The sequence below is a fragment of the Notamacropus eugenii genome, chromosome 2, assembly GCF_028372415.1.
Source record: "Notamacropus eugenii isolate mMacEug1 chromosome 2, mMacEug1.pri_v2, whole genome shotgun sequence".
Taxonomy (NCBI): Eukaryota; Metazoa; Chordata; class Mammalia; order Diprotodontia; family Macropodidae; genus Notamacropus; species Notamacropus eugenii.
Genome location: NC_092873.1, coordinates 343464354 through 343744704, shown reverse-complemented (window position 1 = coordinate 343744704; position 280351 = coordinate 343464354). Strand labels below are relative to the sequence as shown.

Below are 280351 nucleotides of genomic sequence, written 5' to 3'. Positions count from 1 at the left end.
GTGTTAAATCTATTATCTTAGGATTCAAACAGTTTCACAAAGAACCCTATAACGTAGATCCTATATGCAGATTTATCCTCATTTTACAGCTGAGGAAGCTGAAGGTTGTAAAGGTTATGTCCAAGGTCACACAGTGAGCATGTATCAGATGCAGGATTTTCGCACATTTTTCTTTCCAGTGTTTCTCAGGCTTTGAATAAATGTTTGTTGATTGATTGAGTGAGTCTTGATTCCAGGTCTAACTCTATAACACTATACTACCTTTCTTAAAAGGGTTGGCAAAGGAGCAGAGGTTGGACCCTGGACTATGTTTCTTCTGGACTGGACACATGGCCTGAGGAGAGCCTGAAGTCTTTCCCTTTTCCTTCTGTCCTCCTTTATCTTTGTTTTTTTGTTTTTCAGTCATGTCTGACTCTTTGTAACGGTTTTCTTGGCAGAGACGTTGGAGCGGTTTGCCATTTCCTTCTCCAGCTCATTTTACAGATGAGGAAACAGAGGCAAACAGGGTAAAGTGAGTTGCCCAGGGTCACACAGCTGATAAGTGTCTGAGGCTGGATTTGAAATCACAAAGATGAGTCTTTCTGACTCCAGACCCGGCGCTCTATCTACTGTGCCACCTAGCTGCTCTCTTTTATCTTTACTTTCTTCCCATTTATGTGTCATAAAGAAAAGAACATTGGGTTTGGAATCAAAACACCTATGTCCAAATCATCTGCTTTGCTACTTATTTGTGTGAGCCCAGGAAAATCACTTCCCATCCCTGGGTGTTAGCTGCATTTGCAGAATATGAGAGTTAAACTGGATGATGTCCAAAGTCTAATGTCCAAAGCTTGAAATTAACAATCTTATTCTCATCTACTCCCTATTACCCCTTCATCCTTCCCCTCTCATATACACTCCCCTCATTTCCACATTCTCTCTTTTCCCTTGTCCAACTCAGACAACAGGACCAGTTTGGGTTGATGTTTATTGTAAGAAATATACAAAGGAAACAGGTTTCTCCTTACTTGGCTCAGAGCAGCTGTATCATGCCCACCCAGGTTATAGGGTCTATTCAAGGCAGTTCCTGTCGTAGGAACACTCCCGTTCCTACTGGTCAGCAATCTGGCTTTGCCCCATGTATGTGTGGCAGGGGTGGGGTGGGGCAGGGCAGGGAAAGGAGAGTCTGAACCTTAGAGGGATTGAGAAGAGAGAGCTAGGCCCAGAATTATGGAAAAAGGTTAGAATTTCAATTTCTTTCAAGATGTGTGCACAGAGAACTGATCTTAGCCACACAGAAAGAAGGCTTCCAGTCTGAGAATTTTCTGTCACTTCAAGTGAAATTTCCAAGTTCTGGGGCCCAGGGAAGGAGAGTAGGGTTGGCCAGATTGTGGATAAAGAGAAACCCTACTATCAGATTGAACACAGTGAAAAAATAGATGAGACAGAGACAGATGGAAAGAGAGGCAAAGGGAGAACCAGACAGAGACACAGAAAAGTAGAAGGGAAAGAGACGGAAAAATTTGCAAAGGGTTGAAGAGAAACACAAAAATAGAGAACAGGAGAGATAAGGGAGACATACAGTCATAGAGACCTACTATGGAGTGGCAAAGAGATGCCTCAAGATGACAAGAGATCCAGAGATGGAGAGAGGGAGAGAGACCCAATGCCAGGGAGGTGAGCAGTGAGTGTTTATGCTTATCAACACACGCACTCACACACACACACACACATACACACTCACACACACTCACACTCACACACACGGACACACACACACACACACACACACACACACATACACATGGTGCTCTTGTTTTGAAGGTTTTACGGTTTCCTGATCTTTAGTCAAATTGTTCACAAGAAATGAGAAGAAGAAGAAGAGGAACTTGGGACAATCTAGTTCTCAAACTGAAAAACATGAGGCCCAGCCACCAGACAAACACACCATGTATGTGCCCACACATACATGCGTACATATATAAACACATATACACATGGAGAGAAGGGTGTCTAAAACAAATCATTCTCTGAGCAACCTCTCAGGTTCCCTCTCTGGCCTTGGAACTTTCTCCCTAATCTCTTGGGGGGGTAACCAGAGCAGAGCACTAGAAAGGTGCGGTTGTCTCCAGATTAGCTGGGGCTACATTTGAGGTGCTTTTGTCTCAAGCCTTATAGATTGTCAAGGGTATGGCTCTCAGCACTTGGAACCAGAACACCGGAATCCCTTTGGGGGCTTTGAAGGTACTACTTAGTAGGTCCTTACTGTCCTCATTTATAGAAATGGGATTAATCATTTCTATTCCTAGGATCTCTTGTCCTTAAGCAAATGGTGGTAGAATGAAAGAGGTGGGGTGGTGGGTGGAGGGACTGGTGGGTAAGGGAGAGGGAATCTCTTTGACTTGAAGGAGAGAATGTAGTTCTCCAGAGTGGGGTGGGCTTTAGCCTGCTTTCTTAATACCCCATCCCCAAACTCCCTTCCCCCAATAACAGAAAACTCGTACCCCTTCCTCCCCCAATATAGTCTGGACAACCCCTGCAAAGAACTTTATACTTTAGCCATATTTATGTTATCTGTCCAGGTGGCACATAACACAATTGTTGATCTTGATACCTGGTCAACCATATTTCATAGAAAAATAAAATTTCAAATTCATATTCTTATTTATATCTGCTCCCAAAGGAATATGGCTGGTTTGGATATGGACCAGGAAAACAAGTCTCAGCAGGATCACCAAATGGGAGTCCCTGTAATCTACATACTCCTAACTGGTTACTTGGTGGTCCAAATGCCAGGTTCGTTTGTGAGGCTGTGTCAGTACCAATAACATGTCTGATGAATCATCTTTTCTAGGGAGTTATGTAGCTAGTGGGGGTACTGGTCAGATTTAGAAGATGCTTGGAGCTGGCATGAGCCCCAAAGATGGTGCTCCCCATGAACTCGGCTTTTAAGACATCATTCTCTTCTGAGAGGGGGTGGGTGGCTGAATTCCTCTGGGGAAAGGGGGCTAGGCAGCCCTTAAGACACTGATATGTGAGTGCAGCTGATTGGTTGTGAGGGCTGAGTATAGCTTGATGGGGCTTTAGGTTCTATATGACTGGCCATGGAGTGAGTGCCTGAAGAAAGCTCTTAAAGACCCTGTGCAGAGAGGAGATAGATGGCAGCCCCAGGAGGGAGAGAGAGAGTAGCCTTGTTGACTAACAGGAGAAACTGAGGAGAGACAGATGGACAGATGGACACTCAAGCTCCTCACCCCAACTCTTGAGGTTTTTGTGTCTCTTTCAGCCAGCAGTAGACAATTCACATTTCATATGGACTGTGCAAGATTGGGAGAAAGGTCTCTGGATTCTAGGGTGAGCCCCCGAATGGCCAAATCTTTCCCACCAAGATAGATTTTGGCATCACCCCATCTCAAAGCATGCCTCCATCACACGACTAAAACCTATAGGCTGGAGTACAGGGTTCAACATGGGAGCCCACCTGGGGCAGAGCCCACTGAAGAAAATATCTACCCCCATCTTATTAGACAAGTGACTCCTTGACCCCTGGGCGTACTCTTTGCCCCTGTGACTCTGGGGATGACTGGCTTGAGAATGGGACATCAATGGGCTTGAGACCCAGGGCAGGGCCAGCCTCCCCTGTTGCTTTATTCTCTTCTTTCTGGGAGCTGTTGTTCCCATACATCTTGTTCATGGCATCTGCAATGAGCCCCTCCTTTTCTGGGGCTTCAAACCTACTGCTGTCTCCGCTATGCCGGTAGAGGTAAGAGGCCTGCTTCACTGAACGCCTAAGTAGATGCCGGCGGTAGGCTCTCTGGATCTTCACAGCACACACCTCTTCATGTTTCCTTTTCAGGGTAGTAGTGATGGGCTCGTAAGAGACTTTGGATGGGTTGGCTGCCATGAACTTCTCCTCCATGGTCTGCTTGAGGGCATCCATCTCACCAGAGTCCCCTAGAACCTCTTTAGTTAGAGCAAAGAGTATGTCTAAGCAGTGAATCTTGTCTCCAGGGACCATTGGAAGATCCAGAGTGATGAGTTTGATCTTGTTGGGTTTGGCAATCCTTAGTGGCTCCTGTAGGGTATCCACAAAGTCAGAGAGGCGACTGTAGGCAATGAACTGTGTGGCGTCTGGGTCAAACTTCTCCCATGTCTCATAGAACATTTCAAAGTCGTCTTCCCCCAAAGGCTCACTGCTCTCCTCAGTGGCCACGTTGAAATTCTCCAGAATGATGGCAATGTACATGTTGACAACAATGAGGAAGGAGATGATGATGTAGCTGCAGAAGAAGCAGATGCCTATGGAAGGGTTGCCACAATCTCCCTTGACGCTGCTGCCCGGGTTCTCCAGCTCGGGATCACAGTCGGGGGGCCCACTGTTAAGGATGGGGTTCAGAAGCCCATCCCAGCCAGCTGAGGTGGTGATCTGAAAAAGGCAAATGATGCTGTTGCCAAAGGTCTCAAAGTTGAAAATGTCATCAATGCCAGACTCTTTCTTCACATAGGCGAAGTTGGACATGCCAAAGATGGAATAGATGAACATGACGAGGAAGAGAAGCAGGCCAATGTTGAAGAGGGCTGGCAGAGACATCATGAGGGCAAAGAGCAAGGTCCGGATACCCTTGGCACCTCGGATCAACCTCAGGACACGCCCTATCCGAGCCAGACGAATCACACGGAACAGTGTGGGTGAAACAAAGTATTTCTGGATCAAGTCAGAAAGGGCAAGACCTGAGAGAGAGAGAGAGAGAGAGAGAGAGAGAGAGAGAGAGAGAGAGAGAGAAACAGACAGACAGAGAGAGAGAGAGACAGAGAGAAAGAGAGAGAGAGAGACAGACAGAGAGACAGAGAGAGAGAGAGAAGAGAGAGAAGAAAGAGAAAAGAGAAGAGAGGAAAGAAAGAGAAGAAAGAAAAGAGAGAAGAGAGAGAGAGGCAGACAGAGAGAAACAGAGACACAGAGATTGAGGAGAGAAGAGAAAAAGAAGAGAGAGAAGGAAGAGAAGAGAGAAATGAAAGAAGAGAGAAAGAGAGAAGCAAGAGAAGAGAGAAGCAAGAGGGGAGAGAGAGAGAGAGAGAGAGAGAGAGAGAGAGAGAGAGAGAGAGAGAGAGAGAGAGAGAGAGAGAGAGATTAGGAATTGTCTCTCTATGGGAAGGTGAGGATGTCTACAAAGCAGACATATCCTAAGAGGACGCCAAGAAAGAAGAAGAGTTTAGCTACCTTACTTACTCCTAGGGACAATTGAACATACAGGTTTTTTTCTTTTCTAGGGAGGGGGTTCTGAAGCCCTGGATTTTTAGCTTCATGGCCTGTCTTTCTAGGAATGACCATGGAGTTACAAAATCCTAGAGTCTGACACTTGGAAGGGATCCTAGATTCTAGATCCTAGTCCAATCTACACTGAATAAGAATTCTTATTATAATATGCATGACAGGTGATCATTCAGCTTCTGTTGGAAAAACTCAAATGCTGAGGAACCCTCTCTCTCGAGACAACACATTCCACTTAGGTAGCTAATTGCTAGGAAGTTTTTCCTGACATCAAGCTTAAATTTGCCAATTTGTCACTTCTACCAATGCTCCTGGTTCTATCCTTGAGGATGTTCCCTAATTTTCTGTTGCCAGGCTTTGCCAGGTGATCTGAGTAGCCAACCCTTTCCTAGAAGTCAAGGAGAGTGGGAGAAATGACTCACTATGCCTTCATCCTTTTGAGGCTGAACCATGGTTTGGGAGAGATTCAGCTCCTTATAAGTCTTAATTAAGTTTTAGGGTTTGTGTGTGTGAGAGTGTATGTGTATGCATTTCTGGGTCTACAGGAACATGTGTGCTAATTTATGGGTGTATATATGTGTATGAACATCTAGGTTTTCAGATATATGGGTATGTCTCCTTATATGTAGCAGGACATTCTTATATGTGGTAGTGTGGTCACACATGCCTATCTGTGTTTCTGCTGGAATATGTGTATAGTTGAGTATGCATGTATATGTGTGTAGAGCGCTGATGGAAGGACGTGGACCAAATCATAGAATCCAAGATAATAGGATCCCAGATGGCAGGGACTTTGTTGTTGTTGAGTCTTTTTTCAATCATGTCTGACTCTTCATAACCCCTTTTTAGGGTTTTCTTGGCAAAGATACTAAAGTGGTTTACCATTTTCTTCTCCAGCTTATTTTGCAGATGAGGAAACTGAGGCAAACAGGGTGAAGTGACTTACCTAGGGTCACATAGCTAGTAAGTCTCTGGGGCTGGATTTGAACTCAGGTCTTCCTGACTCCAGCTCTCTATCCACTGTATCCCCTTGCTGCCCTTTAAGTACAGTTAGGTGATATATGCCTATGGGGATTCATCAGCTTGCTTGAGTTTCTTGAGAGGTATCTCTTTATTGGTGAGGGCAGATTTATATGCTCATGTGTCTGTGTGTGGAAGGGAAGACTCAAGTTATACATACAACAAGGGGTACCTAGTGACTATCAAGCTGGGACTCACCCACAATGGAGAGGATCACTACCACGAAGTCAAAGATGTTCCAGCCAACAGTGAAATAGTACTGACGCAATGCTACCATCTTGAGTACGCACTCGCCCGTGAAAATGATGATGAAAATCATGTTGATGTTGTAAAGGATGTCAATCTTGAGCTGGCTCTGGTCATCTGTCTCTACCATCATGGTGACCATGTTGAGACAGATCAAGAACATGATGGTGATGTCAAACGCCTGCTTGGTCACAAAGTCATACACCTTGCCCTGAATCTTGTTCTTTAGCACAAAATGGGAGATGGGGCATGGGAGGGTTCATTAAGGACATGGACAGCCATGCAACACACAGGCAAAGACAACACACAGGACACAACACACAGAAAAGAGAAAGAAGGTGCATTAGGTCACCTGGGAGGAGCCTTCAGACACTGTGAAGAATGGGGGATGAATAGAATGAGTGAGGACTGACTCAATGCCAGGTCTGACTACTCTTTCTGGCTGAAAGCCCCTCTGGAATCCACCCCATCAGGGAATTCTTTGTGGGATCCTTCAGGGCAAGGGCCTTTTCTGGAAGAGTATTTCTCATTTCAGGGAACCCATTGGCTGACAACTCTCTCAGTCTGGGACATCTCCTTTTACTTGATTCATGCCCTGTCAAGGCATTGCCCACTTGGCACATAGGACTAACATTCCCATATCCTCACCCTTCAAGGGGACCCTTGCCCAATGGGTAAGGGAAGAGTGTGAGATGGGGGGAGGCAGAGAAAGTCAGTATACTGAAATATAAACAAAAATTATTTATAAAATTCTTTAAACATGGATTCACTGGGAGGGGCAAACCAAAAGATAATTATTGGAGGTGGAAGAGCAAGTTGAGGGAGCATTCTGGGCCATCATGGGGAGGAGACACTTGATTTTCCCCACTCCCACCCCACCCCCTACCATCCCATAGAGATTATACCTGAGGTCGAGGAATTGGCTTCTGCGGCTTCTTGGAGCCCAGTTTTTTCATGGCATTATAGTATTTCTTCTGTTCCTCTGTCATGAAGATGTCCTTTCCTCCAAAGTATAGTGGGAATGATCCCCTTTAGATGGGGAAGCCCCTGCCCATCCCCTCAACCCCTAGTATCCTCACAACACCAAGCAATTAGTTCCATCTGCATAATGACTCTGAGAATCACTAAAGCTATGGGTGTTTGTGGAGACCCCTGGACCAATAAGGCAACTGCAAATCAAGCCAGCAGGAGGGTTAAGTACTCTGTCATTGTGTCTTTCTATGATTCTAAGGGGTCAGGGGATCAAGGGGGGCATGGAAGGAATGACTTGCACAAGTAATAGAAGATTATGGGAATTGACAAGTGGAGGAGATGGGGTCATGGGGAAGGGAGAAGAACTGGAAGGGAAGGCAGAAGGAACAGAGATAAAGGGAAATCAGGAAGGGAAGAGGGCAATGGGGAAGAGGGAGAGGGAAAAGAATAGAAGGAAAGGAGGCAGATGGCCTGAGTAGGATACTCATCTTCTTTTTTTGCTGGTTGAAGTTGTCGATGATGACGCCAATGAAGAGATTGAGGGTGAAGAATGCACCAAAGATGATGAAGAGGACGAAGTAGATGTACATATAAATATTTATCTCGTACTGGGGCTGTTCTTCAACCTTTTGAGTCAGAATGGGAATGAATGAGCACTAGCCACCCAGGGAGAGAGACAGAGTTACTAGCTCCCCTCCCCCCCCCCATCATGGAATGGAATCCCACTGTGGAAGAAAGAGGTCTCTCCTGCTGAGGAGGAGAGTGGGGGAGACAGGGGGTCTGGAGGAGACAAGGCTATGTCTCTGGCAATGCTGTTCCATCGAACAGCATAGGAAAAGGACATCACATTACAGGTCAGGGTTCCATGGAGGGCTGGGAGATCAAGGGGAGCCTCTTATATTCTTTTTCCTCCATCCAACCTGTCAAGCCAAGGATTTGGGAGGTATGTCTGTGTGTTCCAGTTTCACTGACCTCTCGAGAATCTACAGCTGCATACATGATATCCATCCAGCCCTTGAAAGTAGCCTGGAGAAAGTTGAAGGAGAAAGTCAGAAGCATTTTAATGGGAGAAGAAGAGTCCATCCCACCCACCATAAAGCACATCAAGTGGGCCAGAATGGGGCTCTGAGCCCCAGGGTGAGGGTGTGTGGTGCAACAGAATGCTGGACTTAGAATGAGAAGATCTGGGTTCAAATCCTGACTCAGACACTTGGTAGCTTTGTGACTTCAGAACAAGTCACTTGACCCTCTGGACCTCAGTTTCCTTTTCTTCAAAGTGAGGGGTTTAGACTCCTCAATAACCTCTAAGTGCCATCCTAGCTCCAAATCTATCAGAGAATGGAAAAGTGAGGAGATTGAGGGTCAGGAGCTTTCCCAGCATGCAGGAAGTCACCAAGTTTTGAAAGTAGGGCTAGGCTGGGAGACTCCCCAGTTTGTGAACTCAAGGCATAACAGTCAATATTACAGACCCCCATCTGCTTAAAGCACCAACATCCAGGACCTTCCATAATGTGTGTGTATGCGTGTGTGTGTGTGTGTGTGTGTGTGTGTGTGTGTGTGTGTGTGTGTGTTGGGTGAGGGATGGGGGGTGAAGTTCTCCTCATAGTGGAAAGAATGCTGGACAAGGCAGGAGTCAGGACTCTGGACCTTTAGGATCCCAGTTCTATTATTAACTAGCTGGGTGGCCTTTGACAAGTCAAGTAACCTCTCAACCCCTATTTCCTCACCTGAAAATGAAATAAATTAAAAATGAAATAAAAGAAGTAAATAATATAATTTAATAAAATAAAATTTAAAAATAATATTTGCACTGCCTACCCCACAGGTTGTTGTGAGGCAAATGCTTTGCAGACATCAAAGAGCTGTGGAAATCTGAATTCATTGCCTACCTCCTGGAGTCGTTGGGAGGATTAAATGAGAAAATGTTCTATAAACTAATCACCTTAAGCACTAGATACATTGGAGTTAATATTATACAGGTGCAAATTATTGTTATTGTCATCATTAGTATGGTGGGGGTTGTTATGAGAGCCCCACCCCAGCTGACAGGAAGGTCAGGGAGCAAGTATAGCTGCAGAAACAGTGACAAGACCAAGAAGGAGAAGAGAAAAAAATGACTGCTTGAGGAAGGTGACTGCTTGCCTGCCTCTCTTGCCATCTCCATCAGATAATTCTAAAGCAGAGTCTGGAAGGATTGAACTGGTCGCTAGCAAGGTATTGTAACAAAATCTGACACTCCCATTGCTCCTTAAAATATATGAAGTATTCTGAAAATATTATTTCACTCGAACCTCCCAACAATTTTGAGAGGTAGGTGCTACTCATCCATTTCACATGCAGCTGAGCTAGAGAGGTGAAATAATAATAATAAATGATAATAAAACTAGTAATAGCTACATTTTATTTATTTCTTTACAGATCTTTGAAGTCGGTAAAACACTTTACATGTGTTATCTAGTTTGATTTTCATATCACCCCTCTTAGATAGGTATCATTATTATCCACATTTTACAGATGGGGAAATTGAGGGTAAGCAGGGGCTTAAGTGACTTATCTAGGGTCTCCGTTACTCACTCAACCAGAACTTGTTAAGGCACTATACTAAGTTTTAGAGCAAAGAAAAATCAGAGGTAGATTTTGAACCCAGATTTTCCTGATTTTAAGTCTGAAACTCAGTTCACTAAGTCTCAGTGCTCAAGACTTTCCAAAGAGTAGGTAGTTTTCAAGAAATCATGAGAAAGAACTGGGGCCAAGCCCATTTGAGATGAGTGGAGTCTAGTGAGGCCTAGAGCTGCCACCATGCAGGCTTCACTTACCACCTGCAAGAGTGAAAGGTAGCCAAGGCCCACGTTGTCAAAGTTGACCTTGACGTTGACCCATCGGACCTCCCCGGTATCCATCAGTTTGAAGCAGTCCGACTTGTTGTTGACAACAGAGATGTCAAAAATCTCTGAGGTGGTGGTGTTGATGCATCGGTAATACTTCCCCGCAAACAGGTTGACCCCCATGATGCTGAAGATGAGCCAGAAGATCAGGCAGACGAGCAACACATTCATGATAGAGGGGATGGCGCCCAGGAGAGCGTTCACCACCACCTGGGAGCAGGGGGACAGGTGGGTTGTAGGGGGAGGTGTCACGGACTGGGACGTAGACATCTTCCCCTCTCCACTCTACCTAGAATGCCAGGAGCTTGAATCCTAGCCTAATAGAGGAAGGGGCTGACTCTGCACTTGTGGGGGGTGCATAAGCCATTGGGTGGGAGTAGAGTAGCCACTGTTATCTGGGAACTTCCACCCTGATAGTGGGGTTTAGGACACACACACACACACACACACACACACACACACACATAAAATAAAGAAAAGAGTGGAAATGGATGGACTTAAGAAGGGAAGACTTCTAGAGTACTCAGCAGAACTGGGAAAGAAAGAGAAAAGTCAGGAAGCTATCCTAAGTTTGTTGCACAACCATGAGTAAAAGTTCAAAGGTAGGGGTTGGTAGAGCATGAAGAAAGAAATCTTTGGAAAAGATTTTGCCTGGAAAGAGCCATGTGTTTAGAAAGTGAAAATAAGGGATTAGAGGGTGGAGAGTTCTTGGGAGGGGTCCTGGGGTCCTGAGGGGGTCCTGAGATCAGTGTGGGGTTCTCAGATTGGTTAGTAATGTGGCTGCCCAGGGTAAGGGGAGGGAGGAGGTAGTTTTCACCATATCTCTGCCACAGGTCGCTGGGCAAGGGACAAACACTCCAGCTTGGCTCCCCTCCCCCTAAATAGGAAACTTGAGGCCTCAGCCACACATGATCACTTTTTCTCCCCTTCCTCCCACCCCCTCTGGCTGACTGGGCAACTATGAAAACAGTCTCAAGTATAGAAAGGGAGCCACTAGGCCCGACTGAACTTGAAGCAGGCTGGCATGTGTGGCACAATATCTTCTTTCTTTCTCATGAAGGAGTTGTAGTTAATTTTGCCTGGTAGTCTAGCGTGGTCTAACCTCACTAACTCAGAATGCCAGAGCAGAGGCCAGTTTGAAATTATGAACTCTGGTAGATTTTTTTAAAACAGAGATTGTTGTCCCTCTTCAGTTGTTTCAGTTGTTTCTGACTCTTCATGATCTCATTTGGGGTTTTCTTTGCAAAGATACTGAACTGGTTTCCTATTTCCTTCTCCAGGTCATTTTACAGATGAGGAAACAGACAAGTGAAATGAAGTAATTTGCCCAGGGTCACAAGCTAGTAAGTGTCTGAGGACAGATTTGAATTCACATCTTCCTGACTCCAGGAATCATTGTGCCACTCTTCAACAGAGATGCTGTTATATTAACCCCCAAATACTATAGTCCATATTAACTAATCAGGTGATATGATGGATATAGAGTTGGATCTGGGGTCAGGGAGACTTGAGTTGAAATCTGGCCTCAGACACTTCTTAGATGTGTGATCCTGGGCAAGTCACCTCATCCCATTTGCCTCAGTTCCCACATCTACAAAATGAGTTGGAGAAGGAAATGGCAAACCACTCCAGTATCTTTGCCAAGAAAACCCCAAATGGGGTCACATAGTCTGACCCAACTGAGCAGCAACCACAAACATTATTTTCTCTATTAATTTGCTTATAAGCCTTTTTTCAAACCTGTGGTTTATCACAGAGGTTGCATGAGGTGATTAGGAGAGTGTTAGAGGGAGAGTCCAAAGGCCTGGGTTCCAGTCCTGGATCCATCTGACTCACCATCTGCTTGCCAAAGGACAAACATCTAACTTCTGTGGGACTCAGTTTGCTCATCTATGAAATGTGGATACCAATATTTGTCGTGCTATTTTTATGTGTGGAGATCAAATGAAATACTGTATATTAAGTGTTCTGTAACTAAGCAGGATATATAAGGGTGAGCTATTATTAGCTTTCTCAAATTTTTTTCATCAGTCACTTCCCCACACGGAGACTTGAGGTGATCGCCTATTGCTTATGGGCTCAATGGAAACTCAGTCTGTTACCCAAAGCTATTTGTTTACTAGAACTTAAGAGAAGAAAGCAAAGTTCCATACTGGAGGGCAACCGGCCCTTCTATCCCAAGTCCCTAAAACCCTGGAGTGGTTCCTCAGCTGCTGGAGGAAAACAGAAGGGTGGTATTGGATAGGGGAAAAGCACTGTATTTGAAGTCAGAGGTCCTCCACTCGAACCCTAGCTATTTGAACTTTCTGGGTCTCAGGTCCCTCATAGGCAAAATGGGGATAATATCAGCACATGGATTTTTTGTGAGGATCAAATGAGATGACACTTAAAGCGCTCTGCAAACCTTGCAAGACTATAATGATAAAAATAGCTTTTTTAAGGTTTGCGAAGCATTGTACAGATGTTACCTCATTTGAGAATGGCAACAACCCTGGGAGGTATTATCATTAAATTTTAAGCTTCAGGAAACTGTGGCTCAGACAGGTTAAGGGAATTGCTTAGGGTGATACAGGTAGTGTCTGAGGTAGGATTTGAACTCAGGTTTTCTTGACTCCAGGTTCACCACTCTATATCCATTGTGCCACCTAGAAAGACCATAGCTTTTTGGGGATGATATAATATCATCTTTGTTTAAAAATCCATGAGAATTCATAAATTTAGATTGGTCTTGCCTCAGAGATTCTAGGTAAGTAAAGTTAGATTTACACAAACCAGGCAGAATTAGGGGAAGGGCATAAGCATTTATGAGGGGTAGCTAGGTGATACAGTGGATAGAGTGCTGGACTCAGGGTCAGGAAAAGTCATCTTAGTGATTCAGTCTCAGACACTTACTATGTGAGCCTAGGCAAGTCACTTCTCCCTGTTTGCCTCAGTTTCTCATCTGGAGAAGGAAATGGCAAACCCACTTCAGTATCTTTGTCAAGAAAACCCCAGATGGGGTCACAGAGTCACACGTAACTGGAACAGCTGAGCAGTAAGAATAACAAATAAGCATTTACATAGTACCCACTAAAGTGCCAGGCACCATGGTAAGTGCTTTTTAACAAACATTATCTCATTTGATCTTCACAACAACCCTGAGACGTAGATGTTATTGTTATCATCCCTATTTTACAGTTGAGGAAACTGAGGCAGAGGTCAAGTAACTTGCCCAGGGTCACACAACTAGTAAGTGTGTGAGGCCACATTTGAACTCGGGTCTTCTTGTCTCCTGGTCTAATGCTTATCTACTGTGACACCAGCTGCCTCTAAGGATTAATTCAAACTGCTTCATGGGAAGAGAAATGTTTCCTACCTCACATGCCAGGTTGCTTCAGATTCAGCAGGGCCTGGTGGCTTTCTTTCTATACTTGAGTCTTTGTTTTCATGGTTGCCCAGTCAGCCAGTAGCCTTCCCCAAAGGATTCCACTAAGTTATCTCACTCCTTTCCTCTGGGCCCCTCCACCCTTGGGCAAAGTGTTCATTCACAGAATCACAGGATCTGAGTTGGAAAGAAGCTCAGAATTCACCTATTCTGATTCCTGTTGGAGCAGGGATCCTCTCAGCAATATCCCTGGCCTGAAAACTTTCAGCCTCTCTCCTTGAAGACCTCTAGAGCTTGCCAACTCATCAAGTACCAAGGGACCCTATCCCAGTTGTAGACGGCTCTAATTGTCAGGGATTTTTTTTCTCACATGGAGTCAGACTCTTTCTTCCTGTCAATCGTTCCCAGTTCTGCCCTCTGGAGCCAAACGGAATTACCCTAATCTTTCTTCTGAATGACATTCCTTCAGATTCTCAGATGTATTTCCTTCTCTGCCTAAAGGTCCATGCCTCCACCTCCACCTTTCACCCTCTATTTCCAGATCCTTCAATCATGTGTGGTGTGTTTTCCAGTGCCTTCGCCATCTTGCTCAGCCACTTCTGGACACACTCCTGCTTTTGTCTACGTCTATCCTAAAATGTGGACTCCAGGACTGAACACAATTTTTCCAGCTATTATTTGACCAGGGAAGAATGCATGGGAACCATCCCCCTCCTTTATTATGGAAACTAACATATCTCAGTGCAGTCCAGGCTTATACATTTTTTTTGGTGGCCATGCCAAACTGTGGACTAACCATGAGCTTGCAATCCACTGTTTTTAAAAAATATACAAAATGTTATCTAGCTACACCTCCCCTAGTTCTAAAGACTTTTTCATCCATGCATATGTCTTAATGTCCTCCCCTGCATCATGTTTTGTAGGGGCAGAGGCCCCATAGGAAAACTAGCCTCATTTCCTTATAATCACACCTCCTACATTCCATCTCTGTTGCTGTTCAGTCATACTGGACTCTTCATGACCTTGTTTGAGATTTTCTTAGCAGAGATACTGGAGTGGTTTGCCATTGCCTTTTCCAGCTCATTTTATAAATGAGGAAACGGAGGCAAACGGGGTTAAAAGACTTGGCCAGTGTCATACAACTAGTAAAGTGTCTAAGGCCAGATTGGAACTCAGGTCTTTCTGATCCCAGCCCTGGCACTCTATGCACTGCATCACCTAGCTGCCCTACATTCCATCTCTACATCCCTTACTGGGCCGTAGTTGTGTCTTCTGTCCCTTTCAATCTCTTGTACTCCACTCCATGGTGTCATGGGTAGAGTGCTAACCTTGTAGTTTGGAAGAGCTGGATTCAAATCCTGCCACTTACTAACTGTGTGACCTTGGGCCATTTAATTTCCCATTTAAATTTCCTTATCTGTAAAGTGAGGGAGTTGTACTAGTTGAACTCTAAGGTCCATTGCAATTCTCTATGATCCAAGGTACTTAACGTAAGGTTATTGGGGAGCATTTGATTTCAAGTCAGGAGACCTAGAAACTGTGGGTCTGAATCCTAGCCCAGGTCTACTGCCTACCCTCTGTGTGACTTGGGGCAAGTCACCAATGACAACCCTCTGGGTCTTAGTTTCCTCCTTTATAAAATGAGATGTTTGGATCTGATCATCCCTAGGTCCCTTCCAGGTCAAAAAATCCTGTGACTTTTTGGGCACTCAGTGGGTTCTTAAGAAAGGAATGTTAATCTGATTTGTGAAATAAGACTTTTTACTACCAGGTATAACCAGGGAAGAATGTCTTCTCTCCTTCTCCATGATCTCTGGGAAGGAGAGAAGTAATGGCACTCTCTCTGAGGGCTAATGGAAGGTTTTCCCTAAGGGACATAACTTAAGAAGCAGCTTCCTTGGGTATAACCCAAGCTAGGACAGGACTCAGGAATGGGGTAGGGGGTGGGCCTCCAAGATTATTGCACTTATTCTCCTATCCTAGGAGACCCAAGAGTAGTTGATGCTTCCCAGGTCAAACCAAGATGTGAATTTGGGATAGATGTTACCCCAACTGAAAATATTTCCTGTTAGGTGCTATGTGTGGCTATCCCAAGCCTCATCCTGTTATTTTCCATGCCTACCCAACTCCCTTCCCTTCATGCCTCCTTTTCCCCCAACTCAAACTATAACTTAATCTGGACTACTTAGCAAACCCTAGCCTGAGGCTGCCCTTGGTACAAAAGCTTTTTTGGCTCTGAGTGAGGCTGGGTAGCCAGCAGTATAGGCTATGAATATATGGTTCTTTGACTTCTCTCTGGCTTTTTCTTCTTAGTTAGAAGGTCCTTTGGGCAGGAGAAGAGCAAATAATGATTATTGACCACTGAAAACAGGCTCACTCTTTACTTGTCTTTTTGGTGGTTTTCCCTCTCTGCCCCCTGCTTCAAATTCCTCTCTGATTCTCACTCCCTTCCAGTCCCAAGTTCCTAGAACACCCACCCTCATGCCTTCGAATCTGGACAGGGCCCGGAGAGGCCTGAGTGCCCGAAGAGTCCGGAGTGACTTGATTGGCCCAAGTTCAGAGTAGCCCAACCAATTGGCTACCAGGCTGATGATGGAGACCTGAAGAGAGAAGCCAAAGAGGAAGGATTAGCAAGGGGGATACCTAGTGTCAAGGGACAGAGGTAGGGGCTATGACCCCATGGCCACCTAAGGGATATTATCCACTGCATTCATCTCTGCTAAGACGAGAGGACCAACCCTTAATAGATACTTTCTTTCTGGTGACACAATTTCTTAATTCATAAAGTAGGGGTAAAAATAACCACCCTACCTACTTGATAGAAATATTATGAGGATCAGATGAGACATAATAGGCAAAAGGCTTTGAAAAGGATAAAGGGCTATGCAAATATGAGCTATTGTATTATAAGTTGTCCACATTTCTACTTTCTTTTCCATTTCTTCCACCCAAAGTCTATCTAATGTCTTCTTTGACCAGCTTAAGTTTCTTTGGAATCTTTCCCTTGGGCATATACCAGACTCTGACATCTCCTTATTTTGAAGGCTAGGCTACATATTCCATTAGAATGCAAAGTCTTTGAGAACAGAAACTGTATTCATTTTTGTCTTGCCTAGTATACAGTAGGAATTTAATAAAAGCTTGTTGCATCCATAAACTGAAAAGAACAGTCCTGGTTGGGATGCTGGGCCCTCAGGCATTCCCACTGCCCTCCCACCCCATCTTTGAAGGGAGCCCAGCGACACTGACTCCCAGCATGGTGACTCACATCTACAATGAGGAAGTCAAGCCAGCACCAGGCGTTGGTGAAATACACCTTAAAGCCGTAAGCCACCCACTTGAGCAGCATTTCCAAGACGAATACATAGGAGAAGACCTTGTCTGCATACTCTAGGATTGTCCGAATCACCTTCCGTTGCTCAATGTAGATGTCTTCAAATGCCTAGAGGAGGGACAGAGAGCCATGAACACAGCTGGAGGGACGGAAGGATGGAGAGATGTGCACCTAGCAGCAACGTTGGGAGAGATGAAGGAGGGAGTTGGTCTTAAGTCTTCTTTAGTTGTTTTTTAGTCATGTCTGACTCTTCAAGACCCCATCTGGGGTTTTTATGGCAAAGACACTGGAATGGTTTGCCATTTTCTTCTCTAGCTCATTTTATAGATGAGGAAACTGAGGTAAACAAGTGAAGTGACTTGCTCAGGGTCACTCAGCTAGTAAGTGTCTAAGTCTAGATTAGAACTCAGGAAGATGAGTCCTCCTGACTCCAGTTCCAGAACTCTATCCACTGTTCCACCTAGCTGTTAGCTCTACCCTTAAATGATATCACCATTCCCCAGAAAACAGTACCCAGCTAGAATCTGACCAGTTAACTGCATGGGTAGAATCATTCAGCCCTCAGCCGATATGTCATGGACAGGAGTTATGGACCACCAGATGCAGGGTTACTAAGGTATGTGATCCTAGCAGTATTTCTAAATTCCCTACCCTGCAAGAGGTAAGAAAGCTCCCCTAAGGGACTTTTAAAAAGCCCCAGCAAATCCTACTATTCATCTTTGTGGATTATGGACAGCAATATTTATTTTTTTAAAAAGATTTTTATTGATATCTTTTGCTTTTATATCACTTGGATTTTTCCCATATCTTTCTTTCTCTCTCTCAGATAGCTGGCCCCATGACAAAGATTTTTTTTTTTAACAGAAGAAAATTCAGCAAGATTGGCAATACATCAAAAAAAAGGAGCTGATGTTAGATTTTAATTCAATTCATCAAACATTTATTTACTAAGCACTCATTCTATAGGATGTCCAGTTCTAGTCCATGGAGATATAAAAACAGGAATGAAATGGTATCTATCCTTGAAGCTAATATTTTCTGGGGGCGGGGGGGATGGAGAGGGGGAACATTTATCATATTCATATAGATAAATAAATAAAAAGCAATACCAAATAATTCAAGAGGTAGAAATCACTGACAACTAGGGAGATTAGAAATGTCCTAGTACAGCAGATGGCATCTAAGTGATACATTAAATCCTAATCTGGCTTCCCCCAGTGACCTAGGAAACACGCTCTTCCCCCACCTCCTCTCATTCCCAACAGTCAGAAATTGCAGATAAAGCATCAAGTAGAATAAGGGACTCCAATCTATTTAAAATAATCAACCCTATAAAACAAGAGTTCTTACACTGGGGTTCATGAGACCCCAAAATGCCCAGTGGATAGATTTCAGAGGGTCTATGAATTTGGATGGGGAAAATATTTTTATATTTTATTCAATATAATTGATTTCCTTTGGAATCCTATGTATTTTATTTAATGTATTTAAAAACACCGAGAAGAAGTCCATAGACTTCACTAGATTGCCAAAGCAAAGAGGCCCATAACATATAAAAAATGTTTGAAACCTCTTTTAAATTCCCATAGCCAAAAATGATATAGTAGGTGGTACAGTGGACAGAGTCAGACAGAATTGAGTTCAAATCCCACCGTGAAGATTTATTAACTGTATGACCCTGGATAAGTCACAGTGTCTCTGGTACTCAGTTTTCTCATTTGGAAAATAGGAATAATAATAGTACCTATCTCCCAGGGTTGTTGTGAGAATCAAACGCTACAACCTATGTAAAGTGCTTTACACACTTTAAAATGATATATAAATTCTAGCTATTATTATTATATTAAATCATATAATTACACTTTATATATTAATAATAATAAATCAAAAAGAAACTACATTTGGATCACTTAGGATACTTGTTTCTGTTGCTGTGAGCAACCACAAGGGACCTATGCACCTTGGTTTGAACAGTGTAGACACAGTGTCTTCCCTTTTGGTTGGGCCCTAGAAAGGAGCCCTAGGAGGATGGTAGAAGAAGAATTGGGTCAGCAGATGGCACTCACCAAGGCCCCACTGCTGAGTAGGATCATGAACACAATGAATGTCTCAAACCAGTTGTGTTCCACCATCCTGAAGCAGGCCTTTCGAAGGTTCCACCATATTTTCCCCCGATCCGAGGTGATGTCAACATAGAGGAAAGGGAATCTCTTTACACAGGCTGTGAGGAAAGAAGGATTACTAGGCAGAGAGAGAGAGAATCACTACACCATGAGGGTCTGTCACAAGTCTTAAGCAAGACTCAAATCTCCTCCTTTGTCATACACCCCTCTCCCCTCAGTCCCATCCATACCCATGGAACTTCAAAGGGAGGCTCTTCCCTTCTCACCTGAAAGGGAAGTGGCCTCTATATTTCTCTTTGTCCCCAACCTCCCCATTGAACTTTCTAACCCCGTTGCCCCACTCCCACTTATTCCACCCTTGATGAGCCAAGACTCAAGGAAGGAGGGAGATGCATCTCACTACCTCCTGTCTCCATGGGGAAGTATGGCTTCTTTCCACTGACATGTCCTTTAACACCCACCAAACTGGGCAGGAGTAGAATTCAATTTTGGCAGGCTGGATTTAAATTCGTTCTAAGAAAGGACTTGGAGGCAGGCCCATGGTGAGTCAGGATTTAGACAGGGTGACTAGCAGATGAGGCGAAAGACTCCTTTGGATTCTTGGGTTCCTCACTGGGGGAGTGGCATGGGTTGAGGGCCTGGGGGGTTGGCGGTGAGACCTCTCCTTCCTCACAGCTCTCAACACAAGGTCTCCAGTGTTGGTCATGGCCAGGGTGCTGTCTTTTGTGAAATAGGGGGTGGGGGTGGCCTTGGCCCCCAGGGGCCCAAAGTTTCTCACCCTCAGTGAAACACTCCTCAGGGAGCTCCCCTTCAGTATTCTCCTCTTCCTGGGGCTGCTCTTCTTCCTCAGGTGGTTTGTAGTCAGCAGTGCTGCCTACCGAGGAGTTCCCATCATACTTGGGGGGTGGTGGCTTCTGCAGGGGACCAGAGGGGACCAGTGACCCCTAGCTACTGGGACTCCATAAGGGACCCAGACCCAGACAGGAATGGGGGAAGGCTGGAGTTGGGGAGGGTAGAATAGGAGGGAGGGGATGGAGAAAAGCTGCCTGAAGTAGTGGATGGAGTGCTAGACTTGGAATTGGGAAGATGAGTTCAAATCCTACCTCGGAACACTTCCTGTGTGACCCTAGGCAAGCCACCTAGTCTCTCTGGGCCTCAGTTTCCTCCTCTGTAAAATGGATGGGTTGGACAAAATAACAGCTTTCTTGCATTAATATAGCACTTTCACATCTGATCCTCACAACAACCCAGTGAGGTATGTGCTATTATTGTCCTCATTTTACAGATGATGAAACTTTGGCTGAGAGAGAGGTTAAGTAATTTGCTCAGGGTCATACAGAATGGAAAAAAACCAAGCATTCACCAAGCACCTCCTACTGGTCAGGTACCATACTAAGCACTTTATAAATAGCTCATTTTATTCTCACAACAACCCTGGGATACAGGTGCTATTATGGTCCTCATTTTACAATTGAAGAAACTGAGGCAGGCAGCAGTTAGGTGATTTGACCAGGGTGACATAGCTAGGAAGTGAGGCTAGATCTGAACTCAGTGCTTCCTGACTCTGGACCCAGTGCTCTAACCACTGTTGAATCTCCAAGGTCCCTTTCTAGCTCTCAGTCTATAATGGGTATGAGGAAGGAACTGAAAGTGCCTGGAAGTTAAGGAGGTAGATCAATGAAATATATGTGGGGATGGAAGGAGGATTGGGGAAGTAGAGAAACAGGGAGAGGGAATTATTGAGGAATTACGAGTAATTCATTGAGAAGTTAAGGGAATTTTTGGGATGGGCCAGAGAGTAGGAAGACCAGGGAGTAGCCAGTGGGGGGATAGCTTAGTGAGCAGAGAGGGACATGTCAAGGGGCTCCCAGGTGAGGGGAAGATGAGAGACCAGGAGGAAAAGCCTGAGCTCCACAGACCCAAGATTCAACCCTTCTTCCCAACCTGAGGCCTAACCCTCAGTTTCTGTTTGGCAAAATGTGTCCAGGCAGGATGGAAAATATTTCTGAGCCAATGGCCTCAAGTTTAAACCCAATAGGAATTTGATCCCTTAAGCAAGAAGTAGGGGGGTGGAGGAGGCGCTGAAGCAGTTTATATTTCTTTCCCGGACTAGGACAGCCTCTGATGTTTTTCAGAGTCAGATTCCCAAATCCTCCCTACCCCAGCTCCTTATCCTCAGAGCTCTCTATCTTTGAGTGTCCAGGGAAGGTTATCCCTGGAAAAATGCAGAGCATGGAGGAAAAGGGTTTTGAGCTCCGGACCAAGGTTCAGGGGTCCTTAGCACAATGCCTGGCACATAGTAGGCCGTCAATAAATGTTTACTGACTGATCGTCATGCAAAGAGTGCTTTGGACACTTACTTGGCCATGGGGAAGTCACTTCTCTAAATCTCAATTTCCTCACCTGTAAAATGGGGGTAATAATGCCTGTAAGGACTTTTCTCAAAGAGCCGTGGTGGAGAGCAAATGAAATAATGTATGCAAAGCAATTTGCAACTTTTAACATGCCATATAAATGCCAGCTATACAAATGATCATCATCACCAGCTAGTCCAGCTGAAATTTGGCCTTCCAGTGGATTGGTATCACATTTTCCAGAACTTTCAAGGCAAAGGTCATATGGATCCAACCCAACAAATGCCAGCATATTTCCTTTATGTTTTCCTTTTTTTTGCATCCCCAGAGCTTAGCACATTGCGTAACATATAGTAGGTGTTAAATAAATCCTTTTTGATTTGAATAGTGTGTTTGTCCTTCGTTGCCCAAGAAGATCATGCCATCAGAGAAATAATGACATGACTTGCACTTGCCTTTGTTTTGAGTGAGGGAGGGCTGTGCAGGTCACCAGCCTCACTTCTCCTCCAGAGCCATCAGAATCCAGTGACTAGATATTCATCAGGATGACTGGAAATGACCCAGGATGAGGCAATTGGGGTTGTGACTTGCCCAAGGTCACACAGCTAGTGAGTGTCATGTATCTGAGGTGAGATTTGAACTCAGGTCCTCCTGATTCCTGCACTGGTGCTCCATCTACTGCATCACCTAGCTGCCTTGATTAGAATAGTAGCTAGAAACTGAATAGAGGATTTCCAGCTCCCTTAAGAAGGCCAGCCCTAGTCTGAACTGGCTTCCCTTCATAGTGAGAATAATAAGAAAATTAATTGACAATTTTATAGAACTTAACAAAAATTGTCACATTTGATCCTCATAAAGAGGCAGTTAAGAGGTCCTGGCCCTGGAGTCAGAAAGACCTGAGTTCAGATCTAGCCTCAGACACTTACTGTGTGACCCTGGGCAAGTCACTTAACTTCAGTGTGGCTCAGTTCCTTCAACTGTAAAATGGGGATAATAATAACACCTACTTTCCAGAGTTGTTGTGAAGAACAAATAAGAGAATATTTGTAAATTACTTTGCATGGTGCTTGGCGCACAGTAAGCGCTTGACAACAACCCTGCCAGTTAGGTACTACAGGTATTTATTTTAAAGACGAGGAACCTGGTGCTCAGCAGGGAAGTGACTTATTTATGATCACACAACTCATTTGTATCAGAGCAAGGCTTCAAACCTAGGCCCTTCCTTATTCAACTCCAGTGTTCTTTACCCAATCTCACAACGCCTAAATGATTTGCCAGAGGTCAGACAATATGAGAGAGGATGGCTCCTATTGAGCCAAAGTAGGAATTTCTAGCACCTCATAGAGCCCAAGGTGCAGAGTGATGGTGAGCCAACAGTCAGGGTATGCCTTTTCCCTGGCTGTCCCCTCTTGCCTGGCATTCTCTCCTTCTCTCCATCTTTTGACTTCCCCAGATCCCTTCAGGTTCCAGCTAAAATCTTACCTTTTGCAAGAAGCCTTTCCTGATCCCCTGTGTGCTACTGTCTTCCCCCTGTCATTTTTCCAAATTTATCCTGTATATTGTTGGTTTGTATATAGTTGCTTGCTTGCGGTCTCCACCCTTAGATTGTGAGCTCCTTGACAGTAAAGAATAGTTTTTGTCTTTGTTTGTACCCTCTGTTTAGCCATGTGCCTGGCACGTGGTAGATGTTTAACAAATGCTTCTTGATTTGACTTGACTGGGCTCCTCCGGCTAAAGGATGTCAGGGGAATGGGGGATAAAGAGATCCCAGCCAACGTCATTTCTGCTTTCCTGGAATAAGTTTTCCCCAGAGACATATTCCTCTGTTTCCATTTCTAAGGCCTTTCCCCAGTTCCTTGAACTCTTACCCCAAACCTTAGAGACTTAGGGAGGCCCTTCCAGTACTAGTTATAACATATCTAGTTATCACTGAAGGTGGATGAGGGAAAAATGGAATCTTTTTACTAACCCCTAACTGAAATTGGTCATTCCTCCAATTACTTAAAAAAATGATGAGAAAAGATCTACCAGACTGACAATGAGGTTCATGATACCCCAACTCCCCCCATTCCCCCCACACACACACAAAGGGAAGAATCCTTGGCCTAGTGGTCTTGAGAGTGAGTTGTTGAGTTGTGTTGACTTTTTATGATCCCATTTGGGGTTTTCTTGACAAAGATACTGCAACACTTTGCCGTACTCTACAGGAATGCTCCCTATCTAGATACTGTGATATGGTTCAACAGCACCATCTCCTGGTGAGCTGTTTCAAGCTAGCAAAACCTATACCAGATATATATATATATATGACACACTGAGCTGGCAACATTCAGTTCTTGTTTTTACATGTGTGGTTGAGGGGTTGAACACAGTGTGGGAAAAAGCCTAGAGGTTATCAGCGAAAGACACACAGAAAGTTAGTAAGGAAAAGGATTCAGTGCTCTCAGGGAATCCAGACCCCTTTACAAAGACAAAGGTTTTGGCAGATCCAGAAAGTCATAATAATGACTGGGGGTTGGGGTGAGGAGGGGCAGACAGAAGAAAAGTTGGAGTAGAGGGAACATCTTGAGTCAATGGGGGTGGGGTGTCATGGTGTGAATCAGGGCTCAGACACTGAAAAAAGAGAGGACTAGATATTTCAAGACTGTTAGGAAAATTTAAGTGAACCTTAGAAAGCTTTTTTTTTTTTTTTTTGAGGCGATTGAGGTTAACTGACTTGCCCAAGGTCACACAGCTAGTGTGAAGGTGGATTTTTAACTCAGGTCCTCCTGACTTCAGGGCAGGTGCTCTATCCACTGCGCCATCTAGCTGTCCCCCAAACCTTAAAAAACACATAAATTTGCCTTGATTTTCATTTGTTTGCCCCCTATGGATCTATAGAGTTTCATCCATGGGGGAAACTCCTGATTTAGAAATTCCCTTTGCCAATATAGATTTAAGAACCCAGAATGAAGTATGCCTATAATTCCTGCTACTGGGGAGGACTGATTGAATAGTGGAGTTCTGAGCCTCTGAGTACTCAGCCTGGCACCAATATGGTGAGTCCCTGAGAGCACAGGTGGGAATGGAGGGCAAGCCACCAGGCTGCCTAAGAAGGGTCAGATTGGCTTGGGTCAACAACAGAGAAGGTCAAAGCACCCATGTCAATCAGGACTGGGACTGGGCTGTGAGTGGTAACTGTACTCCCAGCCTGCTACAATCAGTTTCAGAAACAAATAAAAGAAACAAACCCTTACAGATTTAGATATTTGTTTGGGGGCACCAAAGAGGTTGAGTGATGCGTCCAGGGTGTTTCAGAGGCAGAATCTGAACTTAGGTCTTCTTGACTCCAAAATCAGCCCACTTTCTACCATGCTATGTTGACTTTCTGAGTAGCTATTAATATTTTGATTATCTAATCAAAAAGGTCATAAACTAAAAGGGATAGAAAAGACTTTCTATTTATATCTCCCAAGCTCAATACCATAGAGAATAGCTACAGTGTGGAAAGAAGGAGAGAAGGGGATGGAATAAACATTTATATAGGGTTTACTATACGCCAGGCACTGTGTTAAGCTCCCTCCTTTTTTTTTTTTTTTTTTTACAAATATTATCACTTTTATTTTCACAACAACCTTGTAAGGTAGGTGCTACTATTATCCCCATTTTATAGTTGAGGAAACTAAGATTTAGTGACTTGCTCACAGTCTCACAGCTAATTAAATGTCTGAAGCTGGATTTGAACTCAGGTCTCCCTGACTCTTGTCCTAGCATTCTATTCACTATGCTATCTAGATATCTCAGATAAGAATGGTAATAAGATATCTAGAAGTTCACAAGATGAAATCTGAGAAAGGAGCCAGGAGTAAAACACTTGGCCTCAAATGTCTATACAGAAATGACCAATGGTTAGACAACAAGCAAGATGAGTGAGGGGTCCTAACACAAAAAAAGCAAATTTAATCTCTTAGGTATCACTCAGTTATGGTGGGATGTAACTCATGACTGGTATGTGGCTCTGAATGAGTTCACCACATACAAAAGAGGTAAAAGTGGAATAGGATGAGGTGGGTTAGCATCATATATTAATATGGTTTACTTGTGTGAAGAAATTCAGGAATCAGAGCAGAAAATATGGTGAATAATGTTTGGGTGAAAGTTAATAATGGAGAAATACTTATTATTTTTGTCATTGGGTTATACTACAGATCACTTGTATAGACTGAAAATATAGATGAGGAGTTCGGGAAACAGATCAGAAGCCTAAAACAGATGGGGCACTTGAAGGGAAACTTCAACTATCCGAACATTTGTTCATGTTTCATTCTCTCTCTCTCTCTCTCTCTCTCTCTTTCTGTCTTTCTTTCTCTCCCAAAAGCAGAGCAGCTGATAACTTCCTGATTTGCTTTGGTGATATTTTCATCTTTTAAAATGTTGAAGAACCAACAAAGGGAAATTATATTTTGGATCTGATTCTCATTCACTATTAAGTAAAGGAACTAAGGTAGAAATGATGGGAATTCTAGAGGGAAGTGAGTACTCCTTCCTAGAGACTGTGACAGAGGAGATAAAACCCAGATATGATCCTAAATAAGCCTTGGATTTGGGGAAATCAGATTTCAAAGCATTCAGAGGAAGGTTAGATAGGATTGCATGGGTTAACACTCTTTTGGTGAAGTCAGCTCAGGAGAGATTGGATCTACTCAAGAATGAAATCCTGAAGACATAAAGGGAAGCAATTCCAGTGAGGAAGAAAAATAGGATTTGTCTAAAGATAATTATGAGGATGGAGTAGCTAAGCAGCACAGTGGGTAGAGCTTTGGATCTCTAGTCAAGAAGGTTCATTTTTATGAATTCAAATACAGCCTTATACATTTCTAGCTATATGACCCTGAGCAAGCCACTTAACCTTGCTTGCCTCAGTTTCCTTATCTGTAGAATAGCTAGAGAGTGAAATGGCAAACCACTCCAGTATCTTTGCCAAGAAAACCCCAGAAGGGGTCACGATTAATTGAAGATAACTAAACAATAACAAATTATGAGACACACAAAAAACTCATCATCCAATTTAGATTTTTTTAAAAAATCACTGAAGATGGAAGAAAGGTCAGGTAATAAGAGATTAATATATGAATTGGCAAAGTTATATAAAAATAGTGTCAGGAGGGTGAAAGTTTAGAATGAACTGGGACTAACTAGGAAAGCTAAGGACAGCAATATTTTTTTTTTAATTAAAGCTAATAGGGAGAAAAAGGAGCACCAAAGAAGATACAGGACCTTGTGGTACATGAAATGGGATAGTGATAACTCACAATGAAAAGCAGGCAGAGTTGTTTAGTTATTTTGCTTCTGTTTTCTCTGCCAAGGGGAATGGCGTTTACACTGGAAATGCAAATGGAACAAAAATAGGTTGGGATAAATGGAGATAAATGAAAAAAAAGGTATAAAAAGTCAACTTCACAAGTGCAAGATGAGGGAGGCATAGTTAGCAGCAGCTTGCTAGAAAAAGATCTGGGTGTCTTAGTTGACTGCAAGCTCAATATGAATCAGCAATGTGCTGTGACAAGTTAAAAACTAATATGAAAAGAAAAAAGAAAGTATATAGGTATATAGACTGTTATTGTAATATCATTATTGAGTATTTTCAGTTCATAAGCCCAGTGCATTAGTAAGTAGAAGAAAGTATTAATAAATATGATAGTTTTAAAAAATATTACTATTTCAAAGGTATTAAGAGCAAAGACAAAAACCAAAAACTAATGTGAACTCAGGCTACTCTGAAAGGAATAACTTCTGGGGACAAAAGGAGGAGATAGTCCCACAGTACTGTTCCCATCAGACCTCATTTTCAGTATTGCATTCATTTCTGGCTACCATAGTTCAAGAATTACATTGATTAATATGGAGAGTGTTCAGAGGAGGACAACTAACATGGTGAAGAATGATGTGAGTTTCTGGTTAAGGACATAAGCATGTTAGGGGGGACAAGAAGAGTTTTCAGTCCTGTGTTAGAGGGATTCCGTTTGTTGCCTTTGGCCCTACAGCAGAGTAGAGATGTGGCCCTCTAAATCCTCAATCATTTGGATTCAGTCAAAGAGTTGCAATTGAGGAACTAGAGGGTCCCATCTGACCTTGAGGCTGCATGTTCCCCACCCCTGCCCTACAAAGCAGAAGATCAGTAGGTGGAAGCTGCCAAGATGGAAATTTAGGCTCAATGTCAGAGAAAACTTCCTGCTTTGAGAGGTGCTGGGTTCCCCTTCCTTGTAGGGCTCCAAGAAAAGTTTGTATGGGCCCTTGAAATGTATATTATAAAGGGGATTCCTTTGTGTCTGATTTGAACTCGATGGTTACGAGGTCTCTTTCAACTCTCAAACTGCACGATTTCGTGCTTGTTATGGGAACAGAGTCTGGGGTGCAGTGGGGTGCTCACCTTAATCTCTTCAGCCTCAGAAAATGTGTCTGTTTCCTCTTCTGTGGGCATCTCTAGGTCAGACTCCTCAGAAGCGATGGGCACCTGCACTGTCAAGTATGGGTTGTTGATAAAGTTCATGTGGTCAAGTTCAATACTAGTTGGCGGGCATTCCACCACATCAATGTGGTTCAGGATGTGATTGTCCTTCTTTAACTCTTCCTCTTCCTGTTGTGGTTGCTCCTTCTTCTCCTCTTCTCCACCCTCCTCCTCCTCAGCCTTCTTGGACGCCTGCTTCATGTCTCCAGGAGTCAGGATCCGACCATGTAAGAGGGCCAGGAAGAAGGCTTTGGCATAATCAATGCCCCAGGAGATGCGAGCAATGGCAATTTGAAGGTTGTTCATCTCTCCATCGTCGTCAGAGGCTGCCAGGCTGTCGGCACTGAAGGAGCTCAGGAGCAGGGCAAGGAAAAGATTCAGGACCTGGAGGGAAACGAAGCTGTGTCTGAGCTCATTTCGGATCAGTCTGTGCCCTCCAGCAGGGGCCCTACCATCTCTGTGCTCCCTCCATATCTGTGTCTGAGACAGGGAAAGATTGGCAAAATCTATACCCACCTCCCAAACCAGGGAACCAGGACTGATGAGCATGGGAGGTGGGGATGCAGGGCAGCAGGTCCCCCAGGACCTGTCTAGGAAGAGACAACCAGGCATTTTTCCAGGTTGGACTTAATAGAGAGGAACTTGACAGGCAAGGTGTTATATGGGTGAGGGGTGGAACACATCATAGAGATATGATGATGGGGAGGAATATTCTATCTCTCTCTTGGTTTGAGGATTCTGGATCCATCTACCCTCTCAACAGGCCCACTTCCAGTTAATCCTCCCCCCCCTTTAAACATACCTAGATATACCTCAGAGAGCCAGGCTCACGCAATGAATAGGAAACTAGACGTGGAGTCAGGAAAACTGAGTATTTATAAGCTATGTTAACATGCCAACTCTCTAAGACTCTAAGTTACAAAAGGTTTGAGACTTTCCACTGGCATTGGAAGTGGAACATTCCAGTTGGACACCATCAGAAATCATTGATATATCAATATACATTTCCCTTATATTCCTATTAAGTAGTAAGTAGTGCTTTGTTCAGGCCTTTCAGTCAAGTCTGGCTCTTTGTGACCCCATTTGAGATTTTCTCGGCAAAGATACTGAAATGGTTTACCATTTCTTCTCCAGCTCATTTTACAGATGAGGAAACTGAGGCAAACAGGGTGAAGTGAATTGCTCAGGGTCACATAGTTAGTAAATGCTTGAGGCCAGATTTGAACTCAGGAAGAGGAGTCTTTCTCACTCCCAGCCTGACACTATCCACTGTACCACCTAACTGCCCCAGTGAATAATGCTAGCTTTTACATAGCTCTTTAAGGTTTACAAAGTGTTTTACAAATTTCTATTCATTTTATCCTTATAATGACTTTGGGAGATAGATGCTACTATTCTCCTTATTTTACAGATGAAGAAACTGAGGCAAAAGAGAGAGATTTAGAGACTTTCTCAGGGTCACACAGCTAGTAAGTGTCTGGGATGGGATTTGAACTCTAGTCTTTCATGCCTAGTGTTCTATCTACTGAGCCACCAAGCTTCCTCTTTACTGGTTAGTACAAGTATTATTAGGGACTGGGATAGGTTTCATTACTAAAGGGTATTCCTGAATAAGAAAACTCCACTTTCTTTACATCTTAGAGCATTTCCTGGAACACAGAGGGTTATGTGACTTGCCCAGGGTTCTCTAGCCAATTTGCATCCCAGGTGGGATCTGAATCCAGGTTTTCCTCAGTTTGAAGCCAGTTCTCCATCCACTATTCCATCCTTTCTCTTATAGAAGTAGCATTATGTCCTTTTTAATAAGATGAGGCAACTCAGGCTTAGTAAGTTGAAAGCAGTTCATCCAAGTTCACACAGGTTATAAATATCACAGATGAGATTCGAACTCAGGTCTCTTGATTACAAGCCCAACACCCCACTAGACTGTGCTACTTTCTAAAAGAAACAATCATTCTGTGACCCTAAAATTCCCAACAACACCTGTCCTATTTGTCTCCTGTCTTTCCTGGCTCCATTTCTAGGATGAGTGGTCTCTATTTCCTCACTTGCAATAAAAGAGAATAAATCCTGAAGTTCCAGCTCTGTTTGTCAACATTCTACACCTACTATACTCTTAGAAGATTGCCAACCACCTCCCTTGACTAAATCTGATTCTTATTCTCTTAACCCCCTCTATGTTTGGTACTACTGACTACTCCCTATTTTTTTTTTTTTTGAGGGGAGAGGTGAGGCATTTGGGCTTAAGTGACTTGCCTAAGGTCACACAACTAGTGTCAAGTGTCTGAGGTTGGACTCGAACTCAGGTCTGCCAGTGCTTTATTGATTGCGCCACCTAGCTGTTCCTCCTATTCCTTCTTAAATTTCCTTTTTGCCTCCCTGTCACCTCATGTTCTACTATAACATGCTTTCTTGATGTTCCTCCTGCCTCCCTAACCATCTATTCTTTGTCTCATTCACTGACTCTTCCACTAATGTGATTTCATAGGCTTAATCTTATAGCTTCAGTTTTTAAAAAGGATGGAATTCAGGAGATGCCCATCAATTGGAGAATGGCTGGAGAAGTTGTTATATATGATGGTGATGGAATACTATTGTGCTATAAGAAACACTGAGCAGGATGCTCTTAGAAAACCTGGAAAGACTTACATGAACTGATGCAAAATGAAATGAGAATTAGGAGAACATTGTACCTAGTAACAGCAATATTGTAAGATGACCAACTCTGAATGACTTAGCTATTCTCAGCAACACAGTGATCCAAGACAACTCTGAAGGACTCATGATGAAAAATGCTACACAACCCCAGAGAAAAAGCTAATATAGTCTGAATACAGATCATAACATACTTTATTTTTCTTGGGTTTTTTTTTTTTGGTCTATGTTTTCTTTTACAACATGACTAATGTGGAAATATGCTTTGCATGACTATACATATATAACCTATAACAAATCATTTACCTTCTCAATGGGGGGGGGGGTAGGGAGAGAGATATTTGGAACTCCAAACTTTAAAAACAAATGTTAAAAATTGTTTTTTCATGTAATTGGGGAAAAATTAAATACCAAATAAATCAAAAGAAAAAAAGGATGAAAAGAACATTTCAAATATCTCGTGCATAATTGAAGATGTTGTCCATTATTCTGATCACTGTCTCTTATGGAAGTTTCCATGGGATGAATTCCTTCCTGAATTCAGGGCCAGAATCCCCCAAATGACAAATGGTCAAAGGATATGAAGAGGCAGTTTTCTCAAAGAAAGACATTCAAGCTATCAATAGTCACATGGAAAAATCCTCTAAATCACTAGTAATTAGAGAAATGCAAATTAAAGCAACTCTAAGCTTCTACTTCATGGCCCTTGGATTGGCAAAGATGACAAAAATGGAAAATGAGAAGTGCTGGAGGGGCTGCAGGAAAACGGGCATATTAAGCACTGCTGGAGGAGCTATGAATTGGTCTGGCACAATTTGGAACTTCTCCAAAGTCAATAAACAATATATTCCCATTTACCTTGCTATACCACCGCTGGGGCAGCTAAGTAGTGTAGTGGATAGATCGCTGGGCATGAAGTCAGGACGACCTGAGTTCAAATTTGATCTCAGACATTTACTAGCTGTGTGACCCTGGCAAGTCACTTAACCCTGTTTGTTTCAGTTTCCTCATCTGCAAAATAAGCAGGTTAAGGAAATGGTAAGCCACTAAAACAACAAAATGCCATTCCTAAAATGGTACCCCAAAGAGATCAAAGAAAGAAGAAAGGACTCATATATACAAAAATATTTATAGCAATACTTTTGGCAGTAGGACAAGACTGGAAACTAAAGGGATAGTCCTCAAACTCAAGAATGACTGAACAAACTATGATGTATGAATGTAATGGAATACTAATGTGCCATAAGAAATAATGAAAGGAACAGTTTCAGAGAAACTTGGGAAGTATGAACTGACACAGAATGAAGTGAGGAGGACAATTTATATAACAAACAACATTGTAAAGATAAAGAATTGTGATAGATTCAAGAACTCTGACAGTACAGTCACCATTCATGATTCCAAGAAACAGTGAAGAAGGCTGCCTGACTCCCGACAGAGGAGTGATGCCCTCAAGGTGCAGAATGGGACATAGATTTTTGGAAATGGGAATTTGTCTTACTTGATTTTATTATTGCAAGGATTTACTTTCCTTTTTTCTTTTAAATGGGGGTAGGTGGAAAGAGCAGCAAATAAATGCTTATTAATTAAAACGATAAAGTAAATTTTTAAGTGAATTTAAGGATAGGAAAATGTGAATTCATTCATGCCAAATCTACTTATGGTCCTGTCGAGTCAGGAGATGGGTTCTAATCCTGGCTTTGCTGCCAGCTAGTCACAAAGCAATGTGTGGTTTGTCTTTTGTTCTCAAAGAGGGCCATGACATCAGGAAGATGATACCATGACTTGCAAATGAATTGGATTTAAGGGAGTCTGTGCAGAGTCACCAGCCCTGCTTTCTTCTCCAGAGCCATCTGGGTCCAGTGGCCAGATATAGATCAGCACAACTGGAGATGGCCCAGCAGTCACTTTGTAGCCTTAGACAAGTCTCTTTCCCTGTCCTGTGGTCAGATTTCCTTCTATAAAATTAGGAGGTTGGACTAGATGGTCTCTCCCTTCCAGCTGTAACATTCTGTGATCCTATGACCAGACAATGAGTAACAAATAAATTAGCTCCAATTTTTTCTTTTTTGCCTTGGCTGCCAGGAAACTCAGAGCTAACATTCCACATCCAGTTGTGGTAACAAAGAGTTATTATTTCATGTCCAGCTGTGGCATGAACTCATCCCAGGTGTCTGGTAACATCTATTTCCCCTGTTCCTTTCAGTTGTATTCTGTTCTGTTTTTATTTTAGAAGTCAATGTGGTATAGCAGAAAGAATGTATTAGATTTAGTATTAGAGGATATGTTTGATTTAGTACTGAAAGGAAACCGTAGAAGTTCCTGAGTCTAGTCCCTTCATTTTACTTTATATGGAAATCAGTTTCCAAACAGAGGTTGAGTGACTTGTCCAGGGTCACATAGCTAGTAAGCATCTGGGGCAAGATCTGAGCCTCAGTCTTCCTAATTCTAAGTCTGATACCCTACCCATTATGCTGTGCAGAGTCTCTCATTTCAGATTACTTCCCTCAACCTCCTTATAAGGACCCTGACGTCTGTAGCCAATCCCCTTGTCTGGAAGCCTTCTGAAGATTCCTCATTCATATATTCCTCTTTTCTCACCCCTCGTCCATTTCTTGGGTGTGTGTAAGAGGACTACCACAGATTACCTGACTGAAGCTAGAGCTTCAGGAAAACATTTGGTGAGACTGGGCTAACAGTTAAGGTTTAGGTGAAAGATTATATAGTGTAGTGGATAAAGAGCTATTCTCAAAGTTAAGAAGACCTTGATTCAACTGACACTGATGGGGGCTGGAAAAATAGAGGAACCCCAAGGCTGGAGTTTCCTGTGTGTGCCATCTGGAAAAGAATTCACAGACCCAAGCATTCTTAAGGTCAGGGTGATAAAGATTTATTATACTTTTCAGCGGGCAAGAGTTCTTAGGGAAACCGCAAACTTAGAGGAGTACAGTTAAAGTTTATATAGCATATTTTATAGTAAGACATGTGCCAAATATGCTGCCTAGGTGATTCAGGGCAGGATTAGGGACTGGTTAAGGAGTGGTTAGTTCTTAAAGGAGCATGCAATTTTAGTATCTACTGAGCAGGTATTTTACCCAGAGTTCATCGGGAAATAGCCCAAGGCATGGCTACATGGAAGTGTGGTTTTAGGCCTGAAACTCACTAAGTCAACTATTGGTCAGGACTAAGGAATTTCAGGCTGCTCTCATCAATGTCTTGTTTGACAAGATAAACGTAAGGGAGTGTATACATACACTTTAGCCTAGGATACATATGATTGCTTAGTGAGCAGTAAAGGTCATTATGACCCAGTACACAGACAGTTCAGCCAGCACACAGCTGATTCAAACTAGTAAATTCTAGCTGGCTGTTGTATCAGGAAGAGAGATAAAGGTTTTGCTGGGACAGACTGTACTTGGACTGGGGAGAAACTGCCTGGGATAGTGTTTTGAGGCTGGGGAGAAATGTAGTCTTAGAGAGAAATGTGATTTTAGAATTGGGGTCCATGTAAGCACCCCATTATCACCTTTGATAGACACTGGTTGTATGGCCCTGGGCAAGTTAATCTCTCAATATTTCTAGACCAGGAGAGGAAACTAGGTGGTGCAATGGATAGAGCACTGGCCCTGGAGTCAGGAGGATCTGAGTTCAAATTTGGCCTTAGACTAGCTATGTGACTCTGGGCAAGTCACTTAACCCTGTTTGCCTCAGTTTCCTCATTTGCAAAATGAGCTGGACAAGGAAATGGTAAACTACTCCAATATCTTTGCCCAGAAAACCCCCAAAGGGGTCATGAAGTATCTAACATGACTGAAAGAGAGCAAAAGCATATAAAGGAGAAGGGGGAGGGAATTGTGGTGGGCTGAAGGTAACCACCACCACCACCCACCCCACACACCCTTTAGAGCATCCTTGAAGTTGATTAAATAAGTTTTCATCTGGGTATATTGATCGAGGCCTGTAGGGGTGGTATACAATATGTGTTTTGTCCTGAGTCCTGCACCCCCTAGGCATGATCTTGACATTCCGTGTCCCAGGATGACCCTCCTATTATGCCCTGACTCAGACCCTCTGCTTTGGCTAAGTCAGTTTGTTAACTCTGCCCTGAATCCTTCGGTACCTTTGTTTAGTTCATTGCCATACTCTGAAGGCTTTTTCTCCTTTCCTTTCCTCATCAATTCCTAACTAAATAGTTTTTGCTCTGCAAAAGATCTGAGGTTGTTTTGGGTTTTGGTTTTTAGCAGACTGAAATCTTACTATACGTCAACAGTGTAATACAGTGGCAAAACAAAACAACCTCATTCCGTTTTAGACTGCATTAAGAAGAATAGAGTCCAGGCCAAGGAGGGGACGGTCCTGTTATACGCTAATCAGAGAGTTGTGTTCAAGTGTGGGAAGCCATGTTTTAAGAAGGACATTGATAGGCGTGAGGTCATGCAAAGAGGGGAGACTTAGATGGCAAAGGTCATGACCTGGGCAGTATGGGGATCAACTGAAAGAAGCAGAGATGGTTAGCCTATAGAAGAGGCATAGGCAGGGCATAAGCTAACTTCAAGAGTTTTAAAGGCTGTCACAGTAAGAAGGTTTTAGATTAATTTTGCTTCTCTGTATAGGGCAGAGCTAAGAGCAATGGGCTACAGAGACAGATTTAGGTGGACTCAGTTTCTGGTAGGAATTTCCCTCTGCTTCCCTCTAGATCTGGACAGTTAACTCCATCCTCCCTCTTGCACTTTCACCTTCTCTGTCCTTTCTTGCCCCTGGCTCTTCTCCTCTACTGCTCTGTCCTTTTGTCTCTGCCCTAACCTTCCCTATCCCCTGCCCCTTGTCTCCTCCGCCTTCTCTCTCTGTCCCTTGTCTGTAACCCTGTCCTCTTCTGACCACAGTTTCTTATCTCTGTCCCTATCTTGCTCTTCTCCTTGTCTCTGTCCCTCTTCCTTGTCTCTGCCTCTATCGTTCCCTGCCTCTATCTCTCATCTCTGCCCCTCTCCCTTGTTTCTGCCTCTGGTCTCTGCCCCTCTCTTTCCCTGCCCCTTCTCTTTGCCCCTTTCCCTCCTTGCCTCTGCCTCTGCCCCATGTCTGTATCCCCTCCTTCATTGCCCTGTGTCTCTGCCCCTTCCTTCTCTGGCCCTAGTCCCTGTCCTTCCCCTCCCCTGCCCCTGCTCTCCGCCCCTATCTTTCCCTGCCCATCTCCCTTGATGTCTTTGTTCCTGTGGGGCAGGCAAAATCAGGGCTCCCAGCTGTCAAGAAGGGGAGAGCAGGGGGCTGGGGTAGGGGGTGGAGTGGCCACCAGTTGCCAGAAGCACATATGAGATGGGAATTAGCTGCTCTCTGGGTCAGCAGGGTTTGCGCACGGCTCCTGCCTTGGTACAGAAATAGCTGCTTCAGTCAGGGTGTGCATGTGTGTGTGTGTGTGTGTGTGTGTGTGTGTGTGTGTGTGTGTGTGTGCGCGCGCGCGCGCGTGTGTGTGTGTGTGTGTAGCAGGTTGGGGGTGGGTGAGTAGAGTGTGATTGAAAAGAACTGTTCTCACACTGGGGGCTGCTGCAGGGCCAGGGACTGGGCAGGGTTACTGTGTCACCCTGAGTTACTTCCTCTCTTCCTCCCATAATAACCCAAAGGAAATGACAGTAGACACAGAGAGGGGGAAGTTGGGGGGGGGGCACTGGGTCCCTACAGCTGCTGGCATATTTCCCTCCAGACACACACCTGTTCCCCACCCCCTCCTGGAGAGATGCTCCATCCTGGAGAAGGGGTGGGGGATGGGAGAGCACAGTAGCTCAGTCATCACAATGCCCCTGTCCTGTCCTTCAACATGTGAGACTCCTGAACTGAAAGGCTAGAACAGAAGGGGACTGTGAGAGCATTGGCACGGGGAGGTGTGCTCTTGGGAGTTTCCTCAACGCTTAGGCCAGACAGAGTCGCCACTCTTGCCAATATATCTCCTTCCTGCCCCGATGCACATAAAATGCCTACATATATACACGCCCAGTGCATGTTGTATCATCCCAGATCATTCCTGTTTTTTATTTTTCTCAGTGCCCAGCACAATGCCTTGCACCTAAGAAGGCCTTAAATGATTGCTGGATTAGATAGGATTGCATCATAGGCATCATGGCCTCTTTCCTTTCTCCTCCCTCCCACCTAAACAACTCACATTCATAAAGACAAGACACAGGCATAGCAGAAATGTACACAATCCTGGTAAAATGGGAATAATAATACCTACTTCCCAGAGTTGTTGTAAAGATCAAACGCAATATTTGTCAAGTGTTTAGCGCACTGCCTGGCTTAGAGTGGGTACTACGTAAGTGTTAACCATTATTGTTATTATGACATATATCAATACGCAAGTACACCCAGATCTAGATCACACAGTGCACCACTGGTTGGCAAACACTGTGCCCACATAATATGCATATTATACAGCTCCAGTAAAGCCTGACCCTGATTAATTGACCGTGTAGTACAGTGAAAATAACGTAGGGCTAATATCCCTTTAGTGTGACCTTAGACAAGTGTCTTAATCTCCAACAGCCTCAGTTTCCTCATCTGTAAAATGCTGAGTGTTGGACTATGTCACAGAACTTGAGGGTAGGAAGGGGCCTCAGCAGGAACCTAATTTAATCCATTTTTGTTCTGTCATTTTCAGTCTTGTCCTACTCTTTGTGACCCTATTTAGGGTTTTTATTGACAAAGATACTAGAGTGGTTTGCCATTTCCTTCTCCAACTCATTTTCCAGATGAGGAAACTGAGGCAGACAAGGTTAAATGACTTGGCTAGAATCACAGAGCTAATACATGTCTGAGACTAGATTTGAACTCATGAAGATGAGTGAGTATTCCTGACTCCAGGCCCCACACTCTTTCACCAAGCCACCTAGCTGTCCTAATTCAATCCACACAAGAATGGAATCCCTGTCACAATGCATTCAACAAGTAGTCATTCAGTCTCTGCTTGAAAATCTCCAAAGTGGAAGGGTCCACCACCTCCAGAAACAGACCATTCCATTTTGGCCAGCAAAATTATGTTGAACTTTTCCTTGCCTTCTACTCTAAAGTTTCCTTTTTGCAATTTCCAAGCCTTTTGTTTCTGCCACCAGGGTCAGACTGAAGATATCTACTCTTCTGTTCACCATGACAGCCCCTTGAATGTTTGCATTCATTCCCCTGGAGTCTTCTCTTCTCCACATTAAACATGACTAGCTCTTTCAACTGGTCTCTGGTGAGATCAGACTATTTCTGTCATCTCTTGTTCAGCCCTACATCCTATGATTCTATGAAGACCAACACATATACGCAGACGTGTGCTCTGACAAATAGAGGCACAAATCTACACACTGCCCAGCATGGTGCAGTGGACAAAGGACTGACTCTGGAGTCAGAGGAACTGGGTTCGAATCTTACTTTGGAAGCTTACTACTTACATGTTCCTGGGCAAATCATAGTCTCCCTGGGGTTCTGTTTTCTCATCCATAAAATGAGAGTGTCACACTAGATAACCTTTGAGTCCAGTTCCTGCTCTGTAGATCTGTGAATCTGTCCTCATTCACACCCTAACCCTCCTGGTACTGCAGTGTTGGCGTCTTGAAAAATCTGCCTTCAAGGATTGCTTCAGATATATTGGCTGTGTGACCCTGAGTAAGTCACGGGTGAGTTCCCCCAAGCAACCCTTTAACGCTATAAATTGCAGAATAGTTGCTGATTTACATTGGTAGAAGCAATCGCCTTATTGAGAGTTCTCTGAATTCCAGAAATTCCAGATCCAGATAATACATCCCCCCAAACCTTCACTTCAAACACTCCTCTTTCTGGGAGGCAGATGAAGACATAGGAAGAGGAGCAGAGATCAGTTCCCAAGGTCTTGAAGGGGAAGACAATGCTTGCACCTGCTGCCAGAGTCTCTCCCCAACAATAGTAATGACAGTAATACTATTAATAATGATAGTTAACATTTATACAATGCCAGGTACTGTTCAAAGCACTTGACAATGATCACCTCTCAATCCTTCCAACAACCTCGGGAAATAAATGCTATTATCTTCATTTTACCCATGAGGAAATTTAGGCAAACAGGGATGGAGGGACTTGTCAAGGGTCACACACTAAGTATCTGAGGTCAGATTTGAACTTAGGTCTTCCTGACCCCAAGACCTGCACTCTATCCACTGAGCCTAGTTGCCCTGTTAGGATAGTCAGAGATTTTTAGAGTCAAAGTGAGGCATAGGTTACTGGTGGACTAAGAACCAGAAAGATCTGAGCTCAAATCCTTCCACAAACACTTCCTTGGTATTTATCTCAGCCTTCATTTTCTCATCTTTAAAATGGGGATAATAATTATACCTACTTCATAGGGTTATTGGGAAGATTAAATGAAATAACCTATAAGAACAAATGCTATGCAAGTTCTAGCTATTATCGTTGTCATGAGAGCCCTCTTTCTTTCCCCTTCCTCCCCCTCCATAACACAAACACTGGTTAAATTTCTTTCTCTGTATTCCTTTCAAGGCATTGCCTGCCTTCTAGAACCAACCTAAAGGTTCCTCTTCCCTATTGCCTTCAGGGGCCTGGCTTCACCTCCTCTCTCCTTTCGTTTTCCCCCAGGGGTATCTCCTTCTCCCTCTCCCCACCCAGCAATCAGGCATTTGAAAGATGCTGACCCAGCAACCCAAGAATTTCACACATGTGGAATGATCCCCTCCACCACCACCATCACCCAAGGCCAGCTGGGCATACAGCACGTGGCAAGGCATAGCAGACAGCAGGAGTTGGGTGCCTTACTTTTCCCCATGGGACTAGTACCTAAGTGTGTCTGTCTGCTCTGCTAGGTTGTCCAGAACTCCCAGTGGGGTTGTGGGGATGACTGTTGTGCCATCACTCTGGGTAAGGTATGCCTCCGGGGTTGGGAGGAAGAAGTCTCCTCTCCACACGTCACCAATAAAATATTGGTTAGCTGGACAATGTGCCCCAACTCTCACCATATTCCCTTCCCTCTTCCAACCATCCCTTTGCTGCCTTCCCCAAACAACACTACATACCAAACCCTGACTCATAGGGAACAGATGGAGCTTGGGAAGAGAGCAGTTCATTTTGACCCATGTCCAGGTTCTCATTGGGATAACAAGGTGAGGGAAACTGGGAGGATGAGGATGTGTTTGATAAGAGGCAGCACAACATAGCAAAAGGAACTCTGGACTGGGAGTCAAGAAACCTGGATGTCAGTCATTTAACAGGTCATATTTTCCTCAAATTCTCATTCTCTTCCATTAAATGAGCCCAGCTGAACCAGATAAATGATCTCTGATGTCCTTTCTACCTCTATGATCTTGTGGGAGTGTAGGAGCTAGGGGCTCTTCCCTTCCTTCCTTCCTTTTCCCCTTACTCACCACAAGGTTCCCAATGACCATGACCATGAGAAAGACGGTGAGACACATAGGCTGACCGGCCACCTCCATACAATCCCACATGGTCTCGATCCATTCGCCACACAGGATTCGGAAGACGATGAGGAAGGAGTGGAAGAAGTCATGCATGTGCCAGCGGGGCAGGCTGCAGCTAGAATTAATCTTACACACGCACTCCTTATAGCTTTTTCCAAAGAGCTGCATGCCCACCACGGCAAAGATGAAGACGATGATGGCCAACACCAGCGTCAAGTTTCCCAAGGCCCCCACGGAATTGCCAATGATCTTGATGAGCATATTCAATGTGGGCCAGGACTTGGCCAGTTTGAAGACTCTCATCTGGGGATAGGGAATGGATTAATGAAAACATAAAAGATGAACCTTGTTTATTAAGATGATCCCCCATCTTGAACTGTAGGGAAGAAATAGGGCCATCTTTGATGAACTCCTAGTTTGATAGAACATACACCCTTCTTGCCTATGGGAAACCATATGTCCCCATCCCCTGGGAATTCCTGTACTGATGGGAGTGGGAAAGAGTATCAAGATGGGGTGGGAGAGGGGTCAAAGGGATTTGAGTTCAAGTCCTGTTATTAACCAGTTATCCTAGGATTTAAACTGGATGGGACCTTAAAGATAATATAATCCAGTCCCTTTTTTTTTTATGGAAAAGGAAACCAAGGTCCAAAGAGACTGAATGATTACCAAGTTATTTCAGTTATGTCCTTTTCTTTGTGACCCTATTTGGGGTTTTCTTGGCAAAGACCTTGGAGTAGTTTGCCATTTCCTTCTCTAGCTCATTTTACAAAGTAGGAAATTAAGGCAAATGATATTGCCCCGGGTCACACAGCTAGTAAGTGTCTTAGGCTGGATTTGAACTCAGGAAGAGGAGTCTTCCTGATGGTAGGCCCTATGTCTTATCCATTTCATCACCTCCCTGCCCATTATCAAGTTTATGCAAGTTTTATGTCCCAAGAATTTGGATTTCAGTCTGATGAATCCTCAAACTCAGCATACTCATAACAGAAATGATCATCTTTCCACTCCAGATGGACCCTGATTCTCTTATTTCTTCCAATGGCACCACCACTCACCTAGATTTAAATCTTATTGCTGTCCTTAACTCTTCCCTCTCTTTCAAGTCCTATGTCAGTCAGTCAATTAACATCATTTACATTAACATTTGTTATTAATTATTAATATTATTATTAATATTTACATGAACATTTACTAAGTGTCTGCTAGGTGCAGGCACTGTGCTAAAGGCTTGGGATTCAAAGAAAACAAAAGACAGTCCCTGCCCTTGAGGAATTCATAATCTATGTCCAGTTACCAAGTCCAGTAGATTCTGTCTCTTATAATATCACTTTAATCTGTCCCTTTCTTTTTTATTCCCATAGCCATTGCCCTAGAAAATGGCTTCCTGACCAGCTTCTGACTGTGATTAGCAGTCTCCCACTGTCTCCCAAACTACAGGTTCTTTCTTCTCCAATCTTCCATTATGATATATCTGATCATGTCAGTCCCATGTTCAAAACCCTTCCAGTTTCTCCCTATTGCCTACTAAATAAAATTCAGACTCCTCAGGCTAGCATCAAAGACTTTTGTCTAGCCACTTTTTCAATCTTATTTCACATTTCTCTCTTCCATGTGTGCTATAATCCATCCATACTAGAATACTTACTATTACGTGGGAATCTGTGTAGACACAGAGATGGGACAATGTACCTTCCATCTCTATTGTCTTTGCTTATATCAATTTCAATCCTAAGAATAGTCTGTTTCTAACTTTTGAAATCTTATCCATCCCTCAAAACCCATCTCAAATGATACCTCTTCCAGAAAGCCTGCCCTGATTCTCCCTCCTGTTCAGAAATAATCTGACCTCCAATAAGACTTTGGACTTCTTTGTGGTCTTATTATATTTTATTTATCACTATAGTTATTATATACTTCTATAATAATATATCACACAGTATTGAATATTTGCATCATATGCCCCGTGTTAGATTTTAAGTTCTATATGGGCAGGCAGTGTGTTATAATTATTGTAGTTTCCCTTGGGTTTAATACAATGCTGTGTATATTAGGCAGTCACGTGGCACAATGGATAGAGAAGTTGTTGAGTCATTTTCCAGTCAGGTCTGAATCTTTGTGACCCCATTTGAGGTCTTTTTGGCAGAGAAGGCCCCCTTCTCCAGTTCATTTTATAAATGAGGAAACTGAGGCAAACAGAGTTAAATGATGTGCCAAGGGCCACACAGTCAGTAAGTGTCTCAGGTTGGATTTAAACACATGAAGATCAGTCTTTCTGATTCCAGGACCACCACTTTGTCCATTGAGCCACCTGGATTTTAAAAATTAGTGTGGCTATATGACAATAATGATGATGGGGATGGGGGAGACATTGTGCCAGCTTTTGTAGAGTTCATCATCCTGCTGGGTGAGACATAATCCCTGCCCTCAGGAAGCTCCCAGGCCAATAAGGAAGGCATGACTACCAACATTAGGTGTTCCCAGTACAATGGGGGAGTCACTGTTCCAGACCTTAGGGAGCACTCAGCCTGATGTAGGAGACACAGTGCCTGCCTTCAGGGAGCTTCCAGTCCAAGAAAGAAGACATGATTCTCAACCCCAGGGGTCCCCAGTATAACGAGAGAAGGGGACTGCTGGTGGCCCTTAGGCTAAGCACGTACCAAGCGGAAGGATCGAAGCACAGAGAGCCCTTGCACGTTGGCTAGCCCCAGTTCCACCAGGCTCAGGGTGACAATAAAACTGTCAAAGATGTTCCAGCCCTGCTGGAAGTACTCATAGGGATCCATTGCAATCAGCTTCAGCACCATCTCTGCGGTGAAGATGCCTGTGAAGACCTGGTGAGAATAATCAGTCATCACTGGATCCTAATCTTTTCCCCTTCATTCATCCCTTCCCTTCCATGTGGCTGCTGGGAATCCCTCTTCCAAGCCTCCTCTCTTGGAATTCTCCCCTTACAGCTTCTGAACAACAATTAGGGGTCAAGAAAGGGGGCCCAGGGCTGTGCACATCAGTAACTGATGATGCATTGAGCTTGGAATCAGAAAAAAAATCGAGTTCAAATCCTGTCTCAGACATTTACCAACTGTGTGACCCTGGGCAAGTCACTTAACTTTTGTCTGCCTCAGTTTCCTCAACTGTAAAATGAGAGTAATAATAGCACCTGCCTCCCAGGGTTGTGAGGATCCAATAGGATAATATTTGTATAGTACGTATCACAGTATCTGGCACACAGTAAGTGCCGTATAAATGCTTATTCCCTTTCTTTCCCTTTCCCCCTCCTTACAGTTTCTAGAGAACAGCAGGGCATCAGAGAAGGGAACCCTAGGTGTGAGCCTCAGCAGCAATCTATTCCCTGGGCTTAGAAGGAAACAGTGACAACAGAACAGAGATGGGAACAGCCCCAGAGGCCTCTGCACCCTGCCTGTGCCAAAATCAACAAGCACTGATTAAGCACTCATTATGTGCAAAGTACACAAAGAAAATCTGGCATGGACCCAAAGAATTCTTTTCCTGATTAAACTTTAGGTGCTGCTGACTGTGTGCCAGAGGTGGAATTTGGGAGATAGGTTGGGGAGAGGGTTCCCTCTAGGGTGGAGTGGAACATAGATGAGACCCACCTTTTTCAAAAGCCCTGGTGCAGGGGTGTGGAACCTGCAGCCTCAAGGCCACACGTGGCCTTCTAGGTCATTGAGTGAAGACTTTTGACTGAGTCCAAGTTTTATAGAACAAATCCTTTTATTAAGGGGACCAGGTGGCTTGGTCCCTGTGGGTGTCAATTAGATATCTAATCCTGATACTGGGATTTGAGCTGTTTAGGGGGAGAGGACCTATTCGAGCCATAGCGGGGAGAGGGCTCAAGCCCTAACCCTTGGACACAGACAGGCCCTCAGAAGGGCCTCTTTCCCCACCTTCCTCAGGCATATGCTGAAGCCTTCTCTTGGAGGTCTTCTTTGGGCACAGCAGGTGCCTAGACCACAGAAAACAGCAAAGGTCCAGGGACCAGTCAGGGGAACACACCCTAGAGCAGCTGTGTGGCTTAATGAAAGGGAAAACCCGCTTCCAGACCTGATTCTGTGTCTCTGGATAGAAATTCCTCAGGACCCCTTTGCCTGTCCCAGTGCCCCTGCTTGTCCTTCCATCTATACCCCAGCTCTCACCCGTGAGGCCCTTATCTTTAGGGTTTTACTCTAGGTCCAGGCCCGATTCCCATTCTTTCTTGGTATCTCTGGCCTCCCCACATAGGAGGTTTCTCAGGACCCATCCCTCCCCAAATCCACTGTGGTAGGAGCTAAAGCAAGGACCAGAGTAGGCTCAGCTTCCCTTTGTCTGGGCCTGGCTCCCAGCAAGGGCTGGGAATGAGGTGCTAATGCTTCTAATGGTGAGGGGATAAGCATAGAGATCAGTGCATGTCAACAATAGAGAGGGAGAGTGGGGAAGGGAAACTGGGGCAGACTGGCAGGCAGGCAAGCCTGGAAACCTTAGGACCAGAGAGTGGAAAAACAGGAGACTCTGGAACCCAATAATTCCTAGACCCTCATATCCCTCATTCTGGGAATCTATATGTTCCATAGTCACACTGTATATCATTTGTCCTCTGTATCCCATTCCAGGAAGGGACCAGGATGCTGGAATATGGATCCCCTTCTCCAAGACAGGCTAGCAACAAAGACCCATTGTACTCTCAGTGACTTAGATTGCCCACATATCTGCAGGAACCCTCAATGGCTATATATACCTCCAGATACTTCCTCAGGACATTCCCACAGACATCCACATACCCATACCATCATCTGTACAATCACAGACATCCTCCAGACACCTTCAGAGGTGGCTTGGAGGTTCAGAGCTAGGAAGTACCTCAGAAATCAGCTAGTTAATCTAACCCCCTCACTTTAGAGATGAGGAAACTGAAGTCCTAAAAGAAGTGACTTTGCCCAAGATCCATATGACCATCCACAGGGATGACAGAAAGCAGAGCCATCTCTACTACACATGCCAGTAATGGCCAGGTAAACCCAAGAGCCCAGGGAATAGAAACTCCCTCCCACCTTGTCCCCTCATCCCAGTTCTGCTTAAAGCCAGACCCCTGTAGCCTTCCTCCAGAGAAGACATGGAGACTGGCCTAGAAACTCCTTCAGGTACTGCAGGGTCCATCTCCTAAGAAGGGTTGTTGTTGTTTAGTCGTTTCAGTCAGATGACTCTTTTTGACCTTACTTGGGGTTTTCTTGGCAAAGATACTGGAGTGGATTGCCATTTCCTTCTCCAGCTCATTTTACAGATGAGGAAACTGAGGCAAACAGAGTGAAGTGACTTGCCTAGGGTCACCCAGCTAGTGTCTGAAGCCAGATTTGAGCTCAGAAAGATGAGTCTTCCTGACTCCAGTATCCACTGTGTTATTTAGCTATATCCCTTAAGGGGGATACACTTCCTGAAAACCCAGTAAAAAAAAGTTCTCACCACTAAAATCCTCAGCATTGTCAAATGATTCAGTGTCAGGAGCAGATATGGATTTCTCAGTGGAAATGACTCTAAATAAAAGGTCTTGCCATCTGCACCCTAAGGACCACTTGGTCTTTTCCTTTGACTTGCAGCTAAAAATTTTTCCATGGGTAATCCCCCCCATTAAAGATCATAGATTCAGAGCTAGAAGGGACCTCAGCCATCTGGTTTAACCTTCTCTCATTTAGAATGGGCACTCCTTGAGAACAGGAACTATCTTGCTTTTTCATTTGTACCCCCAATATTTAACACAGTGCTTTGCTCATAGTGAGCACTTACTGAATGCTTCGCTATTCATTCATTTATTTATTCATTCATCCTTCTATTCACCCACAGACTTCCCCCCAATGCTCCCCTACATACACTCAAAAATTCACCACATCCATCTATCCTTCTGTTCCCTTTCTCCATAGAAATCCCTCCATCCCCTTATCCCCTTCTGTACCAGGTTGCCCACAGTGAGCACATGCTCAAACTGGGGAGTCATGGGGTAATGCTCCATGGCCATGAAGACTGTGTTGAGCACAATGCAGATGGTGATGCCCAGGTCCACAAAGGGGTCCGTGACAATCAGGAGTAAAATCTTCTTTAACTTCACCCATGGAGTACAGCAATTCCACACCAACAATGTATGGGCACACTTGTACCACCAAGGCGGGCACTTCTGATGGGCCTCCTCCAACTCTGGGGGTAGGGGATAGGAAGAAGAAAGCTCAAGGTCTTTCAGGCTCACTATTCCTGCACATTTTCGAATCAACTGGAGATAAGGTGAAACTCTGCCCAGGAAGAGGAACCAGGAGCAGGCATAGCTAGGTTCTTCCAGAAGATATTTGGAGACACTTCCATACTCCTTGTGAGTGGACATAATAATAGAAAAGGAAGTGTTCTCCCCTACCTCCCCTCCACCCAAGGTAAAGGAGGAAGACTTTAGAACCACATGTCAAAAGGCAACAAGACTTGGCTTCAGGAAATCCTTCGATTAGAAGAGAGCAGTTACCTAGATCTGGGAATTAGGGAGGGGACATTGGGGAGCAGCATAACTTGGACTAGGAGTGGATGAGATCATAGCACCTAGGACAAGGGTCCCCAACATTTTTGGTCCCAATACATCTTAATTTTCAGTAAACCTTCCTATGCCCCCATTCAGTATGAAAGGAAATAAATTCCAGAATTTGTCATGCATATGAGCATGAAAATATCAATAGGATAATATAATTGTTTACCAAATATTCCCCATGCCCCTTTCTTGTCCCACTGACCCGGAGGCGGTGTGGCCCACAGGGGAGTGTAATGAGGCATACATATTATGACTTTTTACAAATGCCCACACATTTTTAATGTCAGAAAACCTCACTCTCCATGGGATATAGGTATTTATTTTGTGATAAATCAAATTATTATTATGAAGGCTTAAAGCTTCAAAGCAGACAGTGGATAAGGGTAACCTTAGACACCATATGGGGTCGGAACTCACAGTTTTAAGAAGCGCTCTGGGGTGGATATGACATGTCCACTTACATTTCCAACTACCTGCTTGGATTGCCTGGATGCCGTCTTAGATTCATGATATCCTAATGGATCATCTTCCTGAAATTGGCTCCTCCTCCTGACTTCATAATTTTCACTAATGTCCTCACCATTCTTCCAGCCACAAGCTGAGTTCCTCTCTTGTCATTTCTTTTGCTAACCACTGGTTCACACTTCTACTACTGGAATAATTTCCCAGAAGGTCTTTTTATTTTATCTTTTCCCTTCTAATCTATCCTCTGTACCATTGCTAGATTAATCTTCTCAATGCATAGATCTGATTATTCCTCCCTTTCTTTTTCTCTATTCTTTTTTTTCTTCTTTCCTCCTTCCTTCCCTCCTTCCTCCCTCTCTTCTTTCCTTCCTCCTTCTTTCCTTCCTTCCTTCCTTTCTTCTTTCTGAACCTGCATGCTTTTCCAAACCTATTACTTTATATGTCTAACATGATTGTACATGTATAATCTATATCAGATTACTTGCTGTTTTGGGGGAGGTGGGAGAGCAAGGGAGAAGGGAGGAAAATTTGGAACTCAAAATTTACAAAAATGAATGTCGAAAACTGTGTGTAATTAGAAAAAAAATGCTATTCAGCAAACGTATGTACTTTAGAAAAGAAGTTGGGCCAATCAGGCATACAGTGAAGCTACAGAGATAAGACAGACCAACTGTTGCACTTACTAGGAAATGCTCCAGTAAATTTGCATATTGAATCTAGGGGATCTGTGAGGAACCATGGACAAGAAGCACATCAGACTACAAGATATGGATGAGGTGAGATCTATATTATTGGAAAGAGTGTCCACATCAATGAGATCCTGGTTTCACTGAGGAAATATTGAAGAAGTGTGTAGGTTTATTGTCAAAATCTTTGAATGGTGAATTTTGAGGGATTGCAATCTCACCATTCTAGAGCAGAGGAATGGGTCTAAAACAAAACAAAACAAAAAAACCCAACTGGAATGAGGATAATGTGCCTTACTGTGGGAAGGTGTTACTCCTTGTTTTTTGACTGTCTGACAAAATGTCTGATGCCATAGCAGGTGTTTAATAAAACTTTATTAAATTGAATTTGATTGAATGGGGATATCAGGCTCTTCTCTAATCATTACTATTTTGAATAAATATTTTATATTTAAATATTCATTGAAAGTCTGAGGTTGTTTGCAGAAATAGAAACTATTATAAGGTTCTTAACCTAGGATCCATGGATTTTCCCCCCAAACTTCAAATAATTGGTTTCATTGGTAATCCTACTTATTGTGTTTTATGCATTTAAATACATTACTCTGAGAAGGGGTCCGGCTTCACCAGACCGCACACACACACACACACACACACACACACACACACACACACACACTCACACACACACACTCACACACACTCACACAAAAAGGCCGAGAACCCTTGCCCTCCAAAAGAGAACTACATTGTTGGATTATGTTTTTCCCAGAGAAACTGGAGGGGAGGAGAAGGGCAGAATGAGCCACAGAGAGATCGTAACGAATAATGTCATTTTTTCCCTGTCCCTCCTCCACACAACCTAACCTAGATGGAAGGGGTCAATACTCGTCCTATGCTGGTCCTGTGCAAGTCTACCCATTCATCCACCTGTTTCATTGTCTAGTCCTCATTCTTTGTCTGAGCCCAGGCTGGGGAAGGTAATGACTTTTCCATCTAACTTCCTGTTTGGGTTTGTGGATGGAGAAGTATGGGGCTTGGAGGGATCTACTTTTGCCCCTTGCCCTGGAATTCCTGGGGATAGAGGTTTCTGGTTTCCGGAAATGTGGTCCTTCCTGGTTAGTATTATTAGACTGTCCTTTCCCATCCCCTTGTTACCTCCCCTCCCCCATTCCTGCCCGGAAGCCAGTGGCCCCCAGAGCTTCTGGGCCCTGTGGCCAGTGCTGGGTCCAACTAAGCTGTGACTATATTTATCACAGTCATTTCTTCAGCTCCAATATTAGGTTACGGTTGTCCTAAAAGTCCAACTTGGCCTGGCCCTTCTTTGATGACCTGCCCTGAAGCCAAAACTACTCAAGTCAATCATGTGGCAATGGGCCCTAGGAAGATGAGGAGGGGACCAGGGGATTATCAAGCATATCCCAAAATATGAGCCCTTTACCTCCCATGGCATCAGAGATGGCACTATCCATGCTGCAGCTTTGTCTTTGGGGGTTCTGGGAGGGTCTTCTTCGGGACTACAGAAAGAGAAGAGTTGAGTTAAAAGGGCCAGAAGGCACAGATGAGGTACAGCCAGAGATGGAGGAAGAGTTGTAGAGAGTCCTCTCATCCGCTACCATAGCCACCTGCTTCCACAAAGAGCCCAACTGAGGATTTTAATAGACTGAACACCAGGCCTGGGGATCAGACTAGAGTGCCAGGGTGTGTGTCAGGAAGGGGAATTCCTCAGATCCTCTTTGAACTAAACGGATGATCATGTAGCAAACAGAATAATTGTTGCATGAGATGAGCAAGGTATGAATTAATAGCTCTGGCACTTTTGAATAATAGGGTTACTCCCCCACCCCCAACTCACATACACACTATGAGATAAGGAGGTCAATATTGCAGCTGTCCTCCCTCCCATCTGCCTTTATATCTTCCATCCAAAGCTGAACACCTCCCGACCTGACCCCAGCCTGAAGAGACAGGTTATGTTGCAGGACAGATCATACCTCTTCTGTATCCAGGCCGCCATTGCAATCCTTCCCCTGTGTCTGGTCCCCATCTCCCTCACCACTCTCCAGGGCTGCTTGAGCCTATAGACCACCAAGGAGGAATTAGGTGAGGTCTTCCCTTAAACTATGAACCACGTTCTGTTTCCTGGAATTCATTCTCTCCTTAGCTTAGGCATGAGCAGAAAGATGGCAAAAGAAGGGAGCCCCAACTTCAGGTTACTCCAAACCATGTGGGATAGTCAAACCCTGCATCTTGAAAATCAGCATGATTTTGGATGGATGAAAAGAGGATGGCATCGACTCAAATCTATGGATCTGAGCAGATCCCACTCTGCTTTCCTTCCTGTTTCTTCTCTTTGTGTGTTGCTGTTGGTTCTCCATTCTCGAAGAGGACGTTTGACATCACAAGGGTGATCCCACAAGGGATCATTCCTCTCTTCTCCATATTTAGGCCATCTTCTCCTCCACAGACCATGCAATGTCAAAACCTTGCCTTTCCTAATAATTTGTATAACGATACTAGGCACAATCACATTCTCTAATGAGATGCATCTCTGGGCCTTTTTGACCAAGACTGGCCTAGAGATCAATATATAGACTGTCAGAATGTCAGAGTTGGAAGAGACCTCAGATCATTTAGCCTTGGGATTCTTAATTTTTTTTCAAATTAGCTTGGTAAAGCCATTGGCCTCTTCTCAGAAGAATGTTTTAAATGTATAAAATAAAATCTATAAAATAACCAAAGAAACCAATTATATTGAAATAGAAATATCAAAATATTTTTGAAAAAACAAGGTTAGGGACCCCAAGTTTATAACTCTTCATCTAGCTTAATACCTTTACTTAAAGGAGAACAAGAGAAAGGAAAGGACTTACCCAGGTCATATAGTCAATTAATTGTGTGTGTGTGTGTGTGTGTGTGTGTGTGTATGTGTGTGTGGTTTGTCCTTCCTTCTTGAAGAGGCCCATGACATCAGGAAGATGATGCCATGATGCAAATGAACTGGACTGTAGTGAGGGAGGGCTTCAGAAAGCCAGATCTAAGACCCAAGGTTTCCTGAGTCTAGTCCAGGGATCTCCTTACCTAGAACCAACACCACTCCATTTCCTCTGTAATGTCTAGGGTCAGGTCCCTCTACTCTTTCTCTTTCCCTCTGTCTGATGTCCTTTACCTTCCTTTACCCAAACCCCGTACCTCCTTTATCACCATCCCACCCAAGAGGACATGTCGACCCAGGGGGTCAGGACCCAGGGCCAGGTCTGGCCCCCAGACCAAATGCTGACCAGTTTCTCTTGTTCCTCTTGGTGCTTCTTGAGTTTCTCCAGCATCTGCTGGAATTCCTCCTCCTTTTCTTGCTCCTCTGCCAGGGTGGCATCATTCTGCTCCGCATAGGCCATCGCCACCACCGCCAGGATGAGGTTGATAAGATAGAAGGAGCCCAGGAAGATAATGACTACGAAGAAGATCATGTAGGTCTTGCCAGCTGCCCGGAGGGTCTGTGGGAATTGGGGAGGAAGGGGGATGTCCTGTGACTCCCCCTCTGAGCATGACCTCACTCACCCAATAATGATAACAGGGCAACATCCACAGCAATACCACAGAGAGCCTGGGGAACGCCCTCTGGTATGCCTGTTCATCCTGTTGCATTCTTTTCCTTTTCATAAAGTAGATTCTAATTTTCTCTATCAACTATATTTCCTGTCATATCCCCTCTTTTCCCTCCCCCTCCCAGAGAGCTATCCCTATAACAAAGAATTTAAAAAAAGACAAAGACAAGAAAAAAATGACCAGAACAGATCAATACATTGCAAAAAGAAAACAAAACAAACACAACCCCCTGACATTATCCATGCAATGTTCTGCACCCATGAAATCCCCTTCCCCCATCCCACCTCCGTAAAGTAGTGGAGGGTGGCTTCACCTCTCTTCTTTGGGGTCAAGCTTGTTCTTTTTCATTTTTCTGGGTGACTTTTTATACCCTTCCCTAAATTTGCCAGAGGGGAATTTACCCTGTTCTGTAGACGTTCCTCGTGTCATCTTGTCATAGAAATAATAATAATTAATAATCCTAATAATTTGTTGAGTGCTTTAAAGTTTGCTAAGTGTTTTACAGCTATCTCATTTGATCCTCACAACCATCCCAGGAGGTAGGGGCTGTTATTATTCCTGCTTTATAGATGAGGAAATGGAGACAGACAGAGGTTAAATGACTTACCCAGACTCATACTGCTACTGAATGTCTGAGGCTACATTGGAACTCAGGTCTTTCTAAGCTTCCTAAAGTTCTTCTCAGAGCACTTTATGCATTCCAAAGCACTACCAAAACATCCATTCTTCTGCTTGTGTTTCACAGGGAGTGGGTAGACCCCCTAATTCCAGGCCCAGGGCTCACTCCTTCCTTGTATCCCCTAGCTAACTGTGGAACACAGCCAGAGGAATGGATGCTTAGATAAGCCTTTAAAATGTACTAAGTGCTTTAAGGCAATATCTCATTTGAGACCCACAACTCTGTGAGGTGAATGCAATCATTTCTATCCCTGTTTTATTGATAAGACTCAAGGAGATTGTAGTTATCCTTCCAAATTATTTGGGGTTAGGGGTAACATCTCCTAGACAAAATTTTTTTTGGCCCTTGCTTCAGTAGCAGAGAAATCTGAATTTTTAGAGTTTAAAGGATAAGATATGTTATACTATAAATAAATATATTACATTTTTATATTACATAAGTGTATGTAGTAAATACATTTATAAATCAATATAAATGAAAACTATAAATAAAATATATTTCACAATACTATGCATACATTTTATGTATTTCTAAGTTTCTAAAACTTTTTTGTGTTGTCTGCTGGCCTTCATGTGTCATCTATGGCTTCTGCAAAACTCCCCCCAAATTCCCATTTAATTTCTTATGCCAACCTGCAATATATCATAACTGCGATGGGGAAAATTGAAGAGTGAAAGGGAGAACTGTACTTGACTTGTTCCTTGCCAGTCAACTGCACCTTTCCCCTGCCTACTGCTCCCATCACTCCCAACAAATAATAAAACTATTAAACTATTAAAAATCATTTAAAAACTATTAAATAAATAATAAAACCGAACATCTGTTTAACCAAAGACCCTGAGGAGGAGAGATCCTTCCTTCAAGGAGCATGCAGCACAGTCCTGGAAGGGAGGCAGAGAAGGAACAGATCAGCTTAGTGGACAGATATCTTGCCCCAGGGGTAAGAACACTTGGGTTGAAGTCCTGCCTTTGATACATCTGGGCTTTGCGTCCCTGGGAAACTCACTTAACCCTAAGCCTTCATCCCTCATCTGAAAATGAGAGACTTGGAACTCTGTGATTCATTCCAGATCTGAATTGTGACCCTGTGACCCTTCACGCAGAGCCTAGTCAGCCTCAAAAGAGGTACATCTCCCTTCCAAAATGTGGACTAGCCCTGCCCTATTTCTCAAGAGCGTGAACTCAGACCAGCTCGTATATGTGTATGTGTGAAGGTGTATATGTGTGTATACACACACGCGTACTCACACATACACACACGTCTTCTTCTGTTTCCTCCTTCCATCAATATTACTCTAGAGTCCATTCAATGCCCCGCCCCCTCCAAATTCCCTGGGACAAGGAAAGGAGAAGAGTAGTAAAAGGTAATTGTGGGGGACAAGGATCCAGAGAAACCGGAAAGAAAGCCATGAATGTGGGTCATAGGAGAGCGAAGTAGGGGAAGAGATAGGAAGTCCCCAGGAAGGGAGTAAGAGTAGGAAGAAACCATCTGGAAAACAGATTAGACTTGTTTTTCTTGACTTCAGAGGTCAGAATGAAGTACGAATACAATGGAAGCTGTAATAAGGCATATTTCTGCTAGATATAAGGAGAAAATTTCTTAAAATTTAGAGTGGAATAGAGCTAATTATACCAGGAGTGTGGTCTCCATCTCTGAAGGCTGGGGATGCTGTAAATAGGCTTGATGTTTAGGTGTGAGTTAGACTAGATGACCTCTCCGGGACCTTCTTACTCTGAGTTCTATAAAACCAGAATCCTAAGAGAAGAGTGGTGTTGGGGTCCTTGGGGCAGGGCATACCAACTGGAAGAGGTTCTCCCAATAGTCTTGTGTCATGAGTCGGAAGAGGGCGAGGAAGGCCCAGCTGAAGGTGTCATAACTGGTGTAGCCATAGTTGGGATTTCTGCCCGCCTTCATGCACTGGTAACCCTCAGGACAGTGCCTGGAAAGGAAGGAAGGAGGTTAACAGAGTGTATGTGTACGGAGGCTAGATGTAGCTTCTTCCAGCCTTTCATGCCTATATAGCCTTTCCTAAGTACTGAAGGGCTTGTAGTCTTGGAATCCCTGAGTTGGGGCATGGAGGAAGGGAGAAGATGGATTAAGACTCTTCCTAGTGTCTTTGTACTTGGGCCAGTGCCTTGAGAGAGAAGCAAGAGCTTGAGCTTCTGACTGGCAAAGAGCCAGAGAAAGGATGTGGAGAGGAGTCACCTAGGTTCTCAGGCGAGATGGATCTGAGCTCCACTGTGGAGGGAAGCTGGGGGTGGGTGCCCATCGAGACGTCCTTTTCTACACTCAGGCACCCATGTACCAGCTGGATCATTTTCCCCTTTCTTTACATGTCTTGGTTTCCATAGCCCCATCCCAGGTATCCCTTCCCAACCAGCCCCTCTTTCTTTGACAGATCCTCTTTCTCCCCTAGACTTCCCCATCCCTTCTAACTCAATAGCTCCGCCCTTGGTGGTAAATTCTTCCTTCCTCCTGGTATCACTCACCCAGCATCACTGCTGTTCCCACAGAGCAGGGCATCAAGGGCACCATCCAGGAAATAGTAGTTCCCTTTGTTGGAGGTGAGGGGCATCACAGGTCATGGAGAAGGCATGTCATGAATACAAACATGTTTTTGGGATATGTGTATACACAAACATACATAAATATATTACATACACACATGCTCATATTCCCTATTCCCCACCCAAGTGGGCCACTCTGACTGTCCTCTGCATTCCTGCTGCCCCATCTTCCCTCACCTCCCCATCTTCAGGCCCCTGTCTCAGTCTGAGTCTCCAAGGGGACAGAAGCTCAGAGGCCGATGTGGCTAGAGAAACACAAAGCAGGTGAGACACTGTTTCTATCATTCTGGAGAGAAGTATGTATGGTCAATTTTCATCATTCATGGTAGTTACATTCTATAAAGTCATCTTGAACACTGAATTAGCAAATACTGAACCATTGGTCCTAGGGGAAATAAAGGGTTAAGTTCCTGTGAGCCTCTGGTCACAACATTTACTTTAGCACTTTTTGGAGTGGTCTCATATACAGATTGACAAATTTCCTCTTCCTTTTTCTGGACATACCATATTGTTGATTCATTAACACTGAACTCATGACTGATAGCACTATGACTCATGCCCAAATGCATGTGTTCTCTCCATAAAACATATTGCAGCCTTTTTGAACTTAGGGACTCTAGACAGCGCTTCAGCACTATGCTTGGGAACCATTTTAAACAGTGAAATCACCAAAAGAAAAAAAAGGCATGAAAATTTAGAAAAACATGGCAATAAATAGACTTTGAAAAGAATCTCAGCTGGGAACATTCTCATTGGATGACTCAAATTTTTTGCTGCTCTTCCCATGTGCACAAATGACCAAGAAAACATCCTGACTGTGGATTTGGGGGTTAAAAATAAATTTTATCAAGTAGGCAAATTTTCAGATATGGAATCTGTAAGTAATGAGAATCAACTGCATATATACATATATATACATACATGTACACATAGAAGTATATATATAATATGCATACATACAAATATACATAATATATGTTACATGTATACAGATAATATCTATATATAATATACAGATCACTTTCTGTCTCTCTTTATCTTTCTCTGCCTGGGAAGACAGGATGCTGGTGCTATCCATGAGTGGGTATCTGTACAGATTTCAGATAAACAGAGAGACTTAGGTGCTCAGAGATGCGGAGAAAAGGACTTCCCTGAAGGTGGGAGGCCAACAGAAATATAACTAGTATAGGGCAATTGGAGCTTTGTCCTAGGACATTTAATTTGCGGGGCACTGACATCACTTGGAATTCTTTGGAGCATTGGCATGAGTTACTTTCCTCTCTTTTCCCTATCCTGTGCCATTTCTACCTCTTTACCCTAGTCCAACTTCAACAGCATCCTGAAGTCCATGCTCTGAGGTTTCTGTCCCCACTTCCTCTACCCTTTCCAGCCAGTCCCCTTCCTTTCATCCCAAGTTAGGGTTCCTTCTTTTTGGTCACTTGTCCTGGGCACAAAAAATCCATAATTACAGTTCTGGGGGTCTAGCCCCTCTTACCTTCATCACTGATGTAGGCATCCCAGTCAAAGGTAAAGTTGCTGTATCCCGTGTCATTACCAAAGCCTGTCTCATTGCTTAACAAGGCTGTCCCGTTGTCATACCAAGTCTCATTAAAGTCCCCAATTGGGGGTGGCCATTTCACACACTTTTGCCTCAGATTCCCCATGAAGAGCTGCAGCCCAACTAAGGCAAAGACACTCAGGCAAAAGACTGTGAGAATCATCACATCCGACAGCTTCTTCACCGACTGAATCAGTGCCCCTACAATTGTCTTCAGTCCTAGACAAGAAGATGGCAGTGATGGTGGATATGCATCTGGTAATAGCTTTCCTCCCCTGCTATTGGACTCATCATTCATGCCCTGACTCCTGTTCTGTACATCAGTCACTTCTTTCAAGACCCACCTTAAAGACTTATTGTCTTCATGAAGCCTATTCCAATTATTTCCTAGTTTTGTATGTCCTTGGTCCTACTTCTCATAGATTCTTAGACTTTAGGGGAGCTGTGCTCTCTCATAATAACATTTCACATTTATATCATACTTTAAAATACTTTACATGCATAATCTCATTTTATCTTTACCATAGCACTGGAAGATAGGAGGTATTATTACATCCATTTTACAGATGAGGAAAGAAAGGAAAATCAGAGAGAATTAAGTGACTTGTAAAGGGTTACTTGAGGTGAGATTTAAACCCAAAGTCTTCCTGACTTCACTCTCATGATCTTCCATTTCCACCCTATATACCTTGTTCATCCATAATTATTTGCATGTTTTCTCTTCTCCAGAGTCACACTGTTAGGAAGTATCTGAGACTGATTTTGAACTCAGGATCTCCTGGCTCTGTGTCTATTGTGCCACCCAACTGCTTCTTGGGGGCAGGAACTATTTTAGCCTTTCTTTGAATCCCTATTGCTTAGCACACAGTAGGTGCTTAATAAATGTTTGTTGACTGATCGACTTCAGATTCAGCCTCCTAGACACTGTCACATTTTTAATACTTGATTAAATGCCACCTTGACTTATTCTCTGCTTGTCAACATATATACAGACACTCAATGGCTCTTCAACTATAAAATAGAGATAATAGCAGCTCCCATCCAGGACTGCTGTGACGATCAAATGAGCTAATATTTGTAAAGCACTTAGTACAGTGCCTGACACATAAGACTGCTTAAGAAATCCTTCCTTCTTTTCCTTTCTTCCTTTCCTTATTTCCTTGATTGCTTCCTCCCTCCCTTTCTTTTTTCTTTTCTTTCTTTCTTTCTATCTTTCTTTCTTTTGTTTCTTTTCTTTCCTTTCTTTCCTTCCTTCCTTCCTTCCTTTCTTCCTTCCTTCCTTCCTTCCTTCCTTCCTTCCTTCCTTCCTTCTTTCTTTCTTCCTTCCTTCGTTTCTTTCTTTCTTTCTTTCTTTCTTTCTTTCTTTCTTTCTTTCTTTCTTTCTTTCTTTCTTTCTTTCTTTCTTTCTTTCTTTCTTTCTTTCCATCTTTCCTTCCTTCCTTCTTTCTTTCTTTATTTCTCTCCTTAAATATAGAATCATAGATTTATACATTTAGATCTAAAGATGGTTTTATTCCCCAAGTAAAATGTGGGCTTCCTTAGAACAGCTTGACTTATAATTCACGTCCAAGTATCTCCATCTCTTAGCATAGTACTTTGTACCAAATGGTAACTTCATAAATTGTGTTGGGTTGGAATAAAAAAGATTATCTAGTCCAACCCAACATTTTATAGATGAGGAAATTGAGATGAAATGACTTATATGAAATCACTTCATAAGTAGCAGAAAGAAGCCTAGAACTTGAGTCATCTTACTGCAAAACAGAGCTCTTTCCACTCTACTTCCCAGACTTCTTGGATTAATTGAGGAATTGATTGATCTTGAAAGATAATTTGTATTGTCCCCTGGCTCTATACTTCTCTTGAGTGCACATTCCAATGATCCATGATCTATCAGACCAGAATCTTAGTTCTTTTAGAAGCTCATTTCCTCTTGTTCGGTCTTACATGGGCAACGTGCCTCAATAGCCTCTTTATCAAAACCTACATAACCATACAGACAGTAAGTTGTGTGGTATAGGAAAGAACCCTTCACTGAGGTATTATCCTGTCTCTGATGCTGACTAGCTGTGTGATTCAAGATAAGTTGCATGCCCTTTCTAGACCTCAGCTTCCTTCTTTGTAGAATGAGACAGCTGAACTAGATATCTCACATTTATAAAAGAATTTCCTCACTATAAACCTTAAGGAAGGTAATATACTTACCATTATCACCATTTTAAAGTCAAGGTAACTTGACTTTAAAGTCAAGTGTCTAAGACCAGATTTCAACTCAAGTTTTCTGACTACATGCCTGATGTTCTATCCACTTTGTCACCTAGCTGTCCTCTTTCTAGCTTTGATATTAGAATATATCTTCCTTTCTAGCTTTGATATTAGAGTGTTCCTTTGATTTTTCCCTCTAAGAACTTCTCTGTTCCTTTGATCAATATGGGTCTCCACTTTCTCAACCTTTTTCAGGTCCGAGGTCTTGCGTTTTCTATAGTGATGGATTCCTTCATACTGTCTTTCCTTTGCACTTGTCAACTACATTACTTTGGAAGCACACTGCAGTTGTTTCTCGTGTATGTGTGCTTGGTCTCCCTAATGAAACCAGAAGTGTCCTACGGGTGAAACCACCATCCCTAAGCCTATCAGGATGAGACTCACTTCTTACTGATGAAGATGAAGATGAGGGCTTTCATCTCCCTCATTAAGGAAAGAGTCCCATCCTGATGGGCTTAGGAACAAGGGTTACAAGGGAAAGATAAGAAATTCTTGTGCTGTGTTTTATTTAATATTGTAGGCATATAAATGTTCTGATATTGCTTCCTTTCTTTTCCATTCTGGTCATAGATGATTTTTTTCTATCCTATATTTTTGTCTAAGTACCTTATGATGAACAGAAACCTATGTTCCTATGACCTTAAGCTTATTCACTCTGGGAAAAAAATTTTGATCTGCAGTGTTCTAGAGAGGACAAAGGCTTGGGGGTGAGGGGAGAAATCAGAGGAGCAAATGCCTCTAAGGTGTGGAAAATGGGGTGGAAGTCAGTCCAGGCTTAGAGATGTGTTTGTGTCAGGAATAGATGGCCCTCCCCCTTCAAAAAAATATAGGCAGTTAGGTAGCACAATGGATAGAATATTGGACTTAGAGCCAAGGCGTACTGAGTTCAAAACCAGTCTCAGATACTTATTAGCTGTGTGACCCTGGACAAGTCACTTCACCATTTCCTCATCTGTAAAATGGGGATAATAGAAACACCTACCTCCCAGGGTTGTTGTAAGAATAAAATGAGATAGTATTTTTGGCAATTAAGTAGCACAGTGGATCACTGAACTTGGAGTCAGGAAGTCCTGAATTCATATCTGGTCTTAGATATTGTGTGACCCTGGACACAGGGACACAGGGTTAAGTGACATACTTAACCTCTGGTTGCTCTAGTTTCTTCTTCTGTAAAATGAAGATAATGATAGTACCTACTTCCCAGAGTAGTTAGGATAATATGAAATAATATTTGTAAAATGCTTCTCAAATCTTAAAGGATCATATAAATGTTAGCCATCATCATCTTTTTATTATTACTATTACTATTATTATTTTATTATTACTATTTTTATTATTACTATTTATTACTATTATTTATTATTACTATTTAAAAGTTTCATACCCTACTCCATCCCAGAACACCCCTCAATACCTGGAATGACTGTTATAGTCTTCAGGGCTCGAAGCACACGGAAGGTCCTCAGGGCTGAGACGTTACCCATGTCCACAAACTCTGTCAGGTACCTGAGGGAGGAGAGAGCAGTGCCTTAGGAGGTAAGGAAGCATCAGTTGTATCTCTGGGGGTGTAGGATGGCGATGGTATAGCAGATGGCACTCAGCTATTTTATGTCTACCAAATTAAAAGGATTCTTACAGAGAAGAGGTCAGAATTGGAGGCCCTTTCTAGGTGGTGGGAGGGACCCACACTGGAACCCCTATTGTGAACCCCAAGAAATGCTCCAGTAGGACATGGGACAGAGGAGACGGAGAGAATGCTATTTAGTCTTTTCAAAGAAGGTTTGGGGCTTGTGTAATGAGGCATTTGTAAAGCACTTTATAAAGTGCTTTCCTCACAATCTTGTGAGGTGGGTCAGGCAAAAATTCTTGTTCCTATTCTACAAATGGGGAAACAGAGTCTCAAGGGAGTTAAGGGACTAAGTGTTCAGGGTCACACAGCTAGTAAATAAAAGAACTAGGACTTGAATCCAAGTCTTCTGATTCCAAGTCCAAGGCTCTCGGCATTACACCATACTTATAGTCTGTTAGGGTGAGATTATCTACTTCTCAGGATCTACCACATACTAAAAGGTCACTTAATCATGCTTTTCAGGACCCCTGATTCCCATTCTCCCACTTCTCTAAGATAGCACCTTCCTGAAGTGAGTTCCCCCACACTCTTTGGACCCTTTTCCTGCCCCCTCAAGCTTCTCCTCACGCCATCATGATGACACTGAAGTCTAGCCAGTTCCAAGGGTCCCGGAGGAATGTGAAGTCATCAATGCAGAAGCCTCGGGAGAGTATCTTGATAAGGGACTCAAAGGTGTAGATTCCTGTAAAGGTGTACCTGGGAGCAAGGATGAAACTGAGAGTGAGGGAAGAGCAGAACACTAAGGCTGGACATTTTGTTTTTGCCCCAACATTGTCCTAGGATACACCTCCTTCCCTAGCTGGTGACAGCCTCATTCTAAAGTCCTCTGCTTTCTTTCTCTGGCAGGCTTACACCAGGCGAACCTACCTTCCCTCCATCCTTCCCCCACATCCATTCCTGCCCAAGTTTCTTGCCCAGGGTGTGAAAATTTTCAGTTATAACTTTGGGTGAGAGTAAGGATATATGTGTACAAGGAGTGGTGGGTGGGCTTATGGGTAATTGGGTGTGGGTGTGAGTGTATGAATAGGGGAAGGGGATAGGCAATGAAGATAGAGGTAACAGATGTGTGTCTCTGGAAGGGTGAAGATGACAGAAGCTGTGAAAGTTAAGGAATATTAAGAAGGTGTCCCCATGAGGGATGAGAGTGACAACATCAGAGTGGATCTTTCCCAGGATTCAAAAGGAATGTTAAGAACAAGGGTTAATTATACACAGTAACAACCACAGTGTGCGATGACTGATTTTGATAGACTTGGTCCTTCTCAGCAATGCAAGGACTTAAAACAATTCCAAAGGACTCCTGATGGAAAATGACATCCACATCCAGGGAAAGAACTGTGGAATCAGAATTCAGAAGGAAGCAGACTACTTTCTTTTTTTTGCTTTTTTTGTTTCTTTCCTTCTCATGTTTTCTCCCATTCATTATAGTTCTTCTTTGCAACATGACTAATGTGAAAATGTGTTTAATAGGAATGTCTGAGTAGAGCCCATATCAGATTGCATGCCATCTTGAGGAGGGAGAGGAAAAACATTTAAAACTTATCGAAGTGAATGTGGCAAACTAAATATAAATAATAAATTGGAAAAAAAAAAACCCCAACAAGGTTTGAGAGGGAACCTGCTGCATCCCAGGAAGGAGAGTGACAGTAATGAGGTATGCCAACACCCCACCTCCCTCCCCCTCCTCCCCCCAGTTAGGTAGAGGGACTGCGTCTATTGGTATGAGGAACTCCATTTAAAAAAAGCAAACAAATCCCAAACTCCCTCTACCAATGGTCTTTCTCTGCAACTTCTAGTTTTAAAGTATTGTCCGAAACACTTAGAGTTTAAGTGACTACTCAGTCACACAGCCAGGATGCCTCAGAGGTTGAACTTGAACTCTGGTCTTCTTTTCTCTGAGGCCAGTTTTCTATCCATTGCACAGCACTATTCTTATCATGCCCCTGGAGCTCAGGGTATTGGTGAGATGAAACAGTGTCCCGGGAGGGGAGTGTGCTTGGATCACGTGTGAGAGGTGTAGAGGAACCACATGTATGAGACTTACTCCACGTTTTTGGACCAGGATGGGGGGTTACTCATGGTCATGAACACACAGTTTGCCAGGATGGTGATCATGATGAATAAGCTGAACAGCGTTAGGAAGGGGAAGGGTTAAGGAAAGTTTGAGAGTACACAGAGATAGGGAGAAAAGACAAGGAGTCAACACTAGATTCCTTCTCTATGTCCGTCTCAACAGATGTACCTTCCCATAGCCTCCTCCCTTCCCTGTCTATCCCTCCAGCTCCAGCCCCAGTGCCCCCACACCCATTCTGGAAGGATATGAGTGAATGAGAATTTTGATGGCTCCACGCCTTATCTTACTGAAGGGACTCAGCACATACAGGGCTGGGGTGGCTGAGAATCGGAAAATGGACTTCCCCTTGTTCAACACGATGAAGGTCTGAGAGGCAGAGACCATGAGAGACACAGAGATATAGAAAGAGACATTAAGAGATATGAAAATACAGTGAGAGACACCAATAGAGGTTTTTGAGAGACATGGAGTAAGACAGATTCAGATAGGGCAAGAGGGAGACAGAGATAGTAAGAGGCACCAAGGAACGTAGACAGAGATGGAAAAATGCAGAAAGGGACCATGAGAGATGCAAAGAGACAGATACAGAGATACAGAGAAAGGGAAAGAGATGAAGAGACAGAGATACACAGTCAGAGGCTGTAAAATATGGAGAGAAGCAGAAAGAATTAGAGAAACCCATTGGTCAAAAGATAATGGAGAACAAAGACCACAGAGACAGAGATTGAAACACACTAAAGGCAAAGATACAGAGAGATACAGGAGTGAGACCTTCTTGTCACTGTAGTAGGGATCCAGATCCTCCAGTGGGATGCCAATGACCTCAGGTGGGGGGTCTCCATAGATGAGGGGTAGATTCTTCCCCGCTTCTAAGTCACTTCGTGGCTTTTTCTCGGGATCCTCAATCTCAAGCTGCTTGTTCCGAAGGAGTCTTGCCTCCTCCTCTGCTGCCCGCTTCTCTATGGCCTGCAGGGACTCAGGAGTGAAGGGACGCAGGCAATCAGGTCCAGGGGGCACAAGCATGGGCACAGATGGGCTTGCCATCCTCTCATCCTGTGATCAGGGGCCAGGGAGGGTGAGCAGGATCAGAGAGGCTGTAACACATGACCCCCCCCAGAGCCAGGGATCACTGTGGCCATCCTGAGCTCAGTGACAACCCAATGCCCACCTACTACAACCAAGTACCTTTCTGGTATTCACCCCTAGATCAATACCAGGTCTGCCCCAAGGCCCTTCCCTGCCTTAGAACAGATAGACTCCAATATAATCTTTTTCTTTATGAGACCTTAACTGATCATAGGATGTCCCTGAGCAGAGACTAGAAATAAAAGAGTAATCCCTAATTTACAAGATCTATTATGAGTATACGCATGTATATATGTATATATTTGTATATGTGTGTTTTGTATGTATGTGTGTATGTGTAGGGACTCACAGCAAATCGTCTGGTGAGTTTCAGTGCACCAAAGCCATAATTCTCTTCAAAGGTCTCTTGGATCAAGCACTTGAAGAATTGTTGAGAATAAGTCTGCTGAGGAAAAAGCATTACACAACATCCTTGTTGGTTTTTCTCTATGGAGAACCCCACCCTACCCCACCTATAGGATTCAGGGATTTGAAGGAGGCAGAGCCAGGGTAGGAGACCAGGGAAAGGGAGTTGTACTGAGCTATCATGTTAGGGTAGAAATCTGGGGGACTGGATAAGGATAAAGTAGTCAGTGAAGAAGCCAGAGCAAAAGGGGGGCGGGAATTGTAGGACTATAGATTTAGGGCTAAAAGGAACCTAAACGGTCCTCATTTTGCCCAGGGTCACACAGCTAGTTAAGTGTCTGAGGCCAGATTTGAACTCATGATGATGAGTCTTCCTGACTCCAGATCCAACACTCTATCCACTGTACCACTTAGCTGACCTAACATAGCATAACGTAATAGAATATAATATATTATAATTACATAGTATAGTATAGCACAGTATAGTATGATATAACATGACATGACATAAGATGATATGCTATGATATAACATATCAAAACATAGCTTAGCTTAGTAGAATATAACAGAACAGAATAGAATATTCCAGAAACTCCAAATTGATTTTCAATAAAGTTACAATATTTTTTGTATATCCTTACAGAAGAGAAATTAATCACTTTACTTCTTCTGTGCGTAGGCACGATAAGCTCTAGAAGTAGTTTCCTTTCCTCTTAAATAAGGAACACAAGAAGGTTTACTAAAAAGCCAAGGAAAACGGAAACCAAAAAAGACTGGGAGCTTTTTGCAACATACGGAGAAAGAAAACAGCTTGACCCAAAGAGAAACACAACATAACCTCACACACACAGGCTCACAAGATGACAGGCCCTAATGGAAGCATAGACACTCCCTTTCTGGTTGTGATCAACAGACTGGGAGGGACAGTCCCTGGGGTCATTGGGCTGGGCTGGCCACAAACCCTTCCAACAGCTCTGGCTCCTCCAGCTCTCTCTCAGGCTCACACAAGGAGTCATGTTTCCATGGCATGATGACTCAACTCATTCTTCCAGAGAAGAGAAAGGGGTGAGAAGGAAAGAAGATGAGCAGGAGAGTAGAGAATTCCTCAGCCAAATAGGCACCTCTATCGAATATGCCTTATAGCATCTCAATGGTATAGACTCTATCACTCACTTTACCACAGTCCTCTTTATGTCTTTAAACCATCCATCACCTGCCCACAGTATAATGCGCACCAACAAAACAATCCTCCCATTATACACGCCATCACCACCTTATCATACAAATTACATACATCCACGTACATCTTCCTTCCAAGATAGGCCCATCACAAACCCACCTTACCCCCAAGCTGGACTATAACCAAAGAAATCATTTTGAACAAGATTACCCTAGAGAGGCTCAGTCTAATTGCAGAATGATATTTAAGGAACTAGAAAATTAGAAGTGAGACAGCAGCTCCCATCTCATAAATCAAAAATCATTTCTATCTCATTCATTTATTTTTCCAAGTATGGATAGTCTCCCAAATTTAGAGAAACTCAATTAGGATAACTGAGGCCTACTTTGACAGAAAGAGACTCAAAAAACAGAGACCGCAAGTGATAAAAAGTATCCCAATGTATGTTGTAGACAGTAGGTTAGGTCTATGATTAGTTCAGTGGTTCTTAAACGTTTTTTTTCCCAGTGACAAGTCTAAGTGGCAAACATTCCTATAGAGCCCCTGTCCCTGCCCTGTCCCTTCTGTTTACCCAGAGTAGGAGAGAAAAAGTTTGCTGCTTCTTAAGAGACATCAGGCAGGTATGAAACGATGCCTCGGTTTTATTAATGATTAGTTCATACCAAAGTCTAGTCCAAGATAGAGTAAGAGAATCCTCCTTACACAAGCCACTAAACAACAAAAGAAGAATATGGCTTTAATTCATCACTCAAGAAAATAAAAACCAACTAAAATTTTAAAACAGTAATCAAATCAGCTAATGTACCAGAAAGGGCAGGTAGCTGGTGCAGTGAATAAAGTGTAGGGCCTGAAGTCAGGAAGACTCATCTTCTTGAGTTCAAATCTGGTCTCAGACATTTACTGGCTGGGTGACCCTGGGCAAATCACTTAATCCTGTTTGCCTCAGTTTCCTCATGTGTAAAATGGAAACGGCAAACCACTCTAGTATCTTTGTCAAGAAAACCCCAAATAGAGTCATGAAGAGTCAGACATAACTGAAAAATGACTCAACAAATGTACAAGAAGCAATAGAGATCGAAAGAGAAAACATACATGATATCCTGAGACATAGCCTCGGGGTGGATAATAAGCCAAATAATTAAGCAAGAATTGGCAATCCTAAGAAAATCATGAGACTAAATAAAAAACAAGCTTGAAGAAAGTTTTTTTAAAAGTACAGAAGCAAATCAAGCAAGCAATGAAAAGATTTTTAAATGATCAAGAGGGAAAGAGAGCAAGAAAAATACAAAAAAAATGAACCATGTAGAGAATACAAGAGAAAACCTACAAATTCCAGAAAAGCAGTCAACAGTAGATGCTGGCTCAATTAAAAGTGATCACTATAGAGTTAACAACGATTTTATTTCTTTTCCTTCTTATTTATTTCTTCATCCTTCTTAACTTTTTTTTCTTCATTTGACACTGATAATTATCCTTTCCTCCTGGATACTCTTCCCTTCTCTGAGTTTCTGCTCTCTCCTGGTTCTGCTTCTAACTTGTCTGACCAGTCCTTCTCAGTCTCTTTTGCTGCCTTATATCATACCCCTAACAGCAGATAAGTGGCTCAGTAGATAGTGCTGAACCTCAAGTCAGAAAGATTCAGGTTCAAATCCAACCTTGGACACTTAACTCTCTATGTGACCTTGGACAAGTTACTTTATCCTGTTTGCCTCAGTTTTCTTACTTCTAAAATGAGCTGGAGGAGGAAATGGCAAATCACTCCAGTATTTTTGCCAAGAAAACCCCAAATGGGATCAGGAAGAGTAGGACATGACTGAAGAGCAACTCAACAAAAAGTCATTCCCCTAACTATAAATTTGTGAGAGTTTATGTCCAGGTTTTCTACACTCTCTTTTGGTGACCTCACCAGCTCACATGGGCATGATTATCATATCTATATATATGATTCACAAATCTATCTATCTATCCATCCCGAGTATTTCCTCTGAAGTTCAATCCTTCATCATCAACTGCCTATAGGATGTTTCAAAATGGATGTCCAAGAAGCATCTCAACTCAACTCAACTCAATACGTCCAAAATGGAACTCATCTTTCTCTCTTATAAACTTCTTTATTCCTGTCAATGCCCTCACCATCCTTCCAGTCACCCAGGCTTGCAGCCTCACTCATCCTTGACTCCTCACTTTCCCCAAGTACTCAATCCATTGTTGTTATCTTGTCCTTTCTATCTTCATATTTCTCACATACATCCTCTTTTTCTCCACTCACACAGTTCTCCTCCTGACTCGGGCCCTCATTACCTCTCAGCTGGACTAGCATAATAACTTTCTAACTAGTTTCCTTGACTCAAGTCTCTCCCCATTCTAATCTGTCTTTCGCTTAATTGCCAAGGTAGTTTTTTTCTGAAACATGGATCTGATCGTGGTACTCCCCATCCTCACACGCACTGAGTGCCTATGGCTCCTTCTTGCCTCCAGGATCAAATATAAACGACTCTGTTTGACATTTAGAGCTCTCCATAAAACTGGCCTCTTCTTACCTTTCCAGTTTTCTTACATATTTCTTCCTGACACACACTCGATGGTCCAGCCTGAGTGGCTTTCTTACTGTTCGACACACATAACCTCTAACTCCTGTCTCAGTGCCTTGGCCCTGGCTATCTCCCATGCCTGGAATACTCTGCCCCCTCACCTCCTCTTCTTTCCTTTCCTGTCTTCCTTCAAGAGTCAGCTCAAATCTCACCTTCTGCAGGAGGCCTTTTCTGACTCCCCTCAGCTGCTGATGTCTTTCCCTCTCAGGTTACTTTCCATCTATTCTGAATATATCTTGTGATTACTTAGGTATTTACATGTTGTTTCCCTCATTAGAATGTAAGATCCTTGAGAGTAGGAACTTTTTTTCAGGGAGAAGGGGAGCTTTTTTTGTATCCCCCTTGCCTGGTACATATTAAGCATTTCATAAACACTTGCTGACAAACTGACATAGAGTCTACTCTCTATCACCTTACTTTCATTCTTCATCACTCCTCCTCTAGACTATTATAAAAGCCTAATAATTAATTCAGGTACAGCTAGGTGGCACAGGCAGGTGGGTGATGCAGTGGATAGAGCACTTGGCTTGGAATCAGGAAGATGAATCTTCCTGATTTCAGATCTGGCTTTAGACATTTACTACCTGTGTGACCCTGGATAAGTCATTTCACCATGATTGCCTTAGTTTCCTCATCTCTAAAATAGGCTGGAGAAGGAAACAGCAAACCACTCCAATATCTTTGACAAGAAAACTCCAAATGGGGTCACAAAGAGTGGGGTACAACTGAAATGATTCACTACCAATAATTACTCTTCCTGCTTCAAATCTTTCCCCATTCCAATTCATCTTGCACACAGCTGCTAAGATGATTTTCTTTAAGTGCAGATCTGGCCATGTCACTCCCTTACTTTCTAAACTCTAATGGCTTTCGACATCTCTGGGATAAAATATAAATTCTTCTGCTTAGGTTCCAAAGCACTTTACAACCTGGCCCAACCTATATTTGCAGTCCCGTTATATATCACTCACCCTGTTAGCCTTCTGATTAGACCTTCTTTCAGTTCCTCACACATGATCCGTCACTCCCATGTCTCCCTGCCTTTCTACTGGTTGTGTCTCATGCCTGAAATATACTCCATTTTCACCTTTGACTCAAAAAATCCTTTTCTTCCCCCATGATGTATGGAACTTTTTCTGGTCACCCCAATTGCTAGTGTCCTTCCTCTTTCATTGCCTTGTATATATTTATATTCATCTTCTATTTGTTCTGTTTGTGCTTATATATATGGAAGTAGATAAGTATACATACATGTAAGTGTACTTAAATATACACACATACATATATATGAATTGTGTGTGTGTGCATGTGGGTCAGCTAGGTAGCACAGTGGATAGACCACTGAGCTTAAAAAAATGAACACTCATCTTTCTGAGTTCATATGTGGCTTCAGATACTTACTAGCTATATGACCTTGGACAAGTCACTTAACCCCATTTTCCTCAGTTTTCTCATCTGTAAAATGAACTAAAAAAGGAAATAGCATACCCATCCAGTATCTCTGCCAAGAAAACTTCAAATGCAGTCATGAAGAGTCAGACAGGAATGGAATGATAAAAAAAATGTGTATATAAGTGTATATATACGTATATGTATATGTGTTCGTCCTTCTTTGCCAGAGAAGACCAGGCCATCACAGAAATGATGACATGACTTGCACTTGACTTTGTTTTGAGTGAGGGAAGGCTGTGCAGGTCACCAGCCTCATTTCTCCTCCAGGGCCATCTGAATCCAGTGACCAGATATTCATCAAGATGACTGGAGATAACCCAGGATGAGGCAATTGGGGTTAAGTGACTTGCCCAAGGTCACACAGCTAGGGAGTGTCAAGTATCTGAGGTGAGATTTGAACTCAGGTTCTTCTGACTCCTGCACTGGTGCTCTATCCACTGCACCACCTAGCTGCCCCCAAGCATATATGTATATATAAGTATAAGGATACTTACATAATACCAATACATACACATCAGTATATACATATGTATATATTTACTTATAAATACATACGTGTAAGCTACCTGAGAGTAGATCTAGTTTCATTTTGTATCCTCCAACCATTGAATAGTATGTGATATCTAGTAGGTGCCTCATAACTCCTTGTTGGTTGATTGATTGTTACAGGGAAAAGGACAACTGGAAATACAGGCTCAAAATACTAACTTATCCAAGCCATTAAAAAGCATGCAGACTCAAATGAAAGACCTGAAGAACAGATCACAAAACAGCAAACTCAGGATTAGCAACATTCAAACAAACAAGACCTTTAGACCCTATATTCAGGAAATCACCCAAGAAAATTCGACTAAAATTCTACAGGTAGTTGGCTAAAACAACTTACAAAATATAAGCAGAAGGAATCCTTGGGCACCCTCCTTTGGGTCAGGAGGAACTGACTGAGTTCAAGTCTGACTTCTGACCCTTGACGCTTACTAGCTCTGTGACTATGGATAAGTCATTTAACCCTGATTGCTGCCCCTCAGCGCAAAGAAGGAATCCTCAGGTCTTCAGCAAGGAAGAACTCAAGATATGGCATGCTTGAAACATGTCATAAACTTCAGTGCTACAATGATGAGAAAAATACTAAGAGGTACAAGAAGAATTTCAGAAATAACAAACCAAGCAATGATGATTATTATCCCAGAGAACTTTTTAAGGAAACACAAGGTTGGGGCAGGGGGCAATCAGAAAAATTAGAATACAATATTTACAAAAGAAGGAAAGGAGAAGAATTTGGCTCTCCCAGCCTAGCTCAGTTGATGGAGTCATTTTTCAGTCATGTCAGACTCTTCATGACCCTGTCTTGAACTTTCTTGGCAAAGATACTGGAATATTTTGCCATTTCTTTCTCTAGCTCATTTTGTAGATAAGGAAATTGAGGCAAATGAAGTTAAGTGACTTGCCCAAGGTCTCATACCTAGTAGGTGTCTGATGCCAGCTTTGAACTCAGAAAGATGAGTCTTCCTGACTTCAGGTCTGGTACTCTATCCACTGTACCACCTAGGTATTCCCTAAGGATCAGTACTATTACTACTACCACTAGCACCACCACTAGCACCACCACTACTACTGCTTGCCTTTGCCATGAGCTAATCCTCTCTACTTGGCAGCTAGGTGGCCCTGGGGATATAGTGCTGGGTCTGAAGTCAGGAAGTCTCATCTTCCTGAATTCAAATCTAGCTTCAGACACTTACTAGCTGTGTGACCTTAAGTAAGTCACCTAACCCTGTTTGCCTTAGTTTCCTCATCTATAGAATGAACTGGACAAAGAAAGGGCAAACCACTCCAGTATCATTGCCAAAAAAACCCTAAATGCAGTCACAAAGAGTCAGACATGACTGAAAATGACTCAATAACAACAAAACTCCTAGTGTTTATTAGCTGACTATTAACAGGAAGCACATCCAGCAGAGCTCACAAACTATTGTATTAGAAGTAGCCACGTAGGGCTACCTCTAGAATCAGGAAGTAGATATTGGAGTGGTTTTCCATTTCCTTCTCCAGCTCATTTTACAGATGAGGAAACTGAGGCAAACAAGGTTAAGTGACTTGCCTAAAGTCATACAGCTAGCTAAAAAGTGTCTGAGGCCAGATTTGGATTCAGAAAGATGAGTAATGTTCATTATCCTAATATCTATTAGGAACTGTGGTAAGTAAGTAAAGTAAGTAAAAACTAGAAGTACAACGCAAAAAATCCAAGTCTGCTCTAAGCAGCTTACATTTACATTTTGGGAAGCAGTCCAGAGAGGGGGCTAGAGCAGTTTGGACCATGAACCTAGAACTACCTACTCAGCAAAATTCAGCATGCTCTATGATGGCCAGAGAACAGGAGGTGGATATTTGAGAAGCCAGCTTTGAAAGTTCGCAGAGAGGACCTAACCACTTCAAGAAGCATCAGCAAAACCTTCCTAGGCAAGAAGAGAAGTTTTAAAGAGAATTCACAGTCTCATTTTTCAACTCAACACAAACCAGTTGCTAATAAAATGTGAAGCATCTCAGTGAGTTTTATTGATTAATTCACTGAAGATTTCAGAATATTGTTTTGGAGAGAGTTAGAGGGGAAAGGGGGGAACCCCAAAAGAGTGAAAGAAAGTGGCCCGGATAATTCTAAAGTAAAACTCCTATCGGTAACAGGGAAGTCCAAATTCAAGAAATTTACATAGTTTCTAATGAAAGACCAAGGAATTTTATTTAGCATAATTGTGTAAGTTAAGATTTCTAATAGAAACTATAAGAATAATTTTGTTGAAATGTCTGAAGACAAATCTATCAATTGTAAAGTTTAGATTACATCAGAAATTAAGGTATCAATAATTCCCTAGTATAAGTGTTATTTTGATGAGAGACCTACCTATAGATGATCAAGGGCAGGGGTGGGGAACCTGCAGCCTCGTGGCCTTCTAGGTCCTTGGGTGCAGCCTTTTGACTGAGTTTACAGAACAAATACTTTTATTAAGGGGATTTGCTCTGTGAAGTTTGGATTCAGAGAAAGGGCTGCACTTGAGGACCTCCAGGGCCACATGTGGCCTTGAGGTTGCAGGTTCCCCACTCCAACCTAGAGCATCCTTAGAACCACAGTTTGAGAACTACTGATTTAGAACTCAGTGCTAATAAGATTTTAAAAGGGGGTATTGCTTTTTCCCTCAGTTGTCTCAATGACTTTGTCCTCAGACTCAGTCACTTATCTCATAAACACATTCCTCTGCCAAGAGGGTGTGGAGGGTGTGAAGTGGTCAGTTCGCTCCATCCCCATTACTGGAGAATCCAGATAAAGCAAAGGCCTACGTACTATAGAGACTAGCAAGGTGGCACAGTGGAGAGAACAGCAGGTGTGAAATCAGGAAGGCCTGAGCTCAAATGCAGCCTCAGACACTTAATAACTATATGAACCTGAACAAGGCACTTAACCTGTTTGCCTCAGTTTTCTCATCTGTAAAATGAGCTGGCGAAGGAAATGGCAAATCACTCCAGTATCCTTGCCCAGAAAACTCCAAATGGGGTCATGAAGAATTGGAAAGGACTGAACTGACTGTGGATGCGCAACTGTGTTTTCCTTTATGAAGGGCAGCATATATTATTTGGATTAAAACAAAGTAAGGCAAAAAGTTTGTTGTTATTGTTTTCCCTGGAGGAGTTAGTTCATTCAAATATGTATTAAACAGCTACTTTGTACAAGACAATGTGCTGGCTGGTGGGGATATAAGGATAGTTGTGTCGCGAATCCTGACTTCAAGAAGTTGACATTAGAATGCAAGAGAAGGACCAGTATCAAAGAAACATGACACAAAGGAGAGAGGAATTCAAAGGATTCGTTCATTCATTCATTCACTCATTCACTCAGTAAGCCAAACCTAATGGCCTTTACTCAATCCTCTGCAGCCTTTGACACCATGACTCACCCTTTTCCCTTCGACACTCTCTTTTCTCTAGGTTTTCACAACACTCCTCTCTTCTGGGTCTCCTCCCATCTGTCTGATCACTCCTTCTCAGTCTCCTTTGCTAGATCATCACCCAGATCATACCATACATCCCCAGGTATACCCTCAAGGCTTCATCCTGGGCCCTCTTCTCTTCTCCCTCTATAGGTTTTAGCTTGTGAATTTCATAGTTTCCATGGAATGACTTATCACCTCTATGCTGATGATTCTCAGATTTATTTGTCTAGCCTTAACTCTTCTCCAGACCTCCAGTCTGGCATTTACAACTGCTTATTGAATGTCTCAAACTGGATGTCCCATGGACATCTCAAACTCAGATATGTCCAAAACTGAACTAATCATCATTCTCCCCTCAAATTTTCAACTCTTCCTAACTTCTCTGTTACTGTTAAGGGTAACATCACCCTCCTAGTCACCCAGGATAATAACAGTAGTGATATCCCCCATATCCAATCTGTGGCTAAGACCTGTTGATTTTACTTGCTCAGCATCTCTTCATAAGTCTCCCTCCCTCCTCTGACACTGCCACCACCTTGGTGCAGGACCATAACACCTCATGCCTGGACTCTTGCCATAACCTGTTGTTTGCTCTCCACACCTCAACTATTTCCTTATTCTAATCCATCCTCCACTCAGCTATCAAAGAGATCTTCCTAAAGTGAAGATCTGACTGTTTCCCACTTTCTTTTCAATCATTTCTAATGGCTCCCAATTACCCCTGGCATCAAATATAAAATCCTTGGTTTGGCCCTTATGTTCAGTTATTTTGGTCATCTCATTTGGGGTTTTCTTAAGACATTGTAGTGGTTTGCCATTTCCTTCTCCAGCTCATTTTACAGATGAGGAAACTGAGGCAAACAGTGGTTAAGTGACTTGCTCAGGTTCGTATAGTTAGTAAGTGTCTGAGATCAGATTTGAAGTCAGGTCTTCCAGACTCTAGACCCAGCACTCTATCCACTGGGCCACCTAGCTGCCCTTGGCAATCTGTTGTTATCAGTCATTCAGTTATGCACAATTCTTCAAAACTCAGTGGACTATTTTTTTCTCATGGGGTTTTCCTGGCAAAAATACTGGAGCGGTTTGTCATTTCCTTCTCCAGTCAATCACCTTTTTTTGGTCAGAACTTTCCACTGAGACCTGACTGTCCCACATAACTACACTGTATAGCTCCTAGTTTTATTAAGTTATGAAAGCCCCTCTACCATAACAAGGAAGTGATCCAGGAGGGACTTTTTAGGCAAACAGGGTCTGAGTGACTTGCCCAGGGTCTGAGGCTGGATTGGAAGTTAAGTCTTTCTGTTTCCAGGCCCAGCACTTTATCCACTGTGGTCACCGGCACATAGTAGACACTTAATAAATGCTTGTTAACTTGACAAACATTTATAAATTGCCTGCTATGTGCAAAGCTCTGAACTAGGTGCTAGAGATACAAAAATAGAAGTGAAACAGTCCCTGTGAACTAGAAGAAAAATAGATAAATCTATACAAAATGTCCACAAAATAATTTCTACAGGTGTGTTGTGGGGGGGAGGGTAGCACTAAGAGCCAGGGAAATCAGGAAAGGCCTAACATAAGAAATTTCTTTTGAGCTGAGTTATGAAGGAAGGCATTCCAAGAGGCTAAGGTGAGGAGGGAGCTCATTCGAGGCATGGAAGGATCCCACAAGTGCTTTAAGAAATCTGAGAAGGGGAAAATGGCTTTGACCTGGGGAGGGGTGAGAGAGTGCAAGAAGGGTAGAGAGGTTATAGAAGACTTCACAGACTTAGCATCTGAGTTGGGCCTGGAAGGAATGATGGGATTAATAATAATATTACAATTATTAATAAGAGATAACATTGATTATATAAGTAAAGATTATTACTAATTGATCATATTCATGATATAATTAACAAGTGTTGATAATATTAATGATAATTATTAATATAAAATAATTATTATAATGTTATAGCATTTTAAGGCTTGCTAAATACTTTATATATATCACTTGATTCTTTCAGTAGCCATATTAACTAGGTGCTGTTATTTTACAGTTGAGGAAACTTAATCCAAGAAAGTGACTTGCCCAGGCATAGACCCATGCCTGACACTGTACACAAGAATAAAGTCCAAATGGGTACATGATCTAGATATAAAGATTGATACCATGGACAAACTGGAGAAGCAAGGAATAGTGTATTTATCAGATTTATGGAGAAGGGAAGAATTTTTGACTAAAGAAGAGATAGAAAGCATTATGAAATGCAAGATGGATAATTTTGATTACATTAAACTGAAAAGTTTTTGCACAACCAAACCCAATGCAACCAAAATTCAGAGGGATGTAGTAAACTGGGAAAGAATTTTTACAGCTAATCTCAGGGATAAAGGCCTCATTTCTAGAATATATAGAGAACTGAGTTAAATGTACAACAATACAAGTCATTCCCCAATTGATAAATGGTCAAAGGATATGAACAGGCAATTTTTAGAGAAAGAAATTAAAGATATCTATAATCATATGAAAAAATGCTCTAAATCACTTGATTAGAGAGATGCAAATCAAAACAACTCTGAGGTACCACATCACACCTATTAGATTGGCAACCATAACGGAACAGGAAAATGATAAATGCTGGAGAGGATGTGGGAGAGTTGGAACACTAATTCATTGTTGGTAGAGCTGTGAGTTCATCCAGCCATTCTGGAGAGCGGTTTGGAACTTTGCCCAAAGGACTACAAAAATGTGTGTACTCTTTGAGCCAGCAATATTGCTTCTAGGACTGTATCCCCAAGAGATCATGAAAATGGGAAAGGGTCCCACATGTACAAAAATATTTATAGCAGCACTCTTTGTAGTTGCCAAAAACTGGAAATCAAGGGGATGCTCATTAATTGGAGAATGGCTGAATAAATTATGGTATATGAATGTAATGGAGTACTATTGCGCCATAAGAAATGATGAACAAGAAGACTTCAAGGAGACCTGGAAGTTCTTATATGATCTGATGCTGAGTGAAAGGAGCAGAACCAGGAGAACTTTGTGCACAGCAATGACCACAGTGTGTGACAGTTTTTACTGGTAGACTTGGAACTTCGTAATAACGCAAGAACTTAAAAAAAAAATTCCCAGTGGTCTTCTAAGGCAAAATGCCTTCCACATTCAGAGAAAGAACTATGGAATTCATTTGCAGAATGTAGCAGATCATTTTAGTGTGTGTGTGTGTGTGTGTGTGTGTGTGTGTGTGTGTATTATGTTTTGATTTGTTATAGGATTTCTTCCATTTATTTTAGTTGGTCTACACAGCATGACTATAGTGAAAACATATTCAATAGGAAAGTATGTGTAGATCCTACATAGAATTGTATGCCATCTTGGGGAGGGAGGGGGGTGGTGGGGGGTAGGTAGGGGGGAAAAAATCTAAGTTTTATGGTAGTGATTGTAGAACATTAAAAATAAAAAAAAAAGTGACTTGCCCAGGGTAGCATAGTTAGTAAGTGTCTGAAGCAGAATTTAAAATTCAAATTTTCCTTCCTGCAAGTCCATTGCTCTATGAACTAGAGCACACAATTGCCTTATCAAACGAAGACGGAATCCATTTCCGGCTCTTTGAGGATCACTTTGTACACCAAAGGCACAAAGAGAGCAGTATCAGAACCAGGAATGGAGAGTTCAGCTTGGTTATGAGTAGAGAACAGTATAAAACAAAAATGGAAAGGAAGACAAATGGTAAAAGACCTTAAATGCCAGAGTCAATGATTCAACCCATGAGTGCTGGGTCTCAGCAAGGAGATTCAGTTCTGGATGGAAGCTAGAAAGGAAAGGTAAGGAAGGAAAAGAAAAAATCAAAGAGAAAGAGAATTGGTGCACTGATGATTGGGAGGTGGGGATGGAGCAAGCCAAAAATACAGGAGTCCCTAGAGTTTTAGATGTCCAGCATTGAGATGTAACTCATGCTTCTTGGCTTCAGAATTTTCCCAGGATAGAGAAGGTCGAAACTTTCTGCAGAAGCCACAGAGAGTAATTCTGTCCCCTGGCTAACATCTCTCACTTTGGTAAATCACTTTGAAGATACCAATGAGTCAACAAGAGAAACCAAGTGGGAGGCTGTCACCTCAGTATCTTCTAGCCCCCTTGACTAGAAAAGCAATTCCAACACATGATTTTTTAATGATAGGTCGATGGTGCTATCTTTGTAGAAGGTGGTTTGGCAGCATTGTTTCTATGATTGGAGAATGAGTCCAGCTGGGGAGCATAGGGAAATAGTTTTAGCAGAGATCCCTAGAGTGAAAAACTTAAAGCGAGTCATACCAATGGAAGATCTCCCCTGCCTAATACTGCTATATATGTGCAATTTAATTCAAATGAACACTAAAAGTAGCCTTATGTAACACCCTACCAAGGTAGGTTTGGTGGTCTCCAGAAGGACCCCTCTCTGTCATTGTATACTGTGTCTGTGTAGGAAGATGTGACAATTGGCTGAGAGATTTCTGGGAGAGACTTTGAGGAGAGAGAAGGCAGTCTTTCATTGATAAATAGGATGGAGCCCAGAGAATTTTGGAAGGAGCCAAACACTCCGATACATCCTTTGATTTTCAAAACCTAAAACCACAGAGACTAAAGGTGGAGTTCTCTGGTGAGACTGTTTTCAACATTATTGAATGGAAATCTCATCTTATTCTCAGGCTGCAGAATTGTACTTATCCCCCTCCCTTTTTTTTTTTTTAATTAATCTGTATGGTTTCCCCAATTACACTTATACTGTTTGCTTTGAAAAATATGTTGGCCCCCACATCTTTGACTGCCTTTTGAGTAATAAGCATACTGTATTTCACTGCATAATTGTTGCAGATTTTATGCCAAATTTTTTGCAGAAAAGTGGAGTGCATCCATTATGTGAAGCTTTTTAAAAAAACTGTGCCAGTATTACTTAAAAGTTATTTATCACCAAATTATCTTTGGTGCAAGATTAGGATGCATGGAATTCTCATGAATATACATTAAAATTGAATATTGTGCATTAAGAACCCTAGGCTTGGGGCTCACAATGCATGAGGGATAAATGCATATCCATATGCCACATTGCTGCTTTGTTTACCTTTTAAGCAGTATGATGAACAGAATTGTACTGTGCAATGATTATGCAATGCAAGGTTATAAACCAATTTTGGGACTGAAAGAAAAACAGGATGCAATGATTATGTGGTGAAATATGGTAATGGGCATTTGAAGGAAGGAAGTTAAACTTGTTTTAATTAAGCTGATTTGTCCTCCAGATGTGGGCTGAAATGACTTCCAATTCCGTCAGAGTGGAAAGAGAAACTATCTTTTATCCTGAACTCCTCCCTTTCCCAACGAATTATATCTCAAGACTGCAAATATATAGTGTGTGATAGATCTCATTGGAGATAGGAGAATGGGAATATGATCACCTTTCCCAATAAAGGTGGACCTCTAGTCTCTGTAAAATGTAGAATGAGGTATTCCAGATATATCTATAAATCTTTTTCATGTAAGGACTTATTATCTATGTCTATAAATCGTTATTATACACTCCGTATGGGTTACATTTAATTGACAAAATTGAGAGCACAAGTATCGGGGTAAAAGTCTTGCTGGAAGCAATGTTACTGGTGGATAATTTTTTTTATAATGAAGTTTTATTTATTATTATTGAAGATTTACAAAGTTTATCATCTTCTTTAAACTAGAGGCTAGAAGCTGTCATTCTAAGGGGACTCCATTGCCATCTTTATTTTACATCTTTGTGATATAAAACAATCTATCAAAACTTTATTTGACCATCAACTTTGATCAGTTTTGAGTTCACTAAACAGTTTTTCCAAAGATTAAAAATTCCTTTTCACTCACAATGTAAAACCAAGATGACATTATCAAATTTAAGAAATAAAAAATGCAATTATTATTTTTGAACTGAGAAACTCAGCACATGTAGGTAAGTCTAGAATTGCTAGCACCCATAGAAAATATGTATCTCTTGTTAAAATTCATGAATAGTTTGCTATTGCCACTGTACATCTAAGGCAAAAAAATATATAATTATCAGTTCTTTTAGAAATAGCATTTAAAAATTACTGTTATTTGAAATAAGAAAGGATTATGGGGTATGTCGCTTTCCTTATTACAGGTAAAGCATGATTTCCCTGGGTTTCTTTGCAGATCCATTAGAGATATTTTGAAACATCTATTTATCACATATTTAGGCAAAACGTGTTTCTGTGCAAAATGTGAAAATAAAATTGGGCCCTCTTTTCTTCAGTGCCTAAGTTATTTCTTACTAGTAATTGACAAGTTTATAGAGTGGGGTTAACTTTTTCACAATGTCATTCTGTTGCTAACAAAGCATAGCTGGCTACTCTGGTGCAGTACTCCTAGCCAGATCACTCTGGACAAAAACTCCTCCCTACCGCTAACATTTTTATGCACAGGGTAGGAGTAACTTTGAAAATTGGGGAAGTTCTTTCTTTTGTGATAATGATCTTTACTTTTCTGGGCTCTAAATCCTATACTATGCTAATTTCTTCCCAAAGGCAAAGTATTCCCACAAGTAAGAAAATATATGAAGAATTCAATAGATCTGACCATCTCACTACCTCTTTTCAAAAGCCTTCAGTATCTTCTATTTTTCCTAGGATAAAATACATCTCAGTAGATAGGATGAAGAAAAAAAATTCTCAACTGCCATCAGAGAACTTCCACAATATGCCTGCATCTACCTTGCCAGCTTATTCTCATATCACATTCTTTTATGTATTCTATGATCTAGCCAAACTGAACTAGTAACTGCTTGTTTAACTCAACAGTCAATTTCCAGCTCCATACACATGAGCACCTCATCCCCTCTGCCTGCAAAGTACCTCTTCTTCTACACTTTGTTGAAACCTTAAATGTCATTTTCTCTCTGAAGCCTTCCTTGCTTTCTGCCTCAAAATTCTTTTTTTATCTCTGTACATGATGGATGCTCAGAGGAGATTTAAATTTTTGAAGAGAAAACTTACATTTTTGTCTCTGTGTCCCACTGCCTAGCATGGACTCCAACGCACAGAAGGAGCTTAAATGCTTCTGCTTTGAATTCAGCAACAGTGTACTGTGACTGGCTGAGAAACAGCAAGAGAAGGGGAAGAAGAGTGCAGAAATGGATGAAACTGAAACAACTTTACTTCTAAGAATAGAAGTAAATGTATTTTTGGAGACGTGTGGATATATAGGCACACATACATGTACATTTCTGCATGTGCACATTTGCAATTAGGCTTGTACTCATAGGATAGTAAGGTTTGTTTTAGTTTTGGTTTGGTTTGGTTTGTTCTTTCCTTGGATCTGTTCTAACTTCATAGTGATCAGAGGCTCTTCAATCTTAGTCCTGCCAATTCTACAAGAGAATTTGGTGTAGCCACCTGGGAATGAGAGATATCCAAGCTTGGATAAGGAAGGTTCATGTTGACAGTCTTCTTCTTGGTATCAGAGAAGGCTTGTTTATGTTTCTCTACCATGAAGATGACATATGAACATTTTAATGGTGTTTTATCAAGTGTCTTTTGCTTATAAGGTCCCCAAAATGGGCCATACTTTGTGGTCCTCCAGGTGATACTGAAGTCAAACTTCATTGCAAAAGAACACCAACTTTTTCTTTTTACGTTCTTTAAAGAAGCTAAATTTTTTCCAATTTTTTAAAAGACAACCCGAAGTTGAATTTCTGGGGATTGAAGAGGATTGACCGGTTACAGGCGTGGAACTGGAAGTCCCTCCTTCTGTAAATGAGGATGTGGGAATAAGTCTTCCAGTCTTGGCAGAAGAACTTGAGATTAGCAGTTATTCCTGGTCAGGGGATGATACGCTGAGGTCTCAGAGGTGCCGGGGGCTCCGAAATAGCGACATGCTGGATCCTGTTAGAATGAATTTGACTAAGGCCTTCTTAAAGTCAAGGAAAAACAAACTTTATTAAAGATTCACCATATTGGGTTGACTCTTAAGGAGCCCAAGCATTTGTAAGGTTTATATTCACAAGAGGACCAGATAGAATCTCAGTTAGAGTCTGAGCTGGACTGAATTTGAGCACCTTCGTGGAGGCAAGATGGAACTTCTTGGTGGATAATTAAAAAAACAACAGCATCAACTAAGAAACTTACACACAAGGTTTAAGGCCTGCCTCCTTCCCTAAAAAAAAAAAAAAAACTGGAACCCTTTCCATTTGACCATCCCTAAAGATTGCTTTGTACCTTGGAGATTTAGATTATTGATACATCCTCCTGCCTATTCCCTGGGCTGCCTTCTCCTCCTCTGGCCATAGCTTTTATGTCTTCCCATCAATGTTCTTTTTTTAAAAAAAAAATCTAATTTAATTTAATTTTTTCCTTTATTTAGCATTTTCCCCAGTTACATGGAAAAAAATTTTAACATTCATTTTAAAATTTCGAGTTCCAAATTCTCTCCCTTCCTCCCTCATTGCCCCCGCATTGAGAAGGAAAGCAATTGGATATAGGTTATATGTGTATAGATGTCAAAAACATTTCCGGAACAGTCATGAGGTGAAAGAAAACATAGATACTCCCTCCAAAAAAAAAACCTCAAGAAAAATAAAGTAAAAAAGTGGGCCTCAATCTGTATTCAGCTCTTTCTTTGGGGATGGATAGCATTTTTCATCATAAATCCTTCAGAGTTTTTCCTGGAGGATCATTGACATTGCTGAGAATAGTTACGTCATTCACAGCTGATCATCTTACAAATATTGCTCTTACTCTTTTCACAGCACATTTCACTTTTCATCAACTCGTGTATAAGTCTTTCCAGGTTTTTCTGAGAGCATCCCGCTCATCATTTCTTTTAGCACAGTAGTATTCCATCATAATCACAAACCACAGTTTGCTCAGCTATTCCCCAGTTGATGGGCATTCCCTCAATTTCCAATTCTTTGCCATCAGAAAAGAACTGCTATAAATATTTTTGTTCATATATGTTTTTATCTTTTTGTTTTTTATCTCTTTGGGGATACAGACCTAGTAGTGGTATTGCTAAGTCAAAGGATATGCATAGTTTTATAACCCTTTGGGCATAGTTCCAAATTGCCCTACAGAACGGTTAAATCAGTTCACAACTCCACCAACAATGCATTAATGTCCCACTTCTCCCATACCTCCTCTAAAATTTGTCATTTTCCTTTTTTGTACTATTAGCCAATCTAATAAGCATGAAGCAGTACCTCAGAATTGTTCTAATTTTCATTTCTCGAATAAATAGGGAGCTAGAGCATTTTTTCATTTGGCCATAGATAGCTTTGATTACTTTATCTAAAAACTGTCCATATCTTTTGATATTGATCAGTTGGGGAATGGCTCTCATTTTTTATAACTCTGACTCAGTTCTCTGTGAGTTTGAGAAATGAAGCCTTTATCAAACTTGCTTCAATTTTTTTTTACAGTTACTCTTGCTAAATGCATTTCCCTCCATCCTATTGCCCCATTTATTCTGTTCTCTCTCCTTTCTCTTGCTTCTGACTACTCCCTTCCCTAATCTGCCCTCCCTTCTATCATACCCCCCCTTCTCTTATCTCCTTCCTCTCCTACTTTCCTTTGGGTAAGATAGATTTCTATACTCAATTGAGTGAGCATTGGCTCTTTGAGCCAATTCTGATGAGAGTAAGGTTCACTCACTGCCTCCCCCACCTCCCCATCTTCCCCTTTATTGTAAGTTTTTCTTTCCTCTTTTATGTGAGATAATTTACTGCATTCTACTTCTCCCTTTCCCTTTCTCCCAGCAAATTCCTATCTCATCCCTTAATTTTTTTTTTAGGTATCATCCCTTCATATTCAATTCACACCTGGGCCCTCTATCTATATATACTTCTTCTAACTACCCTAATAATGAGGAAGTTCTTATGAGTGACAAGTGTGATCTTCCCATGTAGGAATATAAACAATTTAACTTTATTAAATCCCTTATGATTTCCCTTTCCTGTTTACCTTTTTATACTTCTCTTGAGTCTTATATTCATCTATTCATCTCTGGTCTTTTCATCAAGAATGCTTGAAAGTTCTCTGTTTCAATGAATGTCCATTTTTTACCCTGAAGGATTATATTCAGTTTTTCTAAGTAGGTGATTCTTGGTTGTAATCTTAACTCCTTTACCCTCTGGAATATCATATTCCAAGCCCTCTGATTCTTTAATGCAGAAGCTGCTAAATTTTGTGTTATCCTGACCGTGGCTCCATAATGCTAGAATTGTTTCTTTCTGACTGCTTGCAATATTTTCTCCTTGACCTGGGAGCTCTGGATTTTGGCTATAATATTCCTGGGAGTTTTCTTTCTGGGGTCTCTTTCGGGAGGTGATTGTTGGATTCTTTCAGCTTCTATTTTATCCTCAGTTCAAGAATAGTGGGGCAATTTTCTTTGATAATTTCTTGAAAGATGATGTGTAGGCTCTTTTCTTTAATCATGGCTTTCAGATAGTCCAATAATTCTTAAATTATCTCTTCTGGATTTATTTTCCAAGTCAGTTGTTTTTCCAATGAGATATTTCACACTGTCTTCTCTTTTTACATTCTTTTGGTTTTGTTTTATTGTTTCTTTATTTCTCATAAAGTCATTAGCTTCCATTTGTTCCATTCTAATTTTTAAGGAATTATTTTCTTCAGTGAACTTCTGTACCTCCTGTTTTGTTTCGCCAATTCTATTTTTTAAGGAGTTTTTTTCTTCAGTGAATTTTTGTGCCTTTCCCCCCGCATTTGACCTACTCTGTTTTTCAAGGTGTTATTTTCTTCAGCATTTTTTGTGTCTCCTTTACCTTGGTAAATACCTATTGACTTGTTTTTCATGATTTTCTTGCATCACACTCATTTCTCTTCCCAATTTTTCCTCTACTTCTCTTACTTGATTTGAAAATCCCTTTTGAATTCTTCCATGGTCTGAGTCCAATTCATATTTTTCATGGAAGCTTTGGATGTAGGAACTTTGACTTTACGATCTTCTTCTGAGTGTATAGTTTGATCTTTCTTTTCACCATAGTAACTTTCTATGATCAGAATTTTTTCTGTTCTTTGCTCATTTTCCCAGCCTATTACTTGACTTTTAACTCTGTCAAAGTAGGTCTCTGCTTCCAGGGTGGAGAACACACTGTCCCAAGCTTCAGGGGTTTTATGTAGCTGCTTTCAGAAATACTTCTTGGGACTTCTAAATTTTCAGCTCTTCCAAAGTGGTATGAACTAAGGAGAGGTGTTTACTACTCTCTTGGCCTGTGCTCTGGTCTGTGAGCGACCACAAGTGCTCCTTTCTGCCCTGGAACTGTGAGAAGGGTTTCCTGCTCCACTATAGCCATGAGCTCTGGTGTGTTAGTACTCCTCCTTGCCTTGGGACTGCCAACCAGGACTGTGACCCTGATCCAAGTATGGGCAAAGCAACAGAGTCCTGTCTCAGTGGTAGCAAAGAGACCCCTGTAATCTCCTTCTGATCAGTTGTTCAACTCCCTTACCATCTGTGAGCTGAAAGTTCCAGAAGCAGCCACTGCTGCTGTTGATTCAGTGGCTCACAAGGTCTGCTCCTGCTTTGCTAAGGACAGGAGATGGGCTGGTGTGGCCTGTGATGGTCTATACTCCACTCTCACCCAGGTGCAACAGACCTTTCCTGCTGACCTTCTTAGTTGTCTCTGGTGTCTGTGGGTTGGGAGACCTGGAAACCACCACTATTGCCACTGATTCAGTCGCCTCAAGGCCTACTCCAGGTTTTCTGGGGCTGAATCTGGGCTGGTGTGGCCCGAGCTGAACTATGTTCTTCTCTCACTTTGATGCAACATGCCTTTCCTATTGATGTTCCAAGTTGTCTTGGGCTAGAAAATTGTTTCATTCTGTCTTTTTGTGGTTCTGCTGCTCTAGAATTTGTTTAGAGTCATTTTTAAAGGTATTTGAAGGGGTTTGGGGGATAGCTCAGGAAAGGCTCTGCCTTTATTCCACTATCTTGGCTCCCTTTCAACATTGTTTTTTTTAAAAAAAAAAAATACTCTCTCATTTTTATTTTTCAAGTAACAAATGTTTTTTTTTAAATTGATCTGTCCTTCCCACTACTCTCTCCACTACCACCTTTGAGCAAATTTTAAAACAACAAACCTAAAAACAAAACAAATTCCTCAATACATATCTACATAGTCCAGCAAAACAAATTCCTCCATTAGTTATGTCTGAAAATATATGCCTCTCTGTGTCAGGAGATGAGTTTCATCTTCATTCTTTTGGATTTGTGGGTTATCAAGTGCATTGATCAATTCTAAAATCTTACCTATCAATATTCATTTCTTCCTACCTACCCTCTTTCTACCCCCTAGATAGGTCATTTCGCCTTCTCAAACTGGATGTCATCATGAGAACAAAATACTGGGTCAATTAAGTTTGAAATATCATGGTCAACAGTACAAGTGTTGCAGAAACTAGAAAAGAGCAATTATTATTCCAATTGTCCAGAAAAGGAAAAAAAAAAGGATGGACTCTACAAACTATAGGCCAGTGAGCTTGACTGACTCCAAATAAAAGTATAGAACACAATATTAAAGGGATGGTTTATGGGCATTTAGAAGGGGAAGAAGTCATCACTAAAAGCAATTTGGGCTTCCTCATAAACATGTCATACCTGACTAACCTCACTTTGTTTTGGTATGGGTAACTGGACTGGTAGATCAGGGGAATGTTGTAGATAATCTATTTAGTTTTGAGCAAAACATTTAACAAAGTCTTTCATGCTGCCATAGTAGATAGAAAGATATGGACTAGTTGTGATACATGATTATACAAAGGTTGTGTGGGACAGTGGAGAAGTACTGGATTGACTTATATGACTCCTCACTAAATCCACACACCCAAACACTCTACTTATCCCCTTCTTAGAACATCAAGCTTCCCCTCTACGCGCGCACACACACACACACACACACGCACGCACAATTGACTTGTCTCCCTAGCTTTCCTGCAGTTCCTTCCTCACAGGATAATAGATGTAGAAATGAAAGGACAAAGGTCAGAAGGCAACTGGATCCAGGAATCTCATTTGACAGATGAGAAAACTGAGATCCTGCGATATTTAGTGACTTGCCCAGGGCTACACAGCTCCTAAGTGTCTGAAGCAGGATTTGAGCTCAAGCCTTTCTGACTCCAAGAACAATGCTCTACCCACTATGCCACCTAGGAAATCAACTTCATAAGTACAGAATAGGAAAAGACTGACTAGAGAAAAATTCCTGTGAGAAAGATTGGGAGATTTTAATGTCTGCAAGCTCAACATAAGACAACAACGTACCATAGGAGGAAAAAAACTAGCCTTTGTCTGCTTTACATACATTAAAAGAAACATAGTATTCACAACATGAGAGAAGTAGAAATCAAAAGGGTGCCTATCAGTTGGGGAATGATTGAACAAATTGTGTTAAATAAAGGTAAAGGAATACCATTGCACTTTAAGCAGTGAAGAATGATGATTTCAGAGGAGTCTGGGAAGACTGACTGAAGGAGAGTGAGATAAGCAGAACCAGGAGAACAGTTTATACTACCAAGAAGCAATACACTTTTATTAAGCACCTACTATGTGCCAAACATTCTGCTAAGCAGTGGGAATACAAAGAAAAGCAAAAAAATGGTCCGTGCTGTCAGGGAGCTCACGATCTAATGGGGGAGATGGCATACAAACAACTATGTCCAAACAGACTATTTGCTGTTGCTGTTATATCTTTTTTTTAAGTCGTATTCCAACTCTTTATGACCCCATTTGGGGCTCTCTTGGGAAAGATACTGAAGTAGTTTGTCATTTTCTTTTTCCACATGAAAACACTGAGGCCAACAGGGATAAGTGATTTGCTCTGGGTCTGAGGACAGATTTACATTCAGGAAAAGTGAATTTTCCTGACTCGAGCCTGGTGCTCTATCCACTGCACCACTTTGTTACCCTACAACCAACCTCTGTAGATAATCCACAAAATCAGAGATAATCCACAAAAGGGTAGCTCTAGAATTAAAAGAGATCCAAAAAAGCTTCCTGTAAAAGGAAAGATTTTAGTTGGGTTTTGATGGAAAGTGGGAGGTAGGGTTGAAGAGGGAGAGCATTCTACGTATGAGGAACAGCCAATGAAAATGTCCAGAGGTGGGAGATGGAGTGTCTTATTTGAGGGGAAGCTAGGAGGTGAGTGTCACTGCATCAAATAATATATATGTGTAAGGGGGAGGTAAATAACATCAAATTGTAAAAATGAACAATTTTAAAAGGTTTTAAGAACCCTGATGAATGCAATGATCAATCATGATTTCAAAGGATTTATGATGAAAGATGCTACCCACTTCATGACAGGTAATGGGCTAATATGAATGAGATACTTTTTTTAATATAAGCAATATAGAAAATTTGTTTTATTTGGGAAATTATTCAACTAAAGGTAATAAATTCTAAAGGAGGAGGAGGAGAAAGAGGAAAAAGAAGAGAAGGAGGAAAATAAGGAGGAGGAAGAAGGAAGAAAGAGAGAAAGAAAGAAAGATGGAGGGAAGGCTCGTTCTGCTGTACTGTTTCAGCTTGGGGGCATGACAGACACTGACAAGTTGTTCTATCTAGAGAACAATCATGAGAGAACTCATTATAGGAAAAGATCTGTAAAAAAGAACAGAGTCTATTTAGCCCAAGTTTGAGGGAGGATCTGATAAGAGTCTTCAAGAATCTGAAAAGCTGTCATGGAGAAGAACGCTGAGACTTGTTTTACTAGGGCACAAGGGCAGAAGAAGGAGCAGCGAATGGAAACTGTAGAGACCCCAAAGTAAAGGGATACTTTCTAATAATTAGAATTAGAGCCGTAAGGGAGTTCAGAGAACATGAGATCAACTTTCTCATTTTACAAATGAGGAAACTGTGGTCTGTAGAGTGTTATTTGCTGAAGTTCACACAGGTATTAAGTGGCAGAACCAGTGTTCAAATCTGGGTTCTTTGACTCCAAATCCAATGTTCTTTCCACCATATTACATTGTCACCATTAATTCAATCCAATTCAATCATCAATCCACAATGCAATAAAAGCAGGCATTAGTGTGACCCTGGGCAAGTCATTTAACCCCGTTTTCCTCCATTTTCTCCTCTGCAAAATAGCTGGAGGAGATGGCAAACCACTCCAGTACCTTTGCCAAGAAAACCCCAAATGGGATCAAGAAGAGTCAGAAACGACTGAAAAATGACTAAACAACAAACAGCAAAAGAATTGAACAAAAATCTAACTCTCATTCTCTTCTGCCTCCATTATGGATTACTCTTTCTCAGTTCATGCCTCTGTCCCATTTGTAGACTGACAGTCCTCCCTCAGTCACTAGAATCCAGAAAAAGGAGGAGTGTGGTTTGGAAAAATCCAATCACCTTTCTCCCTGACTCCTCTTCTTACAACTAGTGTTCCAAGCTGGACTGGATAAAGGGCCATAAAATGTCCTGGACTTTGGGAGAAAGGGAATAGACCCCTCATGCTCCTGGGGAATTAAGAGATGATCTACTCTTCTCATTTCAGCATCCAATGGGACAGGCTGGAGAGAAGGAATGGATTAGGGAAGAGGTACAAGTATAGGATAGACACTCCCTCCCCACAACCCTTGGGCCTCCCAGTAGACATTCACATCTAGCCCATGTGAAGCTGAGGAGCTCTTGCAGAGTGGGGAAGACTCAAAGAACAAACACAAACACTTTTTTTCTGTGGAAAAAGGGCAGCTGCCTTAGGACAAGAGGGGATTGATAACACAAGCTCTTAAGAAAATCCCTTAAAAAAATCAAGGCAAGTCCTGTTAGCCATGAGCAGACAGATACCATGAACATAATCAGCCTGAATCTGCCCATGTAGCAAAAATGCCGAAGTAACCTTTCTGGAAAGTAGAAAAAACTTTGATCATCTGAAAGAATGTTGGATTTAGAGCCAGAGAACGTGGATTCAAATCCATCTTCTTGTCAATGAGTAAGTCAAAACCTCTTTGGGCCTTTTCCTCATCTATAAAATTAGAGTGACTGTATTGGATGACTTCTGAGGTCCCTTACTGCACTAAATCTAAGATACTGTGATCTGCCCCACCACAATGGTCAAGCACATTTCTCACCATAGCACGGTAGAAAGAACAGTAACTCTGGAGACAAAGGGTTCAGTTTCAAAGCCCCTCTCTGGCATTTATTACCTGACTTAACCTTATACTTGGTACCTCAGTTTCCTTATTTGTAAATTGAGGATGTTGGTCTCTGAAGCCCCTTCCTGCTCTATGAGCCTACAAAACTTGCAATTGATAAATAACCCAGAATCTTGATCATGATACGATAAATATTAGTTATAGGTCCACTCACTGTGTGCAGAGCTATAAGGCAAGGTTCTTATGAAGAAATAAAGTCAGAATAGATTTGGTCTTTTCTCGTTGTGGGGTTTTATAGTTTAGAAGGGGGATAACAGCAACACAGATAACTGTAAATCACAATGTTACATGATAAATGTACGAGATGCATTGATTAATCAAGAGTCCAAAAGCCTGAAGACAAAATATTCCATTTGCCTCCTGCTTCAGAAGTGATTAACTTAAAATGTTGAGTGGGACATACATTTTAAGTCATGGCCAATGTGGGAGTTTGTTTTGTTGGACTATGAATGTTTGTAATAAGAATTCTTTATTTTTCTTTTCTTCCTTCCTTCCTTCCTTCCTTCCTTCCTTCCTTCCTTCTTCTCTCAACGAGGGGCAGCGAAAAGGACAGATTATAAATGTTGATAAAAATAAGTAAACTTGTTTCTTAAAAAATAAATTTCATTAAATTTATTAAATTTAATTAATTTATTATTCATTATTATTAATTAATTAATATAAATTCATAAATTTCATTATCAAACAAAGAGCTCTGGGAAGTCTGAGAATGATGGTTATTATTAATTTGAGGAATTGGGGAAGGTTTCATGGAAGAGGTAGATTTGCACTGTTCTTAAAGGATGGGCAAAAATTCATTTGGCAAAACTGACGAAGGAATACTTCACTTCTCGTCTGAGCAAAAACATAGAAGTAGAGAGTGTGATGGGCAGGAGGGGGCATTGTTGAAGTCATCCAGTTTGGCTGGAGGCTAGAGTATGTGAAGAAGAGTAATATGAGATTAAGCTTGGAAATGTAGAGTGGTGCCTTTGAAGGGAAGGCCTTGAATGCCAGTCCAAGGATTTTGACCTTTTCTTAGTAAGCAATTCAGTGAAACATGACCCATACTTGGCTGTCTTCACATTCTCAAAATGTTTGCCAACAGTCTTGTAAGATACTGCCTTGAAATAAATGTTATATGTATTTACACATATTATATGTCTTTACACTTTGAATTTTGTATGAACTCAGCACCAAGCGCAGTGCCTTGTTCATAGTAGGCTATATCTTGCCATTGGACCTAGATGGCTCTGGAGAAGAAAGTGAGGCTGGTGACTTTGCACAGTGCTCTCTCACTTAAATCCAATTCATTTACAAGTCATGGCATCACCTTCCTGATGTCGTGGTCCTCTTTGAGAATAATGATGAACAATAACTTACTCAATGCTTATTGAATTGGATTGGATCTGTAAGAAGGAGGAAGAGTTAATATTGAAAAAATATGGAAAATATAAAAGGGAGCGAAAGTGTGGCTGTAGCTCAAAAAATAGTAAGGAAAACACTTTCTACCATCTCCTTTAAAGTGTAACGTAGAGGAAGGAGTGCTGGAATTGTAGTCAGGAGATCTGAGTTCAAGTCATCATCAAAGACTGTTTCCTCAACAGTTACATGAGGGAGGGGGCTGGGCTAAAGAATTCCTGAGCTATGACATTGTGTGGTTCCAGGATTCCATGAATGGAATATCAGTATTCCTCAGATAAAAGTTTGATGATCATGAATGGTGTATGAAACACCCATTTGTTGGATTTTTATCTGTTCTATGCACACTACCTTCCCCCTATCACAGTGGAGTGCCTCAAGCACAGGTAAGGAGTAATATCTCACACTTCTGTAAGCTTCAGAGCTGGAAAAGTGCCTCACATATATTGTCTCATTTGATCCAGCGAGAAAGTACAGTGCACAGGACTTGGAATCAGAGAAATCTGAGTTCTGATCCTGCCTCAGACACTTATTAGTCATGGGAACCCTGGGAAGCCATTTAACATCACCTAGACTCAGCATCCTCATCTACAAAATGGGGATAATAACATGTACCTCCCAGGGTTATCATGAGAATCATATTTAGAGCCTATATCTAAAGTATTTTGTAAATCTTAAGGTGTAAATCATGTACATGTTAGCTATTATTATTCTGACAACAACCTTATGAAGTAGGAGCTGTATAATTGGTATTTTATTAAAGTTAGCATTTTACAGAGGAGGCAACTGGGACTTAGGGAAAATGACATGCCCAGGCTCACACAGTTAGTAAGTGTCTGAGATGGGATTGGATTCCACGTTGTCTGGATTCCAAACCTAGCAATTCTCTACTGTGCCCCACCAGCTCTATCTAGAATTAGCAACAGAAAAGTATTTAGCAAGTGACTCTAACCCCTGGAGATCTGAGAAATCTCTTCGCTCTCCTCTATCCTCACAAACCGACTTTTAGGCTTCTGAGAGACCCAGGAAAGATGCATCAGGTGTGAGTAGGTCTCCTGTCCTAGAGAATGGCCAGCTACTTGCCCGAAGCAGACCTGTCTGCACCACTCTCCCCTAATTGATTCATCTCTTGACCTTGGTTCCTTTGGGCATTCCCATTCCTTCCCTGCCCTGGGTGCCAGAATGAAAATGCCCTGGGAATAAAAATAGCCGTTGCTGACTTGGCAGGACAGGGGCCAGAGCAAAGCTATTGGTGCTAGGGCCAGCTTGGGGTGGTGGTGGCTTCAAGCTTCTTGATAGAGACACCGGGATTTCTGGTTTTCCCACCTGCCCCAGGAGCAGGGATAACCCTATTAGTCCTCATTTGAGCCCTAACCACCCCTGCCTGCCCCACCCTAGGATCAATCTCCTGCAGCCCTTCCCAGACTGTTCTATTGTCCATAGCCTAAGAGCATGACAAGGTCTCTCCCTTCCCTATTATTTCTTCCCATCAGTACCCCTCCTTTTAGGCTTCATGGGTAAACCTCGATTCTAGAGCTCAGTCCTTTATACCAACTTCATCCCAACAACTCCTCATCACTTGCTTAATCAACAGGCATTAATTAAATACCTATTGTGTGCTAGGCACTGTGCTGGGGATACAGGTACAAAGAAGGAAACAATCCCTACTCCCTCAGAGCTTCCATTCTATGTAGCAGCTGGGTATCATGATGGATAGAGCGCTGGACCAGGAGTCAAAAAGACCTGAATTGAAATCCAGCCTCAGAGACTTACTAGCTGTGTGATCTTAGTCAAGTCACTTAACCTCTAGCTGTTGTTATGTATCATGTTATTATTATATAAACATATACAGAATAGATGCAAAATACTAGGTGGCTAAATGTAAGGTAGTTTGGGAGGGAGGGTACTAGCAGTTGGGGGGGTCATGAAATACTTCACGCAGAAAGTGAAGTTTGAATTGCAACTTGAAGGAAGAGAGAGATTGATGATGCAGAAGTGCTAAAGGAGTATATCCCAGGCATGGGGCAGCTAGTATAACCCAGTGCCTAGAGTGCTGGGTCTGAAGTCAGGAAGACCTGAGTTCAAATCCAGCTTCAGACACTTACTTGCTGGGTGACCCTGGGCAAGTCACTTCATCCTGTTTGCAAGTGGATGCAAACATCCACTCATCTGTAAAATGAGTTGGAGAAGGAAATGGCAAACCAGTCTAGTATCTTTGCCAAGAAAATCCCAAATAGGATCACAAAGAGCTGGATATGACTGAAAACAACAACAAATTCAAAGCGTGGGTGATAGCCAGTGCAAGGATATCAAGTGCTGTGTAAGAGGAACAGCTGGAAGACCAAGTATGGTAGGTTATAGACCATAGGAGGGGGAATAAAGAATGTATAACGAAATTGAGGAGATAGATTTGGGCCAGACTGTGAAGATCTTTAAAAGCCAAACAGAGGAGTTTATATTTGATCCTCTAGGTAACAGAGAGCCACTGGAGTTTACTGAGTAGGGGAGTGACATGGTTAGATCTGTTCTTAAGGAAAGTAGTTAAGTGGTACAGTAAATGGAGTGCTGGGACTGGAGTCAGGAAGACCTGAGTTCAAATCTCACCTCAGACACTTACTGGTTGTATGACTCTGGGAAAGTCACTTTGCCCTGTTTGCCTCAGTTTCCTCAAATGTAAAAATGAGCTGGAGAAGGAAATGGCAAACCACTCTAGTGTCTTTGCCAAGAAAACCCCAAATGGGGTCACCAAGAGTCAGACACAACTGAACAACAGCGACGACATGCTTAAGAAAAATCACTTGGGCAGCTCTCTAGAAGACAGACTGGAGTAGAGACAGACTTGTGGCAGACTGACCAATTAGGAGATCATCGCAATTATCAATGTGAGAGTGACAAAGACTTGAAGTAAGGTAACATCTGTATAGGGGTGTGGAGGAGCCAGATCATGCATACTGTCTGTGAGAGTTAATTGTTCATTTTTCAGTATGAGCATTTATGCCTTAGAAATTAGCAAAGTCTACAAATCAGAGCTTGATCTATTGTTTTATTGATTTTGTCTAGATCTATGAAAGTGATGGAAAAATATTTATAATGCTGATTACACTTAAAAGTGTGTCATGCATACAACCCCCCATCCCCACGATGAGAGTCAGTTGTTGAATATTTGCCCCATCATACCTCTGTACCTAGAAAAGGTAAGCTGTGACAGATGCCCTAGAGGTAGAAATGGAGGAATACCAAATACTACTGAGGTTACAAACTGGGTGTGCTGGAAGAAAATAGGGTGCCTTTGACAGAAATAGGGAAGTTTGAAAAAAAAAGGTAGGGAAGGAATGACGAGTTCTGTTTTAGACATGTTGAGTTTGAGATATCTTTGGCACGTCTAACTGTCAGCATCAGCTTTCTCTGGAGGGCATCTTAGAACACAGAACATACACTGGCTGAACCTCATAGTGTAAATGGAAAGAACGCTGGATTGAGCATCAGAAAGCCTAGGTTCCAGCCTGGGCTACTCTACTGGTAAGCTGTATGAAGTTGGACAAGTCGGCTAACTTCTCCGGGCCTCAGTTTCCTCATTTGGAAAATGGACGTAATAATACATTCTCTGCCTCACAAAGTTGTGAAAATCACATGAACCAATGTATAGTGTCTTATATAAATATATAATGCTATTATTATTGTTAAAATTCCATTCCTCAGTCCAGAATTAGAAGCCCCTCACCCAATTCTCCTATCTCACTCTCCATCTTCTGGGACTCATTTACTCAAATTCTCTCAGGAAAGTAGGAAAACTTGCTCCTTTGTCTCCTACTCAGACACACTTTTTCAGTCTCAAAGTCTTTGCATTGGCCATTTTCCCCACCTGGGTATGTGCTTTTCCCTCCCTCTTTCCCCAACCCTATTGAAGTCAACTCCTCCAGGAAACTTGCCCTGATTAAATCTTCCTGAGCTCACTGACTTCATTTCCTCCCCAAACATCCAGTAGTGACACCCAGAGCCAAGTCTGGTTATATGGTTTATGTTTGCTACCCTGTCTACATGGTGTGATCTTATCCTGTTCCCCCATCAGAAACTGAGCTTCCTGTGGGCAGAAAATGTATCTCCCTCATCAGACCAAGTATCTCTCAAGAGTAGGGACTATTTCCCTAATAAGAAAGAAACCTAGGTCAAAAAGAAATTGTCATCTGGGAGCAACAGTCCAGAAAGGTATGAATTTGCACCTGATGAGAATTGCTGACTTATCCATCATTTCCAGGGTAGGTATTGGAATTTTCACCCAGTCTGACCTGGGTTTTGGTGGGAGTAGAATGGGGTCACTTGGGAAAGGTGACCGAGAGAGGGGAAAAAAGTGAGAGACAGAGCTATCTCCCCTTTCTCATTGAGTAAATTCAAATCCCTAAATCTAATATTCTCTTCCTCAGACCCAGCCCCTCCTACTAAAGTCTACCTCTCCTCCTACCCAAAGCATCCTTGGATTCCTGGGGTGGGATCAGATATAGTAGATGGCTAACTTAGTCCTTTAGCTACTAGAAGGCAGAAAGTCTAAGTATGTATATGTTGATGTGTATTTCACTTTCCATAGGAGGAAACTGAGGCCCAGAGAGATAATAAGTCTGTGACCCTTTGATTTGTCAGAGGTCATCGAATTAGTGACCTAAGTGGCAGAGAAAGGACTTGAACCCAGGTCCTCCAGCTCTAGACTCTGGCGTCTCTGTAACCCCAAGTATGGGCATCAATTCATGACCAACAGTCATAGGGTCCATTTAATCAGCATTGTCCATCTTTCTCATAAAGGAGAGATTTCCCCATAGGGTTCTTGTTCTAAGAAGTTGTGTCTTCTAAGAATTACAGGGCACCCTCAAAGTACTCCACTGTACCCCCATGGCAAATGTCATCACAGCACACACTAATAACCCCAGATGCCATGGTGTTACAATAACTAATTTGATAGCTTAAATGCTTCCACTCCATCATCTTTTAACATGATCTTGTAATTAAAAATAAACTTAGTGGAATGGATGTGAACCCTTTTAAAATGAAAGAAACTACTTGGTTTTGGCCAGCTTGTAAATTATACCCAGTTGCCCTAAGTAAGTTCATAAGATGGTCATCACCCTTTACATTTAGCATTTAGGCATAAGGGGGGGATACTGAGAAGTGTAAATAAAGCATTTGAAGTTACACTGCTCATGTTAGGGGTAAGGATCTTCTAAGGAGAGGGCAGAGTAGAAATGAAAGGGCTTATTCTAAAATGAAGCTATAGCCTGGTGTTTTGTGTATCCTGGAATAAGGGAAATGATCCTCGGATTTGTGGGGAGCTCGAGTTGACATATTATATATACTCTTAAGAGATGTTTCCCTTGATTTATCTTATATATTTTCCACTAACTTGTCCTTCTCTCTAATAAATTCTGCTGCAGAGGAGCTTCTAAAACTCCTCCCACTTCAAAACTTAGCCTTTCCTCTCTTTTCTTCTCTCTCAATCTCCCTTCCTTCCTTCCTTCCTTCCTTCCTTCCTTCCTTCCTTCCTTCCTTCCTTCCTTCCTTCCTTCCTTCCCCTCTCCCCTTTCCTTCTCTCCCTCCCCTCCCTTTCTCCCTCTCTCTCCTCTCTCTTCCCCCTTCCTCTTTCCCCCTTCTTCTCCCCCCTTTCTCTCTCTGTCTTTGTGTCTCTCTCTCCTACACTTCTCCCTTCCTCTCTCTCTTCCTCTCTCCTTCCCCCCTCCTCTGTTTCCCTCACTCTCTTCTTCTCCACCCTACCTCCAGTTTGGTTCTTTGAAATGATTTAACCACTTAAGAACTTACCATTTTATTTTTCCTTCTAGTAGGAAAGTTATCCCATTGTTCAGGAAGCCTTTACTAGTCTCTCTCTCTCCCCACCTCACAGCATGTCTTCTCTCTGGGACTACCTTTCATTTACTCTGTATATAACTTGAATGTACATAGTTGTTTGCATGTTGACTCCCTGATTAGAGTATAATCTCCTTTATGGACAACTGCCTTATCTTTCTTTATCTCCCCAGCACTTTTTAAAGTGTCTCATAAGCACTTAATAAATGCTTGTTGACTTATGACAAAGACCACCATTACCACACAACTAACTTATTTGTGTGTCATTTTTTAAACATGGCAATATTGGCATTTGTCCACACATTGTTTGGATGCCACATAGATAATACTCCTGATCCAAGACCTGAGGAAATTGGGCAGGGTGGGGGAGGATCTTGTGGAACCCAAGACCACCTGGTTTCCTTCCATCCACTTGTAAATTCCTGGTATCTTTCTATGGCCTGACAAAAACCAGGTAGCTGGGTTAGCAAAAAAGTGTTTTCTCCATCACTTCACTTGACCTATATTCCTCCACTCTTGAACTTCACTCGAGCTTTTCCCTTATCTGAGCTTGGAGTTTTTCCAATTCATTTCTGAGGAGTAGTCACAATTCTGGGGCCCATGGTTCAGAGAAACATCTCCCTCTTCTGCAAGTTAATGGGGACACATCACCCTTGCTTTCCCATCTCAACCTCTCTCCTTCCTCAGCCCCTCTACCTCTTGGATCTCCATAGTAAAGTAGTCACACGTTCTGAGTTAGGTCTGAGGATCATTGAGTCACGAAATCTCTGAGTTGGAAAGACCTCCTAGACCAACGAACGCAATTCATATCTGAGAGTCCCTTACAACGTGCTCACCAGTGGTCAGCCAGCATGTGTTTGAAGACCTCCAGGGAGAAGGAATCTACTACTTCCCAAAGCAACCCTTTCAATTTTTGGTTATAGTTCAATCATTTAAACAGCACTAATTGTTAAAAATTGTTTCTTTGAGTCTTTGTGAGTTCCAGTGTTTTCCTCATATTGTCCTCTAGGCTTCAAGACTTTTTAATCTGCCTCAGATACTTACTATTTGTGTGACCCTGGGCAAGTCACTTAACCCTGTTTGCCTCAGTTTCCTCATCTGTAAAATGAGCTGGAGAAGGAAATGGCAAAACATTCCAGTATCTTTGCCAAAAAAACCCCCAAAAGGTTCAGAGAAAGTCCAACAGGACTGAAAACTACTAACCAACAACAAAAAACCAAACCATATTCCAGTATAATTAGTTTCCTTTGTAAGCCTTTCTATTTTATTTTATGCATTTAAAAACATGATTCTTTGAAGAGATCCATAGACTTCACTAGACTGACTGTCCAAAAGGTCCATGACACAAATATGGTTCTAGCAGACCCTAGGGACAAGCATAGTAAGTCTAATCCGTCATCTCTAATACAACCCTTTAAATACTTAAAGAGAACTATCACCCCCAGTTCACCCATCTGCCAGCCCAAATTGACACTCCTTCAGGCTAAATATCCTTCAATCAATTCTCATACTGCAAAATCCTTCACCCTCCTGGCTGCCCTTCTTTGGAAATGCTCCAGTTAATCAGCACTTAGCACTGTTGGGCATATAGTAGGTGCTTAATAAATGTTTATTGCTTGATTATCAACATCTTTCCTAAAATGTTGAGGTTCTAACCGAACACTGTGTTCTAGATGTAGCCTAACCAGGGCAGGAACCTAACCAATATCCCAATCCAAGCATTCCTCACCCTCAGACACAACTGTAACTATTTCTCAATTGGCTGCTTGCAGAGGGCCATTTGTGGTGCCTACCCTCTAGGGCAAACATTATGCACTAGATCTCTGCTTCCAAGGCTCTCAAAATTCCTGGGTATATAACTAAGAGGTCCAGCAGTGACCGATTGGAGCAGAAGAGTGGCAGCCATATAGACTTCCCATACCAATGTTTTTCAAAATGTATTCTGTGAAAATCTAGTGTTTGATGAGAAAATGTCAGTATTAGCCGTATTTTCTCTCCAAAAATATTAAATATGAAACTGAATTTGTTAAAAAAAATGCTCATTATGTGGGTCACTTTTTCAGTATGAAAATAAACTTAATTTATCCAATTTGTTCCATAATTTTCCCAATCACCCTCTATCCTAGGAGTATTTCACATCCCCTAAAATGATACTCATAGATTTTATTAATATATTCCAATTTCCAAAATGTTCTGTGTCTAAACTTCTCTGGAAAATTTTCCTTTCTCTCACATACACACGCGCGTGCACACACACACACACACACATTTTATACACTTTGAGAAGATACTCAATCACTGATTACCTTAACTGTATGCCATCACCTCCCCATGCCAACACTTCCAACCCCATAACCCACTGCTTGAAATGGGAATTAACATATTCCCATTGGGGTGGGGGCAGGAAGAAAGGATCCTCCTCTCAGGAGGATCAGAAACCATCTTTAGAAATTCCTAGGTTAAGAAACCTTCCTGCTTCCCTCCATTTTCTTTGCCTGAATCAAATCATGAGTCATCTCTCCTTTTTTCTTTTCTCATTTAAATTGCTGTGTATACACACACTAACACTAACACACATTCATATACACCTCTTGGACATACATAGTTTTACATACATACATATAAATATAAAAATATAAAATACACACACATGCCTTACTGCTTTGTGGTCTCAGACCCCTCCATCCCCTCCTCTAGACAATGTATGTTCTTCACTTCTGGTACTGTGGTCTACCTGGTCTACCATTCTGTCCCCATTCACTGCAATCCTATAGCAGCTTGCTTTATTCCTATCAGGTTGTGTGTTAACACTGGCACTACCCTTTGTCCTACAGTGTCATTTCTTTCCTACCTTCCTAGTTTCCCTCTAGTTACTTTTAGCGTGCCTGTTCTTTGGCCCTCTCCTTCCCCTCATCCTGTGCGCTCTAACCTTCCCAACTCCAGGTCCTCTTACCTCCTCCTCCAGTTGCCCAGCTCTCTAACTCCTACTCCATTGCCCATGTATCTACAGACCTCCTCCCACCTCCTTTAACTCTTATTCTCACTGACCCAATACCCCTGCCCCCCTCTGCCCACATTGCTCCCATTCCAGGCCAACTTCTGCCAACCCCTGGCCTTCCTCGTGCCTCAGCTCTTATTCCTCCTTTAGATAAACAAATCAAAACCTGCCATCAGATACACAGGAGGAGAAAGGAGGGAATGAGTGTGTGACAGGGTGGGCAGTGCTCTGGGCAAAGGGATCTGACATGGTGTCCTCTGTGTGCATCTCATGAATTTCTATTTCACAGGAGCAAAGAAACTGGCTACCCTCCCCCCTGCCATCTTCCCTACTCTTTTTTCTTATTTTCTCCCCTCTCCCACCAACACACACACACCCTTCTTTCCCATTCCACTAGGTTTCCCTTTCCTCTCTCTCCCAGCAATGGACTGAAGCATTACAAACTAACTGACCTGGGTGCCCGCTTTGGGCTGCCTTTGCTGTACCCTCCCTGAGAATTAGCATCATCCAGGTTTCTGTCTCTAGGATCCCTCCATCAAAAGAATTAACTTTCAGCACCCATAAAGTGGAGGAGACCAGTGGTCACTGATGTGTCAGGCCCCACGGTCAGGGACAGGGACAAGGACAGTGGCAGAGACATGGGCAAGGACAGTGTGAAACAGAAGTAAAGAGACAGGGGAGGAGATAGTGAGCAAAAGAAGACAAAAGATGGGAACAGGGACATCTAGAAGATACTGGCAGAAGCAAAAGAGGCAGGGTCGGATAAAGGATTCAGACAGGGTCAGAGTAAGAAGCAGAAATAAAAGCAGGAGGGGGGACAGTGTTTCAGTCAACAGCTCCCAAGTTTGGGGTGGGGGTAGGGTTGGGGCAGAGAGAAGAGGTATGATTGTTCAAGGCATGCTGGAATAGGCAAACTAGCTCCCTGTGTACTGGGGAAAAGACAGGGGGCAGCCACAAGTGGGGGGCATTACTCACAGTTACACTGTCACGATGAGATTCCCCGACAGTTCTCGGGTTTCCTGCCCTAAACTCTCCACGATTTCTCCCTCTTCAGGCTAAGTCTGGGGCTAGGGCTGGGGCTGGGGCTGGGGCTGAGACTCCAGGGGACTTGGCTGGGGGGCCGGCCGGCCAGGGACAGCTGCTACTGCTGATGTCAGAGGGTCATGAGTGAAACCTGAGGACTGAGCCAATCTTCAGGTAGGAAGATTGTCCTTCGCTTGGGTTTCAGACATGGCTCCCAGCTCAGGCGGGGGAAGGCTGAGACCCCAGAGGCTCCTCACTGATCAGGGGGAGAAAGAGAGACTGACAGCTGATATTTACAAGCCCCCTCCCTCTCACTACACCCAACACAAATTCACAAACAACATAGCCCTAAACAATCCCATGCTTATCTTTATATACGCTCACATACGCATGAATTCACTTACACAAAAGACGTGCCCCCATATATACTAACATAGAAATGCTCACACTAGCTCCTATTCACTCATCTCCAGATGTGTGCATCTGTACACAAGACTCCAAAAGCCAGCCCTTCTATAGTGCTTTAAGGCTTACAAAGCACTTTCCATATATTAACCCATTTGATCCTCACAGCCCTGGGAGGTCGGTGCTATTGTCTCCATTTTAGAGAGGAAGACGCTGAGACCGAGAGAGGTTAGCTGCCTTACGTAGTCACACAGCTAATAAGTTTTCTGAGTTAGGATTCAAATTCAGGTCTTTCTGACTTAAGTCCAACACTCTATCCACTCCGCCCCCTAGTGGCCCTTAAAGAAACAACCAAACAACCTCATCAACAAACTTTTATCCAATGTGTGGGGATCAGCAAGTCAACAAGCATTTATTAAGCACCTACTATGTGCCAGGTGCTTTGTGTGTCTATTACAGTGTGTCCTATTCCCTCTTCACACCCCACTTCCTCATTATCTCACATATATGAAAGCCATACTGTAGTATATGGGGCACGTAGTTTGTATGGTGGATAGAGCACTGGGCTTGGACTCCCAATGACTCATCTAAATTCAAATCCAGCCTCAGACACTTCCTAGCTGTGTGACCCTGGGCAGGTCACTTAACCCTGTTTGCCTCATCTGTAAAATGATTTGGAGAAGGAAATAGCAAACTGTTCCAGTTTTTTTGCCAAGAAAATCCTAAATGAATTCACGGAGTTGGACTGAACAACACACACACACACACACACACACACACACACACACACACACACACACACACACACACACACACACACACACCCCCTATAATGGCTCACTGGACACTATATGAGGCTGATCGGAAAGCTGACCATAGGAATCAGGATTTTAGATGGGGTCAGCTCTAGGTGAGAGAGCGTAGAAGGAAGCATTTAGGTTTCCCTGCTACTTCTAAGGCATCTATGCTCGGATACTCCACCACCTCAACAACCCCAACTGAAACTTCTCTTTACCCCCAACCCAGCACCCAAGGAATTTGTAGACTTTAGTGACCTCTAGTGGTCCTCAAACGACTCTGCCCTATGTATTACCTTCTTACATACCCTAGTCCCCCACCACTCATAACCTCTTTCTGAAAAAGAGCATAGTGCCTGCCTTCAAGAAACTTACAATCTAATAGAAAGTAAGAGGCATGTAGGAATAAGCCTGTACGTAATTAACTATTACATACATTATACATGTAATATAATATATATTTTTATATATAACCATTGTATAGTTATATATACATATATAATTATGTATACAATTAATATATAATGTTATATTGCTTTGATAAATTTGAGGAAGGAAAGATCGCCTAAAAATAGAGGGAATAAGAAAGAATCCATGATGAAAGTAGCATCTTGATTGAGCTTGAAGTAAGGGAAGGATTTTAGCAGGCAAAAATGGCAGCAGGGGAAGGTGAGGCGGGTACAGTGGTGGTAGAACAAGCATTTTAGTTACAGTGGATGGCATGAGAAAAAGCATACACACCAGGTTGCTTTCACACAAGGCGACTGGGTTAAACTTCTTGCCATGTTCAAAGGCAGAGAAGACAAATTCTAACTCTCTCACCAGGTTTCATTTTTAGATCATTGAATCAGAGTTCCCAAACCAATGTGTCGGTCTGTCTCTCTGTAACTAGCCTCTTGGCCACAAAAACTGGGCACACAGTATCTGAACAGCCAAGGCCCAGCCAACTTTGTATGCCCACATGTAAGCTGCCATTTTCGAAGGGTGAGCATTGCACCAGGAGACAGTAACTGGAATAGGCCCTGACAGAATTGATCCTTAAAACAACATTGGTCTGTCCCACTGGTGGTGCATGCAGTAATCCCTGCTACGGAGGAGGCTAAAGCTGGCAGATTTTTTTTGAGTTCCAGAGTCCTGAGCTGTAGTGGCCCACATCCCAATCAAATGTCTGCACTTATGGGACATTAATATGTTGAGTCTCCTAGGAGTGGGAGGCTCAATGTTACCTAAGGAGGGGTGAACCAACCTATGTTTGAAACAGAGCAATTCAAACCTCCCATGCTCACTAGCAGTGAGATCTGGCCTGAGATCCTTTGCACTTCTAGCTCAGTTGAGATAGGGAGACAGTCTTTAAAAATAAAATGTACAAAAAAACCCTGCATTGGTTGGTCCCTGTCTGTTCCAAAGCACTGACCCCAGCCACTGGACAGGCCTGTTGGAAGTCATTATAGACTTCTCAGACCCAAGACCAGAGACATATATCAGGTAAGGAAGGAGGGGAAGAGGGGGATAAAAGGAATGTAGGAAGGCTTCCTAGAGTGGGGGAGTGTGGAGCAGAATTGGAAGGAGTAGGTTTGGGCATAAGTCACGGGGTGGGGATAGTAATCTTAGTATGGGAAAATCCCAGAAGCAGCAGAGGATGAAGCCTGCATGGCAGACTGAATCCATTCCACCATTCCCCACCTGAGGAGCTGACCAGGGCAGCACCCTAGAACACCATGTAATTAAATGCCTCAGAAAGAGGTACCTCTTCTCTGACTCCATGCTGGGAAACTTCTATTACTTGGATGACATAACCATTCTTGATTGGTCTAAGGAATGGGGGTGGAAGTGGGGATAGGAGTGGGAGGGGTGAGAGCTGAGAATGGAGATGGAAGGTAGGCAGTAGAGGAATGGGGGGAAGGAGAATGGAAAGAAAAGGGAGTTGTGATGATTGACTTAATGGGTACCAAAAAGAAACCGAATTCAGCAAAGCACACTGAACATCCCTCAGCGAGTTCAGTCAACCAAGCAAACACTTATTTTGTGCCAAATACTGTGCTAGTCACTTACGACACAAGGTAAAAATGAAATGATCACCGTCCTCAAGGAACGTATATTCTAAATGGGGAGCCAACATGAACATATGTGAATGTAAAGCCCCCTCTAGAGATTGTAGGAGTAGCCTGGATCTTCCAAGGCTGCTGGGTTTGGAAGTTTTTGCTCATCTCCTGAGGCAAGACAATATTTCAGAGTTTGGGGGCAGGACTAGGGAGAGAATTAAAACTTGGGAAAGAAGAAGAAAGAATACACTGAGAAGAGAGCAGCATGGTGGAAATGGGGTGGTGCCCAGAGCAGGTATCTGGGGTGGCAGTTTGAACAGAAGCCATAGATGTGGGTTTCTTTCTTCCCAGGCTTCTCTGGGAAAGGAAGGCAAGACAAGAAGAGATGGTCAAAGAGGTAGAGATTACATTATTCAATGGCAGATTGTAAAATGAACCTATTCCCCATACGTTCAGGTAGGGGTGACCTGTTTCTAAACTGCATTCTCTTATCAACAGTGCATTTGTTCTTCATAAGAAGCAGTCACATGATACATTGCATAGAACACACTCAGGAAGACTTGAGTTCAGATTCAGTCTCAGACACTACTTACTAGAGATGTGACCCTGGGCAAGCCATTTGACCTTAATTTCTGCCTCAGTTTCCTCAATTGTAAAAGGAGGATCCTAATAGCACCTATCTCCCAGGGTTATCAAATGAGATAATATTTGTAAGTTCTTAGCATGGTGCCTGGAACATAGTAGGTATTTAATAAATGCTTGTTTTTTTCCATCCTTAATAAACAACTGTGGTCAACCCAGACACGTATTTCCTCGTGTCCATTGGTTCTTGGCGAAAGGGCTGAGGCAGCTCTGGGAACAACAGAGAAGATAGTATGCTTTGCAAGTGCAGGGCTGGGATCCCAACATCAGCCCTCTGCTAGATAGTCATTCCCTCTCCCCCACCCTCCGTATCTCTGTCTCTGTTTCTCAATTAGAGGAAAAATCATGAGCCATTCATATGTTTCGTAACTAAATTCTCCAGGGCAGAATTAATGCGAACTTGGGCCTTTTACTCACCCCCATCAGACTAGGAATCTAACTTCTTTGTTTTTCCATGAAACTTGGGTGTTTGAGTCACAGGAGCATCTTCTACCCTGGAGTTCCACAGCGACACCTGGTGTCACAATGCCTACATTACATAAATGAATACAAAGTTATATGGGAAAGGGGCACATAAGCAGCTGGTGGGTGGTGCAGATTAAGAAAGGCTTCATGCAGAAGGGACCTTTAGCTGAATCTTGAAGGGTAAACCAGAGATTCTGGGAGGTAGAGGTAAGGACGGAGTGCATTCTAGGCATATGGAACAGTAAAGGATGGCACACAGATGGTAAAGGGAGGCTTGTATGTGTGGAACAGAGCTGGCCAGTATAGTTGGATTGAAGAGTTCATGGAAGGGAATAATACATAAGGAGAATGGAAAAATAGGAAGCAGCCAGGTTGTGAAGAGAGTTAAAGGCTTTCCAGAGGAGTTTATATGTGTATTAAATGGCATCTTGGTGGTACAGTGTGGATGGAACACTAGACCTAGAGTCAGGAAGACCTGAGTTCAAATCTGGCCTCAGACACTTTCTAGCTGTGTGACCCTGTGCAAGTCACTTAATCTCCGTCTGCCTCAATTTCCTCAACTGCCAAATGAGCATCCGAGCAGCCAGGTTGCAGGGTAGATGAGGGCTGGTCCCAGAGTAAGAAAGACTCATCTTCCTGAATTCAAATCTGGCCTCAGACACTTACTAGCTGTGTGACTCTGGGCACCTAACACTGGTTGCCTCAGTTTCTTCATTTGTAAAATGAACTGGAGAAGAAAATGGCAAACCGTTCCAGCATCTTTGCCAAGAAAACCCCAATGGGGTCACAAAGAATCAGACACAACTGAAAAACAACTGACCAACAATAACAAAAATGAGGATAATAATATAACCTACCTCCCAGCATTGTGAGAATGAAATGAGCTAATATTTGTAAAGTGCTTTGCAAATCTTAAAGTGGTATATAAATGCTAACTATTATTGTTAACTCTTATATTTGATCCTTAGGAGACACGGAAGTTTAATGAGTAGGAGGCTGAGCTTTATGAATAGCAGTTTGGTGGCTATTTTTTGAGGATCCATTGCAGTGGGGGAAAGCTGGAGGTAAGAAGACCAAATAATACTGCTATGATAGAGATAAAAGGTAAGAAATGTCTGAACCAGGGTAATAGCTAAGTTAGTAGAAAGAAGGGAATGTAAATGAGAGATACTGTAGATATACACATGACAAGATCTAATGAAATGATTGGATAAAAGGAGTGAACAAGAGGGAGGAGTTGAAGATGGTAATAAGGTTGTGAACCTAAGTGACTGGAAGAATCATGATGCCCTTGGCAGGAAGAGGGAAGGTCAATGCACCTGTCCTATTCCAGGACTCATCCCTGACATCCCTGCTCAAAAAGTACTTGTCAATTATTTGGATGATTAATTAAAGATGGGAGAGCTAGTGGAAGCAAGGGGAGATCTGAAAGATTTGATTCATCCAACTTTAGGACCCTTCCCTAACCTTTGTAGGGTAGAGTTGCCACAAAGAGGAGGAAGATTAGTTATTCTGCCTAACTGGCCTCCACCTTCATAATGGATTGGGTCCCTCTAGTCACTTCCCTTGGCCATACCCTTTGAGTATAATTTGGTTTTTCCTTCAAAAGTCTGGAGAAGAAAAAAAAACAATGGGAAGAGGAAATGAATGAGAGCACCATCTCTCATACCATTCTTAGACACCGACAATCTTCTCATCCCAAAGTTGAAGACTCATTCTTGCCTAGAAAGAACCAGGTCTACGTTTTTCTATTTGCTTTGGGAATTTATACTAAATGAATCCATAATTCTTTTTCACTTGGCTCAAGTTCCAGCCAGGAAAAATGACCCTGGTGAGTATAAATTGCAGTTAGGAAATCTATTTCTTTTTCGTTCTCTCTCTCAAGTGTTTCCTTCTTTCTCTCCCCGCCCCCCACCCTCATTTCTCTTTTTTTCTCCTACATTTGAGTAACGAAACATATCCATTGTGCAATGGTTAACCACATTTGTCTTAGAAAATAGGTTTTAAAAACTCAAGGGAGACAAAAAGCAAATAAACTCTTAAGAAATGAAGATTGGGGAATAGGCAGACTTCTCCCAGGAAGGGGAAGAAGTGGGAGAAAGGAGAGAAGAGAATTAGAAATGAACAGTCTTAGACTCAGGAGTGTGGATGTCCCCAACAAACCTAGTGCCTGTTTCATGACCCTGGTGCATAGCTAGATCAGATAGCCCAAGGTGGCTAGTGCTCTCCCTCTACATTTAGCTCTTAGTAGCCCAGCAGTAGCTGAGGATTTCCTGACTCTAATCCTCTTGATATCTGACCTGCTTGCCCCTAGGTTAAGGCTTCTGTCCTTCCCTTCCCTTAGGGTTGAAAGCGGCAAGTAGGTGGTGCAGTGGATAGAGCACCTGTGCAGGAGTCAGGAGGACCTGAGTTCAAATCTCACCTCAGACACTTGACACTCACTAGCTACTAGCTGTGTGACCTTGGGCAAGTCACTTAACCTCAATTGCCTCATCCTGGATCATCTCCAGTCATCCTGATGAATATCTGGTCACTGGATTCAGATGGCCCTGGAGGAGAAGTGAGGCTGGTGACCTGCATGGCCCTCCCTCACTCAAAACAAAGTCAAGTGCAAGTCATGTCATTATTTCTCTGATGGCATGGTCTTCTTTGACAAAGCATGAACACGCAAGGTTGAAAGCAGCTAGCTCAGTCAGTCAGTCTGGTTCCACGGAGTCAGAGCAGCCTCAAAGGAGATGGAAGACAGGAATGCTAGGGATGCAGGAGCCCTTGGTTCCTTTTTATTTCCAGAAACCTAGGCTATTGAGTAACTCTGTAACAGCAAAGACCCCAACATATACAGGAGGGCCTGCTACAGGTTCTACAAGTTCTTAGATCAGCTTTTCTAAAAGGAAAGGCAACTTTTGAGGGGTCAACAATCACTTTAATCAAGCACATATATAATTCACTTAGTTCAGGCGAAAAAGATCAGAGAGATCAACAGACAGGGCTTCCAACTGTCTGACTGCAAGCAGTACATACATCGCAGATCAACAGACAGATCCAACGGTCTGACCATACACACATACATAGTTACCAGAGAGAGAAGCACCAATATCTGAGTTATGGGGGTGGAGGGTGAAGGGGGCTCCTTAGCAGCTACCCAGAGTCTGATCTGGCCAAATACTTCTAATGAGTAAGCCCCAAAAGTCAACCTTACCGCAGAGTATATATATACTTCTCAGAGTCAGAGGGCATCACAACCCTTGAGAACTAGTGCCTCATCAGAAATTAATAAAAGGTGTGGGCCTTCAAACAACAACAAAAAAATCCCCTAATCAAGCTTCCCTTTAAGGAGCAGGCCCATTAATGGGTGGAGAAGACCTTTAACTCTCATTAGGATTACAAACTCTGAGGCAGCCACCCTCTTTCCTGGATTCAGATCTTGGGGCAGAACTACAGAGAAAGGTGTATGCTCAGGAAAGCTTGGGTGGTGGTTGGGGGGGAAGAGTGGGGAGGATGGATTAGGGAGAAGCTTAAGGGATGCTAATCCCACTTTCCGGTCCCAGAGCTGTCCTGACTCAAAACTGTTTCCACTTGGGGGCCCATTTTAGGGCTGCTAACAGCTGTTGAAATAGATCTCTCCCTAGCCCTCCCCAAGTCTCTTGAGCTCTTTGGGCTGGGTGGCCTTTTCCTTGGCCAGTGTGACTGCTAGGATCCTTCCCAGGATATGAAGCACTGTAACCCTCTTCAAAATTCAAGGTGCTACATGGTTTTGAACGTCTGCCTGTAGTACTGAGGCTGAGAGACAAGTCAAAACCTTGAATTACTTCTTGTACTGTATACTGAAACTACAAATGTTTTTTCCAGTTTGAGGAGGTTCCTTTCCTATGCAATATTAGCTATGGTTTAGTGTAATTTTTTTTTAATACCTGTTGAGTGTTAATAGTTTTCTTTGAAGCAAAGTGGCTTTTAATATTTATTTTAATAATATATTAATTATGTATCAGATAATAACTAGAACATAATATAATAATGATAGAATTACATTTAAACTTATAAATATATTATAATTGTAAATATATAATATACAAATTACATGTATATGTAAATATATAATGATATTATCAAATAAATAGTTAATAGTTTATATGCTAGAAGTTCAACTTTTTTTGGTAACTTTGGCAAAAAACTTCCTCCTCCCACCCCCCAACTCCCTATGCTCACAGTTTCTTATTTCAAGATTGTTTTCAGGATAATTAGTGAGACTGCTCACCTTGAGATAAGAATAATAACTAGAGTTTATATAGTGTTTTAAGCACTTTACAAATATCTCATTATATTGTCATAACAACCTTGGGAAGTTGGTGCTAGTATGATCTCTGTTTTCAGTCATTCCCCAATTAGGGGGCACACTCTCAGTTTCCAGTTTTTTTGCCACCAAAAAAAAATGTATAACTACCACTAATTTGCGTGTGTGTGTGTGTGTGTGTGTGTGTGTAAATACATACTTCATCAACAAAGCATTAGTGTGTCTGTTCTCAACATCCACTGCAAAAAATTTCTTTCCTATTATGTCATTTTTGCCACTCTAATAGGTGTGAGGTAGAATCTCAGAGTTGTTTTAATTTGTATTTCTCTAATTATTAGTGATTTGCTGCGTTATTTCATATGACTGTTGATAGCTTGCATTTTTTAATTTAAGAATTTGCTTATTCATATCCTTTGACCATTCATCTCTTAAGGATAGGTTTTTGTTCTTATATATTTAAATGTTCTTTACAAATCTTGGATATCATATCTTTATCAGATGTTTATTGCAAAGGTTTTTCCTCTAGTGTCCCATTTTCCTTCCAAATTTAACTGATGACTGATATTTGTGAAAAAAAACTTTTCAATTTTATATACTCAAAATTGTCCATTTTATCTACTCTGATCTTCTCTATTCCTTTTTTGTTTAAGAACTCTTCCCCATCCACAGATTGAAATTTATCTCCTCCCCTGTTCCTCTAATCCGTTTATGCTTTGACCTTTTAAATCTAGGTCATGAATCCGTCTGAAGCTTATTATGTTATGTTATGTGATGTGTTGATCTAATCCTAATTTCTATTAGACTACATCCTGGATTTCCCAGCAATTTTTGTCAAATAATGAGTTCTAATTCCAATGATTATGGTCCTGAGTTTGCCAGATCCTATTGGGCTGTGTTCATTTGTTTCGTTTGTTTGTTAATTTTATTATTTATTTATTATTTAATATTATAATACAAATTTTGTGTACCTAATCTTTTCCATCAATAGTCTTTTCTAACTTTTAAACCAGTATCAAATAGTTTTGATGATTACTGATTTGAGATCTTTGAGATCTGATACTGAGTCCCTCTTTCTACCATTTCCCCCTCCCTTATTTCTCTTGAGATTTTTGGTCTCTTGATGTTTTAATTTTTTTTTCTAGATGAGTTTTGTTATTATTTTTTCTAGCTTTTTAAAGTAACCCTTTGGTATCTTGACACTGAATAAGTAAAATGATTTAGATAGTATTATAATTTTCATTATGCTGCCCTGACCCAACCATGACCAACGTATCTGTTTCTTCTATTATTTAGACTTGTCTTTATTTCTGTAAAAAACAAAAAAAAGGTAATTGTATTCATACAATTCCTGAGTGTACCTTAATTGTTGGACTCCCAAATATTTCATACATTTTGTAGTTATTTTGAATGGAATTCCTTTTCCTAGCTCTTCCTACTGGATTCTGTTGATAATATAAAAAAAAGGGTGATGATTTATTTGGGTTTACTTTATATCTTGCTACTTTGCAGAAGTTATTATTTCAATTAATTTTTAGTTAGATCTCTAACTACCCTATTATATTGTCTTAAAAATAATTTTTCCTTATTTGCTTACCATTATTTCTCCATTTCTTTTTTCTCTTCTTATTGTTATAGTCATCTATCCCCTAGCACTATAACTAGTATTTCTAGAACTACATCCAGCAATAGTGGTGATAATAGAATTTTTACTTTCTCTTAAACTTGGTGGAAAGATCTCCAGTGTTTTTCCATTACAAGTAATGCTGGCTCTTGATTTTATACAGATTCTATTTTGTGGATCACGTTTGTGTTCGTCCTTCATTGCCAAAGAAAACCATGCTGTCAGAGAAATGATGACATGACTTGCACTTGACTTTGTTTTGAGTGAGAGTGGGCTGTGCAGGTCACCAGCTTCACTTCTCCTGCAGAGCCATCTGAATCCAGTGACCAGATATTCATCAGGATGACTGGAGATGGACCAGGATGCACTGGGAGACCTTGGTCCTTTTAGACCAAGGTCTTTGCAGGTACTCACTTAGGGTGAGGCAACACCCATTCGTTGAATAGGCCTGTTTGAGAAGTAGGCAGGGCATGGCCCCTTTAATGAGATCAAGAAAAACAAAGACATCAGGCTGGGTGGGAAACAGCAACAGTTACTATTGATAATCACTCTAAAGCTAGAGGAGTCCAGGAGTCCTTGGCAGGGGCCCCTTGAAGTCCCAGTTTCAGAGTGCAGTAGGTTTAAAGTTTGGGAAGAGGACAGGGGACAGGACACGGGACAGATTCTATTTACCATATTAAAGAAAGATCCATTTATTTATTTTTAATGTTTTTAGCAGAATTTGATGTATTTTGTCAAAAGCCTTTTCTATATCTATTGTTAGACACATGATTTTTTTTTATTGTTTTTGTTATTATTATGAATTATTCTCATAATTTTCCAAACATTAAGTCAATTTGGCATTCATGGTATAAATTAAACCTGGTCATAGTGTATGTTGTTATAGACTCTTTGTAACATTTTATTCAATATTTTTGTGTCTATAAACTATTAGGGATATTAGTTTATTTTATTTTCTTTCTCTGCTTTATCTCTTCCTTATTTAGATATCAAGATCATGTTTGTTTCAAAGAAAAAATTTGGTTGGATTCCTTCTTTTCCTATTTTTTTGTAAACAGTTTATGTAACATTTGAATTATTTGATAGAATTTACTTGTAAATCTATCTGGTCCTGTTTTTTTTTCTTCAAGAGAGCCTTTGCAGATTATTCAATTTTCTTTTCTGAGGTGAGATTATTTAAATTTTCTATTTCTTTTTTTTCCTACTCTGTATGTTATACATATTTATATTTACAAATATTCATGTATTTAATTTATCATTTTGTTCACATAAAATTGGGCAAAATAAATTATAATACTTTTATTCTTCATTTGTTGTGAATTCTTTTTAAAAACTGACAATTTGGAAATCTGTCTTTTTATGGTGGGATTTTGTTTTGTCTTTATTTTTTAATTTCATTCTTCCTACCTGCTTTCTGACTTCAGACTTTACATTAGGACCAAGCTCTGTGTACTTCTGAAGTGAATTTTTGGGCTAGCCTTGCTGCTGTTTTCTTGGGGTATTGAGGGTTTTATTATTATAGGCCTGAGGGACAAGCTTAGGCTTTCAGTGTTTCCAAATTAGTCTGATTCAGGGCAGGATCTGACCTGGGTTTGGTTCTGAGCAACAGTTGACTGTTGCAGGACTCAATCGCTATCAACCAGCTGGAAAACTGCTGGTTCCTAGCGACAAGAACTATAGGTTTCCCTTTGGTCTGGAATTCCTGCTCTGATTATTCCTCTGCAATCTTACGATTGGGCTAGAATCTCCCTCTGCTACTGAGGTCTAAGCAGAGTTGTGTTGGATCCAGCTCACATCTGCTTTGGAAAGTAAATTTTTAGAATTTCAGTGTCAGCATTTATACTTCATAAATTGGCAAACACTACAAATCTGAACTTGATTTATTGTTTTGTTGATTATCTAGACAGACATAAGAAAGCAATGGAGAAAATGTTAATAATGCAGACTGAATTTAAAATTATACCATGCATATATCACCATATGCCGCCCCTTCCCACCAAGAGCTGGTTGTTAAATATTTACCAGCATACTCCTGGTTCTGAACCACTTAGCTACTATTTGCTTCTGGATAATAATTAAACATAAACTGGACAAAGGAAAGGAACACTAGGGACCACATCCCTAAGAACAAGTCCTCCTTCAACTCTGAATCTGTGACCTGGATCTGCATGGTAATTTTTTGACAGAACTGCCAGTTGACAACTGTTCCTACACCCTACACTAGTTTAGGCCCCTCTATGCCTGATCTGGGATCTCTTCTTGCCCAGATACACAGCCTCTCTGCACTGGAGAACTTTCCATGTGCTCCTGGCCAGACCCAGTCCCCAAGCGTCTGCAGATCTTTCTTGTTTTTCTATGCCAACTTGGGCTGGAAAAATGATTCATCATGATTTTTTTCACATTTTCCAACCATGATTTAGTCTGATAAATTTTCTTTTTTTAATTAATTTTATTTATTTTCAGTGTTTACAATCGCTACCATAGAACTTAGATTTTTCCCCCTCCCTCCCCACTATCTCCCCCCTCCCTCCTCGAGACACCATACAATTTTATATAGGCTCTACACATACATTCCTATTAAATACATTTTCATTATAATCATGCTGTGTGGAAGAATTAAAATGAATGGGAAAAATCATATAACAAACCAAAACCTAATACACACACAAAAAAATGATCTACTATATTCTGTGATTGAATTCCATAGTTCTTTCTCTGAATGTGGAAGGCATTTTGCTTTAAAGGACCACTGGGAATTTTTTTAAGTCTTTGCATTGCAATGAAGTTCCAAGTCTACCAGAAAAAACTCTCACACACTGTGGTCGTTGCTGTGCACAAAGTTCTCCTGGTTCTGCTCCTTTCACTCAGCATCAGAGCATATAAGTCTTTCCAGGCCTCTCTGAAGTCTTCCTGTTCATCATTTCTTATAGCACAATAGTATTCCATTACATTCATATACCATAATTTATTCAGCCATTCCCCAATTGATGGGCATCCCCTTGATTTCCAGTTCTTGACCACCACAAAGAGTGCTGCTATAAATAATTTTGTACATGTGGGACCCTTTCTCATTTTTACGATCCCTTGGGGATACAATCCTAGAAGCGATATTGCTGGGTCAAAGGGTATGTATATTTTTGTAGCCCTTTGGGCATAGTTCCAAATTGTTCTCCAGAATGACTGAATCAGCTCATAGCTCCACCAACAATGAATTAGTGTTCCAACTCTCCCACATCCTCTCCAACATTTATCATTTTCCTGTTCTGTCATGTTTGCCAATCTGATAGGTGTGATATAGTACCTCAGAGTTGTTTTGATTTGCATCTCTCTAATCAATAGTGATTTAGAGCATTTTTTCACATGACTATAGATAGCTTTAATTTCTTCCTCTGAAAACTATTTGTTCATATCTTTTGACCATTTCTGATAAATTTTCTAGATATATTTGGAAGAGTAAGAAGTTCCTGTACTTCCTGGTTTTTGCATCCCCACCATTCTGATTCTCTGAATTCAAAGAGAGAGTGTGAGGCTGGTGACTTTGCACATCTCTCTCTCAGTTAAATCCAATTCACTTGCAAATTATGACATCACTTTCCTGATGTTATAATCCTCTTCAAGAATAAAGGACAAACAACAACTTTTTCTGGGCAGAGAGAAGCAAGCCCTTGGTTGTGCTGACCCAAAAGTTTGGTTAAGGAAAAGGCAAACAGGCTAAATGCATACAGTTTATTCCCTTAAAGCTAGCGATTACATGATCATGGAGCCAGAAAACCTTCTGATTGACACAGGAATGACCAGGCTTAAATCTGTTTAGGACAATCCAAAGTGGTCTGTGTCATTCAGATTTATGGTCTTCAAGAGTGATTAACTAGACCATGAGAAAGGAATTTCTTTATTGCATAGGATGTAAATACAATGAGATAACAGAGTTGACAAAGCTTCAATTGAAATTACCACTCAGGATATCTGTGTTTTCTTTATCATTAACATGCCATAACATAATATATGTCCACAAACTATTAAGATATGGAAAAAGTTCCATTATTCAAGATAGTGTCTTGGGTTAAGGGTCTCATAAGGAATGCTAAGTCAGCCCCATCTGGCTTTATTGACATATGAAGAGGTATTCTCTGAGCTTGCTTCAGAGAACAAGGAGCCTGTTAGGTCCAGGCTCTTCTTAATTCAAGCTCTGGCCCTTATTAAAGCCCCAAATTTATATTAGATGATTATTAGTTGCATACCTCTCTTTTAGTGTTAGATACTCCTGTGTTGTTCATTTGAGTCTGACTGAACCTATTTGGGGTTTTCTGGACAAAAATGCTAGAGTGGCTTTCCATTTCCTTCTATAGCTCATTTTACAAAAGAGGAAACTGAGGCAAACAGGGTGAAGTGACTTGCCCAGGGTCATACAACCAGTAAGTGTCTGAGACTGGATTTAATCTCAGGTCTTCCTGACTCCTGGCCTGTTGTTCTGTCTATCTGCTGGAAGATACTCTTATGTGCTCCCAAAATCTTCAGAGTTTAGTACCTAAAAGAATCTGAGCCAGTCAAAGTGGTAAGGTCATTGTTCTCCACTTGGTAGGCCACATTCCTGTCTTTATTATGTAAATTTATCAGCAGAAAACTCTGAAAGCTTTGATGCAATATTTTGGCCTACAAAAAGCCTCAAGTCTCTACTAATCCTGTCCAGCTCTTCTACAAATCTCCCTTTAGGCTGGAACTCTTTGCTCTTACAATCCTTTCATATGATAATCTTCACTGAGATCTGTTCAAGCCTAGTGAAACTGTATCTTTAGCACTGACTATACCAGAAGTTCCCAAATTTATTTGGCCTACCACCCTCTTTTAAAAAAAATAGATTATTCAACACTCCCCTGGAAATCTACTTTCTTTCAAACTTTAATAGTATTTTTTTTTTTGAAATTTGAATTATTTTTAAAAATCAAATACTTTTAAAAATGATATATCTTAAATTTACTAATTTATTGTAAACTTGTATTTTTTTCCAGCCTTGAAAGTTTGATGACATAATATTGCATCATGTACCCATATAGTATTGTATTGTAAACAGGTCATTATATGCACATATTCCTGACAATGTATGCTGGACTTCCCGACAGTGTCCAAGATGCTCACATGCCAATACTTGCCTGTTAAGATCTGTCAGTAGACTTAACCACTGATTGGTTATAACTTGCATTTTATGTATTTATTTGAAAAATAATGTAATCACTATGACTTTAACTCTGTTACACAACAGCTAAAACATGTACAAATGGTTTTTTGAAATTTTCTTATCTTCTTTTCTTTTCTTATGCTTCCACTGTCCCTTATATTTATTCAATATTCCCCAGTTGCATCTGAGGTTACTACTGCTACCCTGGATCGTTCCGATGCCCCCAAGAGGCAGTAACACTCACTTTGTGAACCGCTTGGACTATGCACTTACACATACTTTTCCACAAGCTAATACTATACAGTGAATGTTGTTGTTGTACCTTCATTTTTTTTTGCCCAGGATCTTCCTTTCTCATTTTTTATTAAATCTATTTATTTTTAATTTTCAGCATTCACTTTTACAAGATTGTGAGTTTCAAATTTTTTCCCCTACCTTCCCTTCCCTCCCACCCAAGATGGCATGCAATCTGATATTGGCTATACATGTGCAATCATATTAAACATATTTCCATGCTAGTCATGTTGTAAAGAAGAATCAGAACCTAAGGGGAAAACCTGAGAAAGAAAAAACAAATACAACAGAAAAAGAGAGAATAGTATGCTTCAATCTGCATTCAGCCTCCATACTTCTTTCTCTGGATGTAGATGTGAAGATTTTCCATCTTTAGTCTTTTGGAATTGTCTTAGATCATAGAATTGCTGAGAAGAGTTGAGCCTATCAAACCTGGTCCTCACACAATGTTGCTGTTACTGTGTATGATGTTCTGCTTACTTCATTCAACATCAGTTCATGAAAGTCTTTCCAGGTTTTTCTGAAATCTGCCTGTTTCTTATGGAACAATAGTATTCTATTGTATTCATACACCACAACGTGCCATTCCCCAATTGGGCATCCAAATTTGGCCACTCTCAAATATTTTATATTGTCTACAGTTATTTTAAATGGAACTTCTCTTTCTGTCTCTTGCTGAGGGCTTTGCTAGTAATATATAGAAATGCCAATGATTTATGTGGGTTTATTTTATATCCGACAACTATGCTAAAGTTGTTAGTTACTTCAAGTAGTTTTGTAATTTATTCTCTAGAATTCTCTAAGTATATCATCATATCATCTGCAAAGAGTGATAGCTTTGTTTTTCCATTGCCTATTCTAATTCCTTTAATTTCTGTTTATTTTATTATTGCTAAAGCTAATATTTCTAGTATAATATTGAATAACAGTGGTGATAATAGACATCATTGTTTCACCACTGATCTTATTGGAAATGCTTCTAGCTTATCCCCATTACATAATATACTTACTGATGGTTTTTGATAGATGCTACTTATCATTTTAAGGAAAACTCCATTTATTCCTATTATCTCTAGAGATAATCATATTATTTCTATGACTTTTGTTATTGATATGCTCAATTATGCTGATCGTTTTCTGAATATTGAACCACCAGCCCTGCATTCCTGATATAAATCCTACCTGGTCATTATCTGTGTGATAAGTTGCTGCAATCTTTTTGCTAATATTTTATTTAAAATTTCTGCAACAATATTCAATAGGGAAATTGGTCTATAGTTTTCTTTTTCTGTTTTGACTCTTCCCAGTTTAGGTATCAGCACCATATTTGTACCATAGAAAGAATTTGGCAGGATTCCTTCTTCCCCTGTTTTCTCAACTAGTGTATTGGGATTAATTGTTCTTTAAATGTTTGGTAGAATTCATTTGTAAATCTATCTGGCCCTGAAGAGGTTCACCTTCATTTTCAGAGGACCAGTGACCTCATGAAGTAATGTCTTGGTTTGCGTGGGTTACACAAAGGAGTCTCATTCTCTTCCTGAGTCATCAGAATCTGGTAGCAAGACAAAATTCCGGATGATTGGTAAGGTTCAGAATGCAGCAAATGACCTTGACATGTTTGATGTCTGACTAAACTCTAAGCATTCCACACCACCTGCTTCATGGCTGTTGGTATAAATTGTTCTCATCACATGCTTGGGGTAGACATCCTCTTAACTCACAAAAGTTTTGAGATCTGGAGAGTAAATACTCTACTGTAAATACCCTACCAATGAATACCTTAACTTTCATTCCATATTCTCCTTTTATCACCTTCTTTTAGCAACCTGTTCTCCTTTGAAGTTCACCCCAAATTTTCCATGGTATACAATACTCCCAGGATATTGTCACTTTCTCAAGGTGCTTATCTCCAAGTTCACTGTTTTCTTCTTTTTCCAACTCTTCCCATTCTTCTAGGAGACTTCACCATCTGTATTCATGCTTTCTCAAACTTTCTAATATCTCATTTCTTCACTCTTCTCAAATCCTGACCTACTCTACCTCAGCCATACATAGAGAAAGTCATAACTTGGATCTCACCATTCCCCAAAAGCACTCCACTTCTTTGATCAAAAATTCTGACATTTCTCTAGCTGAGCATAGTTTCCTCTCATTCCATCTCTCCCTATTCCTCTTCATCCCTCCTAAACCTATTCCTTGCTTTCATATTGACCCCTAATTCTTACACTGCTCAGTACTTTTTCTGACCCTTACTCTGACTTCACTTTTCTTCCTTTCTGATTTTGAGCCTATAGTTCATAGGATCATAGATTTAGAGTTGAAATGGCTTAGATGACTCTCAAGATGGACGCCATCATCACTCAACTACTCCAAAGTTACCAGTGATTTCTTAATTGCCAAATCTTGTGGTCTTTGACCAGTCCCCATCCCTCTTGATCTATCTGCTGCATTTGACACTGTTGATTATTGCCTCCTAGAGATTCTTTCCTTTCTAGATGTTTGTGACTCTCTCTTCTGATTCTCTTCCTACCTGGATAATCACTCCTTTTGGGTCTACTTTGCAGACCTTACTTATCCATATACCCATATAATCCACATATCCATATAATCCATATAATGAACATAATGTTCATATAATGAACTCTACTCATTATCAATATCTCCCTGTCTATGGTTGTTCCCCCAAAGCTCTGTCCCAAGTCCTCTTCTCTTCTCTCTCTCTATACTGTCTTGATGACTTCATCAGCTTCCAATTATCATCTCTCTGCAGATTGATTCCTAGATCTAGTCCCAGTATCTCCTCCAAACTTTACTCCTGGATCACCAATTGCCTTTTGCACATTTCAAACCAGATACCTCAAAGATCTCAAACCCACTATATGCAAAACAACTCATCCTCTCCCCCTCCCAAAAACATCCCTCTTCCAAACTTCCCCATTTCTGTGAAAGACATCACCATCCTTTTTCCCAGGTTTGTAATCACCCAGGCATTATCCTTGCCTCCTCATTCTCAGTAGTTGCCTTATCTTGCCATATTTACCTCCACAACATGTCTTTCATCTGACTTCTCTCTACTTACACAAACACCTTCTTAGGCCTGGATTATTACAACAGACACTTCCTAACTGGTCTCTCAACCTAAGTATCTCTCCACTCCAAATCATCCTCTACATTGCTGCAAAAATTATTTTCCTTAAGCTCAAAACTTACCATGTCACTCCTCTGCTCAGTAAATTCTAGTGACTTCCTTATTGACTTTAGAATAAAATCAAAATTCCTGGGGTAACTTTAAAAGTTCTTCACAACCTGACCTTAACTTACCTTTTGAAAGTCACCATATATTACTCCTCCTCCCACAGTCTGTCATGTAGTCAAACTGGCCTCCTGTGTTCATCACACACAGCACTTCATCTCTTGTCTCTGAGTCTTTGCGTTGGCCAATCTCCTATTCCAGAAATGTACTCTCTCCCCTTCTTGGCTTCATAGAATTTTTTTCTTTCTTTAAAACTCAAGCACCACCTGCCATAGGTGGCCTTTTTTAATCTCTCCAACAGCAGTTGTACCCTCCCTACTGGGCTACCTTGTAAATATTTAACTGTTTTTTATTTTTTTGACATTTATTCCATATATATGTACTTTCCTGTCTCCTTCATTACAATTTGAGCTCATTTTAAATAGGGCTTGTTTCATTCTATGTATCCACAGTGCCTGGCATATAGGAGATACTTAGTAAATGCTTGTTGCAAATTGATTGATTTTTATTGGATACACACAATGGGCATGGACAACAAGCAAAATGAATTGCCTTTAGGGAATTGTAAGGTGCTTTCAATTAACCCCAAGCTTCTCTCTGAAAAAAAAAAAAGGTTGATATTTAAATAATAGACTTCTTCCAAGTTGATGCTGTATGGAATATGGCATGGTAATGACATAATGAGTCCTACAAAATGAGTTACAAACGTTTTGAGAGTCAGTAAAATGGAGATGTACATGCTGGGTGTAAGCTGTAATGTGTTACTGAGGAAGAATTGTACAAGTGAAGTGGTATAAAAGTGCCATTAAGGAGATGTATGTCAGGAAAAAGAGTGGGTTAATTATGTGGTGAGAGGGGCGGATGATCAATGCATCCATGAAGGTCAGGAGATTCAGAGAAAAGTCCCCAGTATGTTTAGAAGATTTATTGGAAGATATCGGGTAAGCTATCTTTATCCCTGGAGGGAGTACTTACAGACCCACCAACTATTAATGTTGGATGGAGGGTGGGGCACGAGGGTGAAAGGATCAGACAGGCGTTACAGATGACTGTTGTTTCCAGCCTCTGTAAAACTGGGTGACTGGGAGGATGGTGATGCCAATTAACAGAAAACTTTAAATCCGTGGGGGCCAGGGAAGAACGAAGACTTTAGTTCATGCTGAGTTTGGGGTACAGGTGAGACATCTGGGTGAAGATGTCCAACCAATGGATGGATGGAACCGCAGACCTCATGCCCCACGGAGGAGGAGGAACTAGAGAGAATACGTTATTTGAGCATTTAATTTTTGCCCTCATCCGTTGACATAAAACTAGAGTTAGCCCGGACCAGGATGGGAGCTCCCTAGGAACAGAGGACAAAAGTGTAGACTGACTGGGTCATGGGAAAGGCCGAAGCTCGAGAAGGCGGAGCCTTGAAAGCAGGACCGTTGTTTTGCAGAAAGGGGGCTCAGGGACAAGTGGACATTGGTCCAGTAGTCCATACCAGAGTTTCTCTGAGGTCTTCTGCCTCTTTGTGTATCTCCAGCGCTCTGCACAGTGTCTGGCATACAGAAGGTGCTTAACAAATGTTAACTGATTGACTGAGATTCCCTGCTCTTCCGCAGACCAACAGGTAAGAAACACCGTTTCTTCGCTACGCCCCGCCCTCGCTCCCTCATTGGTCCCCTTGACCCCATCCTTTTCTTTCATTGGTCACCCTTGCCTCTCATTGGCCTACCTCCCTCATCTTCCCCACCTCCCATTCCTCCAGGTAATTGGTCTTACTAAGCTCCCTTCAGCCCTCCCCTAGAGCCCCACTTTCCCCCTCATCATCGCGCCTCTCTCCTTTCCCTCCCCTTCGTTGGTCGGCTTCCCCCTTCCCCGTCCCACCCTATTGATTCGCCTCCTCTTTCCTTAGAAGCCCCACCCTTTCCCTCATTCATTGGTCCACTCCTCTCTTGGAGTCCCGCCCTCCCCCCCCCATTGGCTGTCCGCGCCATTCAGCCGCACTTCCTCGTCCTTAGGTCCCGCCCTCTCGGTCCCCCAGATTCTCGGGTTGTACAAGACTGCGTCGTCGTGGTAACCGCGGGCCTCGTCCAGGTCTGGCCATGGCCTGGAGAGATGGCTGGGGCTCCTTCGGCCCCCGCGCTCAGGGCGCTCAGCTCCAGGCCCCAGCGGTGAGACAGGAATCACAGGGCCAGCTGAGGGACTGAGAGGTGGGGGCGAGGGGGAGAACTAGGGGTACGGAGGGAGGGGGCTGGACCCGGGATTTCACTGGTATAAGGGACCCGCAGGTGAGGAAACTCCTTCTCCCAGTGCGGTTCGGCACCCTGTCTGAAATCCGTAGTCTCAGAGGGTTGCCTCAAGTGACCTGCCCAGGGTGACTGACATGGCTAGTATGTATCAGACTCCGAGGCAGAGATGTGTTGGAGAGGGTGGAGAACGTGGCTTTGATCGGGATGGGAAGAGTGATCATCGATCTCACACACAGCCCCAAGGAGGCTAAGTACTTACCCTTGTTGTCACAAAGAGCAAGCGGGTGATTGAAGGGGAACAGGTATCATGGATCTCGTATCCCCCTGTCTTGGCTTAACCTGGTCTGAACTTTGTGTCCCAACTCTTCAGCCCTCAGTAACTATCCTGCAGTCTCTCCCAGGGGATTGGGTACCTTCTCATCAGCCAGGACACATGAAGGAAGGTGAGATTTCCAGACTTTCCCCATTTCTCCCATTTTTCAGCAGCTCCTTCTGTCCTACTGATCAGCTCCCTGTCCCTGTCTCTGGCTACTAATTTTGAATCTGTCCAGGGAAGAGACTTTCAGGATCTCACTGGGGGTTAGGATTGTTGGTCATCCCCTTCTAATCAATTTCCTTAACCAGACCTACTGTCACTGATGATGCTGCAGAACATTCAAATACACCAGCTGCTCATGAGTCGCCTGACAATGAGTGCCCTTGATTCCAAGCTCCTGACTTCCCAGGTTTGTTGACCTTGGCAGGGTATGGTGCAACATTGTTGCTTTTTGGGATAGAGATCCTTGGGATAGAATTGTGTGGAGAGATGAGACAGAGTGTCACCCCCCAACTTAGACTGGCATGCTCCCACTGGTCACTCAGCAGTGTCTAGGGGAATGGTCTCCCAAGCAAGTGCTGGAACTTCCTAGGGACTATAGTATCCTGCAAGGACATTATACAGGACCCCAAGGACTGTGTGGTCAACTAATTAAAGGGTAGGAATATGAATAACCAGTCTTCACCCTATTTGTCTCCATTATAACCACACTTACCCTTATCTTCCAAAACTTTCACACTCTGTCTCTCCATTAGTGATTCGTAGCCTACCTCTTCTAAGCCAGCTATTATATCCTCAAGACAGTAAAAACCAAACCCCACTGAGCACAGCAGCATTTATCTCTCCCTGCCTGGAGCAAGCCATCCTTCCTGCTCAGATCACCTCAGAAGCTATAGCTCCCTTGGAGGGTGGGCTCTGTTCCTCAAGTCAGTGGATGGGATAGAGTGAGTTGCCCATAATGAGTAAGCAGGGATGTTTTATGACAAGTCAAAGATCTCTTTGCATTTTCTTTAACCTCAACTTTCTTTCACACTAACCTTATTGCTTTTGAAGACACTTTCATTCTTCCAGACACTCAGGTTCACAACCATGATGTCATCCTTGACTCCTCACTCTCCCCACTCCATGTCCAAGCAATTCTTATCTTCACAATATCTCTCAAATCCATTCTCTTCTCTCCATTCATAGAACCACCATCCTAGTTCATCAAGTGATGAATCACCTATGTGATTCCAACAGTTTCCTAGTAGATCTCTGTCTCAAGTTTCTTCTCTCCAATCCATCCTCCACACACAGCTTCAAAAGTGATTTTCTTAAAATAAACATTTTATCATGTCACTCCCTTATTCAATAAATTCTAGTGGTTACCTATTAACTATGGTGTCAAATATTGTTTCATCTGTATTTCCTCCTTTTCAGTGTAAGTTTTATTATGTACATTAAAACAGTAGCATATATAATTTATAAATAAGTAAATATATACATATTGGAGATACATACTCCAAACATTTTTACTGATAGGAATGAGTAATCACACTATCAGTCTAGGGATTCAGACCATTTCTTGAGCATTCTCCCCTGAAGAAGGCAGAATAGGGAAAGGAATAAATAGTGCTAGTTATTCTCTACCTACCAGGACTGTGCCTTATTTCCTTCTGTTGTTGGGGGAGGTTGGATTGGTTTAGATAGGACTTGACTTGAGAATATGATGGAAGTACAAGTAGGGTCTTAACATAGTAGGACATAGAGAGGACTGATTGGAACTTTAGGGTCTTGGAGAAGAAAAGAGGGATTGGAGAGAAAAAGGAAGGGGGAAAGGGACCTTTGCTTGGTAGAAGTCTGATTGAACATCTCTTCCTCCCTCTCTCCTCAGGTCAACATGCCAAGCCTACAGGATTATGAAGGAGAAGAGGAAGAGGAGGAGATACTAGTGTTTCACCACCATTACCTACCTTTTTCAGCCCCAGCCCCAGTCCCCCTGCTTCCCTGTCTAGTGCCAGATCCACGTCAGTCATGGTTCCCAGAGATCTCAGAGATTAGGAATCTCCCTCGAGACTCACAGATCATCCCATCTGCCAGGTTGTAGGATAAATGATTGAAATTTGAGGGGAAGGGGGATGGATGATGGGGGTTAAGGGGAAAGTGATGGAAAAGGTTCTTTGCTACAGAATGAGGTTTGGAAAGGTCAGTTGGGCCTAGGCCTTGGCAAGAACAGATTGTGAGCTTGAACATAGGAGATATCCACTACTCCCTGACCATTCTTTGTCTTTCCTCTCCCTTAATCCAGGAGAGGAGTACCCCCACCCCCACCTCCCAGTGCCACAGGGACAGTGGGTGCTGATGTGCCACCTGCCTCAGGTAGGGCTCTACCCCAACCCACTTTTCAAGCCTCCCCATGTGGCAAGGTTGGGAAGAATCAGGACTGGGACCAAGATGAGTAGAAGAAAACTTGGCTTTAAGTTTTGGGGGAAGTATTTGTGGTCCACCAAATGTATTCTTCCCCTTCTCAATATGGTTGTGCCCATCGACTTGGTAAGATGGATTGCATGTTCAAAGGGAGCTTTATTCCCTTCTACTCATATGTTCCCTTCCACTCTTCCTGTCGGGTTGACCATGCAGGTCCCCTTCTCAACCCAAAATCCAGCTGTAGACTTTTCTGACCTCTCGCTTTTTCCCATTCCAAGAGGGTTACTTTCTTCTTAGACTACTACGATGCGGCAGAGGGACAATTGTGACACTACCCCTGATGGGCTGGCTTCTTTGGCTACACGGTAGGATAGTCACATTTTCTACAACTTCCGATCTTGGGCAGCTACGGACAAGGCAACTTGTGGATCCAAGAGCCTTATCTCCACTTCTCCTTTTCCCCTAGCCATGCTTCCTGCTTGACTCTGTCATGTCCCCTGCAGCCCTTAGACTTTCCAATCCCAAAGTGTCTCCCAAAGTACACCACTCACCTCCATACGGAAATTCTCCACTGGATGAGGGCTGGTGCTATGAGTAATCCTGACTTTTAAGTTCAGTGTTTTAGGGAGGGTAGCAATAAAGAGCCAGGGACCAGACATCAGGGTTACCTCTTCTCTCTCTGTTTTTTCTTGATTCCATGTTACAGCTCCCATCTCCTCTCCACCATCTTCAATCCTACATATTTCCTGTGCAGTGTTAGCTTCCATTTCTTACCCCAAGTAGACTCATTGGTTCTACCACTGCCCTTCCCTGTGCAGTTCTCCATTTTCACTATAGTATTTAGAGGTGGGAGGGATTTTAGAGATTATCTAGTCTAATCCTTGCACTTTTCAGATGGAGAAACTGAGGTCCAGAAGGGAGACCTGACTTGTCCAAAGTTGCACAGGGAATAAATAGATCAGTAAATAGATCAATAAATAGATCAATGTCCTCTGATTATAAATTCAGTACTTTTTGTCTCTTTGTCTCATATTGTCTCCAACTTTGGGAGAATGTTGTGGAAGGGACTGGAACATGAGAGGAGAGTGAAGACTCGTTATCAGGTTAATGCTTATCTTACCCAGATCTCAAGAGCAACTTTGGAGAAGAGTGGCATGGCTCACAGAAGACCAGAAGACTTCAAATTGAGAATAATAGACATCCTTGAATTTGGCCCTCCCCTCCCTTCCCTTTATCCTAATTTTCAAGGCCCATCTCAGGAAAGCAGAGGGTAAGATTAGATTCCAGAGGGAATTGCTGCAGCCAGAACTTGCTGTGGCAAAATTTCTTCCTGAGACATTTCTCTGACTCCTGATGAAGGGAAGTGGGATAGGGTTGGAGAGGTGGGGATTATCCATAGATAACAGTTGTGCTGGCTCACCTGTTGCTTCAGGGGCATCTTCATCCAGACTCTTGCTGATGCCAGACTCTTAGTGGCTTCTCTCTGCCTTCCTTTATTCTCTCAGCCCCAAAAGAGTCAGCAAGGACATTGTGGCCTGGAGAAGTAACTAGTGGCCATGAGGGTGGAGTTGTGGAGGGGGAGAATCATGGAGATGGTGGAGGGGAATAGTAGGAGGGTCTGGTTTGGGCATCTAATGAGAGGAGAGTTAAATCCAACAAGTGTGTTTCTATGTCCTGTGCATAGATTTTGATTTCTAAAGAAAACAATTAAGCCATTGTTAAGGCCCTAGAATTCGGGTTGAAAGCCAACAGATTTTTCCCAAGATCTTTCTAAGAAAGTTATACTATTCCCATCACACACACACACACATCCTTTCATTTCTCACCACTCACTAAACTGGCAGCTATGTGGTGCAGTGGATAGAGCACCAGTGCAGGAGTCAGGAGGACCTGAGTTCAAATCTCACCTCAGTCACTTGACACTCACTAGCTGTGTGACCTTGGGCAAGTCACTTAACCCCAACTGCCTCATCCTGGGTCATCTCCAGTGTAATCAGATGTCTCTGGAGGAGAAGTGAGGCTGGTGATCTGTACAGCCCTCCCTCACTCAAAAAAGTCAAGTGCAAGTCATGTCATTATTTCTCATGGCATGGTCTTCTTCAGCAACGAAGGATGAACACACACTCACTAAACTGTATAGAGTTTATAGATGACCCATGACAGCAAAGGCATCCCCCACTCCGTGGGTCCTTGCAGTCACTCTGCATCATGAGCATCTGGTCCTGTAGTTCCTCCAGGCAGCAAGTACCCCGTATCCCCCTGTTCGGTGTTGACGCCAGTGTTGTCCATAAGCAAAACATAGGCAGACTGAGATCACGAACACCAGCAGCAGCAGAATCGTCATGATGATGATGACAAGCATCTGGTTGTTCCCAGAGGGTTCTGGAAAGGGAAAGGGGCAGTGTGAGAGCACCATCCCCTCCTGGTTCAGCCTAGGCTGAGCAGAGCCATGGGTCCTCGAGGGTGCTGATTTCCCAGGACACCAACGGCTGGCTCATAGGGGGCTTGACTTTCACTCAGCTGGAGAAGTATTGGCACTTTGTTCTAGGTACCAGCAAGTATCCAAAGGCCTGTTAGGTATCAGATGCTACATTCTAGCTCTGAGCATCATGTCAAAGGGGCAGGCTTGTCAGGTTGTCCCCATAGGACCCTGTAGCCTGGATGATGGAGCTGGCTCAGACTGCATTTACCCCACCTACTCAGATGCAGCTTGGTTTCTGGCTTCCCAAAGACAGTTGGAACAGAACTCCCTGATTGGGAACATAAGGCCCTCACCTCCAGCTGCTCACAGTCCTTGGTCTCCCAGCTTCTAGGATAAGGTGGGTGAAGAGGTAGAGATCATGGGGACTTGTATGGGAGAAGAGGAAGCAGGAAGGGTGCTGAGAGAAAAAAGAACCCTGTGAGCAGGGCTGAGAGTGTCACAGGAGATTAGCTGCCCTTGCTGGCAAGGAATAGCCTCCTGACAAAAGCTGAGAGAAGGGGGCTTAAGGTGCTTCTCCTAAGGCTCCAAAGGAGGAAACAGGAAAAATAGATTCAGAACCAGTATCTCCTTGGAATCCTGCCTGACTCACCAAATATCTCAAGCATCTTGGGCTCCGAGATGGCAAAGAACAACTGCTCGATATGTGGCCTGAGGTCCAGCTCCGCGCGGCAAGAGAAATTACTCTTACTGTCTTCCCTTCGAGCTGTGACATTGAGAGTAAGCCAGGCATCCTGCAGAGCTGCAGACACAGTCACAAAGGTCTGGTGGTATAGCTTTTCGGTGCCCTGGAACAGAGTGAGCGTGAGCTTCTCCAGCGGGACCACATTAGCCACATGGCATGTCAAGGTGAAATTCTTACCCACAATCACCCAAGCAGGCTGCAGGCTCAATGTCACCTGCTCTGGTGGCCCTTAGGGGACAAAAAGAAGTAATTACCTTGTGAGTGGAAAACCTAAAAAAGGGACTGACAGCCTCTCTCCAAGGGTCACAAGGACAATAGAGGGAGCCCCCATCAGTGCTGCCTGTATGAAGCAGGTAGCTCTTGGCTTTACTTGTATGAAAGGGATTGGACTATTGGTTCATTCTATGGTATAAACAAGGAGGAAACTGTGCAGGGTGAAGAGTTTATTGTTTAGTTTCACTGTCTTAGAGGTGGTTTGGGCCTTGAAGTTTCAAGTGGATTGTATGAATTTGGATGGACGTATCTTTAGACAAGATTTAGAAATATAACAAACTGAAAAGGCTCAGTTTAAGTTCTCCATCCCATCATCTTTCCCACCCTATCCCCAACAATTAAACTACCCACGTATAAAATTCACTTGTTGTACAATTTGTATTTGTCATCTTGAATGGGTTAGAGAGGGATCCTGGACAGGGAATGGGGAGGGGAAAGCTAGTGCAGGTGGGCTGAGATTGGGGAAGGGGCCAAATCTTGTCCACTCACGGTATACGATGACGTTGACAGACTTCTTCTTTTGAATATTCGAGCAGATGAAGTAACAAAAGATGTTGGTATTCTGGGAGAAATTTGATAAGTGAAACACTTTCCAGTGAGTCCCTTCTTTCTGTAAGGTCGTATTTATGTTACGGGTCTCAATGCCTCCTTTACCAGGGTGTGTACAGTTGGTGCTACAGTTGATCTGCAGGTCCTTGCCAGTCTCAACCACAGGCCACTCTGGCCACATTTTCACCTCAAATAGTTCCTCTCCTGCTACTGGAAGAAGCAACAGCAAATACTGAATTTCAGGGGTATACCTGCATGCATGTGTGCTTGTGTGTATGTGTATACGAAGTTGAATGTATCCTTGCACTCTGCCAATTTGAGGACATTGGAGGGCATGGCTTAGGGAGATATATCATAGATATTCCAGATTAGGGTCAGAGCGATTTATTATTAAAGATAGCTAGCATATAGCACTCTTAAGGTTTGCAAAGCTATATGATGATAGAATTATCTCATTTGATCTTCATAACAACCCTGTGAGATAGGTATTACAAATATTATTAGTGCCATTTTACAGATAGGTAAATTAATACTAGAGAGATTAAGTAACTTGCACATGATTTCACAGATAGTGTGAAATTCAGAAATTAAACCTAGACCTCTCCTGGCTCTGGGTCCAGCATTTTCCCCACTTCATCACACATTGGCCTCTGCCCAGTGCCCTTCACAATCAGTCCCTTTTACTCCCATCACACAGTGCCTCATTACCTTTCTTTCTTGGCCAATCAACAGATGAGGCTGCCAAAGCCCAGAAAGGTGATGTCTTACCCAAAGTCACATAAGGAGTAAGTAGCAAAACCAGGATTTGAAGTTAAATCCTCTTGACTCCTAAGATCCCTACTTAAAAAAATTTTTTTTCTTTAACTATATTACCCTGTTTCCTTATCTTCTTAATTGATCTCGGCTCTAACCTTCCTTTTCACATCTATGCTCCATATTTCTGCCAGATTAATCTTAAAACACAACTAGAATCATGTTGTCCCCCATTCAATGAAGTCTGAGCCCTCTGGTTTGGTATCAAAGCTTCTCTACAATATTGCTCTAAACTACCTTCACTATTTTATCTCCAATTACTCTCCTGAATGTACCTACCAAATGCTATAGCCAAACTAGACTATTCTCTGTCCCAACCTCCTCTTCTATGATCAAGAGCTAAACCTTTTTGGAATGCCCTCTATCAAAATCTTCCCCCTTCCCCTGCAAGATCCAGTTCTGGTTCTTCCTCCTTCATGATGCCTTCCCTGATAGACTCTCTCTCTCTCTCTCTCTCTCTCTCTCTCTCTCTCTCTCTCTCTCTCTCTCTCTCTCTCTCTCTACACACACACACACACACACACACACACACACACACACACACACACACACACACACACACACAGACTATAATCACTAATAGGACACATAACTTCTCCTGGGACTTGAATTGTGCTGTCACTCAGTGTTCACCCGCTCACCAGACAAAACCTCCCTTTCCCTAGAAGCACAATCAAATACAGTTTTTTTTAGAAACCTCTGCTGAACAGCCCCTCCCTCCTTCTGTGCCAGTGGAATGAAGACTTACTCTCATCTTTGTATTTGAGAAGCATCTCTTAGTTATACAAACTTTCTTGGAAGTTATCTGAACCATGTGGGGAGGGGGAATAGTAGAAGGAAACCTGTCAAATGTCACCTAAACCATTTCCTTGAGAACTTTCAAAGGGAAGGGTGAGGCACAGAGAGGTGGTGAAGAGAAACTTCACCCATAAAACCCATAAAACCGAAAGGAATTGGAGACTAGATTGAGACACAAAATTCAGCAATATATTGTTTAAAAGAAATATACTTAAAAACTAATCATACAGAGTTAAAATAATGGGCTATGGTGGAATTTATCATGCTTCAGGTGAACTAAAAAAACACCAAGGGTAGCATTCATGATCTCAGACAAAGCCACAGTTAAAACAGACATGGTTACAGGAAAGAATTTATGTTACACTTAAAAGCACCATAGACAATGATATATCTATATTTAATAAATATACCAAATTGCATAGCATCTAAGTACTTAAAGGAAAAATTAATTGAACTAGAGAAATAGACATCAAGACTATAATAGTTGAGAACCTTAATATATCCCCTTCAAAACTTGATAAGCAGGAAAGAGGGAAAGAACCATAAAGGTAAAGGCCTTTTGAAAAACTAAATATGATTGATTTCTGGCAGCTTTTGAATAGAATAAGAAAGACATAAATACTATATATATATATTTATATACATAACTGTGTATGGCACCTTTACAAAAATTTACTGTACCAGAATATACAAACTTCATAAACAAATACAGAAAAGCAGAAATATTAGATAGATTCTTTATTGACCACAATGTAATAAAATTATAATTAGCCAAGAGCCCTTGAAGAAAAGAGTCAAACCTAAATGGAATTTTATTTAATTGTAAGCAATTGATGGGTCAAAAAATAAACCATAGAAACAATAATTTCATCAAAGAAAATGACAATGAAACAAAATACTAAAACTGTTGAAAATGTAGTCAAAGCAGCCCTGAGGAGGAAAGTTATTTCACTAAGTTTTCATCAATAAAAGAGAGAAGAGATAAAAGAATGAGATCTGCAGCTAAAAAAAAAGACAGAAAAGCAACAAATTTAAAAAGTCATGAAAATAGAAACTGAAAATTAGGCATTAACAAAATCAATAATGAACTATAGAACTGATAAAATTAGGAACTGGCTCTTGGGGGGGAAAACCCTAAAAAATGGAAAAGGTTTTAGCTAAACGAATTTTTTAAAGGGAGAAGAAAATTAATTTGCCAACATAAAAAGTGAATGAGGAAAATTCACAACAAATGGAGAGAAAACATTTTTGCCAAAGTATGTGCCAACAAAAATGATAAATGAAATGGATATATATTTATAAAAATACAAAATACCCAAACTAACAGTGCAAGACATAATTTAAGTTCAATATCCAAAGAAAAAGAAAGAAAGAAAGAGAGAGAGAGAGAGAAAGAAAGAAAGAAAGAAAGAAAGGAAAGAAAGAAAGAAAGAAAGAAAGAAAGAAAGAAAGAAAGAAAGAAAGAAAGAAAAGAAAGAAAGAAAGAAAGAAAGAAAGAAAGAAAGAAAGAAAGAAAGAAAGAAAGGAAGGAAGGAAGGAAGAAAGAAAGAAAGAAAGAAAGAAAGAAAGAAAGAAAGAAAGAAAGAAAGAAAGAAAGAAAGAAAGAAAGAAAAGAAAGAAAGGAAAATCAAATGAGATAAACTCAAGAGCTCAGGTTTGGATAGATTTACAAGTATATTCTATCAAACAGTCAAAGAATAATTCTTTCCAATACCATGTAACCCATTTGCAAAAATATAAAAGATATCTTACCAACATCTTTTTATAGTACAAGCATAGTTTTGATGACCAAACCAGGTAGAGATAAATCAGAATGGGCATGGGAACTACAGACCAATGTTCCTAATGAATATTGGTGAAAAATTAAATTATTATCAAAGGGACTACAACAATATAATAAAAAGATTATATACCAAGACTAGTTTGGATTTATACCACAAATACAAGACTGGTTTAATATTAGGAATACTATAAATAATAGACTTGATAATAAACCAGAAACCACATATAACAGTGCAGAAAAGAAGTTTTGACAAAATACAATATCCATTTCTGCTTTAAAAAACAATATGAAGAATAAAAATAAATGGACCTTTCCTTAATATGACAATAACATTTATCTAAAACTGCTTTACATATAATGGGAATATGTTAGACACCTTTCTAATAAAATCAAGCATAAATCAAGAATATTCATATCACTATTACTATTTGATATAGTTCTAGAAATTCCTGCTATGGCACTAAGACAAGAAAAAAAAAAAACAACCCTGAAGGAATAGGCATAGGCAAAGGGAAACCAAAAGGGGACCTTAAATTATTGTTGTTTTGATAATGATGAGCTACTATCCTAGAATACCTTAGGGATTCAACTAAAATTTAATTGAAACAGTAACTTCAATAAAGTAGCAATATATAAAATAAAACCTTTTAAAAAGCCTATCTTTCTGTACATTACCAACAAAACCCAGTAGGAAGAGCTAAAAGGAGAAATTCCATTCAAAATAGCTATAGAATATATGTATATATATATATATATATATATACACATATGTATACACACACACACATATATTGCATACCAAGACACGCTGAAGAATTATCTAATTACAACTACAAAATTTTCTTTACAAAAATAAACAGACCTAAATAATTGTTATTTAGCTTTCCCACCTAATCCCTCCCAGGACCAAGATTTCCTCACAGCTGCTGACATCCCCAGGTCTATTAGGAGAACAGCAGTGATTTTTCCTTACTAGGAACCTCTCATCCACTCCCCACTGTACTTCCCACTTTCTCCTCTGAAAAGGCAATAGGTTTTCGTCTATTTTGAAATTAATTCATGTTACTGGAGAGTTGTTCAGAACAGAGAAAATCATGAGAATACAGGGATAGAGACATCAGTTGCTCTTTGGTAGAAATCTGGCAGATTTTGGGTGCCTGGGATAGAGACCCCAGATCCAACATAGAACCATTTTTGAAGTGTAGTCATGAGGCTACGTCTCTTTACAGCATCTCGTGGAGCTTTCTCAGACTTCTGAGCCTTATGTTGTCTACTCATTGGGCCCTGCCTGTGTGGACCACACTTGCCATAACAGCAATGGAGGAAGGGACGGAACATTTATTAAATGCTTACTGGGTGCCAGACACTGTACTAAGCATTTTACATGCATCTCATGCTGTCTTACCCAGAATGTGAATCACTGAAAACTGATCCCCCTAATCCCACCAAAAAATGGGGAACAGGCCCTCAAGGATCAGGCAAGGATGGGTCTTAACGCAAGGAGCAGGGAACTAAATTGAATTGGGAGCTAGGACACACTTGGCCCAGGAGTATCATTCCAGCCTTCTCAATACATTTCCATTCAGATGGGCAGCTTTTACTTTGGAGTCCATTAATCCCCAGGATATTAAAAGCTCCACGATCTAGAAAAAGAGAGGCAAGTATCTCCCCCTAACATCCAGAAAAACTAAGCCGTGTTAACTACCCAAGCCTTGCCAGCCCCTCCTTCTGACAGCATCTTTCTCTTTTCCAAAAAGTACTTACAGTTAAGGCCAAAAGAAATTTTTCACCATTTTCCTCACCTGGAGAGGAGAGCAGGGTCAAGAAAGCCATGAGGACCCAGGTACTGAAATGCGACATTTCCACCCCGACAGACTAGTGTGGGGTAGCTGAGAGCCAGCCAAGACAGAGAAAGAGAAACAACTTTGAGAAGATCTGGTTTGAATGCGTGACCGGGAGGTGTGCCCTGCAGTCCAGGATACGCAGCATGCTCTAAGACCCAATGACAGAATTTCCTCCAATTGTGTAGGCATTTGGGGGGAATCCCTCCCACCGAAAGAAACCAAAGGAAGCAGAACGGTAAGAGTAGATAAGATTACTTTGGTAGAAAGAACGTTACAAAGCTCACTTCCTGTTCCCAGAGTAGGGCCAGATTCCAAGAAAACAAAACCCAGAAATCATCACTTGACTACTACTGAGAGTCTGAGGCGTATGTATGTCTTGAACTCAAGAGTTGTCAGCTGCCGTAAGGCTAGCTAAAGACAATTAGGTATCTGAACTATAACCAGCACCATAGTGAGTTCCTTGCACTGGGGAGCCTCCAGAATGTCTAAGAAGGGGTGAACTGGCCCAGGTCAAAGATCCATGACATGAGCAGTAGTAGCAAGTGGCCACTGACCTTCCAGCCTGAGTGGGATAGGGAGAACCACTCTCCCAAAAAAAAAAAAAAAACTAAAGAAATTACCAAAGAAAAGATTTTGGAGAAAATAGTTTGAATTGATGCAGAGCAAAGTAAGCAGAATCCAAACTCTTTATCCAAGGTGAGCAACATTGTAAAGAAAAATGGATTTGAAAGGCTTAAGAACTCTGATGGATGGAATGATCAACCACGTCTTCTGCGACCCTGTGATGAAACATGTCACACGTCTTCTGAGGAAGAAGTGATGGAAGCAGAGTATGGAAAGAGGCATATATTTCGGGGCATGGCTATTGTGTGGGCATGTTTTGCTTGACTATGCCTATTTATTAGTAGGGTTTTCCTCCCCCTTCTCTTGATGGTGTACCCTGTTAGGGACAACTAGGTATCAAGGCAGATAGAGCACCAGGCCTGGGAGTCAGGAAGACTAATCTTCCTGAGTTCAAATCTAGCTTCAGGCACTTATTAGCTGTGTGACTGTGGACAAGTCACACCATTCTGTTTGCCTCAGTTTCCTCATCTGTAAAATGAACTAGAGGAGGAAATGGCAAACCACTCCAGTATCTTTGCCAAGCAAACCCCTAATGGGGTCACAAAGAGTTGGATACAACTGAAAACGACTGAACAAGAAATACTCCCTTACATCTGTTTTTAGTTTTGGGAGAGAGGGAGGAGAGGTTAGTAATAGTGATGATGGAATCCTAATAATCCTGCCCCAGCCCCAACATTCTAACTTCCTTATGGGACCCACTGAACAGCAGGCATGTCCTCATTTAACCACACAGTCTGGCTTTAACCACACCTCAGGCCCCCAGACTCAATACAGCCACTACCCCTAGCTAGCCACTGCCCCCAGATCCAATTCACATATTTGAACAGGTGTGTCCTTGTACTCAACCACAATCATATCCTTCACCACATTACCTAACTATCCACCTTGACCAGACAAGACCACAATTGCTAGCCAGTCGGTAAGCAGCACAAACCAGGATGTTGGACCACCAAACCATAACAGGGACCCCTTCCCCATTACCTAATCCCTTGACAAACCTCTCCTGCTTTTTTAATATTCATAATTTCTGTTATGTAATCAGCTTCATTACACTTACAATTTGCCTGTGCTGTCTTACTATGTTGCTGGATCCTCTTGGAACCTAATGCATTTCTGAGGGGCATCAATCCTCAATAAATGCCTGTTAGACTAGATTAGAGGTGGTCTGACTGAATTCTTTGAGATGGTGCCACTACAACACATCCTAAAACCATAATAGTGATGTAAAAAAAAAAGGCTATTGAAATATTTTTTTAAATCCACAGAAGAGAACAGAATGAAATTTAGAGGGATCATAGAGAAGCAAGACAGTTGGGAAAATTTTGTGTGGAATTTATTATATATTTTTTGAAAGTCAAGTGATATGAAATGAAGACTTTTTGGTTTCATATACAATCTTTTTTTTGTGTTTTACTTTGCATGTGGAAATGCTTGGATATTTTGTAAGTTCAGAATAAAAATTAAAAAACAGAAACAGAAAGGGCATTGGACTAGGAAGTTGGGGTTTTGCTATTTTCCACTCATGCCATCAGAGGCTAGTCACTTGCACTTTCCGGTTCTCAGCTTCCTACAAAATACTTTCTGTTTTGTGGAAGGGCTGAGGCTGGCCTGCTCTCATTCTCCTCCCAGCCCTGTCCCTGGCTTCCTCTGGATATGCCCTCTGGATAGAACTTTTTCAGGGCTTCCCACCAAGTCTACACACTATGAAACATCCCTCCACAAGCCTCCCCCTCCCCACCTCTTCTTCCACTGGTGAATTCCTCATGAAACCTTCATTGTGTGGAGGGGCCAAGGCTAGCCAGTTTTCATTCTCCTCCTAGCCCTGCTCCTGACTTCCTCAGGGCTTCAGAAATAGGCCCCTTCTCCAACTACCCACTTCACCCTTTTGAGCTTCTTTTTGTAGTCTTCTCTGATTAGAATGTGAGTTCCTTGAGGGCAAGGACCACCTTTTTGTTGTCCTGTATTTGTACCTGTAGCACATAGCACAGTGCTTGACATATAGAAAGTGCTTAATAAATCGCTGTTTCCTCCCTTCTGCCTCCCTTCCTTCCTACAGTTAGCAGGATTTTTACTGAGCTAGTCTCTAACCTGAGAATGCTTCTGAGCTGCACAAAGCAGGCCTAGAGACCAGAGTGCCAGTAATCAAGTAGTTTATTTAATCATTTTCAGAGTGAGGTATATTCTCATAGTTGAAGTAACAGCACAGGTCATATACTTAAATCACAAGTGGGGAACCAGGTGGGACAGTGGCCTATAAACAACCATTTAATGGCTTTCTATGAGAAACTCCTAAGTTCCACAATACAACAATTCTAGAATCAAGTCTTTGGGGGTTATGACCACTTCCCCGAGAGTACAGAACCAGAGTCCTGTGATAGGAACAGGTTCTACAATCTTTGATTCACTTCACTTAAGGTCCAGTAACTGTGAGCATTGTCAGAGTTTGGATTGATCAGTTCAAGCTGAATGGTAAGCTCTGACTTCCAAGCCAGAGAGGCAGCTCTTGAGAACTAAATTATTAGTATATTCATTACACACATAATATCAATTAATACATAAATTCCCTTCTCACTACAATGAGGAATGAGGGAGCTGGACCAGATGGTTTCTAAGATCTCTTCTTTCTTTTACAGTCCCAAGTTTTATGATCCTAAAAAAAGAACAGAACTCTTTTCAAACTACAGGAAATGGGGGAGATAGCATGGGTGTGTGAATGTTGGGGAACGGGGGGTTCATGATACCAATAATTACTAACATTTCTCTAGTGCTTACTATGTGCCAGGTACTGGTGCTTATGGTAATCCTGGGAGTTAGGCACCATTATTATACCTATTTTGTAGATGGGGAAATTGAGAGTGATAGAGGTTAAAGGACTTATGCAGGGTCCCACAGCTAGTAAGTATCTGAGGCTGGATTTGAACTCAGGTTCTCCTGACTCTAGGCCTGACCCTCTATCCACTATGTCACCTTGCTGTCACATGATTAAAGGAAAGCAGTTTGTATATCACAAAGCATTCAGTAAAGATGAGTTATTGCTGTTATTATTGTTATATTTTTTTATAAATAAGAAACCAGGGGGTGAGTCAGGTAGGAAGTAACATACTCACAGAACGTCAGGAAACTTAAAGGAAGATCCCTACATTTGGGCAGATGTTCTGTGGAGAACTAATAGGAAGACATGACCAAGAATAGTGAATGTAGATGGGCCCTAATCTACTTCAGTGGAAGTACTTACATGTCATTATTTCTCTGATGGCGTGGTCTTCTTTGGCAATGAAGGACAAACACACACATACGTGTGTGAGATCATGGATGCTTTGAAGACTTTGAAAAAGAACCTAGAGGAAGAACCAGAGGCCTTGTGCTCTTTTTATAAATAATCAGGAAAACCAAACAAATAAACATAGAGTGGATGACTTCCCATATGTTGGGTGGAGGGAGGACATGGAGAAGAATCATACAGGATGCCAGGGCAAGGACAGCTATAATCTGGGACCACCCACACTGATGAGATCATGAACTGATTGACATGACATGGGCTAGGGACCTTCTCAACCTTGGCCCCTAAAAGCTACATCCATCTTTGTGGCACTCTCCCAGGTAGCATCTATTCAAATCCTCAGCTTATTAGCCCCAATCAGATGTGCCTTTTTAGCAAAACAAGTGAAATGATTCAGGAATTTGAAGCAACTGAAACAATAACATGGTTGTATTCAATCAAACAACAAATGCTCTTGGTAACCAGGTCTGGGTCCTCTCAGAATCCTAGGGGAGATTTCAAGGCAACTTCCTATTCTATCCCTTCCCACAAACTCTCCACCCTATCCCTGCCACCCCCCTTCCCATGCCCCCAACATAATGGGACAAAGGACACTGCCAGTTTAACTCATAAAGCTGGTGCTGGATGCTACAGTCTAATCAGCTCTCCTTTACTCTCATCCTGGCAATGGAACCCTGCTCTTCTTGGATACTGATGTCTCTGGCCATGGTCCTCAGACACCCTCAGAATTCAGACAGGATACTGCGATTTAGGAATGGTCTACTAGTATAACCATCCATCATTGTAATGTTAGGCTTATGGTCTGATGAGTCTTTTAAAAGGCCTAAACTCTTAGTAATTCTGTCTTTAAGACATGTAGTTATGAAACAGATGAATGGCTCGTGATCATGATGCCAGTTAGATCCAGAGAGTGAAAGGGAGGGGGATGGGGAGAGCTAGAGAGAGCCAGAGAGAGAAAGACAGAGAGACAAGACAGATAGAGAAAGGGAAGGGAAAAGAGAGAGACAGACAGAGACAGAAACACACACACACAGAGCCAGAGAGAGAAAGACAGAGAGAGAGAGAGAGAGAGCAAGCTCTAACAATAAACTGGAGTTAGGATCTAGTGAGTTGGGATTCCAGTCCTGAGCTAGTAAAGGTCATTTTACACCTGGGTAGTTCCTGGAGCCAGCCTGTGCCCTTAAACCTCAAAGGGAAGAAAATTCAAAGGACAGAATCAACCACAGGTGTTTACAAGAGAGAAAATTTGATCATCAAATCCCAGAAGTCTATGCAAGTTTAGGAATTTTTTACCTCCTTTAGAGGGGAACAGCTAGGTGGCACAATGGCTAGAGTGTTGGACCCAGGAAGAATTGAGTTCAAATCTGGCTTCAGGCACTTACTAAGCTGTGTGACTCTGGACAAGTCACGTGACCTTGTTTACCTCAACTTCCTCAGGTGTAAAATTAACTGGAGATGGAAATGGCAAACCACTCCAGTATCTTCACCAAAAACACTTCAAATGGGGTCAGACATGACTGAGCAACAAAACAAACCCCCCTTTAAAGAAGGGGTCACCCTAGGTTCAGCTTCTGCCTTTCTCTCCACATGACCATTGCTCCTTTCTCTGCCCCATTCTCATCATTTCACTGTCTTAGTTACCATCTGCCCTCATCTCCCAAAGCAATCTCCCTTCAAAGCTCTCATTTTGTTCCTTTTTTTCTTCCCTTTTTTTCTTCCCATGACTCTACTCTGATGACTAATCTAAGCAGCACTGGAGAAGTAATTTAGAGCAGGTCAAAGAAAAGGAAAGTCAGAGTAAGTGACATGACGGTCCCTTTAAAGAGTTCAGTACCTGGGCAACTGAATAGGGGGAGAGCAAAGACCCAAACCCAGACCTTGCCTTTCCTCCATATGAGAAAGCTCACATTAAATTTCCTAATGTGAAGAAGAAGGCAGTTAACAGAAGGAGCCGTTGGGACCCCAGGTCTACAGCACAAGGGACAGTAACTTCTTTGTTACCCAACCTCACCATGGGCCAAGGTCATCTGGAACAAAGTAGTTAAGACTGATGTCCTTCCCTTTTTTGTGTGTAGTGGACCCCGTTTGATGAAGCCCACAGATGTATTTCAGAAAAATGTTTTTAAATACAGAAGATAAAACATATAGGATTACCGTAGAAGAAACCAATTATATTGAAATAGCTATCAAAAGTTTTTTTTTAAAAATAGATTTGTGATATTTGTCTGGCTATAGATCTTAAATAAGAATATCAATTTTTTCACTGGTGATAATTTTATTTTTTTGTTTTCCTAATTTTCTTTCTTTTTTCCTCAATTACATGTAAACAAAAATCTTTAACATTTGTTTTTTATTTTTAAGTTCCAAATTCTGTCTCTCCCTCCCTCCCTCCCCTCCACCCCCCTTTGGTAAGCAATCTGATATAGGTTATCCATATGCGACCATGTAAAATATTTCCATATTAATCATTTTGAATCATCATAATTATTGAGACATTTTTCCTTTCCACACCCCCCACCCCCAAATAAGGTACCTCTCAACCACTCCACTCAATGATCCCCAAGCCCTTTCTAGGAAGGGATTGTCTGAACCATTCCAAAGGAAAGGAGGCCTGTCACTTGAGGAAGATCTGATCTATTTTCTCAGGATGTATGGAGACCACTGAGGGTGCAAGGGTCTTGAACCAGTCACTCTAGAGGATGTAAGCAAGGGCCAGAGAAGGACAACGAGGAATATATTTTAAAGTAGTCTGTTCCTTATACGAACTGATGCTGAGTGATGTGAACAGAACCAGGAGAACATTGTACACAATTGCAGCCACATTGTAAGATGACTGACTTTGATAGACTTGGCTCTTCTCCGCAATGCAAGGTTCTAAGACAGCTCCAAAAGACTCATGATGGAAAATGCCATCCACATCGAGAGAAAGAAGTGAGTGCAGATCGAAATCTCTCTTTTGTTTTGTTTCTTCTTTCTCATGGTTCATCCCATTGGTTCAAATTCTTCTTTACAACATGATTAAGTTTAGTCATGTTTGTACTATAGTTTTATATATATAGTTACATAGCCATAGTTAGTTTATATGTTTAATATGAATGTATATGTAGAGCCTGTATCAAATTGCATACCATCTTTGGGAGGTGGGGAGGAGAGGGAGGCACAGAGAAAATTTAAAACTCAAAAGCTTATGGAACTGAATGTTAAAAAGTAAAAATAAATAAATTTTAAAAAATAAAGCAGTTTATCCTTACCAGGTAAGTCTTCCTGTATTGTGGATCACAGAAATAGCTACAATGGAGAACCTTCCCCTTTCCTAGGATGGTGTTGATTTGTAGAGGACACAGCTTGTAGGAGATGGGAAACCCAACTACTGTAATCATGGACATGATAATGAAGCTCTTATTTCAAAAACCAATTCCATCCTTCAGAAATGCTAGCTGCCTGAAGATGATAGGGGAGGTGGATATGCTGGTGACAATAGGCTTAATCTTTGACTTCCTTCATAGGGAAGTGGGTGCCATGCCTCCTTCCAACATCCGCACTGGGCTAATTTTCACTGATAAATGTATTTGTCAAATTTCACCAACTGGTCTCTCCATACCAAAAAAGACCCATAACTAAAGTCTCCCACTACTCACGTGGGACTCCACCCGGAAGGCAGGATGTAATTGTCCCCAACTCAGGCTGGTCACAGGAAGTGGCAGACCTTGGGGCATAGATCCAGCCTACCAAACTCATCTCTGTTGGGAATTTTACCCCCTCTCTTGTGGACTACAATGGGGGAACCAGCCACAACAGGGACTCATCCTTATGGAAACAGGTACACATAAATCTCCATGTTAGTTACTTAAAAAGAGACAAAGGATGGTCCTTATCCAGGGCCTCTAGCTTATTTAATTAGCTTTGCAAAAGTCATTCTTCTATAAACTCCTCAAGTGTCAATGGAATTCTCATGCAGAGAAGATCTCTGACTTGGCTGCCTTTGACTCATGGCCTCAACAACCTTTGTCCCAATGAGTCATCTGGTTGCTGCTTAAACTTCCCGAAACCCCCAAGTTCCATTGTGATGAAAGCCTGCCCATCCTCCTTTTTTCCTGTTGAGTAAATCATGCTTTAGAGTCTAGGGGGTAGTAATAGAAGGCCAGGATTCTCTTACCTTTAATGAGTGTTCTCAATTCTCATCCTCATTCCTGTTCCCTTTATCTCAGCAGAAATAAACACATGTTCCTGCAAAACTTAGAGCAAAGACCATGTTTCCCACAAAGAGGCCTTCAATTTTACCCATTTTTACTTGCAATTCTTCCTAAGTCTCTCAGTTACATTTCTGCCTTTAGAACATGGTCCTTAAAAATCGAGACATCAGTCTTTAGTTGCTGAGTGTGCTGGGTCAGTTTGCTTTTATTTTCCTTAACTGGCAATCTAGTTTTTTAAAAACTAAAATCTTGAGATATTCCCACTTATATTATCTTTATCCTTCATGTTAACTTCCTTTAGTATCCACTGGGCTAACCTCTTTCTGTCTCAGTGAGAGGACTTTCCAAACACCACCGAAAGAAAGGGCCTATCACAGGTTACCAAGCTACTACAATTCAGCCATCCAATCACCCCATTCTCTCTAGCTGTGTCACCCTTCCCTTATTTTAACCCTGCTGTGATTCATGATGCCATTTTGGTTCAATCCTCAATACAATTAGTATAATGTAACAAGGGAATAAGAACATTTGGAAAGCTTTGACATAGGTGTAACACAAGCTGTAATAGTCTCTCCCACATGGCAAAGAATTCAACATCGAGAGATGTTCATCCACTGGGGAATGACTGAACAAGTTGTATATGGTTGTGATGGAATATTATTGTGCTATAAGTAGTAATGAGTAGGATGCTCTCAGAAAAACCTGGAAAGACTTACATGAACTGATGTAAAGCGAAATGAGCAGAACCAGAAAACACTGTATACAGTAACAGCAATACTATGTGATGATCAACTGTGACTAACTTCGCTATTTTCGGCAATACAACGTTCCAAGACAGTTTTGAAGGTCTTACAATGAAAAATGCTGTTCCTCTCCAGAAAAAGAACTATGGAGTCTGAATGCAAATTGAAGCATACTTTTTCTTTATTTTTCTTGGGTTTTTTTTTGCCTGTGTTTTCTTTCACAGCATGACTTTCATAGAAACATGTTTTGCATAACTGCACATGTATAACATATAGAATTACTTGCCTTCTCAGTGGAAGAGGGAGGGGAGAGAGAGGATTTGGAACTCAAAATTTGAAAAAAAAGAATGTTAAACTTGTTTTTACATGTAATTGGGGGAAAATAAAGTTAAATAAAAAGTAGAGAGAAAAAAAGAAAAAAATAGTCTCTCTTACAGAGACATTATTAGTTACTGGGCAAAGGAGAGAGGCTATTTTCAAATGATATAAACCTAGTGCTGAATTCAGAATTCAGAAAGCTCTAGAAATAAAATCATGAGCTGGTTAGGAAAGCAAGTTACTAAGGGAGTATAGTGCAATTATTTTTCCTTTCACTTTTCAGGGTTTTGGCTGCATCCATTTGCCTCACTGACCTTTGAAGAGCAAGCCACATCCTGCAAAGGGATGAGGAATGATTTCCTTGGAAAACGAAAGTCATGTTCCAAAACAGGGTATCAGACCACAGGAAGGGAGAGGGGAAATGTTGTATGAGCATGCTCAAGAGGCATGCTGACTTCAGTGGGTGACTGATCACTAACCCTGTCTAGCTCCTCAGTGCCACCTACAGCCTATGCCTTAATTTTTTTCCTTGTCTTCCCATAGCAGGCATATCTAGAACGATACCAAATAATAGCCTAACGTAATGAAATTACAAAAAAAATCCTTTCTTTACCACAGATATAGATACTGCCTCTGTTTATCCATTATAAATCATGCTAGTTCTTGGTTTTAAATAAATATGGTTAATCATATTAAGGAAAGATTCATTACTTCTCATGCTTTTTAGAATTTTAAATGCTATGGATAAGTTCATGTACCTTGACAGTTCACTTTCCAAGGATGTGCATTACCAGAGCCAGTTCAGTGTTTAGGAGGCTCTGAAGAAAAATGTGGGGGAGAGGTATTAGACTGACTACCAAACTGAAGGTTTACACAGCTGTTGTGCTGAACTCAACTTTGTATGCCTGTGAAACATGGACAGTATACCAATGCCATGCTATGCCAAGAAATTGAATTGCTTCCATTTGAATTGTCTTGGGAAGACTCTGAAGGTCACCCGGCACGATAAGATACCAGATACTGAGGTCTTTTCTCCAACTAAACTGCCAAGCATTCAAACTCTACTGCAGAGAGTGAAAATCCAATGGGCTGGCCATACTGTTTGAATGCTAAACATATGTTTGCCTAAAAGAAAAATTCCCTATGGAGAATTGACTCAAGGCAGGTGTTCACATGGTGGTCAGAAAAAGTGATACAAGACCATCTCAAGGTCTCTCTGAAGAACTTTGAAATTGATTGTGTGACATGGGAGACACTGGTACAGGACTACTCTGCATGGCATGCCCTCATCAGAGAAGGTGCTCTATGAACAAACAATTGTAGTAGCTCAAAAGAAACGTGAGATGCACAAATTTAGAGCCATCTCCACTCAAAATGTTCATGTGGACTATTTATGCCCAACCTGTGGTAGAGCCTTCTAAGCTCACATTGGTCTGATCAGCCATGGTTGGACACACCATACCCTGACTCCAACATACTGAAGTCATTTTGGTCCTCTTCATGTGTGAAGGACAACAACCAGCAACCAGTGATTTGGAAAAATAAATGAGTACTGTGATTTGTCAAATGGTTTTTTGGTGGCATCTTTTAATGTAATTTTATGCTTTTTATTGTTTTGGTATTAATATAGTCTATCATTCTTACAATTTTTCTAATGTTGAGCCATCCCTTAAATTATCGCATAAATCAAAGCTGGTTATAGTGAATAATCTTTTTTAACATATTATGTAGTGTTTTCACTAATATTTTATTCAATTTTTTTTGCAACAATATTCATTAGTAATATGGGTATGTAGTTTTCATTCGCTTCTTCTCTTTCCCTGGTTTGTATATCAGGACCATATTTATTTCATAAAAGGCATTTAGTAAAATGTGTTCTATTTCTATTTTTGAAAATAATTTACTTGGCATCTGAACTAGGGCAGCTAGGTGGTACAGTAGATACAGGATTGGACCTAGAGTCAGGAAGACTCGTCCTCATGAGTTCAAATCTGGCCTTACCAGATTATGTGACCCTGGGCAACTCATTTAACCCTGTTTGCCTCAGTTTTTTTTCTGTAAAATGAGCTGCAGAAGGAAATGGCAAACCACTCTCTAGTATCTGTGCCATGAAAATCGCAAATGGGGTCATGAAGAGTTGGATATGACTGAAACAAGTGAACAACAACAATTTAGAAACTGCTTGTGTTTTGACTGTTTGATGGAGCTCACTTAGTCAGGACCTGGATTTTTTTTCTTTTAGGAATTTCTTTATAACTTGTTCAATTTATGTTTCTGAGGTTAGGTTCTTTAATAAATTTTCTGTTTCTTAGGATCATAGCTCTAGAACTAAAAGTGACCCCATAAGACCGTCTAGTTCAAACCTTTTATTTTACAGATGAGGAAACTGAGGCCCAGGGAGGTTAAATGACTTATCCAGTGTCACCCAGTAAGTGACAAAGATACAGCTTGAACCTGCACCCTCTGACTCCAGGGTTAGCACTCTTGTCATTGTACCAACCTGCTTCTCACTTGTTCTATTTATATTTTTTGTAAATATTAATTCATTTAAGTCTACAATTTGCTGATATGTGATTGAGTATAATAGTGCATAACATTTATTTTCCTCCTCAGTTATTTCCTCATTTCCCACCCAGTTACATTCATTTTGAACTTCTTTGCCTTCTCCTCCATGTCCTTGTGCCCCGTCCCCCTCCAGCTTTCTTTTATGCGTTGTCTTCTATTAAATTATAAGCTCCTTGAGGGTAGGCAGTGTCTTTCTTTTTTCATATTTGTATCCCCGGTGCTTAGCACAGATATCATTTTATAGACTATTGACTATTTCCTCTCATCTGCTGTGAATTCCTTTTTTAAAATTTGATTTTGATCATTTAACTTTCCTTTTCTTCCCTTTTACCTCCCTCACTTTCTCTGTATATATTTGTGTAACTAATCTGTTCCACTGATCAACATCTCTTTTTCAATCAATTCCAATGCTTACTACTTTGTAGTATAGTTTGAGATCTGATGTTACTAAGCTTCCCACCCCTCCCACTTTCTTTCATTATTTCCGTGAAGATTCGTGCTGCCCCGTATGAATTTTGTTATTACTCTTTCTAGTTCTATAAAAAGGTTTTTGGTAGTTTGATTGGTATGCCGCTGACTAAGGTACTTTGTCATTATTACTGTGTTGGCTCAACCTACCCATGAGCAGTAAATATCTAACTATTTAGTCTGTATTTCTGAAAAGTGTTTTATAATTGTAATAATGTGGTTCTCAGGTGTATTTTGGGGGTCTTATAAAGTTCTTCGAGGGCACTGAGAGGAGAATCAATTTGTCCATGACCACACAACCAGCATGCATCAGAGACTGGACTTGAATCCAGGTATTCTTGACTCAAAGGCCAGCTCTCTATCCACTATATCATATTCCCTCTCATACCGGAAGAAGAAAAAAATCCAAAGAAATATTGAGGTGAAGAGAAGGGAAGCAGAGGAGCTCAGGTCAGAAGATCTCTGTATTAAGAAATTCAATAAACTCACATTAAACACTTTGCATAGCAAAAAAGACAGAGATAAAAAGTAACATACTTTCTGCACAATTAACAGTCTCCATGAAATAGATGAGACAATCCAAGAATAAAGGAGCAAGGAGAAGGCTAACGCCTTGAGAACAGAAAAAAATGAAGAGTTGTTGCAGGAATACCCTGGGGACCCCACTTTTGTTGCTGTATTATTTTAGTTGTATTGGATGCTTCGTGACCACATTTGGGGTTCTCTTGACAGAGATACTGGAGTGGTTTGCCATTTCCTTTTCCAGCCCATTTTACAGATGGGAAAAGTGAGGCAAACAGCTCTAAGTGACTTGCCCAGGGTCACACAGCTAGTAAGTATCTGAGGCCAGAATTAATTTCAGAAAGATAAGTCTTCCTCATGCCAGGTCTGGTACTTTTTAATAAGCCACCTGGATGCTCTTTGGGGGACCCAACAAGAGGAGTGAAACGATTATCAAGTACCATTAAAGTCCCAGTGGAGGTAAAGTGTGACCTCATCTGACTGGCTCCCTCTACTAGATCCTTCTTCCTTTCCTGTTCTAGCTTCGGCTGCTATTGTTTAACTTCTATTCCTAACCAAACCCTAGCCTAGTGTGATATGTCCAGCTAAATACACTTTCCTCCCTAGGTTGTCAGATCCAAATGATTAGTTAATAGGTTTAGCATTTGCAAAGCACTTACAGACATCAGAACACCTCTGTGGGGTAGGTGCTGCAGGTATTTTATGGAACCATCCACCAATCAAGATGTATTAGGTGCTTTCTATGGTGCCAGGCTCTGTGCTAAGTATTGGGGATCAAAGAACAAAGATAAAATAAAAAGGACAAAGCTACCCTCAGGAAGCTTACCTTCTAAAGGGGTGATGTACAGAGGAAACAACAGTACAAATATGAGTAGATCCATCCATCCTTCTATCCATCCATCTACATCTGCCTGGCAAATCTAGCTATCTTATTGGTGTCCCAAAAGTCTTAGTGAGGTTTTAAACTTTAATAGCACTAAGGTTTTAATTACCCTAAGATTTTGGGGACTCACTAGGACAAATATAACATATACACGCTCTCAAAATGAGAAGTTAGTTTTGATATAATGTTGCAAAAACATAAATTTGTTCCAATGTGATTGCTATATGAGGGCACATTTTAAGCATAACATGAATTCCAAGTTTGCTTCTGCTCAGTCTCTTCTGGGAGAAATAGTGAGAATGCAAAACAATGGTGCCACTTCACCATAACACACAAGCTGCAAGCCCTATAATGCCCATTTCCATAAGCAAAATTCAGGTTTTTCAAAGTAAAGTGCCATATTTATTGTACATCTCTTAGTTCAGTAGGAGCTGGGGGTGGTGGAGGGCTGGTCTCAACCATCCTTCCCTTCCATCGTGGCCTCTGACTTCCGGAGCTGCAGCCTGCCCAACTGGCAGACTTTGCCAGCCAGGCTAGTAGAATGAGAAGCAGGCTGAGCAGCTGACTAAAACTGGATAGAGCCCAAGACCACACACACTGCCACTATTTATTGTAGCTTTTATGTATTTCTTAACCATTTAACATGTATAAGACGGTGCTACCATTTTAAAGTTCATACACACATGCACGGATATATATATATGTGTGCGTGTATGTGTATATCAATATATCTATATATCTGAATGACATGGATGAAATTTGGGGGCATTGTGCCACTAACCTCGTTTTCCCCATAAGCCCTATGGTTTCTTTGTTGTGTGATTTTTGCATAGCTTGGTGCTTTTGGGGGAACACATCTGTCATGTTATAGCAGAACTGACTTACAAGGTAACTTGGGGAGGGAGGGCACTAGCAGCTTTGGGGGGAATCAGGAAATGCTTCATCTAGCCCAGTAGCGGCAAACTCAAATTCAAATGGGGCCAACAAACTGTACATAAGGATGGGCCACATATTGACTTAGAAATCCTTCTATTAATATTAACTGTTTTATTGATTTTTCCTTATTTTGTTAAATATTCCCCAATTACATTTTAACCTGATTTGGTCTGCACATGGGAGTGTTGTGGGCTGTGTGTTTGAAACCTCTGATCTAGAATACTCTACTTAAGCTGAATCTTGAAACCAGGGATTCTGAGAGGCAAACATGAGAAGGGAGTGATTTTCAGAAATGGGGGACAGCCAATGGAAAGGCACAGAGATGGGCAGCGAGGCGACATAGTGGATAGAGTGCTAGGCCTGGAATCAGGAAGATCTAAGTTCACATCTGACCTTGGATATTTACCAGCAGCTGTGTGCCCTGGGTAAATCACTTAACCTTGTTTGCCTCAGTTTCTTCATGTACAAAATGATCTGGAGAAAGAAATGGCAAACCATTTCAAGTGTCTTTGCCATGAAAACCCCAAATGAGGTCAGTAAGTGTAGAAAATGAATACTAAACAACAGATTTAGAAACTGAGACCCAGAAATATTATGTGACTGATCCAATATCACTCAGATGGTAAATAGCAGAGCTGGGACTTTTGACTTCAAGTCCAGCAATCTTTTCATAATATCAGCCTGCCTGTTTAGAAAAAAAAGAACTCCCATGACAGAGAAGAGAGTTCATAAGACACAGGTCTCCGAAGAGAAGAAACCAAACCTCCAAATCTAAATCTATTTTTATTTGAAGTTTACTTGAGTACAAGCTGTCATCACTGTCATCATCTCATCATCTCATCATCATCGATACGCAGAATTATAAAAGAACTGTACCAGAGAGGTATAAAAATATGCAGTTTGCTGTAGGTAATGACCCCTGAATCACCAAGCTTTAAAAATACACAAAAGATTTGCACAACATTGGCTTTTGACATTGATAATGGCTCTTATAAAAATATAAAGCTAAAACAGGAATTTACACTCCAGAGAAAGACTGTGATAAACAAAGAACACACAACATTCCATCAACTAACCATCCATTTAGCAAACAAGACAGTGGCACAGAATTTTATTTTTTCAAACAAACAAACAAATCACATAAGACTTTAAAATTTTACCTGATCAAGTAATCTGCCCTTCTAAAAAAAAATTACGACTCATCCACTCCACCAAAGACGCAATAAGCATTTCTTCCTTTTCCAGTTTAAAAACAGTTAGCAGTGTAACAGCACAAATTTGCCTGTGGCCCTCACACTTTAACCAGTTACAGTTTCAGGGTAAAAATGAAATAAATACACATAAAATAAATAGGTAATTGCAAAAGAATACCACACAAGTTCTATGTCAGAACATGTTAATGCTTCTCAGGTATGAAGGGATTTTTTTTTTCAGTCACAGCTTTGAGGAGATTGAAAAGGAATACTGCAGAGAAATCCGCCAAAGAGCAGGCACCAAGCATAAGCTGTCCCCAGCTCCCTGCTACATACAGCATCGTTTTATTGCTTATGTCAGGAAAAAGAAATAAACCAACAAAAAGTTTTGCCATTAATTCCAGGGCCAGGATTAAGAATATCTGAACCAAAAAACTGCAGACAGGACTGCAGTCCGCATGAGGATTTGCCCTGCTCTAACGGGTTCCCAGATGCACTCCCTTCCTTCTTGATTAGACTCAGAATATCAGAGCTGTAAAGGATTTTAAGGGTCATGTAGAACAGATCCCCTAATTGGACACAGGAGTTTAGGTGCCTCCTTGCGTTCTACTCTAGCTGGGGGAAACAATTTCTTCCAAATCATTTTCTTATACTTTGACCTAAATTTTTAGGATTGAAACCAAGGTGGAAACCGTTGTGTGTTTAGACCCGGATATTTCTTTAGTTTCTCACAACAGTAGAGATCTCTCATTCCATCACCACCCCTCCAATAGAGACCCACCCTCCAATACAGAGTTAATCAGCATCTAACAATGCCTTCCCAACCCTATGCTCGCTGCCTCTCAGGGGACATTTGGCCAATGTTTAAAACAGGCACTTGATAATGAGTTGTCTAGGATATGCTCAATGGATACAGGATTTATTTGATGGCTCCTGACTTGAAGGATGCCATTTTTATGGCATCTTGATAACACTTGAATACCAGAGCCTTCCTCCATCCTCAAAGATCCTTAAAAGTTTGAAGGACCATCACAAGTCATCTAATTGGATCAGTACATGACCAGGAATCCTCTCTCTCCCCATCCTACTTTAGCACAGTTCAAATTGTTGGGAAATTTTTCCTTCAAGGAAGCAGAAATCTACTTCACTCTACCTTCTACCCATTGGTCCTAGTTCCGCCCTTGTTCCTTTCCAGTTCTACTGTCTTGCAGGGGAGTCAGCCTAGTGGTACAAAATCAAACCTGGCTGGTTAAAAGGAAGGAGATGCTGTTAACTCCTGTTAGATGGACAGACTTTTGGATTCCTTACTCTCACAACCTCTTTTCTCCCTTTTTGGGACCTTCCAAAGTCCTATATATCAATCACAAACAGCAGATGAACAAGAACTCCAAAGTCCAAAAGAGGTTTCTCCAGCAGAAAGATGAAGGCGGATGCAGCCTCTTTCAAGGCCTCATGACCCTTGCCCGTTTTACACAAGGAGCCCTGATAGACAAAGGGCCCCAGCAGCCTTGATCCTCTCAATTTCCCTTTGGTTATAAGAAGCCATTTCCTTCACTTTCAAGGGTTCAGTATTCCCCTGCTCTGGCTGCAGAACAGGGCAGGCAGTCCAAGGCACTTAATATCAGAAGCACAGCTTCTCTCTCATGGCTCTCTGAGCCAAGGGGATTCCAAATGCTGGGTCACAAAGGCCAGTCCCTTAGTCCTCACATTGGCCCCTCTGTTGGGGATAGAAAGGACTTCCCTTTCTCAGAGGCCATCGTTTGTCACTGGGGGACCCAGTTCTGTGGCCTCTTGGAAATAGTAAGGCTGGAAGAGCCTCTCCTGGCTACAGAGTTCCATGGCTCTGTAGGTGTGGGAGAGGAGGTGGGGGAACCGTGATGTGAAATAACGGACAAAATCTTCAGGGATCGAGCCCAGGGTCTCCTGCACAGCTTCAGGGAGCTCCCTGTAGTGGTGCTTCTGCAGAGACAACACAAAAAGACAAGCATTTGGCTTTGTGATTGGGAATTCCGTTTAATTTGACAAGCCTGGCTAGGATTCCCTAACTGAAGCCCAAGTGTCTGCCAAATCAGAATCTTCTCCTCATAAAACAGAAATTAAATAGTCAGAAGTTTTAACCATTAAGCTCTTCACCAGCTGCAAATCAGACTAGACCATTAAGTGCCTTTTATGTACAAAGCACTGGGCATGCAAAACCAAAACAGGCCCTATTCTCAAGAAGCTACATTTTACTGAGGTGAAACAACAGGTATGGTGATTAAAAATATGTCTATATGTGTAATATATAGAAATATATGAAAATAAAATATGAAGCAGTTATATATAGGTAAATATGTGTGTGTGTGTGTGTGTACATGTGTACGTGTGTATACACATACAAAGTAATGTCAGAGAGGCAAGGTGAAATCAGAAAAGAGAGTGTGCAGGAGGTAGAGCTTGAGCTGAGACTTGAAGAGAACAAGGGACTGATTCCAAAAGGTAGAAATGCCAAGGGAATCCCCCAGGGAAGGGGAAAAGCCTAAGCAAAGGTATGGAAGGGGAAGATGGGAACTCACATATGAGGAAACATCAACCAGATCAACTTGGCAGCAACACAGAGTGCATGAAGGAAAGTAATATGGAATCAATGACAAGTTTCATTTGCTCTGAGGGACATTTGGAAAGGCTCTTTTTATTATATAAAGAGGAAAATGTTAATGACATTTTAAAAGAAGTCTACCCCTTTTCTTAGATTCCTAGGCATAAGAAAAAAGAAATAATGAGTAATTCACCCCTCTCCTGGCCTTGTGTGACTTCCCCAGGCCATCCTAGGAGGTTGTCTTATAATGGACAAGCTAACCTTAGAAAAAACAAAAAGAGAAAGAATTGCACTACAAAGGCCTATCACTCCTTATTTAAGAAAGGGGCAGATAGTCTCAATAACCAAGAATTCCAAATGACCCCAAGGTTCACCAAGAAAATAATCAAAGATGTAGGGATTACTGAGCCTTAGGAAAGCTTACGTTACATTGCGTCTTCCATTTCTAGTAAGTGTGCATTTCTAGAATTGGTTTCTAACTGTACAGTCTGAGAAAATGCCATGAACCTGTAAGGGGAGATTTGTGACCTATGGCCAGCTGGACAAGTTGCCTCTCTTGTGCTTCCCAGGGACTGTGGCTCAAGTACCCAGAAACATTAAGCGCTCTGTCATCATGGGCATTTACCTAGACAACTTTGTAAGCGTAACTTGACCTTCAGTCCAAGTTTATTAGGAACATCTAGACAGAGAAAGCCACATAAAAAGTTGCAAAGGGATAGTGATTGCTAAGCACACAAGCATCAGAGAGGTCAGCCCTATGACGCCTTAGTTATGTGTTTCAATTCTACTAGAGAAAATACTAGTTTAGTGAGGGAAATAATCTCTCTCCTCAGCCAAACAAAGCAAGGACTGGCAGGCCTTCTGGTGCCAACCTGCAATGTGGGAAAAAGAGGAGCCTCTGTCTACTTCCTTCAATCTGGACATCCTTGTGCAAACCCTTTACCTTATTTCTCATAGCCCGGAGAAGATCTCTTACAGAACCCCCTTTATAGGTTCTGAATTTTCGAAGATCTGGAAAAGGAAAAAGACATAATGATGAAAACAAGCTTAATATATGAAGAACAGTATGAAAAACTAAGAGCTAATATAATCTGTAATGAGGAGATATTAGAGTGAGGTAAAGCATTATCCATTGTCACCACTCTTTATTATTTAATAAGATGAGAAAAAGAAACTGAGAAAATAAGCCCAGTCAAAGAAGGGGCAAAGTGCCTCTATCTGTAGATGCCATGATGGGTTTCTTAAAGAATACCAGAGATCAAAAGAAAAATTAATTAAAATAATTAGTCACTTCAGGAAAATAGTATTATATAAATAAACCAGTACAAGTCGGTCTTTCTGAATATTACCTGCCAAGTCCTGCAGAAGAAAACGAAAGAAGTTTTATTCAAATTAATGATAAAATACACAAAATATCTAGGAGTCTACCTACCAAGACACACGCAGGACTCACATGACTACAATGACAAAATACTTTCTACAGAAACAAAGGAAGACTTAAGTAATTGGAGGAAAATTCAGTGGGCATGGTTGGGTTGCAACAAGGTTGGGTTGTGCAAATATAATAGAAATTATTTTAAAAATTATAATTAAAAAAACCTAATTTATTTACCTAGACTTAGTGCCATATCAGTCTAACTATCAAGAGAGTATTTTATACAACTAGATAACATAGTAATAAAATCTAGAGAAAGAAAAGGTTAAGAATCTCAAAGGAAATCATTTTTTAAAAGTAGGAATGAGGGAAGCCTAGCATAGCCGGATATCAGATTATACTACATAGCAAGAATCGACAAAACTACTTGGTACCGGGTAACGAGAAAAAGCTAATCACTGGAACGGACTAAGTAAACAAGACCTAGAGGCAAATATAATACCCAGTGTTCAATAAACCCAAGGACATTGACTACCAGAGTACACAAAATATGGAAACTGGAAAATCTGGAAATCATCTTGGCAGAAATTAGTTAGAAACACATCTCATACCCTATACACAACATAAGCTGTAAAACTGATTCACGGTCTAAACATTACATCATAAAAAATTAGAGGAGAATGGGAGGTGACACTTTGCACAATTATCACAAGGTGTAAAATTCTTAATTAAACAAGGGAATAAAGATGATTATAGAAGATAAAATGGACAGTTTGATTATGTAATGTTGAAAAGCTTTTACAAGAACAAAATGAATCCTGCTATAATTAAAAGAAAAACAGTTAATTGGGAAAAGTCTTTATAGCAAATATATCTCACAAAGGTCTAAGATCTAAGACACCGAAGGAACCAATGGATAAGAATGAGAACCATTCCCCAATGGATCAAAGGCTAGAACTGTCAGTTTTCAAAATGAGAAATTAAACTTATCAATAACTATAGGAAAGAATGTTCCATCACCAATAACAGGAGAAACTGGAGAACAGTATGATTCCAAATCATGTTTTTGCTCCCTCCAGATAACCAGCTGTCTTTTTATGGGTTTCTAGACACATCAATTGGATACACCAAGCACTAAAGCTGAGTTGATAAAGGTGGAGAGGAAGAAAGTGGCCTCTTTCTTCAATATCCCCACCTTTCTCCTTTTTCTACTTATCTTGGACTCTTACGGGTATTCATCTAAGACTGTTCAAGTGCTGCCATTTCCTGGAGGCCTTTCCCAGATACTAGCGTCATCCCCTCTGAAGTTATCATCATTTAATTAACAAGGAAAAGTTCCATAGACACATAAAATTTTTTAGCAACCTTTTTTTGTAGTGTTAAAGAACTAGAAAGAAAGTGGTTGCTCATCCTTTGGGAATGGCTAAACAAACTGTAGTTTCTAAATGTAATGATTGTTGTTTAGTCGTTTTTCAGTTATGTCTGACTCTTTGTGACCCCATATGGGGTTTTCTTGGCAAAGATCCTGGAGTGATTTGCCATTTCCTTCTTCAGGTCATTTTACAGATGAGGAAACTGAGACAATCAGGGTGAAGTGACTTATCCGGTGTCACACAGCTAGTAGGTATCTGAGGACAGATTTGAAGTCAGGTCTTCCAGACTCCAAGCCCATTGCTCTATCCACCGCACTGCCTAGCTAACCCTTAATGTAATAGTTCTAACTTTCATCCTGGCCTCAGATAGCCTCGGCAAGTCATTTAACCCCAAGGATAATAATAATAACTACCTCCTAGGGTTATTGTGAAGATCAAATGAGGAAATACTTGTAAGGCATTACCTGTCTGGAGTGGAACAGTAATATTTTCCCTCCAGTCCATTTTGACCACTCCTCTCCCTCCTCTTTCTAATTGCTTCACTATGGGACCATCTAAGGCCTCCTTCTCTATCCGGTCACTCACGTCCTGTAAGAGAATCAAAAAAGACAACACATTGAAGGACGGTTTTCTGATATGTGGAGAATGAAGATGGACGCTTCGAGTCACAAAACGCTGAGAGCACCCTGAGTGAGTTAGTTCTGTCCCAGAAAGGTCCAGTTCAGCTCAGAAGAAGAAGAAGTGCAGTGGGTGTGTAGTTAGGGTTCAGATCTCAGTTTTGTCAATTACTACCTTCTGACCTTGGGTAAGTTACTTGGAGTTTTGGGGCCTCAGTGTCCTCAACTGTAAACAAAAGTTAAACTTGATGATCTCTAAGGTTCTGGCTTTTAGTCTATGATATTAAGCAGAATCTATGCATTGTATACTTGCTGCTTTCTGCTTCTGGCTATATTCCTGCCAAGTAGTGGCAAGAAGATTTGGGGGCAGCTGGGTGGTGCAGTGGATAGAGCACCAGCCCTGGAGTCAGCAGAAGCTGAGTTGCAATTCAGCCTCAGACGTGATACTTTCTAGCGGTATGACCCTGGGCAAGTCATTTAATCCTGACTGCCCCCCAAACAAATACTGGACTTGGAAGTAGGAGTCTTGGTTTGAAATCTTGGCTCGGCTGCTTACTCTCTGGGTCTCAGTTTTCTAACATGTAAAAGGAGAGGATTTGCAAAAGGAAGAGATAGGAAAAGGAATTCCAATCCAAATCATTACAGAATGTTTTAAGTATCTGGGAGTCAGTTTACCAAGGCACAAAACAACTGTATGATTTCATCAGAACTATTTGGTACTGGTTAAAAAATAAAAGAGAATGATCAAGAGCGGCAAAAGAACAACGTAGCATAGGATCCGATATCCTCAAAGTCTCCAACTTTGGGTAAGATCTCACTGTTCAACAAAAACTGCTGGGAAAACCAGAAAGCAATTTGGCAGAAGTCAGGCAAAGACCAACATCTTACACCACATACAAGGAACTCCAAATAGATAGATGTTTTAGATATAAAAGATCAGATCATAAACAAATTAGAGGCACAAGACAGAAAATACCTTTCAGATCTATGTTCATGATTAAATACGGGAGAAAAGGGATTACAGAAGATAAAATGGACAACTTTAATTACATGATTTAAAACATTAGTTTTCTACAAACTTAAATTTTAAAATTTAAATTAAATTTAAAAAATTTTTTTAAATTTATAAATTTAAAAATTAGTTTTGTACAAACAAAACTAATGTGAAACAAATGAGGAAAAAAATTTTTACAGGTAGTTTCTTTGATAGAGGTCTTATATACAGGCTATATGAGGAGCTGATTCAAGTTTTTAAAACTTAATAAGCACTCCCCAAGTTTGGTCAAAGGATATGAATAGGCATTTTTAAAAGGGAGGCATCCAAGTTATTAACAAGCACATGAAAAATACTCCACTAACAATTAGAAAAACTCAAGTTAAAACAACTCTGTGGTGTTGAATTTATTACACATTTGAAAATAAATGAGGGTACACATATTAACAGAGATTCAGTTTCACATAAAACCTACTCCTATTCTACTGTATAGAATAAAGTGATTATTTTAAATGATGTTTGTAAAGTTCAGAATAAAGAAAAACGAGAAAGAAAAAAATAAACTTTAAAAGGCCATAAAAAGACAAACTAAAAATAAAATGAGATAGTTGGGCTAGGTAATCCATAAGGTGTTTCTTTTAGCTTGAAATCCTACGATATTGAGAATTTTTTTTATATATACACCCCCAAAGAAATTTATTCATATAGATATACATATAGCATGAAATTGGTAACATAGCATTTACAAAACACATTTACTTATATGTGCATATATACATACACACACATATATGTACAGAGTGTAATATAATTACATACATGTATATATATATGTGTGTGTGTGTATGTACACACACACACACACACACACACACACACACACACACACAAAGATATTACTTCTCCTACTCAATAAGCCCCACAGCCTTCAGTTCTCTTGGCAAAAGCACTCGCTGTATACCACAGCTACACCATGATTCCCTTGCCACTGCTCTCACTGCAGAGGTTCCAAAGTTTCAGTGGCTCCCTGTTGCCTCTGGGAGAAAATATAAACTCATGTCCAGAACACAACCTGTTACTTCACACTCCTTACCGCAGCCCATCCCTCTTCCAGACTTCCCTATTTTCTGCTGAGGGTACCACCATCCTTCCAGGCTTAAAGATCTGCAACTTCTTAGCACACATCCCATCAGTTACCAACTAGCCGCCTTCACCTCTACAACAACTCTCTCATCCATCCCCAATTCCATTATCTTTATAGTCACTGCCTTGGTTTGGACCCTCACCATCTCCAGGCCTCAACTATTGTAATTATGTAGTCTCCTAATTGTTCCCCTTAAGTCTTTCCCCACTCTAATCACAGTTGTCAGTGATTTTCCTAAAACACAGGTCTAAGGATTTCAGTCCCCCTACTCAATAAGCTCCAGTGTTTTTATGATAAAATATTATTATACATAACAATATATTATAAAACAATATTTTATAAAACAGATAACATTTTATAACATAATATTAAATGTATAAAAAGTTATAACAATTTATTACAACATTTATTATATATATTATGTATATGTATATCGCTTTAAGATTTGTAAACCACTTTCTATATTTTCTCTCATTTGATCCTCATGATACTCTGGTGAGGTAAGTGCTATTATTATCCCCATTTTACAGATGAGCAAATTGAGGTTTAGAAAGGTCCAGTGAGGAATGTACCCACTCATGATTCCTCAGTGGGTGGAGAGGGCCCCCAGGCAGCTGAACACACCACAAGTGTAGATCACAAAACTACAAGGTGGCTTACTTGATGTTCTTGTATATGACATGCCATCTCCAGCCTTTGTACTTTTGCACTGGCTGTCCCAAGCCTGAAATACTCTTCTTTCTTACTTCTGTCTCTTGGAAACCCATAATAAGACTCAGCTCAAGTGTCACCTGAAGCTGTCCTTAGTCTCACACCATTGGTGATTTCCTCCCTCCCTCCCCCTCCCATAAAATTACGTTTTATTTATTCTGTATATATCTATATACATGTTGCTGCTCCCAGGAGACTTGTAAACTCCTTGAGGACAGGTTTCTTTGGATACTTTGGATACAGAGGATGTGCCTATCACAAAGTCTGACATAGAAAGTGCTTAGTGAACATCTGTTGAATAGAATTGGATTGTCAAATTAGGGTTGAGGACCCAAATAGAGAAAAATCAACATTCTAAATGAAAGCTTTCAACCCTCAGTCAAAAGCCGTGTTTCAATGTCTTTATGCGCTTCACTTTTCCTCTGGAAGAATGGAACACATTAAAAACACAGGCACACATGCATACACTTGCGTGTACATGCACATACACTACCTGAAAAAACTGCAGCTGCTTCTCTAAGCCCCAGAAGAATGGGTGTTTTAGCACGTGCTGGGCCGAGGGTCGTTTCTGAGGATCCATAGCAATCATTTTTTCTATTAGTTCATGAGCAATGATGTCTTCTATATGGAAGGAAAAGAAATCCACAAATCACTCACTGGTCACTAGCAATGACTTGCCTCCAGTCAAGGTGGTCCATGGGTGCCACCTGCTAAGGTAAAGACCGTAGTCGCAAGGATTCTCAGGGATCAGAAAAAACAAATCTAGCCATCAGACAAAGGGCTACACTGGTCCAAAGATGGGACAATCACATACATTCTGAGCTAGACCATGGACCATAGAGCTCTTTCTTATCATTTGGCTAAGTGCCTGGCACATAATAACTGTTTTAACAAAGACCTGTTGACAAGCACCAACAGTTGTTAGAGTCTACTTAAGCTAGTGGTTCTTAACCTGGAATTCATGAACTTGATTTTTTTATATTTTGATAACCATATTTCAATCTAATTAGCTTCCTTTGTCATCCTATATATTTTGTCTTATGCATTTACAAACATTCTTTTGAAAAGGGGACCATGGTTAAGAATTTTTGACTTAGGATCAATGCGCTCAAGGTCATGCTGGGACAGATTGGTTGTGTTCTTTGTTCTTAAAGAGGACCAAAATGACATCTCTATGCTGGGGTCAAGGTATAGTGTGTCCAAACAGTGGCTGATCAGACCAATATGAGCTTGGAAGACTCTACCACAGGTCGGGCATAAGTAGTCCGTGTGAACATTTGGAGTGGAGTTAGCTCTACCTTTGTGCATCTCACAACAGATGGGTCAAATGGTGGCCCTCAGGCTGCCCAGAACAATTCTGAGCATTGTACCCACCCATGATTCCTCAGTGGATGGAGAGGGCCCCCAGGCACCTGAACGAACCACATGCCCTGGTAGTTCTCATGACTTACCATGTTTCTCTGGATGCAAACAGTCAAGGCTGTAGGCACCAAGGAGAATGTTGGCTTGCCGCTGCAGGGACTTGCCAAATGGGTGGTTGCCATCAGATATCACATAGTAAAAGACACAACCCGCAGAGAAAATGTCCACTGTGTAAGTCTGAAAAAGGATATGCAGCTCATGAGTTCTTCAGGGAGCTCACCCTCTCTGCTTGATCAATTCATTCATTCACTTAATAAACATTTCTAAAGCATGGTCTAGGTGTCAGGTATTCTGTTAGGTACCAGAGATACAAAGACAAAAATGAAAGTCTGCGCTCAGGGAGTTTATATTCTACTTCAGGGTAAATTCCTATTCAACTCAAACAAGGACCATTTCTTCCAGAAATTTCTCCCCAGGCTTCTTCATTTGCAAAACTGTTTTCCTTCTCACAACCAAATGAGATAAAGTATGTAAAGTACTCTGAAATCTTGAAGCATTTTACATACACACACATACATGTGTATGCATGTGTGTATGTATATATGTACACATAAATTTATCATAATCTCATGTAGCATTTAATTTCATAACTTTCTGATGCACTTATTATATAATTTTGTATATTACAGTTACATGCATTGGCATCTTACTACTCTGTGAGTAATAATCCACAAAGGCAGGAACATCATTTCATCTTGTCTCCTGAATTAGGACCCTGCATACATTACATTAGACACTTAATAAATTTGTATGGTTTGCATTGTTACTTAACACTTAGGGGGAAAGGGAGGGGAATAGACATTTATATAGCACCTGTATGCCAGGCATGTGCTAAGTGCTCTACAGATCTCATTTGATCCTCATCATAACTCTGGGCAGTAGTTGTTATTATTTTCCCCATTTTACAGATGGGGAACCTGAGGCAGAGGGCAAGTGACTTGCCTGAGGTCACACTGCTAGTAAGTGTCTAAGGCAGATTTGAATGTAGGTCTTCCCGACGGCAGGCCCAGTGCTATTGTTATCCCTCTTTTACAGATGAGGAAACCAAGGCTGAGAGCCATTAAGGGATTTGTCCAGGATCACACAGCTAGTAAATCTGTGGTCAGATTTGAAATCAGGAAGAGGAGTCTTCCTTGCTCCAGCTGGGCCTGGGGCTCTATCTACTGTGCTGCCCTATTTGTTCTTTAGGGCATCACAAAACCAGAGAATGTCAAAGGCGTTAGAGATCATCTCATTCAAGCTCCTCATTTTAAAGATAAGGAAACTGAAGTCCAAAAAATGAAAATGATTTGTTCAAGGTCCCATGGCCTTTTTGGGATTTGAACTTGGGCCTTCTGATGCCAAATCTAATGCTTTTTCAATAGTGACCCCAGGCTGAGCTTGGTGGGGTAACTGAGAAAAGTAGGAAACCTAATTCTTATTCCCCTTGGTGATAGATGATTAATTGGACCTCTATTTCATTCTAATCGTTATTAGTTTGATATGATTCTGCAGGGGTGGTGATTGTAAGTTCTGTATATTAGGCCCCAGAACTGTGAACTGCAGATTGTAAGTTCACTTGCTTAATCATAGGAAGCTAACTTAGATGATCTCCACCCTTGTTTTTGCCTTGTTATGGCAACCAAGTCCAACATGGCGGAGGTGACTCAATGACATGGGAAGTTCCCCAGCTATTTCTGTTGCCCCTCCGTCCCTCATTACCCCTCTATTGCCCAACATGAGGAGATGGCCATGAGCACTTGGCCAACAAGTGACCCTGCCTGTCAGCCCAGTGGCCCATGCATATGTTTTGACATCTGTTTATCAGACCAGCCCCAAGAATCTGTTGTTCTTCTGCTCAGTGGGACCTCCTGAAAGGTCAAGACAGGCTTGTCAAGGTCTGCTCATCTGTTCCTTTGTCAACCAATGGGATTCTGTATTTTGTGTAGACCCCCTTGGAGGATCAAGGCCAAGATCTATCAACCAATAAGACTCTGTACTTTACTGTGCCTCTTCTGTATCATCTGGGTACCAAGTGCTATAAAACTAAGGCCTTGGAAGAAGGAGGCATCTCAGATCATGGGGAAGATCTGGGGTCCACATTATTAGAGGGTGCTATGGACCCTTTAACAGAGTGCTGTTGGCTTGGAGCTCTGCCTCAAGTTCCTTTTATTGTAGGTTGGACACTTGTGGACCCCATCCCTCCCCTATTTTGCCTTTTAGCAGCTATAACCATCATGAAAAAACTATGGACACACCAAATCTACTTCCACAAATTCTAAAACCTTTTCCCCCTTTAATTATAAAGTACAGTGAAGAAATATGGGTAGGGGGCAAGAAATCAGCAAGTCAAACTTCTTTTAGAAGATCCTTGTTAAGGGAAAAAAACACTTTTACAAGTCTGCCACAGGTTCTAAGCCAGAGGAAAATGGAAGATAGTGCTCTGATCTCTTTGCCCAAGGCAAAGGGCCAAGCACAGATCCCCGGAATACGCTATTATACCTATGGATTCAAGTTCCTATAATATTTACTCATATACTGTGACAAAAACAGTGCATATATGAAGAAATAATCAGCATACAGGATTAGTTGCTCTGATGTTAACTGTAAGAACCAAACATTTAGTTATATTGATAATCAAGATGTACATGATTTCCTTTGATACCTTAAATGTATTCAGTGGATTAAACGTGGCTCTTGTAAACTGCCCTCTAATTGTATTAAAACACTTAAATACAGTACCAGGATGTCATTTCTCAACAACAACAAAAAAACCCAACCAACTCCCCTCCTCCAAAAAGACCCTGAAAAACTTATGTGTGCCACATTAAAACTGACTTAGTAACAACTAATCTGTGAATTAGTCATGACTCCAACTATATCTACTTCCTACTTTTCCAGCTTCTCCACAAGAATGGCATGAGATACTTCATCGAATGTTTTGTTAATATTTAGGTAAAGTGGCAGCAGTAATAGTAATTACTATTAATTGATCAATCAACATTTATTTAATACCTACTAGATGCTAGCCACTGTTCTAAGTACTGGATTATCATTATTTATAATAGAATAATAATTATTATTATAACAGCCAGAATTTTCAGAGAACTTTCAGGTTTGCAAAGTGCTTTACAAACATCTCATTCTATACTCCCAACAATCCTGGGAGGTAAGTGATACTATCATCCATATTTTACAGATGGGGACCATGAGGCAAACAGAGCTTAAGTGACTTGCCCAGCATCACATAGCTGGGCAAGTATCTGAGATTGGATTTTAATTCAGGTCTGTACCACCCAGCTGCAGAAAGAGAGCTATGATTGGGCTGAAACATGGTGAAAATAAAAGATCTGTGTCATATTCACTAAATGTTTTAAAGTCTCCCTGGCCACTTAGAAGGTCCCAATGTCTGCAGGCAGTAGCCTCATAGAATCTCAAGCTTCCTCCAGAGCCCAGCTCAAATATCAGGTGGCAAGTGAGGCAGAAGAAACCTGAGTTTCTAATATTTGGGAATTCTTGACCTTGTACTTAAGAAATCTCTACCCTGGAGGTGGGTGTAGTTTATCTAATGTAGGTCTTGGGTATTTGGGGAAAGAAGTTCTGCTACTTACCGGATTCTCTTTGCAATCTTCACTCAGCATCTCTGGTGCAATCCATCCCTCAGTGCCTGGCACCCCGGAGCGGCGGCTAAAACTGTGCCTACCTACTGCCAGCTTCTTGCAGAGGCCAAAGTCAGAGATCATAGCCTTGATCTTGCCATGTGCATTGGGCATGGAGAGGAGAATGTTGTGGGGTTTCAGGTCTCTGTGAACTAATGCAAAATTCTAGGTCAGCCCAATGTTTGTTAGTTACAACATCTGGTACCATCCCAGGGTAATATAGGACTGGATCCCCCTCACCACCCTTCTTTGAGGAGTTCCTTTAAAGCTGTTTGGAGGGAAATGCTGGAAGAGTTCAAGTGGGTTGCGGCTGGTACTACTCCGCCAACTTGGCACCCCCTACCACCACCAACAGCTTTCTAATGTACTGTCAGCCACTTCGAGGTGTCCTGGCTTTCAATGTTGTATGACCCCTTTATAGGAAGTGATTTAGGCTTAGGGTAAACCACTTCAAAATGAGGCTAGGAGGATAATTTCTCTCCTCTTTGTGTTCCTTCTGCTAGCACCTTAAATTCAACATGATGCCCAGAACAACGTATCACCTTTTGGAGTAGCTATTCACCAGCTACGTGGCAAAGAGGTCAAACTGAGCCAAATATCAGAGTAATTCAGAGTGGCCACCTTCACAAGGTGGTCTTCCTGACCTTTTCTTGCCATTGAGCTCCAATGACTCTGGAGGAGAGAATGAGGCTGATGACCTTGCACAGCCCTGCCTCAAGTAAATCCAATTCACTTGCAAGTCAAGACATCACTCTTGTGCAACAAGGAAAGGCCCCCAACAACATGCACTGAGTCCAATCAGGAGAGAGTCTCACCAATGCTGAGGGAGTGAAGATAAGCAAGCCCTGACGTTGTCTGCTGCAACAAGGTGATGGGCTCTAAGCCAAGGTGAGCAAAGTCCTTCTGTTCCACGTACTGTAGTAAGAATAATGATGATGATGATTATTATAATAATAGCTATTATTATAATGTTTTCTGTGTGTATGATATGTTATGGTTCTCCAGTGTAGGTTTTGATAAAGCCCACTGGGATTCAAATGGAGCCACCTGATCATGTCTTTAAACCCAAAGCATTCAGGCTCTCACAGATTGGCCCAGCCCAACCCTCACTTGCTCATTGTTTGAGTTTCATGCCTCGGAGTGTAAATAGCAATTGTTTCTATTCTAGCCAGAGGGTCTTCCCTTCCCAGGTGACTCTTTTATGAAGGCAAATTAAGCCATCTTTTGCCTCAATTCTTACTTAGCCTTTAACTACTAAATGGGTGTTGCCTCAGACAAACTGAGACCTGGGAAAGACCTTAGCTTAAAAAGGCCAAGGTCTCCCACTGCATCCTGGGCCACCACCGGTCATCCTGACCTGTTCTTGCCATTGAGCTCCAATGACTCTGGAGGAGAGAGTGAGGCTGATGACCTTGCACAGCCCTGCCTCACGTAAATCCAATTCACTTGCAAGTCAAGACATCACCCTCCTGATGTCACTGGTCTTCTTCAATAATAAAGGACGAACAACAAGCTCATGTACAATATCCTTTGATCCTTATGGCAACCTCGGGAGGTCAGGTATTGCACCCCCATATCATACATGAGGAAACTGAAACCAAGGATGGTTAAGGGACTTGTCCCAGGTCATTCAGGGAGATCTGTCTAAGCTAAACTAGAGTTCAGAGTCCAAATTAGGTATTCTAACTCAGTCACAACTCCTTCTGCTCTACCATACCTCCTCTTACACAGCAGGCTACCTCTGACAGAGACACTAAGATGGCATCAGAACACAATCTTGGGACATTCCTCTTCCTGCTGACCTTCTCAGGTTTCGTTTCTCATTTTGTGTACATTTCAACAGCCTTCAGGACAGAAAGAATTGGGTGCTAAGCTATTTTTAAAAACAGGCAATGGTTTCTATCCTGTTTCATAAGCTTTGCCATCATTATACTATATGCCACGCCATGCTGATCTCTCCATTTATAAAACCAGGAAGAATGATCTTGCTCCACCCTTCTGTTGACAGCAGGAGAAGAACAAGACTTAAGTGATGCAACACTGCAGTTCTAACAGGCTTGCCTAAAGGAGGAGAGCTTTGGGAATATGCCAGAATGGTTTATTGGTTTTTTTTAATCTTGCTATGAAAAAATTTCCAAATTAACATTTTAATGGCCAAAAAACCCCCAAACTAGTTGAATAAATTGTAGCACACTGAGGGCATACTACAATACAATTAAGACTGGCAAATATGAGGAATAAGATAAAGAGACAACATAAAATTTTTGTTACATAACAGATGTTGTTGTTTATTCATTTCAGTTGTGTCTGCCTCTACATGACCCCACTTGGGGTTTTCTTGGCAAAGATACTAGAGTGGTTTGCCATTTCTTTCTCCAGCTTATTTTACAGATGAGGAAACTAGGGCAAACAGGGTGAAACTGACTTGTCCAGGGTCACACAGCTATTGAGTATCTGAGGCTGGATTTGAAGCCAGGTCTTCCCGACACCAGGCTTGTTGCTCTATCCACTGTGCTTCCTAGTTGCTCCATTAAACAATAGAAAGTGAAAAAAAGGCAGAATCCTAACTAGCACCATTTTTGTAAAGGCCCAGAGGAACAGCTGATGATCTCTAAGTTACAGTATTTGGGAGTTGGCTGTGTTCTGAGTGCATAAGTAACTTGTCCAGGGCCACTGAGTCAGTATGTGTCAGAGGCAGGGGCTTCAATCTAGGTCTTCCTCTCAGTGATAATTGTATAAAAGGAAAAGTGGACACAAAGGGAAGGAATATATAAACTAACCAAAGTCCTTAAGGGGACTCAGAGATTGAAAAGTTGTCAAGATATGTTAGGAGCAGAATGTCACTGACTTAAATAGACGTCATTAGGAAGACAGTTTAATTGATTGTATGACTGTTCAACTGGAAAGCTAAGTGGAGCCATAGTGTGCAGAATGCCTGGTGGTCAGGAAGACTCATCTTCCTGGGTTCAAATTGGGCCTCAGATATTTACTAGCTGTGTGACTGTGGGCAAGTCACTTGACCCTCTTTGCCTCGGTTTCTTCATCAGTAAAATGAGCTGGAGAAGGAAATGACAAGCTACTCCAGTATTTCTGCCAAGAAAACCCCATATGGGGTCAAAAGAGTCAGACATAATTGAAAAAGACTGGACAAACTGCTGTTCAATGTCACTAATAATAAATGAATAAAAATGAAATTTTAAAAATGATCAAAAAATGAGGATACACTCTTGTTTTTCCAGTGTGGGATCAGAGAGAGAAAATAAATTTCTATTCATTAAAAAAAATATTTATCCACCTATGGATGTGGAATGTTACATACACTTTAAGATGAGTTCCTTATATTGTTGGTTTTACTTGATTGTTTTACTTTGTTGATATAAGGGACCTCTTATGGAATTAACAGGGAATTAATCTCTATTTGTAATGTAAAAACAAAACTTACAACATTACAATTTTTAAAAACAGTATCTGGGTGAGTGACAAAGCTGAAAACCCCCTGGGAAGGCCCAGGCTACCTCTTGCAAAGTGGCTGCACACAGTTCAATAGCAATATATTGGAACTGGCGATCTCGCTCTGTGCAGAAATAGCGAATCACATTGGGGTGCTCATCTGATTCCCGAAGCAGCTGCACCTCACGATCTGCAAAACTGAAGCACTCTGGGAGTATCCTCTTCACTGCCACAGCCCGGTTGTCAAACATCCCCCTGGAGAGAGGAAAATAAAGGTGACAAGATTTGCCCCTTGGAGGAGTGGGTGGGATAGATAGGTGGTACAGGGGTTTGAAGGCTGGGCCTGAGTTCAAATGTGACCTTAGACACTAAGTAGCTGAGTGGCCCTGGGCAAGTCTCTTGACCCTGTTTGCCATGAGTTTCCTCATCTGTGAAATGAGTTGGAAAAGGAAATGGCAAACCACTCCAGTATCTCTGCCAAGAAAACTTCAAATGGAGTCATGAAGACTGAAATGACTGAACAACAGCCAACGTGGCAGGTTCTATGCTAAGCTCTGGGGATTAAAAAACAGGGAGAGACAAAAGACAGTCTCTGCAATCAAGGCACTCATAATCTAATGGGAGGGACAATAAGCAACAAGCAAACAAGCTACATACAGGATGAAGAGGAAATAATTAACAGAGGGAAGGGGCTAGAATTAAGGTGCACTGAGAAAGCTTTCCTGCAGAAGATGGGATTTTAGCTGAGACTTTAAAAGAAGCCAGTGAAGTCATTAGGCAGAGTTGAGGAGGAAGAACATTCCAGGCATGGGGGACAGCTGGAGAAGACGCCCAGAGCTAAGGGATGGAGTGTCTTCTTCATGAAACAGCCAGGAGGCCAGTGTCCCTGCATCGAAGAGTACAATGGAGGACAATAAGGTACAAGAAAATTGGGAAGGTGAGGAAGCAACCAGGTTCTGAAGGGCTTTCAAAGCCAGGCAGAAAATTTTATATTTGTTCCTGGGATCAGATATAATAGGGAGCCACTGGATTTATTGAATAGGGGAATACATGGTCAGACCCACATTTTAGGAAGATCAGTTTGACAGTTGAGGGGAGAATGGATGGGAGTAGAAAGAGACTCGAAACAGAGAGACCCACCAAAAGTCTGCTGCTAGTTCAGGCATGAAGCAACATGAAGGGGAGTGGTAGTGTCAAAGGAGAAAAGGGGGAATATGTGAGAGATTTTACAAAGCTAAAAGCGACAAACTTTTAGACAGGCTGAATTGTTTGAGATGTCCAGTAGGAAGGTGGAGACGTGAGTGTGGCAGTAAGGAAGAGATGCTGGATAAATAGATATGAGAATCATATCTACAGAAAGAACTGAATTTCTGAGAGTGGATACAATCGCGAAACGAAATAGCATCGAGTCCTTTTGCACTCTGCCCTAGACCACAGGTGAAGTATTGTGTTCACTTCTGGGTATCACAGTTTAAGAAGGATGAGATAAGATAAGACCCTAAGATTGGAGAGTATCCAGAGGAAGGCAAGCAGAATAGTGAAAGGCTTCTGAGTCCACATCATATGAGGACTGGCTGAAGAAACAGGACGCTTGAGATGACTCAAGGTGGTGGCGGTGGTGGGGACACATGATACCTGCATTTAAAAAATGTGAAGCACTTTCACCCAAAACAAGGATTAGACTTATTCTGCTTGGCACCAGCAGGCAAAACCAGACACAACTGATGGAAATTTTAAAGAGGCTGATTTCAGTTTAATGTCAGGAAACTTTCCCCACAATTAAGAGTTGTCCAAAAAATGGAAAGGGCTGACTCAGGAGGCCCGTCTTTGGAAAGGCCTTTATTTTTTTTTTGTTACTTGGAAAAAAAAGGGCATTTATTTCAACATCCCAACAATGAGAAAGAATGGAACAGGTGTTATTCCCTTTTTCCTGATAAAGAAAATCAAAGTGTAACATTTCCTTTTGGGGAGTACTTAAGCCAATTTAGTCTGCATTATATATAACGATGACACCTTTTATTCTCAGATTTGTGATGATATATACAGCTAGGTGGCAAAGGATCGAGGGCTAGACTTGGAATTAGGAAGACAAGAGTTCAAATCCCCCCATGGATATTTACTAGCTCTATGACCCTGTGCAAGTTATTTAACCTTTCTTAACTCCAGCTTCCTCACCTGTCAAATGGGGATAATAATAAAACTTACTTCTTTGGGTTATCATAAGTAGCAAATGAGATGGGATAGGTAAAATGCCTTAGAAACCTCAAAGCACTGCAGAAATGCTAGGTAGTATTATAATTGTTCCCTGTACAGTAAGATAAACAACATATACAGATGTTTGCATAAACATATATTGCAGCAACATTCACTGCAGAATAGTCTGATAGAGGAAGTTTAGTAACATTTCTTTTTTGGAAAGGCCTTCTACCATAGATGCCACTTTCAGGAATATTCTAGTAGAGTATAGGCATGGGTCAGACTAGATGACCACTGAAGTCCCTTGAAATTCTTAGCTTCTGTGATTCTGTGACACTTGTTTCTCTGGACAGGTATGGTTCTTCCCACATCACTTACCGGTATACGATTGTGCCTTCAGCTCCATGTCCCAAGACATCCTTTGGGCAAAAGGAAATTTTCCCAACCACCACCACGCTGATCTCTTCATCTGAGCCAAAATCATGACAAGAAAATATTACTTTAAACAAACCGAAAGAAAATCCCTGAGACTAAAACAATATTTATTCTTTAAAGGTCAAGTTCTTCTCTTGGTACAGTGCCTGGCACAAATGACTTTTGACTTGTAGCCTTGAATTCCCCAAGGGGAGCCACACCTTGAGCTATTAGCCAGCATAGAAAGTATTAAATGGGAAAAGGGAGACAAAAGCAACTGCATTTTCTAACTTGAGAGTTAAAGCCCTCTAAATTCCTAGCACTTGGCATTGTGTTAACTCAATGCAATTCAATAAACACTCATTAACTCTATGATGTCAACCCTGAATTATTATTAAATAATCAGCATCATTCAACATTAAATGAGATTGGTTCTCTCTGTCATACCAACTGACTAGTAATATGACTTTGGATAAATTAATTTTCCTCTGCTGGTCTCAATTCTTTCAAGTATAAAATGGGAGGATCGGACTAGATTGGAGGATTTTTGACTGGAGGCCATGAACCCCCAATGGATCTGTGGATAGATGTCAGTGGGGGGTGTCTGTAAACTTGGATAAGAAAAAAATTATATCTTTATTTAAATATAACTGGTTCCCATTCTAATACTCTATATTTTATATTGCGCATTTAAAAACATTATTCTGAGACGGGGTTCACAGGCTTCACCAGACAGACACAATAAAGTTAATGGACTTCAAGGTCCCTTGTGGCCCTAAATTTCTATGATTTATGCCTCTAGTACTTTTTCCACCAGAAGATTCCTCATATCATACCCCAACATAACCAACTTTTAACTTCCAGTCTGCAATGGCTTCCAGTCCTTGGAGAACAAGATAACAGAAGATGGCACTAGTGCTAAGATGATCCCAAGAAGACTCATGGAAAGAGGAGGTGGTGGAGAAATGAGCTGCCAGTTTACAAAAGTAAGGCTGTTCTGAACATTCCATTTTATAGTTCCATGAGCACCCACAGGCAGGAACATGGTCGTTCTGCTACTTTTTTCCCCCTAGCTGGTCTTGATTACAAAAGATGTAACCTAGAAAAAGAAACATGGCTTTACCGATGTCATCTTGCTCAGTGGCGATGGTGCTGCTGACCTTGGACACTGAGTTGCTGGAATGCTGAGAGTGGTTGGAGCCCTTGGGGGACATGTTGGGACTGCTGGGGGCTGAGCTCTCTGAGTACAAACCAGCAGGGGCATCCAGGAAGTCTGAGTCCTGAGCCAGGTCACCAGGAGGCTGGAAAGGAAGCTGCTGCTGCTGTAGCAGCTGGATCCTCTCTTCCAGCTGCCTCTGAAACTGCTGGTGCTGGAGCTGCTGTTGCTGGTGCATGCTCTGGGGAGAAACACATGTATACCACAGGGCTCAGCAGGACAGCGTTGTCTACTTATTTCCACTCCCCACTAGAGAAACTGAAAAGGGTTGCTATGTGGAAGAAGGAAGCTTCTTCCATAGCTAGGACTTCAGGGCAGGTGTTAAATGAAGGCATATTCAATATAAAGGCATACTCAACATAAAGAAAAGGGGCAGTATGGTGACTGGCTAAAGAGCCAACCCTGAAGCCAAGACTTGGTTTTAAGCCCTACTTCTGTTTGAGGGATCCTGGATAAGTCACTTAACTTCTCAGTGCTCTAGGAAACTCTTTAAGACTCTAAGTTCGTAAGAAGGGACCAACCTGCATTGGTAAAGGAATTTTCCCTACCTGGGAGTTCCTTAGACCAAGGAACTCCCAGGTCCAATTTCTATCCCTAACCTACAAAGAAAAAGCCAACAAACAATTTGAGCAGCCTCAAAATAAAACAGGTTAGCCCAGAGAGAAATGAACAACATGTCCCTGGAGGTGTTCAGACAGAGAAGACATGACCATCTCCATCAGGAATGTTGTGAGACAGTAGCAGACATACTGTACAATGATCAAGTGTGAATGACTTAGCTGTTCTCAGCAATGCAATGATCCAAGACCATTCTGAAGGACCTATGATGAAGAATGCTATTCATCCACAGAGAAAGAACAAATGGAGTCTGAATACAGACCACAGCATACTTTTGTACTTTGTTTTTTGGGGGGTTTCTTTTTTATTTTTCTGTTCTGTGTTTTCTTTCACAACATGATTATGGAAATATGTTTTGCATGACTGCCTTGGTAATAAGGGCAGAAATTTTTTTTAAATGTTAAAAATAGCTTTTACATGTAATTGGGGAAAAATAAAATATTAAATAAGTAATTAAAAAAATAAAAAGTGAGAGAGACCATTAAGCTGGATGGAAAGATACCTTTTAGCTCTAAGGCTGACTCACTCTCATTCATTCATTCAGGCCGCAACCAGTAGTCACGGCTCTGATGCTAAGGGGCAAATTTACCATCAATTAGAAAAGCAGAGCAAACAAAGAGAGATGAACGCAAAGAGACTGAGCCTTACCATTGGGTAGGTGATGACAAAGGCGACCCATCCAATAAGAAGGAAGGTACACAGGATGATTGTAGCCATGTCCTTCAGCATGGAGTCCACTGCTGCCTCTGTTTTTACTGGGGTTCGAGTGAATTCAATATCTTGATGAGCGGTGGGAGTTGGTTCTTCTGCATCCCGGTCAACTATTTTGATAACCTTTTATAGGAGAGAGGGTCTACTTCACTGCAAAAAACCCCTTTCCAGTGCCAAAGCTTTGAGAGCTAACGACAAGACGCTTAGTTTCTGGAATTCCCTCTGACAATCTATGGGCCTCTACAACTTGACTCTTCACTCTCTGCATAGGTTATAGAAACTTGAAACTTCCACAGCATAAAATAAATGAATCCACCCTGTACTCCGGAATCTTAACAGTACGCGGAGCTTTTAAATCTCTTGGAGGAAAACTTAACTCCATTCCTTTATTTTTAAATTATAAGAATTAGATTTTCTAGCCATCCATCAGCTCTAATACTAGACATCCGTGTCAGCCCCCACAATGCTCACCTTCTCCAGACTCTGCCCATAGCAGGGTACCAGTTTCTAAGTTTAATTAGCATCATTTGTAGATAAGAATGGGCAAGATACCTTGAAATGACAAGTCTCCTGGAGAGAAGCCACATTAGCTTGGGTTCAAATCTCACTACCAGTGCTTACTAGGTATGTGACCCAAAGGCATATCAGGGCCTCAGTTTCTTCATATGTAAAGTGGGGATAATGGTACCCATAGCACTTACCTCCAAAACAGTGAGGACTAAATGGGATAATTTGTGTAAAGTGCTTTCCAAATCTTAAAGCATCATCTAAATGTCAGCTATTTACTAATGTTTTTTTCTGAGCTGCTCTTCCTTCCTAGTGACTAGGAAAAATAATGCCAGCTTTTTCAATCTGTATTACTACAGTGGCCCCAGTCTCCTTTTCAGTGCAATGGGTATACAACCTCCAGGATAAAGCTCCCCAAACTCTATTTTTATCACATCACTCCCTGGTTGAAAAACCTTCCACAGCTCCCTATTTCCTGCCACATCAAATCTAGTTTTGGCAGTGGATAACCCTCCACTTATCCAGCTTTATTTCCTGCTATTCCCCAATAAGCATCCTCTGTGTTAGCCAGGCCTGTCTTTCCACTGGCTTAGAAATATAACGTGCTCATTCCCACCTGCTTTTATTAACGTTGCTTCCCCTACTTGGGATGCCTCCTCTATCTCATCTATGTAGTCATATCCAAGGCATCATTTTAGTCTAACCTCTTCCAGGAGGTCCTCCCTGACTGCCCCAACCTTCACCAATCACCCTCTCCTCTGATCTCCTGCAGTGCTTCAAGTCTATGTCACACTCTTGATCTGATACCATCTCATGCTCTTTGGTACTTTTCCATGGGCCTTGTGAGTCTTGTCTGCCTCCCCAAACAACCTGGGAACTCCAACACCATTATACTTCACTGCACCTAAAACAGTATTGCGTGCATAACAGATGCACATATGCACAAAACATGTGCTAACTGAGTCTTTCATTCACCAACCTCCTCAAAACTCTTCTCCGAATCAGCGTGGATCACATTTTCACGATGTCTGGGCAGTTTGTTGGGGAATTTCTCCAAGATTGTGGTGGAAGCGGACAGGGGTATCTCATGATGTCCTGACAGAGAAAACAAGAGTATTTTACAGGCAAATAATGTCTTACTATTGTTAAAGTTTTACTGCGTTATTATATTTTTAACTTCTCAGCCCCCCAGCAGTCCCTGAACCACATTTTGAGAATCACTGCACTAAGAAGTAGAGAGTATAGTAGAAGATCCTGCTATGTTTATTCATTACAAGCAAACACATGAATGGATTCATGAATGAATAAAGTATCTGGTTTGATAGCTCAATTAAAGACTCTCTCTCAACAAAAAGTATTCCTTGTATAGTGTAATGTCATATAAACCACTTGTCAGCTATAATATCAAAGATCAAAACCCAGCTAGGTGGCACAGTGGATAGAGTGCTAGGCTTGGAGTCAGGAAGACTCATCCTCATGAGTTCTAATCTGGCTTCAGATACTTCTTAACTGTGTGACCCTGGGCAAGTCACTTAACCCTGTTTGCCTCAGTTCCTTATCTGTAAAATGAGCTGGAGAATGAATTGGCAAACCACTCCTGTATCTTTGCCAAGAAAACACCACGTGGGGTCACAAAGTGTTGGACATGACTGAAAAATGACTTAACAATGACAAAGATAACTTTGTTCAACAATTCGGTAAGTATAAATATCAAAAGAGGCACAAAGACCAGCTCTTCTCTCTCCCGGGTCTGAAGGCTCTTTATTCCAACCACTTCCTCCCAACCCCTCCCCACCAACTGTCAGTTGGGGAAGAAGCTACAGTTTAGGACTGTGTATTAGATCTGAAAGTGAGTGAAAGAGCTTCCTCTGAGTTGGCTAGAGCTCAACTTCTGATTAATCCTTGAATTTGTGGTATTTTTGTAAAAGGAGACTAGAACCTCTAGTAAACAGATGGCCTGTTGTTCTGTAACTCACTGATGGGTGCGGGTTGTTCTCTCCCCAAAATAGGACTTGGACAATAAAAGGTTAAGCCTAGGTGGTACCATAGTGCTGGTCATGGAGTCAAGAAGACTCCTCTTCATGAATTCAAATCCAGTCTCAGACACTTACTAGCTGTGTGACCCTGGGCAAGTCACTTCACCCTGCTTGCCTCAGTTTTCTCATCTGTAAAATGAGCTAGAGAAGAAAATGGCAAACCATTCCATAATGGGATCACAAAGAGTTGGACACAACTGAACAACAAATTCTGAAAAGGGGCCATCGGCTTCAGCAGACTGTCAAAGAAATCCATGACACAGAAATGGTTAAGACCTGCCTTGAAGGCTTCTTGTTGATCCTGTAATTTTGTGAATGTCCAGGAACCATCCTACAGGGGTTTGTAAGTCTGCTTTAGTCCACCAGAGGTCAGTATGTGACTATCTAAACTAAAGCAGTGATGCCCAAATTTGAAGGAAGGGGTGGGTTGTATGACTCCAAGTCAGAAAATGGGTTTCATCTGGCCCTCCCTTCCATAGTTAGTCATAGGGCTTCTATACATAAAATCACTTATGAGTAACCAGTACTTCCCATTTATCACCCTTGTAAGCTCCCAATCTCGGGGCAGTTATACTCTAAATATCAGCTGCACCAGGTGTCATTAGGAAATTCCTCTCCCCTTCCTTTCCCAGCATGCCCAACCCCTCCCCCATCACCCACCCACCCCCAGGCAGGTAAGGACAATGAACAATGAGTAAAATCCCCCTTCCCCCTCATTACATGAACTTTCTTCCCCAAATCCACCCCTCTTTCAAACATCTCCATTTCTGTTGAGGGCACTCCCCCCCCCCCCCTTCCAGATAAGAATCCTGGTGTCTTCTTTTTTTCCTCACTTTCACTTGCCCCACCTATGCCCCAAGTATTTGCTAAATCTTCCACACTCTCTAACACCCCTCACACTCAGCCCCCTCCATCTACTCACAGAGCTGCAACCTTGGCTATCTGGACTATTGCAATGCACTGGCTGTCTCCCCACGCCTGGAATGCTCTGCCCTCTCCCATCTGCCTCCTGGCTGCCCTGAATTTCTTCAAGACCCAGCTTAAATCCCACCTTTGACAGGAAGATTTCCGCCACCTGTGCCCCCTTCCCCAGAGCCCTTCCTCCACCATATATCTTGTATGTACAGTTACTTACATGTTGCCTCTCCCATTAGAATATATGTTCCATAGGGTAAAGGGCAGTGGTTTTGCCTTTCTAGAATTCTATCCCCATACGTGTTGTTATTGTTGTTCAGTCACATCTGACTCTTTGTGACCCCATGAACCAAACTGTCCATGGGGTTTTCTTGATGGATAGGGAAGTGGCATGCCATTTCTCTCTTCAAATGATTAGGGCAAACAGGGTTAAGTGACTTGCCCAGGGTCATACAATTAGTAAGTATCTGAGGCCAGATTTGAATTTAGTCATCCTAATTCAAGGTCCGGTGCTCTATTCACTGAGACACCTAGTTGCCTTCTAGGCAAACAGAGGTCAAGTGACTTGCCCAGGCTCACCTAGCTAGTAAGTATCGGAGGCCAAATTTGAACTCAGATCCTCCTGACTGCAGGCCTGGTGCTCTATCCACTGAGCTATGTAGCTGCCTCTAATTCCTTGCACATAGTAAGTTCTGAATATTAAATGCTTGTTGATTTACAAATTAGCCCTCCTACCTCAAGTCCCTTCCAACTCCAATCCATCCTCTATATGCCTACCAAATTTTTCTTAAGTATAGATTTGACCATGTCACATAGTTTCTTCTCCCTACTCCCTGGAAATAAAATCAGAAGCTCCCTAATACCTTTGATGTCAAATAGACCCTTCTCTTTAAAGCTCTTTGCCATATGACACCAACTTACTTTCCCAGTCTTATTATGCAGGGTGTCCCAAAAGTCTTAGTGCAGCCTTTAGCTTAGTGGAACTTAAACTGCTCTAAGACCTTTGGGACACTGTATTTTACTCTCTTTCTAGTATGCTCTGTGGTAAAGCCAAACCTTCTACTGATCCACAAACTCATATAAAAATACAACTAAATATCCAAACATGACCAGGGATTTAATGTATGATAACATCCAGATTGCAATGGAATTATATTGAAAACTTTCTGAGTTGAAATGTGAGATGACGCACTTTTGCTCATTTTTTTTTGTACTGTGTATAGTGGATAGCTAACCACATGCAAAATGCCGTGTCTCGGTGAAAAGCTGCTGTGTTCACTGGCCTTAATGACCCATTGTTTGGTATATTTGATTATTATATTAGATAACTTTCAGTAAAAAATTACCTAAAAAAAGACATTTACTTGCTTGGCTAGCTACACTGATCAAATTAACTAAATAATTAGTTACTAAAAAACAATTATCATTTACAAGTCTGTCCAATCCTTCAACACACATATTTTCCAAAAATAGTGAAGTGCATTCAAGAGCAAAAAAGATTTTTTTGTACTGTTGATAAATGCAATTTTAAGTATCTAAAAATATTATTTCTGAACTGGAGTAAAATATTCTCATTTTAATATATGCTTTATAATGCACATAACAGATTAATATAACAATTTATGTATATATTTGTAAATGTGTGTCTAGAGATAGATACAGATGAATGGGTATGTTAGAGGAGAGACAGACGATAGAAAGAAATATAGATAGCAAGATATAGATGACAGACAGACAACAGAAAGGCAGAAAGAAAGAAAAAAGGTAGTGATAGATTTGGATAGCTAGATGGATAGATAGGTATAGAAGACAAACAGATAAATATAGATAACAGACAAAAAGGAAAAAAGTTCATGGGAGAGATAGATGGATAGATGTATAGATGCTAGGGAGATGATGGAAAGATAGAGACAGACAGATACGGATAGAGATGACAGACAGCAGAAAGATACAGAGAATGATAGAGGGACTGAAAGACACACAGACAGCCAGGCATATAGGTAACAGACAACAGACAAAAAGATTTAAAAAGAACATTGGATAGATAGATGATTAGAAAGGAATGGATGATAGATGATGAATAGAAAGATAGATTATAGATAGGTATACAGATAGATAGAGATAGAGATGATAGATAATAGAAAGATAGATGGATAGATAGATAGCTATAGAAGAGAGACAACAGATAAAAAGAAAAAGAAAAACCAAGAAAATTGGATAGATGAATAGGCAATAGCAAGAAATATAGATATAGGTAGGTAGATAGATTGATAGATGGATAGATAGATAAATGGATAGATAGATGGACAGATGGATGGATAGATGGATGGATAGATAGATAGATATGGATAGACGTCTATAGATGACAAATAGACATAAAAAGATAGATAGACTGAAAGATAGAGCAATAGCTATAGATGATAGACAGATAGGAAGATGGGAAAGTATTCCAATGTTTTTGACTGATGAAATGTACAATCTTAACAAGTTTGGAGACCACCAAATGAAGGTCTGGTCTCTTTCTTACCTATGAGAAGCCAATAATTGGTCCAGTAGTTGAGTCTGCTCTTTCCTTTGATTCCAAAATCAATGTTCAGGTCTACGCTAGGGGTGATCACACATTCTTCGTTACTTTTGATTGTGACACCATCTGTCTGAGGGCCTTCCAGCTGGGGAAAGGCACTACCTCGAGGCTGTGAAGAAAGGAGAGAAGCAGGAGGTGAGGCTTAGGGAACAGCTGGACAGAATCTGAGAAGAACCCACAAGGTATGGGAGTTAACTATAATCCCTCTAAGCCTTGAGGGACCTGAAAAGGCAGATAGTGGAAGGTAAAGGATCCTGGACTTGGAACCTGAAAAGTCCTGGGGTTCTGGGTATGAATCTTAGCTCTGACACTAGCTTTGTGAGCCTGGGCAAATCACTTACCCCTCTGAGTCTCAGTATTCTCATCTGTACAGCATTTCCATTACCTACCTTCAAGGACTATTTAGAGTAAAATGCTATTATCACCCCTTTCCACATCTGATATTATCTGACATGTATGGAGTAGAGAGGATCACAGATCTGGAACTGGAACAGACCTTAGAGGCCATATAGTCCAACCCCCTCATTTTACAAATGAGGAAACTGAGGCCCAATGAACATAAGTGACTTATCCAAGGTCATAAAGGCATAAAAGCAGCAGACATGAAATTCGGACCTAGATCTTCTGACTACAGCCAGTGATTTTTCTCACTATGGTTTGTAAAACCCCTAACAGACCTCCTTTTCATTTGTTCTTCACAACAACCCTAGGAGATAACCTCTTTAGGAATAATTGTACCCATTTTACAGCTGGGGAACTAAGTCTCAGAGAGATAAGGTGATTTTTGGCTTTTGATCACACAGTATATAGTAAGTGTCGGAGGTGGGATTCAAACCTGGGATTTTCCTGACTTCAGGCCCAGGGCTCTTTCCACTATCTCATGGAGCTTCTTACATATAGCACACTACATATCTGTTGTTGGTTAGTTGTTTTAGTCACATCCAACTCTCCATGACCCTATTTGAGGTTTTCTTAGCAAAGATACTGGAGTAGTTTGCCATTTCCTTCTCTGGCTCATTTCACGGATTAGAAAACTGAGGCAACACAAGGTTAAATGACTTGCCAAGGGTTACACGGTCAGTAAGTGTCTGAGCAAGATTTGAACTCATGGAGATGAGTCTTCCTGACTCTAGGCCAGGCACTGTGTGCACTATGGCGCCACCCACCTGCCCAGCACACTACAAATACCCATGTGAAAGCCAGTGCTCTCTCTATATGCACTGACACAAATTAATCACTAAGGTCAAGAGCTCTAGAACTCAGTGAAAAAACCCCCCCAAAATTCTTCCTTCAGTAGGTTGGACTGTTTATACCAGAACAAGCCTATCAAATGGGATCATATGTGTAAAGTGCTTAGCACAGTGCCTGGCATACAGTAGGTGCTTCATAAATGCTTGCTCCTCCCCTCCCCACTCCCCATCATACATAGACAAGCAGGTCAGCTTGGAGACCAAACCTCTTGAAGAAAAGCTCCAGAGGCAGTGTCATAAGTGCTGGCAGTTAGGAGGCACAGTGAATAGAGTGCCAGGCTTACAGCCAGGAAGACCTGAGTTCAAATTCTGCCTTAGCGACATACTAGCTGTATGACCCTGGTCAAGTCACTTGTCTTGGCTTCAGTTTTCACATCTATAAAATGAGCGTGGTGGTGGGGTTTGGACTTGAAGGCCTTTACAATCCCTTCTGGCTCTAAATCTACAATTCTTTCTGCAGAAATAGCAGTAATAGTAGTAATGGCAGGCTTTATATAATGCTTCAATGTATTTTGTATACATTATCTCATTTGTTTCAAGTCTGCATCCCTATGTAAAATGCACTGAACTTTTCCAATTTTCCACATCTTGCTAGTGAAAGTGCTAACTCTTAAGGGGCTGCTAGATGGTGCAGTAGATAGAGCACCAGCCCTAGAATCAGGAGGACCTGAGTTCAAATTTGACCTCAGATACTTTCCACCTGTGTGACCTTGGCAAATCACTTAACCCCTGACTGCCTCCAAAAAAAAAGAAAAAAGAAAGCAGCAACTCTTACGACAAGATGACGTCACTGAACTCTAGCCTACTTGGGGATCTGGGTGCTCTGGTTAACTGAGAGTTATTGAAGATTAATAATTATCAATTATTTATATAATATATATTAATTATTAATGTGAGGATTATTAATCTTCAAAGAATTACAGTCCAATATTTAAACTACACTGGCCACATTTAATCTTTCATGAGCTACACCACTGGCCTGGGGGATAAGGCCCAGCTTCTGTCCTTGGTGCTCCTGCCTTGCTCTGGGTTCTTGGGCCAATGACTATCTTTCTAGGTCTCAGTTCCTTCGTCTTAAAGGAAAAAAAGACAGGAGATCTTACTCATGCTTCCTGTTGGAGTTGGGCCGGATGATCTCTGAGATCAATAGATCTGTTCCCAATCTTCCTTTAAGTCTGGATAGGATTCTCTTCTATTTAAAAGGCATGTCCTGCACTGGCCCAGGGTGCTGCTATTAGAAAATGATATACCTCCTACAATGCTGATGATAAAGTGTAGGAAATTGGGCTGAACATATGAGAGGCCCTGAATTAAATTCAAATCTTACTTAAGATATTTACTAGCTATATGAGCCTGGACAAGTCACTTAACCCTGTTTGCCTCAGTTTCCTCATCTGTAAAATGAGCTGGAGAAGGAAATGACAACCACCCTAGTATCTTTGTCAAGAAAACTCCAAATGGGGTCGCAGAGAGTTGGACAGAACTAAAACAACTCAACAACAATAACAAACCTTCCAAGTCTGTTAGGAGGCTGTTTGTGGTGAGTCTCTAACGAGATAATTGTAAAGCACTTAGTACAGTGCCTGGTGTACTGTACACACTATGTAAGTGCTGGCTTATGGTTATGATGCCTTTGAGTAGCTGCCATATTTGGAAACTTGATGAAATAAGGAGACTCAGTCTCAAAAAAAAAAAAAGGCAGAGGTGAATTAGATCCTGGACTCACCACAATTGCAACTCCTTCATGGACCATTGACGGGGAAGCATACAGGCTGGTGGAGTATCTCCCAACATAGAGGGTGGGCCTGCAAGAAAAGAAGGGACAGGGGACAGAAGGCAGAAATATAAGGCATTTCTAAATCACAGGCCTTAAGAATGTGGCCTCCAGGCTGTGTGAGGCCCACAGCACTCGTGAGTGTGGTCTGACCCAGATTAAAATGTAGTTCCTATCTGATCTTACTGTGTTGATGTACTAATAAAAAGACAGCTAGGTAGCGCAGTCAATAGAGTGTCAGGCCTTTAGTCAGGAAGACCTGAGTTCAATGGACTCATTAAACTTACCAGCTGCGTGACCCCAGGCAGGTCACTTAACCTTGTTTGCCTCAGTTTCCTCATCTGTAAAATGAGCTGGAGAAGGAAATGAAAAGCTTCTCCAGTATCTCTGCCAAAAAAACCCCAAAAGAGGTCACAAAGAGTCAGATGCTACTGAAAAATGACTAAACAACCACACTAATAAAAAAAGAAATCAATAAACACGTGGTTTTGTATGTCAATATGTGGTCCTCAGGGATCTTTATGTATTTTGTTTCTCCTGCTTCTATTTGAGTTTGACAGCACTACTCTAAATGATTCATTTGCCAGGTAAATCAGGAATGGGCTTATTTGTTGGGAGAAAAGGAATGTTAATAGAAGAAACATCATTTCCTCCAAAACACAAACATTCATTCCACTTTTTTTTTTTTAAAGAGGCAATCAAGGTTAAGTGATTTGCCCAGGGTCACACAGCTAATAATAGTCTGAGGTCACATTTGAACTCAGATCCTCCTGACTCCATGGTCATGCTCTATCCACTGCACCCAATGTTCTACTTTCAACAAGCATTCGTTAAATGCACATTGCCCTACCAGGGTTGTATCCCAGAGAGATCATAAAAATGGGAAAAAATCCCACATGTACAAAAATATTTATAGCAGCTCTCTTTGTGGTGGCCAAGAACTGGAAATTGAGGGGATGCCCGTCAATTGGGGAATGGCTGAACAAGTTGTGGTATATGAATGTAATGGAATACTATTGTGCTATAAGAAATGATGAACAGTCGGACTTCAGAAAAAACTGAAAAGATTTATATGAACTGATGCTGAGTGAAGTGAGCAGAACCAGGAGAACACTGTACACAGTAATAGCCATAGTGTGTGATGACTGCCTTTGTTAGACTTGGCCCTTCAGCAATGCAAAAGACTAAAATAATTCCAAAAGATTCATGATGGAAAAGACATCCACATCCAGAGAAAGAACTATGCAGTCTGGATGCAGAGCGAAACAGACTATTTTCTTTGTTTTGTTTTGTTTTCTTTCTCATGGTTCCTCTCATTCATTCTAATTCTTCTATACAACATGACTAATGTGAAAATATGTTTAATAGGAATATGCATGTAGAACCCATATCAGATTGCATGTCATCTTGAGGAGGGGGGAAGGAAGGAAGGGGAAGAAAACTTCAAACTTAAAGAAGTGAATGTTGAAAACTAAAAATAAATAAATTAACTTATAAAAACAAAAAAGAAATGAGAGAAGAGTGAGGTAAGGATTTTAGGGCCTGGGGATATAGCATGTGGTTTCCATGAAACTTAGATTCTGTCTAACATCTAAAGGAAATATCAGCAGTCTTGAAGATTTAACTGGAACACTGAGAAACTGAAATGATTTACCCAGGACCACATGGTTAGTATCTCTATCAGCTACACTGCAATGGCTCTCCCAATGCAATATGTATCCAAGTAAATTCAGTTTTTGGTAAGGGGTGGGGGAGTGGAAGTTTAACAAATAGGCCGGTTTAACTAGAATATAGAATGGATGAAAAAGGAGCAATGGAGAGGTCAGTCTGGATAGAGAATTTGGAGTCAGACAATAAGGGACTCAATCTCAGCTTGATCACTGTTTGACCCTGGACAAATTATCACATTTTTCTGGGCCTCTCATCTGAGATAATCACACTTGGCTAGCTAAATCACAGGGACATTTCTGGAGGGTGTGCTTTGGAAGGCACCCCCTCTCAGACAGGTGGTGGGTGGGGAGTGATGAGTGGAAGGGAGAGAAGCAGAAAACTTGCAGAGTTCAGTGCAAGAGAGTTATCAGCATGGGCTTGAACTGAGAGAAAGGTTTAAGTCGGGCCCTCACAAGATGGAAAGTGGGAAATGCAAAAGCCAAGTGGTGGGGTGGACCAAAGGGATCTGGCATTATGGATTGAGTTACTCAGCTACCTCGAGGAGCAAAGCAGCCTCATGGAGTCAGAGTTAGGTCATCAGGGTCCTGAGTCCCATTTCAGCTGTCATGTATCTGGGAGACATCCTTTCTAGGTCAATAAAACACTTTATAACCTCCTTATTTGGGTGAGCTTACTCCCTTTCCTACCCCATCCTTACTGGTAGTTGCCAAGGTAGTTAAAAGTAGTAGAAATTTTGTTAAAATATATAAAATTTAATTTAAAAAAGAAGAAAGTTGTAGAAAGAACAGAGGATTTAAGAGTCAAAAGATCTGGGTTCAAGGTACAATTCTGCTACTTAATGAGTGACCCTGAGCATGTCACTTAACTCAACTCTGGGCCTCAGTTACTTTGCTTGTAAAAAGGAGATAAGAAGACTTATACTGGCCTTTCTCACAAGGTGTCACTGTAAGGAAATACAACCTGGAAAATGTTTCTACAAGAGTGGTCTTGTTCCAAAGTTTCCCCAGGTAAGTGACAGTAAAGAGAGAGAATACTGGAGCTGGAGCTGGAGTAAGAAGACTTGAGTTCTAATCTGGCCTCAGGTACCCAGGGAGAGGGGGACCCTGGGCAAGCTACTTAACATCTGCTGCCTCAGTTTCCTCATCTGAAAAACAATAATAGCACCGACTTCCCAAGGCTGCTGTGAAGATGAAATGAGACAATAACCTTAGAGAGCTTAGCGCAGTGCCTGACATATAGTGAGCACTGTATAAATGTTCATTGTTCAGTGTTTTTCAGTCATGTCCGACTCTTTGTGAGCCCATTTGGGGTTTTCTTGGCAGAAACAATGGAGTGGTTTGCCATGTCCTCCAGCTCATTTTACAGATGAGGAAACTGAGGCAAACAGGGTAAAGTAATTTTCCCAGGGTCACACAGCTAGTAAGGGTCTGAAGTCAGATTTGAATGCTGGTCTTCTGACTCCAGGTCTGGTGCTCTATATTTAATGTAGTAAAACAGTATAAAATCTTTTATGTAGCCCTTCATTGAGTGATAATACAAAGGCTAGCTATCATCATCATCATCATCATCATCATGTTTGTCTCCTGGCAGAGAAAATCTGAACCAAAACCCCAAACCTCTCGACCTCCAACCCTCACTCACGTCAGTTTGCTCTTGGTCTCGGTCTCCTTTGGGAAGGGGTATTTCCACTTGGTGATACGCCCCACCTCTCCAGACATGAAGGTCAGATAGCGCAGCGTCTCCACCCCAACATTGGTGTGCATCACCTTCTGCAGGCCCTCCCGATGCCAGATGTAGAAGGCCACCACCGGCGAGGCGTAATTCTGAATCCACAGGACATCTCCAGATTCACTGTCCACAGTCACTACCAGCCCGTCCCCATTGGACACAAAGTGGGACATCTCTGAAGCAGGCAGAAACACACAAAAGCTCACACAGACTCTCAAGCCATCTCTGCACCCACATCCCGTCCTCATCGGTGGCTACTGGACATGTGCCCAGTTGGGAAAACAAAAGATATGGGGCAGTGGTGAAAAGTGAACTGGATTTGGAGATAGCAGATCTAGGAGGCAAAGTCCAGCTACTGTACTTGCTGCTGATGAGGCAGCTAGCTGGTGCAGTGGATAGAGTTCTAGGCCTAGCGTTAGGAACATCTGAGTTGAAATCCTATCCCAGACACTTAGCAGCCATGCAACCCTGGGCAAGTCATTTAATGTCTTTCAGCCTCAGTTTCCTCAATTGTAAAATAGGGATTTAGTAACAGCACCTACCCCATAGAGTTGTTGTAAAGATCAAATGAGATAACAGCACAGTGCCTGGCATAGAGTAGAAGCTTATTAAATACTTATTTCCTTCCTTCCTTTCTTACTGCCAATGCAACCTTGGACAAGCTGCTTAATTTCTTCTAGTCCTCAGTTTTTTCCTCTCCAAAATGGAAAAACTGGACTACTCTGCCAATTTTTTCAGTTCAATCAATGACATTAAAGTGCACTCTATTATAATGTTAGAAATTTTTTTAATCTAATCTGATGTGGACATTTCCCCATCTTTCCAGAAAATCATTGATTGGCATGAGTTCCATCAAGTCCATAAAATTTGGAAATCCGAGTGGTTCTGAGGGGAAAAAAAACCCAAAAGACTTGAGAAATACCTGCAACTATGAAACTGAGAAGGTTCCCTCCCAAAGCCAATTTCCCACACAAAGTTCTGAATTGCTTTATTCAACAAGTAAAGGTAGATCTCGAGGAAGAAGGCAACAGGGATAAGGAAGTCTGATCGGTCTTGGTTTTTGTGGGCAATTTTTTAAAATTTAGCAAGCAAATTGAAAGGAAACTAGGACTCATGGCAAAACATTCTGCCTACCCATAGTTCAGAAGGCGGGGCTAACATTTAGGCAAGGAGACATTTCAGGAAGGGAGAAGGGAGCCAAGTCTTTCTTGGACCAGAAAATACACCGAAACTTTAGGCCTCTTCTGAGATATAAGCTAAGAAAACAGCAGTGATTCTCATTTCTGAGGCAACTCAGCCAATAAGAAGAAATATAAGCATATTCTGCATAACACAGCCCCAAACACCCACCTTTTTTTAAATAAAATTGCATGGCACTTTTTTTTCCAAAGTACTTTTTTTTTTAAGTTTAATTTTCTTAGTGATCAAAAACCTATTTTCTTTCCTTCCTACTCCCTGTTCCCACTTACGCCCCACTACTGGGGGAAAAAGTAAAAACAAAACCTGTTACAAACATAGTTAAGAAAAACAAATTACCACACTGATCACGTCCAAAAATTATATGTCTCAATCTGTACGCAGATTCCTTCACCTCTCTGTTAAGACATAGGTAGCATGCTTCCTTAATGGTCCTTTGGCTCTGTGGTTGGTCATAGCATTGATCAGAATTCTTAAGTCATCACTGTTTTGTAATAAAGCAAAGTACAGGCCAACTCCCCTGAAAAAGGATGGCACCCTGCTGCAATGTCGTTTAACCAACTGCCTACGTGTAACGTTGCATTTCCATGAGGTAAATTAATAGTGTCAGTTTAGAGAAGGGGAACGGAGTAATGTTAGGTATGTCAAAAACTTTGCTCCTTCTTTTGATATCACACACTTGGGCATTTTCAGCTTTGGTCAGTTCAGCCTCCTCTCTGACACAGAGTTCCCTCCTTCCCTAGCTAAAGTTCTCAATATTCTAGGAATTCTCCTCATACAGATTTGTGCAGTAGTTCTTATTGGAGATAGTTATAGAATCATAAAGCCAGTGCTGGAAGGGGTAACAGAGGCCATCAACTCTAATCCCCTCATTTTACAAATGAAGAAATTGAGGATCAGTGACTTGCCCAGGGTCACACAGCTAGCAAGTGACTGAGGCAGAATTTGAATTTAGGTCCTCTTCACTTCAAGTCTAAAACCTGATTCCCCAGTACCAGAGATGCCAAACATAAGGTCCAAGATCCTCCTGAAGCAAACCGGAGCCAAATTAACATGTAACTAGAAAATATTTAACAAAATAAATAAAAGTACAATAAAACATAGAAAGCACCATTTTTGGGGGGGAGGGGTAATTGGGTTAAGTGACTTGTCCAGGGTCACACAGCTAGTGTGTGTCTGAGGATGAATTTGAACTCAGATCCTCCTGATTCCAGGATGAGTGATCTAGCCACTGCACCACTTAGAGGCTCTGGATAACATCACATTTTAAAATTAAGTCTCAATGCAGCCTCCAGGGATCCTCTTGTATGGCTTAATGGCTGCCATTTCTACTTGTCTGGCACCATCGCACTACATAAGATTTGGGAATCTGGTCTTTGAAAGAAATCCCAATTTTCTGCATTCAGAAGCTACCTTTCTTACTTCCTGAATCAAAAAAAAAAAAAGACCAGCATCCAAGTTCCACTTATGGGATATCTCTACCCTATCTATACTGCTTGACCTCTCCCTCTCCAATCCCACCCCAAACCAGAGTACTGGAAAGCCAGGCTTGGATAAGCAAGCTCTCACCTTATCTCACTTATAACCAGTTCTCCTTGCCCATCTCTCAGCTTACTCCACACCACTCCTTGGGCTGAACTTGGGCATTCATTCTTATCTCTCCTCTCTAGACACACACCCAGTGAGACCTTGATCTCTACCCGGGAAAGCCACGCTTGCTCAGAACTGAGCCTCCAGGTCACTCCACAATTATCTTTACCCCCCTGGCCCTGTTTCCAACCTCCCTTTCTGTGTGCTCTTTCCTTCCCCTTCCCACCCCCTACCCCTCCTAGAACATAAGCTCCTTGAGGACAAGGATTGCCTTGCTTGTTTGTATTTATATGTATAGTGCCTAGCACATTATAAGCACTTAATAAATTCCATCTATCTATCTATCCATCCCTCTAATTATCTATCTATCTATCTATCTATCTATCTATCTATCTATCTATCTATCTATCTATCTATCTATCCATCTAAGTATCTATCCATCCATCCATCTAATTATCTATCTATCCATCCATTTAATTATCTATCTATCTATCATAGGCCCCTCCAACTCTTACTGTACTCCATGTCTTCTTCCGGTACAGCTGCCGCGTAGTCAAAGTAGGTAGCATTCCAGCGAAGCTCTCGGCTCTTTGTATCATACATGGTGATGGTATACTCTGGGGAAATAAATATTCATCAAAACTGGAAGAATAAGAAAAATGGCTAGAATGATGTAATTGAAAACATTTACTAAAAGATATAAGAATCCAATAACCCATCTTGGTTCTAGACGGCCAAATGATGAAACATGCCCCTCTCCTCAAGCTCGCTATCAGGCACAACTACTGGCTTTGTTTAACTGTTCTTCTTTGTTAGAAGATTTCAGGGATGGGGCCTGAGGGCAGGGAAGGAATGATTACTGAGAATCCTTTCCATGTTTAAAATAAAAGCTATCACTAAAACTTTGTTTTTTAATAAAAAGAAACAGCCATAAATCTTATCCTAGATTTAGAAAGCACTTCATCAGAACTGTGATTTTATTTTCATGTGAATATTCTTTCAGTCACCACAGATCAAAATTCCTCCCTGGATACACCTTAGTCGGTACCTTGAGGTGTGGCCAACTTTCTGGGGATGTATGAACCTACCTGAACTTAGCTAGGCTAGTCCTCATACTACAACTGCATCACCTTCCAGTGTGTCTATACTTTCCAGCTTAGTAAGACCCATCAGGGATTTACACTCCATAACCATGACCTTTGAGAATCCAGAGTCGCTTCCCTCTCACAAGCAAGCACTTAAGAAGAATTTAGTTGCTAACCACGACCAACAATGTTTTTTAAAAAATCCTATGTAATTTATACTTTGCTGACAGAAGCAAGTCAGTTAGACAGTACTACTGTAATAGTTATGATAATTAGATCATATTATGCCCAAGGGAAATATAATGAGCCCTAAGGTGTCCATCTCGTTGATTTCAGGAAATGTAATTTAAATGAAAAGTTATAAGTACCACCACAATTGCTCTGAGCCCCCAGTCAGGAAAATTCCTAACATTTAGGCGGAAGTTTGACTCTTTAATTTCTATTTCTATCTATATTTCTAATTTACATTGTTATCTATCTCCAAGTCAATCCCTGACCTATTTGTAGTTGAAGCAATATTCAGGTTTCCAGAAATGTCTGGGTAATGAAGAAGTAGATTATAATATGGTGTCTGGTTTATACAGGCATCAGAAAGGGAATCTGGATAACAAGTAGACCTTTTCATTGGAACTCTGCATAGCTATTGAGTAAGTGGGTTCAGCGGATGGGGTCAGTTGGAATCTTGTGCTCTGAAATACCTTTGAATATTTCAGAATTGAGTATATCTGAAAATATACTCAATTTAGTATTGAGTATATCTGAAATACCTTTGAGGAGGTCAATGTCCCTCCCCCAAATCTTCTCTGCTACAGCTCAGTCCTGTCTTTTCTTTCTCCTTAGGTTAGATGTCCCTGTGTTGCAGGTCCTTTTTTTTTTCATTTTGTAAAGGGCTGCCATCTCTTAAAGTTTTATATGACTTCATTCCTTCCTCTCACTATCTGGTTGAGGGATAGTGCCACCTCCTCCTCCTTTTTTTATACAAGCTCCACAGGGTGTAACCAGGTCTTTCTAGCAGTGGTTTTCATTGATTCTGAATGAGGTACACAGGCCCTGTTCATAGTCAGTCCTAATGGACTGAGTCAAGGAGTCTTCTTACAGAACAAAGATAGCTATTTTTACGTAAAGTGGGATAGTTAATGGAACTCCACTCTTACCATCTCACTTCACAGTTCTGTCAATGGACATGGATGGATATCTGTACATCTAATTCAGACAGGGATCATTTCTGGGGAGCTTGCCTACTCCTGCTCCAGGGGTCCACCAAAAATGATTATGGGCTAGGAGAGGTTTAACTGAGTTCAGAGTTGCCACTGTGAGTTTACTAAGAGCTCATTGATATATAGCTCTATTTCTCAAATATTCAGAGCATAGATCATGGCACTGCCTTAGCAGGTTTAGCAAGAGGAATGTGGAAGAAGGATGGAGAAGGGGAATAAGAAAACATAAATAGCTCTCCACATTAAAAAAAATACCCCAAACATGGTTTAATATCACCCTTTTTGGGGATAGGATGGGATTACAGATGTGATTTTTATCAATATGAGGTATCACCAGTATGGTAACTTGCTCTATGAATACAGATCATCAACTTCTCTGTGATTTATAGTCACCAAGAATGGCCTAGGACACTGAAAAGTTAAGTGATCTACCCATGGTCACACAACTCATGGCAGATCTTTCTGACTTCAAGGTTGGCCACCTCTCCACTACACAACTCTGATTCTCAAGATCAATCACTGCTGGGGCACAGTAGATGCCCTGGAATCAGGAGGACTTGGGTTTAAATCTGGCCTTAGATACTTACTAGCTGTGTGACCCTAGGCAAGTCATTTAGCCCCACTGCATTCTTTAAAAAAAAAAAAAAAAAAAGATCAATCATTGGTTCATAGATTTAGAGATGGAAGTACCCTTGGATAACCTTTGACTTCTTATTTTGCAGATGAGGAAACTGAGGCACCCAAAAGAAGAGTGACTTGTCCAATGTCACGGCCATTAAGTAGCAGAGCCAGGATTTTGAACCATGTCCTCTAAATCTCCTGTTCTTTCCACTAACACCTCTTAGTCAAGGCTCCCACAAATGTCCTAATCCCCCTCCAACCTAGCAGCCTGCCTGGGTGTCTCTGCCTTAGCCATGAAAACTGTCTTCACAAGATGCTGTAAATTTTAAGGTGTCATCATGTTACAAGAGTCCACCCCCCAATCAAGAATGATTGGGAATATGTGAGTAGTTAAATAAGGCCACATAAATTATTCCCCCTCCAGTAGGATGAATGTGCTCAAGTGAAGACCTCCCTCCCAAAATACGCTCCAGAGAATATAGTCAACTTCTACATATCAAAAAACTGGCCCATGACTTCTTATAAAAATCAAGAAGTTTACTTTGTCCCTAAAACATCTAAAGTTCTCTTACCTGGCTGCTAGGTGACATAGGGGATAGAGTGCTGGACCTGCAGTTAGGAAGACCTGAATTCAAATCTCAGACACTTAGTAGCTTTGTTTCACTGGGCAAGTCATTTCACCTCTGTTTGCCTCAGTTTCCTCAAATGCAAAAGGAGGATAATAAGAGCACCTGTCTCACATGGTTGTTGTGAGACTCGATGGAGATAATATTTGTAAAGTGCTTAGCACAGTCTCGGGCACACAGTAGACGCTATAGAGATACTAGCTACTATTATTACTGTCATCATTAGAATGATTTATTATTATTACCTGTTCGTCCAAGATACAGAAGAGAGGTAGATGGACAGAGGCTTTCTGCAAATGCTGAGGACAAAGTCTGCTGCTTCTCTCCAGTCATAAGGTCAACGACGTACCAAATGTCCTGCTTTTTACCTGGAAGGACACAGAGCCTTCTTGAAAAGGTGATCAGAGGTGGAGATGGGCAGTCAAAAGAAACCACCACCCTGTGCCCTGGAAGCACCCTAAGTCAGAGGACCCAAGCTTCCATGAGTGCCGGGAGTCTTCGTTCACTCCCCTGAGGCCATGTTTTTGTGGGAGACTCCTGGCTGATCCCCTGGTCATCACCACTCCACAGTAGGGGAACTGACCAAAGCTCACAGGAGTACGGGAACACCTGGAGTAGTTGTCACTGTTTCCCACCTGTCTACACTCCTCTGACCCTCCGCACCATGCCCTCTCTATCCTCAAAGATCACTTTGGCCCTGTGTCATCACTACCCTCTAACCCTGGGACCCTTCCCTCTGAGTGGAAGATGGAGGATCCTTCCAAAATCTCTATTTCAGGAGGGTGCCCGGGCCAGCAATCTCCTCATTTCTAACCTGGCTGCAATGCTTCTCTATTGTCTTGCCCTCCCTCCTGCTGGGTACCTTCCTTTTCCTCATTCACCCACTTTTCAGCTTTGTGAATGTCGTCTTACCCCTTTAGAGTGTAACCTCCTTCAGGGCAGGGACTATTTTGTGTCTTTCTTTGTATCCTCAGCACTTAATGCAGTACCTGGCACGCTGTAGGTGCTTAGTAAATGTTCACCAACTGACTGGCAGTTTTGAACATGCCCACCTTGGTCTACAATGGGTGACTCTTTGCCAACGAACTCTGAGATAGAAAAAAGGGAACACGCAGTACCCCAACTCTTCAATCATTCACCCTTCCCATCATTCCAATGATTATTCAGTCATCATATAAAGAAGGAATGGCTAGAGAGTTGGTCACAGCTGAAAGGGTCACGTCCCACCCCTGTTTGACTGAGAGTCAGTCACAATATCTCAATGACTTCACATTCTCAACTGTAGATAAGATGCCAGTTTGTATCAATACAAGGAGCTTCTACACTGGGAACTCATCACATTGTTGGTCTGTCTCCACCCCTCCCTCCCCAACAAACAATATATTCTCCACAACTAGAGCTGGTATTTATCTCCAGAGAATATAGTCATATATATAGAACATATATATAGACTATGCCCTGACCCTCTATACATACACACATACACGTCTATACATATAGACAATTAGAACTGGTATCTGTTCTATAAACACACACATGTACCTAAATATACACACATTTATGCATATACACATAAATGGAAATGGTATCGGTGATGACTAATACACATGCATACATACATAACTGGAATTGGTTGTGATGATTAATATACATACATATATATTTACATATATATACATACAGATACGCACATACAAACACACATAACTGGAACTGGTATCTGTGATGACTTTTTACATATTTACATATATACACATACATATATATGTATATGTGTCTATATATACACACAGACTTTGGATTGGACCTCTAATTTCATTAGAATAGGGAACTCATGGTAAGCAAAGTATCAGTGCAGGTGGGCCCTTGCTCTGAAATTTGTTCTACGTGTTGCCTGGAGGGCCAAGATATTAGGTGACTTGTTCTGGGTCACACAGCCAGTACATGTCAGAAGCATGGCTCGACCCTGGGTCTTTCTGACTCCAAGGCTATTGAAGCCTAGTACTACCAGATTCTATGCCCTTGGAGGGGAGAGTTAGTCATCTCTGCATCTCCCTCAGGGCCCAGCACAGTCATTGCACATAACAAAGTGCTTTTAAAAATGCTGAAATAAATTAAGTAGTTAGTGCATTTGGCTATAGTATGTACAGCACAGAAGATGGCCCTTCACAGACCAGTGAGCCTGATTTTCTTTCATGGCTTCAGACTCTGCCCTGACCTCAATCACCTAATTTGCTGGTGTGAACACTACCTACCAAGGCCATTGTCATATAGGTTGTGTTAGCTTTTCCCATGGCCCTACCCCGTGTAGGCTCAGCTACTTTTTCCTCAAAAGATAATATCATCCTGGAGACTTCATTGTCCTAGGAGACTCAGGCTTGAACCACTGATGTAATTTCCTGGTGGCCTAAACACAGAAGCCAGTGAACAAAGAGTGGGGAGCTTTTCCACTAAGCACTGAGCCATCGAGGCAAATGCAGAAGTAAAGAAGCTGCCCCCAACTGAATCACAAATAGGTATAATAATAACATCTACACAGCGTGCTTTACAAAGAATACCTCATTTTATCCTCACGACAAAGGTGGAAGGCAGGTGTCATTATTATTCCCATTTTACAAATAAGGCTATTGAGGCAGGCAGGGGTTAGGTGACACTGCAGGTCACATAGCTGTGGCTGGATCTGAAGGCAGGATTTTTTCTGATTCCTGGTCCAGCACTTTCCCACCGTCCCATCTAGCTGCCTCCAATCCGCGCCTATCCTTGCTGAATATCCTTCCTCAGCTATGGCTAAGTTAGCTTCCTTCGGTTAACTGGGAGATAGTCTATAAAAATCTCTTTTTCAGTCATCTTTCAGTAGTGTCCAACTCTTTGTGACCCACTTTGGGGTTTGCTTGGCAAAGATAATGGGGTCTGCCATATTCTTCTCTAGCTCATTTTACAGATGAGGAAACTGAAGCAAACAGGGTGAAGTGACTTGCCCAGGATCACACAGTTAATAAGTGTACGAGGCCAGATTTCAACTTGGGCCTTCCTGACTTCATGCCCAGTGCTCTATCCACTCTAATCCTGAACCCAGACTACTGGGCTAGCCTGAGTCAAGCTTGGCCCACACAGCTGGGTATGTGATTGGATAAACATGACTCATCACTATTCCTAGGGGGGAAAAGAAAAAACATCTTAGTGTGCTGAATAAGATTATTCTGTAGAAAGGATGGCACGATTGCCCAAACCTTACTCCAGAGGATTAATTAAATATCCCATACTTCCTTCCAGCAGAAGGTGATGGACTACAGGCTTGGAATGGCCTATATGTTGTTAACCATTAACCAATGTTAGCTTGTTTTCTTTTATGCTCTATAAGAGAGGGTTCTGTGGGCAGGGGAGGAAAAGTTGGGCAAGTTTACAAAAGCATCAATAAAACATTTTTGAACTTACAATTTAAAAGAAAAAAACTCTCTGGATACATGTTACACATTTTACGCTTTCTGCTTATTTGCCTATCTCCCTCATCACATCGCAAAGTAGAGACCGACATAGATTTGCTTCCTTTGTAACTTAGCCAGTGTTGGTTATTTCATAGGTCCCTGGAATTAGAGCACCTAGAGACAACTGTGCAAGAATCATAGGACCTGCTAAAGATGTCACTGGCTTTCACAAGCACTCTGTAACTTTTTATTCAGTCACTTCAGTCCTGTCTGACTCTCTGTGACCCCATTTGGGGTTTTCCTGGCAAAGATTCTGGAGGGGTTTACCATTTCCTTCTCCAGCTCATTTTAATAGATGAGGAACTGAGGCAAAAGGGTTAAATGACTTGCCCACGGTCACACAGTTAATGAGTGTCTGAGGCCACATTTGAACTCAGGTCTTCCTGACTTCAGGCCCAGTGCCCTATCCACTGCACCACCTAGCTGCCCCATCTTGCGTTTATTTATGTTAATAATAAGACTGACATCTGTCCACAGATCACATTTTTCTTTCTTGGCATTAAAATCCTACGAGGAAAAAAAATATGTGGAGGCCAAAAAAAGATCATCTTCCAAAAAGCAGTAACTGTAGCCTCTTAAAGCTTGATATCATTGTGATAGATCAAAAATGTTTCTGGTTTTCTGGATCTAGCCTGTTTATGACATGAAGTTTCTTCTCTAGAGATACCCCATTTTCTGACTGACAGGGCAGGTAGTAATAGCTAGGTGATACAGTGGATAAAGTCCTGAGCCTAGAGTCAGGAAGACATCTTCCTGGGTTCAAATCTAAACTCAGACCCTTATTAGCTATGTGACCCTGGGCAAATCACTTCACCCTGATTGCCTCAGTTTCCTCATCTGTAAAATGAGCTGGAAAAGGCAAACCATTCCAGTATCTTTGCCAAGAAAACCCCAAAGGGAGTCATAAAGAGTCAGACATGACTAAAAAATGACTGAACAACAAAATGCTCTACTTCCATCCTCTTCTCTGGAACTCCACCCTCATCTGGAATCTTCTATCTTCCAAATAGCCACAAGGATTGGTACCTGCCTGCCTGTGAACTCAGGAGTGGAAACACAATCAGATGGACCCAAGGACACCCCTCTCTATAAAATGCCTCCCTCTCTCCACATTCATGTATGGCCCTCTTGCATGGGGACAGTTCGGGTGTCCTGGACCTGGAAAAATGTCAAGAGTTTGACATCATCTAAGAGCCAAGAGAGGATGTAACCTCTCCCTTGTGTCATCAGTCACCTTCTTTCTCTTGCCAGGTCTGAAGGTCACTGCCCCCAAGCTGGGAGCCTGTACCAGCTGCTGCTCGGTCTTTGCATTGGTTATCTGCCCCCCATCCTCATGGGTCCCCTCCCGGTGTCTCTGATGCTCTCTCTCCTCACCACTACTTCTTAGTTTCTCTGGTTTCTTTCAAGACTCAGCTTAAATCTCACCTTCTTTAGAAGGCCTGGTTCTCCATCCCCACCTCCAGCTGTTAGTGTCATCCGCTCTGAGTTGATCTCCCATCTGCTGTTTGTTTTATTTGATTATTTACTGTCTGTCCCATTGAAATGTGAGATCCTTAAAAGCAGAGAATGTTTTGTACTCTCTTTGTATCTTCCACTTAAGACAATACCTGGCACACAGTAAATGTTTAATTAATGCTTGTTGACCCACTGACTGTATCTATCCCTCCAGAGATCTGGCCACATCTTTGTCTTTAGAATAATACTAATCCTGGTGCATCCTTGCTTCTCTCCTCCTCTATCCCACCTTCAGGCCCTTGCCAAGTTAAATTCATGCATGATAAAAGCTTTTAGAATTTATTGGTTGGTTCGCTCTTCTGTGATAATCTCCAAGGTTCCCTCAAAGCTGTCGCAATGGACTAGGACAAAGGTCTTTGCTATAGACAGCTCAGAGAAGATCACAATAATTTGCACTTCTTTAATAGATGAAGCAGGCAATCACCAAGCTCTCAAATAACTTTGAATGGCCTAATTTAAGGAAGCTCTTACAGTAGAGAATATGACAGGGAAGTGTTCTAAGAGCCACACAAGGATGAATTACTGAGCAACCATTTGAAAACATGGTAGAAGATGGTCTCGAGGGGAAGCTAGGTGGTGCAGTGGAGAGAGCACCAACCCTGGAGTCACAAGGCTCTGAGTTCAAATCTGGCATCAGACACTTAGTAGCTGCTGTGTGACCCTGGGCAAGTCACTTGACCCCAATTGCATTATTAACAACAAGAACAAAAAAGATGATCTTGGACCCAATCAGTCAGACCCTGCCTAAATCTGCTGACTCTGACTATCACTGAGACAGAAGGGCTGGGTATCTTTCTGACCATGAAAATCAGATGGTAACTTCATCATAAAACTGTTTTTTCTCCATCAGTTAACATCTGCAAACTCGTTTAGCAAGCACCAGTTTCTGTTTTATTTTTGGAATCCTCAGTATTCTTGAAAAACAAACAAAATAGACTCTTTCTGTTGTAAAAAGGACATACCAGTCTAGAAGGGCATTCTCAGAGGTATGGAAGCAAAAGGATGTAATGTCCCCATAGAAAAAGCCTTGAACAAATCCTGCATCCCAGACACAGATCTACATGATACCAAAAGCACTATGAGAAGGATAAAGTAAGGAATGCTTTTGGCCACTTCAAAAAAAAAAAAAAAAGCCAATGTTGCAAAAGTAGTAGGAATCACTAAATATTACCACCAGGTGGAAATCCAGCTAAATGAAGCTTTCCTCCAGGTGGTGCAGTAAAGAGAACACTGGACTTAGAGTCAGGGAGACTGGGTTCAAATTTGGCCTTAGACACTTACAAGTTGTGTGACCCGGGATAAGGCACTTAATCACTCTTGGCCTCAGTTTCCTCAAGTGTAAAATGAAGAAAATAGTATTCACCTCTCAGGATTGTTGTGAGGATCGAATGTGTGTTGTTGTGAGGTTGGAAAGTGCTTTGAAAACTGAAAGCACTAAATAAATGCTAGCTATCATTATTTTTATTGTCATGTTGGTAGCAAGATAAAAGGAGATGATCTGATGTCTGAAAAAGCTGAATTTCCTAAAAACTGAAAGCCAGGCTAAATCTAAACAGATAAGCTGCTAAACTGCTGTGCTGTTGCTATCTGTCTAATGTGTATGTGTATATGTGTGCACATATATGCATATGTCTCTATATGTATATGTGTGTGTATGTGGCTATGTCCCCCCAACCCCCATAACAGGAAATACTAAGACAAACTTTTAATGAATAGTGTCTGGTTTCCTTCTTGGCTCAGATGATTGTACCCACTTTAAATTTCAGCCAGTTTCTACCCAGATTACCCATTAATCTTTAAGTCACTCAGAGCAGGACAATAGAACAGCTAAAAGCTTTCTTTCACTGAAGAAATGGAGGACAAGGGTCATGAAATACCATGCATGCTGTCAAACATGATCATTGTAGTCAAGTAGTTCTGCTGAATTTTATTTTTTCTTTTTTAATCTTTGTTACAAGAAAAGGGTTGCCATATAGGAATGGGGAGAAATATACACATACATCATATACCATACATACATATATTAATTATATGATATGTAAATATATAATTGTACAATAATTATATACAAGATATTAATTTAAGAACAAATATATTCATATAGATATCACCTATGATATTTATATATTAATTTCTGAATGAATATATATTTATTTTAATTATATGATATTAGTTATTAGATATTAGCTGATTAGTTATAGAAATATGCAATCATATATTTACATTAGTTTCTAAGTGTATATATTTATCCAGAAATTAAACCATACAAAAATTAATATACACACATATATCTATACTCCTTTAGAAATTAATATATATGCATATGCATGTTATCTATATACTAATTCCAAAATTAATGTGATGTGGAACAAAAGTTTGCAATAAAACAAAAAATCAGCATGAAAAATTAAAGCTTGTTGTATGCAACCATGTTGATGCACAATGTCTCTCACTTCCTCAATCAAGTTCATAAATTTAGAGCTGGAAAGAATCTTAGCATCCAGTCTTCTCATTTTACTGCTGAGAAAACTGAGGTTCAGAGAGGTTAGATGATTTGCCTAGGGTCCCAGAGCTAACAAATATATCAAGCATGTGTTAAACTGGCCTTCCAAGCCCAGTATGCTATCCACTAGCGCCACTCGGCACCACAGCATCTTTTCACACAATTCAAGGCAAGAAAGCCTGTTCCAAAGAGGGTTAGTTAGTAGGAAAATGAAACCACTATATTCTTGATAACTAGTCATCTTTTTACTGGAGTTAATTTTCAATACGTCACAGAGAAGGTGTTGAAAACAGAAACTCCTTACCCATGTAGAGAATCCCATCTGAACTTCGGCAGGGGGATGCCTGCACCAATTCTGGGATAGTAAAGGGAAGTTTCTAGAAAGATGAACACATAAAGGAAAACAAGTTAACTTGAAGAGCTTGAGTAATTTTCACAATCTCAATAGGCAGTCTGTTTCAGTTATGCAATTTTGCTAAAAAGAGAAAAGTTATGTTGACTACTTCCTCAACTCAAACTTGAAACTTGAAATGAAGAATGGTTAGCAGCTGGAGGCAAAGAGAAGCGAGGTGGAGGGTTCAAGCTTTTCCATTCTCACTTCTGCTACACACATAAAGGAGCCACCAGGTGCCAGTCCCCTGGAAGAACCAACTTCCTTTACCTAGGGCAGGGGTTCTTTTTACTTTAAAACTTTTATTTTCAGTTCCAAATTGTGTCTCTCCCTCTGCCCCTTCCCTTACCTATTGAGAAGGTAAGAGTAGGGCAGGAATTCTTAAGCTGGTGTCCAAAAACGTGTGTTTTAAAAAATATTTTGATAACTATATTTCAGTGTAATTGGTGTCCTTTGTTTTATTTATGCATTTAAGAACCTTATTCAGAGGTGTGGGAGGGTGTCTGAGGATTTCACCAGATTGCCTAAAGAGTCCATGACAGAAAAGGTTAAAAATCCCTGACAGAGGCAACACAGAATTGTGGAGACACAAAAGATCTCCTATTTGGCCACTTTGCTGAAGGGTATAATAGCCTTTGGGGAACAGCATTTTTTTGGGGCTACGAAGGGTTACACAACCTTCCACATTCTAAGAGAAGAAAGAACCCTTCTCTTCTGCCTTGGGAAAGTAACACTGGGATTGCTAGTTAGAGCAGAATTATGTGATATTTCTCAAGGGAAGAGGAGTGAGAGATTAAATTTGAGTAGAAGGAACTTCTATTTGAATTTTAGATATGTTTGGGAGGAAAGCCTTAGAGTTTTCTTCACTAAATAATTCTCTGCACATTAAAAAAAAAAAGGATGAGAAGTTTTGTGTTAAAAAAAAAGTTAAGTTATTGTGAGTACCAGGAAAAGCTCATAAAAAGTCAAGTTTTAAAACTGTGTTTCATCATAAAACTGCTTCTTCTCCCTTAGGTTCACAACTAACATCTGCAAACTCTTTTGACAAACACCTGTTTCTGTTTTATTTTTGGAATCCCCAGTATTCTTGAAACACAAACAAAACAGGCTCTTTCTGTCGAGGATTGAAAAGCTCCCCTTAGTTCCAGACTTCAATGAATAGTTTCACCTCTGAAAGGGCTTTTTCTTCTAATGTCTTACTAATATTTTTCTCTTCTTTAGAAAAAAAAATTACTTATTTTTCACTGACTCACCTTCCCCTCCCTACCCCAATTCCTAATGGAGTAATCCATTGTGATAATTATGCTCAGACTTTTTTCATTTATGTCTGGCTCTTCATGACCCCATTTGGAGTGTTCTTGGCAAAGATACTGGAGCAGTTTGCCATGTCCTTCTCCAGCTCATTTTACAGATGACGATACTAAGGCAAACAGGGTTAAGACCTTACGTTGCCTAGCATCATGCAGGTAGTAAGTGTCTGAGGCCAGATCTGAACTCAAAAAGATGAATCTTTCTGACTCCAGGCCCAGCACTCTATCCACTTCACCACCTGGCTGTCTTACTGTTTTAAATAAGTATGGTCAAATAAAGCAAATCATTCCACAGGCCAGGTGTGAAAATGCCAGGCCCAATGCTCTTATTATAGTCCAAAACCTCTATACAGACAGGTAGGAAGATTTTTTGTTTTCTTTTTTAAAATTGTGACTTTAATCTTCAATAAACAAATAATTCAAGATATAAAAAACTGGAAAGAGAAATTTATAAGAAACTGTAAACTTCTGATAATTGTGGGGGTTTTTTAAAGAAACAGATATTATTTAACAAGGCAGTAATAAAATTCCTATATTCCCTTCTGAACTTTTTTTCTCAGAATATTAAAAAATGTTTAATTGATGATCTTTTTTGTTATATCTGTCACTGACCACTAATCCACTTTCTCCTCCATGGTCCAAGCAGATCTTTTTTACAGCAAATATATATACATACAGGTAAGCAAATTATATCGTTACATTGGCCATGTCTGAGAATGTATTTTTTAAGTGTCATTTTTGTTGCATATAATAAAGTAAAATAGTTTCTAACACTTCTGTTGGGATTTTCCCTTTTTTCATTCATGATGTTGGAGATTTATTTTTTTTCTCCTTTTTCAAAAAATCATATGAGTTAAAGTTTTGTTTCTGGCATTTTCTTTTTAAAATTGTTTTTTAAATTAACAAACATTTATTTTCTCCCCCCTCACCTTCTCCACAGTGAAACTGAAAAAAACAAACAACTTTATAACAAATATGCCTAGCCAAGCAAAATAAATTCTCAAATGACCATGTCCAAAAGTATAACTGGCCTACAAGTTAAAAAAATTTTTTTAAACCTTCTCTCTTCTATTTTCAGAATTTCTATTTTTGAGTTTACTTGAGACTTTTTTGTTATGTTACTTTTCTAGATTTTTTAGTTGCATATCTAATCCATTGATCTCTTGCTTCTTTCTTTTGCTGTTGAATGCGCTTAGGGAGAGAATTTTTCTCTAAGGACTACTCTGGCTTTACTCCACAAGTTATCTGTGGTTTCTATAATTCATTCTTTGGATATTCTTTAGGATATTATTTGGTCTCCATTTAAGTATATATCCTTTCTTGCAATTACCTTTATTGATCACAATTAGTTTTGCATTTAGTTAGTAATGGACATAGTCGTTATCTCTGCTTTTCTCTATTTCTTTTTGCCCTTGAACATGGTCAATTTTCATAATGGTGCCATTCAAAGTGGCAAAATATGTAGATTCTTTACACTTCCCATTCAGTAGTCACCAGAGATCTATCACATCTCATTTTTCTAAAACTCTATTTAGATGTTTAACTTTTGCTCCGGGTTTCCAACAATTATTGTTTTCCTATGCATTGCTACCTGTAGTTCAATTATTTTTATCTGCATATGTGTGCGCGTGTGCGCACACACACACACACACATACATACACACACACACCCATTCAGTGCATGTGTATGTATTATTGACTGCATTTCATTATTTATGGTGTCCTTAAATACAATGGAACTTCTTTGTTTATCTCTTTTAGTCATGTATATTTTTACCATAGACTTTTCTTACATTACAATCAATACACCTCCTACTTTAAATCTGTCTGAGGAGTAAACAATTATACTCTAGTACCTCCCTTTAACTCTGTGTGAATCTTCATGTTTCATACAGTTGAACCCTCCTTTCTTATCCATTCTGCCACCCTCCTCATTTTATAAGTAGTTCATCCAATTCACAATTATAGAAATGATTTTTAATTATGTATTTCCTCCATCATATGCTACTATGATGTTACACACCTCTGCTCTCACCCCATTAATTTTACAAAAGATAGGAAGGTGGCAAAAGTGGACTCATCACTAATAATTTATAATTAGAATGCTCTTAACCTATTCCCCTGTTCTTTCTTTCCTCATGCAATCTACATAACCTTAAAACTGCTAAGTCTTTTTACTTCTCTGTTAAACCTGTCTTTAGAATCTGGTCCTCCATAATTGAAATATTTTGGTTCTGACTACCCTCCCCAAATCTACCGTCTCTCTTAATCCTCACTTCATTCTTCCTGTCCCTATCTATTTCCCTATTCATTTTAATGTATTTTTATAACTATGTGTATGTATTTGTATGCATTGTGTATATGTGTTCAACCTTCTTTCTTCTCATTCAGGTAACTGTGAGGTTCACAAGATACCACTTCCCCCCACTTCTACTAATGTGCGAGAGGCTGGGGATAGAAAAGTGAAAAGAAACAGTTTTTACCCCCAAGGGGCTTACATTCATCTTCATACCAAGGGGATGTTCTTTAGAACACCTTCATCTCCTCCCCACTCACACACCCACTGACTGAGCTCTGCTACTCTAAGTACTGATGTTACACTTAAAAGTTCAAAAGCAATCATTTCTGCAGATCAAATTTCTATGGGCTAAATCATGATGTAAAGAGAAATGCGGAAAGCGAGCAACCCCAAGGGGGATGTCAGTTCTACAAGTAAGTGTGGCGTATCCTTGATGACTTCGTCAATTTCTGTTACTAGCTATCCTTGATGACTTCGTCAATTTCTGTTACTAGCATCCTGCTGGCAACAATGCCACACAGAGATCTCTGGCCAATCTGAAGATGTAGGCAGGTTCCCTAGCCCTGGTCAAAGGCTTCCAGAGCTATACACGAAGCCAAGGACACTTACTGTCAGACCTTCATTGTTTTTACCACCGAGTGTATACAAGCTTCCATCATTGGGGTCTGGGAGGAATGCAGGCCTAGGGGGAGGAGGAGCAAAAAAAAATCATTGATAGCTTAGTACATACATATTGATAGTCATTCAAAAGTATGGGCGTACACAGGACCACAGATGTTAGCTCACAATTTATTGGGGAAAAGAGAAGCAAATAACTATGTACAAACAAAATATATACATGATAAACTAGAGATAATCAAAGAGGAAATGTACTAGCATGAAGAGGGACTGGGGAAGGCAGTACAAATATGATTCTATCTGTATTAAAGAAAAGGAAACAAGTTCAGAATAGCTAAGAGACCTGGCCAGTCACAAAATTAGTAAGTTTCAGTCAGAATTTGAACTCAGATTCCTGAACCCAGAACCTGTGACAAAAAGCATAGTGCTCCCCCCACCATTCAGTCAATAATTATTTAATAAGTACCTATTGTATGCCAAGCACTGTGTTAAGTTCTGGGGATATAAAAAGAGGTTTGAACAAGTATACTGGGTGGGAGTCTGAGCTGCACTGACCTTCTAGACCCCTCCAAATCCTAAGATTCTATGAATAAGGACAAGGAAAATCCATTAAAAATTTTTCATCTTGACTTTCATGTCCCCATTCAACATAATTTTTTAAAATCCAGTTACCTTGGGAATACCATGTAGACTCAGCTAGATCACATCAGCCTGTTTTCTCTCTCAGTGTTTTTTTTTTTTAAACTGGTAGCAAGACTCTGAAAGTATAATAATCAGACACCGAGACAGAAAGGAAGATGTGTGTCTGAGAGATACACGGAGCAGATGGAAGACAACTGTCAAAGTAGGCGTCAAGGGAATTCCTACAAGCTAATCAACAATTCTAAATAGCTCTTCGTCATACAGACTCTCTTTGCAATAATTATTTTTTTTTCCAGTTTTCCAGCTATCTTCTTACCTGAAGTGATAGTCAGCATCCAGTTTTCAAAGATTTTACAGCTCATATGGAGCTGGCCTTGAATCTGAGAAGAGCTAGGTTCAAGTCCTGATTGATACATGCTGGCCATGTAACTCTAAGCAAGTCACCCAAGGCTGCTTCTGAACCCTGCCCATCACTCTAGCCACTGCACCACCTACCAACCTCATCTAACCTTTCACTGCTTTAGGCAACGACTCTAAGTAGCAGGAGAGGTACCAGTGGGAATTTCCTTGTCCAATAGTTTTCATTACTAAAGAAATCCCAGGGTTAGTCCCTATCTCTAACTCTACATACATAGGAAAGGTCATTTTCATCTCCAGTCACAATAATACACCCAATGCTAACTTGGGAGTCAGTCTTCTTGTTGGCTTGGGAGTTTTTCAATTCAAACTATTTCCCTTTGTTGGTAGAAGGGAAGGGATATAAAAAAATGGGGCTAGGAGGCAACAAAATCAGACAAACCACATAGAAAAAAAGTTGAACTGAATTAGAAAACTTACTGTTCAACATGGGTGGGAACCTGCAGGACTGGATCTGTACAAAGAGAATACAGAAAGCATTAGAAGAAAGCGATTGACATACATGAGGATTCCTCACAGGAAGATTAAGCAGTTCACATTTCTATGACACTTTAAAGTTTATACAATGCCTTTCTGGCAGCTATTCTGTGAGCTACATTACCCACATCTCATTCTTCCTGTGTAAAGAGGAAGAAACAAAGATTCCACATGTGCCCAGGGTGAGCACCAAAGCTAGAATTCAAACTCCAGTCCAGTATGCTTTCAACTAAATCTGCTCCTCATCAACGGCCACCGCTGCTTCCAGCTGATGGACCACAAGGATCCAATGAGATCACAGATGGAGAAGTAGTTTGGGCAGAAGAAGATAAATATACTATCAAAACAGAATTAAGAGTGGGAATGGACCCAAAAGTCAGAATCACTGTGTTGAGGTCAAACAACTCACTGCTAGTGAAAGTGAGATACAACTTGGAGGTAGAGAAATGTACAAAGAGACAAAAAAGATGGCCACCAGGCCCTAAAGCAGTGACAATCATCAATGGATAAAGGTTATTCAAGGAATAAGCCCCAGTGCATTTGAGCAAAACGCAGACAATAGGCCTTTGAAACCTAAATGCTAGTAATTTGTGACACAAATATTGATTTCCTAAATATTAGAGGAAATTAGAGAAATGCAAATTAAAACAACTCTGAGGTTCCACCTCACATCCATGAGATTGGCAAAACTGATGCAAAAGGAAAATGACAAATGCTGGAGAGCCTGTGGGAAAACAGGCACATTAATGCAATGTTAGTGGAGCCAAGAACTGGTCTAGCTATTCTAGAAAACAATTTGGATTTATGCCTAGAAAGCTATTAAACTCTGTGTACCCTCTGACCCAGTGATACAAATATTAGGTCTCTGTCCAAAGAAATATATTCAAAGGTCTATATCCAAAGAAAGAGGAAAATGGACCCATATGTACAAAAATATTCATAGCAGTTCTTTCTACAGTGGTAAAAAAAATTGGAAAATGGGGGCGGGGTGTGGCACCCTTCAAATGGGGAATGGCTAAACAAGTTATAGTTTATGAAAGTGATGGAATTCTATTGTGCTATAAGAAATGATGAAGATAATTTCTGAGAAACCTGGGAAGACTCATATAGAATGATACATAGTGAAGTAAGCAGAGCCAGGAGAACATTTTATTCAATAACAATATTGTAAGGAAAATTTTGAAAGACTTAGGAACTCTGATCAACACAATGACTGATTATAACTCTAGAGGACTTATGATGTAACAAGTTACCCCAGCTCTAAATGGAAAGGTAACTGACTCAGAGTACAGACTGAGGATATTTTCTTTTAACATGGCCAATGTGAGAATTTATTTTCCTCAACTATACATGTTTGTAATTAAGTTTTGTTTTTCTTGTTTTTTCAATTGGGGGAGGTGGGAGAGAGGTGGAAGGTAAAGAAAGCAGATTTTTGTTGACTGAAAAAAGATTTAATTTAAAAAAATTATGAGTATTAGGAGAATAGAGACTGAACAAGGGTAGTTAAATGGTGCAGTGGACAGAACTCTGGGCTTGGAGTCCAGGAATACCAGAGTTCAAATCCAGCCTCAGACATTTACTAGCTGTGTGACTGGGCAAGTCAGTTAATTCTGTTTGCCTCAGTTTCCTCATATATAAGATGAACTAGAGAAAGAAATGGCAAACCACTCCAACATCTCTGCCAAGAAAACCCCAGTGGAGAACAAAGAGTCTGGCACGACTGAAACAACTGAACATCAGGAACTGAACATGTGATTTAATTGGTACAGGGAGAAATATTGGAGTTGGTATAGGTGAGAAAATTTCTTCTACCAATTTAGGCTGGCAACTTCCCTAAAATTTATAGTTTTGGAAAGTTGCCTGGAGTGCCTAGAGGTTAAATGGTTTGCCCAGGATAACACATAGCCAGCATGTACTAGGGGCAGGATTGGAACCTAGTTCTTCCTAAATTCAAGATCAGATAGATCTTCCACACCATGTTCCCTCTCTCATTTATAAATATTAAAAAAAATTTTACGTAAAAAAATGAAATAAAAGATAAAAAATGTATACAAAAATGTTAAAAATAAATATTAAAAATCAGAAATTCCCACATGGAAAAGCAAAAAACTATGGATTAAGAATCAGTTTTACATTTGTGTCCACCAAAGCATTCTGGATTTCTCCTTTCTTGAATCCTTCTGCTAAGTACTTATCAGGACAGGGACATTACCAAAAATGGTTTGGTCACAACCCCTTTGGGTAGAGTTCAAGTCAGATCCATATTATAATCTCTAAAGTCCTTTCTAGCTTTAACTTTGGAGTTACCAGCTCCAAATCATGCCACTTCCAATCTGGCCCATTTCTCTCCACTCCTCTCTAAAAGAAATCTGAATTCCTCTAAGGGACAACCCCCACAAAGGGCGCCCATAGGTGACCTTTCACCTTATCTTGCCTAGGATCAAGCCTCCATTTCACCTCTTCCTGTTCACCAGCTCCAAACCACGCTGCTTGGGCATACCCCTCTAACACTTGCTTTCTGGCTCCCCTTTATGTGATAGTGTTCCCCATTAGAATGAAGCCTTTGGAGTATAGAGACTGTCTTGTTTGCTTGTATTTGTATCATCAGAACTCAGCACAGTGATGGGCACACAGCAAGTACTTTGTTGTTCAGTCACTTCCGACTCTTTGTGATCCCATTTGGGTTTTTCTTGGCAAAGATAATGGAGCGGTTTGCCATTTCCTTCTCCAACTCATTTTACAGATGAAGAAAATGAGGCAAACAGGGGTAAGTGACTTGTCCATAGTCACACAGCTAGTAAATCTGGAGCTGGATTTGAACTCCCAAAGATAAGTCTTCCTGACTCCAGGTTGGAGCTCTATCCACTGTGCCACCTAGCTGCCCATAGCAAGTGCTGACTACCTAAAGGTCTATGGCTTCATCAATGTGTGTGCTTGGGGGGAGAGGGGCAGCAGAAAGCACATGGTGGTGTCACATGGTGGTCACTTTCTATCCAGGATTTTCCTTCAGTTAAATCTCTCTCAAGGCGTCCCACACATTGATTCTGCTTCCAAAAGCCCAGCTCCCAGGGCACACTAACGTCACAACAACAGATGCCCACCACACCATATGTACTTCCAACCGGGCCTCAGGCAGCAAAACAAACAATTCACTAAATGATGAAAGGCATGTTTAAAAAAAAACACCAGGCAATTATTACTTTGCAGTCTAAGTAATCTGTTTATCTTTTCCATCAATAACCTCTTGTATACTCACCAAGACTGACTGATGCAAGAGGAAGGAAACCCAGGCAAACAGTCACCCTTTTGAAGCAGGCCAGAGGGAGACAACAGCTTTCAAGACAGCTCCGAAACCACAAACTCATCATAATTGGCTTCTCTTTCAAAGGGCACATGGTAATCAGACAACTAACTAAATCCATCACCAATAAACAGACTGAGTGGACCCAGAATTCCTCTGAGCTCACCAGGGGAGACAGGGAGATGGAGTCACTGACATTCTGGATGACTGGCCATAAGCCTGCTCTGCCAGGAGACTCGTATTCACATGGAAAGACTCCTTTTCTGTAGCTTACATACTGAGCATCTGAGACAGAGGTTTGAGGTCTAAAACTTGTTTGCTATTTGTTCTTTGTTCTCAAAGAGGACCAGCACATCAGGAAGGTGATGCCATGACATCTAAGTAAATCAGATTTAAGTAAAGCAGGGCTGCACAAAGTCACCAGCCTCACTTTCTCCTCCTGAGCCATTTGGGGCCAGTGGACAGATATGGATCAGGACAAGTGAAGATGGCTCAGGATGCAGTGGAGGACCTCAGCCTTTTCAACCTAAGGTCTTCAATAGGTCTCAGTTTGACTGAGGCAACACCCATTCAGTGGTTAAGAATGAATAAAAAATGAGGCCAAGAATGACCTCTAAAACTGCGTACTGCAGAAAGGCCCCGACTGGGATATAAGACATAATAGTAATAAACAACAAACAAAAAAACAAGAATACGTTTATATAGCACTTATATACCATTTACATAGCACTTTAAGATTTGCAAAGTGTTTTGTATATGTTATCTCATTTAAACCTCATTAAATAACCTTATGCAGAGGGTACTATGATTAAGTATAGAATTAAGAGCTGGTAGGGACCTCAGTTTATCTAGTACCAACTTCTCCTTTTACAGATAAGGACACTGAAAGTCAGAGGGGTTAAGTACCTTGCCTCAAACTGCACAGTGGGGCCAACATAGCCAAGAGTGGACTCCTTCCACCCCCCAAAACCCTTAGATTCCATATTCTGTACTCTCCATGATACCACTTCTGAAAACTGCTGCCAATATGAGAAGAAAGGAAAGAAGGAAGGAAGGAAGGAAGGAAGGAAGGAAGGAAGGAAGGAAGGAAGGAAGGAAGGAAGGAAGGAAGGAAGGAAGGAAGGAAAGGAGGGAGGGAGGGAGGGAGGGAGGAAGGAGAAAAAGAAATGAAATGAAAAAAAGAACGTCATTAAGTGCTTACTGGTTATCAACTCCCCCAAGAAGGACTAGATACATTTTTTCTGGTGGTCCAGCCCTAAGATGCTGCTCTAAGATGAGAAGAAGCAGCAGAGCCACAGGGTAGATAGATGATAGGTTTAGAGCTGGAAGGAGCCTTAGGTTGGTCACAGGGTCCAAATTCTTCATTTTACATATGAGGAAACTGAGTCACTTAGAGAGTACGTAACTTTGCCCAGGGTCATACAGATAGAAAATGTATGAGGTGGGATTTGAAGCTAGGTCTTCCTGGCTCCAAGTTCAGTGCCCTATCTACCATGCCATTATACCTTTCCAAGGGTTTGACATATAGAAAGCATAGTTTGGATTAGGAAAGTGGGGCTAGGTTAAGCGATTGAACCTAGGTCATAGCACAGAGCTAGGATTTCAACTTAGGTCCTGTGGCTCCAAATTTATTGTTCTTTTCATTGGATTACACATCTCTTATGCTAAAGAGGTTCTTAGGTGACTGGATTGACTAGTTCGTAAGCCAGAAAAACATGGCTCTTAAACACTGGAGCAGTGATCCCTAGAAGGGTTAGTTCCTCCAGTACATTCCATTCTGGCCATTTGCTGCTCTGGCCTCTTGGGGAGCTTAACCCTTTACTAGGAACTCCTAGTCTGGGACCTGCATTGTCCTGGTTCATGAATATGTCTCATGGCTGTCCCCAGACAGCCCACATTTCACAACCCACTGGGGTCATTTTCTTGCCATTCAGTGCTTTGTCTTTGCCCTGCTGGACCACAGGACCTTGCCATCTACCTGCCTCTGGACAAAATGTGTCTTCCCCTCCCTCCCACCTCTTACCTTCTAACTCTAGAATGGTAATGAAACCAGCCATGCCATTGTTCCTAGAAAGGAAATGCCATTCAACTCCCCTATGGCTCCACTTGTGCTCTTTTTGCTCCCTGGCTTCCAGCTTCTAGATGTTCTGCCATCTTCCCCTATGAAGCTTCCCCATTATAAACTCCTTCAGCACAAAGACATACACACATATATACAGCCAGCCCAGACCAGACTGTTCTTTACATCCCATTGAGCCGCCTACCTTCATCATCTTGCCATGTTTCCTATCACCCCTTCTCCCCACTTTCCAACTCTTGGCTTTAAGCTCAGTGATAAAATCAACCATCACATGTGTACATACATGTATACACACATGAAATTTGGCTACATATTTGCCATATATTATGTGCTTATATATGTAAATGTAAGGTCTTTGAGAACAGGGTTTGTTTTGTCCTTTATTACTTCTACTAGGCACTGAGTAAATGTTACATGATTTTCTGGTTAATATGACCATTGTTCTTAGAAAGGGCATGTCAATCAGCTGCATAATGGATCAACTCAATGTCTCTTGACTCCCCAGACAATTCCTTCCTGACCACTAGTCCTACATGTGTGTTATCTCCCACTCCTAGGGATATAAACTACTTGAAGTTAGGTCAATGGTCTCACTTTTGTAATTAAAAAAATTTATTTTATTGTATTTTCGGTTCCAAATTGTCTCTATCTGCCCTCCCCTGCTCTACCTATTGAGAAGGCAAGAAAAACAAAATCCATTACAAATATGTATAGTCTTGCAAAAGAAATTCTCACATTAGCCACATCAAAAAGAAAATAAAGAAAGAGAAAAGAATATGATTCATTCAGCAATTTATCAGCTTTTATATCTGGAGGTTGATAACATTTCATCAAGAGTCTTTTGGAATTGTGGTTGGTCATTGTTTCGCTTTTGTAATTTTATCACCAGCATTGAGTGTCTGGCACAAAATAAATGCTTAATTCTAGTAAGTATTGTGTACAGATTTTCCTTCCTTCCTTCCTCCCTCCATCCCTCCCTTCCTTCTTTCCTTCCTGTCTTTTTTTATGAGCCAACCAGAATTTATTAAGCACTTAACTACGTGCCAAGCACTGCTCAAAGTACTAGGAATATAAATAAGTAAAAACAGCCCCTGCCCTCAAGGGGCTTTTTCTCCCCTTCTTTCTTCAATGAGTGTTTGGCCCACAGTCTTTCCTCCCCAACTCCTGCCCTGATAGGGGACTGTAACATACAAACTGATATCCCATCCTATGCTCTAACGTTCCAGTTCCTCAGTACATTCATTTCCCATGACCCACTCTTCCATCGTACTGTAGCAACACATAGAAATGGTCATACACTTGATCGTGCCTTCACTCACCAATGTCCCACACCCGTGTTCATGAACTCTGAAATTCCTTTTTCTGACTGTAATCTGTTGGCATTCCACCACTCTCTCTGCCTTGCAATCCCAAACGTGGTTCTTTGTTCTCACTGGAACCTCCAGTCCCTCAACCTGTCGGGTTTTTCACAGGCCATCAACCCAGCCCTAGCTATTCTCTCCTCTCTTCCCTATCTTGACACCTTGATGAACCTTGATAAACTAGTTCTATAATGTTTTCATTTCTCTAGTTCTTTGCCCCTTTATGCTATAGAGAAGAAGATCATGCCCTTCCAAACCCCAGCCTTGGATGACTCACAGCTGTTGAACTAAGCTGCAGAGAAATCATTCTGACTGGGTCCTCTACCAATTTGTTTATATAATCTCACCTGAGTCCTCACTGCAGCAAGGCAGTCCTTTTTTATCTCCCTAATCAATTCACAACCCCACTTCCCATAGCAACTCTTCCAAAACTTTTCATCCCTCCTTGAGCTTCCTGTGGGCTGAGTCATCTGCAGTTCAATAATAAATGAAATCAAAGGAGACAATAAGAGAAAACTTTGTCTCATTTTTTTTCTTGCCTTATATTTTACTGAAAAAATACTGAGGCTATTCAAAAAGAGGCTATTCTCTCTTACCTCATCTCACAACATTCAGATGCATTCTGCCACTGTCTCCCCCACTCATTTTACATGAAGACACGGTCTCTCCTTGCCAAGGCAAAACCTTTTACATGTACAAGTGATCCCATTCTATTCTGTATTTTCCTTTTTTAAAAAAAAAATTTATTTATTTTTAGTTTTCAACATTCATTTCCAGAAGCTTTTGAGTTCCAAATTTTCTCCCTATCTCTCCCCTCCACCCACCCCAAAACAGCATGCATTCTGATTACCCCTTCCCCCCAATCTGCCCTCCCTTCTGTCACACCCCTCCCCTTTTCTTATCATCAAGCCCTCTATTTTCTTGGAGGGCAAGAGAGATTTCTATACCCCACTGCCTGTATATCTTATTTCCCAGCTGCATGTAAAAACAATTGTTAACATTCATCTTTAAAACTTTGATTTCCAACTTCTCTCCCTTCCTCCCTCCCCACCTACCCCACTGAGAAGGCAAACAATTCGATATATGTTATACATATGCAAAAGACTTTCATAAAAGTCATGTTGTGGAAGATTAACTAACTAAACATATATATATCTATATATCAGATTTGAACTAGGGTCTTCCTGACTCCAAGCCCCATGCTCTAACTACTGCCTCAAAGGAACCTAAAGGCAAAACACACTGTAGTGTGAATTCTTTTGCTTTCTATTACCACCAACATCATCTACCTTCTTAAAGACAGGTTTATCAGAAGGAGGTACCCGAACTCGGACAACATGAAATGACCAATCTGTTTCAGAGAACAGATTAAACACACTTCCCTCCCCAGGGAGTTAGGGGGCCGTGAGTATGGAATGTGGTATATGCTGACAATTTACCCCGTTTCTGTCTGGGTTCACTGGGTTTTTCTTTAATATAAGAAAGTTCAATGGGGGAAGGGAATCAGGGAAGAAAATAGGGAAAGATAGATTGAGAAATGACGTGCATAAAAACAAACAAATCGATAACACTTAGCAAAAAAGATGTGTGGTTGGGAAAGTATGACTGGTGATAAGTCAGCTAAAAACAGGAAAAGGTCTGTGGTGAAACTGACTAAAATTTCAATCCATCCATGCTTGAGGCTTCTCCTTTTGAATTGGCTTTGGGCAGATTCTCTCCTATAGGAAGAATGAAAACACCTTTGATTACAGAAGCTGCAAGGACAGTGGGCTCATCAGGGTGGTCAAGGAACCCAAGGAGATCATTGCCAGCCACACAGGCTCATGAGCATTTCCAGGACACACTGCTCCTGAAATGGTATCTTGATGAGTATTTCATAAATAAAACTCAATGAGTTTTTATTGCCTCCCTCTCATTCTTTAAAAATTACACAACTACATAACAAAACACCCCAGTATAAGTAATAAAGGTGCTGAGGTACCAACTGAATAAGCTTCATCTCAACTGGGAGCAACACACAGTAGGTTTTGTGGAAAGAACATTTGACTTGGAATCAAAAAACCTGGGTTATTGCTGTTCTTTTTTTAAATCTTAGCTCTGTCATTTACTAGGCACTTTATTTGAAGAAAATCTTCTCAGCCTTAGTTTCCTCATCTGTAAAATGGGTATACTGTCTACCTCACAATATTACTGTATCAATGAGATGTCTATAGAATGCACTGTAAACCTTAAAAAATATAAGCCATTATAAACAGCAAGGTTGTAAGATTTTATAGTTGCAAGTAATTGCATAGTTATTATTACAAATCAGCTCCTTCCAGTCCTCCAGCAAATTTAGGGAACACATCAAGCAGAGGTCAAGGGTCCATACAATCCCCAGGTCTGTGCTGATTAATGTCACCAATTCCTTCAGCTGATCCCTATAAAGCCTGGTTTCTAGGCCTTTCCCTGTCTTGGTCATTCTCCTCTGGTTGCTCTCTACTAACAAACCCTCCCTAATATGTGGTATCCAGAATTGAATGGGATACTCCAGATTTGGTCTGACCAGGAAAGAAGGGAGAAAGGGCCTTGTTCATTGTTGTTGTTCAACCATGTCTAAATCTCCGTGACCACATTCAGGATTTTTTGTAGTATCATCACATCTTCCAATTGTTTTAATAAATTTACTTTTCTAGGCTTTGCTGAACTATTGTATTTGTTTTTCAAAGTTCCTGTTCAGCTTTGGTCTTTTCATCAGAAGTACCTGAAGATCTACTTTCATTATAGATCTATTTTCCTTCTACCTGAAAGGGCCTGCCTAAAAAGACTAAGGTCTCCCATTGCATCCTGAGCCATCTCCAGTCATCCTGAGGAATATCTGGTCACTGGACCCAGATGGCTCAAGAGAATAAAGTGAGGCTGGTGACCTGCACAGCCGTCCCTCACTCAAAACAAAGTCAAGTGCAAGTCATGTAATCATTTCTCTGATGTCATGGTCTTCTTTGAAAACGAAGACAAACACAACACAATAGGATTTTTTGGCAGAGATACTGGAATAGTTTGCCATTTCCTTCTCCAGCTCATTTTATAAATGAGGAAACTGAGGCAAACAGGGTTAAGTGACCTAACCAGAGTCACACAGCTAGTAAGCATCTGAGGTCAGACGAACACAGCAAGATGAATCTTTTTGATTCCAGACCCAGTTCTCTATTCACTGAGTGAATAGCAGTCCCTGATGACAGCCTACTTCCTTCTAGGTTTATCTGTATGTAACTATAAATATAGTACTTCTTGGCCAGAACATAAAAAATAGTCTAGAAAAACAGTTTTACCTTATCTTTTCCTGAACCAGGGCTCCATGTGACATCTTGGTAAACTCTATACCTCACCACTGCCTCCCTCTCTTCCACTTTCCCCTCTTCTTACTGCTCTTATACATAGTTTTTACCCATTAGAATTTAAACTCATTTAGGTGAAGGACTATCTTGTATCTATAATATCAATGATTATCACAATGCCAAGAACATAGTAACTGATTACTAAATGCTCTATCCATCCATCCATCTATCCTATCATTATTATCATTAAAATATCACTAATGTTAAATTTGAATATGTGCATTTGTTTAGGGAGATGTATAATATAGTGGGAAAAGTGCTGAACTTAAGAAAAACATGTATTTAAATCTCAGATGTAATATTCATTAACCATATAACACTGGGAAGTCATCTAAGACTCAGTTTCCCCCCTCTATAAAACCATGATAATATTTACATTACCTACTTCTCAGAACTGTTGTGAGGAAAGTGCTATATATAAATGCTATTAATATTATGTTGCATGGTAAAGACTTACAAACACAGTAGGAGTTTGAAGAAGAGATCAATAAAGGCTAGAATAGTCAGGAAAAAATTCATAAAGTAACTGTGCAGAGTCTAGATAGATAGGATTTGCTTAGGAAGAGGGAAGAGAAATAGGCACTACAAGGTCATAAGATACAAGATCATAGATTTGGAGAGGGAAGGAACTCTAGGAATAATCTCAATCATTCCCTCCCCCAGTGTCTCATTCCAGATCTGCCTAGCCTTTCCCCTGTGCCCTATGGAAATCCTGTCCTATAACTAAAGTACTTTCACTTTAGATCTCTTCCTTTTATGCTTCTTCTAGCTCTTGGCTCTCATTGACACCTGGCTCTCCCCAAATAAAAATGCATTCAGAGCCTTCCTTTGTGACTCACAGGTGCCAGAAAGGGACCTGGAATACTCTTTGCCTCCCACTTTGACTTTCAAATGCTCCCTCTACAGCTATCAATCATCAACTTCTCACCCATTGAGGCTCACTCCCCAGTCATCTGAATCACTGCCTTGCCATCAGGACCCCTGAAATAATGCCCCAGAGGGCTTAAAACCCTTTCAACTCTAGAATGCCTGCCCTGAGTCCTGATCTCCTGTATAGGAAATGCCTCACATGGCCTACCATATCTACCCTGGTTCCAGATAAGCGTCACTTCTCTTCTAGGCTATCTTCTTGTCTTGTCACCACACACACATATACTCCCCTGTCCCTTGCCCCCTTCAGTTTTCCAGTTTGGGAATAGTAATCAAACCAGTATTGCCATGGCTACTGAAAAGGATGTCAATCTATTCCTCTATGGCTCCACTTATTATCCCTGTAACTCCTGCGGAGGGAATTATGATTTTTATAAGTAATATGGTATGGGTAATGAATATACTAATAGATCAGATTTCTTAGAATTGCCTCTCTTGTGAGTCAGACTTACAGTACAGATTGAAATGATAAATCAAACCTTTGATAAGGCTCACAATCACTGGCATCTTTCAGTCTGTGTACCTGAAGTGAAGCGAATCAAAGACTGTAGAAGCTGTTCCCACCACAGAACTCTAGTTTTGTGACCCACTAAGTAACAACCCTCAAGGACTAGAGCAATATTGCCCCCACAGGACTCCAAAACTGATGTATTGTCTTCTATTTGTGGGTTTGTCGTGGTAAGACACTCAAGCCCAGGAGAAAACCCACCTTCCCCCCCTTCCTTCCCATTTGTGATTTATGTATATAATCTCTGTCTTCTCTTCAGCAAGGTGGAATTCTGATCAGGAGAATTCCTGATTTGCAAATCTGTTCTTCATAATGAAACTAATTAATTAAACAGCTACCTGATTACTGGCACTGTCTCTGGCCAGCTGTTTCATAGCTCTCAGGTTAGAGACTTGGCTCAGTAAAATCCTGTTAACACTCTCCAAATCAAAACATAACACTCTCCTATATATAGTTTTCACTCCTATTAGACTATAAGTTCCTTGCGTTCAGAGATTGGGGTTTGTTGGGTTGGATTTTTTTGGATTTTTATTCCCAGCACTTAAGTTAGTGTTTAGCATATTTTAGGTTCTTAATAAATGCTTGTTCAGGGGGCAGAGCTAAGATGGCAGAGTAGAAGCATGGACCTGTAGAAGCTCTCCCACCACAGCCCATAAAATACCTATAAGAAATGGCTAAACAAATTCTAGAGAAGCAGAAGCCACAAAACAACAGAGTTAAAGAGATTTTTCAGCCCATGGCAGCCTAGAAGGTCTACAGGAAAGGTCTATCCCACCCAGGCGCCGACCAGAGTGCAACCTGCAGAGCGCAGCCCGGCTTTGCCCATGCCACAGGGCAGGGTCAGGACCGGAGCAGACTTCAGGGCACCAGCAGCAGCAGCAGCAGCAGTTCCCAGATCCCTCAACCCACAAACACCAGAGACAGCTTCAAAGGTCAGTGAGAAAGCATTTTCCCTGCGTGAAAAGGGAATGTGGTCTGGCAGCAGTCCCTGAGGCACAGCATCCATTTTTGGAGTCCTCAGCCTAAAGACCCTGGGGGGAGCAGCTGATTTGGATCTCAGTCCTGAGGGGTAGTCCTGGGGTGAGGAGGAACACCGGTGTGGTGGAGCTGGTGAAAGTTTTGGAGAGGATCCTGGACAGAAAAGCTTGTGGTTGCTCCCAGAACAGAGTGCAGGCCAGGAGAGGAGTAAACTCCTCTCCCTTGATTGTGCCACCTTGGAGGAACTGAGAACTTACAGGTCCCCAGAGTATACCCCACTCTTGACAAAGGATTCAAAAGTCAAGTAACTGGCTGGGAAAATGCCCCCAAAAGGGAAAAAAAATAGAAGGTTACTTTCTTGGTGACAGGTATTTTCTTCCATCCTTTTGGATGACGACAAACAATGCATACCATCAAAGGAAGACCTAAAAGTCAAGGCTTCTGCATCCAAAATCTCCAAAATAAATATACAATGGTCTCAGGCCATGGAAGAGCTCAAAAAGAATTTTGAAAATCAAGTAAGAGAGGTGGAGCAAAAATTGGGAAGAGAAATAAGAGGGATGCAAGAAAATCATGAAAAGCGAGTCAACAGCTTGCTAAAGGAGACCCAAAAAATGCTGAAGAAAATAACACCTTGAAAAATAGACTAGCTCAAATGGTAAAAGAGATTCAAAAAGCCAATGAGAAGAATGCTTTAAAAAGCAGAACTAGCCAAATGGAAAAGGAGGTTCAAAAGCTCACTGAAGAAAATAGTTCTTTAAAAATTAGAATGGAGCAGATGGAAACTAATGACTTTATGAGAAACCAAGAAATTACAAAATAAAACCAAAAGAATGAAAAAATAGAAGACAATGTGAAATATCTCATTGGAAAAACAACTCACCTGGAAAATAGATCCAGGAGAGACAATTTAAAAATTATGGGACTACCTGAAAGCCATGATCAAAAAAAGAGCCTAGGCATCATCTTTCATGAAATTATCAAGGAAAACTGCCCTGAGATTCTAGAACCAGAAGGCAAAATAAATATTCAAGGAATCCACTGATCATCTCCTGAAAGACTTCCCAAAAGGAAAACTCCTAGGAATATTATAGGCAAATTTCAGAGTTCCCAGGTCAAGGAGAAAATATTGCAAGCAACCAGAAAGAAAAAATTCAAGTATTGTGGAAATACAATCAGGATAACACAAGATCTAGCAGCTTCTACATTAAGGCATTGAAGGGCTTAGAATACGATATTCCAGAAGTTCAAGGAACTAGGATTAAAACTAAGAATCACCTACCCAGCAAAACTGAGTACAATACTTCAGAGGAAAAAATGGTCTTTCAATGAAATAGAGTACTTTCAAGCATTCTTGATGAAAAGAGCAGAGCAGAATGGAAAATTAGACTTTCAAACACAAGATTCAAGAGAAGCATGAAACAGGAAAGGGAAATCATAAGGGACTTTCTAGAGTTGAACTGTTTACATTCCTACAGGGAAAGATAATATTTGTAACTCTTGAAACTTTGCTCAGTATTTGGGTAGTTGGAGGGATTATACACACATACACACACACACACATACACACACAGATATAAATATAGATATAGCCAGAGGGTATAAGGAGAGTTGAATAGGAAGGGATGATACCTAAAAAAAATAAAATTGAGGGGTGAGAGAGGAATATATTGGGAGAAGAAAGGGAGAAGTGGAATGGGACAAATTATCTCTGACATAAAATAGGCAAGAAAAAGCTTTTTCAATGGAGGCAAAAGAGGGGGAGGTGAGAAGGAAAAAGTGAAGCTTACTCTCATTACATATGGCTTAAGGAGGGAATAACATGCACACTCAATTGGGTATGAAAATCTATCTTACACTACAGGAAAATAGGGGAGAAGGGGGATAAGTGGGGTGTGAAAGGGGATGATATAAGGGAGGGCAAATGTGAGAAGGGGGTAATTAGAAGTAAATACTTTTGGGGAAAGACAAGGTCAAAAGAGAATAGCATAAATGGGGGGCAGGATAGAATGGAAGGAAATATAGTTAGTCTTTCACAACATGACTATTATGGATGTCTTTAGCAGAACTACACATATACAGCCTATACTGAATTGCTTGCCTCCTCAGTGGGGATAGGTGGGGAGAGAGAAAGGGAGAGAAGCTGGAACTCAAAGTTTTAGAAATGAGTGTTGAGAATTGTTTTGCATGCAACTGGGAAATAAGAAATGCAGGTAATGGGGTATAGAAATCTATTTTGCCCTACAAGAAAAGAAGATGGGGATAAGGGAAAGGAGGGGTGTGACAGAAGGGAGGGCATATTGAAGGAAGGGGTAATCAGAATGCATGGTGTTTTGGGAGGGAGGGGAAAGATGGGAAGAAAATTTGGAACTCAAAATCTTATGGAAATGAATGTGGAAAATAAAAATAAATAAATAAATTTAAATGTTTAAAAAAATACAGAAATGCTCATTCATTAATTTCAAATTTATCATCCAGTCTAGATCTTGGCAGCTGTTATCTACTAACCCCCAGAATAGTCTCTCTCTTTACCCAATGAATTCAGTGCTTGGGTTATGGTCTTGATCTCCACTGGAGTCCCTGTTGTCATACTAGGAGACTCCAACATATGTACAAACACACACATACACACATACATACATGTCCCAGTTCCCTCAAACATCCCAGTTCCTCAATCTGTTTCAGTACCAAGACTACTCCTTTATTCCACCTTACATACACAGAGATGATTATACCCTTGCTCTTGTTCCGTTTTCATGACTAAGAATTCTGAAATGCCTTCCTCTGCTCAAAACCTCCTATAATACCATCTTTCTCTTTCTCCTTTTTTCTCCCAAACCTATTCTTTATCCTCTGCTTGACCTGCAATCTCAGATGAAGCGGTAGTCCTCATTATAGCTAACCCTTCCACACGTACCTTTAATTCCATCCTCTCCCCCCTCCTCCAGCAGACTTCCCCTGTTATTATCTACCTTCCTCAATCTTCCATCTCTCCTTATCTACTAGTTACTTAGAAACAAGCCCCAAATTCTCCAATCCTTAAAAAAAAAAAAACTCAATCCCATTACACCTGTTAACTCTTGTCCTTCGGTCTTCCCCATTTAATCAATTTCTTTAAAGTAACACCGTCTACTTCATCTCCTTTCAATTCCCACTACATTGGTTTCAGCCTTCATCACTCAACTAAAAATAGCTCTCTTCAAAGTTACCCATGATCTCTCTCTTTTTTTCCCCATTTTGGGGGGGAGGCAATCAGGGTTAGGTGACTTGCCCAAGGTCACACAGCTAATAAGTATCTGAGGCCACATTTGAACTCGAGTCCTCCTAACTCCTCCAAAACCAGTGCTCTATCCTCTGTGCTACCACATCCCCACACTCCATGATCTCTTAACTGCTTCTCAGTCTTGACCCTTTCCAACCTCTCTGCAACATTTAACCCTTTCCAGATACAATCCCCTCTCTGAGTTTATATGTTAATATTTTCTTGCGAGTTTCCTTCTACTTGTCTCACCACTCCTCAGTCTTGAATCATCATCCAAGTCATAGCAACATGGTGGCGATGGTGAAGTAGAGTGCCAGGCCTGGAGTCAGGAAGACTCATCTGTATGAGTTCAAATCCATCCTCAGACACTTACTAGCTATGTGACCCTAGGCAAGTCATTTAACCTTGTTTACCTCAGTTTCCTCATCTGTTAAAATGATCTGGAGAAGGAAATGGTGAATCACTCCAATATCTTTGCCAAGAAAACCCCAAAAGGGAAGAGTTGGACAAAACTACACAACAACATCAACCAAGTCATGGCCACTAATTGTGTGTGTACTTCTAAGGCCCTGTCTTTTGTCCCCTTCTCTTCTCTCTCTACATTGGCTCTTTTGGTGATCTCATCAGCTATCATGGCTTTAATTACTATCTCTATACACATTATACATATACATAAATACACACATACACACATGCACACACAAATATACATATACAGATCATTCCCATATCTACATATCTAGCCAATCTCTCCTGAGCTCTGGTCCCACATGACCAATCACTTAGATATTTCCAACGGGATGTCTCACAGGCATCTCAAATCCAAAACTGAACTCATTCAGTTGTTCACAAATTGTCTTCTGAACTTTCCCATCACTGTCAATCACACCATCATCCTCCTGGGTAGGCACATTGTCAACCTTGGTGTCAGCCTCAATTCCTCACTCTCATTCACCCCACATATCCACTGCCGCATCTTATCTCATCTGTCTCCACAACATTTCTCTTATAGACCCTTCCTCTTATCTCATACAACTACCACCTTAGTTTAAAGGTCTGGAAAATTTGGAGTCAATCAAAAGAAGCACTTAAGGATCTAGAAGGTCACACTTAAGGATCTAGAAGGCCACATGTGGCCTCAAGGCTGCAGGTTCTCCACCCCTGCTTAAGGCCTTGTTACCTCTCACCTGGATTACTTTAACACCTCCTACTTGGGCTCTCTACCCCAAACCTCTGCCAATTAGTCCAATCCATTCTCTACACAGCTGCTAAAGTGACTTTCCTATCATACATGTCTGATCACATCCCCTGCTTTTTTTTCGTTTGTTTCTCTAAAGATTTATTGTTTTCTTTTTTTAATATTTTATTTATTTTTTAATGTTCTACACTACTATAAAACTTAGATTTCTACCCCCCACACACACCTCCTTCCCCAAGATGGCATACAATTCTATATAGGATCTACATATACTTTCCTATTGAATATGTTTTCACCATAGTCATGCTATGTAGACAAACTAAAATAACTGGAAGAAATCATATAATAAATCAGAACATAATACACACACACACATACACACAGATATGATCTGCTACATTCTGTGAATGAATTACATAGTTCTTTCTCTGAGTGTGGAAGGCATTTTGCCTTAGAAAACCATTGGGAATTTTTTTTTAAAGTCCTTGCATTATTGCGAAGCTCCAAGTCTACCAGAAAAACCTCTCGCATACTGTGGTCGTTGCTGTGCACCAAGTTCTCCTGGTTCTGCTCCTTTCACTCAGCATCAGATCATATAAGTCCTTCCAGGCCTCCTTGAAGTCTTCTTGATCATCATTTCTTATGGCACAATAGTACTCCATTACATTCATATACCATAATTTATTCAGCCATTCCCCAATTGATGGGCATCCCCTTGATTTCCAGTTTTTGGCAACTACAAAGAGTGCTGCTATAAATATTTTTGTACATGTGGGACCCTTTCCCATTTTTATGATCTCTTGGGGATACAGTCCTAGTAGCGATATTGCTGGGTCAAAGAGTATGCACATTTTTTGTAGCCCTTTGGGCATAGTTCCAAACCGCTCTCAGAATGGTTGGATGAGCTCACAGCTCCACCAACAATGAATTAGTGTTCCAATTCTCCCACATCCTCTCCAGCATTTATCATTTTCCTGTCCCGTTATGTTTGCCAATCTAATAGGTATGATGTGGTACCTCAGAGTTGTTTTGATTTGCATCTCTCTAATCAAAAGTGATTTAGAGCATTTTTTCATATGATTATAGATAGCTTTAATTTCTTCCTCTGAAAATTGCCTGTTCATATCCTTTGACCATTTATCAATTGGGGAATGACTTGTATTGTTGTACATTTGACTCAGTTCTCTATATATTCTAGAAATGAGGCCTTTATCCCCAAGATTAGCTATAGAAATTCTTTCCCAGTTTACTATATCCCTCCAAATTTTGGTTGCATTGGGTTTGGTTGTGCAAAAACGTTTCAGTTTAATGTAATCAAAATTATCCATCTTGCATTTCATAATGCTTTCTACCTCTTCTTTAGTAAAAAATTCTTCCCTTCTCCATAAATCTGATAAAAACACTATTCCTTGCTCCTCCAGTTTGTCCAAGATCATGTACTTATTTGGACTTTATTTTTGTGTATGGTGTCAGGCATGGGTCTATACCTAGTTTTCTCCACACTGTTATCAATTTTCCCAGCAATTTTTGTCGAACAGTGAGTTCTTACTCCAGAAGCTGGGGTCCTTGGGTTTATCAAACAGAAGGTTGCTACATTCCTTGCCTACTGTGTCTTGAGTGCCAAGTCTATTCCACTTGTCTACCCATCTGTTTCTTAGCCAATACCAAGGGGTTTTGATAATTGCTGCTTTATAGTACAATTTGAGGTCTGGTAGCGCTAGGCCACCTTCCCTAGCATTTCTTTTCATTAGTCCCTTTGATATTCTGGACCTTTTGTTCTTCCAGATGAATTTTGATATTATTTTATCCAGCTCTAGAAAATAATTATCTGATAGTTTAATTGGTATGGCACTAAATAAGTAAATTAATTGAGATAGAATTGTCATTTTTATTATATTAGCTCGGCCTACCCATAAGCAACTGATATTTTTCCACTTACTTAAATCTGACTTTATTTGTGCAAAAGGTGTCTTGTAATTGTGTTCGTATAGTCCCTAGGTTTGTTTTGGCAGGTAAACTCCCAAGTATTTTATAGTGTCTACCCTAGCTTTAAATAGGATTTCTCTTTATATCTCTTGCTGTTGGACTTTGTTGCTAATATATAGGAATGTAGAAGATTTGTGTGGGTTTATTTTGTAACCTGCAACTCTGCCAAAGTAGCTTTTTTACTTGAGTCTCTGGGATTCTCTAAGTATATCATCATATCATCTGCAAAGAGTGATAACTTAGTTTCTTCTTTGGCTATTCTTATTCCTTCAGTTTCTTTATCTTGTCTAACTGCTACAGCCAACATTTCTAGTACCATAATGAATAATAGTGGTGATAATGGACATCCTTGTTTCACCCCTGATCTTATTGGAAATGCATCTAGCTTATCCAAACCATTGCACATAATGCTTGCTAAAGGTTTTAGGTAGATACTGCTTATTATTTTATGGAAAGTTCCCTTTATTCCTCTGTTCTCCAGTGTTTTCAGTAGGAATGGGTGTTGTATTTTGTCAAAAGCCTTTTCTGCATCTATTGAAATAATCATGTGGTTTTTGTTAGCTTTGTTGTTGATGTGATCGATAATGCTAATAGTTTTCCTAATATTGAACCAGCCCTGTAATCCTGGTATGAATCCTACCTGATCATAATGTATTAATCTCGTGATAAGATGCTGTATTCATTTTGCTAAAATCTTATTTAAAATATTTGCATCTATATTCATTAGAGAAATTGGTCTATAATTTTCTTTCTCTGTTTTGTCTCTTCCAGTTTAGGTATCAAAACCATATTTGTATCATAGAAAGAATTTGGGAAGAGTCCTTCCTCCCCAATTTTCAAAAATAGTCTACATAGTATTGAAATTAACTTTTCTTTAAATGTTTGATAGAATTCACTTGTAAATCCATCTGGCCGTGGAGATTTTTTCCTAGGGAGTTCATTGATGGCTTGTTCAATTTCTTTTTCTGAGATGGGGTTGTTTCCCTCTTCTGTTAATCTGGGCAATTTGTATTTTTTAAAATACTCATCCATCTCATTTAGATTATTGAATTTGTGGGCATAAAGTTGGACAAAGTAATTTCTAATTATTGTTTTAATTTCCTCCTCGTTGGAGGTGAGTTCACCCCTTTCATTTTAAATATTAGTAATCTGATTTTCTTCTTTGTTTTTTTAAATCAAATTGACCAAAGGTTTATCAATTTTATTAGTTTTTTCATAAAACCAACTATTGGTTTTATTTATTAATTCAACTGTTTTCGTAATTTCAATTTTGTTAATCTCTCCTTTGGTTTTTAGTATTTCTAATTTGGTATTTACTTGGGGATTTTCACTTTGTTCTTTTTCAAGCTTTTTCAGCTGCATGCCCAAGTCACTGATCTCCTCTTTCTCTATTTTATTTATGTAGGCATTCAAAAACATAAAACTTCCCCTAAGAACTGCTTCTGCAGTATCCCGTAAGATTTGGTAGGTTTGTCTCATTACTGTCATTCTCTTGAATGAAGTTGTTGATTGCTTCTATGATTTCTTCTTTAAACCACTCCTTCTTTAGGATTAGATTATTTAGTTTCCAATTGATTTTTGGTTTATCTTTCCATGGCCTTTTATTACATATAATTTTTATTGCATTATGATCTGGGAAGGATGCATTGATTATCTCTGCCTTTCTGCACTGGATTGTGAGGTTTTTATGTCCTAGTACATGGTCAGTTTTTGTGAATGTGCCATGTACTGCTGAGGAAAAGGTATACTCCTTTCTATTCCCACTCAATTTTCTCCAGAGATCTATCATATCTACCTTATCCAGAGTTTTATTTACCTCCTTAACCTCTTTCTTGTTTATTTTGAGGTTAGATTTATCAAGTTCAGAGAGGGGGAGGTTGAGGTCCCCCACTAGTATAGTTGTGCTGTCAATTTCTTCCTTCAGCTCCCCCAACCTTGGAGCATATATGTTTAGTAATGATATTGCTTCATTGTCTATGGTGCCTTTTAGCAGGATATAGTTTCCATCCTTATCTCTTTTGATTAGATCTATTTGCTTTTGCTTTGTTTGAGATTAGGATTGCTACTTCTGCTTTTCTTACATCAGCTGAAGCACAATATATTCTGCTCCAACCTTTGACCTTTATCCTGTGTGTATCCCCCCATTTCAAATGTGTTTCTTGTAAACAACATATTGTTGGATTATGGCTTTTAATTCATTCTCTATCCATCTCCGTTTTATGGGAGAGTTCATTCCATTCACATTCACAGTTATGATTACAATCTGTGTATTTCCCTCCATCTTCTTTCCCACCTTTTGTGCTTTCAGCTCTCCTGTTTCCCTTCCCCTCCTCAATAGTATTCACTTTTCACCACCTCCTCCTGCAGCCTTCCCTTCCTTCTTTTAGCCCCCTTCCCTTTTAGTCCCCTTTACCCTTATTGCTTCTTCCCTCCCTTTTAGCCTCCCTCCCCTTTCTTCCCCCTTCCCCTCCTACTACCTATAGAGCTAGTTAGGATTATCTACTTAAGTTTATCGTTCCCTCCTTGAAACAAATCAGATGAGAGTACCTCTCAAACAATGCTCATCTCCCTCCCCTCTTTCCCTCTACTATAATTTTGTACTTCTTCCTATGATGTAATTTACCATTTTCTGCTCCTTCCTTTTCACACCTCCTGTTGCAATTCCTTCACATACTTAAATCATATTTTTAACATGACATCATTTACTTTATACCCGTTCCCTCTATGTATATCTCTTTTATATTTCATAATGGATGCACAATTCTCAAGATTAACAGGTATCACCTTCCCTTATAGGGAGGTAAACAGTCTGCTCAAATTGAGTAACAAGTTTGTTTCCCCCCCCACCCCATTTACCTTTTTATGATTATCTTGAGACCTGCACTTGAAGATCGAATTGTATTAAGTTCTGGCGTTTTTGTCAGGAAGGTCTGGGAATCCCTTACTTCATTGAATGACCTTCTCCTTGCGTTTAATGTTATGCTGAACTTTGCTGGGTAGTTAATCCTTGGTTGTAGTTCTGACTCCTTTGCCTTACAGAATACTGGATTCCAATTCCTTCGATCTTTTAATGTACAAGCTACAAGGTCCTGTGTGATCCTGACTGTAGCTCCTTGATATCGGAATTGTTTCTTTCTGGCTGCCTGTAGTATTTTCTCCATCACTTGATAGTTCTGGAATTTGGCAACGATATTTCTTGGGGTTTTGAGTTTGGGATCCCTTTTGGGAGGTGAACGGTGGATTCTTTCAATGACTATTTTGCCCTCTGAATCTAGCACTTCTGGGCAGTTTTCCTTGATGCTTTCCTGGAAGATATTGTCCAGACTCTTTTTTTTCATCATGGCTTTCTGGCAGGCCAATAATTCTTAAATTTTCTCTCCTGGATCTATTTTCCAGGTCAGTTGTTTTTCCAATTATATATTTTACGTTTTCTTCTACCTTTTCATTCTTTAGATTTTGTTTGACTGATTCTTGCTGTCTCACTGAGTCATTAGTTTCTACTTGCCCAATTTTAATCTTTATCAAATTGTTTTCTTCAGTTAACTTTTGTATCCCCTTTTCCATCTGTCCAATTTTTACTTTTAAGGAGTTATTTTCTCCAGTTAATTTTTGTACTTCCTTTTCCATTTGTCCAATTTTCCCAGTTAGGTTTTGTGTTTCCTTTTCCATTTGACCAACTGTTCCTTTTAGGGAGTTATTTTCTCCAATTAATTTTTGAACTTCCTTTTCCATTTGTTCAATTTTCCTTTTCAAAGAGATGTTCTCATCAGTGAATTCGTTTTTTATAATTTTAAAATCATCGGCCAGTTTTTCTACTATTTCCTTCTTCAGCTGTTCCAGGAGAGTTGTTTGTGCCTGTGAGCAGTTCATAGTCCCTTCTGAAGTTTCAGACGGAAGTACAGTCTCAGCTCTGACCTCTTTGGTATTTGTGTTTTGGTCCTTATCCCCACAGAAAGATTCTAAGGTTTTTTTGCACTTATTTTGCTTTTTTTGTATTCATGATATTGATTGTGTGTTGTGGCTTCTGGTTCTTTCAGTTAGAAACTGCAGAACTTGGTGTTGAGCTGACTTGTGTGAAAAAGCTAAGAGCAGGTTTTTGTTTTGTGTTTCCCCATCAGCCCTGGGATTAGCTTGTTAAGTGTGGGGGAGGAGTGGTCTGGTCATGGGAGATCTCCTCAGCTGAACTGAGGCAAAGGCAAGCTCAGGGGATGGTGATCCCAGCTGCCCTATTGTCCTCCTGTTTCCCCTGGAGTGCTGAGGCAACCCTCGATGCTCATGTGGGTTCCCACCCCTCCTGGGGCTCCTCTCCTGGCGCTGAGGCTTGCCTGGGTCCTAGTGCGAGTTTTCTCTGCCCTGGGTTCTCTATCCTTCCGGTTTGCCTCTGCCACAGTAGGAGGAATCCCCCTTAGCTATTTTCCCAGCCTCTGGTGTTATGAGACTATTTGCCCCCTCTGCTGTTCCCTCTGATCCAGGACTTTTCTGGGGAAATATTTTATGGTTCTTTCATGGTCATCAAGAGGAGAGGAGAGAGCATTTACTGATCACTCTGCCATCCTAGCTCCCGGAAGTTCAAGTAGGTGACTTACCGATGTTTAATCTGCAGGCTGAAAGTCTCAGGAACTGCTGCGCTGATATCTGGCGCTCAGTGGCTCTCACTGGCTCGGGTCTGCTGGTTCTGCCTGCTGCTCTCAGGTTTCCTTGGGCCCTTCCACTCTGCTGCGCTGGCTGCCCTGTGCACTGTGGGCACACCCCCGTGGAACAGATCCTTCCCGTGGACCTTTCAGTCTGTCCTGGGCTCCAAATCTGCCACAGTCTGCCTCCCACTGGATTCCGCACCTCCAAAATTTGGTCAGATTTTCCTTTCAGAGGTATCCAAAGGAGTTTGTCCAAGAGCCAAGATGGCATTCCGCCCCCCAAATCCCCTGCTTTCTTAATAAATTCCAGTGGCTCCCTATTACCTCCAGCATCAGATAAACACTGTTTATCACTTAAAGCTCTGCAGAACCCAGTCCATTTCTACCTTTCCAGTCTTCTCACACATTATTCCCCTCCACAGACTCTGAAATTCAGCCATACTGGCCTTTCTATTTTTCATGTAACTTCTCCATCACCAGTCTCCACACCTTTGCACTGGTTCTTTCCTTATGCCTAGAATGCATTTCCTCCTTACCTTTCCTCAAAGAATTCCCTAATTTCTTTCAAGATTCAAGTCAGATTTCACCTTCTCCCTGAAGTCTTTCTGGGTCTGTGCCCTTCCCACCTCCAACCTCCTCTCAAGCTTCTATGACACTTGCAAAGCTACCCTGCATTCATTGTGTACATGTTATTTATATGTTTATAAAAATGTGTGCTGTTGCCTCAAATAAAATGGGAGCTGAGGATTAGGACAGCAAGTGGGAATTGAGTGAACCCCACAGACTCCATCTTGTGACTTAATTCTGGAGCTAGCTCACTACCTTTCCAATTCAATGATGGGTCTAGACCAACTTCTGTATTGTGAGAAAACTTTATTCAACTGTGGGAATTGTGAGAAAACATTATTGCACTGTTTAAACCCAGCCTGCATGGCTCTACCTGCTGCTTAGAGACTCAATCAAGAAACTAGGTTATGCTGACCAGAAACCCAGTCAGATCCAAAGATTGATGCAAATAGTTTTTTCACAGTTATACAACTCAACAACCTACACATCTTTTCCAAAAACTGGCCCTGTGCTGTTCAATCAGTTATTGTTTCTTTGTTCCTTGGATGAACACCCAAACTTGAGGAGAGTGGGATACCTCTTTTTCTGATTTCAGGGAGCTACACCTGTTCACTCTCTCCCCCACCCCCAACTTAGAAAGTCCCTAATCTTTGTTCCAATTCGAAATCTGATTACCTAATTTTATATCCTAGTTAATTGTTTTCTTTTAATTAATTGCTTTTATTTGATTAACTAGGCAACTAGGTGGTAGAGTGGATAGAGTGCTCATCCTAGAGTCAGGAAGACTCATCTTCCTAAATTCAAATCTGGCCTTGGAGACTTACTAGCTCTGTGACCCTGGACAAGTCACTTCACCCCTGTTTACCTCAGTTTCCTGATCTATAAAATGAGCCAGAGAAGGAAAGAGTAAACCATTCTTCCAGTATTTTTGCCAAGAAAACCCCAAATGGGGTCACAAAGAGTCAGACACAGCTGAAATGACTCCATAGCAAAATATTTCCCTCCACTCCCTCATAGAATATAAGCACCTTGAGGTCAGGGACTAGGTTGCTTTCTTTTTTAAATCTATATATCCCTAAACTTCTGTCCTAGCACTGTGCCTAGCATATAGGAGACCCTAATTAAATACAAACTGAATGAATGAAAAGGCAAACAGTCAAACCCAAATTTTCTAAGTTTACTGAGGGGTGGGGTGGAGGTAGGGGACTAGGAGGGGGAGAAAACTTCACAGAGGGTTACCTCCAGTTCTATCGATTAGTGAATAAATACAATGAGCAATGCTGGTCACCCAGGCACGAGAGACATCTTTTTTTTATATACTTCAACAATCATGTTTTGAACACTTCATGGATCTGGGAGTTCAAACTCCCCTCCAATGAAACAGGCCAGAATTCCCTTTAATCTCTAATTTAGCAGCAGCAGAAATCAGCAGTATTAGGGAGGGAGAGAGTGAAGGAAGAAGAAAATTTGGAACTTAAAGTTTTAAAAAAAAATCCAACAAATGTTAAAAGTTGTTTTTTCATGTAATTGGGGGAAAAAATAAAATATTAAATCATAAATAACAATTAGCAGTACAGCAAGAATTGCTGGGGTCCAAAAGATATCACCTTGGAGCCAATCTAGTAATGAGCCTTTCCTAAATTCACTAGGCTGGTCCTCAGGTGAGTCCTCAACTGGACAGCAGGTACCAGGGCTTGTGTTTCCTCAGTTTTTCATAAGAGAAGTCACCGACATCTTTACACCACCATAAGGTGTCAGATTTGGAGGGAGATCAACAATCACATCTCTCTCCAATCTAATGAGAGCTCCTTGCATGCAGGGACTATATCCCCAGGACTTAGCACAGCATCTGGCACAGAGTGTGTGTTTAATAAGTATTTATTATGTTGAATACAATTAAACAAATCCCCTTGTCACCATCAAACGAGTTGGGCCTAGATGATCTCTAATGTTTCTTCCTACTCTAACATTCTAGAATTATAAATATCTACTTTGCATCATGCCCAAAGCTGTACATAAAAAAAGAGAAGTAGCAGCTACCACTTCTGCCTTCCAAGAGAACACAATTCTGTTTAGGAGTTGACAACTACATGTGCCACTACTAAGTGGCACTCAAACTTTGACTCATGCCACTGCAGACCTGCACAGGGTCACTCCTTCTTAGGCAGCCTGTTTGCCCACCCACCACCTTATCAGGGGTTCACCTGATTTAGTAAGGACACAAAGAGAATAGATTTAGGTCTTGTGCAGCTCAGAATTCCTAAACTCAGGCAATCTACCAGCTTCAGTCTCTAGGCATGTGCCACCTGAAATTTCCTTCCTTCCTTCCTTTCTTCCCTCCCTCCTTCCCTCTCAGAGCCAATTGGAGTAAAGTGACTTGCCCAGGGTCAAACAGCTAGTAAGCATCTGAGGCCACATTTGAACTCAGGTCCTCTTGACTCCAACACCAGTGCTCTATCCATCTTCCTTCCTTCCTTTCTTTTTTTTTTTTTAATTAAATTTATTTATTTAACTTTTAACATTCATTTTCACAAAATTTTGGGTTACAAATTTTCTCCCCTTTTGTCCCCTCCCCCCCCAAACACCAAGCATTCTAATTGCCCCTATGACCAATCTGCTCTCTCTTTTATCATCCCTCTCTGCCCTTGTCTCCATCTTCTCTTTTGTCCTGTAGGGCCAGATAGCTTTCTATACCCCTTTACCTGTATTTCTTATTTCCTAGTGGCAAGAACATTACTCGACAGTTGATCCTAACACTTTGAGTTCCAACTTCTTTACCTCCCTCCCTCTCCACCCCTTCCCTTTGGAAGGCAAGCAATTCAATATAGGCCAAATCTGTGTAGTTTTGCAAATGACTTCCATAATAGTTGTGTTGTATAGGACTAACTATATTTCCCTCCATCCTATCCTGTCCCCCATTATTTCTATTCTCTTTTGATCCTATCCCTCCCCATGAGTGTCGACCTCGAATTGCACTCTCCTCCCCATGCCCTCCCTTCTATCATCCCCCCCACCCTGCTTGTCCCCTTATCCCCCACTTTCCTGTATTGTGAGATAGGTTTTCCTACCAAAATGAGTGTGCATTTTATTCGTTCCTTTAGTGGAATGTGATGAGAGTAGACTTCATGTTTTTCTCTCACCTCCCCTCATTATCCCTCCACTAATGAGTCTTTTGCTTGCCTCTTTTATGAGAGATAATTTGCCCCATTCAATTTCTCCCTTTCTCCTCCCAATATATTTCTCTCTCACTGCTTGATTTCATTTTTTTTTTTAAGATATGATCCCATCCTCTTCAATTCACTCTGTGCACTGTCTCTATGTATGTGTGCGTGTGTGCATGTGTGTATGTGTGTAATCCCACCCAGTACCCAGATACTGAAATGTTTCAAGAGTTACAAATATTGTCTTTCCATGTAGGAATGTAAACAGTTCAGCTTTAGTAAGTCCCTTATGACTTCTCTTTGCCTTTTCATGGTACTCTTCATTCTTGTGTTTGAAAGTCAAATTTTCTTTTCAGCTCTGGTCTTTTCATCAAGAATACTTGAAAATCCTCTATTTCATTGAAAGACCAATTTTTCCCCTGAAGTATTATACTCAGTTTTGCTGGGTAGGTGATTCTTCCTTCCTTTCTTCCTTCCTTCCTTCCTTCCTTCCTTCTTTCCTTCCTTCATCCTTTCCTCCCTTCTTTCTTCCTTCCTCCCTCCTTCTCCCTTCCTTCCTTCCTTCCCTCTATATCTCAATAAAATTAGTTTTCTCTGTAACAGCATGTGCTCTGTTTTGTTCCCTTCACACCATTACCCTGAGAAGAGGTCCACAGGCTGCTAGACTGAACTCCTAGAGAACAAGGGCCATTGTTACCTTTCTTTGTATCCTTAGCACTTAGCACAATACCTGGCACACAGTAGGTACTTAATAAATTCCTGCTAACTAACCAGACTGCCAAAGGGGTCCAGGATACAAACAAAGGTTCAGAATCCCTTCTTTAAGAGAATCCTTCCCATATTCAAGGACCAGCAAAGCAAAGAACAGGCCTTTCTCACAACCCACTAATAAAACATCCTTTTCCATTCTTCAACAGCAACAAAAAGGAAGCAAATTATTTCTCTGGTGCATGAGCCAGGAATCAGGAGGTAAATGTGAGAAAGGGAAAGCTCAGAAAAATCCTTTCAAGGAGAAAAGAGATAAAGAATTTTGATAATAATCATAAATCACATTTACATAGCCCCTTAAAGTTTACAAAACACTTTAGATGTTATCTCATTTTATCTTCAAAATACCCATAGGAGGTTTTTATTCTCATCTCTATTTCACAGATGAGGTTAAGTGACTTGCCCAGCGTCACCCAGCTATTAGATGTCTGAGATGGGATTTGAACTCAGGTCTTCCTGACTCCAAGTCTAGCACTTACTCACTGCATCACCTTCCTCAGCCTCCCTCCCTTTGGCTGAAATCACATGACAAGGACAAGAAAGATCCTTCTTCCCTTCAGTATCTCTCCATAGTTATATACTGAATATATGAAAGGCAACCAAGACACATTAGGAATCACATCTACCACAACAAGAGGAAGGGTTGAGAACACTGACAAGTTGGAAGGTGTCCAGGGAAGGGCAGCCAGAATGTTGGGGAAGGGGGTGGGGAAGGGCTTAAACTCTTATGAGGAACAGTGGAAGGAACTGAAGATTTTTAGCTTGTTTTCCTTGGCTGGAGGAAGGAGGAGTAGGAGCAGAGCAAGAGCTGCTGAGAGGCAGAGCACAACTCAGCTGGAGGGGGAAAAAGGCATCCTGGGGGAGAGCTGTCCAGAAGGTCACTCATCAAGAGCAGAGGACTTCCAAATGAAGCCAGAGGGCCACTTTCTGGGGATGTTGGAGGGAGATTCGTGCTTCTGATGGGGGTTGGATGAGATGACCTCTCTTCGGTCCTTTCCAACCCTGTGATTCTACAACAATAAGATTGTACGAGAATTCATCCTGAGAGAATGGGTCAAAGTTCATCTCTTTTTTGGATCATTATGACTGGAATCCTCTTCTTCAAAAGTCTGCCCCTTAAAGTGACAGGGCCCACACAATTTCCTACATTTCCAACTCAATCCAAGAAACATTTATAAGTTGCCCACTATGTTTAAGGCATTGTGATACAAAGACCAAAAAACAGAAGGAAAAGAAACCTAGTCCTTACCTTCTAAAAACATTATACCCTTACCCCAATATCTTCTAAAGGACTCAATCTTTGATCCTAGTCTTTTCTCTTACACTGTACAGCCTTAGTTTTCTTTGTATCTTCATCACTTAGCACATAGTAGGCACTTAATAAATGCTTGTTGACTGACTGCCTAGATAACTGTGTAGGACATCCAGGCCACTCAAAACACAGAAATTCCGAACCAAAGATTATTTTACTTCACATGAGTGGAGATTCTCAAAGAGGTTTGAAAAGAGAAAATTAATGATTAGGCCAGAAGAACAGAGCTCACTGCTGTCTGACTCCTAAGATAAATCAGGTGAGGATATGTCTTCCATTAATCATCTGGGGCCCTTTTATGCCAAACATAAAATGTTTGGATGCTGGAAAACAGCTTTCCTTTGGGGAAAAAAAAAGATTTCATACAGTTCTGAATCTCCCCTCTTTCTAAATCACCAAATTTATCTACATATTAATCAAGGGACAGCAAAGATATTCCAGACTGACTAGGTGGGGCGGAGACATTAAGGCAGCAATGAACAAAATGAACAACTTTATTTTATTATTGCCAGTAAAGGAAGCCTTCTGTCAGGCCCAACAGTAATCAAAGTCTTTTAACTTCCCAACCCAAGCAGTCATCACACATAAAGGGCACTCTGGTATTTCCTCAGTTAACTAATAACAGCACTTACTGGGCAGCTAGATGGCACAATGGATAGAGTGCCAGGCCTGAAATCTGAAAAACCTGAGGTCAAATCTGGCCTCAAACACTCAGTAGCTGTGTGATCTTGGATAAGTCACTTAACCCTGCTTGCCTCCGTTTCCTCATCTGTAAAATGAGTTGGGGAAGGACATGACAAGCTATTCCAGTAACTGCCAATAAACCCCATACTGGGTCATCAAGAATTGGACATGACTGAAATAAGTGAACAATAACAAGAAAAATTTCTTTAGTTACATAAATAACAGCCTCCCAAAATGGATATAATGCTTTAAGTTTGCAAAACAATTTATATGTTATCTAATTTGATCCTCACTACAAACCAGTGAAGCAGGCTCTATTACTGTCCCTCCTTTACAAATGAGCAAACTGAAACTCAGAGAGAATATATAACTTGCTCACAATCACCCAGGTATTAAGTGTCAAAGGCAGGATTGGAACCCAAGCCCTCCTGACTTCAGGTCCAGTACTCTTTCCTGCATATTCAGTGACTGCTCAGAAAGAGTGCAGTGAGATTTAAGAATTCATATTTAGTTTCCAAAAAACAATTAAACCAAAGCTCCATAGTAGAGGGAACCCGCCACTGTTGTTGAAAGTGACCTCCAATTGTGAGAAAGGAAATACATCTGATTGACAGATAAAAGTATGTGCTAGAGAGACTTCTCTGTGGCTTTCTTTGTATACCCAATGATGAACACAGTGTTCGCTACCATAGTCAGAGCTTAATAAATGCTTGTTGACTGTTTAACTAAAGGGAAAAACTGTCAACTTGGAGACTCAAGAATAAAACCCACAGCATCAGTTTTTGAGAATCATTAAATTGACTCTCTATGCTCTGACTACTCTAGAGTGTGTTCCAGTGAGTTGGAGCAAGATCTGTTGTTCAGTCATGTGCGACTCTCCATGACCCCATCTGGGGTTTTCTTGGCAGAGGTACTGGAATAATTTCCCATTTCCTTCTCCAGCTCATTTTCCAAATGAGGAAACTGAGGCAAACAGGGTTAAGTGACTTGCCCAGGGTCACACAGCTAGTAATTGCCTGAGGCCAGATTTGAATTCAGGTGTTCCTATAACTCCAGTCCAGAAGCTCTATCCATTGCACTGTCCAGCTACCCTGAGTTGGAACATTAGCACTCCCTGTAGTCTTCAGTTTCAGAGTCTCAAGGGGCACAGGCATCCATATCCATTTTCAAGACAAGGGCTTCCTGAAGAGATGTTTTGAAGCAGCAGTTTAAACACCTTCCAATTCTGATGCACTCGTTAAAATTTGAGTTTGGCTTCTGTTATTATCCCAGTACCATTCAAGAAAGTGAAAACATACAAAGGAACTGGAGTTGCTAGGAAGGGTCAGCCTGGCCCCCAGAGGGCAGAACCAGGAGCAACAGGTGGAAGGCGTAGAGGTACCTTTCAGCTCCATAGCACAACAAGCCCCTCAGAGCTAAGTAAGAAATGCTGCCTCTTCTGCTACATATCACAGACCTGACACATTCTACTCCAAGCAGACATCTCAGTCTAAAAATGCTCCCTGCTTTTAAAAGCAAATTTTATGAGATTTACAGCTTCATTGCTTGGAAAGGCTACACCAAGTAGGTTCAAAATACTAAGAAATACACATCAGCATAGCCACATCCGGGACACAACCTGGGTTAAGTGTGGTTAAAACCAACTGGCATACTCAGCTTCTTCTCCTAGAAAAAATGAAATCAGGAATAAGTGAAACCTTCACTCATGTCAATGGGCCTTAATTAGGTTTCTCAAATTCTTCCTTTAAGAGGCAAGCTCTGGAATCTCAAAGAAAGAAAATTACTATGTTGAGCTGAGTATAGTAAACAAGAGGAGACACAAGGGCAGTGCGCAAGGTATTTGGGTGAATAATAGTATGCCTTGCACTGGGGAAGATGTTTGTAGTAGTTTCTTTAAAAACTGCAGCTTTTTGTTGGACGAACAGAGAAGGTGCTGGGAGAAAATGTCGACGTTAGAGAGATTTTCTCCCTGTAAAATACTAATACAGAACTGTGGATGTACTTTTTTAAAAATGTGATGACTGTTTGGTATGAAAAAATGGGTTTACTCTCCTCTGGCTGGTTCCCAAGCTTCCCCCTAGTTTCTGGAGGAACCAACCTTCAGATGAATTCTGGAGGAATTCATCAGTATAAGTATATGTGTATATATACACACACACACACACACACACACACACACACACACACATACATACATATATATACATATACATTTTATATATATATATATATATACACACATATCCGCATATAATCTACCTCTATAGATTCCTTTCCTTTTTCCAACTTATTTTCATCCTTTATGGATAGAACACCCTGGCTTAGGCCTAAAGAAAAGAAGAAACCCTATGTGTTGTTTTTCTCTCCTCCACGGCTTTCTCACTGTGTGAAATTTATTTGGCCAGAGAACACTTTGAAATATTCTGATGGAAGACCTGGGCTCAAGACTCCCTTCTGAAACATACCACCTGCATGGCCCAGGCAAATCACTGAACATCTCAGTGTTTCAATTTGCTAAAATCTTAAATTTCAAAGAAGGTACCAGTTGTATTGGTAGAGGGCAGGTTCTCGTAGGAAACTCTAAAAATCACAGATCTGATCAAATTTAAAAAAAAAAAAAAGATGTCCCCATGTCACTCTTTTGGGCATGATTTTCAACCTTTTGCAGAGAAAGAAAATCAAAAGAAGTAAATCCAGTATAGTTGGACTACTGTCAAAAGGTTTTCATGTCTAACGAAGAGCACATGTTAACACAATTCAGAACTCAGAGGCTGCTCACACCACTGTGATATAAGTGAGGTCTGTGCACAGCCTTTCCCTGGGCACTCATCCTTAAGAATATTTGCAATTTTTATTAATTAGTAACTTGTTTACTAATTTAGTTTACTAGTTAGTAACTTGTTTTAATTTAGTAACTTGTTTAGTTTACTAATAGGAACTTGTTACTAAGATTAGTAACTTTGTTTACTAGGACCACCGAGACCACCTAAGACCACCAGCATCATGAAGCAAGAGATCAGGCAAGTCCCTCTTTCATCAGACATATGGGTGGCAACTGGGATGGTCAGCAACTTTTTGAAGTTTGTAAATGTTTTTCTTCTGAGAATGCCAATAAGGACATTTATTTTTTTTTTTTTTATAAAAGAACACTCTCTGTGCTTAAAAAGGTAAGTAGTCAGAGATCAGAGCTGGGGAGGGAAAGAACAAAAGAACAGCCTGAATGGACCACTGCCTGGGGCCAAGATTGGGGAATATTCTGAAAGCCCCTAAACCTAGGCCTGGCATGACTTTTCTTAGGAAAACAACTCCATGGATCGAATATAATTCTCCCATTTCTCTGAAACATCTCTAAATGTCACCACAGTTATACGGATAGGTTTAAAAGACGGAAAATTAAAGAAAGCTAAGTTAAACACAACAAGCTCTATTTTACTTTTGATCCTTCAGTCAACTGCTTTTTTCCCCCCCTTATCTTTTTCTTTTCCATTAAAAGGAATGGTTCTTTGCACTAGGGGATGAGGAGACATATTTGGAAATGAAGGTTGTATAAAAACTGACAAGATCAACAAAAATTTTAAAAGAAAACAAAACAATTTGGAATGATGCAAGAAATGTCATTGAACTGTTCCTATCCTTTTTGACCCTGGCATTATTACTAGGCATATGCCCGAGAAGGTCCTATAGGTAGCAAGGCATTTACAGCAACATTCTTGTGATAGCAAAAAAAATCTCTGGAAACAAAAATGGGAGCCCATTGACTGGGGAATGGTTGAAGGAATAGTGGTACATTAATATTATTGAATATCGTTGCACTGACATTTTCAAAAGCTTGGGAAAGGAAGTGAAAAAGAACAACGTCAGCAGAACTAAGAGCACAACATATACCATGACCACAACAATGTAAAAGAAAACAGTGCTAAAAGAAACAGGAGTTCAGGTCATTGTAATGGCCAACCTTGCCTTGGGAGGACTGACGGAACATACCTCCTCTTTGGAGAGAGGTGGCAGACTACAGGTATGAAATGAGGCACACAATGTCAAACGTGGTCCATGTGTTTGTTTTACTTAAGTATATACAAGGAGAACAAGAAAGGAAGGAAATAAAGTAGAAATGAAGAGAAAAAGGAAGGATGTAGGAAGGAAGGAAATAAGTATTATGCTATGTGCCAAATGGGCATCTAAGTGGTGTAATGGATACAGCACCAGGAATCAGGAAGACCTGAGTTTAAATTCAGCCTCAGACACTTACTGGACAAGTCACTTAGCCCTGTTTGCCTCAGTTTTCTCATCTGTAAAATAAGCTGGAGAAGGAAATGGCAAACCACTCCAGTATCTCTGCCAAGAAAACCCAAAACAGGGTCATGAACAAAACCTACGTGCCAGGCATTGTGCTAAGTGCTTTACAAATATTATCTCATTTTGACTTCACAAAATTTTGAGAGATAGGTGGTATTATGATCCGCGTTCCCCCCCCCCACACACACACCCAAAAAAGCTGTTTTGACAGATAAATGGAGATTAAGCCACTCAGAGCAAGTCAAGATGATGATTCAAAAGGAATTCGAGAGACAGACAAGTCTCTTGTTGAGGGTCACCCAGCTAATAAGTCTGTGAAATGATAACACTATAAAGGGCAAAAAAAAAAAGCAGGAATAAAATATATTTTAAAAAATTAAAAGGGGCAGAGCAAGATGGTGGAATAACAGCACGCACTTTCTAAAGTGCTGCCGCCAAGCCCAGTCAAATACCTGTAAAAAACAGTTCTAAACAAATTCTGGAGCTGCAGAACCCACAGAATGATGGAATGAAGCAAATCTAGCCCAAGACAGCCTGGAAGGTTGCTGGGAAGTGTCTATCACACCACACTGGGAGCAGAGTGCAGTCCAGTGGAGGCCACAAGTGCACAGCAGGGAACTGAGCAGGCCTTGGGGAGACATTCAGTCTCACCAGTCTCTCACACCTGTGGTGGTTTTCAGACTCCATGACCCCAAAACGCTGAGGACAAATTGGAAGGTCAGTGGGAAAAGCCTGTGGGATCAGTGCAGGAGAGTGGAAATGATCCAACCCCCGCCCCAGGGTAGCAGAGCGGGGAGGGGTTGGAGGAGCTCACAGAGCCACAGCAGCAGCAGGGGCAGAGGCATGACTGTTTCTGGAGCTCTAGGCCCACAGACTGTTGGGGGATCGAGCGGCTGACAGTATGCCTCACCAACCCCACTGGAAGCAGAGATCTGCCTTGACAAAGAGCTCAAAAGTCAGGCAAATGGCTGAGGAAATGAGTAAAAACCGTAAAAAGAATCAGATTATAGAATCCTACTTTGGTGACAAGGAAGACCAAAGCATGAAAACAGAAGACAACAAAGTGAAAGCTCCTCCATTCAAAGCCTCCAAGAAAAATATGAATTGGTCTCAGGTCATGGAGGAGCTCAAAAAGGAATTTTAAAATCAAGTAAGAGAAGTAGAGCAAAAATTGGGAAGAGAAATGAGAGTGATGCAAGAAAATCATGAAAAAGGAGTCAACAGCTTGCTAAAGGAGACCCAAAAAATGCTGAAGAAAATAACACTTTAAAAAATAGACTAACCCAAATGGCAAAAGAGATCCAAAAAGCCAATGAGGAGAAGAATGCCCTAAAAAGCAAAACTGGCCAGATGGAAAAAGAGATCTAAAAGCTTACTGAAGAAAATAATTCCTTAAAGATTAGAATGGAGCAGATGGAAGCTAATGACTTTACGAAAAATCAAGAAATTATAAAACAAAACCAAAGGAATGAAAAAATAGAAGACAATGTGAAACATCTCACTGGAAAAACAAGTGACCTGGAAAATAGATCCAGGAGAGACAATTTAAAAATTATGGGACTACCTGAAAGCCATGATCAAAAGAAGAGCCTAGACATCATCTTTCATGAAATTATCATGGAAAACTGCCCTGACATTCTAGAACTAGAACTAGAAGATCACCTCCTGAAAGAGACCCGAAAAGAAAAACTCCTAGGAATATTGTAGCCAAATTTCAGAGTTCCTAGGTCAAGGAGAAAATATTGCAAGCAACCAGAAAGAAATAATTCAATTGTGGAAATACAGTCAGGATAACACAAGATCTAGCAGCTTCTACATTAAGGGACTGAAGGGCTTGGAACATGATATTCCAGAAGTTCAAGGAGCTAGGATTAAAACCAAGAATCACCTACCCAGCAAAACTGAGTATATTACTACAGGGGAAAAAAATGATCATTCAATGAAATAGAGGACTTTCAAGCATTCCTGATGAAAAGACCAGAGCTGAATAGAAAATGTGACTTTCAAACACAAGAATCAAGAGAAACATGAAAAAGTAAACAGGAAACAGAAATCATAAGGGACTTACTAAAGTTGAACTGTTTACATTCCTACATGAAAACACAATATTTGTAACTCTTGAAACTTTTCTCAGTATTTGGGTAGTTGGAGGGATTGTATACATATAGACAGAGGACACAGGGTGAGTTGAAGAGGAAGGGATGATACCTAAAAAAATAAAATTAAGGGGTGAGAGAAGAATATATTGGGATGGGGCAAATTATCTCTCATAAGAGAGGAAAGAAAAAGCTTTTTAAATGGAGGGGAAAGTGGGAAGGTGAGAGGGAAAAAGTGAAGCATACTCTCATCACATTTGGCTTAAGGAGGGAATAACATGTTCACTCAATTTGGTGTGAAAATCTATCTTACACTACAGGAAAGTAGGGGAGAAGGGGATAAGTGGGGTGTGAGGGGGGATGGTAGAAGGGAGGGCAAATAGGAGGAGGGGGTAATTAGAAGTAAATACTTTTGGGGAAAGACAAGGTCAAAAGAGAATAGAATAAATGAGGGGCAGGATAGGAAGGAGGAAAATATAGTTAGTCTTTTACAACCTGACTTTTATGGAAGTCTTTTGTATAACTACACATGTATAACCTGTATTGAATTGCTTGCCTTCTCAGTGGCGATGGGCAGGGAGGGAGGGAGAGAAGTTGGAACTCAAAGTTTTAAAAATGAATGTTAAAAATTGTTTTTACATGCAACCGGGGAAATAAGAAATAGAGGTAATGAGGTATAGAATCTATCTGGCCCTACAAGAAAATAGAGGAGATGGGAATGAGAGAAGGGAGGAATGTGATAGAAGGGAGGGCAGATAGGGGGAAGTGGTAATCAGAATGTATGGCGTCTTGGGGTGGGGGAAGGGGAGAGATGGGGAGAAAATTTGGAACTCAAAATCTTGTAGAAATGAACGTGGAAAACTAAAAATAAATAAACAAATTTTTTGAAAAAAAAATTAAAAGCACTTTTATAAAATCTAACTAGACAAACCTATTATTTTAAAAAGCCACAGTAGTAGTTACACAAACACAAAGGTTAGACAGAAGCAAACAGAATCAATCGCATTCTAAATATGCTATGCATACAATTTTGCATGCACCAGACAGTGATTAAACCAAAGCTGACTACTGTTAAATCATCTTCAGTACTTTTCCATCTCCTGACCACCATTCCCTTTCTCCTTTATGAAGCATCTTTGGTTTACCACTGTTTACTTTTTTCCCAGCAGTCCAACAAAATGCCCATCTCATCCCAGGGACGAACTCCAAATTACCTTCTTTCAAAGTCCATTTCGTTGAGCCCGTTCTCTTGCTCACCGCATGCAGACTTCCATCCAAAGTCGAAACAAACAGCAGGGTCTCAGGAAGGGTCACAGTGCTGGTACTTCCAAAACTCTGAAAGGGCAGGGAGAAAACATTTCATAAGCCCCCTTCTTCATTTTGACTCATCACAAAGTCACAGCCTCTTCCCCACCCCCACCCCCAACTTCCAATGTTAAAGCTAAAAGCTGGCCAGTTTAATGATAGACAAACTCCTTTCTACAACACTTAGCATGATTCCTGGCACATAGTCGGTGCTTAATAAATGTTCAGTGACTGACAGGGGAAGGAAGAACCTTTCAAGCACTCCATGAAGATATGAAATTGGGTTCACGAAGTGGTGCCACTAGAGTGGGGAAACTGAGGCAGTCACTGGTTAACAACCACTGGAACAGAAGGGGGAAAAGGGTTCTAAGTTTCTCTCATTTTCCCCTTGCCTTTATTTATGTGTTACCTCCTTAGCTAAAAGGGAATCATCTTGCAGTGGCCACAGAATTCAAGAATCTATTCATTTAGCAAGTATTTGCTAGAAACCTACTCTCTGTAAAGCATTTTGCTAAGCTCTGAACCATAGCCTTAAAAACCAGGAAGGGGAGGTGAGAGGGAAGGGAATAAGCATTTATTTAGCAACTACTGTATTCCAGGTCTCAGTGCTTTCCAAATATTATCTCATTTAATCCAAAGCCCCTTGTTATTATTCCGATTTTACAGGTGAGAAAACTGAGGCAAACAGAAGTTAAGTGACTTGCCCAGGGTTACACAGCTAATAAGTGTCTGAAGCTGGATTTGAACTCAGGTCTTCCTGACTCCAAGCCCAGCACTCTATCGAGTACACAGTCTAGCTGCCTCAGCTGCCTAGCTGTCTCAGAAATATGAGTTTAAATGTATGGAATCAAATACATAAGCTTACAAAGGAAATAAGTTACATCTAAATAACAGTCAATGTACAGTATATCTGCACATACTAGAGATAGTAGGATGGAAATTTTTATTTCAAAGTAAAATTATAATACATATTTGTAATTATTTTTTAATGTTTTTTAAAAATGTTTTTAAAAGTACAGTTGCAAAGGACCTATGAAGGAAGATGCTATCCTTCTCCAGAGGAAAAAACTGATAAATAAAAATGTGCATAGATATAGTGTGCATGTGCACACGCACACACACACACACACACACACATCTGTGTCAAACAATGGCTTTCTCTAGTGTGGGTAGGGAGGGAGAGTGACAATTTGGAACTTAAAATATAACAAAAAACAAGTTAAATTTTAAAAAATAAATTTGCACAAATAGGTGAAGTTATGGCAAATTATAGTAAAATTGTAAAAATAAAAAAGTATTTTTCAATTCTTTTTAAAACTCTTATGAAAAACTGAGACAACTGACCTACTTGGACCTTCTAATACTGTCTCTTATGTGCAAGTTAAGTATTTTGCACAGAGGGCATGCTACTGTGAGGGGATGCTACATAGAGAAGTCCCTTCAACACCCAGGCCCAAGTTTTCCTTCTCCATGGAGCCTAAACTAATCCTCCTTCCACCGTCTAAATCTTGATGGTTTCAAGTGATCTCTCCAGCCTTGAAAACCTCATAGCTCTTTGTTTTACAGTTAATAGTTAATACATGTCTTCTCTTCTCATTAGCCTGTAAGATCTGCGTCTGATTTCATCTTTCCATCTCCCCTAGGGCCTGGCACAGTACCAACACAGAGAAGGTGCTTAATATACATTTAATTTGAATCTAGACCTAAGAATAAATGAGCTTTCAACATCCACCTACAACATTTTAATTAATTAGAAGCTACTAAACGGTCTCATCACAAGTCAAAACCTAAAAATGGTCTGTCATTTAAAAATGGCACCTGCATCGTGCTACTGTTTGTGAGAAAACAAGAAACCCCTGCTTAGACTGAGAGATTCTGAAACCCCAGGCTGATCAATTATCTATGGTTGGCTGGTGAAATGAAATGAAACAATCATCCCTTTAGCTAAGGTGGTTTTCTCAACTGTCAAAATAAAAAAAAAAGCTGTTTCGACAGATAAATACAGATTAAGCAACTCAGAGCAAACCGAGATGATGATTCAACACGATGTCCTTGGTGACATTGTAAACCACATCACAACTGGCAGCTTCTCTTATCCTTTTAACCTTTTCCAGTGTTTCAGAACCTGGGAAGGTACAAAGAATTAAGAGGCAGCACTAGAAGGTCAGTACGACATTTTCTGTCCTTATTTAAAAAAAAAAAAAAAGGTTAAATAACCATCAGGAGGGCTGGCACAGCTAAGAAAAACGGAATATAAATGCTTGGAGGAAAAGGGATGTACCTGTTTGACCTTTCAGGTGTGGATCAATGTACTTAACTGACTTGGAGTGATATAGAGACATGAACACAAGATATGAAATCCAAGGACCCAAGTTCAAATCTGGATTTCTATTACTACTACCACATGTGTGTCCTGGAACTTCTCTATAAAATGAGTGGTTTGGACTAGGTGACTGATGTCTAAGCTTCCTGCTAAGTCTTGGTTCTATGACGTATCTATGGCTCATTTTTCATGCAACAGATTATATTGCTTTACCATAAAATATGACTTCAGTCATTGACTTTGGTAGATAATATTGCTCTCCCACTGACACTGACATAGCAACCAATCAATAACATTTTTGAAGCACCTAATATGTGCCAGATACTGAATTAACATATATGTAAATGCAAGTAACAAATAATTAGAACATTCTGACCGTAAATCTTTTGATAGCTAGAAGTCTGGATTCTGATTCATCCTCTTCAACAGACAGCGGCATGTGAGGAGTTGCCAATCCTGCCACGTTGGGTAGTAGTTTCTGGGAGATAGCTATGGTATCACTATGACAGATGTAGGAGGGAAAGTAGGGGAAAGGTAGGGCTAGGAAAACAGGCTTAGTCTAAAATTTCCCCAAGAGAAAAAACTTAAGAGTCTTCAAGGAAGTGAGGGCATCACCACATTAGCGTTCCCTCTTACCAAATGAATGTGGTATAATGGAAAGAGGACGTTTAAAGTCCGGGCACCTGAGTTCACTTACTATCTACCATTACTACTCCTACTAGACCTTAATTTCTAAGTTCCCATCTGTAAAATGAGGAAGTAAGCCCAAATGGCCTTCAAGGGCAATTCTAGTGCTAAACTTATGAGCCTATGGATGGATACCTGCTCAAAAGGCCTAAGGCAAAACCCACCAAATTGACTCAAACATTAGAGGTATAGAGGATGGTGCCTAGGGTCAGGATCAGAGATGAAGGGGATGGATGATTCCACAAGACACTAGTGCTAAAGGGACAGGCAAATGACCTCCATAGTATCAGAAGAGAAGAAAACTCTACTTACTCTAGCAAATTCTGAAAAGCTACCAGGCAAGAGGGTGTAATGGAAAGAATATCAAATTTGGAATCAAGGGACTCAGACTCAAGTGCAAGATTGATTACTTACTAGCTATGTGATCCCAGGGCAATTATTTTAACCTTTCTGAACCTCAGTTTTTCTCATCTGTCAAATGAATATACTACCACTTGCCCTGGGACACTATGAAGACAGCTCTTTGTGAACTTTAAAAGAGCTCCATAAAAGATAGCCATTAATTACCACCACTATTTTTGTACAAACATCCTACTGACTTCAAATACACGGTTGGTTTCTAGAGGGTTTACTCTAGGTATAGTCTAGTGCTTAGTATAGCAGCACATAGTAGGTGCTTCATGTTTATTGAATGACTTCCAGTGACTTTACCATCTCATTTCATTTACCCTTTTAATTTAGATTTCATTAAACAATCTTTGAGGTAATTGAAAACTACTCCCCTCTACCACTACCCAGTCATCACCCTCAGTAGAATGAAATTTGCTTGAGAATAGGGATTATTTAGTTTTTTTTGGATCCTTAGTACCTACCATAGTACCTGTCATACATTAGGAGCACAATAAATGCTTGTTGCATTCTATTCCCTTACAGTGATGATTAAATGATAAGGCACGGTAAGTTTACCTATTCTCTGGTATTCTTAGTTAATCTCATCATCTACTAGTTTACTCTTATAGCCTGCTGAAAACCAGTAAAGGAAAAAAAAAAATCCATGACCCCATAATCCTATGAATATTTCCTAAAAGGAGCTCAATGATGATTCGGTGAGAAGAGACATGAATTTAAATGTGGCCTCCAACACTAGCTGTGGGACCCTGGGTGAATCACGTGACTGTTTTGCGCCTCAGTTCCCTCATTTGTAAAACAGGGATAATAATAGCGTCTACCTTCCAGAGCTGCTGTAACAATAAAATGAGATAAATTTGTAAAATGCATTGCAAACCTTAAAGTGCTACATAAATAATGGCTATTATTGTTATGTCATTGTCTCTGTAAAAATTTTTTTCTAAGAAAAAACCAAAGCTGGCATTTTAAAACATTAAGATGGGAAGTAATGAATCAGGACGAGCAGCTTGGTGGTGTAGTGGATAGAGTGCTGGACCTGCCGTCAGAAAGACTCATCTTCCTGAGTTCAAATCCGGCCTCAGACACTTACAAGCTGCATGACCCTGGGCAAAATATTTAACCCTGTTTGCCTCAGTTTCCTCATCTATAACATGAGTTAGAGAAGGAAATGGCAAGCCACTCCAGCGTCTTCGGCAAGAAAACACCACACGGGGTCGTGAAGAGTGAGACATGACTAAACAACGAAAACAAAATGAATTGGGACCTAATGAAAAACAAGGAAACACATAAAATCCCAAACTAACAACTGAGGTCTATCATTTTAAAAAAAATTAGAAACACCTCCCCCAAGTCACTAGAGAAGTCTCAAGACTGCAGGTGCACAATATTTCATACTTTGGCCAATGCAGTTGTTGTACGGGTTGGTTTTGCTTATTTGTTACAATAGAGTTGGGAGAGGGGGTGGAATATCTGAAAAATAGCTATCATGTAAAAAAAAAAAGGCATGAATTAAACTTTTTTTTTTTTAAGGAAAGAACATTGGACTGGGAGGAGGACCAGGAGAGTTTTATTATTCCACTTCCCCTCTCTAAGCCTGTTTCTTTCTTTTTTTATCTTTTTTTTTGGTAAAATGCAAGAGATATCTTAGATGGCTCCTAAGGTCCTTTTCCAGCTCTAAAAAAATCCTGTGATTCTGGGACTTCCCAATGCTCTCAGAATAGTGCCACTTAGTCTACTAGTGAAATGTGTGGCTTACACAGAATAAGCCTGGCTAAAGCACACCCATGTGATTAAATAGATAAGCTAAGACTGAGCTGGCTGATGTCTCATTTGGAGTCATCCTCAAATCCTTGGATAAACAAATATGGCAAAGGTTTCCTCTAGGATTCAATCTCATTCTTCAGGATTTTCACAGAAACCCTGCCTTTTCCATAGAAACAGAATTATTAATTTTTGTCTTAAATTCTGGGAAACAGCTACCATGCTGATTGCGTAATACAAACAGGTCAATAGTCAGCTAATAGAACCGCCCCAGATGTTTTGGGTTTTGGCCAACGTTAAGTCATCAGTGAGATCAATATTCCTTTGCATTTTTCATGATACCCACAAGAAAGTCAAAGGAAGAGGACTTTGCCAAAGTCTTTGGATCCACCAATTAAGAGGCTGCTGGGAGCTTTGTAGAAAGCAGCTTCAGTTGAGTAAGTGGATGGAAAGAAATCAGATTGCAAGGCAGATCTAAGAGGGAGGGCAGAAAGTGAAGGCTGATTTTTCTAGGAGTTCAGCTATTAAAAGGGAGGAGAGAATTCAGACAATAACCAGAGGCGATAGTCCTAAGGTTGTTTTTAGTTTTTGGGGGGAAACCTGAGAATGTTTATAGACAGCAGGGAAATAGCAACTAGTCAGAGAGAGTGTAGATTAGGAAAACAGAAAGGCAATGATCATGGGGGTGATATGCTGGATAAGTCAGGAGGGATTGGGATCAATGTTACAAATAGAAAGAATGGTCTTGAAAAAGAGAAAAATCACCTCCATCAGAGTGGAGCAAGAAGAGATGATGGTGTCAAGGAATTTTTAAAAGTTAAAAGGGAGAGAAGAGGGGTATCATGGCTATTGGTCTCGTTTTCTTAGTAAATCTGAGATGGGGTAATCTTAAGGAGGTATGGGGAAGAGAGCTATAGGAGGTGTTAGAGAAGAGATTTAAAGTATCTTCTTGGAGGAGTATTATAGAGAATAATTAAGAAGTAAAAAGACTGCCCTGTGATAGTAAAGACCAGGTAGAGATTAGATCATTTAAAATCTGTAGTGCGCCCACAGAGCAAGGTTGTGTGACTTCCTCATGTACCGTACAGCAGCATGTGAGAAGGAATAGTTTGTTTATGTGACCTTGGGAAAGCATCAGTTTTTAATTTGTAAAATCTGTAAGGCAAGGCAGAAGGGGAGTGGGCGGAAGGGGAATTAAAGTAATTTCCAGCTCTAAATCCCATGATTCTGTCATCTCGATCATTCTCCTCTGGATTCACTTCAATTTATCAAGGTTCCTTCTAAAATTCATTCACAAACAGTTATGCATTTGTTAATCCATTTGGTTCAGTGCACAGAAATGAACACAGTATTGTGGATGGAGTCCAACCCTGCCTTGTTCAGAATGTTGCCATCCCATTAAAGTAGCCTAAACCTCCATTAGTATTAGTGACTGCCAGAAACATGACAGTGAGAGTGATATATATTCCAATTTTTGAAATAAAATAAAAATATATATCCCAAGTTTTTAAAATAGCTATTTCTTGCTCCTTAATCCCTTAATCTGTTTCACTGACTTCCAACTGGCCTACCCAGCCAAAGTTTTGGTCCTTCTTTCTGAGGCAGCAAGGTGGGGCAATGGACACAGCGCAAGGCCTGAAGTCTGAAAAAATCTGAGTTTAAATTCAGCCTCAGATGCGTATAAGCTGTGTGACCCTGGGCAAGTTATTTACTCTGTTTGCCTCAGTTTCCTTATCTGTAAAATGGGGATAAAAATAGTACCTACCTCCCAGGATTGTTGTGAGGATCAAATGAGTTAAAATTATAAGGTGTTTAGCACACATAGTAAGTGCAATATAAATGTGTTGTGTTTTTTTTTAAAGAACCATTTGGCTTCAGAATCAACAAAACACCAGTCTTCAGAAAATCACCATATGTTTCCTATTCATTAACAGAACTATTAGCCCTCTTTGCAGGAAAGTCAACAAAGATGTCAGATGACTGATTGTGAAGTTTGCTGTGGACCTAAGCCACCAGTTGCAAAGAGGAAAAGGGCAAGCTTTAACTGGTTTCCAAACCAGGGAAAGTTTGACTTGCATCTTTGTTGATTTTGGTCTGGCACAATTAACTATCTCCCTTGACGGGTACAAGACTAGAATTTGGCTAGCTCATTTTTCATTTTCATTTGTTAATGAAGTTGGATTTCTAGCAGTAAAGTCAAACTCAAATGGAAGCTAGATTCCAACTGGCTGTATTGATTTGGACAACCACAAATGAACATTATCTATACTGTGTTGTATTTTATTTTGTTAAAGACTTCCCAGTTATATTTTTAACCCGGTTCTAGGACATTTGCTGGAAATTTGTGGCCAGTGGGTTTAGAGTTTGCCACCTCAGGGAAGCAGTTGTTTTCAAAATGTTTTGGTCTCTTTACATTTTTAAAAATTATCAAGGACCTAAAAGAACTTTTGTTTATGTGTGTTATATCCATTGATATTTACTATAACAGAAATTAAAACTGGTAGAATGATTTTAAATATTAATTCATTAAAATATCAAATAAACCCATTATGTTAATACAATAATATTTTTAAGAAAAATAACTATTTTCAAAGTAACTAGTGAGAAGAATTGCATTGTTTTACATACTATTGCAAAGCTCTTTAATATCTGGCTTAATATTATATAGCTAGATTCTTCTGTTTGCTGCTGCATTCAATTCTATTCAATGTTTTCTTAGCTGAAAAAAAATTCAAACTCACATAGATATCTAATTGAAAAGGGGAGTATTTGAATAAGGCAAGTAACCTTAGTTTTACTATGAAAAAAGTAGGAAAGAAAGGGTACCTTATCAGTACCAGTTCTCAAAATATACTATGAAATACAAGACATCAATATTATTTGTTACTGGTTAAAAAACAGAAGAATTGATCAGTGCAATAGATTAGGTACATGATACTTCTAAGCAACCAAACGGAGCAATCTAATATTATTAGATATACCCAAGGACTCCAAGTAAGGATTCACTATTTGACAAAAACTGGTGAGAAAAATTAAAAGCAATGTGACATTAATGAGGTTGATCTAACACCACATATCCTAATAAAGTACAAGTGGTTAGTGATACAGATATAAACAGTCATATCATAAACAAATTCAAGGATTAGGAAAGGAGATAACTTTCACAGCTATGGAGTGGAGATTTCTTGCCCAAATAAGGGATAGAAAGGAGCACAGGAGATAAAGCAAGTGGTTTTGTTTGATGACATAAAATTCAATAAATTTGGCACAAACAAGACCAAAGCAGGTTTAGAGGAGAAGCAGTGAATTGAGAGGGAGAAATGTTTCTAGTAAATTTCTCTGATAAAGTAGTATAGGGAATTGATACAAATATATGAATAAGAGTCATCCCCCCAACAGATAAGTGGTCAAAGAATATGAACAAATAGAAACGCAAGTTATCAGCCAACTCTAAGGAAGAATGCATAAAATCATTAGTAATAAAAAAATGCAAACTAAAATAACACTGAGTTTCTACCTCATACCTATAATTTTGGCAAAGACAACCAAAAAAGGAAAATGGAAGTTGTTGGCAGGGCTGTGGGAGAACAGGCACACTCTTGTACCACTGGTAGAGCTGTACGTTTATCTAACCACTTTAAAAAGGAACATGGAACTACATTGACTTTCACTTAGCAATTCCACTACTAGGCATACTCTAACATGATCAAAGACATTGACAAAGGATCTAGATGCACAAAAACGTTGGTAGTAATATTTTTTTTATATACAAAGTAGAGGTCCGTCAACTGGGGAATGGCTAAACAAATTTTGGCAGAGGAATGTAACAGAATATTGCTGAAAAATACTAATAGCAAAATTTACATAGTATCTTAATACGTAGGCACTTTACACATATTATCTCATACAATCCTCATTTAAATGACAAAAGCGATCTATTCAAACCTAAAAGAACATTGGGTGAACTACTGCTGAGTGAAGTGAGCAAAATTAGAGCAATTTGTACGATAAATAAAACACTAAAAATAAACACTGTGGATTAAAAATATAAAAATTATATTTTATTATAAAAATGTATAAAAAACTATAAAAATAAACACTTAAAGATTGGATCAATATTAAGTAATCAGGACTACAGAAGGCTAATGAAGGATACTTCTTACCCCTTGATAGAGAGGTGGTGAACCTGAGGTACAGAATGAAGGGTATAGATCAGACACTAAAAAATGTGCATATTTCTTTCTTGGTTTGCTTGTCTGTTATGGAGGGGAGTGGAGAAGGGGGCCAATGATCGTAATACCTCCCCCCTCCCCCAAAAAAGGAAGAGAAAACATCCAAATGAAATCAAAGAGAGCTGGAGGTTCAGAAGGAACAAAGACCAGCAGGGAGCTAATAGGGCGAAGCTAAAATAGACCTTTTTAAAAAAGAAGCTAAGTGCAGTAGAGAGTCATGGTTTCATATGCAGTCCCTTTTTGCTTCCTTGAAGTGGGAAATATTTGTGTAGATATCTGTCAAGTTCGTAATTAAAAGGAAAAATTTTTAATGAAAATCCTTTTTCTTCATGCAGAAAGACCCATTCACAGTCAATTTTGAGGATTAGATAGGAAGGCCTTGTACTGGCCAACTTTCCCTATTTCAGCCAAACTGGTTCTTGAGCCCCCAGGGCTAAGTGTATAAATTTCTTCCAGTGTCACCACACAGTTATGGGGGGTGGGGGTGGTTTCCGGCATTAAAGATTTCTGAATAAAAAATGAAGAGCTTAGAAGGTTTCTAACCTGGGTAAGATGGCAAGTTATTTCCCCTTTCTGGGCTTGTTTCTTGATTTGTAAAATGAGGTTGGAATCTCTAAGGTCCCTCCAGATCTGAACTCTATTATCCTAATGAAAGATAAGAGAACTATGGGTGTGGATAGCATACCTTGTCAAACAGAGTCCCTGAATTTTTTACTTAGCTGTTTTTTTGCTTTGTCGTTTTTTGTTACAAGTGGGAGTGGGGGTGGTGATAGATTGATGTATCCAAAAATGACTACGATATTTTTAAAAATTGACAGTGTCAATCAAACTTCTTTTTATAGAAAACTGGTTCTGGCCTTAGTGAGATCCAAAATTTTTCCTGTTTAAATTCTCAGAGCATCAGTGCCTTGTTAAATTAGACATAAAACATCTGATCTGCCCATCTCTCTACAATATGCTACAGTCTATGAAATGCTATCCCTGAGTTAAAAAAAAGAAGCCAAATGCTCCCGTTTACACTAAAGTATCTACAAACACAGCCAGGTTCACATTAATCACTGCCCTCATTTGCAATATGTCACCAAATCTTATTCTGTAGGTTAAACACTATGAGATAAACCTGAGACTAAGTCCTATACTCACTTGTTCTCCAGAGCCCACCCATTTAAAGTATAATAATATAATAGTTATCTTCCCTTTAAAGAGGGAAGGGAAGGGGATAAGCATTTATGAAGTACCAGGCACTATGCTACATGCATGCAAGAACAAGTTGAAGGCCTTGTCTCCTTTATAGTCACAACACTCCCTTCACCCCAAGGCCATATCCATTCTATCTATTCTCATCACTGTACTCCCATCCTCACCCCTTCTGCTTTGGAGTAGGTCCCTCAGGAAGGTTATAACCTAAATTCAACCTGGATACAGCATCAGCATCTGGACAGATGCCCTTGGGAATATTCCCTCATCTACCTCCATCATACCCACATCCTATGCCCACCCCCACCCCATCACCCCATGGATGCTAGTCTTATTCCTCATGGATAGCCTGGTGCCATCCCCAATAGATGATGAGACCCACCTCCACCCTCTTCGTTTTCGGTGGGACAAAGTGAGGTGCACAGAATGAGCTGACTGGATGAGTTGCAATCTGCCTCACAGATCTCATTCTATCATCTTTCCCCCAATATACAACCCTCTTTTGAACTTTCTGGGACACCACCATCCTCCCAGTCATCAAGCTTCACAACCTTGGTATCATCTTCAACTCCTTACTCTCCCTCACCCCGAATACTGAAGCCATTACTAATCTTGTTTCTACTTTCCACAAAAGCCTTTGCAACCTCCCTGTCCCCATCTCTCTACTCAGAATTTCAGATCTTCATCATCTTGTCTGGGATATTGAAATAACTTCCTAACTGGTCTCTCTGCCTCATATCTCTCCCCATGCCAATCAATCCCAGATGCCAAAGTTATTTTCCTAAAGTTCTCCCAGGGATGGGGAACCTGCACTAGTCTAACCATGCTACTTCCCTACTTAATAAATTCCACAGTGTCCCTATTGACTCGAAAATGAAATATTTCATCTTTATCTCAATCTTCTAAAAATTTTGTTGTGCTTTCTAAAGTATTTATTAACATAAAATTAATTCATATAAATAATGATTAAAAATATTCTCCTGATAGGCACAGTCAATAGAAGTGGTTTGGAAACCACAGCCTAAGGTAACTACTGGCCCAATCTAATTATTTTACAGATGTGTAAACCAAGGCTCACAGAGTCTTACTCAAGGTCACCTAGGTAGCTGATAGCAGTCAAGACTAAAACAGATCTCCTCACTCATAATCTATGGCTTCTTTCATTAATAAGACACTACCTCCCTACTGTGTTGGAATAGGGAACTCCTAGAATGGAAATTACCAATACCAAACCAACCCACCTGTGACTTACAGGTAGATTGTAAGCTCCTTGAGGGTAGGGACTGTCTTTTGCCTCTTTCTGTATTCCCCTCTTTCTGTATTGCCTCTTTCTGTAGCACAGTAGCACTTCAGTACATAGTAGGTGCTTTAAATATGTTTACTGAATTGAGTTGAAGTCCTTGGGAGTTGACTGGGACCCCATGAAGTTAACTGATTTACTTAGTAAGTGTAAGATCCTGAATCTGAATGTAGGCCTTGGTTCTATGCCCAATACTTTATCCATTTTGCCATGTTGTCTCACTAGTATACTGGATAATGCCTCTGGCATAACAGGGTCAAAAAGTCTTCATCAATCCCAAGTAGATTTGTAGATTCTGACTGACTCAAGAATGGGTGGGACTAGATGGCCACTAAGGTCCCTTCCAACTCTAATTTTAGAATTCTGGAATTCTATGATTCTTTCAGATAATACTAAAATTCAAAATCTTAAGAACTCTCCAATACCAATGGATAGTTATATAGAGTGGGAACATTTTTTTAAAAAGTGTTTGGGACAGAAATCTGAGATACAACCTGAGACTTCAGAAAACTGAAAAGACATAAGAAAATAGATCTAAACAGAGCTGGAAGAGATTTCAAAGGTGATCTAGTCCAGTCCCTCACTTCATAAACACAGAAACTGAGACTCATACAGGTTAAGTGACTTGCACATTACAGACAGTGAGCTTCAGAGGTAAGACCTGAATACAAGTCTTTTTGGTTCTTGAGCCAGTTTTCTTTCTACTTTAATCAAAATTTTAAAATAAAAACAAACAAGCCAAAATTTAAAAAAAAACAAACCTCTCCCACAATGCATGATGAGCTCTCCAAGTCATGACAGTAAAAGTATTTGATGGTGAAGATGGCAACACCAGCTGCCAATTTCTTTGATGAAAGCAGGTCAGTCTTTTGATGATGGTGCCAGACTGACGCACATCACCGAACAGCACAGAACAATTGACTCTGAACTGCAAGGTCCATTTCAATGACAAACTGCAGCCTGACTTAGATTTATTGCATCAGGATGACACACTGCTTCCTGAAGGAAGACCAGGCTGTTTGCAACAAGACGGGAGAGATAATCCAGTCTGAATGTTGGCTTGTTTCGAATAATTGCAGCCTCCTTCTCCAATATTAAGAGAAAATCTTACAAAGAAACCTTTAAAAAATGAAGTATTTTTAAAAAATCCACAGAAAAGACAGAAATTCAGAAGGAGACAGACAAGGAGAGCAGCTTTGTTATTGCTGTAAAAATTTAATAAATGCTTAAAAAAACAAACTACTTAACAAAAGTGTACAGTTTCACCTACAATCCCTTTTTCTGTTCTCTATATATTGTTATATATTTCTGTTCTCTGTATATTTGTTATTTGTTAAATTGCTAATGGAAAAAAGCAAATGTGTATATATATTATATATGTGTATATATACACATACATATGTATATATACATATATGTAAACACACATATAAATACATATTATATATTTATGTGTAAGAGTATACACACACACACACACACACACACACACACATACACACACATATAATTTCTGGGGCTGGTAGGTAGCACAATAGGTAGAGTGCCGAACCTGAAGTCAGGAAGACTCATCTTCCTGAGTTCAAATCTGGCCTCAGACACTTATTAACTTTATGATCTTTAGGCAAATCATTCAACCCGGTTTGCCTCAGTTTCCCTCATCTATAAAATGAGCTGGGGAAGAAAATAGCAAACCACTTCAACCTCTTTGCCAAGAAAACACCCATTTGGGTCACAAAGAATTGTATATGACTGACATGACTAAACAATAACTCCCAAACTACGTAAATCTATACAATCAGGTTCTTGCATCTTGGTTTCCTGTTCTCTTCTGAGAGGCAAAATTTTAAAATCTCTACTTCAGTTGTTACACAGCTGGGCAGGCATGTGAATGAGCTAGAAACTTCTCAGAAGGGTATATTAAGGCAACAAAGCCTACAGAGTTGATGGAGTCTGGACCCTGTCAAAGACGACTGGAGAAAGAGGAAGCAGGCAAAAAAGTACTGGGGTAGCAATGCTGGACTGCCCAGTTTTATCAAGTTTAGGACAGGAAACAGAAATAGGAAAGAATGACCAATATGGAGGAGCCAAACCTCTGGATTCTAGGAAGGGGCCCCTGTATCCCAGACACCAAAAAACAAAAGAATGCCTTCTGAGAAAGAGGGAGGAAGAATGGGGTTGATTACAGGCAGCAGGTTACCATTAGAGACTGAGTGCTGCCCCAGGTTACCAAGGACAACCAGGATGATGAACAGCTTGAATTTATGACATATGAGTTCAGCCTGGAGAAGGGCGAGGGGAGGGAGAGGTTCAGAAGGGGAGAAGAAAGAAGGACGAAAAGAGAAGAAAAAATTGTTTTCCGAGGCTGAAGTCTTTGAGAGGCTGTCCGTGGGAAGAAGGGTTAGATTTGCTGCGTTTGGACCTAGAGGGTAAAATGAGGAACACCAGGTGGAAAGTGAGAAAAGGGAAGTTTAGCCGTGATTTTGGGGAAAAAACCTCCTAACAAGCAGAGTTGTCCAAAAGTGGAAGAAGTTGCCTTGGGGGGCAGGGGAGTCCCTATCACTGGAAGTCTTCAGGCAAAGGATGGATAAACATTTGTTGAATAAATTGTAGGGGGAATTCATTTTCAGGTATTGTTTGAACTATACATCCACAAATGTCCCTTCCAACTCTGAAAAATCTAAAATTCCAGTTCTCTGAATCAGCAGCACTCATGGTCATATTTATTTTTTTTGGCTGTTAGGTGGCATAGTAAATTGAATGCTAGCCTAAGAGTCAGGAAGATCTGAGTTTAGATCTGGCCTGACACTTAACAGCTCTGTGACCCTTGGCAAATCAGTTTCCTCATCTGTAAAATGAGGTTAATAATAACACCTACCTCCAGGGTTGTTGTGAGGTTGTTGTAAAGCTCTTTGCAAACCTTAAAGCACTATATAATGCTAGCTATTAATAATAATAATACTATATTCTGAAAGTAAATGCTAAAGAACATATTTTGATATTTTGATGTAGTTGTGTGGTTTCCTTAATGTGGGTACTCCCTCCAGTAGTAAAGAAGGGAACCCCTCTACATCTTACTCTATGCAGCTTGTTCATGCCTTCCTGTAAATGCCCTACATGGGCTCCACCCAACACTTTGAGGTCTTCCTCTGGATCCCATGACGTCGTATAAAGAACCAATATGACACCGTGTAGATAACCAAGATTACAAAGGATATCCCTCAGGTGTATCTCATTCTTGCTAACACACCTTTTCTGGTCATAAACCTGTCTGATGACATCCTTCATGCCATTCCTCCTAAAACTATGCTAAAGACAGTGTACCAGGTGCCATTGAGGATACAAATATAAAATAGACTGGGTGGGGAACCTGCAGCCTCGAGGCCACATGTGGTGGCTCTTAGGTCCCTGAGAGTGGCTTTGACTGAATCCAAACTTCACAGAACAAATCCCTTTAATAAAAGGTTTTGTTCTGTAAAACTTGGACCCAGTCAAAAGGCCACACCCAAGACCCAGAAGGTGGCCGAGGCTTCCCCATCCTGAAAGTCTGTGCCCTCAGGTAGTTTTGAGAGGCAGCACAGGTCAATGGACCTGGCACCGGACGTGGAAGGACAGAAGACCTGGGGTCAAATCCCACCTCAGACACTTATTAGTTATCTGACCTAGAAAAGGGAGAAGGAAAATAATAATCATTTATAAAGTGCCTACTATGTGCCACACTATGCTAAGTGCTTTATAAATTTTATATCATTTGATATTTAACAACAAGCAAGGCAGATGCTGTTATTAACCCCCTTTTACAGGGCAGCTAGGTGGTGCAGTGGATAGAGCAACAGTGCAGGACTCTGGAGGACCTGAGTTCAAATCTTACCTCAGACACTTGACACTCACTAGCTGTTTGACCTTGGGCAAGTCACTTAACCCCAACTGCCTCATCCTGGATCATCTCCAATCATCCTGATGAATATCTGGTCACTGGATTCAGATGGCTCTGGAGGAGAAGTGAGGCTGGTGACCTGCACAGCCCTCCCTCACTCCAAGCAAAGTCAAGTGCAAGTCATGTCATCATTTCTCTAATGGCATGGTCTTCTTTGGCAACGAAGGACGAATACACACACATATTTTACAGCTAAGGAAACTGTGACCAAAAGTATTGACTGACTTGCCCTGGGTCACACAGCTGATAACTGTTTGGTTGGATTAGAACTCAGCTCTCTCTGACTCCAGACTTTGCGTTCTAACATTGTGTCCCCTAGCTGCCTGGTCAAGTCACTTAACTTCTCCATCCATCATTTTCCTCATCTGTAAAATTCACACTTGACAGCCTCCAGACTTCCTTCTAGCTATTCTAATGTTGTATGATTCTAAGGGAGATAATAAGGTACACCCACAATAATGGTACAGGGGGAAACCTGTAACATGGGGCCAAAAAGCAGTGTTCTGGGGATTCAGAGAAAGGAGGATTACTTGTGGCTGGAAGAGACACTTGTGTTACCTCACAAAGGAGGTAACAATACAAGGAGGTATTGGGCCTTAAGGAATGGGCTGACTTTCAAACCATGGAGATTCTGAGAGTTAAGGCCTCACAGGCAAAGGGAACACCACGGACAAAAGTGCAGGGAAAGGAAAGCACAGGATATGTGAGAAGTCCAATGGGAAATGAAGCTGGGGGCTCCAAATGCCAGGTTAAGCCACCTATGGTACAGTAAGTAATAACACCTCACTTGCCTAGACCACAGAGAACTAAGGAGGAAGTCTCCTCCAGCCCATCCCTGAAAAAGAGCTCTCTTTTGTAGCATGGTTGATACATGGCCAGCCTTTGTTAGAGGGCCTCCAGTTAGGAGGTGGAACCAATCCCTCTCAAGGCTTCTCATTCGACTTTTAGATAACTATTTTTTAAGGAAGATTTTCCTTTTATCTCTTGCCTAAATCTGTTTATGTCAATGATGATATCCAGTCATTTCAGTCAGGTCTGACCCATTTGAGATTTTCTTGGCAAAGATACTGGAGTGGTTTGCCATTTCCTTTTCCAGTTTACTTTACAGATGAGGAAACTGAGGCAAACAGGATTGGGTGACTTGCCCAGTGTCACACAGCTAGTAAGTAACTGAGGCCAGATTTGAACTCACAAAAGATGGGTCTTCCTGTCTCCAAGCCTAACACTCCATCCACTTTGACACCTAGCTGTCCAATTTACTTTTGTGAAACTTGTGCCCAATACTCTTAATTCTGCCCCCTTTGGTCCCTGGCACTGCCATCTGACTTGCTAGTATACCTTAAGGCCCCCTGGGGCCTTGCCATCTGCCCTGCAGCTGAACTCACAAAAGGGTAATCTCCCCCAATTAGTGTATGAGGTCCTTCAGTGAGTGCCAGGACTGTCTGGTTTTGTTTTTTTCTATTTGTACCCCAGGCACTTAGCACAGAGCTTGGCACATAGAAATCTGAATAAACGCCTCTTCTTTTATTCATTCACTGAATGAGTGTAATGCATAGACTGCCTAGCTGCTGTCCCTCTACAATGACTGATTCTTATTATGGTCATACATCTTTTAAAAAAAAAATTTAGTTGCACCTTTTGCCTTCACATCACCTATACTTCATATATTTCCAAATAAAAATGGGGGAAAGAAAAGAAACAGCTCATCAAGGTCCCAAAACATTAAGAAAAGCCTGACATTGCGAGCAATAGCCCCCATCCGTATTCCTCCATCATAAGTTCATAGCATTCAATTTCAGTTGTTTTATTGTTGGAGCATTGTGGACAGAGCATTGGAGTCAGAAAGACTTGAATTCAAATCCTGCCTCAAACACTTGAATCATTTGTGAGGTTCTAGCTGTTGTTGTTCAGTTGTATCAGTTGTGTCTGACTCTTCATGACCCCATTTCGGGGTTTTCTTGACAAAGATACTGGAGTGGTTTGCATTTCCTTCTCCAGTTCATTTTACAGATGAGGAAACTGAGGCCAACAGGGTTGAGTGATTTGCCCAAGGTCAGTGTCTGAGGTCAGATTTGAACGCAGGAAGATGAGTCTTCCTGACTCCAGGCCTGGCATTTCATCTACTGTACCACTTAGGTGCCCCCACTGAGGGAGACTCTAGACAAGTCATTTAACTTTTCTCAGTCTCAGTTTCCTCATCTATAAAATGGGGACAATAATAGCACCTACCTCACAGGGTTATTATGAGGACCAAATGAGATAATATATGTACACACACACACACACACACACACACACACACACACACACACACACACACAGCATTGAAGTCAAAGAATACGCGTACTGTTTTCCACAATGCTCTGACCAGTTCACAGTTCTCTCCCTCATTCTCCACCATGACATCTTTTATGCCATATTTTTTTCATGAAATTCATTGTTCACAATATGATCCAACTTGTTTACACCCCCTCTGCATTACCCTTTGCGTAACCTGGAATGCTGCTTACTCAGAGAGCTTGGCATTCCATGATTCATAGCCATATAGCTTCCTCAGAAAAAATATTAATATGAAAAAGATGATTTTCATTTCAGGAAAAAGTGTGGGATGATTAAAGTGCTGTACAATTTTCCAAATACAATCCAGCCTTCTCTCTTCCTCCTATTAAATCAATTCAGACTATCAGAGGGTTACTTTGTAAAATGAAGACAAAATAATAAAATTTATCTACAGGTACAAATGATAAAAAAAATCTCAAGGGAAATAAATTTAAAAAGTGAGAAGAAAGGGGACCTAACATTACCAGATCTCAAATTATACTACAAAGTAAAAATTATAAATACTATTTGGCTGGTTTAAAAAAAAATAGAAAAATTTGATCAATAGAACAGATGCTAAGTACCCAAGCCCTAGAAGCAATTGAACCTGATAGCATCAGGTTTGATTAATTCAAGAACACCAGCTACTGGGGTAAAGAGACATTATCCAACAAAAACTTTGGGAAAAGCTGAAAATAGAGAACTGAGAAATTGAGATCTAGACCAAGATCTCCCACCAATTACCACAAAACTTCTAAATGGAAATGTGACCCAAATAGGAAAGACCATTTCATAACCAAAGTAGAGGAGAAAGGAAGGAGAAGGGAAGGTTTCATAAGGATTATTAACCAAATGAGGAACAGAGATGATCACAGTAGATAAAAAGGACAATTTTGATTCATTAAAATTGGTCATCTGGGTGGCACAGTGGATAGAATGCTAGGCCTGGAGTTAGGAAGACCCCACTTTGTGAATTCAAATCTGGCCTCAGATATTTACTAGCTGTGTGATCCTGGGCAAGTCACTTCACTCATTTGTAAAATGAGCTAGAGAAGGAAATGGCAAACTATGCCAGTATCTTTGCCAAGAAAATCCCAAATAGGATCATGAAGAGTAGGGTATGACTGAAATGACTGAATGGTAATAACAAAATTGAAAAGCATATGCACAAAGTTGATCCTATTAAAATTAGAAGGGAAATAGTTAACTAATAAAAAAAATCTCTTTCACTGATAAAAGTCTGATGCTCTAGATATTTAGGGAATTGACATAAATACACAAGAACAAAAGTCATTTCCCCATAGATAAGTGGTCAAGGGATTTGAAGCCAGTTCTCTTAAAAAGGAAATGAAAACTATCAATGACCACATGAAAAAATGATCCCAATCAATAATAATAAAAGAAATGCAAATTAAAATAACTTTGAGATCCTACCTAACACCTACAGATTGACAAAGATTTTTTTTTTAAAGAAAAATGACAATTATTGCAAGGGCTAGAGTAGGACCAGCCCATTAACGCATCGTTGGTGGAGCTGGAAGTGATCCAACCATTCCGGAAAACAATTTGGAAAGCTACAAAAAAAAAGTCATTAAATTTACATACCATTTAACCCAGCAACATCACTACTAAGCATACATCTCCCACAGAGATCAAAGACAGAACAGAAAGGACTATATGTACAAAAGTGTTTATAACATCACATTTTGTTGTAGCAGAGATCTGGAAACAAATTGAGTACCCATAAATTTGGGAACAGCTGAACAAATGGTATGTGAATGGAATGGAATATCATTGTGCTGTAAGAAATAACAAAGAATAACACTGGACAGCGAGGTGGACACAATGGATAGAGTGCCAGGCCTGGAATCTTCCTGAGTACAAAGCCAGACTCAGTCACTTCCTAGTTGTGTGACCCTGGGCAAGTCACTTAACTCTGTTTGCCTTAGTTTCTTCATCTGTAAAATGAACTGGAGAAGGAAATGATCAACCACTCTAGTATCTTTACCAAGAAAACCTCAAATGGAATCATGAGTTAGATATAACTAAAAAAACCAGCTAAACAACAACAACATTTCACGATACTGAAGTATTATTAGACTCATTTCGGTTAAAAATAATATATTCTCTTTTCTCTTCTAAATTACGGATTAAACAAATGCCAAATAAAACGAGCATTTCCATATACATTATGGATCAGAAGAAGAGGACCGGACATGAAATTACAAATCTCTCATGCACAGCAAACTAGCCTCATTCCTAACGTAAACTTCCATGGATAGGTGTCCCAGGGAGGAAGCTGTTGTCTCTACTTTGGGGCTTAGTTTGCCCAACCGGACAAGGGGTGACTATAAAATCATGTGACTAATTTTTAAACACAAAACCACAGTCTAGAAACTATACAGCAGAATGTCCCTTCATCCTCTGAATAGGAGTCACTTTTAGGAGAATTTTTATTATTATTATATTATATTATAATTATTTTATTATTTTTATAAAGGAGAATTTAGGAATAAATTTTTTCACCAATGACAGGGTTAACCTCCACTAAAAAAATGTGTTTAGGGCTCTTCCTTTGAAAAAACCTCTAAAGTGGGTAAATTAAAACAAAAACAAAGCAGTTTGAGTGCTGGAAAGGAAGGAAAAGAAAACATGGGAGAAAGAAACACAGGCTGACTCTCATCTTGGAGCTAAATTATGGGAGTCAGTTTTCATTTTGAAAGGGTTGTTGGAAATCCATATGTCTCACAGGATTTAATGTCAAGAACATGAAATTTCCACTCAAGAGCATGGGCCTTTTGGTGAATGAGAAATATTCTATTTTTTTCTGTTACAAATCTCTCCCCACTCCAGTCCTTCCCCTACTCAGATGCCAAAGGGGTTTTCTTAAAAGTTAAGTGATAATTGTCATTTTACTCCCTGACTCTCTATACCTCAGTAGTTCCCTATTACCTCTAGGATCAACCATAAAATTTTCTCTTTGGCATTCAAAGCCCTTTATAACCTGCCACCGCCCCATTGTTCTATCTCCATTGCCTTTCTCCCACGCTTGGAACACTCTCTCTCCTCATCTCCACCACCTATCTCCCATGGCTTCCTTCAGGTACCAGCTCAAATCCCACCTTCTACAATGAGCCCTTCCTAATCCCGTTTAATTCAAATACTTTCCCTCTATTGATTAGCCTCAGTTCATACAACTTGTATATATTGTACATTTTATACATAATTATTTTCATGTTTTCTTCCCCATGAGATTATGAGCTCCTTGAGGACTGGGACTGGACTATCTTTGTATCCTCAGACCTTATCAGAATGGCTGGCATTTAATAAATGCTGACTGATTGGCTGACTGACTCTACTTTCTACACAGTGGCATTTTGCCCAGGATGGATATTTAAATGTTAATCATAATTTGTTGATGAGGCAACAGCTCCGGAGGAAGATAGGAAAAAATGAGGGGAAAAATGAACTTCTGGGAAAGGTGATCTGCTGCCAGCAAATTAATCATTCATGGCCTATGATTCACTGCCTGTGTTTCTTGAGCAAGCACCATACTTTAATTATATTGCTAGGTTACAGGCCTAGAGAGTCATTTGTGCAGAATAAAAGGTGAGCCCATTTAATAAAAGTCAGGCAATAGAATCTCCCTGTAAACCCTTTCCCATATTATTTTTCTCAGTTTAAAACCTTCGCTTACAACAAGCAGCCCGGAGCATGAACATAAAAACATTTCAGATCCTAAAACTAAGAATGCATCCACATGGGTTTTTCTCCCAGGTAAATATACAATGCTGAAAATATAACTCTCCTCCCTGGAAAATGGACTTGAAAATATTGAAGACCACACAGGAGCCTAGATCTAGAGTTGAAGAGACTTTAGAAGCCATGGAATCAATCCTCATCATTTTAGAGATGAGGAAACTAAAACGATTGGTCAATAAAGAATTATTCATGTGCCAGGCAGTGTGCTAAGAGTTGGGAATGGCCAAAAAGGCAAACGACAGTCTGGGATCTCAAGGAGTTTATAATATAATGGGGTAAAAACCATGAAAGTAACTATGTACAAATAAGCTATATACAGGGAAAACTGGAGATAATAGAGGGAAAGTACTAGAATTAAGGGGGATGGGAAAAGCTTACTGTGGAAGGTAGGATTTGAGCTGGGAAGCCAGGAGAGCCAGGGGGTGGGGATGAAAAGAGAGAGCATTCCAGGCATGGGTGGGGGTGAGGGGTAGGGGTAGCGAGCGAGAGGAGCCAATGAAAATGCCCAGAGAACCAGGAGAAATGCCCAGGTAGGAGATGCAGTGTATTATGAAAGGAATAGCAAGGACAGTGTTATTGCATCACAGAGAACATGGAAGTCTGGAAAGGTGAGGGGCTGGGGGGAAGGAGGAGAGAGAAGTTATGAAAAGCTTTTAACACAAACATAGGATTTTATATTTAATCCTGGAGGCAATTGGGAACCACTGGAGTGGATCGAGTTTGGGGTGGTGTTAGGGGATGATACGGTTAGACCTGCACTTTTGGAAAATCACTTTGGCAGCTGGATGGAGGATGGAGTGAAATAGGAAAAGATTTGTTGTTAGGGAGACCAATCAGAAAGTTACAGAGGCACAGAGAAAGTGAGTGCCTTGCCTGAAGTCACACAGAGAGTAGGCATTTGAGTTACATTCTCCATGGGTACTGCTATTTAACCATGCACTTTCTATACTGTTTCCATTTCTTTAAGGACAAACAATTTAAATTTTCAGAAATAACCTTTGAAGTACCGATTCCTTTTCTTTGTATGTTTGCCTCAGTGGCTTGAGGAGGCAGACCTAGTACTTACTGTCAATGTTGATAAACACATAAGTGCTTTCTGTAGCCACAGCAAATGTCGGGCCCATAAGCCTTGACGTTATCACACTAATGACGCACGCCAGCTCCTGACCTCGGTAAATGCCATGAAGTCTCACATCGGGATAATAGATGAAGGTGATTAGAATCAGAAAAAACCAAAAGGCAAGGCTAGGGGATGCACTCTTCGTGTCCTCTCAGACACATTTAGGAGGCAGTTAATGGGAAACTAAACTCTTTTTGCCACCCGTGGGCTGGAACGTACAAAAACATCTGAAGAAGAAAAAAGTCTCCTTTCTCTAAACTGATGCACAACATGAGGCGACCTCAACATGATAACCCTTGAAAGGCTTGCTCCCTAGCACCCTCCAGTCTTTCCAGTCTAAGCCCTATCCATCCTTCAAAGCCCACTTCGAATGCTCTCTCCTCTCTAACGCCCCAGAGCTGGAGGCATCTATCCATCGTAGAATCTGAGAGTTTGAAGAGATCCTTAGAAATCTAGAACATTTCCACATTCTACCTTATATTGCAGTGATGTTTTTACATGTCATATCTCCCCAACTAGAGTGTAAAATACATTAGAGTAGGCCCTGCCTTGGTTTTTATATCCATCACAGGACCTAGCACAGCTCCTCACACATAACAGATTCAGAAACGTGCTGAGTGTTGAATAAAAAGCCAAATTCTCCTCAAAGGGGATGAGAAACAGAGGCACTAGGAAAAAAAATATGACTTGGACTGACAGAAGACTGTCCAGACTGTTTTTTGCATTCTCATCTAGTCAGTCAACAAATATTTACTAAACACCTACTATGTGGCAGGTACTGTGCTGGGCATTATAGAAACAAAGAAAGGTAAAACCTTAGTCCTTGCATCAAGGAGCTCACTTTCTAGAGGGGGAGACAATATGCAATCAATTATGTATGTAAGAAATGTATTCAGAATAGATAGAAAGCAATCTCAGAGGGAAGGTATTAGCAATGTGAACCAAACAGTGGCACATGAAGACCTAAGATGGTAAGGTTCATCAGCTCTTAATGAGCCACAATGCAGCTCACCAGATGAAAATGCTACAACAGAGACATCTATTTGTTAGTTACCTCTCAGGAAAGAACCAACCTTTCTTCTTTTCCTTTCCTTCTTTCCTTCCATCCATCTTTACTTCCTTCCTTCCCTCCCTCCCCCTATGTCACCCAGGCTAATGCCAATTTGGGCCAATTTGCCTCCCTCAGGAAATACTATGGCCCTCTGCTCCCATGGGCTGAACTTAGTATGGCCACCTGATTGACTTTGGCTCTAATTCAGATAAAACTCCCCAACTCAAGAGATCCACCAATCTCAGCCTCCCCCAGTACCAGAGATTATAGGGCATGACCAGCTGGGTGCCTCTTTTTCTAAAATTCTATGACTCTCAAAAAAAGCATGCATAACCTCAGACCCAGTACCAGGCTACCCAAGAGAGATGAAAAAGAGAGGGAAAGGACCCACATACACAAAAATATGTATAACCACTCTTTTTGCAGTGGCAAAAACCTGGAAACTAAAGGGATACCCACCTATTGAGGAATGGCCAAACAAATTAGAGTGTGCTAATGTAATGGAATACAATTGTGTCATAAGAAATGATGAAATGGATAGTTTCAGACAAAACTGGGAAGACCTCTATGAAATGATGAAGAGTGACATGGGCAAAACCAAAAAAACAATTTATACAATAACAACAACATTATAAAGAAAAACAAGTTGAAAACTTAGGAAGTCTAATCAATGCAATGACACATCACCATTCCAGAAGACTGAAGATGAAGCACACTACCCACCTCCCGACCGAGAGGTGATGGACACAAAATATAGGAGACACACATTTTTGGACATGACCAATAAAGGAATTTGCTTTGCCTAATTATGCATATTAATGACAAGACTTTTTGATTTTAGTTGTTATTCATGGGAGAGCAAAGAGGAAGAGAGTGGGAGAGAGAGAAAACAAATGATAATTGATTGAAAAAAATTATAAAAAATGCTTTTCTAAAAGGATTTTCTGACTCTGAGAAACCCTATTTCCAATGTTCTGGCTTACGTCTTTATTCAATTAATCTGTGATCCATTCAATTATCTCACTCAGTTCAATGAATCAAATGAGCTAAGTAAGTAAAGGGCTGTGCAAACCTTGAATCAGGATATCCATTATTAATCTCAATGACTTAGGTATTCCCTATCCATGCCTTCTTCCATGGATCCTCCACAGGATCCTGAAGACTTCCCCTAGGCCAGAATCGTCTTTGTTATTAAGAAGAACGGCAGTCTGGTGGAGCCTATGGATCCCTTTTCTTTGACTATTTCTTCTCCCTATCTCACATAGGCTAATGCCAACGACAACAAAGTGTCCCTTCTCAGAAGAATGTTTTTAAATGCATTAGCCCCCCCCCTCCCCCAAATACCTAGGATTACAAAGTAAACCAACTGGATTGCAATATAGTATTCAAACTCTGAATAAAACAAGTTCATGGGCTGGACTCCAGGTCAAGAAGCCTTGACAGTCAGAAGGAGTAATTTACTAACATTTACTAACATTCATAGGGAAAAATGTTTCAATATACTTAGCCACAAGATACTCACATCTGACCCTGAATTCTGAAATAACTTAAAACCTAATTTCACGGTCCAATTTTTTTTCTTTATTCACTTGTCTTTTTTTTTTTTTATCCATCTCATTGGTATAGTATAAAAGGAAAACCACTCTATCAATGCAGATCATCACTATTCTACAACTCTTGGCCTCAGAGAGTTGCCCTAAGACCCAGAAAGGTTAAGAGACTTGCTCAGAGTGACACAGCCAGTGCCTATCAAAATCAGGACCAGAACCCCCAGAAAATTCATCTGTTATCCCTCAATCAAACATGACCAGCTGATCTTTTCTAAGTGTACATTTCCTCAATGATATACCTTATGTTTCTTCCTCCACACAGGACATCATTAGAAATATGTGACAAGAGTCCTTTCATCTACCATGTATCTCTCCATTGTCCTTTTGGTCACCCAGCCATTTATTTCTCAGGGACAATGGTATTCTAATATTTATAACCTTTCAGCATCATGAAAAGACGGGTCTTCATGGTAGACTGTCATGGGGTCATTAAAAGCAATACACTTTCTCCAAATGTACTCTATCCATCCTTGTCTATTCTGAATGTACCAGGAAAGTGTTGTTCAGTCACGTTCAACTCTTCATGATCTCATTTGGGGTTTTCTTAACAAAGATACTGGAATAGTTTTCTAGTTCCTTCTCCAGCTCATTTTACAGATTACATTTCTTGACAAAGATATTGGAATAGTTTTCCAATTCCTTCTACAGTTCATTTTTCAGAAAATAGAGTTAAGTGACTTGTCCAGGATCACATGGCTAGTAAGTGATAGAGGCTGAATTTGAACTCAAGCAGATAAATCTTCCTGACTCCAGGCCAGGCAACCTCTCCACTGTGTCACCTAGTTTCCCATTCTGATGTACTTAGTGGACTTATCGGTTAACTCCGTGTCATAATTAGGGCAATGGACATTATAAATCCAGGTAGTTTTTTATGGATTGCTAAACTATTCTCTTAAATAGTTCGAGAGGGTCCTATCATACTTTGAATTTTGATATAATCAGCATATCATCAATTTCAGACAAGATCATCTGGAGGGCACCTCCTTCTTTAGGAGTTCTTAACCTGGGGACCATGAGCTTATCTATTTTTCTTTAATATATATTTTGATAGCTGTTATTTCTATCTGGTTGGTTTCCTTTGCAATCATATGTATTTTGCTTTATGTATTTAAAAACATTCTTCTGAGCTGGGGTCCCAGGCTTCTCTAGACTGTCAAAGGGGTCCGGGACACACACAAAAAAAGATCTATAAGGAATTCTTCTAACATTTGAACTTAGCACAAGAACACATCTTCTTGTCTTTGGTCTCTCTTCACATTAGACATCATAAAGTTGTGGAACTGGGTTGAGGAATTGTACCACACATGTTAGTGCTCCCATATGGGCAGGCCCCTGGTAGATACCCTACCTTTTAAACTATGGAGATCACTTAACAGGGCCTAGGCATTCAGCTCTCGTTGAATTTATCAAGGAATCACATATGATTTTTATATATACGTGAGAATTTTTTTTTAAATTAGAGGAGAGCCTATGATCATTTTGTCATCTTTTCATTTTTCTCTTTTGTGTAATAAACACTAACCACAGCAGGCTCTTATTTTTCTTCATTGTTCAATTAACTAGGAAACCAAAAAAAAAGAAATACATCTTTGAGTGACTTTCTGAACCACAAAGTTCAAGAAGAAACACACACCTGTTATGACTGGGCTACAAGTTTCAACTTGAGTAATATGTCATTTTTTTGCATATTTATTCTCCTAATCAACCAGCAAGCATTTGTTAAGCCCCTACTGTGTACTAAGCAGTAGGATGGAGTCAAAACAAACACAAATCTTAAAGTATTTACAGTCCCCTTAAAGAAAGTCTATTTTTCTTTGACCCAGCAATATTGCTGCTAGGGCTGTATCCCAAAGAGATCATAAAAATGAAGAAAGGACTCACATGTACAAAAATATTTACAGTAGTTCTTTTTGTGGTGCCCAAGAACTGGAAATAGATGGGATGCCCATCAGTTGGCGAATGGCTGAACAAGTTGTGGTATATCAATACAATGGAATACTATTGTGCTATAAGAAATGATGGACAGGTGGACTTCAGAAAAAACTGGAAAGACTTATATGAACTGATGCACAGTGAAATGAGCAGAACCAGGAGAACATTATACACAGTAACAGCCACAATGTGTGAGGACTATTTCTGATAGACTTAGCCCTTCACAACAATGCAAGGTCCTAAAACATTTCCAAAGGACTCATGACGCAAAATGCCATCCACATCCAGACAAAGAACTATGAAGTCAAAACGCAGAATGAAGCAGACTATTTTCTATTTTGTTGTTTTGTTTGTTTTTTCTCACAGTTTCTCCCATTTGTTTTAATTCTTCTACACAACATAACTAACATGAAAATGTGTTTAATAGGAACGTATGTGTAGAACCCATATAAGATTGCATGCCATCTTGGGGACGGAAGGGAGAAAATTTGGGATTTCTGGAAGTGATTGTTGAAAACTGAAAACAAATAAATTAATAAATTTGGGGGGGAAAAAGAAAACCTATTTTCTACTCTATTTTTTCCCTTTGTATAGCCACTATTTTGCAGCTCTTAGCCTTAGAGTTGCCAGAGGCCCAGAGAGGTCAAAAGATTTGCCCAGAGTCACAGAGCCAGTGTCTGTCTGAATCAGAATCAGAAGCCAGTTTTTGGCTGCAGTTCAGCTCTCTATCTGCTATCAGAGGCTCTTACAGTGTTTTTGTGTTTAAAGAAAAAAATGATAATTATACTTCAATATACTTGGTTTCCTTTGTAATTCTACATATTTTATGTACTTAAAAACATTACTCTGAGAAGGGCTCCATAAGCTTTTACCAGAATGCCAGAGGAATTCATGACATTGAAAAGGTTAAAAACTCCTACCCTATACCCCGTCTTCTCTCATATTCTGTTCTAAGAACAACTGATCGAATAACTGTCCATCTTTTTTAAACACCAGTTATTTTTTTTCTTTCTAGAGCCAAAATTGTTTTTTATAAATATATAACAATTAGCTGTGTTTTATTGAAACACTAGTTCTTTTTTGCATTTTTCTCTTTTCTGGCGCCAAAACTGTTTATTGTAAATGCATAGTGATGAGCTTTGTTTTATTGAAACACTAGTTATTTTTCAAAATTCACCACCAAATTCATCATTACTGTCCTGTTTCCAAGATCCTACTTCCCCTGAGGCATAAACTATATTTTGTTTGCTAACAGAGCACTGCTTCAAAGTTCATGTTGAGGAATTCATGTGCAATGCCAATGCCCCCATATGAGCAGGCACCTACCCGACACCCTGCCTTTTAAACTGTAGGGATCACTTAACAGAGCCCAGGCATTTGTTCTAAAGGCTATAATCTGCCATAGAAAATTCACAACTTGAACAACATTATTTAAGATAATTCAAAAATTCTAGTTCTTCCAACCAGAAGGTAAACAGTTCCTACAATTACACAGCAATGTGTGGCTTAGAACCTGTACTTATAACGGCTCAGGGGTTGGAGCACTAAACCAAGAATCGATAAGTACTCACTGAGGGCCTTGTTCATATCAGTTGTGAGAGCTAAGTGAACAGAGTACAGGACCTACAGGAGGGATGAAATGAATTCAAATTCAGCTTTAGTCACTTCCTAGATGTGTGACCCTAGGTAGGTCACTTACCTTCTATTTGCTTCAGTTTCTTCAGTAACATGGAGACAATAATCATACCAACATAATATGATTACTGTGAGGAGTAAATGAGATATTTGGAAAGTGCTTTGCCTATCTTAAAGTGCTACCTATTATATTACCCCCCCCCCCACCCCCCCCCCCCCGTACCCAGACCCCAGTGACTGAACAGTCAGATGCAGATAGTTTCCTAATAGCTATAGGAATGTGTTTAAAAGGAGAAAACAAACCAGTAAGACACTTAAAATTCTAAAGTGGTTTCACCAATGTCCCCCTGAAGTCTTACAAGGATCATCAACCCCTACAGTGAACTATTTGAAGTCTTAACTCCTAAGACACACCCAAATCCCATAATTCTCAAGAGAAGAGACCTTCAGCAAAGGAACAAAGAATTAGGCCGAGAAGGATGCCACCTTCAATGCTGCTGGAACCAGAAAACCATTTGCAGGTGACGATGCTTACCCACCCACTGTTTGCGCTAACTCACCAAAGTTTTGGAGGGTTTGGGGGTTTTTTTGTTTGTTTCTTTGTTTTGGTTTTGCCTTTCACAATGTGAAACATTTACACAAATGAGAATGAATAAGCTGAGAGACTTGTTAACCCTCTTATACCCACTAAGGACAAAGTTGCCAGCTATTCCAAAGATGGGTCTGGAAAGGGAGGCTGTTTGTTCAGGAGGCCCAAGGAGCTCTAGAAGAAATGAAATTGTGGAAAGTTTGCCTGCTTCTAGCCTCAGACAAGGAGGTCTTTCAAGGGGTCCTCCCTGCATAGTGCTTTGTACATGGTACAAATGCAGACACTTAGGGTGACTGGGTGGCCCAGTGGATAGAGGATCAGCCCTGAAATCAGGAGGATCCTGAGTTCAAATCCAGCATCTGACACTTACTGCCTATGTGACCCTGGGCAAGTCACTTAACTCCAATTGCCTTTAAAAAAAAAAAAAGGCAGATGCTTGTGACAGTTATCTATTAGGCTCCAGGTCATTCCCCCTCCCTTTTGAAGTTCAATATCTATTTCACAGTCTTCCTCTCATCTTCAACCCTTGACTTTATACTAGGAACTTCACCATACTCTCTCAGTTCAAGTTTCTTAAAATCCCATGATACCCCACTTCAGTCCAACTCAGCCATACACAGAGAGGGTCAGTCAGACAGTCAACAACTCAACAAAGCATTTATTAAATAATTCTCTATGCCAGGCACTATGAGGATACAAAGAAAGGCAAAACCACAGAAAGTGCCCTCAAGGAGCTCACGCTGTCCTTACACTCACTATCCAACCACGTTCCACCTCCATGATCAAGAATGAAGAAATCCCTTTATTTGTCGTAGCTTTTTAGTCGTTGCAGTTTTGACTCCATTTGGGGTTCTCTTGGCAGAGATACTGGAGTGGTCTGCCATTTTCTTCTCTGGCTCATTTTACAGATGAGGAAACTGAGGCAAAAGGGGTTAAGTGACTTCTCCAGGGTCACACAGCTAGTACATATCTGAGGTCAGATTTGACCTCAGGAAGATGAGTTTTCCTGATTCCAAACCCAGTGATCTATCCACTGAGCCACATTTTCCTAGGTCTCACTTCTCTTAAATCTATTTTATTTTCCTCCCTATCTCCCTACTCCTTGGTATTCTCCCAAACCATCACTCCCTCTCCATTCTTGACACCTGTAGTTAACCAGTTCCATGTTACACTATCCTGTATCCTAGAAACTTTCCTCCAACCCCAAATCTTGTGCTATCACTACTCATGCCTTGCCAAACCCCAATCCTGGATTATTCTCACCACCTACTTCTTTCCCTCCTACTCATATGCTACTGAACAGTGAAGAAAATCATGCAACCGGCTCACTGTGTACACTACAGATTGATGTCATCCAATCTCAACTGTATTCTCAATGACACAAAGCAGTTCTTCTACTGTTCCCTAAATTACTTTTCTACTCTAACAGAGGCTGTTCCAGATCAGACCTCCTCTCCTCAAGCCTTCCACATTTCTCTCTTTGCTCTCCCAGCAAAAGCCTTCACCCCATGCTTTACTAAGAAATCAGAGGTAATTCATTCTAAGCTCCTTCTCCCCACTTGGACATCTCAAAACCCCTTGACAACAACCCTCATTCTCTCCTTTCCCCTCGTTACTATGAAAAAGTGGTCCTTCTCCTTGCCAAAGCCAATACCTCTACTTAGGACCACAGATTTAGAGCTGAAAGAGAATTTTGAGGGAGAACAGTCAGTTTCTTTGCTTTGACAGATGAGGAATTTAGGCATAGGGGTTAGGTGACAGAGGGACAGAGCCAGGATTAGAACTCAGATCCTCCAGCTCCAAGTTGGTGCTCTTTTTCCCCAGTGTACCGAGCTGCATTCCTACCCTGTCCCACATCTTCTATCATCTCCTCTAGCAGCTTGCTCCCATGATGGTCTCCCCCACCCCTCCTCCCATTCTCCTACTGACCCCTGCCCTTCTGTCTACACTGAAGCCTCCTCCATCCTTAAAAATCCTCACTTAACTTTATCATACTTTCCAGATATCAGCCTATATTTCTCTTCCCTTTCACAGTCAAACCCCTAGGAAAGAAAAAACCAACTATCTGTACTTCCTCTCCTCCTACTCTCTTCTCAACTCTCATTATTCAGCTGAAAATATTCTTCCTAAAGTTACTAAAGATCTCGAATGATAAATAGAACAGCTTTGTCTCAGTTCAACACAAATCCATGTTTTTCTGACCTCTCTGAAGCATTTGGCACTGAAGACCACCCTCTCCTCCTGGGTCTCCTGGGTATGTTCGCCTCTCTCTGTTGTCATGACAATGCTCTCTGATTCCCCTCCTACCAGCCTGATGGCTCCTTCTCTATTTTGCTAGATCATTTTCTATATCCCACACCCCAAAGCCCTTTCTCTTCTTCCATGATCAATTATAATTTCTATACAAATAACTCCTAGATGTCTACATACAATCAATCCTACTCCCCCCCATTTCATATTTGGACAAAGTGGACATTTGCAACAGAATGTTCAAAGGCAGCTTAAAGTGAACGTGTACAATCAAAAACCCTTTTATCTTTCACCCCAACCCACTCCAGCTAGGTGTTAATAGAGGAGGGGGCCTGGAGTCAGGAAGACCTGAGCTCAAATACAGCCTCAGACGCTGTATCACCCTGAGCAAATCACTTAGCCTTTTATTGCCTCAGTTTCCTCAATTGTAAAATGAGGATGACAGTACCAACTTCCCAGAGTTGTAAGAATCAAAGGAAAGCTCCTGGCACATAGTAGGTGCTATATAAATGCTTATTCCCTTCCTTCCTCTTCCCATTTCCTATTTTTGTAGAGAGTAACACTATTAATCCAGCCTACAGGTTTCCAACCTTGGAATAATCTATAAAAAAATTCCTCATTCTCCCTTACTCCACATATCCAATCAGCTGACAAGTCTTGCGGATTCTCTCTCCACACTATCTCTCACCCCTCTCCCTTCTCTCCAGTCACAAAGCCACACCTTCATTGAGACCCTTATCACTTTTCACCTGGAGCCTCAGATTCAGTTTCTCTATTTCTAGTCTCTTCTCTCTCTAATCCAACCAAACTGGCCTTCTTATAGTTCCTCACACACAACACAATACCTGTGTCCTAGGTTTGTACAGGCTGTCCTCAAGCCTGGAATAGGCTCCCTCCTTATGCATGTCTATTAGTATCAGGTCTGAATTCGGGAAGACTCATCCTCCTGAGTTCAAATCTAGCCTCAAAGCAGCTGTGTGACCCCTGAGCAAGTCACTTACCCCTGTTTGCCTCAATTTCCTCATCTGTAAAATGAGCTGGAGAAGGAAACAGCAAATCACTCCAGTATTTTTCCCAAGAAAAAGTCCAAAGAGGGGTCACAAAGGGTGACAATTAAACAACAATTAGAAACAATCTCCAGTTTCTTCAAAGTTTGGCTCCTACACTTTTCCTGTCATCTACTTTTGTAATATCTCTCAAAGACATCCCCTTCTCTCTTCTGACACTGACACTACCCTGATACAGGCTCCCATCACCTCATGTCTACAATGTTGCAATAACTTGCTAGTTGCACTGCCTACCTCAAGCCTCTCCCCACTAGAATACGTTCTCCATGTAGTGGTCAAAGTGATCTTCCTAAAATGTAAGTCTGACCATGTCATCCTTCCTACTCCTCTACTCAATCAACTCCAGTGGCTCCCTATCACCCCCAGGAGCAAAAGTAAAATTCTCCACTGAGCATTCAAAGCTCTACATGGCCTGGCCTCATCCTATCTTTCCAGTCTTCCTGCACCTTACTTCACCCCATATACTCTCTAATCCAGTGGCACTGACCTCCTAGCTGCTGCTCACACAAGACACTCTATCTCATGCATGACTCTAGTCATTTTTGCATGCCTGGATCTCCCTCCTCCTCTCTGCCTCCTGGCTTCCTTGAGTCTCAGCTAAAGTCCCACTTTCTGTAAGAAGCCTTTCTGGTTCTCTTTAATCTTAATGCCTTCAACAGAAGTGGATTATTCCCAACATCCAAACAATAGCTTGTTTGAACAAAGTCATTAAACTGTGAGCTCTTGGAGCGCAGGGTCAGCCAGCATAATGCATTGAACATAGTAGGTGCTTTATTTTGTTGTGATTATTCAGCCAAGTCCAACCCTTTGACTCCATTTTGGGTTTTCTTGGCAAAGATACTGGAGTGGTTTGCCATTTCCTTTTCCAGTGGATCCATTTTGTCAGGCAATCAGCAGTTAAGTGACTTGCCCAGTGTTCTATAGTTAGGAAGTGTCTGAGGCTAGATTTGAATTCAGGTCTTCCTGACTCCAGGCCCACTGCTCTATCCAATGAGCCATTGGTTGCCTCTAATAGGTGCTAAATAAACAGTTTTTTGACTTAATGATTCCAGTTAGTAGTCTCTCTCTCTCTCTCTCTCTCATACACACACACACACACACACACACACACACACACACACACACACACACACACACAAATTATCCTGTACACTTATATATATATACTTCCCTCATAGAATGTAAGTTCCTTGAGGTCAGGGGATGATTCATTTTTGTCTTGGTATACATAGTGTCTGACAGGATCAAAGATGTGCTGAAATGGGCTTCAGAAGCCATCAGGTCCAACCTATTCTTCTTACAGATGAGGAGCTGAGTGACTTACCCAGAGGTCCCATAGACAGTACATGTTAAAGGCAGGACTCCAGAGCCAGAACTCTTTCACTGCCCTAGAAAGCACTGAGTAGGTACCCAATAACAGCTGTGTTGACTGACAGCAGGCTCTGAAAAAAGACTTGTTGAATTGTACTCCTCACCTGGGAGGTGGAGTAAGTCTCCCGCTTAAACAAATCAACCAGTTCATTTGGTCTCCCACTATCACCCCCCACACACACACACACAAAAAACCAAGGGGAAAAGCGACCCTTGGGCCGACTGGGTAAGCAGCATATGGGAGCAACACCAGTATCCTTAAGGTTTCCTCCTAGGACTGAGGTTCTTTTGGGAGCTCCCTTCCCACACAACGGGTACGGGGCTTTTTCCAGACTATTTCCAAATTGCCAAGGGCTCAGAAAGGAGTTCCCAGCTCCACAACTTCCTCCTTCTCCCTCCTAGAGGGCTCGGCCAGATGGGCGTTTCCCAGGAGCAGAGAGACCCCGAAAGGGAGTGGGCGAGGAGCACCCGGCTTGGACTCTGGCCTCTGTAAGGGACAGGGGGCAGTGACCGGGCCGAAGCTGCCCCAAGTCGTCCCTCCCTCGCGCCTTCCCCGCAGTCCCAGTCTCTGCGCACAGCCCCCCGCTCTCTCAGCTCCCCGGGGCGCACAGCCCCAGCTCTCGGACCCCCCGAGCGCACAGCCCCAGCTCTCGGACCCCCCGAGCGCACAGCCCCCGCTCTCCACTCCCCCGGCTTCGCCACCTCCCGCTCAGCTCTCCCGGGCGGGCGCACCGTGCCCGGCTCTCCTTCCCCGGGGCGCACCGCTCTCGTCCCCGGCTCTCCAGAGCGCACCGACCCCGCTCTCAGCGATCCCGAGAGAGCTCCGGGCCTGGGCCTTAGCCTAGATCGGATGGCGAAGTGGGGTGCCGGGGACCCTGCTGGCCATCACCCGCGGGCTCCCGAGCTCACTCACCCCGGGACCCGGCAGCAGGAGCAGCAGCGCCAGCAGCCCCAGCAGCCGGCGCGGCGGGACCGGCATGGATGCGGGCTTGCCTCCAGCTCCGAGAGGGCAGCGCGGGCGGCGGGGTCGGGCGGCTGGAAGCGCGGCCGCGCAGCAGCTTCTCCGGTTCAGAGGACACGGGGCTGGCTCACCGGTGGCGACTCCTCCGTTCTCGGCCCAATGTGCGCCGTGTCCGGGGCGCTTCTTCCTGTCTGGGCGGAGCCGAGCGGCCACCTCGGCTCCCGCTCCTCCTCCCACTCTTTTTCCCTCCCTCCTACTTTTTCCTGGGGCCAGGCTTCGCAGCCCCGGGCCCTCGGGTGGACGGGACAGCCCCGTGGCGTGTGGCCGCGCTGGGGGCCTCAGTCACTTTGATGGAGAAGGGTCGGGATGAAGACCCTCCTTCCCTGTCTGCCACGTCTGCAGAGCCAAGTCTTGGCTCGAGCGGCCCCTTGGGGCAGCTGAGTTCCAGGGCGAATGCACATGCAGGGGTATCTCCGGGGGTCGGATCAATTCCCCATCTGGCCTCGGTCTGGCCCCCAGAAGTGCTAAGAGCGCTGGCCTAAGGGACGGGTTCCAATGCTGGCCCTAAATGAGAGTTTGTGTCAGAAGCTCGCTCAGCCTCCGTTTTCTGGACAGGAAGATCTTCCAATTCTTCCAGTTCTTGTATTCTAGGTTCGCTTCCCTTCTCATATCTTCCTTTCTTTTTCTCTTCCCCTTCTATGTCTTTTCTTCCCTTCTTTCCCTCTCTTCTCTCGTTTCCTCTCCTCTTTCCCCTAGGCTCTAAATCCCAAGATCCTAGTTCTGTCCCTTTTATTAATTCTGGCATATTCCACCCAGTCCACCCTCATCTACCAGCAACATATTTTGTCCCCACTGGAAACCTTCCCCCTATTCTGACTTCAGTATGATTTGACTTACACAATGCTACCAACATTCCTACACGGCAGTCCTCCCTATGCAGTTTCCTATTTCCTGGGTTTGCTTCCCCAAGTAGACTGATGAAGGATGTAAATGAGAGAACTGAGTATTTATTGGAAGGAAGAGAGCCAAGTGTAAACTGGAACTGAAACTGCACTTCTCCCCAACCCCGTACCCTGAGTACCTCCCCCTAAGGATTAGAGGTATGGAAGATGTGTCCTAGGATCAGAGGTCTAGAGATGGAAGGAACCTCAGAGATCAGCTAGACCAACATCATTTTACAGATGAGGAAACTAAGAACTAGGGAGGTTAAGAGTCTCAATCAGGGGTCACATAGCCAGCAAGTGTCTGAGGTTGGATTTGAACTCAGACCTTCCTGACTCCAAGTCTAGCACTATGCCCCACCGTGTGACCACTTGAATAAATGAAATGAATGAATGACAAATCACATTTAAGTGCCTACCATGTTCCAAGTACTGTGCTAGGTGTCAAGGATATAAATACAAATGACAACCCCTGGCTTTACAGTGTTTACATTTCTAATAAAGGAAACCACATATGTATGGGGGTGGTGGCCAGGGAAGAGTGCTTTTGGTCTGGGGAACTGCGGAATAGTGTATGGAACCATAGGACAGTCTATTGTCATGCCTTCCTTGTCATGCCTTAAAGCAATGGTGGGATCAGATTCATTACTATTCCCAGAGCAAAGGGTACAGGGGGAAAGAAGGGATATGCTTATTATAGCAGAGAATATGTCAAAATGTCAGGGATGGATACATGTGAAACAGAGTATGGAGCAGGCTAAATATAGTGGGTTAGGTGAGTTTGTATTCACTCACCAATTAGAATGGCTCAGAATCTGGCAGAGCTTCAAAACTGGGTGGTTTAACTAAGGGTAGGGAGAAAAGGGGAGGGGAGAAAAGTAGGATAGCATAGACCATAGGGATCTAGTTCAAGGATATTAGTACAGATGAGGAGAGGGAGGCAACAGCAAGGCGGACTGTAAGGTGTCATTTCTTGGCAATCACTAAACGACTCAGGTCTCTCTTCTAGTTCTAAATCTGTGATTCTACAACTCTTTCTTTTTGAGACCAACTACACCATAATATAATAGCTAGCATATGTATATATGTGTGTATGTGTATATATATATATATATATATGTATATATATATATGTATATATAGCTCTTTTTTATCCAGACATAAAACTGCTTTACTTCTAAGATTCGACACTTGAACTTCTCTTGTTTAAAAAAAAAAATCAGTGTGGAAGTTCCAGGTACCATTGATCTTTATCATCAGGTGGGAGACTTGTAACTGCAAGTTAATATCACTAGACTTTAAAATCAATTTAAACCTCAAAGTCATACTTCTGTCCCAGTCTTCATGAAAATGGTCACATCCTGCAATAATTCCTATTTCAGATTCTGACCTACATATTCAAAGTTCTAAATCATCTATCCCAAACTAAATTTATAGAACTTGCCCAAATCTAACAAATTGACAGGGCTGGGATATACTTTTCTTCCAATCACACTTCCAATCCAAAATGCTCACCAAAAATAAAAATTATAAAAGAACTCTAAAATATTCACATAAAGATGAGGCAATGGCTTGTTCAGTTACCCTATTCAATCTAGACTGTCACAATTAGGCAGAGAAAAAGCATGACGAAAATTTTTTTTGCATCTTAGTGGAAACCCTAAAAGCAGGCATAACTTCTCCAGGTCTGTCAAAGAGATGCATATATATATATCTTTAAGGTTTTGCAAAGCACTTTACAAATATTATTTCATCCTCACAACAACCCTAGCAGGTACATACTACTGTAATCTCCGTTTTACAGATGAGGAAACTGAGGCAGGCAAAGGTTAAATGACTTGCCCACAGTCACACAGCTAGCAAATATCTGAGTCTAAATTTGAACTCTGGTCTTCCTGACTTCAGGTCTAGCACTCTATCCACTCTATCCATCTGGCTACTCACATCTTATT

The 280351-nt window shown here is 41.1% G+C and overlaps 4 protein-coding genes and 1 non-coding gene across 13 annotated transcripts; 1 reads left to right on the top strand and 4 right to left on the bottom strand.

Moving 5' to 3' along the window:
• Positions 1-921: 921 nt before the first annotated feature.
• On the bottom strand, positions 922-63297 carry SCN4A (sodium voltage-gated channel alpha subunit 4). Its single transcript, XM_072645829.1, is given in 25 exon segments — positions 922-4710; positions 6467-6737; positions 7420-7524; positions 7975-8112; positions 8459-8512; positions 10303-10581; positions 16213-16335; positions 17004-17177; positions 19136-19290; positions 19971-20106; positions 27956-28417; positions 40069-40425; positions 42783-42956; positions 46067-46305; positions 49271-49325; positions 49815-49907; positions 51111-51323; positions 53913-54054; positions 54605-54668; positions 56178-56459; positions 59920-60011; positions 60703-60831; positions 62180-62269; positions 62457-62575; positions 62981-63297. Coding segments are annotated over 25 exon segments (5427 nt in total). The 5' UTR covers positions 63254-63297; the 3' UTR covers positions 922-3502.
• Positions 63298-121313: 58016 nt separating this feature from the next.
• Positions 121314-125281, top strand: PRR29 (proline rich 29). Of its 3 annotated transcripts, XM_072645828.1 has the most exons (7): positions 121315-121478; positions 121927-121999; positions 122181-122281; positions 123746-123951; positions 124160-124230; positions 124576-124643; positions 125173-125281. In XM_072645828.1, the coding sequence occupies exons 1-6, from the start codon at positions 121410-121412 to the stop codon at positions 124605-124607; spliced, it is 552 nt and encodes a 183-aa protein (XP_072501929.1). In that variant the 5' UTR covers positions 121315-121409; the 3' UTR covers positions 124608-124643; positions 125173-125281. The 3 variants fall into 3 exon arrangements, with proteins under 3 accessions (XP_072501927.1, XP_072501929.1, XP_072501928.1); XM_072645827.1 differs by having other exon boundaries at positions 124576-125281; XM_072645826.1 differs by lacking the exons at positions 124576-124643; positions 125173-125281 and having other exon boundaries at positions 121314-121478; positions 124160-124439.
• Positions 125282-126353: 1072 nt separating this feature from the next.
• ICAM2 (intercellular adhesion molecule 2) lies at positions 126354-133652 on the bottom strand. Of its 3 annotated transcripts, none has more exons than XM_072645823.1 (4): positions 133461-133652; positions 128205-128474; positions 127350-127670; positions 126354-126660 (listed from the first exon to the last, which is right to left on the bottom strand). In XM_072645823.1, exons 1-4 carry the CDS (start codon positions 133516-133518, stop codon positions 126485-126487), a joined length of 825 nt encoding a protein of 274 aa, XP_072501924.1. In that variant the 5' UTR covers positions 133519-133652; the 3' UTR covers positions 126354-126484. The 3 variants fall into 3 exon arrangements, with proteins under 3 accessions (XP_072501924.1, XP_072501925.1, XP_072501926.1); XM_072645824.1 differs by having other exon boundaries at positions 128205-128471; positions 133461-133619; XM_072645825.1 differs by having other exon boundaries at positions 133423-133572.
• Positions 133653-149841: 16189 nt separating this feature from the next.
• ERN1 (endoplasmic reticulum to nucleus signaling 1) lies at positions 149842-277785 on the bottom strand. 5 transcript variants are annotated; one of them, XM_072645820.1, is made up of 22 exons: positions 277411-277785; positions 241856-241976; positions 204086-204119; positions 202598-202670; positions 198293-198365; positions 190731-190853; positions 187452-187553; positions 184063-184324; positions 180703-180781; positions 177670-177835; positions 173171-173286; positions 171622-171810; positions 170263-170536; positions 169104-169194; positions 166595-166784; positions 163895-163994; positions 163032-163231; positions 159471-159618; positions 158513-158640; positions 155018-155141; positions 152749-152816; positions 149842-151186 (listed from the first exon to the last, which is right to left on the bottom strand). In XM_072645820.1, exons 1-22 carry the CDS (start codon positions 277474-277476, stop codon positions 150974-150976), a joined length of 2940 nt encoding a protein of 979 aa, XP_072501921.1. In that variant the 5' UTR covers positions 277477-277785; the 3' UTR covers positions 149842-150973. The 5 variants fall into 5 exon arrangements, with proteins under 5 accessions (XP_072501921.1, XP_072501920.1, XP_072501923.1 ...); XM_072645819.1 differs by having other exon boundaries at positions 171622-171807; positions 277411-277613; XM_072645822.1 differs by lacking the exons at positions 241856-241976; positions 277411-277785 and adding an exon at positions 227710-228086.
• A 2187-nt stretch (positions 277786-279972) lies between these two features.
• On the bottom strand, positions 279973-280103 carry LOC140530635 (small nucleolar RNA SNORA31). Its single transcript, XR_011976063.1, has one exon. It is a non-coding gene; the product is annotated as a small nucleolar RNA SNORA31 (small nucleolar RNA).
• Between the last annotated feature and the right edge of the window lie 248 nt (positions 280104-280351).

What these genes read in the sequence shown, in the direction of transcription:
- PRR29 (XM_072645826.1), top strand. Translation starts at nt 121,410, where the DNA reads ATGGCCTGGAGAGATGGCTGGGGCTCCTTCGGCCCCCGCGCTCAGGGC. An exon ending in GCCAGGACACATGAAGGAAG is followed by an intron (nt 122,000 to 122,180) that starts GTGAGATTTCCA and finishes TTCCTTAACCAG; the next exon opens with ACCTACTGTCACTGATGATG. An exon ending in CCAAGCTCCTGACTTCCCAG is followed by an intron (nt 122,282 to 123,745) that starts GTTTGTTGACCT and finishes CTCTCTCCTCAG; the next exon opens with GTCAACATGCCAAGCCTACA.
- ICAM2 (XM_072645823.1), bottom strand. Translation starts at nt 133,518, where the DNA reads ATGTCGCATTTCAGTACCTGGGTCCTCATGGCTTTCTTGACCCTGCTC. An exon ending in GACCCTGCTCTCCTCTCCAG is followed by an intron (nt 128,475 to 133,460) that starts GTGAGGAAAATG and finishes TGCTTCTTCCAG; the next exon opens with TAGCAGGAGAGGAACTATTT. An exon ending in TGTCAACGTCATCGTATACC is followed by an intron (nt 127,671 to 128,204) that starts GTGAGTGGACAA and finishes TTGTCCCCTAAG; the next exon opens with GGCCACCAGAGCAGGTGACA.
- ERN1 (XM_072645822.1), bottom strand. Translation starts at nt 228,028, where the DNA reads ATGCCATCTTGGCTCTTGGACAAACTCCTTTGGATACCTCTGAAAGGA. An exon ending in GTGCAGCCACTTTGCAAGAG is followed by an intron (nt 163,995 to 166,594) that starts GTAGCCTGGGCC and finishes TTCTTACTACAG; the next exon opens with TACGTGGAACAGAAGGACTT. An exon ending in TACTGTTCCACTCCAGACAG is followed by an intron (nt 152,817 to 155,017) that starts GTAATGCCTTAC and finishes TTCCTTTTCCAG; the next exon opens with ATCTTCGAAAATTCAGAACC.